This window comes from Heloderma suspectum, chromosome 1 (assembly GCF_057233095.1).
Source record: "Heloderma suspectum isolate Gila_16-S chromosome 1, 16-S_ref, whole genome shotgun sequence".
Lineage (NCBI taxonomy): Eukaryota > Metazoa > Chordata > Lepidosauria > Squamata > Helodermatidae > Heloderma > Heloderma suspectum.
The window spans coordinates 50,131,159-50,419,516 of record NC_139458.1 but is presented as its reverse complement, the minus strand read 5'-3'; the positions used below and the strand labels follow the sequence as shown (position 1 = coordinate 50,419,516).

At 44.4% G+C, this 288,358-nt stretch overlaps 3 protein-coding genes across 3 annotated transcripts; 1 reads left to right on the top strand and 2 right to left on the bottom strand.

Annotated features, from left to right (window-relative positions):
• Positions 1 to 51,876: 51,876 nt before the first annotated feature.
• ISCA2 (iron-sulfur cluster assembly 2) lies at positions 51,877 to 59,037 on the bottom strand. The gene is made up of 4 exons (XM_084842402.1): positions 58,961 to 59,037; positions 54,167 to 54,332; positions 53,434 to 53,549; positions 51,877 to 52,529 (listed from the first exon to the last, which is right to left on the bottom strand). The coding sequence occupies exons 1-4, from the start codon at positions 59,017 to 59,019 to the stop codon at positions 52,355 to 52,357; spliced, it is 516 nt and encodes a 171-aa protein (XP_084698528.1). The 5' UTR covers positions 59,020 to 59,037; the 3' UTR covers positions 51,877 to 52,354.
• Positions 59,038 to 66,938: 7,901 nt separating this feature from the next.
• On the top strand, positions 66,939 to 79,028 carry NPC2 (NPC intracellular cholesterol transporter 2). Its single transcript, XM_084842390.1, has 4 exons — positions 66,939 to 67,123; positions 74,614 to 74,721; positions 76,977 to 77,149; positions 78,245 to 79,028. The coding sequence occupies exons 1-4, from the start codon at positions 67,045 to 67,047 to the stop codon at positions 78,329 to 78,331; spliced, it is 447 nt and encodes a 148-aa protein (XP_084698516.1). The 5' UTR covers positions 66,939 to 67,044; the 3' UTR covers positions 78,332 to 79,028.
• LTBP2 (latent transforming growth factor beta binding protein 2) lies at positions 78,409 to 280,183 on the bottom strand. Its single transcript, XM_084842380.1, has 35 exons — positions 280,062 to 280,183; positions 279,272 to 279,963; positions 265,614 to 265,684; positions 244,778 to 245,021; positions 187,665 to 187,852; positions 183,938 to 184,108; positions 182,656 to 182,847; positions 179,172 to 179,440; positions 176,298 to 176,400; positions 144,128 to 144,202; positions 129,972 to 130,094; positions 128,416 to 128,580; positions 126,895 to 127,125; positions 125,527 to 125,549; positions 121,917 to 121,956; positions 120,303 to 120,401; positions 112,911 to 113,036; positions 112,505 to 112,633; positions 111,752 to 111,871; positions 106,863 to 106,988; positions 104,797 to 104,922; positions 100,794 to 100,916; positions 96,900 to 97,025; positions 95,350 to 95,472; positions 94,634 to 94,765; positions 93,395 to 93,520; positions 91,809 to 91,952; positions 89,712 to 89,903; positions 89,465 to 89,548; positions 86,820 to 86,948; positions 86,456 to 86,596; positions 85,021 to 85,188; positions 83,984 to 84,259; positions 82,810 to 82,959; positions 78,409 to 80,825 (listed from the first exon to the last, which is right to left on the bottom strand). The coding sequence occupies exons 2-35, from the start codon at positions 279,784 to 279,786 to the stop codon at positions 80,659 to 80,661; spliced, it is 5,217 nt and encodes a 1,738-aa protein (XP_084698506.1). The 5' UTR covers positions 279,787 to 279,963; positions 280,062 to 280,183; the 3' UTR covers positions 78,409 to 80,658.
• Between the last annotated feature and the right edge of the window lie 8,175 nt (positions 280,184 to 288,358).

Genomic DNA, 288,358 nt, shown 5'->3' with positions numbered 1-288,358 from the left:
CTATAAAAGAGGGCACATCGCTGCTCTACATGGCTGCTCAGCCAAAATCTGCTTCTAAAGTAACTGCTGGGGGTCCCCAGTGGGCTCGGGCTGACAATAAAGTACATCCTGTTTTCTTTCCCTCAGCAAAAGGCAAACCTCCACGATGTATTGCATAAATATGGGCTGCTTACCTACTTTCCCTTCCAAAACTACCCCACTCATAACTCCCAAGGGAAGCTCTCCTTCATGCCCTCCACGCTGCCAATTGGGAAATGAGAGAACACAAAGGATGGCCCAGAGAGAAGTTCTCACTAATCTGCCCCTTGAGAAAAATACATAGTGAGACACAGAGGCTTTTTATCCTGCAACTTTACCAGGGCTTCTGCTTCTGGATTCTTTGTGGGATTAAGATCGGCCTTCACACGCACTTCTGGGTTTTTTTCCCCAGGGAGTTCCTTTATCTGCAAATTCTATTTGGGTCATTATAAAGCCACTAGATGGTGCTGCAGTATAGCTGCTGTTGTAGCACAAGTTACTCTTTACATGGATAAATTCAATTCACAATATTTAAATAGCTCATCATCCCCGATCTTTAAAAACAAAACAAAACAGGAGAAAGGTCAGAAAGTATGAGAGAGGCCCTGGAGCTTGACAACATGATGTGAAGGACCCTCAAACTTCCCTGAGTAACCAACCAATCTCGATTGCAGGATAAAAACCTCATGTAGAGAGGCTCATTGAAGTGGGGAAGGAAGAGGGACTAATCTGCTCTCCTCTTTGTGCCATCTGTCCTCCATTGCAATATCCCTAGTTGTATATATTATATTAAATATATTACCAGATCCTCATTTCCTTCTTTGTCATAACCGGGTTTTCAGCCTGATGGCGTCCTGCTTTCCCGAGGCTCAGGCTTGACTACCAGACTAAGGTCAATAACCAGGAAATCCTTGGGAGTTCCACACAGATTAGGAATAACCAGAGAGCAGAGACAAGGCAGCCAGCAAGAGGATTAAGGCACTGCAGCAAACAGGGTTCAGGCAAGAAGAATGGTCAACAGGCAGCCCACAAGGCCCTCATGAGAGATTCAGCTCAAGGGGGAGTCAGGTAAGGCACCACAGCCGACAAGGCTTGGACAGAAAGCATAGTCAAAAGGCAGCCTGGAGGTATTCATGAGGGGTTCAGTCCAATGGAGAGTTGGAGATCCTAGGGCAAAGAGGGCTGGAGCCAGAACAGTAGGGCAGATGTTGTTTCCAACAATTCTTTTAGCTCCCAACTGCTGTTCTTAAGCAGAAGCTGTCAGAACCCTGCCCAGGATCCAGCTGCAGCTTGTTACTAGCTTCTGGAAACAGTCTCTTCTTGAAAATCCCCCTGTGACGAAACCCCTCCTCTCTTCACCCAGCCTATGGTCCCTCAAGACCGAGGCAGGGGGTCCCCTTGCCTTTGCTTCAGCGTAGGCAGGTTATTCCCACCCATCTCAGGCTTCTACCCTTTACCACCTTTATTATACTCCTTTTTTCCTAGAGCATAATCATGTGTGAGAGTTGTACCCTTTTTAAACTTCTACCTAGGTTAAGTATAAGTAGCTTGATGATGACTCAAGTACAGACTCAGAATCAAAATGTGTATTTAGATTACCATAAAGATTGAACCTTAGGGCATTTCTAAAATTCTGCATTTAAAACAGGGTTTTCTGCTTCTGTTTTAAATGCAGGATCACAACTGGCTCCCTTTACACGCACTTCCTCCCCCCCACTTCTCCCTGTATCTGAGTCTTCCATTATCTTTCACTGATCTCGCTCCTCTTCTTGCCATTTTAACTCTTTGCACGGGGGGGGGGGGGGCTGAAGAGGAACACAAGGGGGTAATTTGATAGCTTATTATCTGCAATCTATTTAAAAATGGAACAAAGGGCATTTAGTGCAGGAGGGTCATGGCAGGGTCACAGCATCATGTAAAGTGCCCGCAAACTTCTGTGAAGGAGCAATCTCAATCTCAGGATAAAAGCACCGTGTGATGAAGCCCTTGGATTCCTGCACTGAGCAGGGGGTTGGACTCAATGGTCTTGTAGGCCCCTTCCAACCGTACTATTCTATGATTCTAATTGTATGTGAGTGACAAATACCATTTATACATATTCCCTGTGCCTAAGATGTAGTGTCAGCTGTTCCGCGATCTATTTAAAAACAGAAGAACGGGCATTTAGTGCAGGAGAGTTACGGCGTCATGTAAACAGCCCACAAACTTCCGTGAAGGAGCTATCTCAATCACAGGTAAAAGCTGTGTGTGATGAAGCCCTTAGATTTCTTGAATATGATGTTCTTTTTCTTAGTTACTTTTATGTTAACCTCTTAAATGAGGGGAGATATGATAGTGCTCTTAAAGTACTTGAAAGGTTGTCAGAGAGAGGAAGGCCAGCATCTCTTCTCGATCATCCCAGAGTGCAGGACATGGAATAATGGGCTCAAGTTACAAGAAGCCAGATTCCGGCTGAACATCAGAAAAAAATTCCTGACTGTTAGAGCAGTACGACAATGGAACCAATGACCTAGGGAGGTGGTGGGCTCTCCCACACTGGAGGCATTCAAGGCGAAGCTGGACAGCCACCTGTCAGGGATGCTCTGACTTGGATTCCTGCATTGAGCAGGGGGTTGGACTTGATGGCCTTGTAGGCCCCTTCCAACCCTACTATTCGATGATTCTTAACCTAGGAAAGGAAAGGTTCCTCCTGTGCAAGCACCGAGTCATTCCTGACTCTTAGAGGGACACCGCTTGCGCTGGTGTTTTCATGGCAGACTATAGCGGGGTGGTTTGCCTTCCCCAGTCGTGACTACCTTTCCCCCAGCAAGCTGGGTACTCATTTTACTGACCTCAGAAGGATGGAAGGCTGAGTCAGGACCCAGCTTCTGCTGGGATCGAACTCAGGTCGTGGGGAGAGTTTCGGTTGCAATACTGCCACCTACCACTCTGCGCCACACAAGGCTCCTGTCTTAACCTAACCCTAAGCTAAACTAAAGCCTAAAACCACTAACCACTACTCCTTATCCCCAGGAAATGTTTAAACTAAGAAAGCAAATCCCTCCCTCTCTCATCTATCTTTAAACTGCTTCATTTAACTCTCTTACTCACTCCAGCACCCCCTCCCATCAGCATTCTCATTGACCAATCACACAGCCCCAAGCACTCAGCCACCCACCATTCCATACATTCTCACACACCTACCATGCAACTCCAATGTATGGAGAAGCTATAAACCCTTAATACTGTGTTTAAACAAATAAAACCATGGGGTAGTTCCACCACACCCCCTTACTTCCACAGAGTCCTCTGTTGTGGCTGGGCACTTCTGCTGGGTTCGGTGAGTCTGGCCTGCCTCTTCAGTCTACATGGCTGTTAGGGGCTTGGGGATCTCGCCTCTTCTGACTGTGAAGAAGACCTCCCTCCTCCTGTGAGGGTAGGTCTTGGGTGGGCATTACTGATGGCCCAGGCTCCAGGCCTTCTGGCCCTGGTGGGTCTTGAGCCTCGGCATTTGCTGGAGGGGAGGCTCTGGGTCTTCCTCTGAGGAGGACTTGTCCAGTGGGGGCATGACAGATGGAAGTGATAGGCCAGCCATGTGTGTGCACGTGCCTGAGTGGGATCATGCAGCTCTGTGGTGGATGGGCAGAGGACAAGCAAGTTGGGGCCAAAGTCTTCAGTTCTGGTTGTTTTATTCACGTGCTGCCTGTAACAATTTTGGGGGTTCCTATGCCTCTTGAGAAGATTCTGTGTTTGTAGCACAGAATTGCAGGGATGGTGTCAGGAAGGCTAAAGCTGAGAACGAGCTGAGGTTAGCGAGGGATGCTAAAAACAACAAAAAGGCTTTCTTCAGCTATGTGCATAGTAAAAGGCAGAGGAAAGGAATGGTTGTTCAGCTATTAAATAAGGATGGCAAAATGATAACAGATGACAAAGAAAAGGCAGAGGTGCTCAATTCCTACTTTGGCTCAGTATTCTCCCAAAAGAGGGTCTATGACCCCCCTGGCAAAGGCAAAGTGCAGGCTGAAGGGGCAGGATTGCAGCTTGAGATCGATAGGCATATTGTCAAGGAACACCTTATTACTTTGAATGAGTTCAGATCTCCAGGGCCAGATGAACTGCATCCTAGAGTAATAAAGAAACTGGCAGAAGAACTCTCAGAACCGCTGTCTATTCTCTTTGAGAAATCATGGAGGACAGGTGAAGTGCCAGATGACTAGAGGAGGGCTAATGTTGTCCCTATCTTCAAAAAGGGTAAAAAAGGAGGAACCTGGGAACTACAGACCAGTCAGTCTGACATCAATCCCTGGGAAAATTCTGGAGCAGATGAGAAAGCAATCCATCTGAAAGCACCTTGAAAACAATGCAGTGATTACTCGAAGCCAACATGGATTTGTCAAAAACAAGTCCTGCCAGACAAATCTGATCTCATTTTTTGATCAAGTAACCTCCCTTGTGGACCGTGGGAATGCTGTAGACATCATATACCTCGACTTCAGCGAAGCTTTCAACAAAGTGCCCCATGATATCCTGATGAGCAAACTAGCTCAAAGTGGGCTAGATGAAACAACGATCTGGTGGATCTACAGTTGGCTACAGAATCGGACTCAAAGAGTGCTTATCAATGGGACCTTCTCAAACTGGGGAGAGGTAACGAGTGGGATACCGCAGGGCTCAGTCCTGGGCCCAGTGCTCTTCCACATTTTGATTAATGACTTGGAGGAGGAGGTGCAGGGAATGCTGATCAAATTTGCAGATGACACAAAATTGGGAGGGATAGCTAATACTTTGGAAGACAGAAAGAAAATTCAAAGTGATCTGGATAGACTGGAGCGCTGGGCAGAAAACAACAGAATGACATTTAATAGGGACAAATGCCAAGTTCTGCACCTAGGAAAAAGAAACCAAATGCAGTTACAAGATGGGGGATACATGGCTCAACAACACTACAAGCAAGAAGGATCTTGGAATTGTTGTCGATCACAAGCTGAATATGAGCCAACAATGTGATGTAGCTGCAAAAAAAGGCCAATGCTCTTTTGGGCTGCATTAATAGAAGCATAGCTTCCAAATCCCAGGAAGTACTCGTTCCCCTCTACTCAGCACTGGTTAGGCCTCATCTGGAGTACTGTGTCCAGTTCTGGGCACCACACTTTAAGAAGGATGCAGATAAACTGGAGAGGGTTCAGAGGAGGGCAACAAAGATGATCAGGGGACTGGAAACAAAGCCCTATGAAGAGAGACTGAAAGAACTGGGCATGTTTAGCCTTGAGAAGAGAAGACTGAGGGGAGATATGATAGCGCTCTTCAAGTACTTGAAAGGTTGTCACAGAGAAGAAGGCCAGCATCTCTTCTCGATCATGCCAGAGTGCAGGACATGGAATAATGGGCTCAAGTTACAGGAAGCCAGATTCCGGCTGAACATCAGGAAAAACATCCTGACTGTTAGAGCAATACGACAATGGAACCAATTACCTAGGGAGGTGGTGGGCTCTCCCACACTGGAGGCCTTCAAGACGAGGCTGGACAGCCATCTGTCAGGGATGCTCTGACTTGGATTCCTGCATTGAGCAGGGGGTTGGACTCGATGGCTTTGTAGGCCCCTTCCAACCCTACTATTCTATGATTCTAAGAGATGGCCAGCCAGTTATCTCCCTCCCTCCTTATCTCCTTTGGTCGTGTTGTTAGAAAAAGATTGTCCTCTTATTCTTTGGCTGTCAGCTCTTTGCTAGACCTTTGAGCTATTAGTCATAATTATTGAGCCCACCGGACACATGTCCAGTGGGAATGTACATTTGTTAAAAAGGGAAGTCGTAAAACATGGTTAGGACAGGCACATAAGCATAATCACAAAAATAAACATGCCGACATTATCTCATTATACATCTGCAGGTCATGCTTCTGCTGTGTCAGCTAGTAGCTTAGTCGGTTAAAATATCTTATCACTAGCAAAAATGTATAGGGGGCGGAGGTATAAAAAGACTTATGCACGCTTAGCTCGGGGTCCAGACTGCTCTGCACCCGTTTTGCAAAACGACTAATAAAATAGTGCTGAATCCACTGCTGCCTGCCTGGCATCCTTTCTTTCAACCAGAAGCAAGAACTTTTTATATAACAGTGTCTAGGCCAGATAAGCTAGGCTGCATGGGGAGAGAAACAGCACATACTCTCTTGAGTTGGCCTGAAATCACTTTCCAAGCTCCAAATTAAAGAACAACATTTATTACAAACAAGATGGGAAGGGAAACAAAGCAGACCCAAAAGCAAAATACAAACCACACTAGTGACTGGAGGTCATTTGGAGAGACAACATAAGTTCCCAGCATCCCTTTACAAAAGCTGCACTTTCCCATTTATTTCCCCTGGCAAAAGGAGGAGCAAGGAGACCACCCAACTAGCTCTTCCAATAGGTGCAAAGCACAAAACACCAATTATCCCTGCTAAAGAAGGCTGGAAGAAGGCAGCTTAAAGGAGAATAACCTTGACTGGCTCAGCTAGATGAAATACCTATAAGAACTTGCACATCCTTCTAGACCCTAAGAGGAGGCAGTTACCCTGGGCAAAGAATGCCCCGAATTAAGGGAAAATAGATGCTGAGAGACAGCTCAGAGTCATACTGCCTATTTTGAGGTTATAACTATCTGGGCTAACAACAAAGTTTAGGGCCCTGACTGAAGACCAGTATCTTAGAAGGTATTTGTGGGACCTGGAGCAGAACCAGAAGCTCACTTTACACACCTGCATAAGTTTTCTGTTTAACCTTCTTTCCACAGAGTCGTTTGTGATACACAATTTTGAATTAACCCTGTGTGACACTGCATTCTTTTCTTTCCTGGGCAAATGACCCTTCTTTCTTCTTATTAAAGTAACTGGATTGATTACTTCAACCCCATCACAGAGGCTAGGGGCATTTCTACAGCAGCCTAAAATCCTGCATGTAAAACGGGGCTTTCTGCTTCCGTTCGAAATGCAGGATCACAACCTTTACATGTGCTCCCACCCCCACCCCCCGTCTTCCATTAGCTGTCATTGATCTCACGCCTCTTCTTGCCACTTTAAAACTCTTTTGATGGAGGAAACTGAAGTGGAACACAACAGAGTAATTTGATAACTCATTATCTGTGATCTATTAAAAAATGGAACAAAGGGCATTTAGTGCAGGAGGGTCATGGCAGGGTCACTGCCTCGTGTAAAGAGCCTGCAAACTTCCGTGAAGGAGCAATCTCAATAGCAGGATAAACACTCGGTGTGAAGGAGCCCTAGTTCATGCAAAAAGTGTTGGTAGTAGTATACATTTTTGTTCGGCATTTCCCCCCACTCATGATTTGGTGCATCTGCGTCAGATACAAATTATCTTCCCCACCCCTCACAAAAAAAGAACTGGGTACAGTACAGCACAAAAGAATCCTATGTGGAAATCACATCTCAGCTGGTGAGGACTGCGCACCCCATGCTGGCCCCATGCGGTCCTTGTCCGGTGGTTTCATAACAGGCATTAAATTTCAAATGTAACTTTTAAAAGCAGGCCTCAGATTTGCAGGCCTTGTACCATGTTTGATGCACCAGTAATATATTCCCAAGTGACAGTAGCTTCATAGGAATTAGATTCATCCTGCACATTTTCTTGTCAGGGGAGGGGAAGATGTGCAGACATCGTTAGATTCACATCTCAGGGGGCCTTTTTATCTTCTGCCATTTCTAAGTAGAAGCAGTGGCGACTTGGAAATAATGAATTTGCTGAAGCAGATCATCTTGGAGATGTCCTCACCCCTTACAAGCAGAGAGAATTCAGGTCTCTGAGGACCCCAGCAGGCTTAACCGACAAGTGCTAAGTTATTTAGAAGATGAAATAAGGTGCAGGCTAATATAGTGCTTACTGAATCTATTAGCCTCATGGCAGAAGGTGCAAATGGCTTCCATCTGTCAGGTTAAGCAACCCCAAACTGACTAGGAGTAGCTTCAGCCTAGCTGAGTGATTTTGATGGACATACAGTCAGGCTCAGTTTCATGGCCTTAAGAAATTCAGAAGGTTCTGGAAAGGAATAAACAAACAAGGGCCTGTAGTAGTAACTGGGAGCAGTAACTGTGGAGAGGTCTCAAACAGAGAAATAGTCTGGCAGGAACTTAGCTGCAGAGGGTTTTTTCCCACTGGTGTTCTGAGTGGTGGTCAGAATGAGGAAGAGCAATTTCCATTTTCTATTTGATCTCAATCTTACTGTTCAAGAGTAAGTGCACTTGTCAAAAAACCAGGCGAGGATATAGTGTGCTGTCTGCCCCCAATCATTTCTCTCCCATAAGGATGTAAACAACTCACGCTTGCTTTTTTGAAGGCTCAAGAGCAGAACTACTACGGAATCCTGTTGTCTCAGGTGTGGGGAAAATGTTCATGAAATCACTTAACTTAGATAAGATCACGTAACTCAATTTCACCGCTTTCTTGTCCAATCAAAATGAACAGGAAAAGGTTGCATTTTCATGACTTTAAAATGTTTTAAATAGTAGTGTGGATTATTTTAGCAGTTATGTTTCTAAAAGGCATGGACTTTAATTTTGAATTTAATTTATTACAATATATTATGATGGTATTTTGTTTTTATAAGATTGTTACCTGCTCTGAACATATGGACAATGCAGATTAGAAAGATCAGATAAACAAATAAACTCTGATTCTCGAAAATTATCAGTGTGGATTACATGGAGCAGATTCAGGGTAGACAAGTGTTACAATACACGTACAGAAACTAACAACACATCAGATGCCTGAAGGGTGAACATGCAGCACAGAGAGGTATCTTTACTTGCCTGCAGTTCCTTGGAAGTGTCCCACTATGTTCTGGCCCAAACCTGTTCATCTTCTGCAGTATCCTGAGATCAAGCTACCAGGCAATTTGGCGGTCACCCACCTAGCCAGATGGGGCACAGGCACTGGCTCAAAGACTTGCACTTAAAAGCTTGAAGCAGATTGGAATTGAATCCTGCTAATTCCAGGCTGCCATCCTATACAAAGGCTCAAATTATCTGGCAAAATGCTAGATACAGAAACCAGACCCCCCCCCCCCAAGTTGTTCTTCTGTTTTAATATACCAGTTCTCACTTTGCCAATGGCTTCTTCTCTTGTCCTGTGGCTGGAAGTGTCAGGAAAATGTTTTTCCTTTCCTTGGCAGGTTTATTCTCCAACTGTCCCAGTCAACTTTTCATTGCCTCAGTAGGAATTATTTTGCAATAGAGATGCAGTAACCAAATTCTCTCCTGTGACATCCCCCCCTTTCCCCCTGAAACGAGTATGAGAGACAACAGTTCACAGCACTTTTGATAAGAGTTCCGACAAAATACAGTTGCTTATATTTTTTTCTGATTACTTTGTGCAAATACACAAAATGGCATACACCTGCACACGCTCCTTTCATATGTTGTAGAACTTGCATTTTTACTTTCACTAGAAACTGAGCTCCTACTTAGATTTATAATTAGTGAATTCCTTTGTTTCTTTAGTTTGCGATTTATTATTATGCACATTCTGTGTCTTTTTTGTTGCCTTTATTTTGTTCACCTTGTTTCAAAATTAAATAAGATTTCATGATTAAAAAACAAGAGTCTTTACTGGTGGTTTCTACAGATGCTATATCACCTGAGAGCCTAAAGGAGCAAAACCTGGAGCTGAACCAAAAAGCCAACAGAGCAAGAAGCTCAACCTCTTCAGAGGGTCTGACTTTGGCAAAACAGCTAGTGCTTATGGCCACACAGGGCAGCAGCACAGAAGCAGCGATTAAGGCAAGGAAAATTTTCATTTCTCTCTTGTGGCCCTGCTGTGATTCAATCTCTATAATCACCACCAAAGCCTCCGACGGGAGCCATCTTGGTAGATGTGTGAGGAGCATGACAGAGGAGAGTTAGAAGAGCTTACAAGAGGCTTGGTCCTGGAAAATCCCCAAGATTTGCTGTTCTTTGCTTTTCATCACGCTTACTTCTCAAAAAAGTTACTGTTGCAGGAAGAGCTGCACCAGCCGGTGGGCTCAGCTGCTGAGTGAATGCAAAGCTGGTTTTTAATCTCTCTTCTGACCACCACAGAGGGACAGTGGCTTCTCCAATGCACAGAGCAATCTCAGTCAATGCGGAGTTACAAACTTGACAGCCTTTTGTAATCAGAAACTACAGCTAATCACCCTGAAGTTTAGGGTGCTTCCAGATGAGACTTTTTATCCCGCCATCGCCCTGCCTCATGGAAGTTTATGGGTAATCCAGACAACAATGTCTTCAACTTGTAACCCTCCTGAATTTTCACACTACTTCTTCCATCTTTTTTCTTAACACAGAAAATCTATTAAGAAAAAAAATGTGAAATTGCTGCACATTGCCTTCTGAGGGCTAGTACTAGTAGTCCTCCATTTAGAAGCACCTTAGGCTCTGGAAGAGACTTGTAATGTGGCTCCCTCAATACTAAGCTGGGAACTGAGAAGTGCTTGTGTTGTCACTGGAAATAAAAGTAACAGGACAGACATGAAGGCTGCCATGTTTGTGTATACTGCACAGCCTCCTTTCACATCTCCATTCTCCTTATTTGTAACTGCGATGCTTTCCTTGAAAAGTTTGAATATAGCATTTTAATCCTTGCACTACGAAGGAACAGAAAGCTAAACTAGGGTTGCCCATCAGTGTTTCCTCAACTGCCTCATTCCATTCTTAGGTTTTCCAGTCACAGCTGATTTAGTATAGTGATTAAGAGGCTTATCTTCAAATCATAAAAGCCCCTGGTTCAAATTTCATTTTTATCCTCCATTCACCAGATGGTTTTAGAGCAAGGCACTCTCACTCTCTCACACACACTCCTATCTGCAATATGGGTATAATACTGAATTATTATTCATCATTATCATCATCCCACTTCCTGACCAAGAAAGAGCCCTGAAATGACTGTTGTCAAGATGAAATATTGAATAATAATAATAATAATAGTAATGTTATTTATCGTGATGTAAAAATGAGCAGGAATGGCAGCCACTTGGAAGCCACACAGCAAGGAGTTTAGGTTGAGGGATGCAGCTGTCTTGTCATGAGCAAAGATCCCAGTAATTGGTGAACCAATGGCCTGACAGCTGGGCCACCAACAGTGAAGGAACTAGGCAGTTGCCCAGGCCAACAGCATAACAGCCATCTTTCAATCCAAGTGGGGGGTTCTAAATAGCATTTGTGATTGCCAGCACAGAATTCGAAGTATAATAATCTTCCATGTCTGTTAATCCAGAGTAAAAAGCAATCATCTTGTGTGTTAGCACATTTGTGGGCATTGCACTTTGTGGCCACCTGCAATTCAGTATAAATAAAGTGATGAACACTGGGGCAAGAAATCCTAATTTCACATGTAGCCTGATGGGGTCTGTCTGATCTTGCACAGTGACTAACCAGGAAAGGGATCTTGGTGGTGGCTGTGAAAAAGGTGAATTCTACATTAGGGATTGTGGAGGATTGCTGCGACTAAGCCCAACAACCTCACAAGGTGGGACAGGCCAAACCTGGTCACAAATCCCCACAATAACCCAGTAGCCTTCCACCCTGGCCAGAACACACCACACCAACTGAATGTTGGGGGAAAAATTATTGGAAGGAAAAGGGACAATTGGGAAGGGAAAGGAAGAGGTGGCAGGTTATACAGGAAATTACAAGCAAAATTACAACAAACAGAACACTCAGGAATGCTGAGAGCTTTTATATGCACCTCCAAGCAAAATAACAAAGCTAGCTAGTCTATCCTATAGATACCAGAGTATGGGCCTTCCAGGATAGTTTCCAGCAATCAACACATCCAAGAACCATCAGGGCAAAGGAAGACAACCTGCTTCTTCCTAAGTCCCCTATTTAAGGCCCGGCCCTAGCTGGACTGAACTCCTGTAACCGATCACACCTGGGCGCACCACCCTCACCTCAGAAGAGGCAGGATCTTCCCACCAGACAAAGCTGTTATCTCTTTCCCAATTAACACGGACTGAGCTTGGCCATGAGCAGCAGGGCCAAGGAACTGCTAGATAACAACCAGCTCCAGGTGGTTACCTCAGACATGACAGCCTGGCCTATTCTCATGGTAGACAGCAGGCCTTCATTCTTGACAGGGATCATTAGGAAAGGGACTAAAAACAACACCCCAATTTCATAATGGCTATATAGAAACCTATGGCATGACCATACTTGGAATACCGTGTATAGTTTGAGTTGTTGCACTTCATAAATGATATTGTAGGGTTAGAAAAGGATAGCCAAAATTATCAGAGGGCTGGAGCCATTCCCCTATGAGGAAAGATGACAACATTTGGGGCTTTTTAGTTTGGAAGAAAGCAAGTAAATGGGACATAACAAAGATGTAGAAAATTATGCATGGTGAGGAGAAAGCGGATAAGAAGGTTTTATTTTTCTTCCTCAAAATGCTAGAACCCAGGGACGTCCAATTAAACTGAATAGTGGAAAATTAAGGACAGACAAAAGGAAGTACCTCTTCATACAGTGCATAGTTTAATTACAGGATTCACAAACACAACATGTGGTGATGACCACCAACCTAGAGGGCTTTAAGGGGGATAAGGATTGACAGATTCTTGGAGGGATAAGGTTATCAATGTCTACTAGTCATGACAGCTATATTATTCTCCATGATCAAAGCAGCATGCCTCTGAATACCAGTAATTGGGGAACAACAGCAAGAGAGAGCTATTGCTTTCATGTCCTGCTTGTGGACTTCTCATATACATCTGAATGGCCAATATTTTATTTATGATATTACAGTATTACATTTATATCCCACCTTTCCCTCTTGCAAGGAACCCAAGATGGCTTACATAATCCTTTGCCTCTCCATGTTATCCTCACAACAAGCCTGTGGGGTAGGTTGGGTTGAGAGTCAGTGACTGGTCCAAAATCATCCAGTGAGCTACATGGGTGAGTGAGGACTAGAACTCAGATCTTCCGAGTCCCAGTCCAACATTCGAACTGCTACACTGTGATGTAGTGATTATACAATTTATTACCCACTTTTCATTATATAGTAATCCCAAAGTAGGATACAAAACCAAGAAAACACAAGACCAGCATCTAGCATCAACCAGTAAAACAGGAGAACAGAAACATTATTTATTTATTTATTAAATTTATTAATCACCCATCTGGCTGGTCACCCTTATTTATAGATAAATAAGTTTACAAGGTGAAAGAACATAGATTCAACCAAAGCCCTGAGTGAACAAATAGTCTTTATCTGTTGCCAAAAGCTTGTAAGACTTGGTGTTAGCTGTGTATGAAGGTGCCTGTACTGAGAACACCCTCTCTTGGTTGCCACATATTGAACCCCAGGGAAATGCAGCACCATAAAAAAGTCATCCCCACTAGATATTAATATTGGGAAAGTACATATGGCAGAAGGTGCTCCATCAGGTATCCAGGTCCTAAGCTGTGTTGGGCAGGGGTCCCCAAACATTTTGGACCCATGGGCACATTTGGGAATTTGAGAAACTGCTGTGGGCACCACCACAAAGTGACTCCTGTGAAGGATGTAGCTAGTCACGTAATGGCTGCTGTGGGGGCCTAGATAGTCAAAGGTGAGCTAAAGAGGTGGGGAGGGGAGAGAAATAATGAGGCTAGAAGCTGGGAGGGAGGGGAAAACAGCAAGGCAAATGGGCAGAGGGGAGAGAAAGAGCAAGGCTAGAGGCTAAGAGTAGGGGGGAACAGTGAGCTAAAGAGATGGGGGATAGAAATAGTCAGGCTAGAATGGGAGAGGAAGAAGACTGCCCTAATATTTGAAGGGGCAGGGAGCAGAGAACTTCATAGGCACCTTTGGAGTTGCCCACAGGCACCTGGCACCCATGGGTGCCATGCTGGGGATCCCTGGTGTAGGACTTTAAATGTCAGCATAAGCACCTTGAACTTGGCTCGGTAGCTTATCAGCAGTCAGTGCATCTCCTTCAGAACTGGTGTAATATGCCCCCAGTAGGCTGTCCCACTCAGCAGCCTAGGCACAGCATTTTGCACTAGCTGCAGCTTTGGGGCCTACCTCAAAGGCAGCTCTACATAAAGTCCATTGCAATATTCCAGTCTTGAGGTTACTAGTGCATGGATGACCATGGTCAGGCTATCCCTGTCCAGGCACAGTTGTAGCTAGTGAACCAACCAAAGTTGGACAAAGGCACTCCTCGCTGTGGATGCCACTTGTGCCTCCATTGACAGTGATGGATCTCAAAGCATCCCCAAGCTACGTACCTGCTTCTTTAGGGGGAGTGCAGTCCCATCCAGAAAAGGCAACTTCTCTCATTCCTGGACAAGAGAACCACCTATCCACAGGATTCAGTCTCAGCTTATTGGCCCTCATCCAGCCCATCACTGGTCCAGGGCCTGCACAAACTCTGACATCTCGCATGATAAAGAAAGTTGGATATCATCAGTGTACTGATGACACTTTACTCCAAATGTTCTAATAATACCCCCCCCACACACACACACACACACCCCATGGCTTCAGGTAGATGTAGAATAGCATTGGGGACAGAATAGAACCCTGCAGAATGTAACCCAGTGCTATCTTCTGGACATGACAGAAACCCTTCTTTGCTGCCATGCCCACCACTACATGGTAGGCACAAAACATTTGCTCCAGCCCTTGCTGGATCATCTTTGTAGACAGTTATCCATCACCTACGCTGTAGCCATTGTCCAACCTACTTCATTGCCCATAGTTCCACTGAGAACCAGGGCACTACCTGGGCTCCACAATGAGGAAGAGGGTGATTAGGGGCAATCACATCAATGGCTCATCTCACCTTGTCATTTCATAACTAGACTCAGACCTCAACAGAATCGCCGGCCCTTTCACTTGGGAAATCCCTCAGAGCATCCTTCAGATCCCATACGTCTCTATGGGCAGACCATCTGAATGGGTTCCCTGCTCCTTGCAGGCAGATGAATCAAATGTCAGCCCAAACCTCACCAAGAGGTGGTCTGATCATGATAATGAAGTGATAAGCATTCCCTTCATGTCCCATTGTGAATAACAAATTGAGAGTATGCCTTGCGTTGTGTATTGGGCTGATGATGACATATTGAGACAGCCCCTTGGTTGTCATGGTGGCCATGAAGTCCAGAGCTACTGCTGACAAGGCAGCCACAGTGTGTATGTTTAAGTCCTCAAGGACCACTGTCCTTGGAGTTTCCAACACCACCACCACCACTACCACCTCAGGGAGGCTGCTGTGCAAGCAGGATGCTAGACCACATAGGCCTTTGGACTGATCCAGCAAGACTCTTATTTTCTTATGTGAATTGCTTTATATAGGTTCTACACCCACCATAACTCCTACCATGAATTTGTGGACAATTCAGCTTCACAAAAGGCCTCGTTTCCTTATTGTATAGATGCCTTCAGGAAATGTCACCCGAATTGTACCATGCTCATCAGTATCACAGGCCAGGGAATCTTCAGTAAGCACAGGAGCAGGCATCTGAGCAATATGTAACATAACCCATCTGGGAGATCACTAATGTAACATAAAGGTTGAATGGAAAACTGCTGAAGCCAGCTAGAGCTTAGCAACACACCCAGCTCTGTCCTGTCTTTTTTTTTTTTTTTTCCAATGATAAGCACTCTCTCTGAAATGTAAGGAGCATGTTTTAGCATTTCTGAGTCCTTCAGACACTGGAACAAGAACTGCTTCACTGGCTCAGCCTCCCATTTCACACTGGCTACAGAACCAACAGGTGTTTCTGCAGGAGATGTAGATAAGATCTGCCTCATTTACTCTGCATTAATTAATCTAGAATAACCACCATCCCCTGAGTTCTGTCCTCAGAATCGCTCATGTGGATTCTAATCATTATACCATATGTAGACAAGATGGAAATCTTATTGCTACCCTATTTCCACATTTTGCCTCCCCTGGTTATGTGTACAAAAAGGCAGTTATTAAGTGACTCAAGGGCTTACTTATTTGTATTCAGTGACTTTGAATGTGTGTCCAAAGGGAAGGAATGTATCTGACAGCATATGGTCCAAAGAAGGTGCAAAGGTATCTCCATGCTGTCTTGTGATACCCAGGCACTAGATGTGGCCGGGGTACAGGATGTTTGATGCTTGGAAGAAGCTACAGCAGCTTAAGGACTACTTGATACACATCCAGTTGTCTGTGCCTTGAACCACAAAATAATAATTTCTCCAACAGCTGGGAATAGCAGAGTATGGAAGCACATTAGTCACACGTTTCTCCAGAGCCAGAGCCCTTAGGTTTCATCACTAATACCTGCATGTTGCTATGGAAACTATTAGGACAAGAAAAAGGAACTGATCTTCTTCAACACAGTTTGGTCTATGCTACTGCCAGGAAGGCCCTTGGCAGAGCATTGCTTCATGACACTACATTGATCCCTGCTATGCAGAAGCCCAGGGAACTGCTCCTACTGATTCTCACATCTATATCACAAGTCTTAGGCCTGGAAGAAAAGCAGCAGGCTGTTGCTGCTGGTTTGTTTCCACACAATGAAGGACAAAACGAGATGCAAGAGTATATTTTAATGGGAGAACTTGTTTGTGGAAATTTTAAACAAACATGCTTTCAGGTACACATGGATGAGCCAATCAAGAATGTAAAAACCAAACTCTGTGCCTAGTCAGTCCAAGGGAGGTGTGAGAATAGGGACACACATCGTAACCTTGCTACTATGTCTTCCTTTTCTTACAAGGGCCAAACTGTAAGAGACACAAACAGAGCTGTCATTGTTCTATATCGCTCCTTTTCCTTATAACATTAAACCAGTGTTTGGCTAGTGGGGCTTCACATATTGTTTGGGTTAGGCATTAAAAGGAACATAAGGAGATGAGAGATAGAGTGGCAGTAGTTCTGTGGGTGTCTCTACACTAGCCTAAAATCCTGCATTTAAAATGGGGCTCTCTGCTTCCATTTTAAATGCAGGATCACGACAGCTCCCTTTTTCACGTCCTTCCTTTCCCCCCACCCCTTTCCCCCTTCTCCTCCTCATATCTGAGTCTTACATTATCTTTCATTTATCTCGCTTCTCTTTTTGCGGGTTTTACTCTTTTCACAGAGGAAACTCAGGCAGAACACAACGGGGTAATCTGATAGCTCATTATCTACAATCTATTTAAAAATGGAACAAAGGGCATTTAGTGCAGGAGATGCCCTGGAGGGACACAGTGTCATGTAAAAAGCCCACAAACTTCCATGAAGGTGCAATCTCAATTGCAAGATAAACGGTCCATGTGAAGAAAGCCTGTGTCCCTTAGAATTTCTAGTTTGGCCTTTACAAACTGTCTTGAATTTTCAGTATTGACTGAGGGTGGAACTGTAGGTTACATATCAAATACATTGAACAAAACCCTAATAAATTTAGGACAGGGGTAGCAACTTGTGGTGTAGCAGCCATATCGGGGGTCAGACTAAGTAGCCTCATGCAGTCTCATGCTTCATGTTCTTGCTGAGCTCTTTCTCCCTTGAATATATTGTTGTAAGCTGATGAGACACAGGAATTCCTTATCTTGTCAAAGGTCATACAATTGTATATCTTGTTCTCTGCTGTTCTCTTCTGTTCTCTCCTTATCATGGCTACCCTATAACCCAGTTCTTGTATTATAAACAATAGTGCTAAGAGAAGAAATGTTGAGGACTGCAACCCCACGCGGGAGGGAGAGGAGGAGCCATTTCATATGTGTCACAATGTCTATAAAAACAATGTGCTAATGTAAATCGGGGCTTCTGGCTCTTTGGAAATGATTCCAGCCTTAAGCCCGCGCGTTAAATAAAGAATCTCTTTTTCCTTCACTCCATGGTCTCTCTGACTCTGGGTTCTGCAACAGTGGCCCTCCATATGTTTTGGCCTACAACTCCCATCAGCTCTAGCCAGCATAGCCAATGGTGAGGGATTATGGGAGTTGTAGGCCAAAACATCTGGAGGCCCACAAGTTGCCTACTCTGCCTTAGGGAAAAGAAATTTTGTAACACAATCCTGACAACCACCTCTTGTAGGTTCAGAAGGGACAGATATGGCATGGAGAGATGACTGGAGCAGGAGGGGCTTAACTCTTGCACTCTAACTGCTGTTCTGCTGAAAATCTCCCATGTTGTTTCCATGGCATTCCAGAAATGTGTTTACCATCACAAACAGACGTCTGGATCCCCATGGACAGAAAGGCAGCTTGGGTGACTGATTTTCAGCAGAATAACAGCAGGCTTGGCAAGAGTTAAGGACCCCTTTCCCCATCACTACGGGTGCTTCCAGAAGAGACTTTTATTGTGCAATCACTCTGCCTTGTTCACATAATTTTACGCAGAGCCCAGATGATGGTGCCTTCTATCCCATGTTTTCCCACTTCTTATGTCTTTTTTCTTTTCACAAAAAAATATGTTAATGAGGAAAAGACAGAATAGCTGTATAATGCCTTTTGATGGGTACTGCTAGAGCCCTCTGTTTAGAAGCTTCTCAACTTAAATCATCTCCTCCCTAGGCTGCTTTTTCATACAAGAAGCAATCATCAGGTTTTTGTTACATGCAGTCATATGTAATTCTGCTACGGATGAGCAAATCTGTCAAGCTCAATTTCACTCAGGTCTCATTTTTCCAATGGTAAGTTTGTTCTGTCCTGATTCTGCACTGGAATGTGATGTTTTTTTAGTCCAGACAAAAATCCGTATGTATTTTTGTACACATTTTTGATATGCACTTTTTGTATGCATTTTTCCAATGTACACACTTTCCAGCCATTTTTCCTATTGAATAAAGCATTTTGGTATGCATTTTTCAAATAAACACAATTTGAAAGATACACATTTTTTGTGCACAGTTTTAATTATATACATTTTGTGCACTTTTTTGTGCAAATTGCATCACAAACTTTAGAAATGTAAGGATTGCAGTAGCAACCTTCATTCAATTCATGTTTAGGTTCAGAAAGTGCAAATTTGGTAAGTTTGCATCGAAATGTGAACCAAATTCCTCATCCCTCCCTAGTTCTGCCCTCACTGGCGATCACTAGGGAATGGAATCAGAGGAACATACTGAAGCTGAAACTAGACCGGACTAAAATAATTACTGGCAAGTTATGTGCATATGTGTTTCTAGGGTGGCCACTTATGCATCTCCAAAAAGAGGAATGCAGCACCCCAAAGAGAACATGGATTTGCATGAAATTTTCATCTGATAAGGTATATGTACAGATGTAAATTTAGAAATAACTACTATAATTTAAATAGCAATACAACACATGTCATCATAATGGTTAAGCCTGTCACCAGGTGACCTGCATGTCCACTCAGTCAGCTTCCTGGTTGCTAATTGTTGATGGGCAACTTCCAGGCTCCTGCTGTCCTTTCTTAGGGTTCTTTATCTTTAAACCAGACTTGGGCTGGTCATCTCTTCAGACAGAGGATGCCTACAAATACAGAACTATCCTCCAGCAGCCCTTCAAATAGAAGACTGTCCTCTGTAAAAATAGGACAAATGGCTACCTTTATATATGCACATATAAAAGATAGGGACACCATATGTAATACATGGTGTTCAGTGTTTCCTAGTCAAACAGGTTCACAGTGATCTGGTATTCCTGGATGTTGAAATGACTGACTTTCACCAACTCTTCCAGTTAAGAACATAAGGAGAGTCCTGCTGGATCCATCTAAAGACCTCCCTATTCCAGCATCCTGTTTTTCATATGGCTAACCAGATGCCCATGGGAAGCTCGCAAGCAGGACATGAGGTCATAGCCATCTCTCAGCTGTTTTGATTCTGAAAGTAATATATAGACATCTTGACTAGTAACAATCTATAGCCTTAGTCCTCCATGAATTTGTCTAATGCCCTTTTAAAACCATCCAAATTGGTAGCCATCACTACATTTTCTGGCAGCGAATTCCAACGTTTAACTATGTGCTATATGAAGTAGTACTTCTTTCTGTCCATCCTAAATCTCCCACCATTCAGCTCCATTGGATGATCCCTAGTAGTATGAATGAGAGAGAGAGAGAGAGAGAGAGAGAGAAACTTCTTTCTACTCACTTTCTCCACACCATGCATAATTTTATAAGTCTCTGTCAAGATGTTGCACACTTTCCTGACAAAGTCAGACCTAGCAACTGTCATTCTTGCCTTCATAACCTGGCAGGTAGATAAATGTAGCATACTCTGCACCTCAGGCTATGGCCCTGATGACTTATTCTGAAACCTGCAGAACATGGTGGTTGGGCTCCTGATAGCAGTGACTAGTAGAGACAGATCACACTACCTGCTCTAATATCATTACTGATTCCCAATTACCTTCCAGATATAATTCATGGGGCTGGTCTTTGCAGATAAAGCACTTAGTGGCTTGAGCCCACATACTTTGGATGAATAACTTCCTTGCTTATGTTCCACTGCTAAATGTAAAATCAAGAGAATGGTATCCTATGCAGTCAAAAAAACAAAACAAAACAACAAATGTATGTACAAAACTCACTAGCATGAGTATGCACAGACTCATTATAAGCAGCTGCCTCACACCTGTGGAACCCCTTGTCTCCTTAAGATGCATCAAAACCCATGTGTGAAAAGTTTCTGACACCACTATAAAACCTATTGGTTGTTACATCTTATGTTAAGCAGAGTTATGGGGGAAAACTAATACTCAGTATTTTAGATTTTAATGTGCATCTTGTTCCATTGGTTTAGTGGCCTTAAAGTGTTGGTGCCTCTTGAGATGGGCAAATTAGAAAACAAAATCAGAAATAAAACATAGGTGCTGTTCTGGTGTTTTTGAACTGCAAATATATCTACTCAGTTTAAAAGTCACTATTGAGGCTACAGTGTCTTCTTTTCATTCAGGGATTCCTTTTCTTCAGAACCGTGCAACTATTTTCATCAAACTGAGAAATGCTACTGACTGAATTAACTACTGATCATATCACTGCCTTGTTGTGGTGAAGGGGCTTGTGTAACTCAGTGAAGCCATAAGCTATGCCGTGCAGGGCCACCCAAGACGGACACGTCATGGCAGAGAGTTCTGACAAAATGTGGTCCACTGGAGAAGGAAATGGCAACCCACTCCAGTATTCTTGCCAAGAAAACCCCATGGAACGTATCACAAGGCTAAAAGAGATGATGCCGGAAGATGAGCCCCTCAGGTCGGAAGGTGTCCAATATATTACCGGGGAAGAGCAGAGGGAATTTCCAAGTAGCGCCAGAAAGAGTGAAGTGGCTGGGCCAAAGCTGAAAGGACACTCAGCTGTGGATGTGTCTGGTGGTGAAAAGAAAGTCCGATGCTGTAAAGAACAATATTGTTTAGGAACCTGGAATGTCAGATCAATGAATCAAGGTAAGCTGGAGGTGGTCAAACATGAGATGGCAAGATTGAACATCGACATCTTGGGAATCAGTGAACTAAAATGGACAAGCATGGGCGAATTTAAATCAGATGACCATTATATCTACTTCTGTGGGCAAGAATCCCTTAGAAGATATGGAGTAGCACTCATAGTCAACAAAAGGGTGGGAAAAGCAGTCCTGGGGTACAATCTCAAAAACGACAGAATGATCTCAGTACGAATGCAAGGCAAACCATTCAACATCACAGTAATTCAAGTCTATGCCCCAACCACTGAGGCCAAAGAAGCTGAGGTTGATCGGTTCTATGAAAACCTACAACACCTTCTAGAACTAACACCAAAAAAAGATGTCCTCTTCATCATAGGGGATTGGAATGCTAAAGTAGGAAGTCAAGAAATCACCAGGATAACAGGCAAGCATGGCCTTGGTGTACAAAATGAAGCAGGACAAAGGCTAATAGAGTTTTGCCAAGAGAACACGCTGATCATAGCAAACACTCTTTTCCAACAGCACAAGAGGCGACTCTACACATGGACATCACCAGATGGTCAATATCGAAATCAGATTGATTATGTCCTTTGCAGCCAAAGATGGAGAAGCTCTATACAGTCAGTAAAAACAAGACTGGGAGCTGACTGTGGCTCAGATCACGAGCTTCTTCTTGCAAAATTTCGGCTTAAATTGAAGAACGTAGGGAAAACCACTAAACCATTCAGGTATGACCTAAATCATATCCCTTATGAATATACAGTGGAGGTGAGGAATAGATTTAAGGGATTAGACCTGATAGACAAGAGTGCCTGAGGAACTATGGATGGAGGTCCATAACATTGTTCAGAAGGCAGCAACTCAATCCATCCCAAAGAAAAAGAACTGCAAGAAAGCAAAGTGGCTGTCTGATGAGGCTTTACAAGTAGCTGAGGAAAGATGGGAAGTGAAAAGCAAGGGAGAAAGGGGAATATATATCCAACTGAATGCAGAGTTCTAGAGAATAGCAAGGAGAGACAAGAATGCCTTCTTACATGAACAATGCAAAGAAATCAAAGAAAACAATAGGATGGGAAAGACTAGAGATCTCTTCAAGAAAATCGGAGATATCAAGGGAACGTTTTGTGCAAAGACAGGCATGATAAAGGCCAAAGAAGGCAGGGACCTAACAGAAGCAGATGAGATTAAGAAGAGGTGGAACGAATACACAGAATAATTATACAGGAAAGATCTTAATGTCCCTGATAGCCATGATAGTGCGGTCACTGAACTTGAGCCGGACATCCTAGAGAGTGAAGGCAAGTGGGCCTTAGGAAGCATTACTAACAACAAAGCTAGCGGAGATGACAATATTCCAGCTGAGCTATTTAAAATTCTTAAAGATGATGCTGTTAAAGTGCTGCACTCAATATGCCAACACATTTGGAACACTCAATAGTGGCCACAAGACTGGAAAAGATCAGTTTACATTCCAATTCCAAAGAAGGGCAGTGCCAAAGAGTGTTCAAACTACTGTACAATTGCGCTCATTTCACATGCCAGCAAGGTGATGCTCAAAATCCTACAAGCTAGGCTTCAGCAGTATGTGAACCGAGAACTACCAGAAGTACAAGCTGGGTTTCGAAGAGGCAGAGGAACTAGAGATCAAATCGCCAACATTCGCTGGATCATGGAGAAAGCAAGAGAATTCCAGAAAAACGTCTATTTCTGCTTCACTGACTACGCTAAAGCGTTTGATTGTGTGGATCACAACAAACTGTGGCAAATTCTTAAAGAGATGGGAGTACCAGACCACCTTACCTGTCTCCTGAGAAACCTGTACGAGGGTCAAGAAGCAACAGTAAGAACCAGACATGGAACAACCGATTGGTTCAAAATTGGGAAAGGAGTACGACAAGGCTGTATATTGTCGCCCTGCTTATGTAACTTATATGCAGAGTACATCATGAGAAACGCCGGGCTGGACGAATCACAGGTCGGAATTAAGATTGCCGGGAGAATTCTCAACAACCTCAGATACGCAGACGATACCACCCTAACGGCAGAAAGCGAAGAGGATCTAAAGAGCCTCTTGCTGAGGGTGAAAGTGGAGAGTGCAAAAGCTGGTTTGAAACTCAACATTAAAAAAACTAAAATCATGGCATCTGGCCCCATCACTTCCTGGCATATAGAAGGGAGAAGAAATGGAAGCAGTGACAGATTTTATTTTCTTGGGCTCCAAGATCACCGCAGACAGTGACTGTAGCCATGAAATTAAAAGATGCTTGCTCCTTGGGAGGAAAGCTATGGCAAACCTAGACAGCATAGTAAGAAGCAGAGACATCACCTTGCCGACAAAGGTTCATATAATCAAAACTATGGTTTTTCCCAATAGTAACGTATGGCTATGGGAGCTGGACTATAAGGAAGGCTGAGTGCCAAATAATTGATGCTTTCAAATTGTAGTGCTGGAGAAGACTCTTACTAGTCCCCTGGACTGCAAGGAGGTCAAATCAGTCCATCCTAAAGCAAATCAACCCTGACTGCTCATTGGAAGGACAGGTACTGAAGCTGAAGCTCAAATATTTTGGCCACCTAATGCGAAAAGAAAACTCCCTGGAAAAGACCCTGATGCTGGGAAAGATTGAAGGCAAGAGGAGAAGGGGACGGCAGAGGAATTGATGGCTAGATAGCATCACCGACGCAATGAATATGAACTTTAGCACACTCCGGGAGAGAGCGGAGGACAGGAAGGCCTGGCATGCTATGGTCCATGGGGTCACGAAGAGTCAGACACGACTTAAAGACTGAACAACAACAACTGATCATATTCAAGCATTGGTTGCCATCCAGAAAAGGCCATGCTTAGGACTGAAGTTAAATTAGTCACAATTATCTTGTTCCATTGGCTTTAACAGGATCTTAACATGAGTAACTTTTTTCTGGATTGGGAACATTGTGTTGAAGATCATATTTAATTTTTCCCACATGGAATTATTTTAGGGCAGTTCCATCATACATGAAGCAAGTCAGTACCTGCTCCATCACATCCCCAAACAATTATCCAGGTTAGTAGGATATATCAGAAGCCTCAGTAGAGCATTCTGCAGTTTTAACTCAGTAATTTCTCTCCTATAAAACCATGGAATTTGTAGGGAAACATGCAGCTGCTTGTCGCTTTGCCAGGATGGGAATAATTTATGACCATCCTTTGTTTCTTATGATGCATGATAGAAAGAATCCATGGAACAGGTTTTTAGGGCAGAAAATACTTAAGTTTATAAACTGGATGGCATGACTGTCATAAAGGTCTGCCAATAAGAGAAGGTGCAAATAATTCCATACTCCCTTCTGAATAGAGATGTTATGGGCGAATGCTCACACGCTGCAAAGCCTAGGACCAATTATCAGCTGCAAATGATCCTTCCTGGCTCCTTCTCTTTTATAAATTGCATACAACAAGGACTCTGGGCAGCAAAACCAACTCATTCTCCTGCAAATGCAGACCTTTTAGAAAATTGTCTGCTGCCAGTTAGGTTCCTCTACCCAAGCTACATCAGAAGTCAATTGTGTGAGAAACTCAGTGTAGAAGAGACTGAGTAAGCAACTTAAGAGACCTTTTCTTTCCTTGCCTTTTTAGAGAATCCTGCTGATTATGTGCATATGCGTGTCTAAAGACTTTAACAAGGGCATCAAAGGAGGGGTTGAGAAAAGCCTACTGCTAATTCTCCCATTCTCCTTCGGAGAATTTGGTATCAAAGGTAGCAGAGCAGATTTAAGGACTGCCTTGTTGGATTGACAAAAGGTCCAGTTAGTCCAGTGGCCACAACCAGAAATATATCACAGGGGAAGCAGCATCCTAACAAAGGCCAGACAGTCACTTCGTGGAAGCTCACAAGTAAGGTGGCTGTCTCCTCCTGCTTCCCCCGGCATCTGATAATCCAAGATCTACCACTTTAACACATGGAGGTTTCATTTTTAACTATCATAGTGAATAGCCACTGGGTGGACCTGTCCTCCATGAATTCCTCTCGATCATGTCTTGCCGTAATTAACTCCAAAAGGATTGTAGGAAATACTCCCTTTTCCTGATCTTGAACCTACTCCCCATCAACTTAATTGGACAAAGCTAAGTTCAAGTGTTCTAGGATTTGAATTCGATCTCTGTTTACTCTCTTCTCATAATTTCTAACGATATAAACATATATCATGCTTCTCCTGAAGTTTAAGGTTTTCCTTCCTTTAAACTGAAAGCCGCAACCTCTTAAGACTTTAATCCTGCATTATGATTTTATATTTGCCTTTTTCAGTGACCAGGTCATTATATCCTTTGTGAGAAGAGCAACAAGAGCTGCGCACAATATTCTAAGTGTGGGCATACCATAGATTTATATAGTTCCATAATATTTGCTGCTCTACTTTTAATATCATTTATAACATTGAGATTGACTTTTCCCATTGCTGTAGCACTCTGTGCTGACATCTTCAGTGAACTTTCTGCAATGATTCCAAGATCTCTCCTGGGTGATTTCTGCCAGTTTGGATCCCATCATCAGTAAATCAGAGTATCAACTGGATTTTATATTTTCAAAACTGGAAGTTTCAGTCATTACCTGCTTCTTTGTCCCAGCAATCCTAGTGTAACCTGAAATGTTCATAGCACCTAGTAAAGCCTAATAACTCAGGGGAGTATCCAATGGTGTCATACCACAAACTTAAATAGCTGAGCTCTGCTAAACCTTTCCTTTGCACAAGTAGTTGTCCATTACTCTTGTGCAATGGGTTGCACAAGAGTTATGCACAACAGGCTGTATTGTACAAGAGTTATGTGCAACGGGTTGCACGAGCATAAGGCACAACTGCTAGTGCAACTGTGCTTATGGAACTGTAAATTTAGTCAGATTCTTCTCTTGCACGTAGTTCAGAACCTAGTCTTTGCTAGTGCAACATCATCTTTACTAAAAGAATGACACAATTGGATACTGCCCAGAGTCTCCTCCTACACTCCATCTTAAGACTCTGGCCACATGCAAACTTTAGGACAGGAGTGAGGAACCTGTGGCCTTTCAGATGTTCTTGGGCTCAAACTCCCATCATCCCTGACCGTTGGCAATGCTGTCTGGGGCTGATAGGAGTTGGAGTCCAACAACATCTGGAGGGCCACTGGTTGCCCACTACTGGTTTAGAACTTCAACATCAGGTCAACTCCTTCCATCCCCGGCCTTGTGTAACATCTAGCTCAGCCTTCCCCAGCCTGGTACCCTCCAGATGTGTTGGACTATGACTTTTTGTTTCATGTGAAGTTGAAGAAATGTACTAACCCAATGTACATCATTTTCACTTATTTTTGTTTCTTCTCTGTTGAAACGTGCGGTCCCCTTTCCTCTCTGCGTATGACAAACCACTTTGGAAACAATCTCTGCAAAAGAAAAATAGCATCTATTCCAAGCACCATTTCCAAACATCACAGTAAGTCTTCGGGAATCAGCTGATAAAAACACACCAAACTTACTGGATGTTCAAGTGTCAAATTCTACAGGTACCTTAATACATAGCAGTTTGGTGCAAGTAATAGGAGAAAGATCAAACTAGGATCAAAAGAATGGTAGGAACAATATACTGCCCTTGCTACTACAAAGCCTTGAAACACTGGTGTAATGAGAGAAAATACTCAAGTGTCTGCTTACTTGCTTTTTTTTTTTCCTGGTAGGGCAATCAGATCATAGTTCATACATATGGGGTTCTCCATTTTAGAAACTGTAGCTCATGTTCCCAGGCTATCACATTTGGACCATCTGTTCAAGATTATAGCAATGAGTTAATAACTCATTTTATTTTTATTTCTTAATTAAATGTATATCCTGCCTTTCCATGCAAACCGGCCCAAGGCAGCTAAAAAGAATAAAATAAATACAAGGAGGCAATAATATAAATCACAATATGAAATCAGAGCAGGTAAAAACAAGTCAATAAAACAATAGCCAGTTAAAACATACAGAGAGGGGTGAGGGGCAAACAGGCAAATAAAAAAAGAAATCAGTCAGAAAGGCCAAAGGCCTAGCTAAATAAAAAAGACAGGAGGTTGTCAGAGAGCAGGCTAAATGAAATTCCCCAGAAATATATTTCTAGAGCCTAGAAGCAGCCATTGAGAAGGCCCTTGTCTGAGTCTCTCACATATGCCTCACATATTGGTGGGACAAAAACGCACAACAATTTCAGCCAAGATCAGAACAGAAGGACACGCTTAAATTGAATAGCCATAAATCAAAAGCTTAGCTATTCACAGCCACTCCCCACCACCTTCCCCAACAGAGGTTTGGTGCCTTTAACAGCCAAACAGGCAGACATTCAACAGTGAAGTTTTCCCACCAGCCACTGCATCTCTATACAAAGAAATGCTGCACTTAAAGCATCTGTCAGGGGCACAGACCCTCTGTCCAGGAAAAAAGAAAGCAGATACAGCAATCCTAGTATTTACAGTCCATCTGCCTATCCATCTACAGACTTCTGGCAAATCACACTATAATTTAATGGGAAACTGCATGTCATCATCTCCTCCACAGGAAACAGGACAAGAGAGAGCTGTGATCTTGCCCTTGACAGATGACTCAGGGCAAATTCACACTTTCACAGTGGTAACATAAGTCATGACATGGTGATGACTCACATAGATTGGTGTCTTGAGTAGCCTATTTGGATGAAGCAGTACTCAACCACTTAGTAAAGCTGAGACCAATTTCAAGAAGCAGCTTCTCCTTTACAAATAAGTAATAATAGATCCAAATAAAGAAAGTGCTACCCACAATTTCCCATAATGCCTCAGGATCTCTCTCTTTAATGATTTTATTCCTGCCTTTTCTCCTTCTGATCCAGGTTGTCCTTTTAACACTGGACCTAGAATCGTAAGGTGAGATGTGAAATCTGTTCCAATGGTGTTTTGGGCAGGCGTGGGGAAGGAAAAGGAACATTACTGTAAACATGGGATAACTATAAACCACAGAAGTCTGAAAGTCTCACTCCTAAAACAGAATTTCTGCTTCTCCCCCTTTTGTTGTTGAAAATACATGTATCACTTGCGTATGCTGGCTATTTCCAAGCCTTACCTGTTGCAAGTAAGAACTGCCCCCATGTGACCCAGGCATTTGTGTAAGAATGGAATGGGAATCTAGCACAGAATTTGAATGCCACAATTTCCAGGTCAATTAATCCCCCCCCCCACACACACACTAAAGAGCAAAAGTCTGTATAGGGTGGCCAGGTGTTCTACTTTACAGAGGGCAGTCCTCTATTTGACGGGCTGTCAGGGGACAGTCCTTTATTTGAACATGTCCTCTGTTTTAAGGGTTGTCCCATCCAACTCTGGTTTAAAAATAAAGAACTATATGAAGAGACCATGATGTTGCCCATCAACAGCACCTGGATAGCAGCCTGAGCAGGCACACAAGTCACCTGGTCACAGTTGTCCCCACTACGATGAGAAGATGATGATGATGTATTCAATTTATAACCCACCTATATACAAATACTCTAGGCAGCATACAAAGTTAAAACTATTTAACAGAAACCCCAACAATAAAAACAACACAGCATAAAAACAGAATATAACAGTCAACAAAGAAGAATGAAAGTTCTAAAGAGGGAGGGCCTGCCAGAGTCGTTAATTCCCGCATTAAATCCTTCAACGTGTCAGCAAGCGCATTTCAACCGGCAGGTCATTCCACAACTGAGGGGCGGCAAAGGAAAAGGTCCTCTTGTGTGTGGGTGCTAGTCTCACATTAGGCAGCAGCAGCAGATAATCCTCAGAGGACCTTAGGTTGCGGACTGGGGCATAGGGGAGAAGGCACTCCCTAAGGTACCTTGGACCCAGACCATGTAAGGCCTTGTATTACTATTTAAATTATAGAAATTATTTCCAAATTTGTATTGGCATATGCAAATTTTATACAAATCTGTGGCCTTTTTGAGGCAGGGGGGATGCCTTTCCTCTGTGTTGGTGACATGTAGGCGGCCACCCAAAGTCTGCAGCCATCATGTGGTATTTATTCTTTTTGCTTTTACATTCCTGTTCCTACTCCAAATTAAAATGTGGCGACTTTTCCTTACATCTCAAGGGAAAAAGAGGCTTGACAGAGTTTTACATTCTCAATGAGTTAAAGCTTCCATACTTTTCAGCTCCCATAACATCTTGACTCTGCTCCTGGTGCCCCACAGCTTCCCTGATCTTGGCCCTGGGTCAGTTCCATAAATACTAAATTCTGTGAAAGCCAGGCACAATTGAGCCAAAGTTAAGCACCTTTATGGGAGAATTATGCATGTGCTGAACGTTATCTCAACAAGATCAATTCAACTTAAAAGTGCTTCCCTTTAGCTGGAATGAGCTCTTGGTTTTCAATTTGAGTAAAACAAATATAAATGGATGAACATTGTGCATAATATTTGGAATGCAAAATACGTTTGTCACAGAATTCGGACCTTTTGGGAGATTGCATGTTGCTTATAATGCAGCTAAAGAAAACCATAAATGGTTTTTAAGATCAAGGTACCCCTCCAAATAGGGAGGTCACCAGGCCTGGCCCTCCCATGAGGCAGGGTGACGCTCCTGCTCAGGTGGCAAATTGTGCTCTCTTCACTCCCGTGGGGCAGCATGAGAAGGGGTTCTCCAGAGAGGCCCCCCCCCAGCTGCTGTCCGACTGGCAAATGCAGCAGTGAGGGAATGGCCAGCAGGGCTCTCTGGAACAGTGGCCTGCCCTCGGGCTCACTCTGAGGATCCTCTCAGAGCAAGCCAGAGGGTGGGCAGGCTCTTTGAAGAGCTGCATCAACTGGATGAAGTGTCCAGCACAGCTCTCCAAAGATCAGCCAGCCCCAAATATCCAGCTCTGACAGGGTCCTTCCTCAGAGCCAGGTACTGTGGAAAGGTTGCCCCAGGAGGTTGCCTATACCACTCCCACAATGCCCGGCTCAGAGTCAGAGCTTTCTGAAGAGCTGCACTAGCTGCTGTCTCTGGCTGACGCAGCTCTTCAGAGAGCCCACCTGCCCTTGGCTTGTTGTGAGGGGATCCTCAGGGTGAGACATAGGGCGGGCATGCAGCAGTAATGGGGTGGGTGGCTGGCAGCACCAGATCTTTGCTTTCCCACTTCAGGCAGGGGGAGACCTTGCGCCAGTGCTGGTGGGCACTTAATTACTGTAATTTAACTATAATACATGTCACTTCAGAGGGGAAGATCAGATGGCCTGTGAGCCTGCTCAGCCTGCTGTCCAGGAGCTAACAGCTGATGGGCAACTTCGAGGCCCCTGCTTCTCTCTTATTATCATCCTTTGTCTCTGAGAGATATAGGGCACCTTAACACCTCCAGTTTATTGCACATTCATGATTGGCCACTCACTGAATTGTGTGGGTCCATTACATGACGTCGTCATTGTCCAGTCATTATCCCACCATTTCCACCCACCTATCCTGTGTTTTCATCCAATGGAAAAAATGTGGTACTTTTCCAAATCTGCACAAACGGAATGCCATTCCCTCCCCCCCGTGTATTTCTCCTGTAGAGCGAATGAACTGCTGTGTGTTGGAGGCTGTGGGCAGTTATTTTGGGTTGTTGGGGGTGCGGTCATGATGGCGGAGGTGGTGCCGACAGGAAGCCTTCCCGTGCCTGCACCATTTTGGGTCCGTGCCATTTTCAGCCTGCAGCATTCTGATCAAGGCGGCAGAGCGGCAGGCCAGCGGAGCGGCAGGCCAGCCTTCTGACCTGCTGGGATGCCCCCCCCCCCCCGCTGTGCAATCCCAGCAAGTAAAGGGCTGAGTAAATGGAAGAGATTGTCAAAAACACTGAACAGGGAGGTGGGCCCCCCAAGGAGATTGGGGGGGGGCTGTCTGCATGTCAGTCCCCATCCACCAGTAACGTGCAAGGGGAGGGAAAGGGGCAGGAACCGGGGAGGAGCTGTCGCTACACCCCAGGCGCATGAAATGCTTTTCTATGGAAAGGTGGCAATGCCTCTGAGTGGCATCACCAGCCCCACGAGAAGGAAAGAAATGAGAAATAAGACGACAGGGACAGCCATCTAAAGAGAACGGCCCAGTCCTGCAATGATACCGGATGAAGAAAGAACCGGTATTGATGTGGAATTCTCCACCTGTGTGATGGAGCCCATAGAGTGGCTTGTCCTTCAAATACAGTATGTCTTCAACAGAGGCCTGTCCTCTTCAAAGTAGGGCACATGGCCACCCTTCAAAATTATGTACTAAATTTTCCAGTAACAACATGAAGTGCAACAAGTTGCAAAGAGAAAGACAACATTACGGCTTCTAAGTTCTTCCATGGTTTCCTTCTCTCATAATGTTTCAAGCTGAGCTTACCAACACATGCTTCAGTGGCCAAGAATTACCTCACTTAATAAACAAGGGAGATAAATTGCAGGCTTGTTTAACTCTCTACTGCAGGTTCTCTTGCTTTCTCCATGCTCTGTTGGTGAAAGATTTATGAACCAAAACAAAGAGAGAAAGAGGAGGGGTGGGGTGGGGACAGTAATAGTGAAGGGGTGTCACTGTCACCATGGGAAGAAAGCTTGGGGGATAATTGGATGCACGGACTGAGCAGGTTTATCAATGCTAATGCCATTTCTTGGCTGTTCCTCCAGGGCCTGGCTCCCCCGCTCTTAACACTGCATGGATATAAATTAAACTGACGCTAGACTATCGTCACTTATCCCCCATGAAATTTATTTATATTCAACCTGCTTTACATAGTGTCATGAGCTTGCCCTGGAAGCGTTTTTCAGGAAGAGCTTCCATATCTTATGGAAGGGAACACAACACAACATGCTGTTATGAAATGAGAAAGTTTCCCCATCCCCTTGTTCTATAGAACGTAACAGAGCCATACCTCAGATCAGGAAATCTAATCAGAGTGAATTGGCTCCTTTCCAGATTAGGAGAACAGTGCAAAATGAGAAGTTTTATAGCAGATTGTTTAATCTTGACAAATTAGCAACCCACCAAATGCACAGTACATATAATTGCTTTTGTCCGTGAACTGCAAAGGTCAAGTTGGGAGCGAGAGGGGAGACTAGAGTACTGTAAGCAGAGCAAGCACCTCCCCAACATGATCAAGTGGGGAAACGGGGGGGGGGGTTCTGGGGCTGCTTGCGCGAACTCTCGCCATATTGCATAGATCCTCATTTTTAACTCAGTCCACCTTCAGCCGAAGCAAACTCTCTCTAGCCAGGCCCCCATTGCTAACAAGACTTCTTTTAGCTTTCCCCCCATTCCCATGCTGGAGTTCTTTTCCCCTCAGTGGAGAAGCTGCCTTTGATTTGTGGACCCAATTTTCTCCTGTGTAATTCGTCTTTACCCCATGAATTGGCTTTTCACTCAAACATTCCTGTTCCACTCGGAAAGGATTAAGAAACTGCTTTCACTGTGTCAGTCCTATTTGTGGCCTCTGCCTGTTATCTGGGAATGTAGGACAGTGGTGGTGCGAGAGGAGCGTTGTTAACAGGCACAGAGATCTGCCAAGCAGCCCTCTTGCTTCTCCTCTCCCCACCGAGAGCTCAAACGCTGCAGGGAGATAAAGTTCTGTTCACAGTGCGGAGTATCTCTGTTATTTCTCCCTTTGTCACCAAAGACAGCTGCAGAATTTTCTCTCTAAAACCCGTTTTCCTTCTAAACATTATTAGCGTTCTTGTCATTTTCAGTGTAAAATTAATTACACTGAATTGTGTAGATTAATGCCCTACACAATGGGCATTAATCTCGTAGTTCTGATTTGGTTTTTTTAAGAAGTGGAGAAAAAGCAGAAAACATGAAGACAGCCTCAGATTTTCCTAGACGCCAAAGTTTTAATGTTTCCATAAGCATCAGGGGCAATGCAGGAAAGTATTTAGGGAAAGGAATTTACCTTTAACTTTATGCTGCATCCTATACTCTGCTCCCTCCAGCAAAGGAGATCGTTACCTTGTCATGGTGCTAGAGCTTGAGCACCTCAATGACACCATGAAGTAAACCGTGAAGGGACACCCAAGATGGGAAGGTCATGGCAGAGAGGTCAGACTAAATACGATCCCTGGAGAAGGTAACGGCAACCCACCCCAGCATTCTTGCCATGAAAACTAAATGGATCAATACAAGCAGAGATATGCCAGTATACCATCAGAAGATGGGACTCCCAGGTCGGAAGACGGTCAAAATGCTACTGGGAAGGAACAGAGGATAAGTTCAATTAGCCCCAGATGTGATGACACAGCTAGCTCAAAGCTGAAAGGACAGCTAGCAGCCGACGGTGCTGGTGGTGAACGACGAATACGATGTTCTAAAGATCAACACACCATAGGAACCTGAAACGTAAGATCTATGAGCCAGGGCAAATTGGATGTGGTTATTGGGGAGATGTCAAGATTAAATATAGACATTTGGGGTGTCAGCGAACTGAAACGGACTGGAATGGGCCACTTTACATCAGATGACCACCAGATCTACTACTGTGGACAAGAGGACCACAGAAGAAATGGAGTAGCCTTCATAATTAATAATAAAGTGGCTAAAGGAGTGCTTGGATACAATCCAAAAAATGATAGAATGATCTCAGTTCGATTTCAGGGTAAGCCATTTAACATCACAGTGATCCAAATATACACCCCAACCACAGATGCTGAAGAAGCAGCAGTAGATCAGTTCTATGACGATCTGCAGCATCTACTGGATAATACGCCAAAAAGAGATGTTATTTTCATTACAGGAGACTGGAATGCTAAGGTGGGTAGTCAAACGACACCTGGAATTACAGGCAAGCATGGTCTGGGAGAATGCTAAGGTAGGTAGTCAAACGACACCTGGAATTACAGGCAAGCATGGTCTGGGAGAACAAAATGAAGCAGGACATAGGCTGATAGAATTTTGCCAAGACAACTCACTGTGCATAACAAACACTCTCTTCCAACAACCTAAAAGATGACTGTATACATGGACTTCACCAGATGGTCGACACTGAAATTAGATTGACTACATCCTTTGTAGCCAAGACCTGGAGCTGACTATAGTTCAGATCACGAACTTCTTATTGCACATTTTAGATTCAGACTAAAGAGAATAGGGAAGACCCACAGAGCAGTTAGATATGAGCTCACTAATATTCCTAATGAATATGCAGTGGAGGTGAAGAATAGATTTAAGGGACTAGATTTAGTAGATAGTGTCCCAGAAGAACCATGGACAGAAGTTCGCAACATTGTTCAGGAGGCGGCAACAAAAAACGTCCCAAAGAAAAAGAAAACCAAGAAGGCAAGATGGCTGTCTGCTGGGACACTGGAAGTAGGCCAAGAAAGAAGGAAAGCAAAAGGCAACAGTGATAGGGGGAGATATGCCCAGTTAAATGCAAAATTCCAGAGGTTAGCCAGAAGAGATAAGGAATTATTTTTAAACAAGCAATGCGCGGAAGTGGAAGAAGATAATAGAATAGGAAGGACTAGAGACCTCTTCCAGAAAATCAGAAACATGGGAGGTAAATTCCAGGCAAAAATGGGTATGATCAAAAGCAAAGATGGCAAAGACCTAACAGAAGCAGAAGAGAACAAGAAAAGGTGGCAAGAATATACGGAAGATCTGTATAGGAAGGATAATAATATCGGGGATAGATTTGACAGTGTGGTCAGTGAGCTAGAGCCAGACATCCTGAAGAGTGAGGTTGAATGGGCCTTAAGAAGCATTGCTAATAACAAGGCAGCAGGAGATGACGGTATCCCAGCTGAACTGTTTAAAATCTTGCAAGATGATGCTGTCAAGGTGATGCATGCCATATGCCAGCAAATTTGGAAAACACAAGAATGGCCATCAGATTGGAAAAAATCAACTTATATCCCCATACCAAAAAAGGGAAGCACTAGAGAATGTTAAAATTATCGAACAGCGGCACTTATTTCACATGCCAGTAGGGTAATGCTCAAGATCTTGCAAGGTAGACTCCAGCAATTCATGGAACAAGAATTGCCAGATGTACAAGCTGGGTTTAGAAAAGGCAGAGGAACTAGAGACCAAATTGGCAATATCCGCTGGATAATGGAGAAAGCCGGGGAGTTTCAGAAAAACATCTCTTTCTGTTTTATTGACTATTCTAAAGCCTTTGACTGTGTGGATCATCACAAATTGTGGCAAGTTCTTGGTGGTATGGGGATACCAAGTCATCTTGTCTGCCTCCTGAGGAATCTGTATAACGACCAAGTAGCAATGGTAGGAACAGACCACGGAACAACGGACTGGTTTAAGATTGGGAAAGGAGTACGACAGGGTTGTATACTCTCACCCTACCTATTCAACCTGTACGCAGAACACATCATGCGATGTGCTGGGCTTGATGAATCCAAGGCTGGAGTTAAAATCGCTGGAAGAAACATTAACAATCTCAGATATGCAGATGATACCACTTTGATGGCTGAAAGTGAGGAGGAGCTGAGGAACCTTATGACGAAGATGAAAGAAAGTGCAAAAGCTGGGTTGCAGTTAAACCTCAAAAAAACCAAGATTATGGCAACCAGCTTGATTAATAACTGGCAAATAGAGAAAATGTGGAGGCAGTGACAGACTTTGTCTTTCTAGGCGCAAAGATTACTGCAGACGCTGACTGCAGCCAGAAAATCAGAAGACGTTTACTGCTTGGGAGGAGAGCAATGACAAATCTTGATAAAATAGTTAAGAGCAGAGACATCACACTGACAACAAAGGTCCGCAGAGTTAAAGCAATGGTATTCCCCGTAGTAACCTATGGCTGTGAGAGCTGGACCATAAGGAAGGCTGAGCGAAGGAAGATAGATGCATTTGAACTGTGGTTTTGGAGGAAAATTCTTAGAGTGCCTTGGACTGCAAATAGATCAAACCAGTCCATACTCCAGGAAATAAAGCCAGACTGCTCACTTGAGGGAATGATATTAAAGGCAAAACTGAAGTACTTTGGCCACATCATGAGAAGACAGGATACCCTGGAGAAGATGCTGATGCTAGGGAAAGTGGAAGGCCAAAGGAAGAGGGGCCGACCAAGGGCAAGATGGATGGATGATATTCTGGAGGTGATGAACTCAACCTTGGGGGAGCTGGGGGTAGCAACGGCCGACAGGAAGCTCTGGCGTGGGCTGGTCCATGAAGTCACGAAGAGTTGGAAGCGACTGAGCGAATAAACAACATACTCTGCTCCATGCCACCAAATGCCTGTAGCCTGTATAAAAACACACATGTGAACAAGCCAGCTTATTTCAATGGCAGGTTCCAAGCAACCTCAGAAAACATTCTGGGACAGGCCAAAAACATTTCTAAAGCAGACCTGCTGATCTTGCATATACGCAACTGGAAACACTACAGAGAAACAGGTGCATTCACACCACTCTCCTCATATTATCAATTGAAATTCTTATCCCAGAGCCCCACATTCTCAATTGTTGCTCAGAATTCACATGGGGTGTTGGGGGAAGAGTCCACCATCTCAGACAGTAGCACCATAAGCCAATTCAAGCAAGTGCCTAGGAGGAACGGAACTGCCCCATTCCTCAGTAATCCCCCTTCTCACCTTGGGAAGCAGTGACCGTAGACATATCTGGTGTCCCTCACATCTGACCTAAGAAAAGGCCTTGATGGATCAGACCAAAGCCCTATCTAGCCCAGCATTCTGTTCACACACTTGGTTCACACAATCATGGCTGGGGAAATAAGCCATGATGGCTTAATTACTGTGATTCACAGCCCTGTTTGCATTTAGAAAGTTTCCGCTTAAGAGTTTCTGTAGTCTGGTTCTCAGGACAAGAGCTTTTGTTAAGGTTAGGGTGAAAGAGGCAAAAAAGCAAAGACAGCTCAATGAAAAGTCTGGGCCTGCTTTTTTAAAAAACGTATTTTTTGCATTTCTAACTCTGCTACTTGGTATGACCTCATCATCATGGCACACTGCAAAACTAGGGCTTCTTAGAGCTAAACCAGATGTGAAGGCATTTAAAGTGGGCTGGGTCTAATTTTATCAAAGGGGGCACATAGGTGATGGGAGCTGAACCCAACTTACCTCCCCCATGGCCCATTGCCCAAACTCTCTGCAACCCAACACTAATTGTGGAAGTTTGCTGTGCTGGAATTGAAATGATAGGGATAATGGAACACAGGAAGGATTCAGTTAACTCAGCCACACGCCCCCTTTGGTGTTAAAACTGGACATTCCTTCAGCTGAAGATGTGGGGGCAGACAAATGAACAAGACAAAGGGGCCGCTACCAAAATGTCTAGTTTGGTACTTAAATTGGGAAACATCATAGAAAGATTTTAAATGTGTAATATTGACTTGCAAGTAGAGCTGCCGGTTCTCAGGGTCCTCAGAAGGAAGTGTAAAAATCTCAAAGGGAAGAGGCAGAACCAGTGAGCAAACCTGTCTTTTGCCTGGTTTGATGTGAACTTTTGCTATTAGCTTCATGGCCATCAGGCTATACTCCTCAGCCACCCAACATAGTCAGGCTCTGCCCTGAACCTGTGAGGTGCAATCCCCTGCTATCATGTGCCACTAGGCTGCATCTGTACTCTGCCTAGCTCCACTCCACTCTTGACCTGTCAGGCACCATCCCATATGTCCAAGGCTCCTCTGCCACTCTCACGGCTGGAAGCTCTTACCATCTTATATTTCTTTATATATTTATTTATTACATATATATCCTGCCTTTTTTCCTAAGGAACCCAAGGCGGCTTACGTTATCCTGCTCCTCTCAATTTTTACATTTCTTACAATCTCACACAGCCTAAGGTAAAAATCATCCCCCTGATCAGACTGATTTATTTACTAAGATCTTAGTAAATCTATCCACATTGGGTAGACTGTAGCCTAATCACAAAACCATTTACCATTTTGCATACATAATACTCCAATCAAAATGAAGAAAATACGTAGATACATGTCAGGTGAGGTGGGGTGGAGGACCCAAATGAACAATGGGTTGACTTTACCACCACAGAAAGCTAGATGAATCTAAAAAGGGTTTAAAAACAATTACAGTAATTGGATCCTGTGTATGGGCCTCCACAACGAGCTGGGTTCACATATTGGTTTAGGTATTTGGTGGAGTGTGTGCTTGCACTCCTGCCACATGAACACATCCACCAGCAGGGTGTCTGTAACAGGACTGAGATAGCAACTTCAACTCAATGTTATCTCACACTTGACAGCTCACAATTGACCACTGCCAAAGAATCTTATGTAGTTATCTGGGAGAATATAGCTGGTGCAAGGCGTGGGTGTCCAGTTGGTTATAAGTATCATCCAGATGCCATTTTATCCTGTATGCTACTAAAATTCACATCCCATAATAAAATCCTCCAGCTGGCAGCATCTCCCTGAAGACCTGCTCTACAGCTTTGTGCTCAGTGAGTGACAACGGCTTCTCGTTTGCTTTTGTGTATAATGCTAAGAACTGGATTTAATATTTCTAAGCATACTTTCACACTTCACACAACTCACCCCAGCCTCATAGTTTCCAGGGTCAATTTTGTTATAGGGGGGTGGGGGTCATAAAACACAGGGCAAGATAGCTGAATTTACCATTCACTCATTACTCAAATACCCTATTACTTTTACCAGATTCATCCATGAAAATACTCAGAAATTATAGGAGGTCAAGGAATGTTCATAGGCCTGCTTCTTTTCTGGGATAGCTTGGCTGCTCCAACTGGTCACAATTAGGGTGCTGTTCATAAACAACTGAAAAGATGCCACCTCTAGAAGCAAGGTTTCATTACAGATTATCATCAACTGGTTTTGCAACTTCTGAATCTGAACAACTCAGTATGTTTTTGGATGGATCTCCTCCCTGCATCTGTGGTACTTGGTACCACATCTGTGGTACATATGTTTAAAAATCCACTATATAAGTTTTAAAAGATAATAATCTGAGTTACCTTATATATTCAAATACTGGGGATGATACTGGATATGTATAATATGGGTTTTCAATTACATGTAACTATCAGCTAAGAATAATCAATGCACTGGGATTGTCAATTACCACCTTCAACAGGAGCTAAAAATACTAAGCAGCTTAAAAACCATAACATTAAAAAAAAACAGTTTTTGTTTTGTTTTGTTCCTTTAGCCTTCTGGTTTATGAGCCAAAGAAACCTCACAGCAATAGGAGATATACATGCCATAATACATGTTTTCTGTAGAAAGCACACCTGTCTGCTATCATTTATGAGCATCTCCATGCATTTTCTATGTGTGATTTATTTATGAACAAAATCATAGCATAACATTGATCATGAGAGTTATCAGGCTGATAACTCTTCCTGCCTCTATGCTTTGCCAGAAGGAAGGGTTTCTTAATTAACTGCCCTGAAATTTAGTTTCTTCATCTCTTTCTTTTCCTATCGTTGAAGCTAAGTATCTCCATACTGCAGGTCTTTGGAGCATTCTCAGAAACTACTGATGTAGAGCCTTTTAATTCAAGGTATCCTCTGAGGAGGAGGTGGTGGTGACAAGATCTGAGTCATAAAAATGTTGCTAATGAGGTCAATTAAAACAACAGTTTTTCAAGCAAGTGTGAAATGAACTGAAGATCACCCAGTAGCTGCAACCATGGACTCTGAAGTAGGGACCATAACCCATTTGTATTTGTACCATGCCCAAAAGACAGCTTGTGTCTTCACCATGGAAGATCCCATATAACTCACCCCCCACCCCTGTATTGAAGAAATGAGTCCCACAGATAGAAACGATCATGGCAGGTTGCCATGGCAATGTGCATTTAATCTCACTGTTTCCAAGGCAACTGTAATGGCCCATTCTGTTCCTCTAAAGGATGTCAAAGGTAAATGAGACCTGATTAGCCAAATAGGGACCTGAGTAAAAATGCTGATAGGCTACAAAGACCGAAACCAGGAACTATTGTGATTAAAAATAAACTACCCAAAGGCATGAGGAGGGCTGCATAAGAAGGGCTAGTTTTAAAGAAACTCAAATGAGGCAGAAGGCCTCATTTGAACAGGCATAATATCCTACTGTTACAAATTCCTGGATTGAATCAAGTTCCCTGTTGACCATCCGGACTAAGAATGTGGGTTTTTGAAGGTGATTGTGCCCATATAGTCCTGCAAAGAGTGCCATTTACTACTTCTCTTGTTTGCGTTCAGCATGGGAGACTTCAGAGCAACTTGGGAGGAGGTGATGGTATGAGAGAACTGCCTGTTCCTAGGCGGTAGAGTCCACCATTTAAGTCCTGTTGCACATGGACGACAAAACCCATGTGCAAACAACCTATGCTTGCAGCCCACTTCTTGGGAATGGAAGGTCTTCTCCAACTTTGGCATTCATTTCATTAACAGGGAAAAGAGAGAAAGCATGTATATGTACAGACAGACTGAAGGAAGCTCCATTTTCATCTGAGACTCAAGGGCCAATAGAAGGGCCTGAACATACTGAAAGTGTTCATCATATAGCATTCTGTTCAATATGTTTTATTAAAAAGAATATATTATATCGAACTTATTGAAATAAGACTGAAAACGTGTTGCCTTATAAGTTATTTTGTACTAGTTCTTGCGATATATAGGTTGCAACCTACATTTAGCTCTAATACCAAACAAAAACATACACCTGTGTTTTATTGTGATTTTATTTTAAATGAATGTTGTAAGCTGCTGATTTTTTTTTTTAATTTGAAGGGTGGCATATAAATAACTATTTGCAAACCTTTGCCCAACAGAATATTGTCATGAGCTCTTGCTCTAATCCATTTAAACTGCTCCAACCTGAATGTATCACCTCAGTTGAATTCCAAGCAACGGTACATGTATCCAGTGTCAAAGACCCCATACAGCAATTCACTCTACAGACCAGCCTTCCCCAGCCTGGTTTCCCTTCAAATGCTTTTGGCTACAACTCTCAGCATTTTGGTCCACTGACCATGCTATCAGGGGCTGATGGCAGTTGAAGTCCAAAACATCTGGAGGACACCAGGTTGGGCAAGGCTGCTATAAATTTCCTTTACTTCTGATTGCAACTAAGCATTGTGTATATCTAAAGAACATGTAGAGAGGAACAGAAGGCCAATAAATTAGTTTTGGATTTGAATCTCAGAAACCAATTTACACACTGAGAGTGTTAAGACTTCTGGTATCATAAAGCCAAACAAACCTCATAAAATATACTTTACTCCTCTTGTTATTTCTTCTGTCCTGCATACAGACGCAGCACCAGTATCACTCCCTGGTTTCCTTGGACAAAGCACATGCTGGAGGCTTAGGAGATGCTTTGAAGTTAAAGAAATGACTACAGACAGCCAATAGACAACAGTATATTTTAAGCCACCCAGAGTAACTCTTAAACCAAAGGAAACCTGAAACAAAGTAATTCTACAACCACAATTTGAAAATCCATCACCCAGGGACACCACAAGAGACTTTCTCTATACAAGGGTAAAGATCACACAGGGCTACTCTACTGCAGTCAGCAGTACATCCCCAAAGTGTATAGAGGTGGTAAAATAGGCAGACATGTAGCTTTCACATATGATGCATACCCGGGTGTATAGGTATGCTCAAATCTATACCAATATAGGAAAAATGTCATGTATGAAGTGGAAGGTGCTTAGGGATGTCAGATGCCCAATTTTCAGATTTTGAAAACACAACAGCTCCCAACAACTTTTTTAGTCAAAATTGTAGGTTCTCAATACAATTTAAGGCAGGGGTGTTGAACTTCAGGCACACAGGCCAAATCCAATCTGCTTGGAAGGCAAAGCCCAACCTGCTGGGTTCCTCAGATGGCCACGCCCCTCCCTCGGTCCCTCCTCCTTCCCCGTTTGCCAACCCTTTGGTGGTTTCCTAGCTTTTTCACAGTCCCCCTACCCCCATTCTAAAAGGTTGAAACACCTCTCCTAAACCTTAGTTACCAGCATTAAGCTCTTTAGGGCCCAATCCTATGCATGTTTAGACAGAGAAAAGGCCTGCAACTCCCAGCATGCCCCACCCAGTCATGTGAAGGACAGTGAGGATGGACAGAGCATCATAAGTACATTTGGTGGCGGCGGTGGGGGGGGGGGAGTTACAATTCGCCACAAGCATAATAACAGCATGTTATGATTACTTTACTGCAAGAGAGAACTGGTGAAAATTTCATAGGGTTTTTAAGACCCCTTCAATTATCCTTTTGGTGAGCCTCCCTTTACAACTGAAAGGTTCTGGGGAGATTTGGACTCTAATGATACATGTCTTCAAAGCCCATTTCCCCCCAGATCCTTTCTGCAACAAGGGAGGCCTCCAGTATAACTTCTTGGAAACCAAATGCATCCTGGAAGGGGAGGGGTGACATTTGGCAGTGAAACCTCCCATCATTACCAAAATTGGATACTTGCAGGAGGTGGAGATGGGCATGGAACCAAATGTCCTCTACCCACCCCGGAACCTTCCAGTAGCAAAAGGCAGGCCCCTTGTGCTGCTGAAAAGATCCCCTTGAAGAAGTCGACAGGTGGGATGGCTCAGAGTCATTCAGCCTGTCTGACCCTTGGGTGACCAGACTGGCTAGGGCATATTGGGAATTGTAGGCCTTTTCTCTGTCTAAACATGCATAGGATTGTGCCCTTAAGCAGCTATGTTTGGCCCCAGCCCTTCTGCCTTCAACCCCACCGACCACTGGAGTGCTGCCCCCCCAAGAGCTTATCTGAAATTGATTTCAGCCCTCCACCTGAAAGTGGTTCGACACCCCTGATTTAACCATTACCCTGTCTACTCTATGCCTTCCTTCTCACCTAGCAAGCAGGAAGCTCTCAAGATTTTAACAGTATGAATGCATTAGAGAAGACACAAACCCCCAATGCATTTAGATAGCCTGGGGGAGTTGAAATAATTTGTGATCAGACTCTCTTTACTTTATTCCATTTGTGCTCCTTTGATAATGGCTCTAACAGTTTCCCCCAGGCCACTCCTTTGCATCCCCATGCTGCAGGACCTTGGCAACACCAGCTCCATACACTTCACATTATTTCAAAGTACAGAATGACCCTTTTAAGCAGCAGTCAGCAGACAAGGCTTTTCGATTTCGCTAGAGCTGAACCAATTGCTTAACAGATCCCTGAATAAGAGATTTTTTCCAAACAAAGCAACACTTCTTCACTACTTTTCACGCTCAAAGCTAACGCAGCACAGCCATGCGAACATACTCTATAAGCAGTTTCTTCAGCCATTTGCATCTCAAAGAGTAAGGCTGCCCTCTAGTGAAGTAATACTGTAATTCTAGGGGACAGAGGTGCAGATGTGGATCTCTTATCAAGTCATAGCTGACCACTGAGGAGTAAGGAAAAAAGCTGGCATAATTTACTTCATGGATCACTGCCTTGTTGTGGCGAAGGGGCTTGCGTAACTCAGTGAAGCCATAAGCTACGCCGTGCAGGGCCACCCAAGACGGACAGGTCATGGCAGAGAGTTCTGACAAAATGTGGTCCACTGGAGAAGGAAATGGCAACCCACTCCAGTATTCTTGCCAAGAAAACCCCATGGAACATATCACAAGGCTAAAAGAGATGACACCGGAAGATGAGCCCCTCAGGTCGGAAGGTGTCCAATATACTACTGGGGAAGAGCAGAGGGAATTTCCAAGTAGCGCCAGAAAGAGTGAAGCGGCTGGGCCAAAGCTGAAAGGACACTCAGCTGTGGATGTGTCTGGTGGTGAAAAGAAAGTCCGATGCTGTAAAGAACAATATTGTTTAGGAACCTGGAATGTAAGATCAATGAATCAAGGTAAGCTGGAGGTGGTCAAACATGAGATGGTAAGATTGAACATCAACATCTTGGGAATCAGCAAACTCAAATGGACAAGCATGGGCGAATTTAATTCAGCTGACCATTATATCTACTACTGTGGGCAAGAATCCCTTAGAAGAAATGGAGCAGCACTCATAGCCAACAAAAGGGTAGGAAAAGCAGTCCTGGGGTAGTAGGAAAAGGAAAGGTTCCTCCCGTGCAAGCACCGAGTCATTGCTGACTCCTAGAGGGACGCCACTTTCGCTGGCGTTTTCGTGGCAGACTATAGCGGGGTGGTTTGCCATTGCCTTCCCCAGTCGTGACTACCTTTCCCCCAGCAAGCTGGGTACTCATTTTACCAACCTCGGAAGGATGGAAGGCTGAGTCAACCTGAGCCGGCTACTTGGGACCCAGCTTCTGCTGGGATCGAACTCAGGTCATGGGGAAAGTTTCAGTTGCAATACTGCCACCTACCACTCTGTACCACATGAGGCTCTTAGTACTGGGGTACAATCTCAAAATACAATAGCAAACACTCTTTTCCAACAGCACAAGAGGCGACTCTACACATGGACGTCACCAGATGGTCAATATCGAAATCAGATTGATTATGTCCTTTGCAGCCAAAGATGGAGAAGCTCCATACAGTCAGTCAAAACAAGACCTGGAGCTGACTGTGGCTCAGATCATGAGCTGCTTCTTGCAAAATTTCGGCTTAAATTGAAGAACGTCAGGAAAACCACTAAACCGTTCAGGTATGACCTAAATCATATCCCTGATGAATATACAGTGGAGGTGAGGAATAGATTTCAGGGATTAGACCTGATAGACAGAGTGCCTGAGGAACTATGGACGGAGGTCCGTAACATTGTTCAGGAGGCAGCAACGAAATCCATCCCAAAGAAAAAGAAATGCAAGAAAGCCAAGTGGCTGTCTGATGAGGCTTTACAAGTAGCTGAGGAAAGAAGGGAAGCGAAAAGCAAGGGAGAAAGGGGAAGATATACCCAACTGAATGTAGAGTTCCAGAGAATAGCAAGGAGAGACAAGAAGGCCTTCTTAAATGAACAATGCAAAGAAATCGAGGAAAACAACAGAATGGGAAAGACTAGAGATCTCTTCAAGAAAATTGGAGATCTCAAGGGAACGTTTTGTGCAAAGACGGGCATGATAAAGGACAAAGAAGGCAGGGACCTAACAGAAGCAGATGAGATTAAGAAGAGGTGGCAAGAATGCACAGAAGAACTATACAGGAAAGATCTGAATGTCCCTGATAGCCATGATAGTGCGGTCACTGAACTTGAGCCGGACATCCTCGAGAGTGAAGTCAAGTGGGCCTTAGGAAGCATTAGTAACAACAAAGCTAGCGGAGATGACAGTATTCCAGCCGAGCTATTTAAAATCCTAAAAGATGATGCTGTTAAAGTGCTGCATTCAATATGCCAACAAATCTGGAACACTCAACAGTGGCCACAAGACTGGAAAAGGTCAGTTTACATTCCAATTCCAAAGAAGGGCAACGCCAAAGAGTGTTCAAACTACCGCTCAATTGCGCTCATTTCACATGCCAGCAAGGTGATGCTCAAAATCCTACAAGCTAGGCTTCAGCAGTATGCGAACCGAGAACTACCGGAAGTACAAGCTGGGTTTAGAAGAGGCAGAGGAACTAGAGATCAAATCGCCAACATTCGCTGCATCATGGAGAAAGCAAGAGAATTCCAGAAAAACGTCTATTTCTGCTTCATTGACTATGCTAAAGCCTTTGATTGTGTGGATCACAACAAACTGTGGCAAATTCTTAAAGTGATGGGAGTACCAGACCACCTTACCTGTCTCCTGAGAAACCTGTACGAGGGTCAAGAAGCAACAGTAAGAACCAGACATGGAACAACCGATTGGTTCAAAATTGGGAAAGGAGTACGACAAGGCTGCATATTGTCACCCTGCTTATTTAACTTATATGCAGAGTACATCATGAGAAATGCCGGGTTGGATGAATCAGAGGTCGGAATTAAGATTGCTGGGAGAATTATCAACAACCTCCGATATGCAGACGATACCACCCTAATGGCAGAAAGCGAAGAGGATCTCAAGAGCCTCTTGTTGAGGGTGAAAGAGGAGAGTGCAAAAGCTGGTTTGAAACTCAACATTAAAAAAACAAAGATCATGGCATCTGGCCCCATCACTTCCTGGCATATAGAAGGGGAAGAAATGGAAGCAGTGACAGATTTTACTTTCTTGGGCTCCAAGATCACCGCAGACGGTGACTGTAGCCATGAAATTAAAAGACGCTTGCTCCTTGGGAGGAAAGCTATGGCCAACCTAGACAGCATAGTAAGAAGCAGAGACATCACCTTGCCAACAAAGGTCCGTCTAATCAAAGCTATGGTTTTCCCAGTAGTAATGTATGGCTGTGAGAGCTGGACTATAAGGAAGGCTGAGCGCCGAAGAATTGATGCTTTCGAACTGTGGTGCTGGAGAAGACTCTTACGAGTGCCCTGGACTGCAAGGAGGTCAAATCAGTCCATCCTAAAGGAAATCAACCCTGAGTGATCATTGGAAGGACAGATAATGAAGCTGAAGCTCCAATATTTTGGCCACCTAATGCGAAGAGAAAACTCCCTGGAAAAGACCCTGATGCTGGGAAAGACTGAAGGCAAAAGGAGAAGGGGACGGCAGAAGATGAGATGGCTAGATAGCATCACCAATGCAATGAATATGAACTTGAGCACGCTCCGGGAGAGAGCGCAGGACAGGAAGGCCTGGCGTGCTATGGTCCATGGGGTCACGAAGAGTCGGACACGACTGAACGACTGAACAACAACAACAACAACAACAATCTCAAAAACGACAGAATGATCTCAGTACGAATGCAAGGCAAACCATTCAACATCACAGTAATTCAAGTCTATGCCCCAACCACTGAGGCCGAAGAAGCTGAGGTTGATCGGTTCTATGAAGACCTACAACACCTTCTAGAACTAACACCAAAAAAAGATGTCCTCTTCATCATAGGGGATTGGAATGCTGAAGTAGGAAGTCAAGAAATCACCGGGATAAAAGGCAAGCATGGCCTTGGTGTACAAAATGAAGCAGGACAAAGGCTAATAGAGTTTTGCCAAGAGAACACGCTGATCATAGCAAACACTCTTTTCCAACAGCACAAGAGGCGACTCTACACATGGACATCACCAGATGGTCAATACAGAAATCAGACTGATTATGTCCTTTGCAGCCAAAGATGGAGAAGCTCTATACAGTCAGTAAAAACAAGACCTGGAGATGACTGTGGCTCAGATCATGAGCTTCTTGTTGCAAAATTTCGGCTTAAATTGAAGAATGTAGGGAAAACCACTAAACCATTCAGGTATGACCTAAATCATATCCCTTATGGATATACAGTGGAGGTGAGGAATAGATTTAAGGGATTAGATCTGATAGACAGAGTGCCTGAGGAACTACGGATGGAGGTCCATAACACTGTTCAGGAGGCAGCAACTAAATCCATCCCAAAGAAAAAGAAATGCAAGAAATGCAAGAAAGCAAAGTGGCTGTCTGATGAGGCTTTACAAGTAGCTGAGGAAAGAAGGGAAGCGAAAACAAGGGAGAAAGGGGAAGATTATAGATTCATAGAATAGTAGGGTTGGAAGGGGCCTACAAGGCCATCGAGTCCAACCCCCTGCTCAATGCAGGAATCCAAGTCAGAGCATCCCTGACAAATGGCTGTCCAGCCTTGTCTTGAAGGCCTCCAGTGTGGGAGAGCCCACCACCTCCCTAGGTAATTGGTTCCATTGTCGTATTGCTCTTACAGTCAGGAAGTTTTTCCTGATGTTCAGCCAGAATCTGGCTTCCTATTACTTGAGCCCATTATTCCGTGTCCTGCACTCTGGATGATCAAGAAGAGATCCTGGCCTTCTTCTCTGTGACAACCTTTCAAGTACTTGAAGAGTGCTATCATATCTCCCCTCAGTGTTCTCTTCTCAAGGCTAAACATGCCCAGTTCTTTCAGTCTCTCTTCATAGGGCTTTGTTTCCAGTCCCCTGATCATCTTTGTTGCCCTCCTCTGAACCCTCTCCAGTTTGTCTGCATCCTTCTTAAAGTGTGGTGCCCAGAACTGGACACAGTACTCCAGATGAGGCCTAACCAGTGCTGAGTAGAGGGGAACTAGTACTTCCCGGGATTTGGAAGTGATGCTTCTATGAATGCAGCCCAAAAGAGCATTTGCCTTTTTTGCAGCCACATCACACTGTTGGCTCATATTCAGCTTGTGATCGACAACAATTCCAAGATCCTTCTCACTTGTAGTGTGGTTGAGCCATGTATCCCCCATCTTGTAACTGTGCATTTGGTTTCTTTTTCCTAGGTGCAGAACTTGGCATTTGTCCCTATTAAATGTCATTCTGTTGTTTTCTGCCCAGCGCTCCAGTCTATCCAGATCACTTTGAATTTTGTTTCTGTCTTCCAAAGTATTAGCTATCCCTCCCAATTTTGTGTCATCTGCAAATTTGATCAGCATTCCCTGCACCTCCTCCTCCAAGTCATTAATAAAAATGTTGAATAGCACTGGGCCCAGGACTGAGCCCTGTGGTACCCCACTCGTTACCTCTCCCCAGTTAGAGAAGGTCCCATTGATAAGCACTCTTTGAGTCCGATTCTGTAGCCAACTGTGGATCCACCGGACCGTTGTTTCATCTAGCCCACTTTGAGCTAGTTTGCTCATCAGGATATCATGGGGCATTTTGTCGAAAGCTTTGCTGAAGTCGAGGTATATACCCAACTGAATGCAGATATACCCAACTTGGGTATACCCAAGATATACCCAACTGAATGCAGAGTTCCAGAGAATAGCAAGGAGAGACAAGAAGGCCTTCTTACATGAACAATGCAAAGAAATCAAAGAAAACAACAGAATGGGAAAGACTAGAGATCTCTTCAAGAAAATCGGAGATATCAAGGGAACGTTTTGTGCAAAGACGGGCATGATAAAGGACAAAGAAGGCAGGGACCTAACAGAAGCATATGAGATTAAGAAGAGGTGGCAAGAATACACAGAAGAACTATACAGGAAAGATCTTAATGTCCCTGATAGCCGTGATAGTGCGGTCACTGAACTTGAGCCGGACATCCTTGAGAGTGAAGGCAAGTGGGCCTTAGGAAGCATTACTAACAACAAAGCTAGCGGAGATGACAGTATTCCAGTGGAGCTATTTAAGATCCTAAAAGATGATGCTGTTAAAGTGCTGCATTCAATATGCCAACAAATCTGGAACACTAAACAATGGCCACAAGACTGGAAAAGGTCAGTTTACATTCCAATTCCAAAGAAGGGGAATGCCAAAGAGTGTTCAAACTACCGTACAATTGTGCTCATTTCACATGCCAGCAAGGTGATGCTCAAAATCCTACAAGCTAGGCTTCAGCAGTATGTGAACCGAGAACTACCGGAAGTACAAGCTGGGTTTCGAAGAGGCGGAGGAACTAGAGATCAAATCGCCAACATTCGCTGGATCATGGAGAAAGCAAGAGAATTCCAGAAAAATGTCTATTTCTGCTTCATTGACTACGCTAAAGCCTTTGATTGTGTGGATCACAACAAACTGTGGCAAATTCTTAAAGAGATGGGAGTACCAGACCAGCTTACCTGTCTCCTGAGAAACCAAGAAGCAACAGTAAGAACCGGATATGGAACAACCAATTGGTTCAAAATTGGGAAAGGAGTACGACAAGGCTGTACACTGTCACCCTGCTTATTTAATTTATAAGCAGAGTACATCATGAGAAACGCCAGGTTGGATGAATCACAGGTCGGAACTAAGATTGCCAGGAGAATTCTCAACAACCTCAGATACGCAGACAATACCACCTTAATGGCAGAAAGCAAAGAGGATCTCAAGAGCCTCTTGTTGAGGGTGAAAGTAGAGAGCGCAAAAGCTGGTTTGAAACTCAACATTAAAAAAACTCAAATCATGGCATCTGGCCCCGTCACTTCCTGGCATATAGAAGGGGAAGAAATGGAAGCAGTGACAGATTTTATTTTCTTGGGCTCCAAGATCACCGCAGACGGTGACTGTAGCCATGAAATTAAAAGACGCTTGCTCCTTGGGAGGAAAGCTATGGCAAACCTAGACAGCATAGTAAGAAGCAGAGACATCACCTTGCCAACAAAGGTTCGTATAATCAAAGCTATGGTTTTCCCAGCAGCAACGTATGGCTGTGGGAGCTGGACTATAAGGAAGGCTGAGCGCCGAAGAATTGATGCTTTCGAACTGTGGTGCTGGAGAAGACTCTTACGAGTCCCCTGGACTGCAAGGAGGTCAAATCAGTCCATCCTAAAGGAAATCAACCCTGAGTGCTCATTGGAAGGAATACTGAAGGTGAAGCTCAAATATTTTGGCTACCTAATGCGAAGAGCAAACTCCCTGGAAAAGACCCTGATGCTGGGAAAGATTGAAGGCAAAAGGAGAAGGGGATGGCAGAGGATGAGATGGCTAGATAGCATCACTGATGCAATGAATATGGACTTGAGCACGCTCCGGGAGAAAGCGCAGGACAGGAAGGCCTGGCGTGCTATGGTCCATGGGGTCACGAAGAGTCGGACACGATTGAACGACTGAACAGCAACAAGAAATAGCTAGAAGTGACTTAATGTAAATGGAGCTTGGTTCATATTCTACATTATCAAATGATAATGTAGAATATGAACCAAGTTTCCACAGATTGTGGAAACTTACCATAGTCCCTTCATTAAGTCACTTGGGCAGATGTGTCAGAGGCTTTGCCAAATGGGCTATGCACAAGGACATCTGCTTTCTTAAAACTGAAAAAGTAACAGAAAGAGAAGGAAAATAGCAAAATAAATAACCCACCATAAAAGGACAGTGAAGATGGACAGCACATCATAGGTATACTTGACGGGGCAGGGGGGAGTTACAATTTACCACAAGCATAATAAGAGCATGCTATGATTACTTTACTGCAAGAGAACTGGTGAAAATTTCATAGGGTTTTTAAGACCCTTTCAATGATCCTTTTGGTGAGCCTCCCTTTACAACTGAAAGGTTCTTTGCAGGAGAGGGGAAGATTTGGTCTCTAATGATGCATGTCTTCAAAGCCCATTTCCCTCTAGATCCTCTCTGCAGCAAGGGAGGCCTCCAGTATGCCTTCTTGGAAACCAAATGTCATCCCTCCCCTTCCAGGATACATTTGGCAGTGAAACCTCCCATTACCACCAAAACTGGATACTTGCAGGAGGTGGAGATGGGCATGGAACCAAATGTCCTCTACCCACCCCTGGAACCTTCCAGTAGCAAAAGGCAGGCCCCTTGTGCTGCTGAAAAGATCCCCTGCAAGAAGTCAACAGGTGGGATGGCTCAGAGTCATTCAGCCTGTCTGATCTAGCTGAGTGACTAGCTGAGCCAGCACAATTTCCCCACCTTTCATAGTCCCAGGGCTAGCACTTGCATGCTACAGTCTGTTAATGGGGGTATCCATTGGTGGCATGAGGTTATGTGCTATGCACAACCCATAATTAGGGTTGCTTGGGGGTGAAAGACTGTTATGCAAGGGTTGGGGGATCTCTACTCTTACTAGAAACCCTGTCCTACCCCACCACCATGGTCCTGGAGAATTCTGCACAAGGACATTCTCTTTATTAATATAGGGAACACCAGCAGCCATTTGCATCTTGAGTCTGATAGTTTGTATGCAGGTGCATTTAGGATACATCCAAGTGGCAGATTTCCATATTCCCAATATTGTATGGTAGTAGAGAAACAGGAATGCAAGAAGTTACAAATACAGGAGCCTTTGGGCCTGGGCACACCCTGCTCAAGACAAACTGAGTCAAGTAATATGCATGATTTATTCCAGTTCCTGACAATCATGCATAACATGGGATATGATGGGTCTAGTTGTGGTGAACCCATATATCCACTGCTTTAAATTACAACAATCTAGGCACTATTCTTTATATTAATTGAAAATTAAATGCAATTGAAATTCACATAAAACAACCAAATACATTAAATGACAAAACTATGTACAGATTTCCCAGTGTAACAGGTTGTTTCAAATGCTATGTAGTGAGTCATCACGGTTCCTACTGGGAAACTGAAGAGGGATTCAGGGAGAACAAAAAGGACTAGCCCACTTCACATCTAGTCCTGGAGAGATCAGGTCTTGTCCCAATTCAGAGGGTTTGCTTGCAATGTACTGCACAACACACTATACCAGCTGCTGCAGGAGGCTGAATACAACTGGGGAACATGCAACCAAAAAGGGATCTGTCAGCATCCACCAGAGTCCACATGGAGATGTCTGATCAGACCTTAACTGCAAAGGATGATCCACAGGAACAACCTTGTTCTGCCTGTGGATTGTTCACCACCTGGAACGAGCTGCGAATTAGCTCTTGGTTGAAGTCCACCATTGCCCCTTTCACAAAGTTTAGGCTGCTCAAGTCCACAACCACTCGGGCACCACCTTGTTCAAAAACCCTGGAGAAAGAAATGCAGACAGCATGTTAGGGCACTTGCACCGGGATCTGGAAAGACAGCAGACACACCTCCAAGACATATCTGCCCCTGCCTCCAGGCCACACACAAACAAGTCTTCAGGAAGTGCTGATCCTCTGCACATCTGCCCTGTCTAGGGGCCGACATGGATGCTGTAGTCTGCAAAACCTGAGACCAGTCTTCCCCATCCTGATGCCCCTCAGCTGTTTTGGACTACCACTCCCATTAGCCTGAGCCAGCACAGACAATGGTCAGGGATGATGGCAGTTGGTAGTCTAAAATGTCTGGAGGGCACAAGGTTGGGAAAGGCTGCCTTTGAGAAAGCCTGCTCCTTCATCAGCCACCTTGTCCTTTAAGATCAGCAGGTGAGGCTTTTTTCCGCATTCTTTCTAGCTGAGAAGAACTGAGATGTCTAGAAGAAGGGCTTTCTCGGTCATGATCCCACAACTTGAACTCCATTTGAAGAGAGGCCTGCCATCGTCTGACCAGGTTTTCAGGAAGAAGGGGAGAATCTTCCTCTTCCAAGAGTCTTTTTATTTTGTTCACGTTCCTCTTTTTAATAGATTTAGTTCTGTCTTGTCAATTTGATTACCGTGTTATGTATTTTGCCTGATACTGAATTTGTTACCTGACTTGAGTCTCTAGGCAGGAAAAAGGCAGAACGCACATTTCAGAAAAGTAAGTAAATTGCTAAATATATAATGTTGCCATGAGGCCTGGAAAAAATATGTACAAATCCAATAGTGGAAAAGAGTACAAAAAGGAGTCTCTACACAATATACAATAGCATATTAATTCATCCTTCCTCTTTCCCCCTCTCCTCCCATACACATAGCCCAAATCTACAACTGTCACCCCCAACACACACTCTACTCTATGACCTTACCTGTCATCAGATTTGACAACTGTATCCAAGGAAAATTTATACTGGAAACCTGAACAGCCACCTCCTTCCACCTCCAGCCTGAGAAACTCAGACCCTTCTGCAATCTCAGCCAGCCTCTATTAAAATAGAATGGGCAAGATTCATATACAAATATTTAGCAACCACTTGAGATTCTACATTCAACTAACAAGAGCCCTCAAAGGGATGGTGAGCACCATACACAGAGCAACACTAAGCAGGAAATGGAGAAGTGAGTCACACCCATCAACCTGGCAGCACATTCTTCCACAGCTGCTGAAAGGGAACACCTTATGTCCTTACCAAAAAGGTGAAAGTGTTGCCACGGCGACAAACTTTGGGACTAATTCACATGACCCATTTTTGACACTACTAACTGTAAACAAGTGCAACTTTTTGTCTTTTTGCCAGCCTGGACTGAGCACTCCAACACAAACCTAGATCTCAGTTTGCTATACCCTTGCACATTAGCAGCCCTCAGTGCGTAGTCATATCAAAGCATGCCACTGTGATATGGGCAGGGCATGGAGATGGCTAGTAAATAATTTGTACTTGTTTGATTAAGGCAGCCAAACATTTATCATATGCATTTCTATATGACAGATTCACATGGAGTGTAGCATGGGCACACCAAACAACAGGGCATCCTGCAATTCAGGATGGATCCAGACATTGCAGATGGCACATTGGTCTGTTGACCTCCAAGGACCCATACCTTCACACAGCTCTCACTGAGGAAGATCCGTCCCTCATTAGAATCGCTCTGGGCCTCTCCAGAGGCAGAGGATGTTACCCGCTGCACTCTTATCCTTGGCATACAGGCACTGTTCTGCGAGGCAAGGGATGGGGCTCTCATCCAATGCCAGAGAGCAAGGGAAGGGCTGTGTGGGCAAGATACAGAATGGAATGTCTAAGTTGTTGGACAAAAAGTACATCAGATCAGTGACGTGAGGAACGGAGGAAGTGTAAAAGCTATGACACCTCACCATGTAGAAGTGAGAGGTCTACTGTTGGCATTGCCAGCTCACTGCCACCACTTGAAGAATGTTTCATCTCTTACCTTCTAACCTCAAGAATACCAAGGCAACTGTAAGCTCTAACGTCCCTGGGGTACTGACCTCCTCCAAGCTACACTGAATAAATTACTTGTTTATTTTCTTATTTAGTAACTGCAACCGCATTTCACGCTCCTTCAAAGCTAAGTAAAATAATAAACCAGCACACGCAAAGACATCGAACTCCTTTTCCCCTCAGTCCCCAGTTTACAACTGTCATAACTGCTCTCCAACTGTCAATTCCCTCACAACTCCCACTGGCCAAGTCTAACCCAGGAAAAAGACCCAATCACTATGAGGGAGGTGGTGGGCTCTCCCACACTGGAGGCATTCAAGACGAGGCTAGACAGCCATCTGTCAGGGATGCTCTGACTTGGATTCCTGCATTGAGCAGGGGGTTGGACTCGATGGTCTTGTAGGCCCCTTCCAACCCTACTATTCTATGATTCTATGAGGCTCTGGCATCACTATAGCTAAACCCAGCAGACAATATAGTCTGCTGAACTTTAATAAACACAACAGTTTCCCACAGAAGCCATAAAAGTGGGAGACAACTACAGATGGAAAGGCTTGCAAACTCAGGGTTAGCAATACACTTCCTAGGAGCAACCTGAACACACACAGGCAGCAAGCTGAGAGTAGAATTTCTGGAACTATGAGCTGCAGTTTCAAAGCTGTGGAACTGGAGAAAGCATCTACAACACCTTTCTGGTGCATAAAGGCAATAAACTCCTTCTCAGAAGACCTATGCAATGCTGGTCAGATTGTGGGTTCTCTCTTCTCTTTAGCTCTACATCAACTGCCCTGTTGGAAAGAATGAGCGAAGGAGGCAGAAGCAGGTAAAGGAAACATTAGGACCGGCTCCAAATGAACTGCCCCTTCCCTGGGAGATGAGAGGGGAAGCACAGCCATTCCACCAGCCCTGCTGACAGTCTACTTAATTTTTTCCTTTTCCCTCCCCATCCCCCTGTGTGCAGTGTCTTTTCAGACTGCAAGCAGGGACTGAATTCTTTGCTGATTGACTGTAATTGATTGATTGTCAGGAGCTTTTTTTGGTTGAGGGATAAAAATACTTTAAAGAAAGAAAGGTAGGGAGGAAATCACATCACATGATACCCTGTGTTTCCAAGTTATCTACTCAAAAAAGGGAGAGGAGATCCTTAGCAGGAAGGGCCTTCTTTGATTGGAAAAAGATTCCAGAGCAGTAAGGAATGAAGTGAGGAACCTTCACAGAATCCTTGTTGCCCTGGACCTTTCCACCCCAGGCAAGGGAGAATGCCTGCTGTGACCAAGAACGTCAGAGAAAAGGAGCTGAGAGAAAACCCACTGCACCCTGTGGAGTAGGCCTCAGTCAATCTCTTAACTCTACCCACTCTGTACTTATATGTTGTTCAAGCAGAGTTTAAGCACTTACTACTCTTTCTACTAGGTCTGGGACTATGATCTCAAAGGGTTGAGATTGCACCAATGGAGGCATTTCACTCTAGACTTGCTTTACCTGACTTCGGCTAATCTTTATCTGTCTTCTGAATACTTCTTTTCTTTATTCTATAGAGAAGCCTTTTTCTAGCTAAGTAATCATGAGTTTACTTTGGCATTTAAGTAAACTCAGGGGAGGACATAACTGTCTCCCCCCCCCCCCCATAGCTATAGATTTACTGTGACAATGATTGTGAACCTCTGATCAGGAAGGAGAAGCAGTTGCTTATCACAGTCTTAATTGCTTTCCTAAAATACAGGAGCAGATGCCTATACACGTTAGAGAGAGGAAATTGCAAAGCATTCAACTGAAATGAGCAGTGGTTATTTTCATCTGCTCCCTGGCACCGGGCAGCTTTAGGTACATCACAAACCAAACCATCATCTGTAGTTATTTTTCCCACTGTACTGTTGTCATTATCCATATGCCTGAACCTTGCCTGAACCCTGCTAAGCTACTGGCCTCAATACAATCTTCTGAGTGCAAAACCCACAAGCTAATTATGCAGTACAAAAAGAGTACTTCTTTTCATCTTCTGCCTTTCAATTTTTTTTAACACTCCCTTTGTTCTCCCCTGGACCATTTGCTGTTCTGTTCCATGACTCTTTCTCACAGTGATGCAACGTTATTACAGCTCAGAACTCCTGAGCTCAATATATAGACTTCCTGTGTGATTGTTTCAGCCAGTGACTTAGGACTTACATTTTTTCCAGAGCACTAAAGAATAAGCCTTTATATACTAACAAGACTACAACTGATTTCATCTTCACTTTTTAAGAACAAACACAGAAACAGATTTAGGCTGCAATCCAAAACACACTAACCTGGAAGTAAGCCCCACTCAACACAGCAGGATTTAGAAGTAATTCATGATATTTCCAGACCTTTACAGATTCAGGGTCCAATCCTATGCATGTTTAGACAGAAAAAAAGTCCTACAACTGCCAGCAATCCCCAGGCAGCCATGCTGGCAGTTGAAAGACTTTTTCTGTCTAAGCACGCAGAAGATTGTACCCTAAATGACAAGCAACAGGCTTGTCTCCTTTACTAGTTTCTGGCAATAGTCCCAAACAGTGCAATTCTAGACATCTAAATACAGGAGTGCACAGTTGTCAGAAGACCAGTAAAGGAAAAATGCCTAATAATGTTGTATTTTCTTTTAACCTCTAAAAGCCTTGAAATGTCAGTATCAAACTATCTTTCTGTGAACTGGTAAAATGAACAGCAGTTGAATTAATATAGCTTGCTCAAACAACATGATGCTGGACAGTCACTGTTGGCCTTGGAAGACATTCTCTCTCTTTCAACGTAATAACATAAGAAGAGCCATGGTGGATCACACCAAGGGTCCATTTAGTCCAGCATTCTGGTCATACAGTGGTCAACCAGTTGTCAACCAGGAACCCATAAGCAGGGCACGAGTGCAACAGCACCCTCCTATGCATGTTCCCCAGCAACTGGTGTACACAGGCACACTGCCTCTGATACTGAAGGCAGCACATAACCATTAGGACTAGTAGCCATTGATAGCCTTCTCCTCCAAGAATGTATCTACCCCCCTTTTAAAACCATCCAAAGTGGTGGCCATCACTACATCTTATGGTAGTGAATTCCATAGTTTAACTATGTGCTATGTGAAGTACTTCCTTTTATCTGTCGCAAATCTCCCACCAATCAGCTTCATGAGATGACCCGAGGTTCTAGTACTGGGAAAGAGGGAGAAAAATATCTCCCAATCCACATTCCTCATACCATGCATAATTTTGTACACTTCTACCATTTGGTACTTTACCCTCCTTTTTTTCAAGCTAAACAATCTCAGCTGCTGTAACCTTCCCTCATAGGGGAGATGCTCCAGGCCCTTGATCATTTATTTGCTCTTTTTTGCACTTTTTCCAATTCTACAATATCTTTTTTTAGGTGCGGTGACCAGAAATGTACACAGTATTCTAAGTGTGGTCACACCATAGGTTTGTATAATGGTAGTATGATATTGCCAGTTTTATTCTCAATTCCTTCTCTAATTACACCTAACATGGTGTTTGCCTTTTTTACAGTGGCCGCACACTGATATCTTCATTGAGCTGTCCACCACAACCCCAAAATCTCTTACTTGGTTAGTCACTGCTAGCTCAGATCCCATCGGGTTATATTTGAAACTGGTATTTTTTGCCCCAGCGTTTTCCATCTCTCACCCACATTTTCTCATCTATAATACGAGAACAGTGATATGGTCACCATACTCGATGGCACACCATGAAACATCCCCTACTTAGCTTTTGATCCCCAAATAGCCACATCTAGAGATGGTAAGCACATACTCCACTCTAAAAACTTGTACTTCTAAGAACAAGCGTCTAAAGGGCGAGAAGTCTGCAAAAAATCCCCCCTGGGGCCAGTGGCAAAGTTAAAAGCCACGCTATGAGGGCCTACAAAAAGGTAAGGTAAAGGTGTCCCCAACCAGTCGTGTCCAACTCTAGGGTGCGGTGCTCATCCCCATTTCTAAGCCGAAGAGCCGGCGCTGCCTGTGAACACCGAGGTGCACGGAACACTGTTACCTTTCCCGCCGAGGCGGTACCTATTTATCTACTTGCAATTTCTTGCTTTCGAACTGCTAGGTGGCAGGAGCTGGGACTGAAGACGGGAGCTCACTCCGTCACGCAGCACCCGGGTCTCGAACTGCTGACCTGCCGACCTTCCAGTCTGCAGTTCAGCGTCTTAACCACTAAGCCACCGCGGCCTACAAGGCAGGGGGCAAAAGTGGCCGACCTCTTCGAGGGGATCAGGTGCTTCGGAATAGGGGGTGCCTGTTATTGCTTGAGAAATCGAGACGCGTTGAGGACCATGTCGTGCATCGAAAAACAGGGGTGGCGCCTCGCCCCAGACCACCGCCGCGACCGCCATCTCGTCCAAGCTGAGGGGAGCACTTAACCGATCGCCACATAACACGGAGAAGGGAAAGACCCGCCGCTACCTGCTCCTCTCGCAAGATTTCACCGTCCTGAGGCAACGGAGCGCTGCCACCGCCGCCATGTTGATCCTCCCTGCTGCGGCGCTATTGGCGGGGGCATACCATCTGTCCCGCCCATGCCAAACGCCAATTGGTAGGCGGAACTGAAGAGGCTCGCTCCATTGAGAGTGAAAGAAGAGGGTGAAAAAGATCACGTGCCTCCGCGTGAAGGCGAGGGAAGCAGGGCGGAAGTACCACACTTGCTAACCGTTAAGCACTTTGATTGGTTGTCGCCGCGATGTCAAGGTCGCCTGTTTTTGTCCGGCTCGAGTTTCGAGCACGAGCGTGAGAGAGCGCGCGCAGGAAAGAATCTCGTGTCACCTTGAAATCTCAGGGCGCAGGCTTATGCATGTTTAGACCGAAAAAAAGTCCTGCAGCTCCCAGCATGCGTTCTTTCTGTCTAAACATGCACAAGATTGTGCCCTAGCAAATTTGTTCTGGCATAGGGTGGCCAGCTACACCTTGCGAAAAAAGAGGATACAGGGGTGCACAGAAATTCCACATGATAAGTTATGTGTCGATGCAGATTTATAAATAATTGTTATAATTTAAATAGAAACACAACGCAACTCACCACAGTGGGGAAGGCTGTGACCAGGTGCCAGGTGTTGATGAGCAAGTTCAAGGCATTTCCATTCTTACAGTTTCTTATGGTTCTTTATCTTTAAACCTGATTTGGACCAGACAGCCTTCAAGCAGATAACTGTCTCTGACAAATCTACAAATACATGACTGTCCTCTGTAAGTAGGACACCTAGCCATCCTATGGCATACACATTGGTGGACCGTAGCACAACATCAGATGAATTTGTCCTGAAGGTGCCGCAAGGTTCTTTGTTGCTTTTGCTGCAACAGACTAACATTGCGCTGGAAATTGCTACAACAATGGAAGTGTATGTGAAGTGATTGATAGTCCAGCTAAGTCAGTGGAGATAGTCCTAGCTATTGCCTTCTTCCCTCCTATGTGGAAATGACTTTCTTATCACACATTTCTGTACTGATTAATATTTTTCTGATCATATCCTTTCCTGTAGCAGAAAAGGGTGCAATGCAGCCCACAAGTTTTTATGTCCTTCTAACAGTAATATTATAAGCAAATGGCTACAGTTTATCCTGTACAAGGACAATTCCTCCTAGATTAGTGTGCTATTACAGTCCCATTGACGTTTACCTAGAAGCAAGCTTCAGTTAATTTAATGGACTCCCACACATGCATAGGGTTGTAGTCCAATAAACCAAAGTATGCTGTGTCTTAAAACAGCGTTCTTACAAAGGCGCAATGCATTTACGAATCCAGAGGTTTACAGTTCACATGTACAGGAATATATACACCTATGTCTTTTTTACAGAGGAGAACACATTTCAATTCAAGCCTTACTTTCAGGATGATCCTATGCATGCTTATTTGTAAGCACTCGCCCTCAAGTTCAATGGGGCTTACTCCCAGTAAGTATGCATGAGATTGCAGCATTTATGCTAATTTATATAAATGCAAGTGGGGTTAAAGTGAATTAAGGACTACAAAGCCCACAGAGTAACTTTTTGTGCAGATAGCGTGTTTGGTTCCCATATTTCCAGCAATCCTGAGTGGTCAGTCCCCACTGCACAGAGTAACCCTCTTTTAACAACAATCTAATCTGCCACTGAACTCTGTCATTATAACTTGATGAGGAAGGACCCCGCCCCCATGTCACTCCCAACAACTGTACTCTAGTCTTTTCTGTGTTATTTCCTCTACCTCTTCAGAACATGCCTTGAGCTCAGTGAATTGAGCTCCCACTATGTAGGTAAAAGGGATATGCTGAACAAGCAAAGTGTGTGTGCCGGGGGAAGCTTAACATATGTTGCTTGCTACCAGTTCCTTCTTGCTGCTCTGACAAGGACAGGAGAGGCATCTCTAGGATGACCTTCAAGTGATCTGGTTATCATCTTTGAGATAAAGGCAAGGCAAAAGGCCCCTATCCTATCTAAATAAAGGAGCATTTCCAACCTTATGAAATGGGCTAAAGGTTCCCAGAAGCTAAAATCTTCAGGCTGCAGTCTTCAAATGATCGACTATGGCACAGTCTCCTTAACTTCAGTGGAGCTATGTATAGTCTTGCTGGCTTAAGGCTGAGTTAACTGTGGTGAGAAGTGGGGGCACTATGTGGTCCAAACCCATTTGAAGTAGTTCAGGATGGATCACTCATAATGCAGGTCTGCACTGCTGTGTTTACATTGATGGCAAGTTAGTTAGTAGCCATAGCCATACAGCACCATCCTATGAATTAAGACGCTGAACTGCAGACTGGAAGGTTGGCAGGACAGCAGTTCGAGACCTGAGTGCTGCGTGACGGAGTGAGTTCCTGTCTTCAGTCCCAGCTTCTGCCAACCTAGCAGTTCGAAAGCAAGAAATTGCAAGTAGATAAATAGGCACCGCTTCGGCGGGAAAGGTAACAGTGTTCTGTGCACCTCGGTGTTTGGTCACGCCGACCACATGACCACGGAAGCGTCTTCGGACAGCGCTGGCTCTTCAGCTTAGAAATGGAGATGAGCACCACACCCTAGAGTCGCACACGACTGGTTGGGGACACCTTTACCTTTTTGTACACCTGTACCACTGTGTCTAAAGCTGGTCAGATCTGCCTTTATTGCTTGAAAATTCTCACCACTCCCCGCTTACCGTTACATATGCAACAATTTCGGGGGGGGGGGTAGCCATGTTAGTCTATTACAGCAAAACCTAGTGCAAAGAGTCTTGTGGCATCTTAAAGATAAACACATTTATGATGGCATCAGTGTTCATGGACTGATGGGCTGGACACCAGTCCACAACAGCTTATCCCATAATAAATCGGGTAGCCTTCAAGGTACCACAAGACTCTGTTGTTGGTACTCTGAAGGTACTCTGTTGTTGTTTTCTTTGCATTTGTATATTTGATAGATGTTTGCATGGGCTTTGATGGCTCTGATGGGTTTGGAAGGTCATAGAATGCCAGTCAAGGGGAGTATTCCTATTCCCAGTGAAATGGCATAATATGGCACAGTTGTGGCACATGCATTATACCCTCCCCTGGCAATATTATCCCTGGGCAATAATTTGGAACTGGAGGCAGCACAGCAGGGGGAGCAGGTAGGGGAGCAGGTTCAAATACTCAAGAGTCAGCACCATTTTCAGACTGAATTACTGTCTTCAGTGGTCCTTCTTCAGGAGCCCTTGCCAAAGGAAACGAAGTAGGTAGGCCTTTTTTTTGTAACTGGGGCACTCCAGTTGTGGAATGAGCTTCCCAGAGAGGCTTGCCAGGCACTTACATTGTGCTCTTTCTGGAGCCAGATGAAGACCTTTTTATTTTCTCAGGCATTTTAGTCTTTTAGTTCTGTTGTTTTAAACCTGTACTGTATTTTAAACCCCTGCATTGCTACTAGGTTTTATTCTAGTTTTTACTTTTTACTGTATTTTAAAGTTTCATTTTTATGATATATTTTATGCTGTATTTTGTGGTTTTAATTGTTGTGAACCACCCAGAGAGCTTTGGCTAGTGAACAGTATAGACATGTAATAAAATAAATAAATATGTTGACATTTCATGTACTGCATGTCAGCACTTGGAATGGTATATCTAAGATTCTATCCCCTCAGACCAGAATTGCCCCCCACAAAAAAGAAAGTATTTTCTTCACTTGACAGCCTGTCTGCTATACAGGCTGAACCAAACTGCAGGCTGCTTGTACTTTCTGTAGCTTCTGGGCAGCACACATGTGCTACTCTGCAGCACCTTGAGTTGTGGGTAGGAGTCCATTCCTGGGCACAATTCAATGCACTGGTTATTACCCATAAACAGAGATGAGTATCTCAGGAGTATAAGGATATCCATACAGACCCAGATTAAGGTGGAAATCCTGTGGGCAGCTGACCTGTGTAAATCCCATTGACTTTATTTAGACTTAAGCAGTCTGATGATGCACAGGGTTTGTAACCAAGGGGTTTATTCTACACCAGTATCCTGCCTTTAACAGCAACTAGTTCTAGAAGATATAGAGAAATAGTATGTTGGGACACAGGGCCTCAAGGAGAACACACTGCTGTTGACATGCTAATAACACATATGCTTCCAATAGGGTTTAAATTGCTGGATGAGACATTTGTCTGATACATAGTTCTTGGAGCGGTTTCTGGCACTAGTTAAGAACATAAGAAAAGCCATAGTGGATCAGACCAAGGGTCTATCTAGTCCAGCGTTCTGTTCACACAGTAGCCAACTAGCTGTCAATGGGAGACCCACAAGCAAGACATGAGCACAACAGCACCCTACTGCCCATATTCCCCAGCAACTGGTGTACACAGGCGTACTACCTCTGATACTGGAGTAAGCACATAGCCATCAGGACTAGTAGCCATTGATAGCCTTCTCCTCCAGGAATTTGTCTAACCCCCTTTTAAAGCCATCCAAATTGGTGGCCATCACCACATCTTAGAATCACAGAATAGTAGGGTTGGAAGGGGCCTACAAGGCCATAGAGTCCAACCCCCTGCTCAGTGCAGGAATCCAAGTCAGAGCATCCCTGACAGATGGCTGTCCAGCCTTGTCTTGAAGGCCTCCAGTGTGGGACAGCCCACCACCTCCCTAGGTAATTGGTTCCATTGTCGTATTGCTCTAACAGTCAGGAAGTTTTTCCTGATGTTCAGCCAGAATCTGGCTTCCTGTAACCTGAGCCCATTCTTCCGTGTCCTGCATGCTGGCATGATCGAGAAGACATCCTGGCCTTCCTCTCTGTGACAACCTTTCAAGTACTTGAAGAGTGCCATCATATCTCCCCTCAATCTTCTCTTCTCAAGGCTAAACATGCCCAGTTCTTTCAGTCTCTCTTCATAGGACTTTGTTTCCAGTCCCCTGATCATCTTTGTTGCCCTCCTCTGAACCCTCTCCAGTTTGTCTGCATCCTTCTTAAAGTGTGGTGCCCAGAACTGGACACAGTACTCCAGATGAGGCCTAACCAGTGCTGAGTAGAGGGGAACTAGTTCTTCCCGGGATTTGGAAGCTGTGCTTCTATTAATGCAGCCCAAAAGAGCATTGGCCTTTTTTGCAGCCACATCACATTGTTGGCTCATATTCAGCTTGTGATAGACAACAATTCCAAGATCCTTCTCGCTTGTAGTTGTTGAGCCATGTATCCCCCATCTTGTAACTGTGCATTTGGTTTCTTTTTCCTAGGTGCAATACTTGGCATTTATCCCTATTAAATGTCATTCTGTTGTTTTCTGCCCAGCGCTCCAGTCTATCCAGATCACTTTGAATTTTGTTTCTGTCTTCCAAAGTATTAGCTATCCCACCCAACTTTGTGTCATCTGCAAATTTGATCAGCATTCCCTGCACCTCCTCCTCCAAGTCATTAATAAAAATGTTGAAGAGCACTAGGCCCAGGACTGAGCCCTGCGGTACCCCACTCGTTACCTCTCCCCAGCTTGAGAAGGTCCCATTGATAAGCACTCTTTGAGTCCGATTCTGTAGCCAACTGTGGATCCACATGATCGTTGTTTCATCTAGCCCACTTTGAGCTAGTTTGCTCATCAGGATATCATGGGGCACTTTGTTGAAAGCTTTGCTGAAGTCGAGGTATATGATGTCTACAGCATTCCCACGGTCCACAAGGGAGGTTACTTGATCAAAAAATGAGATCAGATTTGTCTGGCAGGACTTGTTTTTGACAAATCCAATCACTGCACTGTTTTCAAGGTGCTTCCAGATGGATTGCTTTATCATCTGCTCCAGAATTTTCCCAGGGATTGATGTCAGACTGACTGGTCTGTAGTTCCCAGGTTCCTCCTTTTTACCCTTTTTGAAGATAGGGACATTAGCCGTCCTCCAGTCATCTGGCACTTCACCCGTCCTCATGATTTCTCAAAGAGAATAGACAGCGGTTCTGAGAGTTCTTCTGCCAGTTCCTTTATTACTCTAGGATGCAGTTCATCCTAGAGTAATAAAGGAGGAATTTATTCTTTATTCTTGTGGTAGTGAATGCCATAGTTTAACTATGTGCTGTGTGAAGAAGTACTATCTTTTATCTGTCCTGAACCTCCCACCAATCAGCTTCATGGGATGAACCTGGGTTCTAGTATTATGAGAGAGGGAGAAAAATGTATTTCTATCCATATTCTCCACACTATGCATAATTTTGTACACCTTTGTCATGTCTCCCTTTACTTGCCTTTTTTCCAAGCTAAACAATCCCAGCTGTTGTAACCTTCCCTTACTCCAGACATCTGATCATTTTAGGGCACAATCCTATGGCCACTAGACAGCGGCTAGATGGCTATAGGATTGGTTGGTTCCCGGAGAACTGCCTCCCCATCCCTCCCCTGCCACCTTGTAGGCAGCACAGATCCCCACAATCTACAGAGCAGTGTGGAGTGGACAAAGGGGGGTGTTCCTGGGTGCAGGGCATTCTTAAGTGCCGGTACGACATTTCCTATGTTTTGTCCAGCCTCCTCACCCCATGCTCCGATGACCTGCGGCTAGACAGCCAAAATCAGCCATGTAGCTGCGAATGCAGGGCGGCTGGAGCATGGAGGAGACAGTCCTCTCTGCACTCCTCCCGCCCTGCATTGGATAGGCAGTGGCCTCCAAATTCGGAGGTAGCTGTGTATCCGCATAGGATTGTTCCCTTAGCTGCCCTTCTCTGCACTTTTTCCAGCTCTACAATATATTTTTTTACATGCGGTGATCAAAATTATACACAGTATTCTAAGTGTGGTTGCACCACAACTTTGCATGGTATTGGCAGTTTTATTCTCAATTCCTTTCCTAATTATGCCTAACACAGAGTTTGCCTTTTTTACAGCAGTTGCACACTGAGTTGACATTTTCTTTATAAAAAGATTTTATTAGTTTTCCAAAATAAAATCAACCAAAGCAAAAATAAAGGAATGGGGAAAAAACTGAGTTGACATTTTCATCAAGCTGTCCATCGCAACACCAAGATCTCTTTCAAGAAGCCTTACCCAACCTGGCTGCAAATAGTGGGAGTTGTAGACCAGCTGGGGGAAGGATGGAGGTGGTAGTTAGTTTACTACCACCTCTTCCACAAGGTGTAGTCTTGGACAGTGGCCACGTGGTGTGCAAAGCTTAGATTCTCAACCAGATGATGCGACAAAGTTGCTCATTCCAAAAAACACGCGTGGATGTGGGTGCCAAACAGTGCAATCCTATGTATGTTAAGACAGAAAAAAGTCCTTCAACTCCTAGCATTCCCCAGCCAGCATAGCTGTCTATTGTGCCCATATGGGCTTTGTCTGAATACCCAAAGCGTAGAACAGCTTTCCTCAACCTTCAGCCCCCATCACCCCCTGGCTTATGTGTGGGGGTTGATGGGAGTTGTATTCCAACACATCTGGTGGGCGCCAGGTTGGGGAACGCTGGAGTAGGGCCCCCTCTTTCAATACGCAGTGTGTTGAAGGGAACTGAACCCTTCTGAGAAATGGAATTCCCCTTCCCACGCTCCAGTCCGGTTTCAAATGCTTTTTCAGCACGAGAAAGGTCCCAGGAGTCCTGAAGCAACGGCCGGGCCCAAGTAGTAAAACTAGCACTGTTTCAGTGGCCCTGCACATTTATTTCGGTTGCGACGGAACCTGCTTCCGTGGAGCAAGCGTGGTTCCAGGCCTGCGCGAAAGTACGCCCTGGCTGCCACTATCGCCAGCGCGGGGTTTTCCTTGTCAGCAAACGCGCCGCAAGGCGGCTGCAAAAGAACGCCACCCCGCGTGCCGCTCCCCCGCTCGCCGGAGAGGGGCGACCGGCGGGTTTCGTGGCTCCGCGCCCGCTTCGCTTCGCTGCGCTTCCCGGCCTCGACGACCACGGGACGTGGGGGCGAGCGACCCCGCCGCGGTCCTTGCCAGGCGCCAGCCAAGGGCGGGCGGGCGCGCCCGGCCCCGTCAGGTGACCGCGTAGGGGCCGGGCCGGCCTCACGTGACGCCGCCGCCGCAGAGTCATAGCTCGGCGCTTCCCCGCTGCTGGCTCAGCAGGCGACCGGGAGAAGTCGCTTGCTCTTTGGGACGGCGAGACTCCGCCACCACCATGCTGGCTCTGATGCTGACGTTGCTCCTGGCCGCCAGCTCGGCGGTGCTGGCCGAGCCGCTCAAGTTCGTCGACTGCGGTGAGTAGCCCTTCCCTCGCCCGCCGAGCTCCTCCCTCGCAGCCGGGCGCTCCTCCTTCGCCGGGACGCATGGCGCTGCCGCTTGCGGGGAGTGCGCTGGCCCCGGAGGTGGGTGAGATGCAGGGAGGCGGGCCGGCGCGTGAGTGAACATTGGTGGGATACCCTGCGCCTGTCGGACTGGACAGGTGCCCACTCCCACCAGAGGGTGGCCGTTCCACGTCCGAGTGGGCGAAAGCTTGGCAGCCAGGCCACCAAGGCATGAACTACCGGTCTGGAGAAAAGGAGGCTCTCTGGGTGGGGCACCGCCCAATCTCTTTAGCCACATACCTGTGTCCAAACTGCTGCTCCGCTGTTTGCCCACATTTTCCTGCTACTGCAGCAGGAGCCCCTGCCGCCCCCCTTTCCTTCTTCTATTAGGGCTTCTTTTTTTCCTAAGTGGCGCAAAAGACACCACTTCTGAGAATGTCATAGAACGTGATAGTTGGGGCTGGGCAGCCCATGTGCATGTTACTTTGGTCACACAAACCTCTTGAAACAGTCTTCGTATTATGCCTGCTACAGGACGAGGGATATGCAGTATCTTCAAGCCAGTGTAGGGCCAGAGGTTATATGGAGGGACCAACAGTTGTGGCAGTAGGAATAACTGCTATGTTGAGAGCCACATTCTCCAACCAGCCCTCTAGTAAAACTAGTTGCTGACTAATGGTCTGAAGTTGCAACTAACGCAATGGCAGGAGCCAGCCCTTTCCTACTGATGCCTTACAAAGTGGGGTGGTGAGAGGAAGATTTCAAATGCACCTTCAGCATATCGGAGGGGGGACCTGAACTTCCCACTTTTCTCCTTGAGACCGCTTCTCTCCAGCTATTTTTCTCCTGGCAGGGGCTTCTCCTGGTTTCAGAGCCCCATTAGAAAAAACAACTGGGGAGAAGCAGAGCATGGGCAGCCAGCAGCTTTAATCAACATACGTGGGCAAACACACATAAGGGATAGTTAACGGCTTGGTTTTATATTTTCAAAAATGCAGGATCACCCATTGTTTATTTTTCCCAGTAGCCCCTGGGAAAGTCCAGAGTGCAGGCAACACTATCTCAGTACCTAGTAGAGCTTCATTTGAATATCTGCAGCCTCCTCCCACTTTCCATCTTAAGACTGTAACCAAATGCAGACTCCATGGCTTCAGCATCAGCCACTTTTTTCCTTCCTCACCATTTCTTTTTGCTTTTTTTTTAATGTCTTGCCTGATAAAGAATTTGGGGGAACTCAAAAGCTTGCACAGTATTTTGTAGCACTGTGCTGAATTTTTGATCTATTTATTTTCAACCATTTGTTGCAGGGTGTGTGTGTGAAAAGAAATTGCACTGAAAAATTGTGAGAAGTGGTGAGTATTTCGGAGAAATTTCTCAGGGTGCAGGGCTTCAGTGCTTACCGTACTGTAAGGAGGTGGCTGAGGGGTTTGTGTGTGCTGTTTCTTCTACCATTTCCCCCCATTCAATCCTTGCAGCCTTTCTGGCTACTTGAGTTTTTTGAAGAGCCCCCCTAGAGGACTTAGCCAGAACTTCCTCCCTTGAAAGAGGCATTTTTGGTTTTGCTTTGTTGTTATTAAAAGGCCTTTTAACAACAACAGTGATTAGAATAAGAAGTATAACAACAACTCCTGGCTCAGCTTTCAGGCACTCTGCAGGCAGCAGCACAGGGAAGCCCCAAGAGAGGAAGTCCTGGCCAATTTCTCTAGTGGGCTTTTGAAGAAGCTCAAGCAGCCAGAGAGTCTGCAAGAACAAGAAAGGGGTGGCGGTGGTAAAAGAAAGAGCACACACAAGCCCCTCAGCCACTTTCTTACAGAAAGGTAAGCACTGAAGTCCCGCACCCTGAGAAATTTCTCTGAAATTCTCAACATCCCAGCGAAAAAGGCAGGTGGGGTTTCGACACGGCACCAGCAGATGTGACCTTGAGGGCAACCTCATTTCATATGTAGATCTGCTGTCTCCACATCTAGATTGTCTGAAGGCCAAGGTAAGACTCATTGCTAGCAACATTTCTATTTGGCCTCAAATAAATAACTGACAATACTATGTGATTCAACCTGCTTGTGATACCACAAATCTTGCATCAGATGTTAGTTCACAGATGTTACTAGACAGCTAGAATGAAAGGTCAGTTCTGCTTTCATAGAAGCTTTGCACTTTCAAAGGCATATCCATATGGGAGCTCTGATGCTACTGGTTTGATGCTTAGTACAAAACTAGCAATGTGAAAACCAATAACAAAGTAAGATGCCATGCAGGCATTGTGTGGTTGCCAATGCAAAACCCACAAGCATATTACATCTGCTGTGTTGGGTTGGCAGGAGCTCTGCAAGGATGCCCAGTGCCTTATATGTAGCACCAAATATGTGCGTCTGAGAGCCCATCTCACCCAACAAACATGCCCTGACTTCTCATTGGGTGGCAAAAGTATGCAAATTTCCCCTACTCTAAAACTCTTGCCGCAAGTGCACATATGTGGTCTCTTTAAGAGAGTCACGTAATGCAAATTCATGCATGGTCACAGACTGAGAGCTCAAAAGTCGAGTAATATGCTCTAATTTCTTTTAGCTCAGAGGTATTGGCTCATATGCCACTTTCCTTCATTCCATCATTTAAAAAAAGTGTTTATAACAATTTGACATTTAAGTAGACTTTGTTCTATATTCATTCGATAGTGTTGCCCAATCTTACTGGGAAAGATAGCTCAAAGTAGCTTGGCATTGCCGGTGTTGTTTAACCAGATAAGTTCTGGGAAACATGACTCTTAACTGTATCAGAAAATTTATCTGATAGAATGTATCTTAAATGTACGGGGGGGGGGGAGCTGGTTTCCTCCATTGCTGGGCAAGTAATTGGAATGCAATGTGATGTTTCCTTATTCTCTAGCACTATCACGTTTTAATACAGGGTCAATATAGAGTCTCTATCTCTTTGAAGTTTCTTTCAGCTCTTGCCCGCATTAGGAGCTCCTTCTAAGATCATGTCTTTTATTCAATAGATTCAGGAAACTGGTTTGTGGGTGTTGGTTGTTTTGTTTGGGGTGGCAAGTTGGTTCGCATTTTGTGTTCAAATTGTTTTGGGGAGAAAAAAAGGAGTTGGTTCTCACGGGAAAATTTTAGAGGGCCAGTGGATCTGTTAAGACAGAAAATAGGAGTTCTGGAGTTGGGGAGAATGAAACCTGTTGCAGAATGAAGAACTTCCATTCCCGCACCACAGTTATCCCCAGACACCCACTTTTGTTTTCTTCAGGGGCTGCTTCATATGCCATGTCTTCCCTACACAGAGAATATTTCTATGCGGAAACATATCATGTGGGAAGCGGCCATGCTTCTTGCAGAGACTGCCAATATAGATGTAGTTTTTTCTTTGAAACCAGGAAACATCCTTGTGTGCTCACACCATTTCCTTGCTCCTGTGGTAGGAATAGGGATGTACGAAAATCACTTACCTGTTCGCAGATTATGTTTATGGGCGGGGAAGGCGTTCTGTCCCTCCCCCCAGAATCCTGGACGGAGGGGGGGGAGGCACTTCATTCCTCCACCCCCCGGAATCCTCCGCGGCCGGCTGTGGTCCGCGGCAGCTCTGCGGAGCAGCTGGCCAGGCCCAGCCAGGCCAGAGCTGTCCGCAGCCCGATTTCCGGCCGCGGAGGGCTCGGGGGGGGGGGGACGACACTTATGCAAATGGCGGTGGCTACAGCCGCCGCCATTTGCGTTCCTTATTTTTGACGTCTTAATCTATGTAAATATTTACGTAGACTAAGACGGCGAAAATAAAGGGAATGCAAATAGCGTAGTGGACGCTATTTGCGTTCCCCTTATTTTTGCCGTCTTAGTCTACGTAATTATTTATGTAGACTAAGACGGCCCAAAATAAGGAACGCAAATGGCAGCGGCAAACAGTTCAAGCCAATGCACAGTTAGCCAGGAGTAAACCCCCTGTGCATAATGAAATTTACTTCTGAGTAGATATGTATAGGATTGCACTTTAAGGCAGTAATCGTAAACTCACTAAATAGGCTGTAAACCACATTGGACATAGTAGGACTTACTTCTGCATAAACATGCATAGGATTGCACCATGAAGGTACAGCCTGAAATACACTTAAAAAAAAAAAGAAAAAGGTAAAGGTGTCCCCAACCAGTCGTGTCTAGGGTGTGGTGCTCATCCCCATTTCTAAGCCGAAGAGCCAGCGCTGTCCAAAGACGCTTCCGTGGTCATGTGGCCAGCATGACTGAACACTGAGGTGCACAGAACGCTGTTACCTTTCCCGCCGAGGCGGTACCTATTTATCTACTTGCAATTTCTTCCTTTCGAACTGCTAGGTTGGCAGGAGCTGGGACTGAAGACGGGAGCTCACTCCGTCATGTGGCACTCGGGTCTCGAACTGCTCTCCTGCCGACCTGGTCTGCAGTTCAGCGTCTTAACCACTAAGCCACCGCGGCCCCACTAATACACTTACTGGAGAGTAAATCCCATTGTATTCAGTGGGGGTTGCATGTGAATAATCATGCATAGGTCTGGATATTGTGACTGGCCTGTTTTGTTCTGCTCTTGGACAGAGAGGTTTTAAAATTTATTAGCTATTTAAATACAAATTCAGCAGTTGCATGAGGCCACAACTTCCTGCCTGCATAGCTGGGGAAACTCAACTATGAATGAAAGACTGATGCATCACTAGTCATGTGAATGTACAAGTAATTTTATGAAGGACACAGGGCTGATTCACACTTTTCAGTGTATTTGCTATGGGTAGGCTGGTGCTTTCAGTGCTAAACAATGTAAAATGCAGAGGTGAAATGCATTTGTTGGCATTCATCCTATTGTTCATTTCCTCTCTCCTCAGTGTCAAATTTTAGATTGTAAGGTCCTTGGAAGTTAGGACATAGAAGCATGCATGTTTCTTAGTGGCTGGGATCATCTGGGTCATGGAACAGGTTTAGCTCTCACCCCAGAGATGTCCCTGAGCATACCTCTCTATTTTCTTACATATGAATTAATATTTGCCATTCATTCCCGTGGGGAAAATAAAAGCTCTTCATGTGAGAATAACTTTGTGCTGAGGGCACTTCTGATATGGCGTGGCCTAACCTCACTGAGAGATCTCACACAGGGATTGTACAACCTAGGGGCCTTTGTAATATACAGGCTTTCTGCTTGCACACACCGTAAAGATGCCATTTTGCTAGCAAATAATGAACAGTTGGGGATAAGTAGATGTGTGCTACCACAGGGCAGTTGGAGCCCCCAGGTCATGTTCACTACATGTCTTACAATGTTTGGTGACACATGTCTCCCTTTAATACCTTATGGGGTTGGATCCAGACTTAGTCAAACTTAAGAGTAGACTCATTAAAATTAATGTGGTTTAAGCTAGTCATTACTAACTTAAATCCCATTAATTTATTTGGGTCTACTCTAGGTATGACTAAGTCTGGATCCAACCCAGATTTTTACCACTGCAAACACTGGTATAAATATGGCAAATGTGTTTGCCTCAAAAAGTCTGAATTGGCCCTCACATATTCTGGGGAGGATGGGGGATACTTTTACCTTGAAACACGATGTATCAAACTCTTCTCTCAACATTGTATTTAAAGAAGTAACATGTTTGAATGAGTTCAGTTCTAATTTTTGTGACTTAGGCTGCAGTCATAAACACATCTACTAGGGGGTAAACTCTACTAGTGCATGTAGGATTGTACTGTTAGTTTTAATGCTGGACTTGGAAAGATTCAGATCCATAATTAAGGCCTCAATCCTAGGCATACTTACCCATGAGGTAGCCCCATTGAATGCATTGGGACTTACTTTTACTGCACAATCCTATGCATATTTACTCAGAAGTATGTCCCACTAAAAAGCAGTGAGAACTGACAGGCTGCAGGGTTAATTTTTACTCTGTGAATGTTTTACTGAAGTCTTAACAACATGCTCAGATTGCTTCATTTGATGGCTGCCTTCCTGGGAGAATGCTTAGTCAGGAAACTGGTGAAAATGGGACAGTGCTGTTTGTATAAAACAAACAAATACCCGAGGAGCTGTTATCCTAGAAAATAGGAAGATGAGTTAATTTGGCCTTCCTCAACCTGGCTCATTCTAGATCTGTTGGACTACAACTCCCATCATCCAAACCAGTATACCTGGGAATGGTGGGAGTTGCTGTCCAACATATCTGGAGGGCACTAGGCTGTGGAAGGCTGAATTTATTGATGTGGGATATAAAACAGGGTGATCATACTTGCACAAATATCAATCTGTTTTGATTTCATTCATGGAAGATTGCGAATGAACCTCATTCGTCTGTCCCCGTAAACCTCAGCCTAACTAGATTGTGCTACTTCATCTTGATTCACCGTCTGGTTTGTTTACATGTAACTTTGTCATCTACATAAAAAACCCTTTGGGGGCCTAGATACAAGTAACACTGCAGGCTTTACTAGGGATAGCAAGTCATCTGTTGTCTATCAGATACTTGGTGGGATTTGTAAGAGGAAGGAAGATAATGGTTCCACCACAGCATCCTTGAGCATGTCACCTCTATGCATTTGGTCAATTTCGCTGGCCTTTGGTTGTGGAACCCTCCTTGTACTCCAGTCTTAAATGCAACGAACGGTAGTAGTTTCAGTGAAGCTTATTTCCAAGTAGTATGTTTAGCATTGGAGGTGTGTGGCATAATGCAGATCCAGGTTATGGAGCCTTTCCTCCTTCAGCTGAGTCTTTTAATGTGTTGCTTCTCATAGCCACTTCACTGGTTCAAACATTTGCAGCTGTTCCAGGTTTTTTTTAAATAAAGAAGAAGCCATCTACTCTCAAGGACTATACCTTGGCTGAAATTTAATGAAATTCGCTGCAAAGAATTCTGCATTCAGCTAGGAGGTATAAGCCTGATCAATAAATAGGATCCCAGGTGGTTTTCCTCACCATCAGTACTCAACTTCTGTGACATCACTTCATTTCTGATGCAACCTGACCATTTCTAAGATGTGGTTTCAAGGATGTAATTTATTTATTTAAAACTTTTTTTAAAATGCAGTCGTTCAGGTGGTGCTCTTGTAAGCATTGTGGAGTAGTTGTGCCTCCCCATTGTGGGATGTGTAATCTATTCTGCATTAGCATTCTGTTGTGAAATGTTGCAGAAATTGTTTTCTGTCCCCTAACCATCTCAGGATTCTCTCTCAAAATCTCTTTGCAATCAAAAGTATTTCCCTAAAATTACAGGCTGCATTTTCCCAATAGTATCCATGGTAGCCAAATTGTGGTAGTTTGACTCGCGGAGTCAAGCCATCATTGGGAGCTGAAGTTGTCATATAAAATGTGGTTGTGTGAATGAGGGTAAACTTTACAGGTTCTTGTATGGTACTCTGGACTTTTGACCAATGACAGTCATGGCGTTGCATCCAAGAGACTGCTTTGAATAGCAAGAGCATTACGATTATGGATTTCTTTGTTTCCCTCCTCCCTCACAGGTTCCAAAGATGGAAGTATTTCGGAGGTCAACGTGAGTCCTTGCCCTACACAACCTTGTCTTCTCCACAAAGGAGAGTCCTACAGTGTCAATGTCACGTTTACTAGTAGTAAGTATAGCCTGTTGATTTCAGACTTCCTTAAGACATTAGTATCTTTTAGACTGAAGCTTTTTCAGAGTTTGTGTTCAGCATTTGAACTGGGGATGATTCAACTCTTCCAGTTATTTTACATGGAAAGCACCTCCATTTAGGAAGAACCTGTCAAGGGCTCCTTGGAGGTCTCTCTCAGTCTAATCCAGTAGCAAAGTCCAGACACAGACAAAAGGGATTCCTTTCAAAGCTTTATTCTTCTTTTATAACTTAACAACTCTACAGGTAGCAACTAGATCTGAGCAGCAGAGTACCTATGCCCTAAGTTGGAACAGTTGGTCCCCGTTTGCAAGGGAATTACTGGCAGACCCCTGAACTTAAGGACTAGGGAGAGTCCCTCCCCTTTTCCCTTGGATCTTCTGGGCGCAACCGTTGTTTGCGCGCCAACCGGGCACTATGCCTCCTTTCTGCGCCCTCCATTTGGCGCCGCTGTCGGCATCGCGCGTCCACCAAGTCTGCTATCCGCGCTCTGTCACTCCCTGGACTGCTATCTAAGCTAGGAATGCTGGTGGGAGGAATCTCCGTCACCTGTGAGCCCTGGGAAAGAGGAGCGTGCTCCTCTCCCAGGAGCGACTGCTCTTCCTCAGAATCAGAACTACTCTGGGATTCTGTGGGCTCAGTGTCCACCCTGACAGAACCATGAACACTACATCTAGATCATTGCATGGAATGATTGCAACTGTACGTACACATTTGGAAAGCTGCAAGTGGCTGTGGCTTTCTAGTCCCTGCATGCAATGGTCTATGTAAAGATTCATGGTTTTTCCTACATGGAAGTGTTTTCTGCATAAGAAGCTCAGAGGAGGGAGGTGGAGATAAAATTTCTTAGACATAGGGGTTCATCACACAGAACTTTTATCCTGCTACTGAGATGGCTCTCTCATGGAAGTTTGCGGGCTCTATAGAAGATGTCGTTACCCTCCAGGGTGTCTCCTGCAATTTCCCCTAGCCTATCCTGTGTTTTCCCCAAATGCAATAACTGTGGTATTTTTTCCACCCCATGGAACAGGAGCGGCATGACCTCCCTGTGAAATTCCCCAATAGTGGAAGAAACCACTCTATCTGCCTGCTGTGGGCGTTTGTTTTCAGTTGCTGGGGGTGCACGCTGTCAGGATGACAAAGGCATTGAGGATGGGAGTGGGGCATGCAGGAGCAGATTTGACAGGCACGAGGGCAAGAATTGCCTGTTGATTGCAACTCCTGCCTCTGCTCAAGTCTTGCTGAGGAAGGACTCCTCATTTCCCAGGTGTCTGCCATGTAAGTGCTTGAGCACATTTCTCAGTTGGAGGGAGAAGAGGGTAAAATGCCTCCCTGCAACGAAGGGAGACACATCTGATCCCCCACCCCACCAAGCTCAGAAGCAACATCCTCTGTTTATTCAGAGCACCCCATTAAGTTCAATGGGGCTTACTGGACAAGGGCCTTTGATTGTGGAACTGTCTTTGTGCTCCAGTCTTAAATGCAACAAACAGTAGTAAGTGTGCCAAGGATTGCAGACTTATGGCACAATGTTACATTTTATGTCTATTCGGAAGCAAGTGAGAGGTTTCCTGGGGGCTGCAAGAAAAGACTACAGCAGAAGTTAAGCTACGGAAAAAAGAACCCACCCCCACCCCTTTGCACACATGCCGAAGAGGGAGGACCGCACTCCCTCAGTTCAGACCTCAGTTCAAACCACGTGTCTGATGTGTAAAGGAGCCCTTCCTAATCCCGCAAAAAACTCTGAAAACAGGAAGTTCCAGAAAGGATTTGGATTTTTGTGTGTGGGGGGGTGTTCTTTAATGTAGAAACACCCATAGTGGATCACAAGAAGTTGCCTTATACAGAGTCAGACTATTGATATCTAGCTCAGTGTCATTGACAGTGACTGGCAGTGGATTCCTAGGGTTTCAGACAGGGAGCTTTCCCAGCCCTACCTGGAGATTCTAGGGATTGAACCTAGGGCCTTTTGCTCTTCCACTGAGCTACAGCCTTTTCCCCAAAGAACAAGAGCAGGCAGGGTCTCCCCCAACTGTGCTTGCTTATGCAGAAGTCAGGAGAATGCAGGAGAAGAGTAGGTGAGAAATGTGTTTAATGTACTGCAGCATTGAAGTGGCACAGTGAGAGCACTTTTGTCTCTTGTATGCAACCTTGGAAGTCCCCATTCCAGGCCCAGTAAAAACTCCTACTTTGATTGGCAGTGGTAATTTGCTAATCCATTTCTTCTTCTGCAGAGATTGACAGCCAGGGCAGCCAAGCAAAAGTGTATGGAGAAATGCTTCATGTGGATATCCCCTTCCCACTCGATCAGCCAGATGGGTGCAAGTCTGGGATCAATTGCCCTATACAGCAGAACCATTCTTACAGCTACCTGACCAAGCTACCAGTAAAGACTGAGTACCCATCGGTGAGTGTCTTAACAGGCTAATCCCAGTACTTACAATTGCCTTCCACATGCCTTTACTTCATTTATGAAATAGGATTTTCATGGGAGGTGTTGGAGCCACTCAGAGAACCATCAGGCTGCTCCTTGCCTGGGAGGTGCCCAACTCTTGCCAGATTGGAGAGTGGGGGAAGTAGCCACTAATAGCAGATGGTGGTAAACCCTTGTCACCACTTCAGACTGTGGGTGGTGGTGTTAGGTTTCACATGATGGAAAGCTTCCCACCCCCACACCTCATTAAAAATACTGTCCAGCACAGAAAGTCTGCACGTTGGGGAGGCAGCTTGACTAGAACTCTTCTCAACATCTATTCATTTGTTACATATATATCCTGCCTTTTCCTCCAAGGAGCCCAAAGTGCCATACATGATCCTCCTCCTCTCCATTTTAACCTCACAACAACCCTGTGAAGTAGGTGAAACTGAGAGTCAGTGACTGGGAGTCACTGAGGGTCAGTGAAAGTCACGTGGTGAGCTTCATGGCCCCTAGTGGGGACTTGAAACCAGGTTTCCCCACTCCCAGCCCAACACTCTGACCACTACACCACACTGGCTCTCTAGCTTTCTATGTGTAGGGAATTACTTTGTATGAAGAAGCATTCAGTCATGTCAGCTCCCACCTGCAGTCTGAAACACTATGTCCCACATACATGTTTACCATGCCATCTTCTGTCTGTGAGAATAAGGCTCCAGACCCAACCACTCTTGAGGAAATAGATGCCCCTACCTCAGTCCTTAGGGGCGCAGGTGGAAAATGCAGCAGACTGGTTGTAATAAATGGTCAGGGGCATCATCTCTTTGTTCATGGAGATAGTCCTGATTCTGTGCTTGATGGCCATATTGAAGAAAAAGTAGAGGGAATGCATGTGTTCTTTCTTTAGCAGTCAAACTTACCGCTTAATGTGGGATCCACTGATTCCAGCCTGGATGGGAAGCATTTGAAGCCCATCTTAGCCTCAGACTGGTCTGAGGTGTGACAATTTCTCTCTCCCTCCCCTTCCACAAGTAAGTCCTAATGCCTGAGGATCACCTCTTCTCACTACTTTCCTCTCTTTTCCAGCTTAAACTAATTGTCAAGTGGGAGCTGATTGATGACCAAGGCGAGATGTTGTTCTGTTGGAAGATTCCTGTCCAGATCACCAGCTAAGAAAACCCTGCTTAGCCCTCAGGGGCTTCTGGGGAAGGGAAAAAAGGGGGTTGGTCTAGAGAGGAGTCAAATGCTTTGCTGTACAAGGCATTTCTTGCTTTAATTCCTGTAGCATTTGTGCAACAACTGCTCTCCTCCCCCAGTCGAAGTCAAGATGCAGCAAGGGAGTGCTAGTCAGAACTAACCTACCCCAGAGAGACTGGGAGTTGGGGGGAGTCTCACTGTAACTCAGGGCAAGGCAAAGTTCTTGTAACCATTGACAGAAGTGGTATGGGGGAGGATTTTGATTGCTTGGAATGGAAGTAAGAGAAACTGGGCCAACCAACATCAGGATGATTGCTGCTTGTCAACATTGAAGTGCCTCTCATGGTCAGATGCTGGCCACAGGCTTCCATCTGCTTCTCTTCCCCCACCCCCCTTGCCTGCTTTATCATGGCCTCAGCTTTCCTTGGAACTGCATTTGTCACTTGGAGCCAGAAGAAGACTGAACAGCCACCTTCTGTGGCTACTTGCTGCAGAGAGGGAAAACCATCCTCTCAGTAGATGCCAAACCAAATGGCATTTGGTCTCTGCACAGAGATCACTTGTATTAACCATTTTGCACTATCTTGTAACTTACCTGGCATTGCTGGGGGAGGTGTTCTCCAAATCCAGCCTCTTTTTATAACTTTCTTTTATTAAACTCTTTATGATGAAACATCTGTCTGTCTTGTCTGGGGATGGTGAAGCATTTGGTAGCGGGGAGCTTATTGTGTCCCATCATTGTGCATTCAAAGAGAATGGAAGGCCTTTTAAAAGGAAATTGTCTCTGGCTGAACATAACCTAACTGACTAACTGCAGTCTGCTCTAGGTGCTTTTCCAACACTAGGTGAAGTAAGTGTTGGAAGAAACTTGCAGAGTCTTCGCTCTTCTGTAGTTCCCTTTGTTTAGCTCTGTTCCTGCCACTAGTCATATGCTTCTGAAAGTGTAGAGAATAGCTTATGTGTATGACTGAGGATGAGATATAGACACTGCTGAGTCTGAAAACAACATGGTCGGAGGCAGGATACTCCCATTCAATCAGTCTTTCAGAGTCCTTTTAGAAATTAGCTCTGTTTTTCTTTCCCATTGAATCAGGAAGATCTGGCTTTTAGCTACCTCTTCCCACTGGCTTCTCACTCTAAATCTGGGAAAGAGGAAGCAGGAACACTTATAAGCAGCCCCAGTCTATAAAGGTATAAGTCACAAAAAAACCCCATTGTTTTATTTACAACATCATGTATTTTTGTCCCAATAGAAAGTACCACAGAGAGCACTTCCTAAACCTAAAGGGCTGTAATCCTTCTTGCTTCCCAAACTATTGTTCCAGCAGTCACAGAAAGTGCAGGGATGCCCATGGCTTGGGATGAATACGGAGAGACTGAGCCAAGAAGCCCTTTGGAGCCCAAGCTACTGCCAGGCTATAGATAGGATGCCATATGCTCTGAAGAGGGCCACCCTTTGTTCCAGGCTCATATATGGGAGACTGTTTCCCTTGTCTTGCTTGTGAGAGGGGCTTTGAGGGAGGATTGAACAGGGTCTAGGCTGATTCAGCAAGGAGAAGCTAGAATTCCCATGACACCTGTAGAATGGGCGTGTTCCTCAGTCACTGCAGAAGGAACATACAGTCCATCAATATCTCTGTTGCTTGCGAGATGCTGCTTGTTTCGCATACAAAGCTGGAAGGGTCCTGCATTCTGTATCACTTGACCAACTAACAGAGTGACTAGATTCTCGGGTTGTGTGTCTGAGGACAGTAGGGCAAAGCCTGTAAGTAAAATTGGAACGCCATGGTTCTGTGAAAGGTAGAGATCCTACATAATGTGGGCTTGGGGGATGGGAGGTGAATACTGTACACAGGGATAAGGCCTTGTGAGAATAATTCTTGGGGGCATAATCCAGCCTCTTGGGGGTTGGATTATGATATGAACTGAGGGATGAATGGGGGTGAACATTCTGTCAGCCCACACAGTGCAAGTTAGTAACTGGGGGCTGAGAACCTTTGATAAAAAGGGGGATAGAAACTTATCTAATAGCACATGATTAGCAGACTGGGACCTGAGTGTTATTGCTGTGGCTGAAGCAGGAAGCTTGTGTTGAGCAAGCCAGCAATGGCCTTTGCAGTGTCCCACTGGCCTTTGTCCCTGTGAGTTTAACACAGTGAGATGTGTTGAGCTTCTGCTCTCTGGGAAACAATCAAAAGGTTTTAAAGCTGCTATCCCAGTAACTCTTTTCCAGCTGGGCAGACCTCCATTTCTCAAGGCAAATGGCTGAAAGTGTTGCCTCTGTTCAATCACTGCTTTTGCAGTCACGCTGCCTCTGGATTCTGTGATGTCTCTGGCACGCAGCGGTGAGGCTCGGCTAAAGCTATGTAGCCAGGCAAGCAGTTGCAGCGATAGGAGCCCTCTGTGTTCTCGCAGGTGCTTCCATCACACAAGGTCATAGAGGCATTTGCTTCCTCACACTCATTAACATCTGATGTGGGGGTACAAAAAAAAAAAAGTACTTCTCAGACCAGGCGTACATAACCTATCCCACTTTCCTTTGGCCAGTATCCTCAGTAGAGCTTAGTTTAAATGAAATGCTGAATACACATGAAAGCACCCATTCTGGGTTCCATTAATCAGCCTCTACACATGTAGCATCTGCATACCACCAGGGCTTCCCACTGGGTCATAGATTTCTGGTGTGTGTGCACAAGTGGTGCATACAGTGGTGCTGTCAGAGCAGAGCTTTGGGGCAAAGCAGAACAGGCAGGAGGGGTCCCAAACAAAGCAAGGCTGACTTACTACATTTTGAAGTAATGCACATTGCCATCTAAAGAGGGGGTCTTCCATAAGACCATTGGCTTGGGATTCAAGATCTGCCTTCCATGGATGGAAGGTGCTTCCACTCCTCCGCAACTCTTTGTAGCATTTTCAGGGGGCTGAAGGGGCTGCCATGTGGGGGAGGAGGCATGGAAGTCTGCTTCCACCAGCCCAGTTGCATGTGCCTAAATCTGGATCCAACTCATTAAGTCCAGAGACTAAAATTACCTAATTTTAAAATTTTAAAATTACACCTTTTAAAATTACACTAAAATTACACCTTCTTTGTGTAGGAGCCTGCACAGGTGATAATAATCTTTTAAACATAACCAGAGGCTGTGTAGAACACACAATGGCTAAGTTTCCGATGTGTACGCAAAGTCTCAAACTGGAATTGATTCAAAATTTCCTACACACAAAACATCTACAATGAGCAGAATCCACCAAACAAAACACCCAACCACCACTAGGACCAGGAACTGATCTCACATCCTCTCTGGGCTAATCTGATCTGGGGATCTACACTGCCAAGGGTTGATGGCATAAGGCACTTCTGTGCTGTGAAATGGACCCACTAGTAATCTAGCATGGAAATGAAGTTACTCTCTCAACAGCAGTTTCCAACAGTGCTTGCCTCTGGCAAAGTATTCCTGTTTTTCTGCATACAGAGGTCCCTTCTTAAGGGCCGACATGGAAGCTCTGAACAAACATATTTGGATTTTGCAGCTACCAATTTATTTTTGCTGATTTGACGAGGGAAGCGTCCTTATAGGGATGCTCGGCAAGCTAGTTAATGATAATATCAATGATAAAGACCAGGTAAATGGGACTTTGCACTATGCAAACAGCAATAATACTTTAAAATTCTGCAATGCTGTCAAAATGTGTCTGGGCATGGGTGGTTTGACTTTTCTATTTATGCACTGAAGGGATCAGTGGGACATGTCTAAAGCATTTCCAGGACTGTGGCTAGCACTGCAAGAAATCCTCCAGCACTGTGGGCTGCTTCAGCCGTTACAATTGGAAGCGGTACATGGTAAAATATTTAGCTTGCATCCACTGCTACTGTTTCTGAGACATCAGTGTAGCCTTTTATTCAGTACTGGAAAGTGGTATGTAGAGCCAGGGCCATCTGCAGATCCATACACTTGTGGTCTACAAACTATGGATTGTACAACGTTAGTCTATCTTGGCCAATGGTTGGGAATGATGGGAGATGCAGTGCAACATATCTGGAGAGCACCAGGCTGTGGTAGGCTGGTCCATACTGTGCAAAAAGGTTTTTCCCAAGAACTTGCAGTAATTAAGGTTGCCAACTTTTGGGGGGCAGAGGTCCTGTGTCAGGAAATACAAGTGCTGAACACCATTTGGATTAGTGCCTGTAGCAATAAATATGGCCCAGAGTTCTGTATGTGTATTCTCAGAATATCACTAAATACATACATACATACATATCATTTGTATAGTCCAGCCTTCCCTAACCTGGTGCCCTCCTGATGTGCTTGACTGCAACTCATCATTCCCAGCAAGTTCATGGCAAAAGTGGGATTCAAACTGGGGACTTCCTGATTTGTAAGCTCAGTCTTTTAGCCCCCATCTCTCTACTTTGGCAGTGTCTGAGCTGGCCCCTTTCCCTTCGTGGAGCCACTTACCCACACAGGCCATGAGAATCAAGTCTAACTGGAAGCCAACAAAGCAGTCGCAGGTATAGCCCTCCTGTACACGCACACAGCGTCCATTATCGCAACCATTCAGAATCCCACACTCCTCTGCTCGCAGCCCTTCAAAGCTGCTGTGGTGCCCTGAAGAGAGAAGGGAACAATAAGCCTGTAGGGCAGGAGCGATATAGAGAGGGACTGTCTAGCAAGAAGAAAGAGCATCATTCTGGAAGACGAAACATGCCAGCAATGTTTTTTTCATAGGTGCAGATGGTAAATATTAAAGGCATGTGTGAGCCTGTGAAAAGATTTCATGATATGTGTATTTTGCTTCTATCTACTTCCCCTGTTTGCTATAAATTAGATAAAACACTCTTTTGATTTTAAGTATTAAGAATATAGACCAATAGTCCCTATTCCAGCAAGTGATATACATATAGATCACTTCACATGGATTAGCACACCTGGCTATTTAAAGATAGCTGTTACAGCAGGGGCGGGCAACTTTGGCAGGTCCGGGGTCCATTTTCACATACACCTGCTCCCCTGGATTCTCCCAGACTGCTCTGGCAGCAAAACAATGGTTTGCCACCAAAATTCAGTGGCAAACTGCTACATAGACATAACTAGGTCAAATTTAGCTTGAGAACAAGCTAAATCTTACCTTTTTTACCACTACAGTAACTAGGCCAAATCTAGCTTGAGAACCAGCTTTTGACCTAGTTACTGCTCCAGAGCAGAAATCCAACAACGTCTTTTTGCCACAGTAAATTTCAGCAGTGGTGGCGGGAAACAATGAGGGTCAGTGGGGCCACATACAGCCTGCGGCCCGTGTGTTGCCCACACCTGTATTACAGGACCTCTGCTTGAGCCAGGAAACATCTGGCTTGAACAGAGGGGCTGAACCCAAGATTTTCCTGCATACCAGTATGCAGGAACCCATTCCTGGCCTCTCCCTGGGGCTGTTTTGGCACCGAGCATATCTGTACATGGGACACCCATTTTAACACTCAGGGGTGCGATACTGTGGGGGTTACTATTTACTAATCAGGAAAGTGATAATGCTCGCCTAAAGCTTCCATTATTTATTTGTAGCACAAATACCACACATCCCTGGACATAAGTTGAACACTATTTTGTTTTGTTTATATTTTGCTCCAGTATTTACCAGTTTGGTCAGGCAAGTAGCGAGGCTGTGTCTGTACTGGACGGAGTTGTGGTGCTTGTAGGAATGTGCCATCTTCAAATTCATTTCTTTGTTCTCTGTTGGAGAGGCTGATGTCAGATGCTCCATACTCAAGACCTAAATGATTGTAATAGGGCTCTAAATCTGGACTGTAGAGTCCATAATGATGATCTTCCTGATTTGGCTCATATTCATAGCCAGGCCTTTCTCGAAGTCCAGCCTCACTCCTGGCAACATTGCACAGCTGAGCAAAGTCCTCTGGAAGGAGAGAGACATAGAAAAGAGGTTAATAAAAGGACCATCTTCTCCTGTATCAACCTGCCCCAGTAATGCAATGATCACTAGTGGCCTTTCTCCAAGTCCCTCTGCCATTTGTGGTGAAGTGGGTGGTGACCAGGGAGAGGGACTTTTCTGTGGTGGTACCCCAAATTTTGGAACGCTCTTCCCAGGCTCAACCACATCTGCAGAGCACCAGGTTGGGGAAGACTGTAATCTTCAGCACCTGTTCAATTTGCCCATGAAAAAGTTTCTCATGTCCCAGGAGGAATCTTTTAAATTTTTCATATATAGACACACACACACACACACACACACACACACACACACACACATATATATATATATATTCTCAAGGCTTCTCTTGACCCTGACGATCAAGGAAACTGTAATCCACAACAGAAGGCCACTGAGATGGTACAAAATCAGATTTGTGACACAGGCTGGGCAGAATAGGTCACAGGATGCAATTACATGTAACAATAAGCCAGAATTCTGGAGAATCCTGGCTTATTGTACATGAGCAATGTGTGCAGGTGTGTGCTGCTTGATTGTTCCCGCTTGGCTTCTCCTGCCAGGTATCTAAAGGAACCAGAAACTAACCAAGAGACAGAAGCATAGCATTATGTCTAGGCAAGGACTCTTGACATGTTGCTCCCAAACAAGCCAGGAATCAGCTTCTGATTCTGGCTTTTTATGGGAGCCTCTTCTCCCCAAATCCTAAGTGACTGGTGCATTCTCACCAGAGGACCTGGGGGGGCAGAGTGCACAATCCTGACTCCAGGCCTCTCCGTAACGGCAGCAGCATTCTGTGTATGTGGTTCGTTGCCCCAGCAGTGGCTCATTACAGATGTAATTGGAAACTCTCTCCCAGCAGATGTCCAAGTGAATGTCATGTTCATCTACATCATCTGTCAGTGAAAGAAACAGAAAAAGCCACTGGAAGAAAGCAGAGGAAAGTGAGATGACCAGAAGTGTGGCCGCAACCAAATTTATGTGCTGGGCCATGTATCACTCTATATTGCACCTCATGACCTATAATCACAATAATCTCTACAGCAGCCTTCCCCAACTTGGTGCCCTCCAGATATATTGAACTACATTTCCCACCATTCCTGACCTTTGGCCTCGCTGGCTGCCTGGGGCTGATGAGAGTTGAAGCCTAAAACATCAGGTTGGGTAAGGCTGCTCTACAGGGTTGGGTTTGTTTGCTTTTTACTTTAGCTTTGTGGCAGAATTTGGAATTGTTACAATATTGGCCTGGGGAAGGAGGGTTGGGACTTAATAACACTGGGGACCAATAGGTCTTTAAAAGAAGACAGAAACACAAGAAGGGGCTGTGACTTATGCTGAAAGAAAATGAACCACAGATGGGTAGAAGAACTATGGCCCAGTGGTGCAGCCCACATGTTATATAGAGAAGGTCAAGTCCTTGAAATTTCTTGTTGAAAATATTAGATATTGAGGCTGGGAAAGCCCACTACATCAAACTTCTACTAATCAGAATAATCAGTATTGGGCTGGATGAACCATTGGTCCACAATAGGTCCACAATTGGTCCACAATTGGTCCACAATTGGTCCACAACCATTGGTCCACAATTGGTCCACAATTGGTCCACAATTGGTCCACAATAAGCTGATCCTTTATTTCTACATTTAGGAAATGGTTCATATTTATCTATGTAAGCTATTTTTATCCCACCCTTCAGCACGAGTGCTTTCAGGGTGACTAACAAATCCAAAGGTTCTCCCCCTACTCCTTTTATTCTCACCTCAACCCTGTGAAGTAGGTTAGGCTGAGATCACCCAGGGAGCTTCATGAGGGGGTGGGGATTTGAACCTGGGTCTCCGTGGTCCTAGTCCAATACTCTAAACTAGCCTTCCCCAACATGATGACCTCCAGATGTGTTGGACTGCAACTTCCATCATTTCCAGCCAACATGACCAAGAGCTGGGAATGATGGGACCTGCAGTCCAACATATCTGGAGGGCACCAGGTTGGGGGAGGCTGCTCTACATACAGGCTACAACACACAGGCTCTCATATGTTCCATATTTTTCTTTGCCATCATGTATCTTAGACCTTGTCTTTTTTGATTAAACAAAACATTAATGTCTCAGAGTTCTTTCAGAACTATTAAGACCTGCTTTTAGAGGCCATTTTGTAAAGACCCACCTGCAGTGCTGGATATGTTGATGCAGCGGTTGCGGGTTGCATCCAGCACCAGGGGGAGGCTACAGAAGCAGTGGTAGGAACCAGCTGTGTTGAGACACTTGCCATTTGCACAGGCCTCTTCATTCTCACACTCATCTAGATCTGCAGCCACAGGAGTTCAGCAGAGAGTTAACACCAGCAAATGAAGAGACTGACCTTCAACCCTCCCACACAGATAGTTTTCCCCAATCAGGTGTGCATAGGATTTCACACTGCACCTTGCTCACCCCATCTGATGCTTTTCAATAAAGGCATCATTCCTTACACATGCTGTGGGCAACTCTACAAAGAATGTATATCAAGCAGCCAGAAAGAGGCTTCTCACCGACACATTCAAGCCTCCTGGGGTCATAGAAATATCCAACACGGCAGAAGCAAGTGTAGCCCGGCACTGTGTTCACACAGTGTCCGTTACGACAGACCTCAAGGCCAAACATTTCACACTCGTCAGCATCTATGGAGAGAGAGACTTCACCAGACACAGAAAACAAGCATCTAAGGCCAATGGGGATCTTGCCCAATTTATTCCCAAGAGTGATGATTTTCAAACTGTCTATCTTCAGAGAACCCTTTTCACACCAACTTGTCTGCTACAGAACTCCTGTCTGTTTTCTGTAGAACCCCTGCCTGTTGCAGATGATTCTGGTATGCATTCCAGGGTACATACTAATTTTATGTGGGGTGCTGCACTTGTCAGACCTGCTGTTCCTCATCATTGCCCTGAGTGAACTGAGAGTGCATCCAAAACACACCCTCCTGCAGCTGCATGTTGCTGGCAGAAATGTGTAGTTTTTAGATTAGTTCATTTATTTGTTTGAACCTTAGGTCATAACAAAAGACATAAAATGCACAAAACTGCAAATTACAGTGGTGAAGGTATTTACGCAATAGTGCTTAAATTAAAAAAACACTTTAGCACAATTAAAGAATTGACAGACAATGCTGATTTTAAAAATGGCGCGCTCACATCTGTTCCTCCCCACATGGCAATGTTACACCCAGTAGTGTGAACGGGATATAGTGGCATGTACACACACGAAAGTACCATATCCCCTGAAGTATAAAAATCAATTGCAATTCTACATGTAGGTTACAGTGAAAGAGCAATGAAAGTAGTGCTAAGAGCCATCAGCCTGGAAGCGCCCTAATGCTGGTTTTAATTAGAAAACTTCTGGGGTTCCCTCGATAAAGGTCTGGGAACAAATGGAATACATTCCCAAATAATTATTCGATTTGAAAAACTGTTCCTCCTCTTCTAGAGGGCAGATATCAGCCATGAATCTTCAGTCCTCAGTTCAACACTACCCCCTTAGTCCTGGCAAGGGAAAGATCCTAACATTCAAAACCTTACTCTCATCCAACTGCATGTTTATAATAGTCATATACTGGAGTGAATGAATTACTTTATGAATCTGCTGTTATGAACCTGGCCAGTTATTAAGATCTTTGGGAGAGGGCCTCTTGAGGACTCCATTACCCACAGAGGCCTGGTTGTCAGGTATGCATGAAAGGGCTTTCTCCCCTGTTGCTCCCAAGCAGTGGAATGCGCTCCCTCAGGAACTACAATTGATCCCCACGCTCTTGGCTTTTAGAAAGCGTGTGAAGACACATCTTTTTAATATAGCCTTTTAAATTATGTAGTTACTGCTTTTAGTAACGTATGGCTGTGAGAGCTGGACTATAAGGAAGGCTGAGCGCCGAAGAATTGATGCTTTCGAACTGTGGTGCTGGAGAAGACTCTTACGAGTCCCCTGGACTGCAAGGAGGTCAAATCAGTCCATCCTAAAGGAAATCAACCCTGACTGCTCATTGGAAGGACAGATACTGAAGCTGAAGCTCAAATATTTTGGCCACCTAATGCGAAGAGAAAACTCTCTGGAAAAGAGCCTGATGCTGGGAAAGACTGAAGGCAAAAGGAGAAGGGGACGGCAGAGGATGAGATGGCTAGATAGTATCACTGATGCAATGAATATGGACTTGAGCACGCTCCGGGAGAGAGCGCAGGACAGGAAGGCCTGGCGTGCTATGGTCCATGGGGTCACGAAGAGTCGGACACGACTGAACGACTGAACAACAACAAGTTACAGCTTTACAGTTTTTAATGTTCTTCTGTTTTGTACTAAGGTTTTATTGTTTTAAGTTGTTGTTCACTGCCTTGATGGCTTTGTAGCAAATAAGCTGGTATATAAATATTAATAATAAACAATACTTTTTAAAAAATTGACTTGAAACACCCCTTGGCATGTCTAATGCAGAGGTAATGATGTTGCTACAATCCCTCCTCTTCATGATCTCCTACCATATTAGATCTTTTCACCTCTAGAAGCCCCAGAACTTAGGTTATTTCTGTCCATTTTATTATTAGTTGTGGCGGCATCCTTTGCTTCTATTCTCCACTATAATCTTTAAATTGAGTTCTATCTTTTTTTCCATATGCCTTTCCTAGAGATAGAGATTGCCTATGGATTAGTTATTATTTCCTGGCATGATTTCTTACTATCTGACCATTTGTTGTTTATAACCACATTCTGTATAGACCTATCCCCAAATCTAAAGGTAGTGGTTTCTTCTGAAGCCTTTTTTCTCAAATATTTTGGCAAGTTGGATTACAACAGTTTTGTGGAGTATCCAAACACCCACCCACCCATACACATACAATAGATAGAGAGAGAGAGAGAGAGAGAGAGAGAGAGAGAGAGAGAGAGAGAGAGATACAGTATCTGTGTGTTTCCCCTTTCCATGGCTAATAGCAGCTTGCAGGGAGGGGTCATTTCCATAAGAAAATGGTGCAGGAGTGGGGAAAAGGGTTGAATTCCTTCTCTCCAGATGCTGCAGCCCAAAGTGGCCATCTTCACTCACTGCAGCTGCTTTTAAGCCAAGAAAAAAGAGGTTGAGGGTTCCTGTCATGGATGTTCCACATTGTATTTACTTTAGTCTTCAGATACTTGGTAGAGAAAGAGAAAGGTATACCTGTGTAAGATGTCTGTCCAAAGATGAGCGTCCCTTCCACAGGGATATAGCCCTTGCCACTGGGGCAAATCTCAATATATTCCACTGGCAAAAATGGAGAAGAGGAGAAAAAAAAAGCCCAACAGGGAAGGGAAACACAAAAACAGAAGGCAGATTATTATAGCACACAACTGGTATACAAGCAAGCTGGGGTGTCCCCTCTCTGGGTATGCCCAAGAAGAAAATACTACAGAGCAATATAGCATACCTGAGCTAATGACAGGGCATGGATGTGTTTCGCAATTGTCTCCCCAGGCTGCTCCTTCAGTGCAACAGCATTCCTCCTTGGTGGTGTTGTTGGCCAGGACGCTGTCACATAGTGGGACGTCACTGATATAATAGTAGCACTCCTTCCGCTCTGAGCTGCCAGGATGCAAAGATACAGGTCTTACAGGATCCCCTGAAAATAGAGAGAAAATGTAACAGAAGCAGCTGCTGATAACATTCTGTTGGGCAATTTGCCAGAACTCTGGAATTCTATGAAAGCTCCTAGAGCACAGGTGGGCAACATGCAGTCCCTGCAGCCCCCCGTGCAAAATTCAGGGAGACCCCCCCCAGTGTAAAGGAAGTTTTTTTTGCAGACAAAATGGCATCTGAAACTGCTTGGCAAACTAATGTTGACTCTTTGGGGATTCTGTAACAGCTACAGATGCCATTTTGTTTTTATTTATTATTATTTCCCCCCATTTTTGGCACCCATGTGGATGTGTGTCTGGTCCACAGAGGGAGCAAAAATGGCCCTTGAGCCTCCCAAAGTTGCCTGCCCTGTCCTAGAGCTTTCCCGTTGTTGAAGACAGTCTGGGAAAGCATGGCATCCTAAGGATTTTGACATATAATTAATTCAGCACAGTAAACACATACTAAATTTCAGTACTATAAAGTGTTTCACATACTCCAAAATTTTTCACTGGGGGTTGTCTGTTCATTGCAAGTATAGCCCAGTTTAGCACTGGCTGTGCTACATATTGTACCTGGAAAAATGCAACCCCTCCCCCCCACACACACAGCAAGTGATTGCTCTCACAATTGCTATGTGGAATGTGGATGTGCAAGTGTCACGGGCTTCTGTCAATTGCTATCTCACACATCAATAGTAACAAGCAACATAATTTTCCTTCTCCCCATTGTATGCCATTTTGTGAACTTTGTTTATTTACATTTTTTAATTATTATTTGTAAATGTTTTCAATACTCCTTGGATAGTGGAGCACTGATTCAATACTAGCTTTGCAGGGAGGTGTCAAATCAGGAAGGCTACCCACTCACAGTGCATTGTCTAGCCATTTTAGGAACCCTTAAATTTATTTTTGAAGGCTGTGTGCACTTCCCCAGTGTGCAAAGCCAATGCCTGAATGGTCTGATCAAAACCCATTAAACAACAACAATGCATAGTTGCAAACAGCAGCATGGCCAACCACCGCTCTGCAGTAAACCTGCCTCCCATTCAATATGTGGGGATGGGACATCACTCCAGATCAGGGCTTACAGGAGTCTCATACTAAGAATAAAACTTGGTTGGGGCATACATTTTGGGGTCAGGCAAAAAAGCCTTAAGAAAAGCCTCAAGTTTCAATTCACTGGCCATAGACATATTAAAAGATGTTAAGCCATGCCTTCCCACATAGGAGTTAATCCATTCCTGACTGCCTTTGCTCACTGGCCAAGATGACTCAAATATCAGTGCAGAACTATGTTTCGAAGTGAAGCCGTGTGTGAGTAATTCTTCTTCTGAGTCAACTAAATCAAAAGACCCTGTCAGTTTGTCTGATTAGCAGATCACACTGTACATGGTGCTTACGCAAGAAAGCTAACTTTGAATGTTAAGAACATAGAGTTAAGAACCTTTCTTTCACATCAGGAGTTCAGAACCTCAGTCCAGGGGACAAATCTGGCTCTCCTGGGGTCCAAATCCAGCCCCCAAGGATTCCCGAGACAGACAGCCCCCCTTCCCCATGTCTCACCCACTTTACAATGATCATTTGTGGTTTCCCAGCTCTGTGAAGTATTTTCCTTATTCTGAAAGGTTGAAATGCATCTCCTAATGCATAGTTACTGGAAGTAAAGCTTTAAGCTAAAATATGCTGGTATTTTTGTTTTGCGGGGCTCTGCCCCTTTTGCCTTTGGGCTCACCCGCCACTGGAATGCGGCCCCCGAGAGCTCCTCCAAAATAGAATTTGGCCCTTGGGCTGAAAGAGGTTCAACACCCCTGTTTTACACAGACCCACAAAAATAAACTTGTGGTTCCTCTGGCTTAGAGCAGTGCCTCGAATTCTGCCTTGCATTGCTCTGCCCAGCGAACTCTCACCCATGCCTGCTCGGGGGCGGCACTCCCCTGCTTCTGTGTCATACTCCTCGTGGTCACTGGGACACAGGCACAAGAAGGCTCCTTCTACGTTTTCACAAAGGGCAGTCCCACACACAGCAACCATCAGCTCACATTCATTCACATCTGCAAGATACATAATCAGGTCCATCAGTACTCCACATAGTCATATTAAGTATCCATACACCCCTCCAATACTTTCCCCACTTTCTATCCCTTCCTCTCACATAAGAAGCAGGGCCCTCCATTTGACTTGTTCTTAGAATGTTAATTTCTAAGAGACAATGGGCTTCTCTATATTAAGCGAAAATCCTGCATCCTTACTGGGGCTTTCTTCTTCCAGAGTCTTTCCAGATTTACAGTGGGCTCCTTTAGATGGCGAACGTGTGATTTAGAATTGAAAACTTCCCTTCTCAGCAATGCTATATATGGTCAATGAAATGGCGCTATCTAGTGACTTAATTCTAGCGCTATACCAGATTTACACATTGCCAATATCGTGCCATTTCCTTTCATTATAGCTTATCTCCAATCTTTCTGAAAGCAGGATAAAGGGGGGATAAAGGGAGAAAAGCATGGGAGATGTCCTGGAGGTTGACGATGTCATGTAAAGGACCTACAAACTTCTGTGAGTGACCAATCACAAATGTGCAATAAATCGCTCATGTAGAGAAGCTCTTAGAGATGTGAGGGCAACAAATCTGTGCTTTATAGCATAGGTTGCAGCCACCCTTTCTCCTGGTTGGGCTCTGAGTGCACAAATATGCCCCTCTGGAAGCAAAGCAGCTAGCAGGGAGGGGGGAGCTTCCAGGGAGGCAGGGGCATGAACAGGAAAAGGATTAAGAAGTGCTACAATAGCCATCTTCAAATATTTGAAAGGCTCCATAAATAATGCAGCAAACATGTTTTCTGCTGCTCCAGGGGGCAGGACCTGAACCTATGGGTTCAAATCACAAGAAAAAGGATTTAATCTAAACATTAGGAAGAAGTTCCTGACAAGCTGTTTGATAGTGGAACAGATTGCCTCAGGTGGTGCACTCTCCTTCATTAGAGTTCTTTAAGCAGAGGCTGCATGGCCGTCAATCGAGGATGCTGTAGTAGTGGATTTGGGAATCAACAGTGAGTGGACTGGATGATCTCTGAGGTTCCTTCCAGCTCTGATTTGGCGCCCTCCTCCCACCTGTCCCCTTTTTGCATGAAATTGCCTCTCTACCCTGTTGTGTTGTACCTACCCAGTATGACTTGCATTCTAACATGTGGGTTGTGCTGTCATCACTTCGAGATAGCCCTTTGGAAATGGAACTAAGTCTTGCAGGTTCACCCAGGGGCTACTTTCACCTTCAGCCCGATCACTGTGGCATAATGGCCCAATCACAAAACACTGTTTATTACCAGTGATTATGAGAGCCTGGACTTTTATGGGAGAAGAATGCAAATATCATATCAGAAACATGAACAGATCTGTATCTCCCTAAAGCACAAATGGATCTTGGGCCCACATGTTGGAAAGCTGTCAGCATCTAGAACAAGGAAGTAACGTGGAACTATGAATGCTGAGTGACTCTTACCAATGCAGTCATGGCCTGAAGGTGAGTTTTCATAGCCACGGTCACACAGACAACGGAATGAGCCATCTGTGTTGTCACAGAAGCCATGGCTTCCACACAGTGTCTCATTGGCACATTCATCAATATCTGTGAGAAACAAGGGTAAATGTATCAGTGTGGAGTCTGTTTTTAAGTGAGGCTAATCCCACTCTGCTCTTGTATCCAGTGGTGTAGAGGAGCCAGGGCTCACAGGGACGCAGCACTGGGACTCTGCTGTCATCTGCCACCCCCTCAGAATTCTCTGTTCCCTCTGAGCTTAGCTGTAATTCTCACAATAGCTGGGGGAGGGCGGGTGGGAATGAATTTTCCCAGCAACAATATATGTTCCCAGTTGTGATGCAAAGTCTTTAGGAGTGGCTTGGTCTTGAATGGGTAATTAAAAGCCATTAGCTTTCCAAAAGACCTGCTCCTGGCGGAGATGAAAACTGCTAGAACTGGTTTGTTCTTATGGATCAACACATCTGCTAGCATATTGGACTCACCTTGGGGGCATGGCTATAGGGACTGTCATGATGAATGTCTGCACTTCAACATTTACCACTGCACCACTGGTTACACCTCAGTCACATGCTAGCAATCTGCCTTTTGCACTGACATCTCTAGCTCTGGTCAGAAGTTTGCACAAGAAGAGGAAAGAATTCCATGAACTAATTTTAAACAAACATGGCCTCAGTATCATCTGAGAGGGTACAGATGGCCAAAGCCGAGGAAAGCAAAACCAGATGACATACTGAAGAATTAAGGAGTCAGGAGGAATGGGCAGCCACAGGCTGTTTTATGGGGAAAATTGGAAGGATGTGTAATGATGGGTAAGGAAAGAAAGGACAAGCACAGGAAGCACAAGTAGAAATAGGATAAAAAATTGCAGATGATTTATACGTATTTGTTAAGAACAGAGATACAGGCAGTATGTGGCTGTGTCAATGATGCTGGGAAATGGCCAGATCAAAGTAAACATATTGTCTCATTGTGCAAAGGTGCTCAACTGCACTTAACCTCTGTTGGTTTAACTTTCAGGGCAGCAGGGACCTTGGACATAAGTAACTTGGCAGCTTCTCAGCTGTAAATACATCTCAGAAATAGCCCAAGAACTGATGCCTCCATACTGGACAAGACTTTCACCTCCTCTCCCTTGGCAGTTGGAGTCCTCCATTAAAGAGGCTCTTTCTTGACCTGAGTTTTTCCAGAAATGGAACCCACCAATGCATTCCCCAAATGATGTGTGATGGAAACCAGAAGAACATCCCATAATGCAGTGATATGAACCAAATGTGTTCTGGCATTGCCACGTGCCACAGACAGCATTCTCGTATTCTTCGCACTCATCCACGTCTGTCATCCAAGGCAACGCATTTCAAAAGAAATCAGAAAGACAAAGATAATAAGGGACTCTGTATCAACAGGGCATGGGAGATAAAAGAGCACATGCAAAAAACAAAACAAAACATACATCTAAACCTCAAATGGAATCCTGATAAAAACTTGCACTACTGCCATGGTTATTGTGCTACACAAGTGCCTCTAGCACAACCTGCATTGCCCCCAAACCCAAAGAGCCCAGAAGTGTGGGCCCAAAGAACTTGGAGCACCATCATTCCTGGGACAGATAAGACATCCTTAGAAGACTGACCTTCAGAGGGAGCAGGAATAAACAGAGCATTTTCCCAGGTGCTGGGGGCAAGGGGAGATGTCTTCCGATGCAAACAGTAGCTTCAGATGAGTTATTTTCATCAGGACCTCAAGCTTGTGGGGAGGTTAAATTCCTGCTCCCTGCTTGGTGCAACACTGATAATTATCACCCCACACCACCACGATTGCTATTTCACTTTTAAATGCACATGAAATGCAAAGACGCATCATGTCTAGTTTGGCTCCGAATGGTAGCCTTTTCTCCTCCTTCAGAGGTCAGTTCTTACCTATACAGTCATCTGTCTCCTGGGAATGCTTGAAGCCAGTTTGACACAAGCATCTGTAAGATCCTTCTGTATTGAGGCACTGGCCACGCAAACACCTGGACTGGTCTGCACACTCATCTACATCTGGAGAACAGAATGGAATACAACATAAAAGGCACAGAATCCATATTAAAACTTCTTCAAAATAACCTGAAGTAACATTGAAATGGGAAGGCAGAATACCAAGAGAGAAATAGGAAGGGCTGACAAGGAGTGATGGGTGAGCTTGCCTGGGCCCAATTCAAATGAGTTAATATGAGCCTAATATAAGCCCAGGCACAATTCCGATGGAAGGCATTAGGGAGTCTCACAGCTACATAGAATCATAGAATAGTAAGGTTGGAAGAGGCCTACAAGACCATTGAGTCCAACCCCCGGCTCAATGCAGGAATCCAAGTCAAAGCACCCCTGACAAGTGGCTGTCCAGCTTCATCTTGAATGCCTCCAATGTGGGACAGCCCACCACCTCCCTAGGTAGCCCTCTCAGATCCCAAACATACTTTCCCTCAAACCTGTCTTTACAAATGTGGATAGCGGTGGGGAGATTTCATGGCAGTGGGAGCATCCATTGATACTGGGAAGCATTGAGAACATTTCCCATATGACCAGGGTCAACAGATGCTAGGAACATAGGAAGCTGCCTTCTACCAAATCAGACTAGTTCAGCTAGTCCAGTACTGTCAACACTGACTAGCAGTGCCAGTGGCTCTTCAGGGTTTCAAGGCAGGGGTTTTTCCAGTCCTGCCTGGAGATTTCGAGATTAAATCTGGGACCTTCAGCATGCAAAACATGTGCTCTGTCACTGAGCTATGGCCCCTCTTTCCCTCTCCTTGTGGGAGAGCTAGGCCTTAAGCTTCCAGTGTCACAAGGGGCTCCTTCACACTGAGCTTTTCTCCTGTGATTGAGATTGCTCCTTCAAGGACGTTTGCGGGCTCTTTACATGATGCTGTGATCATTCAAGGCGTCTCCTGCACTAAATGCCCTTTGTTCTGTTTTTAAATAGATCGCAGATAATGAGCTATCAAATTACCCCATTGTGTTCCGCTTCAGTTTCCTCCATGAAAAGAGTAAAAGCAGTAAGAAGAGGAGCGAGATCAATGAAAGATAATGGAAGACCCAGATATGGGCAGAAGGAGGGGGAAGGGGATGGGGGAAAAGGAAGCATGTGAAAAAGGGAGTCGTTGTGATCCTGCATTTAAAACAGAAGCAGAAAGCCCCGTTTCAAATGCAAGATTTTAGGCTGGTTGAGAGATGCCCAAGGGCTCCCCCACTAACCTGCCTCACAAGGGAAAGTTTGGAAAAGTGTGGGGTTGGTGATGTTGAATTGAACTGCTTCTGAATTGGGCCTGAACTTTAAAGGGACCTGGGATCAGTCTCGAAGGGGCACAGTGTGGTGGTGGGGTGAAATTCTTGCATTCCTTTACAATCCCCCTTCCATGATAAGATCTGGTCCTATCACTATTGGCAAGAAGCACACAAGAGGGCAGAGTGGCTAACTTCTAGGAATGTACCTTGGCAGCTGACTCCACCAGCAGCGTTTGAAAAGCCGAGAGCACAAATGCAGAAAAAGGATCCATGGCTGTTCAGGCACTCGCCATTGGGGCTGCAGATGCCACTGTCCAGGCACTCATTCAGATCTACAGGAGGGCAAAGAAAATTACAGTCAAGTCGCTCAGACCAGGTGCTTATGATTATTCTTAGCTGACGTATATGTTAGTCCCTAAACATAGCCTTAAAAACAGGCAAACTATCCTCCCACCCAGCAGCAAGGCTCTCTGCATCCTGAATCTTAAGCCACAGGCATCTACTGTATCTGGAAGGGACAACATACTATAGGAGACTGAAAGAGGAAACAGGGAACTGGGCAATATTTTGGTTGATTGTATGGAAATGCCCTTCCAAGGGCTCCTTCACACAAAGCTTTCTTTTTAGTGCAATTGTCATTCTTTGGTCATGGTTTTTCCTGCATGTTTTACACAATGTCATTGCCCTGCAGCTGTTGTCCCGCATCTTCCCCTTCATTTTGCTGTGTTATTTCTTAATGGGGAAAATGCAGTATTTTCTTGGGTAGCGCAATCCAACCGCCACCTCCTGCCTGTCTACTTCTGTTGTGGTGCAATGAGCCACTTTTGTATCGGCGGTTGTTGTGGGGGGGGGGGTTATAACCTGTGACATCAATGAGGTGGGAGTGTCACCCTGCCTTTTGTCTCTTTGGCATTCTGCTATTGGTTGCCTGCAGAGCACAACGTGGAGGGAGTCTGTAAGCCTGGAAGAGCGTCTTTGCTGGCTCTCCTCCATTTCTCCTACTTGTCTGCTCCCCCCCCCCCCCAGCAGTGCTTCACAGTGGGATCAGGGGATTGCTCTGCTCTGCAAGCGCTGCCTGGGAAAACTTTTAACCCTCTCTATTCAATTCCCAGGGTGGGGGAAGCAGACTTCCAACGTTGTGAAAGTACTGTGGAATACAGTGGCCAAAGTAGGGATCGGAGGCAGTGGAAGTGAAAAGGGAAGGCAAGGAAGTTGAAATGAAAAAGTTCATGCCGAGAGGGGTGAGGAGCTATCCCAGAGGGAGTGGCCAGTGGGGTGTATAATGCTGCTGACATCCAAAAACATCCCACCAGGCTCCACCCACCAGTGTAAATGGCAGGTACCATTATGCAGTAAAGAAAAACCAGCTGTGTAAAGAGCCGATTTAAAATTCTGCAAAAAATCTGGAAGAAGGAGTGGTAAATTGTGGGATAAAAGCCTCATGTGGAGAAGCCCCAAGAATCTCTTACTTCAGAGATGGGCAGATTTCAGGCTTACTAGATGTTCTAGTTTGTTTTTTACTAGAATCTTGAGGTCTACCAGGTACAAAATAGTGGCTGTAGGGAGGCATAGCCATAGTGGTGAAGGACATTCACTTAGGCTTTCTTCACACAGAGTTTTTATCCTGCGATTGAGATGGCTCTCTCAAGGAAGTTTGCGGGCTCTTTTGATAACACCATGAACCTCCAGGGCATCTCCTGCACAAAATGCCCTTTATTCCATTCTTAAGTAGATCACAGATAATGAGCTATCAAATTACCTGGTTGTTCTGCTTGAGTTCCCTCCATGGAAAAAGAGGAGCAAGGTCAATGAAAGATATGGAAGACTCAGATACGGAGGAGAAGGAGGGGAAAAGGGGAGAGGGAAAAAGAAGCACGTGAAAAAGGGGAGGGGGAAAAAGAAGCACGTGAAAAAGGGGAGGGGGGAAAAGAAGCACATGAAAAAGGGGAGGGGGAAAAAGAAGCATGTGAAAAAGGGGAGGGGGAAAAAGAAGCACGTGAAAAAGGGGAGGGGGAAAAAGAAGCACATGAAAAAGGGAGTTGTTGTGTTCCTGCATGTAAAACGGGAGCAGAAAGCTCCATTTTAAATGCAGGATTTTAGGCTGGTGTAGAGATGCTCTTAGAATTAAGGAACTGGGTGCCTGTGAGCACATGCTTAGCCCAGGAATTTGTTGTAGGGTGCTTCCAGATGGGGCTTTTATCATGCAATTGCCCTGCCTCATTCACAGAACTTTACTATTCTATGTGGCCCAGGCAACGTCATCTTCCACTCTCCCATGTTTTCCCACTGCTTCTTCCATCTTTTTTCCATCCACAAAAAATCAATTAAGGAGGAAATGATGAAATAGCTGCACAATGTCTTTTCACAGTGCCATGAGCCACCCATCTGGAGGCAGCCTTAGTACTAGAATAGAGCTTTTAGTCCTTTCACACAGAAATTCTCTCCTAGGTTTTCCCTAAGTTTTCTTCATTTCAGAAGTCAAATTTAGAGGGGGGAAACCCCTACCTTTTTGTTTTTGCTATTGTTAAACAACAGGGAGTCAAACCTCTTGCCAATCTGCTGGAAGTCACTCAGAGATCTATCAGTACATTTTGATCTATTTCCTGCCGACCCCTGTCTTACTCAGCTCATCCAGGCTAGGAATTATGAAAAGCTTCCTATCTATCTATCTATCTATCTATCTATCTATCTATCTATCTATCTATCATATTTCTTGGCCACCTTTCAGGGCAGAAGCCCTCCCAAGGTGGCTTACAACAATAAAATACATAAAAACAGTTAAAATATAAACATAAAAAACATACAAACAATAAAAGCCAACAATTAAAACAATTAAAACCAACAATAAAACCAACAATAATGTTGGTATTAATATGGCAGCAGTAGCAGTCATATTAGTAGAAGGCCAAGGTAAAATAATATGTTTTCAAGGCCTTCTTAAAAGTCTGCAGTGATGGGGCATGGTGGACCTCTGACGGCAGCTTGTTCCAAAGATCTGGGGCCGCTGCTGAGAAGGCCCTATTCAGTCAGTTTGAGTCAAGCAACTGACCTGATGTGCTCAAGCTGCACAGCAGGGTGGAAAAAGTATTAGCCATAGTTACATGTGTACCACTTTTCTGTATACGCTACACTCAAACATGAAAAAGCTACAAACAAAAATATAAATACATCTGCAATACATTGCTGTCCTTCATATCTCTATAGAAAAGACTCATAATCATCATAATCATGTGCTGTGATATACAATATAAAAACACAGAGGGGACTGTGAGGTGATGTTGCGCTAGCGTTGGCTTATGTTGGAGCAATGGATAAAATCCAACAAAAGTGAAATGAATGGGACTTAAGTTGGGCATGCCTAACTTAATTCCCACTCATTTTAATGGGGCTACTCTAAGTAGGGCTTATGTTGGATTTTACCTACTGTCATCCGTGGTAGCGCTGCACCACCATTGAACACTACCCAGAAGAACACAGAATGAAAACAGTAATTGAACCACAGCCTCACAACAATCTAGAAACAAACAATCACATGAGGAAAATGAAAGGGGAAGTATGCAAGGAAAGAGGAAGATACACTGAATTCAACCAGCTGTCAATTGTCAGAGGCATGTGAAAATAACTGCTGAAATGTCTCTTAAAGAGTGGGGGATGGGGTGGGATTGGATCATATGAGCATCTGACAGCATCGCCGCCTGAGTTGCAAGGGATGAGCCCCTTGCCCAGCCAGTTCTCACAGGGGACTGGGGTGGTTCAGAGCCCACTGTTTAAAAAATTATTTTGGTGGAGACAAAACCATGTTTTGACAAATGTTCGATGTGTTTTCTCAAATATTTCATTGCAAACATGGAAAGTGCAGGAGTCTCTAATAATGGAAAGAGGTCACTGCACATGCCCCCAGTCACAAGCTGGGAGCCCCGCCTCCCTGTCACTCCAGCATACCTGGCCATTTCTTCCTGGGCACTGGCGTGGCTGACTGGTGTGGCTGTCCACACGGACAGGAATGGGAATCCCTGAAATGTACCATGTTTTCTCTCCCCCGCCCCCCATAGGAATTGCAAAAATGTGGCTAAATGGGAGAATAGAAGTATTTATTATACCTTCACAAATGGTCCCATTGAATAGCTCAAATCCAAGCCGGCAGTGGCACATGTAGGAGCCTGGTGTGTTTGAGCACTCACCTCCCAGGCAGTGAGTGTTTGGATCTTCACATTCATTAATATCTATCCAAGGAAAGGAGGGCATGATTAATGATAGAGAACAATTTTGAACCTGTTATGGAAACTTGCAGCACATAAGGAAGGAAGGGAAGAGCACAGCACATAGAAAAATTAGTCCCATGTAGAGGAGTTATGCAAGCCTGGGTGTTTTTTTTTATATTTTTAATGGCAAAGAAAGGGAATCTACATACAGAGCACCTGTGTAAGCAGGGGATAATTTATGTTACCTAAATCCCAGCCCATATTTTAAGTACATTGCACACTCTTAAGAACATAACAGAGCACTCTTTCTTTCTGTCTGCAGTACAACTACACACAGTTGTCTTTGACCTACATCCTGATGAGCTTTGCCCTTCTTATTTTAAAACACAGTCAGCAAGGATAAGAATTTCTATTTCCCCTTACACACACACACACACACACACACAAGGCTATTCACAGCGTTACTGTATTAACTTAAGCTATCACACAGTTCTTATGGCTCAAATACAAAAGCCCAGATAAGGACATCAGTCCCAAAGAAGAGGAACATGACATTCTCCTCTCGGTCAGTCCAGTCTCTGAAGGTATTCATGCCTGATAACCTTCCCCTGCATATCTCTCATCCAGCTGTCCCAGCACCAGTCATAGGGGAAAAGCCAATTGAAACAGGCAATCATATTATTAGTTTACCAACAGAATGGAATATGCATTCCTTGGATATCGTCCTAGCAGTCCTTTCAGTCAAAAGACAATGAGCAGCTATTCCATCTTTCCTTCCTTAGCGGTAAGGAAAAAGATGGAAGAATCAGCGGGGAAACATGGGAGGGATACGAGTGGAAGACAATGATGTGTGGACCCTCTATACAATTCCGTGAATGAGGCAGGGTGATAGTATGATAAAAGCCTCATTTGGAAACTCCTCAGCTAATGAAAATGACTGACATTATTTCATAAATGAAGGAGAAGCAAACCTGGGTTTGCCACTGAGTGTACACTCTAATCACAACCACTTGCAACTCCCTAATGAATTTTCCTGTATGAAACATTTTTGTTGCATTCACACTTTATATTTTTAGATGTACTCTTAAAACATCTTAGGTGTACATCTAAAAAATGCCATGTGTGAAGTAGCCCTAAGAAAGTACCGTATCAGCAGGCTGTCTATCAATGAGTACTATTCCCCAAGTATACATCAGGTCAGGTAGCCATGCCAAAGATTTCCCCAAAATGTATCCAATATAGGGGGGAAAAACATTGCCACATAATTAACTGCAGAGGCAGACAGAAACAGCAAATGTATCCATCACTGGCTCTCTCCTCAGTGCTCTCTTTTCTGAAGAAATCTTAATAGCCTCCTCTCTAAAGTGTATGCCTCCTAATGTAGAACTTGAGAGCTAGGATGGATATGAGGATTTGACTGACAGGATACTGAAAGTTCAATAACAAATTATTCTCCAGTCAGAATCTGGGTATATGCATACACAGGCACACACATGTCTCTGGCATATTGCTTAGAACCAGTAGAACTTACAGAATGGTAACAGGCAAAGAAAATGTTAGCAAAGTGCATGTCCCCATTTCAGCTTACTACTTTAGAAAATGGTTGTGTGAGTTGGCCTGAATACTAGAGAAAAAAATAGCTCCAGTTCTTTTCTGTAACACAAGCCATCTGACTGATGTTCAGTCTCTATTTTCAGTCTTTCAATTTATCCTATTCTTGGGACATTCCAAATATCGTGTGGCAGCAAACCCAGGTTTGCCACCAAGCATATGCTCAACAGCCACCTATCATAGAGGGCTTAAGAGGATACACCAGTCAGGAAGTTAGAAAAGAACATTGCTGTATCTCCTAAACAAGAACAGCCACAGGAAACACCATGCAGATACAACTACATCCAGTGCCACCTACTGACCAAACTATAAAATGACACTATCCACACAGCAGCTGCAGCCAGTTCTTGCTCTCTGATGAATGTATGTGTATGATACATGTGTTTGTCTCATTCACACACATTACACTTTTTTAGGTGCATGCAAAAGATTTTTAAGTGTACACCTAAAAAAAAAGTGTGTGAAATGGCCTTTAATATAGTTACTAATACAGTAGTATTTTCCTCATTTGACCCTCAGTTATACAAGTCCACTGGATATATCCCTACATAGCACACTCATCAGTGTGTTCAAAGACAAATGTAGTCATTTAAATAGGAATCCTGTTTATTCAAACTTTAGATTATCCAAATATTTTTGATGCCCTCGGGCCATTTGGAAAACAAAATATCTGATAGCATGCACACTGTTCTTGTAAACATCTGAGTTGCTAATTTTGAGCAGTTCTGTTGATTATATTGAAGCTATGTCCTACTGATTAAGCATGAATCATCAGTGTGGTTTATTATTTATTTACATAGTGCCCAGGTTTGTACTTGTTTTTCACATGTGCACGACAGATGTCTGTTTTATCAGATTGCATAGCTCCAAAATTAGGGAAAATGTAACAAGAGCAAAAAGCAAACAAGAGCAAAAAGCATAGGAGGAAAAGAATATAGTGGTCTTGATGCTTATATAATAATAGTTTATCTCTATCCCCAATTTTCCCCATTTTAACTCTATTTCAGAAAAAAAAATCAATTGCCATTTGTGTTACTCTAAGGCTGCAATGCTATACATGGGGGGTGTGGGAGGAAGCTGCAGCCCCAGGCCCTCAGCCTAATTTCAAAAGCTCTGCATATGATCGTTTCAGACCTCATATCCAAGAGTGGGCTGTCCCTTCCCTGGCAGCCTACTGGGCAGGAAGGAAGAGGGAGAAAGAGAAAAGGGAGGGGCAGAAAGAGGAAAGGGGTGACCCACCCACTTTTGTCTCTGTCCCTGGCCACAGTGGACTTCAGTGTTGGTCACTGCTGACATGCAGCCCCCAACAAATTTCCTGCAAGAAAATGTGGCCCTCAACAGTAAAAAGGTTGCCTACCCCTGCTATACACACTGGCCTTGGAGTAAGTCCCACTGAACTCAGTGGGGCTTTCTGAGTTATTTCTGAGCAGACCTGTATAGGATAGCACTGTTCATAGTGCAACTACTACTGTCCCTGCTCATGAGGCTACTTTTATTTATGTTCTCATTTTCCATATCTCCTTTCCAAAACAAGTTGTTCAAGGCAGCTGACAACAATAAAAAGCAATTAATCTTTGTTAATTTTCTGAATTCTTCTTAAGAAAACAATAGCAAATTGATTTCAACTGGCCTATTTACCAGCCTAATGTTTAGCTGCATTTACAAGCACTTTGTTGAGTTGGTTCTCCGACCCCCTTTCCCAATGTTCTCTAATTGTTTTTCCCCACTTTGGCTTTGTTAATACTTTGTCTATTTTTATTTTATGCTGGTATATTTATTTCTCTTGCATCCTAGCCTAATTATTCTCCCTTGGTTTTTTTGACACTGAAAATCCAATATCTCTATCCTCCCCAGTCCTTTAATTCATGGCTTTAAAAGACTAGGCAGGTTTGTCTCACTTAATCTCTCTGAATAATTATGCACTCATTTCTTTCACTCCCCTGATCCATTTTCTTTTTCTCCTCTGAATTGCCCTAATTTGAGTTAATGTAAGTTAGCTGCAAAGTTGCAACCAATTCATTAATGAACATATTAATCTCTGCCAGATATTCCCAACCCAGATATCCCTATACACTACACATTGGATAAGTTGTCAGTACCTAGAGACAGAGAGAAATGAGGATCAATGTGCTGTGAGACACTGTCCCAAGTGATGGATTGTTCTGGGGAAAGGAAGAATCAATCCAGGTCACAATCTCTGCTTCTCCAGCTATTATAGTGCATACAGGTCTCATTCATGACTAAGTGCTAGAGTCATTCAACTGGGCAGAATGAAGTCCAGTATCTTTACCTTCACAAGTGAGTCTATTGGATGAGAGTACATAGCCAGTGTCGCAGGCTTGGCAGGTGAAGGATCCCTGTGTATTAGTGCAAATTCCCTGGGGGCAGGCTGTGTGTGAGGCACATTCGTCAATATCTAGAGAAAGAAGAGACTTTCACTGACATGGGATAAGGAACAAGATAGTGTACCGAAGGAAAAACTTAGGAAGCTCCTTCCTACCATCACACACTGTCCTGTCAGCATACTCTCTAAGGCCTGTCCAAAGGAGGGAATTCTGTCATAACTCTCTCTAAAGCTCATTTAAGTCTCTTCAGCATATTTGCAGAAGCTGCCTCCTTAGAGTTTACAGAGGTTATATACCAAAGTAACTTCAAGTCTTAGGATCCTGAGACTGTGCCCTGTCATCTTGAACTGTAGCTGTTGGTTGTTCTGTTCACCCTAGAGACTGAAAGGCAGAAGTGGGATCCTTAAGCAAGTCGAACTGGACTCTAAAATGGCTGCCTAACTCATTGCTTTTGTTGTTTCCACCAGGGAAAAAGCTTTGCCTGGAGCCAGCCTGGAAGGACAGTCACTTGATGAGAAGTGGAGGAAGTGGGCAAGAATGGGTAAATATGTAAGAACCACCTTGCTAGATTAGACCAAAGTCCATCTAGCAGTTCAGGATTCTAATGGTAGCCAGACAGATGTTTCCAGAGAAGCCTTCCTCAAACCTGGTGCTCTCCAGATTGGCTGGACTATAACTCCCAGCATGCCACAGCCAGCCATGGCTGGGGCATGCTGGAAATTGTAGTCCTATATACCTGGAGGAAACCAGGTTAGGGAATGCTGCTCTAGAAGCTCTCCCGGCGGTGTATGAAGTTGATGACCTTCTGTGATTTCTCCATAACAAATTGTAATCACAGATATACTGTCTCTGTACCTGGAAAGATGTTCCATTTAGCCACCATGTAAGTCTGTATTCAGTGGCTACTAGTTCTACGTGGGGTTACCCTTAAAGACAGTTTGGAAGCTGCAGCTGGTACAGAATGCGGCGGCTTGCCTGATTAAAGGCAGCCGCCGGTGAGATCACATCACTCCAGTGCTGAAAGAGTTGCACTGGTTACCAGTTGTTTTCTGGGCCAAATTCAAGGTGTTGGTTTTGACCTTTAAAACCCTATATAGTTCCGTCCCAGCCTATCTTAAGGAGCGCCTCCAGCAACACCAGACAGGCTGCTTAACAAGATCAGCCTTGGATGGCCTTCTCTCTGTCCCATCAGCCAGGACAGTTAGACTGGTGAGAACGACGGAGAGGGCCTTCTCTGTGGTGGCCCCCACGCTGTGGAGTTTCCCACTAGGGAACTCCGCCATGCCCCCTCTTTAATGAGCTTCCGCCACTCATTAAAAATGTGGTTCTTCAGGCAGGCATTTGGGGTGGGTTAGAAAATTTTTAGAAATATGATGTTTTTAATGTAGAATTTTATTGTTTTAAACTGTTTCTATTATTGTACATCGCCCAGAGTGGCTGGGTGACCAGCCAGATGGGTGATTAATAAAATAAATAAATAAATAAAGGTTATAGGCTACTTCCAATATCAGAAGTAGTATGCCTATGTACACCAGTTGCTGGGGAACATGGGTAGGAGCGTGCTGTTAAACTCATGTCCTGCTTATGGGTTTCCTATGGGCTGCTGGTTGGCCACTGTGAAAACAGAACACTGGACTAGATGGACCCTTGGTCTGATCCAGCATGGCTCCTCTTATGTTCTAAGCAAGTCCAATTGGACTCTAAAATGGCTGCCTAATGTTTGGATTCTGTTGTCCAAGAGCCCTTCCCACAGATGAAGTACTGACTAAACATGATGAGCCAAACAAAATGTGGCAAAACAATCCATCTTCTTCAGTGAAAAGGACTGGCAATAGTTATCAGCTAAGGAAATCAGACTTCAAGCTTTAGATTTCACTACTGCCTATAAGATGGTCAAATTATTCTGTTTATATAGCCACAATAAGGTTGCAGCCTTAGGGGTTGGGCCAATGTACCATTTGTCATCCATGAGGATGTTCCCCTGCTCATCACATCTGGCCACAGAATATACCTTCACATGTTCTTCCATCCCTTGATGCAATGTATCCAGTGCCACAAGCCATACAAGAGAAGGAGCCCTCAGTATTGATGCAACGTTTTCTAGGGCAGGCGTTATGGGTTGCACACTCATCAATATCTGTAACATACAAATCAGAAAGACAAGGAACAGAGTTTGGGAGCCAATCTACATGTGTGATTTACTGCGGAGGGAAAGCACTTCAGGGTCGTTCGGGACACATGATGTCGTGGCCACCCCGCAGCCAACCCACCGCTTCCCCCTCTAAGACATTCATTTTCTGAAAGTTGTTTTAGCATGTATCTAACCTTAAATGCAGCTCTTGTGCAGTTCTGCTGCAGTGTGTCCCATGCTTACATGGCGTGCCTAGGAGTGTGTCTGTGACTGGCTGTGCCTGGTCAGGAGAGAGGGGTTGGGAGAATAGCCTGCTAGGTCTACTCAGATGTAAGGAACAGAGGCGAGAAAATGATCCAAAGGGATACTGAAGGGGTACTGTAAGGAGCTGTTGTTCTACCACTGCCTGTCCTTCCCACCGCCTCCTTGAGCAGCCTGCAGCCAGGAAGAGTCAGGAGAAAGGGGTTGGGAGAACAGCCCACTAAGTCTACTCAGACATGAAGAGCAGAGGCAAGAACGTGAGCCAAAGGGGTGGAGAAGGGGCGCCGTAAGGAACTGCTGTTTAGAGGTTTCACTCATTCATAGAATGCAGCCTTTTCTCTCCCTTCTTAAAGGCGCAGTCTCTCAATTCCAATGTGTCAAGATAGCGGCTTGAGCCACTCATAGAATGCAGCCTGTTTTCTCCCTTCTTAAAGGCACAGTCTTGCAATTCCGATGTGTCAGGATAGCGTCTTGACTCATTCATAGAATGTAGCCTATTTTCTCCATTCATAAAATTTCTCCATTTTTGCATTCAGAGAAGTGCGGTTTTAGTCTTTCATCTTTCATGTGGTGGATGAGAGGAGAGAGGTGTGGGGTTAAAGTATGGGGGCTTAATTCAGCGCTTCCAAACTTCCCTGAGCGGGGGAGCGTGGACAGGGGCAGGGAACAAGCCTCTCATTTGCTCAGCAGCATCTGCATGTTTGATGATGTTCACTGCAAGTGGCGGGACTCCACCCACATGACCCCAAAAGAAGGAGGACTGACGTGCAGTGTGACCTGTGAAAGCGCATTTGAAGGTACTGTATTCTCCGCTTTTCTGGCTATGTGTGTCCCTGACGGACCAAAGCCGATTTCATTAAAATCCACATTAAGCATGAAAGCGCTTCACATTCCGTTGCCATGTAGATCTGGCCTTGGTCTATGGCCAATGGATACTAAAGCTGGCAGATCAACAGTAAGAGAAGGCAAAGAGCTCTATCTGCACTGCATCTCAGCAGCTGCTTACATTAGTTAGAAAGCCATGCTACACCCCAAAATAATTGTACTCAGTGTAAGGTTGTTACAATGAGAGTCAAAACAGCAAGAACTATTAACAGCTTGCTACCTGGCAGTTCTTTCCATTGTCTGCCTCCCCATAGCCACAGTAGCACACCACATAAAAAAGCTTCTGGGAGCACTGCCTGTCATCTCGACACATAATGCCAGCAATCAGGATTAGGAATCATACGAAGCTCTCTAGAAGCATCTACAAAATTATATGCAGGATCTGACATCTGGCAAAGTGAGGATAAAGGGAATAGGGTTACAAAGGCAGAGAGTAGAAGTGGCTGGAATCTGTCTGTGACATATCTTCAACTCCTCCCGAGCCACTGATTGCCCTGCTCTGATGACACAGAATGTTTATGAGCGTTCTAACTATGCAGCAGCATTACAGTTACGATCAAGCAGGGAGAAAGTCAGTTTGGCTGGGGACCTTGCACAGGGACAAAAGGAGCTGTGTGTTGTTGGAATAGAGGTGCAGAGAGGCAAGAGGGGCTGGATTTGAAATTCGGTTTCAAAATAACTAGCCAAATTTTGTCTGCAATCTTCCATCTTATTATTTCCAAATCAGATACGTGTCCTGTGCTGAAAACTAGCACTGCTATTTTCTTTTGTTCCACATGGCTTTTGAGCGATTTTAAATGTATTAGCTTTAAAAAAAAAAAAGATTGGGCTTTTCTCCTGTTCTTAATTTTGCTGTCTCATGATGTTTTAAAGTTTTTAAATTGTAAGTCGTCGTGGGGCCATTTTTGAGCCAAAGGGCAACTCAGAAATAATTTTATACATGAATAAATAAATATAGCAGCTAAAGCCATTGCATGCTGGCTTTACTGGTTCCTGCTTGTACTTTAATCACAGACTTGATATGGGCTATCAATATACACCAACAAGGGATGCCTATGGCAACAAATTCTATCATACTTCAATGGAACTCTGCAGCTGAGCTAGGGCATTGCCATTTAGGCCCTTACCTATACCACATCCCTTTGCTGGCCCACAACTATCTGCACAATGGGTGCACCTAATTGCATCCTTGTGCATTAGGGCAGAAGCTGGGAATAGCACACTTATCAGTGTCTGCAAAGAGTTCCATATTTGTTCAGACGCCAAAGAAGACAAATGGAGACCAATCTATTCCTCCCAGGCCCCTGCAGCCACTTTCACTTCGTATTCATTACAAACTTTGACAAAAGAAGAGATTGTGAGACCCCCAAGTGATTTAAACAGGATCGAAGTGTGTAGTAATTGTGGAGGGTGCGGGCGTCAGTTGGGTCCAGGAGTCAGTTGGGCTCCTGGAGTCCAGGACTGGGTCCAGGAGTCAGTTGGGCTCCCGCCGCCCCGCATCCCTGGACTGCACCTACCGAGCCTCTGGCTTCGCTCGCCCCCACTTGCGCCTTCCCAGACGTTCCCTGCACTCACCCGGACCTGTCCGCGAGCACCCACCATTTCCCTGAGCTTCATTTTGCAAAAAAGAAGGTCTTTTAAAATGTGCATATTTAAATATGCACAAATTCAGGCTGGGAAAGGCTGATCTACACAATGAGGTATAAATGGCCCATTTACGCCTCTAATCTTGCATATATCAACCTTTCTCAGCCTGAATTTGCACATATTTAAATATGCCCATTTTTAAAAACCTCCTTTTTTCATAAAAACAAGCTTGGGAAAATGGCAGGCGCTCGCAGATGGGATCCAGGGCGAGTGTGGGCGGCCTGGCAAGCTCATAGGGACTCGAGTGCAGGTCTGGGGGGCTCGAGCAGGGGCAGTGCTTCAGTGGGCGCCTGCTGAAACTGGATGGAGTGGGTCTGTCCATCCCTAGTAGTAATTGTTGTGCCACAGAGACAACTAAATGTCTCTGAGCTTAGCATGCTCCCCTAGGAACCTGCTTCTGAACCTGCAAACAGCTCCACCTTCAGCCCAGTGCATGACAGTATCAGGTTTGCTGAAATCAGCAGAGAAAGTCAGGAAGAGAAGCTTGAGGAGGTCAGAGGGAAAGGGAGTACATGCTGACAAGTCATATTAATTTTCTCCGTTATCTTATCAGACAGAGGAAATAGAGCTGGTACAGTGCTGTGGCTGAGAGACTGAGCTACAAAATCAGCAAGTCCTTGGTTTGAAATGTTGAATCTTACCTCACGCTCATCAGTAGCCTTGAGGCAAACAGGAGAGGAACCATAACTCAGCAGGAGAGCACATGCTTTGTATGCAGGAGATGCTGGTTCAATCCCTGGCACCTCCAGCTAAAAAAGGATCAGCTAACAGGTGTTGGGAAAAACGTCTCTCTGCCTGAGACCCTGGAGGGCAACTGACAGTCAGAGCAGAGGAGACAACAGCGGGCTAGATAGACAAAACGCCTGATGGCATAAGGCAGTTTGCTACACTATAAGACGCTACGGGCTTTTCTACATGAGGCTTTTAACCTGCCACTTTACTGAGGCTTCTGTTTCCAGATTCTTTGCAAGATAAAGTTTGGCTCCATTGCATGTGTTTTTTTCCGGGTGTTTCTTTCTCTTCCTTTCCTTATGTTTCATTACACAAGCACTAGGTTTTGCTGCAGTATAGTGGAATTGCGCGATTACACTAGGTTTTATACTGCCATTCACAAATAATACCAGACTTTCCTTGTTAGCAAAAACCTCACTAAAATGGTCACAAAGCACGGAAGAGGTTGTGGAGGATGACAACGGCATGTAAAGGACCCATAGCACCTTGGATAGTGCCGTTGGAGTTCTGGCTCATTCTGACTGAAACTCGGGATTCACAGCCCCACCAAAATGGAAGCCTCCACTGGCCTGAGCATCTCTTCTGAGCAGGCAAACGACAAGTGTCTGATATGGGAATAATCATGTTCATCTACCTTACAGGACTGTTGTAAGGATTACAACAAGATTATGTGTGTGAAATGCTTTGAATACTCTAAACAGTATTATTATTTCAATGAAATCTCCAAACCGTTTTTTTTAAATCCCTATACCTGGAGTCTCCAGTTCTTGGGGAAGAGATTCACTATTGAAAGTGCTATTTTAAAAGAAATACAATTTAATGTTCTTTGGATATGTGCCCCGCATATACATGTCATTTACACCAGACTATATTTCAGTGTAGCTGCCAAACCATGTTGCAAAGGGGTGACAGAACCCAACAGCAACACTTATTGCACTTCCCTTCTTTCCCAAAAGAGGGCACCCTTCATCCACCATATTTATCCCTGCTTCTGTCAACTTAAAGCCAGGAGAGGTAAAAGCTAAATTTTGATTAGTGTACTACAGAATGAAGCATCCTTTTAAATAGGCATCTGCTCTATTGAGGATGCAGGTGAATTATATTAGTAGGGGGAAAAGGCCCAACTGAATATACAAGGGGAAAATTTGTATATACAAGGCCTTTCAAAGGAGCTTGGCAAAAATGACCCAAATTAGCATGAAAAGGGAGTTCTTCAAAAAAGCAGGGGTTGTTTGCACACTCACCTTTGCACTGTCCTCTGTGATCCATGCTGTAGCCCATTTTGCACTCACAGTGATAAGAGCCAGGTGTGTTGATACATTGCCCTCCATAGCACACATTTGGCTGGTCACACTCATTTAGATCTGTAAAGACACAGGAACGTGACCCATCAGCAAAAGGGCTGAATGCAAAGTTCTGCTAAGGTATAGATGTAGGTCAAACAACTGAATAGCCTCACCTCCACCTCCGTTATCCATGTATTACCATTCCAGCCTATTTAATCTGTCCTTTTTCACACCCCACCTCAGAAATGGCTTCAGCAACAGGTACAGACATTATGAAAGTGAATGCAAGCACAACATTCTTGTGGGCTCATATAACTGTTGCCCTTCTATCTTTTTACTTCCATCCTTGCTACTGGTTATCACCCTCTATCGCTAAGCAAAGCACATGACAGGAAACTGAAAGTGATCTAGTGTAATAAAACAACAAGACCCATGTTCCAGAGCACTTAGTTGTGTTTCTTTCCTCAAATAAATGCAATGATGCAAGGGGAGGGGAGGGCTCTCAGGGGGAACTGTCTTGGACACAGAGAAGATGGTGTAGCTGTCATCTCTAGGTAAGATAGAGGAAAGCTTGAGCTGCAGGAAAGATAAATACATTCTTCTCTCCCACTGGAAACATATGGTCGTTCTGTGGGAGGCTGTTAAGCAACTTGCCTTATTTTCTAGGGGTGGGCACTGGAAAGTGGTGGGTACTGCATCAGCATGACTCACCATGACATGTCTGTGTGTTCTGTGAGGTGAGAAGGGTATACCCAGAGAAACAGAGGCAGGAGTAGGACCCGTCATTGTTGACACAATGGCCTTTCCCATCGCATGGACTTCTCTCACATTCATCAACATCTGAAGCAAGAGGAGACAGTCAAGATCAATTGGCAACACTCTGTATCTTGCTCTATCTATAGACATCCCCAAGGCTGTAGAACTACAGATGTGAATTTGAAGATCACTCATAATTATGCATTCTCAGCCTGACACCCTGCTCTGATGTCGGGCTAGATTTTCCACTTCCCGACCTCCCCATCCACATCTTTTGTAGTTTCAAGTGGTCCTTCAGATGATATCTCCCTGCCCCACATACCCATTTCTCCCAGCAAAACCAAAGAAACCCCTGAAATACCAATGCAATAGCTGTGACTAGGATGCTGACGGTAACCATGGTAGCAGAAACAGGCATATCCTCCCCGCAAGTTTAGGCAGGTGCCTGGACCACAGATACTGGGTGAAGAGGAGCATGCACTGGTCTCTGAGAATAAAGAGAGAAGATATTGTGAGGAGACAAGCACAATGTGCACACGATTCCACCGTCTTAAAGCACATTTATTGTCCTAGGTCTGGGAGAGGCTTAGGATTCTTGGTCTGATCCAGCAGGTCTCTTCTTATGTTTGTATTCATTTATTGAATTCACCTGCCACAAGATGTGGTGATGGCCACTTGCTTAAATAATTTTAAAAGGGGATCATTGTTGCCCACATGTGGAAATGGATTTTATAGAAACATGGACTTTCTTCACATGGAGCTTTTATCCTGTGACTGAGATTGCTCTCTCATGGAATTTTGCAGGCTCTTTACATGACGCCATGAACCTCCAAGGCGTCTCCTGCACGAAATGCCCTTTGTTCCGTTTTTAAATAGATCGCAGATAATGAGCTATCAAATTACCCCATTGTGTGTGAAAAGAGGAAAAGAAGAGGAGCAAGAGCAATGGAAGATAATGGAAGACTCAGCTACAGGGAGAAGTAGGGGGGAAAGGGAGGGGGAAAAGGAAGCACATGAAAAAGGGAGTCGTCATGATCCTGTATTTAAAATGGAAGCAGAAAGCCCCATTTTAAATGCAGGATTTTATGCTGGGTAGAGATGCCCATAGGCTTGCCTGGTCAGTGTACAAAATCCACTAACTGTTTCCTCCTCCAGTCACTTCCGTTCTGGATTGTACCAGTTAATTGTTAAACTCATTGGGACAGTAAAAGGAAGAGCTCAAGGACACCCACACCTCTCAGTAATCTTAGCCATCCCATCATCATTCCACCAGAACACAAACAAGACAAGAGTCAAAAGGCTTTGCCAGGGAACTTTTCCAAGAAGATTTTAGTCCGGAGTGCAAGGGCAGGGGCAACTCTCCCAGACATTTAGGCAATCCTGAAACAACACAGCTGCCATTATCTAAGCAGTAAACATGTAACCCCTTGAGGTCACACAACTTCCCACTCTACCAGAAAATCCCCATGACTCAACTCTGTGACACAGACCAAATTACAAGAGGCACTCGGCAAATGTTCCTGGCCTGCCTATCCCACAGCCTAAATCTTCTGATCTTGCCATTCCATTGTCAAGAAGTACTGTCTTCTAATGTAAGGAAGTCGGAAATAAATCTCTTTTTCATAAAAGGTCTTGTAATTTCCCTTCTGTGCTTGCCAGAAGAAAGTTTGTATGTTATTATAGGCTTTGCAGACACATTTCCCACAGACTAGGTGCAATACAGAAACGAGTATCTGATAAAATCACTCTTCTTTGGGCCAGTTAGGGAGCCTAGACATCACCCATGCCAACAGGAACTAATGAAAGTTCACTGTGCTTTTCAGCACTGAAAACACACTGTGTGAAACCTGGCACAATCATTCCTTCCAAACACAAGCCAGATACCGCACAACCTTGTGAGAGTTAGCATAATGAGTAAGCTGTGAACCAGGAAATTCCCTGATTGAAAACCTGTCTTGGCCATGAAGTCAGTAAACATCTTTGGGGAAACCTTTTCTCAGGCTCAGCTTCCCAATCTACAATATGGGCATAATAATACAGAGTTGTTGTAAGGATTATAGAGACAAAGAGCTTTTCTACACAAGGCTGTTAATCTGCTGTATTTACTTTTGGTTTTGTCGCAGAATTGAGATCCAAGCTTTACATGAAGAGCATTTCCTTTCCAACTCTTCCACTACATAACCTCTAGGTGGCACTGTGATATAACAGAATAGTGCAAATACACAAGTGAAAAAAGTGGTTTCTTTCGCTTTTACAGTTAAATGCTGCATTTTCCCTGCTCCAGAAAAACTCACTGAAAGTGCTATTTAGACACAAAAATTAAATTGGAAGGTCATGATGTCATTTAAAGAACCCATAAACAACCATGAGTAGGGAATGACGAGTGCACGATAAATGCCTTGTGTAGAAAAGCCCATTCTATGTGAAGTGCTTAGAATACTGATATAGATATACACACACACGCTCATGCGTGCACGAAGAGTACAGTCCTGAGGGCGAGGAGCCTGAATGACCAAGTGCTCCAATCTTGCAGGCTCTGATCTATCCAAAGCCCTATCAGGCTCTTGCCAGCAGGATGGAAGGGATGGTGGCACCTCTCCCCACCCCCACCCTCTGCTCCACGGAGCTTTTAAAAACTTTACAATCAGCCTCAGTCTAAATTCCCCTCCATGTCAGGTGGTGGTTGGGGTCTGAGAGGGCTGTGGATCCAGCTGATCCAAGTCCCTCCCTCCCTCCCCACCCACCACCACACCCACAACATGCCTCTTTTCACCCCACTCCAACATCAGAGTTCCAACCTTGAGGTGGGGCCATCTCAGAAACCTCTGCAGAGAGCCAGGGCCTGCAAGAGAAGCCACCACCACCACCGGGGAAGAGGCGGGCCTGCTGCTGCTGAGCCTGCTGCTGCTGCTGCCGCCACCGCCGCCACCACCACGCCTTCCCTGTAGACTTCTGCCTGGCAGACTGCCAGTCCCTGCAGGACCAGGCCCCCAGGTACTGAGCCAGCTGTGCTGCTCCACCTGCCCCTCCCTGGAGGGGCTACATAAGCTAGCTGGCTGAGGTGGCCTGGGAGAGCCAGGGCCTGCAGGGGAAGCCACCACCACCGGGGAAGAGGCGGGCCTGCTGCTGCTGCTGCTGCTGCTGCTGCTGCTGCTGCTGCTGCTGCTGCCGCCGCCGCCGCCGCTGCCGCCGCCGCCGCCGCTGCCGCCGCCGCTGCTGCCGCCGCTGCCGCCGCCGCCACGCCTTCCCTGTAGACTTCTGCCTGGCAGACTGCCAGTCCCTGCAGGACCAGGCCCCCAGGTACCGAGCCAGCTGTGCTGCTCCACCTGCCCCTCCCTGGAGGGGCTACATAAGCTAGCTGGCTGAGGTGGCCTGGGAGAGCCAGGGCCTGCAGGGGAAGCCACCACCACCACCACCACCACCACCACCACCACCACCACCACCACCGGGGAAGAGGTGTGCCTGCTGCTGCCGGGCCTGCTGCTGCTGCTGCTGCTGCTGCTGCTGCTGCTGCTGCTGCCGCCACCACCACCACCACCACCACCAGGCCTTCCCTGTGGACTCCTGCCTGGCATTATTTTTAAGGGGATTTTTAATTTTGTTTGTTTGTTTGTTTTTTTCTGGGGGAATTTGTTGTATTTTTAGGGGTGGGTAGCCTGCCTGATAGGCGGGAGCGAGGGAGCATGTGTCCACCTGATGGAGGCAGTGGGGGGAGTGTTGGGGGCCCGAACATATCGAGGCTGGGCGGCAGGCGCTGGCAGAGCGCTAGAGGCAGGCCATGCCATGTAAGGGGAACAAGGGAGAGATGTGTAATATCTGTCCCCTGCTCCAGGCCTGTCCAGAGCCAAAGGATGGTTGGGGGAGGCGTGACCCCATCTTCTGGCTTTTGTTTGCTGCTCTGCAATGCCAGGTCTGTTACCCAGAAAACCTCCCTCATCCATGACATGATCCTGGATGAGGGTGCAGACCTGGCATGTATTACGGAGACCTGGCTGGCCGAGGCTGCTGCTCCAACCCTTGCAGCCATGTGTCCAGCTGGATTTTCGTATGCACAGCAGCCGAGGGCTGGGGATCGGGGAGGGGGAGTGGCTGTTATCTACCGAGAGTCCTTGGTCTTCACCAGACCCCCTCTCCGGGAGACCAAAGTTGCTGAGTGCATGTACTGGAGGTTGGGCCCAAAGGGCAGTCTGGGGATTCTGCTCGTGTACCGTCCACCCCGCTGCACAACTGACTCCCTGGCCGAGGTGCTTGAGGTGGTCTCTGATGTGCGTGTACAGTCCCCTAACTTATTGGTGTTGGGGGACTTCAACATACATTTGGAGGCCATCCTCACAGGAGCACCTCGGGACTTCATGGAGACCATGGCCTCCTGGGAGCTGCACCATATTCTAACTGGGCCCACCCATGTAGCCGGTCATGCACTAGACCTTGTGTTTGTTTCTGGAGAAGCGGGGAGTGATCTGGAAGTCGGGGCTATATCCACCACCCCCTTGTCATGGTCAGATCACTATCTGGTGATGTTAGACTTCTCGGTTCCACAACCCCTCCGCAGGGGTGGAGGACCCATTAAAACGGTCCGCCTCAGGCGTCTTATGGATCCAAATGGATTCCTGAATGCGCTTGGGGATTCTCTGGGGCACGCCAACGGCCACTGGTGGGTGGCTGGAATGCCGCAATCACTGGGGCATTAGATCAGGTGGCTCCGAAACACCCTCTCCCCCTGAACAGGGCTCGGACTGCACCATGGTTCAATCCGCAGTTACGAGCTCTGAAACAGGAGGTGAGACAGCTAGAGCGCCGGTGGCGGAAGTCTCGCTCCAAAGACTATCAGACACGGGCTAGAGCTGTATCTTCAGCCTATCACATGGCAGTGAAGGCAGCAAAAAAGGAATATTATGCTGCCTCTATCGCGACTGCAGAGCGCTGTCCCAGGAGGCTGTTCCAAGTGGCCCGGAGCCTGGTCGGTCCTGTGGCTCCGGAACCACTGGAGCATTCTAAGGCCTCCTGTGAGGCCTTGGCAAGGCACTTTGCAGATAAAATTGATCAGATTAGGTGTGTTACTCTGCACGCTGTGGATACAGTTAGTGAGCAAGAGGCGGCCTGTGGCAAACCAGTTTTGTGGGATCGGTTCCAGCTTCTTCCTCCTGATGAAGTGGACAAGGTGCTTTCATCTGTATGGCCGACCACCTGCTTACTTGATCCTTGCCCATCTTGGCTCATTATGGGCTGCAGAGAGAGACTGGGTGAGGGGATCAGGGTGGTGGTGAATGCCTCCCTTGAGGAGGGAGTGATGCCATCAGCCCTCAAGGAGGCAGTGATAAGACCGCTCTTAAAGAAGCCCTCCTTGGATCCTCAAGTTCTGAACAACTTTCGCCCAGTCTCAAATCTGCCATTTTTGGGCAAGGTGATTGAGCGGGTGGTGGCGATGCAGTTGAAGGCACACTTGGAAGAAACTGATTATCTAGACCCATTTCAGTCGGGCTTCAGGCTTGGACATGGGACAGAAACGGCCTTGGTTGCCTTGGTAGATGATATGAGGAGGGCTCTGGATAGGGGTGAATGCTCCTTCCTTGTTCTCTTCGACCTCTCAGCGGCTTTTGATACCGTTGACCATGGTATCCTCCTGGACCGCCTGGAGGGGTTGGGCATTGGAGACACCGTATTGCGGTGGTTCCGGTCCTTCCTCTCCGGCAGGTACCAGAGGGTAGCACTGGGAGAGGAGGTTTCGGACCCGTGGCCACTCACTTGTGGGGTGCCACAGGGTTCCATCCTCTCCCCGATGCTATTTAACATCTATGTGAAGCCACTGGGGGCTATCATCAGGAGGTTTGGGGTGCAGTGTCATCAATATGCGGATGACACGCAGCTCTACCTCTCATTCAAATCTTCACCAAGGTTGGCCGTAGAATCCCTGTCCAAATGTCTGGAGACGGTGAGTGGTTGGATGGGGAGGAATAAGCTGAAGCTGAACCCTGACAAGACCGAGGTACTTTTGGTGGGAGACAAGAGGAGGCTAGGGGATGTTGACCTGGTGTTGAATGGGGTACGGCTACCCTTGAAAGACCAGGTCTGCAGCCTGGGGGTCATTTTGGACTCCCAGCTGTCCATGGAGGCTCAGGTGTCAGCTGTGAGCCAAACAGCGCTGTATCAACTCCATCTGATACGGCGGCTGCACCTCTTCCTTCCCGACCATCTGCTCCCATCGGTAGTACATGCCCTGGTCTCCTCTCGTTTACACTACTGTAATGCGCTCTACGTGGGGTTACCCTTGAAGTCGGTTCGGAAGCTGCAGCTGGTGCAGAACGCGGCACTTCGCCTGATTACAGGCAGCCGCTGGCGAGATCACATCACTCCAGTGCTGAAGGAGTTGCACTGGTTACCAGTTGTTTTCTGGGCCAAATTCAAGGTGTTGGTTTTGACCTTTAAAACCCTATATGGTTCCAGCCCAGCCTATCTTAAGGAGCGCCTCCAGCAGCACCAGACAGGCCGCTTAACAAGATCAGCCTCGGATGGCCTTCTCTCTGTCCCATCAGCCAGGACAGCTAGACTGGTGGGGATGAGGGACAGGGCCTTTTCTGTGGTGGCCCCCACTCTGTGGGACTCCCTCCCTAGGGAACTCCGTCATGCCCCCTCGTTAATGAGCTTCTGTCGTGCATTAAAAACGTGGTTGTTCAGGCAGGCATTTGGGGTGGGTTAGGGTATTTTAGAAAATGTTTTTATTGTAGAATTTTATTGTTTTAAACTGTTTTATTGTATGTTGTACATCGCCTAGAGTGGCTGGGTGACCAGCCAGATGGGCGATTAATACATTTAATAATAATAATAATAATAAAATATAGCAGGGAGAATCCAAGAGTAGAATCCAACTGAAGTCCTACTTAGAGTAGACCCACTGAAATGAATGTAATTAGGTTAGTCATGACTAACATAAGTCTCATTCATTTCAAAGGGTTATTCTAAGTAGGACTTTAATTAGATTATACCCCAAGGTCGGCTCTCCTGCTCCAAGGGGAGAATTCCATCTACAACCTCAGAGGGAGATTTCTGATCAAAGCAATGGCCCCTGGGGTGCTGTCCCAGAGGCCACTCTATTTATCCTAAAATCTTCTGGAACTTGGCAGAAAATGTGGTCTATCACATCCCCCAAGAATGTGATGGGAAAAGATGCTGGCAAAACTCTTCACAAGTGCCACTTAAGACTGATTATTAGTCATTCTGAAGTGTCATTAACACAGTATAGAAAGCAGAAGAAAATTTAAAAATCGAACGTACACTAAAGTCAATGTAAGTTTTCACTGGAATTAAAAAGCAAGGAATACTAAAATCAGTTCAACCATCACTTGTGAAAATGGCTTAATGCAAAGAGATTACTACATTTCCTTTTAGACCTGTAAATCACACATTTCTCTTGCAACCTGCTTCTCTTGTGTGAGTCATCTGAAGTGTTGCATCTGCTTTCTGCTTGTTACACAATGGGATGTGAATTGTGAGAACTGATCTCTGGGAGGCCGGGGCAGCCCTACCTTTAGCAGAGTAAGGCAGCTGCCTCAGGCAACTGAATTGGATGTCATGAAAAGGCAGCAAAATGTTAGTTATAGAATTTGTGGGATTTTCTGCCTTAAGTGCCAAAATAACTTGACCAGCTTTGGGTACTATGCACCTTGGCTTGGAAGGAAGGACCACTAGTATTTACTGCTTCACCACAGGCAACAAAATGTTTTCAGCTGGCCCTGCGGGGCACTGGCTGGCATACCTGTAAATGTTGTTGGTATGTCTGTTGGAGCAGCATCTTCCCCTGCAGCTCCTGGAAATGGCTGGGTAGGAGAACGGAGAGAAATCTCTACTACATCCACTACAGAGGAAAGAACAGAAGTAGACACCAACTATAACCACTGTCAGATAAAGAACAGAAATCAACTGGGTTCTGAAATCCTGTTTACTGAATTCAGTGTAACTTATTTCTAAGTAAATCATAGAGTTGGAAGGTACCACAAATGACATCTAGTCCACCCCCTGCCAGTGGAGGAAATCCACTATCAGGCAGTAGTAGGCATGGGATGTATTAATCTCATAAATGGACCAGCAAGGAAGAAGCTGGTGAGAGTCTCCAGGATGTGGCTAAATCATCCCATTAATATCAGTTTCCTTCCTGGTCTGCTAATTGATTGTGATAAAGAACAGAGGCACAACATCCAAGACAGCCTGCTGCCACATACTTGACTGATAGGATAGCTATTTCACTTATACATCATACAGAAAAACAGATTAGTCAAAACGCTATTGTTGTCATAAACACATAATGCCAAATCCAATACACATTGATTGACAGCATGCAATAGGAAAACTCTCTTTGATATACACATATTAGCTATAAATGAATAATGCACTGCTTAATAGTTTAGTACTAATATTATTTACAAACATTCTCTATTTACAACTGTTCTGTTTTAACAAAAATGTACTTCACCTAACATAAACAACATTAACACTCTTGCTATCATTAAAGCTCACGAGCATCATCTATCTATCTATCTATCTATCTATCTATCTATCTATGATACTTCCAGTTATATATTGAGTATTGAAAGCATATCACTGAGCATTGATTGCATGGTGAAATTTTCTAAGTTTTGAGTTTATTGTCGATGTAGCAATTAGCTTTTACAACCTTTATCATAATCTTTGCAATTTGACCAATATATCACATCACTGAACCTCATCATGTGTTTTGGAACTGGTATTATTCATGTGTCTTTATATGTATAATTTTTATATGTAACCATTTTCAAAGAGCATTTTTGTATAATACTGGTTGGGGATCTAATAGTGTGATCCTATACATAGAGCAGAGAACAGGAAGGCCTGGCATGCTATGGTCCATGGGGTCACGAAGAGTCGGACACGACTTAACGACTGAACAACAACAACAAATACATATTGACTTGGGAGCAAGCTCCGTTGAACTCGCTTGGACTTACTTTTGAGTAATCATGCATAGGATTGTGCTGCAATTTTTTTTAAAGAAACCATAAAACCTATAATTAAAAGGAAGATTCTATGCAGCAGCCTGTAAAGCTAACCTTTTGAATTCAATATGAGGCATGCAATCTACTTTCCAAAGCATTTTATGAAAGATACAATAGTCCCTGACCCCTTCCACTCAATAGATTCAGTCTTTGCCTTGCTCTTCTGCCCAGCAAGAACCATACCATAAACTATAGATTGCATTTAGAAGATCCCTATGGAAAAAAAAATTCCTTCACTCAGGCACAAAAATTATTAGCACCGCCTGACAGCATCCTTATCCTTCTTTATCTCTTTGCCTCATTCACAGATATCAGATTCAGCAAGTTACTTTGCAGTTTACCTGGGATAATGCCAGTTTCTTGGATAGCATCATCTGCATCCTGTGAACAAGACATACAAATTCAATGACTGGTTGTACACAAACCAGGCAGGATTCACATAGCTGGGGAGAAATTTCCCCAAATGTAGGTTTTTTTCTTTAGGAATTTCCTGTTAAGCACATTGCTGTGGTAGGGAATCTATAGCCTTCAGCCTAATTTCATGAGAGAGAAAGAGAGAGAGAGAGATGGGGTGGTTTGAGCATGGGCGTGCGCACACGCACACACACTCAGAGCTATGCAACTCTGCAAACTCCGCTCATTTTTGGCTTTGGCTCTGCCTACCATTGGCTACAGCCCTTGATTGAGTTTTCCTATGGTTCAGTAGATAGTCATAGGAAAATGTTATCTACCTTGGCATATTATAACAACAGGGGAAGGTGTTGTTGCTGAATTGTAACTCCCATAATTTTATTATGATGAGCACATGATCGTTAGCAAAGTGCAATCCCACCATAGGTGTCTGACTTTGCTCAGAATCATGTGAGTACTCCAGATTCTCCAACATAATGTCTTAAATCAGCATCAACTTTCTCATCCTCCAAATCATGGATTGGACCCCACCATAGGTTTGTGCACTCCCTCCTCCTCTTTCTCCCCTCTTGCACATGAATTCCCTTCTCTCCACTTTACATAACTGTAGTCTGTTGTGATGTTTAAATCAGACAAACTAAGATCAGGGCTATTTTGGAATTTCCTCCAAATCATGATTTGAAGCTATGGTTTGAAGTGGGCTGGCAAATCATGGTTTGCAGTCAGGTGTGGTAAGCAATAACCACAGTTTACCTGACTCAGACGTCATAGCAAGTACAGTTACGCAAAGCGGGAAAGGAAAGGGAGAATCTGAAAACACGAAAGGAGAAAGGAAGAGCAAAGGAGGGGTGAAGTGAGCTGGTATCACATTCTTGATTGGAGGATGAGGAACATGATGTGTGAACAAAGCCACTAATTTTCTTGCTGTTACTCTCTAGCATCTTTCAAGCAGGCCTGGCTATTGGTGACCCATTGTCAGCCAGTCTCAGAGTAGACACTGGAGAGGAAGATGAAGCTACAAAAGATCAAACAGCTGCAAAATGTACAGGGAAAAAAACCCTAAACTGTAAGGGAAGACTGTTCCCTAATGTGTTTCAAAGAGAAGTAGTCTTTACAATTAAGATAAAGTAGCTGGATCTATTCCTGCTCTCAATACCAAAAATGTTCTATCATGTTTCTGTTAAAAATCAGGGATATACACCTGCTAAAACCCACTTCAAAATGATGATGACAATTTTCTGGTCATCAATACTGAGGGGATGAGCAGCTCCAACTGCCTTCTTTTAGGGCGCAAGCCTATGCAGGTTTAGGCAGAAAAACGCCCTACAACGCCCAGCATTCCCCAGCCAGTTGGCTGGGGAATGCTGGGAGTTTTAGGATTGTTTCTGCCTAAACTTGCATAGGCTTGCACCCTTAATTGTAAATACTATTTTCCTTGAGAGAATATTTATCTAAAGAAAGGATAATGCCACCACCACCACCTCACCCTGACCTGTATACAGCTACTGTGGCATGTTTTCTTGTATTGGAGAGGAAGGCTCTGGCAAAGACTGCCTTGAAGAGATACTGATAACATGGAATGTGACTTTTCCTTGGTCTTCCAGAGATTCTCTGGGGAGGTCTCCAGAATGTTTGCTGTCAGCAATGCAGTATTTGCTGTATCCATTCATTAGTCATGGAATTACAAAAAATGCTTTAAAATGATGTAATTAAAACCCTTCACTCCTTAACGCCTGAACTTCCACTTTCTTGGCTACAGTCAACACTTCTTTAATTCTCCTGTTGACAGTGTCTTCCAAATTAACACAGTAATTATAGTTTTGATGATAGGAGATCTTAATAACATAACATAAATAATCAGGCTTCTGTCTTCTCTGTTGAAAAACTTCTTTTAAAATTATAATTATCAATAAAATACAAAAGAGACCATGGCGTGTTCATAATATTAAAACATGTATTTGGGGTTTCTCTAAGATATAAATTAAATTTCAATAAAGCACACATTTCATGCAACTTCTATATCTATGTTTTGACTTTTTATATTAATTAATGAAATTAATTTTTCCACTTAAGCAATATGCTAGATTTTTTAGACCCATTCTTTCTTTGCAGTATAAATCTTACTTTTCAACATGTTCCTAACAGAGCAATCCTATGGTCCCTAGACAGCTATGGTCCCAAGGACTATAGATTGTCTAGAAAAACCAGACCGAGGTTTTGGCCAGAGCTCCAACCTCAGAGAGGTTTTACTGAAGTTGGCACCCTTCTCTTGACTCCTCTCAGTCACCACAGAGGTTTCCATGGGCCTTCCTCAATGAGGTCGGAACTGTGACCTCATGGAGCTTTTCTACATGAGGCTGTTAATCTGCTGCATCTATGTTTGGGTTTGTTGCAGAATTGAGATCTGAACACTACACGAGGAGCATTTCCTTTCCTGCTTTTCCATGACATAATTTCTAGGTGGTGCTGTGGTATAGCAGAATAGTGCAAATGCACAAGTGGAAACAGTGTTTTCTTTTGCCATCAGAAATAATACTGCATTTTCCCTGCTCTGAAAAACTTTCTGAAAGTACTGTTTACAAACAGAAGTGAAACTGGAGGGTCACATCATCGTCTAAAAACCCCATAAACAACTGAGAGTAGGAAATGACAAGTGCAAAATAAATGCCTCATATAGAAAAGCTCATAGAGGGGGAGAAATGGGAGCATCAGGGGCATGCCTATGGGCAGGGAGGGAGTGGCCAAGCATCCAAAGGATCGTAAGCCCTAACAGCCCCCAACCACACCCCTGGCACAGCAGGGAAGTCAGACAGACTTTGAGGGCTGTCTAACGGAAATTCCCTTTCTGGAGAATGGAGAGGCAAATAATGCCTCCACTGTTCCTCCTGCCTTGCCAGAACAGCCCGGCAGGACTTAGGACAGGACAGAGCCTCTGAGATCGATGCACTCCACTGATAGGGCTCCTTACCCTTAAGGCTGCATTGTAAAGGAATTTTAGGGGCTACAAAGAAATTCAATATTCTCTCTCTCTCTCTCTCTCTCTCTCTCATACCTTATCTTTCAAATATTCCACTAAAAAAACTACTTGGTTGCTCTCTACTTTATACCCTAGGATCTGGTATATGGCTTCTAAAATATCCACCCAGTATTTTTTTTTAAGGTTGAGGACAGAGCCACCATAGCTCACTAGTACAGCACACACTTTGTGTGCAGAGGTTTAATCCTGGCATCTCCAAGCCTGGAAAAAGCCCTCCCTGAAACCCTGGAGAGCCACTGTCAGTCAATGTCAACAATACCGGGCTAGATGAACCAAGGATCTGACTCGGTATAAGGCAGCTTCCTATGTTCCTAAATCTGATTTTACAAAGTTAACCTGCTTACCCTCAGTTGGATCTTTCATATCCCTTTTGATTTTGAAACACTGTGAAGTAGGAAAAGGTCTATCTTTCCATCACTTTTTAAATATGCTTTTTCTGTGCTAAAGGCTGAACATCAGGATGGCCAAAACATAAACTGCCAGCAAGCAAATATTTTACTCACCTGATCTTCCCCTGTAAATTCCCCTGTAAAGTGACAGAAGAAAGAATTCTTAGTATGCTGAGTACTTTTGTAAGTGCAGTCAGAACCATGAACACCTGGCTAATTTATTTGCAGTCTCACTCCTGAATTTGAAATTCACCTCATCCTACTGGATTTCACTCCAAATGCCCTGGGCCAGCCCTGGCTAGAACTGAACAACCTTCACCGCCCTGGTGCCCTCCAGACGTGTTGGACTACAATTCCCATCACCACCACCCTGCACAGTCATTGACCATACTGGCTGGGGATGGTGGGAGTTGCAGTCCAACACATCTGGAGGGCACTAGGGTGGGGAAGGCTGATAAAATGCTACGCTACGCTTTCTTACAGAGATGTCCGTCCTGTGTCAATTGTAATGCCACTGCTCTAGTCTTGAATTTGGCAGGTGGCCCTAGGCAAGCCTCTGTTCCCTCAGCCCCAATATTTTATGAGTTACTAGGATAATGTCTGTGAAGTGTTTGAGCACATAAGCATGCTGTATAAATATTCAGTACTGTTCTTAACATACGCAAGATGGTAGCACCTGTTTCCAAGAGCATCAGATAGAGGCATTCCTAACTTGAATATGCTTAGGCCTGTACTCTACACATCCATCACACATGCATGAAGAATATGAAGATATGAAGCCTCACAAGACTTGAGATCAGCCAGCATGGCCCAGCTGAAAGTACCACCTTGTGTGGATGTTAGATGAGCTTCTACAAGAGGCAGGGCCTTTTCTGTAGGGGCTGCAGAACTTGGGAATGCTATCCACTCAGGATGGTCACTTGTTTGCCTCTCTACCATTTTTTAGAGGAAGGCAGACTCATTTTTTCACTGTAGCCACCTTCACACAAGCATGTGAAGGGAGGTCCACATGTTGAAATGGGCAGAAGGATCATGTTGCAATGTGTGAATGTTGATGTACTTTCAACACATGGACCTCATTCACATGTATAATGTATGCAGAGGGCTTGTGTCTTCAGGAGCTAAGTCCTTTTAAGATGTTTTCTGTGCTGTGCTACCTCATGTATTTGTTGTGTTGTTGTTTATTTGTTTTAATTATTATTATTATTAATTTTAGTTTTATATTGTAAAATATTGCTTTGAAAACCTATGTTGGAAGTGTGGTCAAGAAATACCATAAATAAATAAAAACAGAATAAAATTAGATTGGCAGTGCCCCATGCCTTCATCATGTGAGGGGATTTGATTAATCGATTTAAGATAAGGCAGTAAGTGTGATCTTGCGTCCAGGATCAGAAGATTTTGTGGTAATTCAACACCTCAAACCTATTAAGTGCTTGGAATTCACCCAAACTAGTTGTATCCACACAAACATTGCTTAACCTTTCCCAGCTAAGATGTCAGTCGTAGGGAGTGTGTCTGTGACACCACCACTCAAGACCTCCTGCAACTGCTGCCGTCTTGTTGTCCAGTCAGGAACCCTGTCACTATTTTCCCGCTGCTCTTCTGAGCTGCGTGGGAGCTCATCCACTTCTGCCTTTCTCATGGACATCCGAATGTCGGAGCTGGAATAAGTGTAGCCATGCCCTGCAGGGCAAATCTCCTTAAAAGCTTCTGCAAGGGAGTACAAGATATAAATTTGATGATACAGAGAAAAAGAAGCCAGCAAGAGAGAAGGAGAAATAGCTGAGGGCACACTGAAATCTCTGACAATTCAGTAGTGGAAAGTACTGCTGTTCTTCTGCTACACAGATAAGACATGTTGGGAGATGTTTCCTCTTTAGTTTATTTAGATATCTACCACAATCGAAACATAGTTCACTAACATGGGTAGAACATGTTTAAACTACACCTATTTGGAGCCAGAACTGAAGATTGGAAGTTGCCAGCAAAAAGAAAGAAAGCTGTTTGCAGGGCTGGGTGTGGTATTAGTAAATGCATCCTACTGTTAACCGATTCTGGAAACTGCGCCTGCCCTTTCCCTCAAAGCTTACAAGAAAATATAACCACATAGAAACCCTTACTCTGTTGATAGCCATGTATCTCCCTCTCAAAAAGAAACAGCTGTGTAATAAAGAAGGCCAAACAATCTACTCCTTGTTAAGGCTGCATGAGAGTCAATGGCCAAACAAATAGCGATAATTCTGCAAGCCCAAGCAACCTTTTAATTCTTTGATGCTGTAGATTTCAGGCCTATCCGAAAGTGTCATCCTCATAGTTCATTTGGCTACACAAGGTCATCCCTGCTGCTAGATGGAGGCAGGAACTGGTGTCCAAATGGTGCAGCAAGACCTTTAAAAGTGTTGACCCTAGCTGGGGAGGGTGGGCAGAGGTTTGCGTGTACTGCCGCTTGGGTTCTACCTTGTGGAGCAGAATGCACTGGGCTGGCACTGTGGCCACATGTGGATATGCATGGTCTCCGAGATCATTTCTTCACCCTTACAGAGAAATGCTAAATTGATCCATGATTGGTGTAGCCTGAACACATGTTGACTGCTGCTGCAGAAAAAGGATGAAGAACACCTCATAGTAACTGGACAGAAGCACAGGAAAGGGCAAAATCTTCCTCCAGGACAGTGTTGTATGAGGGCTGTGTCTATATGCTGGGAAGTCACAATTCTCTATTTCTCTCAGTAGACGTGGGTCTTCTGGACCCCCAAAGCATCCAGCTCCTTTTACCTAGTGCTACATGTCCACTCTGCTTCAAGGCAAGCAGCGAAATCTAGTTATCTTCTGCATGCAGCCAGAATCCTGGACACTCAGGTGGCTGAAACCCAGCTTCTGGCAGAGTGAACATGCAGGGCTGCATTGCTTGTCTGGACTGAAAGAATTAAAGCAATCACTGGATTAAAATAATTGGACAAATGGAAAAGTGGGGTCCAAAAGAGCAAGCAGAATTCTTACCAGAGCCTGGCAATGGACACTTCTCACAATTCCCCCCCCATCCTTTGCCAACACGACTACAGCAACAGATCTGTTTGGTGATGCGCTGGTTGAGTGGCAGGGCACAGACTCCTCCTACTGCTGAGCGATAGCACAATCCCTGCTCTGTGGAAACAGCTTTATCCGCTGAAACATAAACAGTGGGTTAATCCTTTGCCCATACTTGTCAACTTTTGAAAATTGTAAAAAGGAAGATTTGCAGCACAATCCTATGCATATGTACTCAAAAGTAAGTCCTATTGTGCTCAGTGGGGTTTACTCCCAAGTATGTGGGCATATCCTATACACACGTAAGCCCCATTGAACACAGTAGTATTTACTTCTAAGTAAACATGCATAGGATCATGCTATTGGGCTCTTTCTGCTATTGTGAAGGCCCTACCCCTTTGTTCCTACTACTTCACTAGTAATGAAAGTGAAGACAGCAAGAACAGAGGAGATCTTTTAATACTGGCATTCATTCAATGCAAAGAATTTGTAAAATGCTTCATTCCATCACGATTTCAGATAAACAGTTGATCAAACATTCTACTCTTAAGATTCTAATATAGAATCTAAGCCTCTCCAACTTAGTTTGCAGGCAAAGAAGCTAGTTAAGAAACTAATCATGAGTCTAGCTGCTTGCCAAATCAAACAGCTAGATAGTTCCAGACTAATATTTTATAACCAGGCTGTACAAGTCTTCAGATTTCAGTTAGTAACTCAAATGTAGTGCTGTACTAAATTGTAAATGAGCTGCAAGGTTTGCAGAATTACAGGAGAGCTCAGCATTGTCACTTTTGTGCTTAGATTTAGGCAAGTTCAACTCCACTTTGGAGCAATTTACCTTAATTGACTATAATATAGCACAGGAAACTGCTCTATGTTCTGCATTCTATATTTTAATATAATTGTGTTTTAACTGGCTGCCATTTTCAGACACTCATATCTGATTTTAGTCTGTTTTATATTGCTTATTTGTTACACTATTTTTTTAAAGTGTATTGTGGCTTGTATTGCTGTTAGCCATCTTGGGCATTTTTAATAAGAAGGCATGGTATAAATGTAACAAATAATAATAATGAAGGCAAAACTGATCAAAACAAAGGCAAAACTGAGAGATTCATTTTCAAAGTGGGAAGAAGAGCAGCCTTAAAAATTGGGGTGTCTTTTGCTCAAAGCCAGACAGTTGGCAAATCTGTTCAGTTCACACTAATTTGAAGGGAAGAAGGAGGACAGAGGAGATTCTCCAGAGCTGCTAGCTCATAGCCTATGCCTTACATTCAGTGTGATAAAAGTCCATTCACTTCTGATGTGGGCATAAACCAAAGGGAAAGCATTTTAATTGTCCTTCAACAATCATCTCCACATTACCTCTAACATATAGCATAACTGGCCAGGATTGATACTTCTGGCAACCTGCTCCGTCAGTCTCCATCTGCCCTAACTCCGGCACAATAACTATGGGAAAACACTGGTGATCCGCAAAACAGTGCATAAGCAAAGGAAGATTGTTATTGGCTTCTGTTAGCACTTACAAATACAGTGACTGCGAGATGGGTCCAGCATAGTGCCAGGCTTACAAGTGCAGAGGAAGCTGCCACGGGTGTTCACACATTCTGCATCTTTACATATGCCAAGTATTAGACATTCATTGATATCTATAAAGTGAACAGAAAGAACAAGATTAGCTAATCTATCCTGGTCTTGTCCACAAATGGCACTGCAAGAAGGATCTGCAGTAGCAAAAGGGATAAATCTGGATATGACAGAGCAGAGAAGGACTGCCTGATGATACGATGGGATCACCAAGCCAAAGAAAGGGGGTGGCTCATGGGTGGAGGTCACATATAAAAACAGATAGAAAAAGGTAGAGATGATAAGGGCAGTGGCTTCGTGATTGTTACAAGGCCTAGTTAATCAGTACTTTGCATAGCTGGCTTCTAGAATCAGGAAGAACCAATTGCTGCTCTAAGGCTTAATTAACTATGAAAGTCTGCACCTCTGCCCTACAAGGGGTGACCGTGGATCTAAAGCAGGCTCGCTGCTCAAGGTATGTACATCTGTCTCAGCCTTTTTTTCTCCCACCCCGGACCCCTTTATTCAGTTTTTCAAAGATGAGCCTTCACAACACAACTGCACTGTGATTGACTACTGTTAATTAATGTGATTGTCACTGTTAAGTACTTTCTGCATTTCCTTCTGACTTCACTGTTTACAACTGCAACACCTCCACACCCAATAGGTACTGTATATAAACCTGAAACTCTGCATAACACTCCATGCATCTGATGAAGTGCGCTATAGTCCACAGAAATGTATGCCAGAATGAGTTAGTCTTTAAGGTGCCACGAGACCCTTTGTTGTTCTTTCTGTACCTATTATCCTCTCTGAGGCCGTGTGAGATGGCATGGTACAGACCTAAATTGGTTACAAATCACTTAAAAAGAATGACCAACAAAAAGCTTCTGAAACAAGTGGACAACTCTTTTCAGTAGGTTACTGAAAGTGTAGGCTCTCCCCACTCCCCAGGAATGAACAGATTGTGTAAAATTGTTTTGTAAATTGTCAGGCACATTTCTTTCTGTCGTCTACTCATTTCTTTCTGTTGCCTGCTCATTTCTTTCTGTCGTCTGCTCATACGTGGAATCGGATTTGTTTTTCTTACTGAATTTCTGCAAATGCGCATTCGTGCAAATGCACAATTGCACAAAATCGCACGTGTGGAAATGCACAAATTCTCCAAAATGTGTATTTCACGCTTTAGCCTATGGGGGAAATGCACATTTTTGGCTGTTTTTTTGTTTGCATATTTTTCCATGGCAAAATTCGCTCAAGATTTGGAGAAGTTTGAAAAATTGTCCACAGAATCCACCCGATGGGGGAAAACTGGTCCGCTGTGAAATCCACGTGTTGGATTCATGAAAATCTGAACTCATTTGGTTCCAGTGCAGATTTCTCTGACATCCCTACCTGTTGCACCTTCCAGACTTCCATAGCTAATTTCTCTTGCCATTGCTATCCTATAGAACCTGAACAGCCTCAACAAAGGCTTAAGAAGGAATTGTCAGGAGCACCCTATCTGTCTCTTAAGGACCCTACCCGCAGCTAAAGCAAGGCACAGACAAAAGGGATTCTTTCCAAGGCTTTATTCTTTTACAGCTTAATTACTCTTTCAGGTGCTAATTGCTAGCGACTAAGCAAGGAACTGCAATGGGTATCTTAGCAGAGTAACCTAAGCTCCATGTACGCAGTTGGTCCCCGTTTGGAGGAGAAAGGCGGGAAAGCTCTGGAACGTATGTGCTAGGGGGGAGGCTCCTCCCCCTTACCCGTGGGGCATTGGGACGCAGCCGTTGCCATAGCACCAAGTGGGCGGAGCACCTCCTTTCTGCGCCCTCCACGTCGCGTCTCTTTCTGCGCCAGCACCTTGCTCTAGCAACAACCGATCTCCTGCTCTTTTGCTGCCAGTGTCACTATCTCTCACAGGAATATGAGCAGGGGGGGCTTCTCCCTGCAGCTGCGCCTCTCAGAGATGAGCGAACTCTTGTCCTATGGGTTGTAGCCCTTCCTCAGAATCAGATCTGCTTTGGGGCTCTATGGGCTCAGTTCCAACCCTGACATCATCCCCGCTCCCATGAGGCCCCCCCATGCTCCGCCACTGGAGCCCCGGGTTTGTGGGGGTATAGCTGGTGGAAGCACCTCATTAGCAAAGGGGCATGCACATGTTCAGCGGGTTCTCAGGAGCACTCATCTGGCCCGTACCCCTTCCAGTCCACCAGATATTGCAGGTGCCCATGGGAAAGGCATGAGTACAGGATCTCCGCAACTTCAGACTCCTCCCCCCCACCAGCACTGGAGGCCATGGGGAGCAGACTGAGCGATGAGGGTCACCAGAAACTAGAGGGGAAAGCAAGGACCGATGAAAAACAGGATGGATCTTCATGGAGGGGGGGAGAGCCAGGCGAAAAGTGACAGGGTTAATTTGGGCCGTAATCTGGAAAGGGCCCGTGCGACAGGCCGTGAGCTTCTTCGCGGGAGAGTGAGAGGGGAGGTATTGGGTGGACAACCAAACCCAGTCCCTCAGTTGCAGAGATGGACTGGGCTGGCGCTGCCGGTCCGCAGTTGCCTTGAACGCTGTTTTTGCTTGCTCGAGGGAGTCCTGTAAAAGGTGGTGCACTGAGCACAGCTCCTCTAAAAACTCATGGGCCGCAGGCACCGAAGAGGGACCTAGGGTGGATGGGAAAGCCCTGGGGTGGTACCCAAAATTGGCAAAAAAAGGAGTCTGGCATGTTGACGCATGGCAGGCATTGTTATAAGCAAATTCTGCTAGAGGCAGCAGGGAAAACCAATCATCTTGTTGGTAGATAACATAACAGCGCAAGTATTGCTCCAGAGTTGCATTGGTGTGTTCGGTCTGACCATCCGTCTGGGGGTGGTGGACGGAGGAAAGACGTAGAGTCACACTGAGTAGCCCAAGTAGCTGCCTCCAGAAATGGGCAGTGAATTGAGCCCCCCTATCTGAAATGAGACCCTTGGACCATCCATGGAGTCGGAAAATATGCGCCAAAAAGAGATCTGCTGTTTCCCTGGCTGTGGACAACCCAGAGCAGGGGATGAAGTGGGCCATCTTAGAAAACAAATCCACTACTACCAGAATGGTAGCCTTACCATGTGAGCGAAGCAAGTCAGTGATGAAGTCAAGGGAGAGCAGTTTCCAAGGGCCTGAGGGGTTAGGCAGGGAGTGAAGCAAGCCTGTGGGCTTGCCTGAGGGGCTATCGCCTGCTGGCAGGTCGGGCAGGAGGCGACATAGGTCTTGATGTCCCGACACACACGAGGCCACCAAAATTCTCGCGTAACTCTGTGCAGGGTCTTGGCGAAGCCAAAATGCCTAGCGGTGGGGGAATCATGGCAGTGGTGGAGGACTTTCTCATGGAGGGGTCTGGAAGGCACATAGACATGGCCTGAATGGTAAAGCAACCCACCTCACAGAGAGAAGTGGGTAGACGGGGGAGGCAGTGGCAAGCCCCAATTCCTCCGCCTTCGTGCAGACAAAAGAATCCTGAGCTTGTTCAGTGTGAAGGAGCTCCTCCCAAGAGTGAGGCACCGCTGCCACCGCCAGACTTGGGGGGGGGGAGAATCAAAGCGGGGGAGGGGCTCTCCTCACCCCCTGGCTGGAGGTCCAGCTTACAAGAAAGACCATCTGCTTGTTGGGTGTCACAGGCTTTCAGATGGTGGATCTTAAGGTGGAACTGAGGAGAAAAAAGCGACCACCTAATTTGCTGCTGGTTTAAGGCATGGGCTGTCTGAAGATTTTCCAGGTTGCGATGGTCAGTTCTGACTTCGACTGGGTGCTGCACCCCCTCCAGAAGATGATGCCAAGTCTCCAAGGTGGACTTGATCGCCAAGAGTTCCTTCTCCCAGATGGTATAATTCCACTCAGACGTACTTAACTTCCTGGAGTGGTAGGCACTGGGTTGTAACCCGCCGTCTGCCTGAACTGGCTGCAATTTTGCCCCCACTGCAAAATCAGAGGCATCTGTTTGCACTACAAAAGGCTTCCTCGGGTCGGGATGTAACAGGATCGGCTCAGAACTAAAAAGCTTCTTAAGTTCCTCAAAAGACTGTTGGGCAGATGCTGTCCAATGAAAAGACAATTTCCTGCCCTTAAGGAGGTCCGCGAGAGGAGACGCCAGCCGAGCATAGCTGGGCAGAAACTTTCTGTAGAAATTAGCAAAGCCCAGAAAATGTTGTAAGTCCTTCTTTGTGGATGGAGCCTGCCAGGAAAGGGCGGCCTGGACTTTTGCAGGGTCCATCCTGATGCCGTCAGCTGAGATAATGTAGCCGAGATAGTCCAAGGATGTCAGGTCAAATGCACATTTCTCCAGTTTGGCAAAGAGACGGTGTTCGCGGAGACGCTGGAGGACAGACGTGACATGGTGCTGATGGTCATGAGGGTCTGAGGAGAATATAAGTAAATCATCGAGATAAACAATGAGAAAAGTGTCCAAATAGTCCCGGAAGATGGCATTCATAAAGCGCGAAAACGTGGGGGGGGGGGCAGGCGAGCCCAAATGGCATCACTAAGTATACATACGCTCCGTACTGGGTTCCGAAACAGGTCTTCCACTTATCCTCCTCCAGGATGTGAATCAAATTGTAGACACCACACAGGTCCAATTTGGTGAAAATCTTGGCTCGCCCCAGGCGCTCCAGCATCTCAGGGATCAGGGGGAGGGGGTACTTGTCAGGGGTAGAGACCGAATTGAGGGCTCGGTAGTTGTGCACCGGCCGGAGGTCCTCCATCTTTTTGTGAACAAACATGGTGGGGGCGCAGGCGGGGGAGGTGGAGGGGCGAATAAAGGCGCGGCTGAGGTTTGTGTCCAAAAACTCCCGCAGTGCTCGAAGTTCTGGCTCTGACATTGAATACAGCCGTCCTGCTGGGATGGTGGCCCTGGAGATCAGGTTAATGGCACAGTCAAAGGGGCGGTGGAGAGGGGGAGCTGGTCAGCCTCCTTCTTGTCGAAAACATCAAGGAAAGCAGCATACTTCTCTGGGAGGATCACGGGAGCAGATGAACTGCTGGGTGCAGATGAGGAGCGGGAGGAAAGGGTTAAAGCCTGGGCTGGGACTGGCACCTCGGTTGGGAAGCAATGCTTCCGGCAGTAGGGAGACGAGAACTCCACTTGATGAAGCCCCCAAGAAATCTGAGGATTGTTCTTAGAGAGCCAGGAAAGCCCAGCATGATTGGGTATTGGGGAACCTTGGCCAGATGAAACTGAATCTGCTCAACGTGGCTCTGGGTGCACAGAGTGAGTGGACCGGTAATATGAGTAACCGCTCCCGAAGAAAGAGGATGGCCGTCGATGGTCTCCACTGCCAAGGGGGCAAGAAGATGCAGAGTAGGAATACTGTGGAGGTGAGCAAATGCTTCATCCATGAAACTGATAGTCACCCCAGAGTCCACCAAAGCCAGGGCCTCTGCCCCACCCCACTGGGAGGAGTGGAGGTGAACAGGCAATAGCAGATGGGAGGGTGGGGGGACCCAAGGAAGGTGCCCCCCGTATGTGGAGCAGACCCCCGCACTGGACACCTCCAACAGGCTTGGGGGGTGGCCTAGTCATGCTTGGGGGCAAGGAGGAGGAGGAGAAGGATGAAGAGGAGGACGGGGCAGTGAGGCCACTGGTCTGGCATGGCAGGATTTGGTGAAATGACCCTGCTTCCCGCACCGAAAGCACTGGCACTCTGCGCGCCGCCGTTCGAGCTCCTCCAGCGGCAGCAGAGCTCGGGTAGCTCCCAGTTGCACAGAGGTCTCCTCTGCCCCCGCCGCAGGGGTGGGGGATGGGGAGGGGGCAGTAACCATGGGGGAATGGGAGGAGGGAAATCCCGGCCACCGGCACTCCACATGGTCTGCCAGTGCCCCTCCAGCTGACTATCGATCTGTAGGCTAGTCTGGATGAGTTCCTCCAAAGTAGGCGGGCCGGGCGTGCATGCCAAGTCATCCAAGATCTCATAATTCAAACCGTCCCAAAATTGGGCCACTAGAGCAGCATCATTCCACTGTAAATCCGGCATCAGCAAGCGAAAGGTGGTCGCGTAGCTGGAAACTGAGCCCTTGCCCTGCCTGAGGTGGCGAATCTCCCAAGTAGCCGTCTCTGCGTGCAGGGGGTCACCAAAAAATCTGGCCATTGCTGTCATGAAACCTTGACAGTCCCCGAGCAGGGGGTCATTAGCGAGAAGAAGTGCTGAAGCCCATTTAGCTGCCACACCTGAAAGCAGGTTAATGATAAAGTCCACACGAACCTGATCCGACAGGAAATCCTCAGGCCGAAGGCGCATGTACAGCTCCGATTGGGTGCGGAAAATTTGAAAGAGTCCTTTCTCACCAGAAAACTTCTCTGATGGAGTCACTGGGCACTTGCGGTGGGGGGAATAGGAGGCGGCGGGGCGGGGGGAGGGTGAGCAGCAGCTTGCAAAGCTTGCGTAGCAACCGTCAGTTGGGTAACTTGACCACGCAGAGCCTGGTTCTCTTGCGCCAGAGTCTGCAATGCCGGGTCCATGGAGCCGTTCCCGAGGCAGTAGGAGAAGAGGAAGAAAAAAGAGACAGGCACCAAGCTATCAGGAGCGCCCTAGCTGCCTCTTAAGAATCCTACCCGTAGCCAAAACAAGATGCAGACAAAAGATATTCTTTCCAAGGCTTTTGTCAGGAGTGCCCTAGCTGCCTCTTGCAGCCCTCTCCAATAGCCAACTCAGGACACAGACGACGAGGATTCTTTCCCAGGCTTTATTCCTTTATTACTCTTTCAGATACTAATCACTAGTGACTAAGCAAGGAACAGCACTGGGGAAAGATAGTAGAGTAGCCTAAGCTCCAGGTAAGGCAGTTGGTCCCTGTCTGAAGGAGAACCACGGGAAGACTCTGAACTTATGGGCTATGGAGAGATCCTCCCTCTTTCCCTTGGGTCCTCGGGACGCGACTGTTGTTTGAGCGTGAAACGAGCAGAGCACCTCCTTTCGGCGCCCTCCATCTGTCATCTCTCCCTGCGTCTGTGCCGAGCGTCCAGCAAGCCCCCGCTCCCACGCTCTCTCATTGCCAGGGTCACTATCTATCCCAGGAATGCTGGTAGGAGGAATCTCTGCCAGCTGCTGTGCTTGTGAGAGATGAGCGAGCTCCTCTCCCACGGATTGCTGTTCTTCCTCAGAATCAGAGCTGCTTTGGGGGTCTATGGGCTCAGTTCCAACTCTGACAGGAATACAGGAATGGGTTTGGCTTACCTGAGTACCAGGTGGATGCAATCATTTCCCAGAAGACTTTAGATTCTTTAAAAAAATAAAGGCTTTTAAAAATGTTCTGAGCTAGACCTTGACCAGTCTGACTCCTAGCCACAATTCCGAGCAACATGTTCCACACCTGTTTCTCAGGATCTTTAAGGCCATTTTCATATAAGACCTAAATTGCCCTTGAGCTCTCAGCTATGTGTGTCAACATCTGATCATACAGAAAATAAGAGGAAGAGAGACGTTTGTAATGTCAATGAGCATTCTTGCCTATCCAGATTATGCATTCATTTTACAGATCCATTTAAAATAAGAGACACTTAAAGGGAAACGTAAAGCAGCTCTCACTCTGATCCGGACATGCTTTACATTCATTTGTAATATGAATGTAAAGCATGCACTAGCCAGAATGCTCATTTGTAACAATCAGATGATCAAACACTAAGACATACAGCAGGAGACACTCAAAGGCAACTTAAGCCTCATGTGTGAAAAACACTCTAAGGGCTCCTTCACATGAAGCTTTTATCCTGTGATTGAGATTGCTCCTTCACGGACATTTGCAGGCTCTTTACATGACGCCATCACCCTGCTGTGACCCTCCAGGGCATCTCCTGCACTAAATGCCCTTTGTTCTGTTTTTAAATAGATCGCAGATAATGAGCTGTCAAATTACCCCATTGTGTTCTGCTTCAGTTTGCTCCATGAAAGGAGTTAAAGCTGCAAGAAGAGGAGCGAGATCAATGAAAGATAATGGAAGACTCAGATATGGAGAGAAGGAGGGGAGAAAGGAAGCACGTGTAAAGGGAAACCAGTTGTGATCCTGCATGTCAAAGGGAAGCAGAAAGACCCATTTTAAATGCAGGATTTTAGGCAGGATTTTTAGGCAGCCCTAAGCTACATGTGTGTCACAAATGGTTGAGAGTGATCATTCCTTTCATGAGCAGGTGGGGGCACTGTCCGCACATGATCCATTGACAAGAACTAGGTAGGGAACCATACTACAAGCATTTGATAGAAGAACCTCTTCCTGTAATTATGGGAATGATTGGCATGATAATTTGGAAGGACAGAGTGGCGGGAAGGACTCCAGGTCACAAGAAGCTGTCAGAGGAGACTGACCGTGCTACATTTCTCTCACTAATTCAGCACATGGACTATAGCAAGTGCTTCCACTTGTCATGCCATCAGTACAATGGAGACAATGATCCCTATGGCCTCTGACCCCAGAGACTGGAAAGGGTAAGGTGGTGTTTGTTAATCATGGTGAAGTTTGCAGAAGCGGCAGACACCTGTGAAGAGCTATGATTGATGGCACACCAGGAGGGAAGAGGTAGCAGTTTGTGTTCTGGCTCCACCACTCAGTAGGGTCTCCAATATAGAGGGCCAAAATAGTTTGCCCAGAGTTCAGCTGTGGCAAATGGAATGCTTCCCACAGACAAAGGGGAAGAACAGCCCCTCACACTGTGGCAGGTTTCCAAGAAACTCAAGCTTCCAAAGATTGTGGGGAGAATTGTTTCCATGACGGCCAGAGGGATTAGGAAATAAAAAATATGCAAGAAGGTAGTTGTTAACTTATTGGACTAATAATCTCTACTGGTCAAGAGGATGCAAGCCATTAGATCGATAAAGTTCTAGTCACAGATCAATATTCTGAACACTTAGCTCAATTGGCTTTCTGTGCCATTCAATTTCTTGCAATTTTTTGATATATTGGTGAATGTTTTATGATCTGAACTAAGAGAATTAAACTGTACTTGCACTAGTATATAACCTTGCTCATGGATTGTGAAGTAGCTATCTGCCCATTCTTCTTGTTGATGGTTCAGTATTCATACATGAGGTTATCCCACTGAAAAGTCACCTTATCGTTTTCCCCACTCATTTTCCATAAGGATTATTTTATGGAACCTGTGCGCAGTTTTAGCTCTTATAGTCTGAACCGTGCCTACTAATACCAGATTTGTGTGGTTACTCCAGCAGTGGTTATTCAGTAGTAAGGAGTAGGATCTCTGCTCATATATTCCAGGACTCTGCATTCCTTGTACCCGGCGTTCAGAACTGTTTCCTGACTCAGATTAAGCTGTGTTAGCATGAGAATATCCGCAAAATACAAGGACTGAACCCTACAACTCCTGAAGAGGCTTGGTATCTTTTTATCTTCAGTGCCTGGGGGATGGGGGTATAGCTCACTGGCACAGCACATACTTTGCATACCAAAAGCTGTATGTTCAGTCACTGGCATCTCCACACTTGGCTGGGAAAGACCCCTGTCTAAAACCCTGGAGGACCACTGACAGTCAGCTTGCAGACAAGACTGAGCTAGGTGGACGAATGTTCTGTCTTGGTATAAGGCAGCTTCCTACGTTCATGTTAGCAAATGGATGGAAGAAGAAGTTGGTTAACCATTCATTTGTTTACTCATTTTCAGCTTTGCAGCAGACGTAGAGCTAAAGACCTTTGGGGAAAAAAATCAGCTTTCGCCATCCCATTTACTCTTCTTTCCTCCCTGGCCCCTGTACTGGGGAGGATCTCAGACGTCCTGTGCGGTCTCATTCCAGTGTTTTCTCAGCCAAGTGGCTCTTAATACCTAGGCAAAGTCTTCAGATTTAGGTTGTGGGCAAGCTGTGGTCTGCCAGGTAAACAATCCACCATTGCCAGAAAGATATCTGAGTGCAAACATAGCAAAGAGATCCTAAAGTCACTAGACTATTTTCAGGGCAGGGGGGACTGAGCAGGCAGCATCGCTTTGAGGGCTAGATTAAAAAAAGACTGTGGTCTCAATATTCATATGTACATACATGTCATGTATGTAGGTCCCACGTATCTCTGAAACTTGAGCTGCATTTTCTTCTCTTCCAGCTCAAATGCACAAAAAAAAAAATTACTTACACTCTATCTGGGATCTACTCTATTCTTATTTTGGTATTTATTTTATTACATTTGTAAGCCTTTTCCTTCTAAGTGGTTAGTTCAGTTTACATATGGGTCCCAAGCCATATAATCACCTACCCTGTCAATACGCAGGCCCAGGGTCAGTCCAGCTTGCTTCAAACCTAGAACTGTTGTCATATGTCTTTGGATATTTTCTGGGCCTTGCAACAAGCCAGCAAGGCCAGCTCCAGGTTGGGGCGGTGGGGGGGTGTGTGTGTCAGCAACGTGCCCTCTGGTGCACTTCTTCCTATATGGGTGAGCCTTGATGAGCTTACCTACCGACAGGCTACAGCAGCTCTCTGATTGGCCCTGGCTGGCTGGGAGCTGCCATTTACATTTCCCACAACACAGTGTTGCTTCAGAGCATTGTGGGAAATGTAAATGTCAGCTCACAGACTCAGCTGTCCAGCCCATGTGCTGATGCGAAGTCTGTAAACCAGGGTGAAGCATCCAACCCTATGATTCGATTATTTCAATTTCTCTGCAAACTGGGCCATGACTGTTGCTCCTCTGTCATGAGATAAAGAGCATTTCTCTTATTCTGAGAGAAAATTTAAATGAGTGTGGTGCAGTGCAAGAGAGTAGGTTAGAGGCATATTCCATAGACAGGCCCCCCGATCAGGGCTGACCCTCCCATGAGGCGGGCTGAAGCCCGCAGCTCAGGTGGCGGAGTGGGAGCAGCAGCAAATTGCACTGCTCGCCCCTGCTCCTGCGTGCAGCAGGTGCTCCAGAGAGCCCTGCTAGCCACTCTCCTGCCATGGAATTTGTCATAGCGGCTGGGGCCAGCAGGGCCCTCCAGAGCAGCTGCTCACTCGGTGACACTAGCAGCTGCTCCGGAGAGCCCCACCAGTCACACTCTCCTGCTGTGGCAAATCGTGGAGCAGCTGTCCACCCTCTGTTTCAAAATGGAGGGGATCTCCCACAATAAAAACATGATGCAATTTTTGTGGCACACAATCGTGTTATAAACATGGCAGATACTGCACTGTATTCATTAGCGTGTGCGTCAATGGAAATGATTCCGTTTTGAAGGAATGCTGCCATAGTGCTGACTCACACGGAAGGAGCTCTAGTGTAGATCCCTCCCCCATATCAAATTTTTGTGACTGTAAAGTGCTCAGAACTCTGACCAGCAGCAACAACAACACGAAGTGGCAATGGACAATTCAATAAACCTGCTCATAGCTTTACTGATCTTGGATTCTCACTGGGCTAGGATTTCCACACATATATAACCTGAGGGAATTTTAGCTCCTTGGCTGTTCCTGCTACCTCCTGTACTGGAGCAATCCTAGTCTAAAGGTGGCTTCAGATCTGTCCTTCTCCAAAACCCCTCCCATGCTCCTGGTTATATGTCCTGTCAGAAGTGCCAAGAGCGAATACCTGACTATGCTTTCACTCATAGCTGGGCTAATGACAACAACTGCATCTGGGCACAGATTAATTTTTTGGCTCTGCATTTTAGAGCCAAGCCAAAGGCCTTTCCCAGACCTCAATGGAGGTCACAAAAGCAACTGTGTTTCTTCAAACTTACATTCCTAGCCTAGCTGGGGAGGAAATGACTTGGGGGGGGCACTTGCAGGGGAGAATCAGTGGACACAGAAAGGGTGTCCTTTCCACCTGCCAATTCTCTTCTACAAATGCCTTTCTCAGCCCCTTACTTCCATGTTGCTTTAGCAAGCAGGTTTGGAATATTTATTTATTTAAACTATATTTACCCTGCTCTTCAAACAAAAAGGCTCTGAGAGTGGCATACAAAGATCAATAATAAAATAGTCCCTGCCTTTAGGCTTACACCCTAAAAGGTATGGCACAAACGGAAAAGGGATTGGGAGGGAGGAGTAAATATATAGTATAGCATAGCACAGCACAGCACAGCACAACATGAGTGCAGCCTAATCAAAAGTCTGTTCTCTCCTTTGTTTCTCAGGAACTGTCCTCTCCTGTTCCCTGCAGAACCCCTCTACCTGCTCACAGCTAAATTTGTGAGGCCTACAGAGAACAGTCCACAAGAATGACGGCTACAGTGTTGCTAATCTTCTTCCTGGAGGTATTGTGCAGAGGTTCTGCATCAGGACGTCTCAAACAGAATGCATGCAGCCACGGCTGTTAGAGAAAGGCAAACGGGGATGTGTGGAATGGTAATGACAGACAACCACAGTTTACAGATGGGCAGTGAGCCAGGAAGGTTGAGTCCTGCAGTATTGTGGCGACTTGCTAATCAGTTCAATATGACAGAAATTCCATGTTAAAGGAAATATGTCAAGGGACCATACATCAATGGACTTGTACAATTCAAGGCCAAGATTCTACATTACACCCTTAAAACAGAACCCCACAGCTTATTGTGAAGAGAAAAAAAGAGCCATAGAGAAAGAACCATAAAGTCCAGCCACCTCTATGAGGAGATACCAGGCTTTACATTTGAACAGCATCATGTATTTGCACCAAGAGAACAAGTAAAAATTCCCAAAGGGACCCAGTATCTATTTCCTTTAAATACTATGTTAGCAAAAACCTAATACATATGGATACACTTGACCTAGAGCAAAAGGGGTATTAAAGGCAAGTATGCACCGCTGCTGTAATTTTGAAGGAGAACCAATGTTTATCTAGTGTGTATCCAGACACTGAAGTCCGCAAGTTCCAATCTACACTGCAGCTGGCTGTTTGCCTTTCCAAAGTACTTGCTTTATATACCGATTTCACAAGTGCCAAAAAGCAGAGAAAAATGTGTGGATGGACCCAAAAGGGTCTATAGGTCTGACCACATCTCACTACAGAGGAGATTCAAGCACATGAAACCATATAATGGGATGGGATGGATATAAAATGGTATAAACTTTCCCATGTACTTAAGGAATCAAGCTGGACCCTATTCAGAGTGCCAGCACTGTCTGCTATTATGAGTGATGGTGAGCAGGGCCTTTTCATTGAGGACATTCTCCTTATCAAATACTCTTTCTACACAGGTTCAGCAGACCCAGAGAGATTCAGCAGAGATTCAGCAAACTATCTTCCTATAGAGGTTCAGCAGTGCTTGCTGGGGAACACTGGGAGTTGTAGGAGTTTTTTTCTGTCTAAGCAGGCATAGGATTGTGCCCTAAGTCCTTATTCTTCCTGTAGACGTTTCAAGAGACATGCATTTTATTCCATACTTGCTTGTTTTATTAGTACAATTGCTACATAATTGTTATTTATCCTGTTTATCGGTAACTAATTTTATAGTGCTGACGACGTGTATTGTTACTTTAAACGGTTGTTTTTGTTGCCCTGCGGCTTTTTAAAGCATGTGGCAGGATATATTTTGAAAAACAAATTAACAACAGAGATTTTTCCACACCTGCTCACATTCACTTTCAAACCTTCATTTCAACACCTCCTACATACAAACAAATAAAATTGCTAACACTAAGTTTGCTTTAGGGTACAGAAAACATAATCCTTGTTCAAAACATGTACCAAAAAAACATTATACTTAGAACACACCCTGCAATTAAATTATTAATTATAATCTCACCAAAGGCAAAAAGTATATCATTATATCAATGTAGAGTTTGGAAGAATTTGTATCTTTTGTAGGGCAGGGTTTATTTTATCACTGGACTGAGTAAGGCAAACTTCTGTGCATTGGCTGTGGGCGCTCCTGATAAATGAAATGTAGAAGGTTCAAGGGTGTGAAATATCAATCTAGGGTGCAATCTTATGCAAGTTTAGACAGAATCAAGTCCTACAACTCCCAGCATTCCCCAGCCAGCCATGCCCACAACCAGGTGAAGGACTTTTCTCTGTCTAAACATGCATAGGATTGTGCCCTAATACACATTAATGTAACTTGATATTTTCACACTTCATAAGTAGAGGTGTGAGTTGTTTTGTTTTGTAAATAACATACACATTAAATAATCAATCATGTTACAGATCATTCATTGATATAAACTTCTGTAGCTGAGTGAAAGGGGGAAAGAAAGAGTTTCATGCTTACCTTGGCAGTGGCTCCGATTCAACCTCTTGTATCCCTGTGGGCACTCAACTTGTCCATTTTCAATCACTGGATAAGCTAGGTGGGGAGGGAAAAAAAGTAAAGCCGGTACCAAGGATGGACAATTCAGACTCCTCTTTTCTCTCTTTCCTTCCCTGAGGAGACACACTTCCACCTTTGCCTCCACTACCTAAATTTTGAATTATCTTCATCTTCAGTTCTTTTCAGTACGTCTGTTACTGGTACCACATTCTGTGAGCATCACAAATTCAGTTAACACTGGTAGTTGTTCCCTTTTGAATTTAGAATAGATGGTCCTTATTTTAATAATAAAATATACCCTTCATGTCTATTATTGACCTCATCCCATACTTTTGTATTCAGTCAATGCTCAATTTTGAAAATCCTTGCTTTTTTGGTATCTAACAGGACAATTTTATGCATGTTTACTTGGAAGTAAATCTGACTGTGTTCAGTGAGGCTTGCTCCTGGGTAAGTGTGCATACGATTGTAGCCTTAGACAATCTTTTACAGACTTAGGAGTGCCTAACTCTGCATATTACAGACTGCACATTGCCCAGTGCTTGTACCTTAATTCTGCACTAAGCAGATTTTTTGCTACTGAATTAGGTCACCTTGCGTGTGTGCTCAGGATGCGGCAGGTGCCAGTTTTCCCAACTGCAGGAAGTGACTGCATGTGTGAAGCAAGTGATATGCTCCTGCAAATCATGGTGCTTCTACATATTATGAAGCCTCTACATAAATTACCAACAGAAGAGGAGACATACAGTACTGTGCAAAAGTCTTAGGCCACCATTAGATTTGTTGTTTTAGCAATGGTATAATGACCATATATAATTATTTCTCAGTCTCTTCATTAGAATACAACCCAAAAATACAGGAAACTTGTATGCAGTATTCAACAATAGAAAAAAAATCAGAAAAAATAGCTTCCATACGCTAAAGTGGCAAGTATTGAGTGTGACCTCCCCTTACACTAGAGTAACAGCAGGCGCCTGGCCAGGAATGGTCTTCGTGGATGGGTAGCAGCCAAGAAACCACTTTTGTGGAAAGGGAACAGGGTGAAAAGGCTAAGATATGCTAAAGCTTACAAAGATTGGAATGAGGATCAGTGGAAGAGTATTACGGAGTGATGAATCCAAGTTTGAATTTTTGGGGTCCAATTGTCGACAATATGTGAGAAGAAGAGTTGGAGAGAGATGGATGAATGAGTACTTGCAGCCTTCAGTGAAACATGGTGCAGGGTCTCTCCTGGTTTGGGGCTGCATTTCTGCCAGTGGTGTTGGTGATCTTGTCTGTATTGATGGGATCATGAATGCTGAAAAGTACGGACAGGTTGTAATTCATCATGCCATTCCTTCTGGAAAGTGCCTGATTGGGAATGGTTTCATTTTTCAGCATGATAACAATCCCAAGCACACTGCTAATGCAGTCAAATCATATTTAGTGAGGAAAACAGCTGATAAAACACCGACAGTCATGGACTGGCCTCCACAGAGTCCAGACCTGAATATTATAGAGGCAGTATGGGATCACCTGGACAGAGAAAGAAATAAAAGACAATCTACATCTAAAGAAGAACTCTGGGAAGTGCTGAAAGAAGCCTGGTATAATATACCAGAAGATTACTTCAGAAAATTTCAGGACAGTCTCTCCAAAAGAGTTCAAGATGTGCTTCAAGCCAAGGGAGGTCATACTAAATACTGACTTTTGCCTGTACATATTTCCTGTATTTTCTGTTTGTATCTTAATACAGAGACCGAAAAATAATCATGGATGGTCATTAAAACTTTGCTAAAACAACAAAGCTGGTGGTGGCCTAAGACCTTTGCCCAGTACTGTATGTTATTCAGAGAGCTGGAAGCCAAAACCATGTTTATCATGGAAAAAGTAATATTTTTTTCTAATATCAATCATGACCCCAGAGAGTTTGAATTAATATTAAAACCACTTACCATAGGAAATTCTTAAAAAATTCAAATAATGATTTCTTATTTTACAATAAAAATACTTTACAGCTTTTTAATAAGGATTTAAAGCCATATGAAAAATACATATTCACAGTCCACAGAGTCAAATCAGTGAAAGTTCACCATCTTGCTGAGCAGCAAGCAGGCAAGAAGTATAAAGAAAGATGGAAACTTGTGACAAAAACTCCCTGAAAATTAGGGCTTTTGTGATGGTGTCACAAAGCCACACAGTATCTTCTTGCTTATTTCTAAGATTAGTTTGCAGTGGGTGACACAGTACTACTACGAGGAAATGCAACAAAGAGGCACCTTGTGGCACCTTAAAGATATCACATTTATTATGGCATAAGCGTTCGTGTACTACGAGCATCTCTATACCAGCCTAAAATCCCGCATTTAAAATGGGACTTCCTGTTTCTGTTTTAAATGCAGGATCATGATGGACTCCCTTTACATGCACTTCCTCCACCCACCCCCCACTTCCCTCCTCCTTTCCCCCCTTATCTGAGTTTTCCATATGTTTTATTATACAGCCACTAGATGGTGCTGTGGTCTAGTTCCTCTTATCGCGGGTTTTCCTCTCTTTACGGAGGAAATTCAAGCTCTGTAATTTGGTAGCCTGTTATCGTGGATCTTTTAAAAAATGTAATAAAGGTCATTTAGTGTGGGAGATGCCCTAGAGGTTGATGATGTAATCTAAAGGACCTGCAAACTTCTGTGAATAACCAATCTCAATAGCAGGATAAAAGCTCAGTGTGAAGAAGCCCTACAATCCCCTAGGACTGTTGTGGATGTACGCCAGAATAAATTTGTTAGTCCTTAAGGTGCCACAAGATGCTTTGTTGTTTTTGCTACAACCAGCTAATTAGCTACCCCTCTGGAAATGTCATCGAGGAAATTGTTTGAAAAGCACAGCTTTATTTATAGAGATCCCATGATAGACTTATATAAAGAAAAAGATCTTGGGGTTGTGGTGGACAGCTCAGTGAGCATGTCAACCAAGTGTGTGGCTGCTGTGAAAAAGCAAACTCCATGTGAGGCATAATTAGGAAAGGAACTGAAAATAAAACTGCCAAGATCATATACCCTTATACAAATGTATGGTGCGATCACACTTAGAATACTGTATACAGTTCTGGTCACTGCACCTAAAAAAGGACATCGTAGAGCTGAAAAAAGTGCAGAAAAGGGCAACTAAAATGATAAAGGGACTGGAGCAACTCCCCTATGGGGAAAGGTTACAAAAGGAGAGTAAGGGGAGACATGATAGAGATGTACAAAATTATGCATGGTGTGGAGAAAGTGGATAGGGAGACATTTTTCCCCCTCTCTCATAATACTAGAACATGGGGTCATCTCATGAAGCTGATTGCTGGGAGATTCAGGACAAATAATAGGACGTTCTTCTTCACACCGTGCATAGTTAAAACTATGGAATTCATTTCCACAGGATGTAGTGATGGCCATAAATTTGGATGGCTTTAAAAGGGATCGGACAAATTCATGGAAGATAAAGCCATCAGCAGCTGCTAGTCCTGATGGCTATATACTACCTCCAGTATCAGAGGGAGGATACCTGTGTACACCAGTTGCTGGTAAATATGGGCAGGAGGGTGCTGTTGAACTCATGTCCTGCTTGTGGGTTTCCTGTGGCAGCTGGTTGGCCACTGTGTGAACAGAATGCTAGACTAGAGGTGGATCCACAGTTGGCTACAGAATCGGACTCAAACAATGCTTATCAATGGGATCTGCTCAAACTGGGGAGAGGTAACGAGCAGGGTACTGCAGGGCTCAGTCCTGGGCCCAGTGCTCCAACATTTTTATTAATGACTTGGGGGAGGAGGTGCAGGGAATGCTGATCAAATCTGCAGATGACACAAAATTGGGTGGGATAGCTAATACCCTGGAAGACAGAAACAGAATTCAAAGTGATCTTGATAGGCTGGAGCACTGGGCAGAAAACAACAGTATGACATTTCATTGGGATAAATGCCAAGTTCTGCACCTAGGAAAAAGAAACCAGATGCACAGTTACAAGATGGGTGATACTTGGCTCAACAATACTACAAGCGAGAAGGATCTTGGAATTGTTGTAGATTGCATGCTGAATATGAGCCAACAATATGATGTGGCTGCAAAAAAGGCAAATGCTATTTTGGGCTGCATTAATAGAAGTATAGAAGCTTCCTAATCACATGAAGTGCTAGTCCCCCTCTACTCAGCACTGGTTAGGCCTCATCTAGAAGCTTCGAAATGACGTGAAGTACTAGTCCCCCCTCTACTCAGCACCGGTTAGGCCTCATCTGGAGTACTGTGTCCAGTTCTGGGCGTCACATTTTAAGAAGAATGCAGACAAGCTGGAGAGGGTTCAGAGGAAGGCAACGAAGATGATCAGGGAACTGGAAACAAAGCTCTATGAGGAGAGACGGAAAGAACTGGGCATGTTTAGCCTTGAGAAGAGAAGACTGAGGGGAGATAGGATAGTGCTCTTCAAGTAGTTGAAAGGCTGCCACAGAGAGGAAGGCCAGGATTCTTCTCAATCATCCCAGAGTGCAGGACATGGAAGAATGGGCTCAAGTTACAGGAAGCCAGATTCCAGACTTCCGGTTGGAATCAATGTCGCCCTCACAGCATCGCGCGGAGCCTCCACGGGACGCTATCTCAAACAGCTTTTTAAAAGGTTGAAAAACCTTTTCATCTCCCCCCTGGAATTAAAAGGGGGGGGCAAGGCAGCATCTGGATAAGATCTTGGAGAAAAGTACTCTCTGAGAGACAGTGGGGGGGCTGGATTCCAAGACTACCCTCCCAGAGCTTAATCATCGCAAAAAGCTGTTTCGAAACTCCTATCTAATAGGAGAAAACAGGGCTGACGTGTTCCATTGTAATATATGGATTAAGAAATATCAACAACATCCAAGGGATGGTTTAAGAAATATCAACAATATTTGAGAATATTTGAGGACCTGCAAGATCTGTTTGAAGAGAAACATGGCTACAGCGAGGAGAAAGAAAGGAACTGCATCATCACCCATTCCCCCCGTACCTCCCTTGGCAAAAGCTCCGAGAACAGAAGATATAGGGGAATTATTTACTCTGATAAAAACTTTATCTTTGCAATTTGCGGAGCAAGCCAAGAGGTTGGATTCAATTCAAAATTCCATCACCGTCCTGCAAGGGGCTGTGGATTTAATTAACACTTCTTGGCAAAAAAATGGAGGCGAAGGTTAACGAGCTACAAGATAGGCTAACAATGAACGAAACTATGACACAAGCTTTTTTCAAAAATTTCTCTGTCAGAATTTCCTTCACGCACAGATGCAGTGTACGTATTATTGGTATAATAATTTGCCTAGTGATGTAAATTTGCCTACCTTTGTAGACAAGGTTTTGCATGAGATACTCCCTGTGCCATCTGATTATTTACCACTGAGCAAGCATTTCGTGTGCCAAATACTAAAGGGACTGACTATACGATTATAGTCCAATTTGCAAGAATCTCCACAAAGAATTATATCCTTCATTTGGCAAGAGAGGGTGGAAGTCTTTCTTGGAAACAAGATAAAGTTATGTTATTTCCAGATTACATCAAAGAGGTGGCTGATAAAAGAAGGCAATTCATCAAGGCAAAAAATATGGCAAAACAAATGAACTTACAATATCACTTAAAATATCCTGCTACATTTTGCATTGTTTCTGAAGGTCAGATGAAGAAGTTCCTAAATCAGGAAATGTCAAAGGCATGGCTGAACGTAAAAATGCATGAGATTTCTGTTCCAGCCCCATGAAATGGAATCTTTAAACAAGTTTTGTTAACTGTCTATGTTTAGTCTGCATGATTCAGGCTAGGCCAGAGATAACTGATTATACATATATTTGTTTGCTTTCTTTCATTTTTCTTCTCTCTTTTATTTTTCTTTAAATTCTCGTTCCCTAAAATGGATATGATATGCTGTATTCAAATATATTGTTTGAGGGTGTATTGTGCACACTCATTTATATATTTAGTATAAAATATATCACTGATTGTTGTAAGGTTGCTTCCAAGCTTTATTATTATATAACATTATATTTACATCTTATTATTATTATTATTACTATAAGACTACTTAGTAAGATTTTGGTTGGTTAAACTGTTAAGCTTTATTATTACTATTATATTTTAACGTAAGGGCAATGCACTGGGAATGAATTGTAGGCCTGCTTCCTTGCTATTAGATTGATGATATGATATTGAAATATAAGGTTGATTATTAAATTGTAATATTGCTAACGTTATAGGTATAGTTTTTAAAATAGAATGGGGTCTGAAGCCCGTGTGTATTGGAGTTTAAATTTAACCCTTTTAAAAATAAAAAGAAAAAAAATTCTTCTTTTCTTTTCTTCTCCTTTTCGTTATTGTTGTGTCCTCCTAAGAATATTGTATTGTAGTTATTTATCAGGTTGTTGGTATTGTTTATTTCATTTATAAAGACATATATATATATATATATATATATTTTAAAGGAAGCCAGATTCCAGCTGAACATCAGGAAAAACTTCCTGGTAGGGATGCACGAAAGTCACTTACCTGGTCTCGCAGCTTGCTTCGCGGTGGGGGGGAGGCGCTTTGCTGCTCCCCCCGAAGTTCAGGCCGGGGGGGGGGAGGCTTCCCGCCTCGCCCGGCCGAAATTCAGGCCGGGGAGAAGCGCCCCGTCTCCCCGGCCGCGAACTTCAAAAGAAAAAAAAAACAAACGCCCCTGTGATAGGCTACGTAACGATTAACGTAGCCTATCATGGCTAGATCTGCAAAGTCAGCCGTGATAGGCTACGTTAATTGTCACGTAGCCTATCACGGGTGACTTTGGGAAGAAGAAAAAAAAAGCGCGTACGCAAATGGCGGCCCCCATAGGGAGCCGCCATTCGCGTTCCTTATTTGGTCCCTGTAGTCTACGTAAAGTTTTACGTAGACTACGGCGAAAACAAGGGCAACGCTATTTGCGTTGTCCTTATTTTTGCCGTAGTCTACGTAAATCTTTACGTAGACTACAGGGACCAAATAAGGAACGCGAATGGCGGCTCCCTATGGGGGCCGCCATTAGCCGTACGCGCTTTTTTTTTCTTCTTCCCAAAGTCACCCGTGATAGGCTACGTGACGATTAACGTAGCCTATCACGGCTGACTTTGCAAATCTAGCCGTGATAGGCTACGTTAATCGTTACGTAGCCTATCACAGGGGCGTTTGTTTTTTTTTTTTTACTTTTCTTGTAATGGCGGCAGTGGCAGCTGGTCGAAAGACCGGCTGCCGCCCCCGCCCCTGACGAAGACCTGCCGAACTGCCGCCGGGACCCACCGCTGGGAGGGACAATCGTGAAAGGTAAGTCCCATCCCGGGGGGGGCGGAGAATTTCTCCCCGAACAACCTTCGGAGGACCGAATGCGTTGGCACTCGGCCCCCCGAAGTTTCAGGAAGAAATTCTCCCCCATCCCTACTTCCTGGCTGTTAGAGCAATACAACAGTGGAACCAATTACCTAGGGAAGTGGTGGGCCTCTCCCACACCCGAGGCATTCAAGATGAGGCTGGACAACCATCTGTCAGGGATGCTCTGACTTGGATTCCTGCATTGAGCAGGGGGGTGGACTCAATGGTCTTGTAGGCCCCTTCCAACCCTACTATTCTAAGAGTCTATTAGTCTATGATCCAGCATGTCTTTTTATGTTCTTGCAAGTGTATTAAAGCCTGTGAAAATTCCTTAGGATGGAGCAGTGAGTGAGTGTTGATCAGGTATTGGAGACAGAGATGTGTGTGTCATGCGACCTGCCCTGCACGCCTAAGCTAGCCTGCTGCCCTCTAGTGCAGTGAAGGACCGTCCCTGTCCCATCACCATTGTTGATTGGTAATGCATAAAACAGCCTTGAGTTGAGGGACAATTACTGTGCAGATCCATTATGGCAATACCTGCATGAGGTGTTAAATCTAAGCCTATCTCTTGCTGTGTGTTCAGTGTCATCACAAATAGCAGCTGTTAACTGTAGAACGTTTGTGGAATAAAGAGTGTGGCACTGTGTATGACCTAAGTAATTAAAAGTAAGCAAATGGATCCAATTTTTCTGGTCTCCTATGGACTTCCTCTTGAAATTCATACGCATTATAGTTAATATACACTGAAAAAATGAAGAGATTCTGAACTGGTTTATCATGCAAAGTCATCCCAGCAAGCAGGAGGGAAAAGACTTGATTACCTCCATTATATTTTAAGAGGAAGGAAAAAATGCCCATTGTTTGAAAGGGAGAAGTTTTGAATGGAGGGTTGAAAGGGGATAGTTTTCATTATGCAAAGCCTGCTCCAAATGGCAAAATTTGTCCAACTGAAAGCTCTGGCATCCTTTGTGAGTCCAAGAATGGGGACGGTACTATTGCTAGATAGACACAGGATGGGAAAGGGTGGAAAACCATCTTCTAGCATCACCAGAGACTTGTGGTCAGCTGAGCATTTTATCAGTCAGCAGGGTGGGTGTATTCATTTTACAATGCTCATGAACAGTCCCCAAGGGTTTTGTGATTCTTTGATCTATTTGATAAAAAGGATCCTCTCTCCTATGCAGATGTTTTGAAAAGAACTGAACAAACTGTGCTGTCTTTTTTATTAGTACCTGCAACTATGTCACTTTCTTAGTCTGAGTCACATTAAGAAGGCAGCCAAACACCACTTTTTTTTTAATCTTCTATATAAGCTGCTGTTAATTCAAATAAAGATTTGATACCATCTATTTATAAAATCCTCCAAATGGAATTATTGGATGACAAGCCATCCTATGTGGAAGCTGGCAGCTCTTCATGGGCTTGTGCCAGACTCTTTGGGGGTGGCTCAAAGGGATCCTGCTGCCAGCGGTGTAACCAGGAATCCATCTCTCTGATCAAGGAGGATACTTGCCACCTTGTCATAGCATGGCATGAGGATATTTGCCACATGGTGCTTAGCTTGACCCCAGAGCACTTGTTGTGAACTGTGATTTCCTTAAACTTCTCTTTGCACTGCAAGGGCGTGTGAGAGTAGCCCCATAGTGACAGCTGTGTGGAAAACCGCGGGAACAGATTATCAGGCCTGGTGCTGTGCAGGATCTCCTGGGCCTTTGGGCTTATCCAAAGATCTATGAATGTTCAGCCTCACCCCAGAAATGCACCCTAATTCTCATGTGGTGCTTCTCTCCCTCCAACTCGGAGGCAGCCCCAGTTGCAGAGGAAGCCGATTCCTGCAATGCTGTGTATAGGGATCCTGTGAGAAGAGGGGTGGCCAGGACTTGCCATCTGCCTCCTCTGTGGGATCCATGGCGCCCTATGGGGAGCAAACGGCTCTAGAAAGCAAACTTTACAGCTCTAAAGTGCTTGTGGTAACTGTTTCTGGGTGGAATAATAGCCCCCTCCCCATCAAGGCTGTTACGGGGGAGGATAGATTAGGGCCTGAGAAGCATCGGTGGGAACGTTTCACTAAAAAGGGGGTGGTGGTAATATTGGTATCTATCTGCCGCACAAATGCAATGAAATTTTACATACGACAATGTGTTAAGGGATTGCATCACATGAAGTGTCGTAAGTTGCTTTTTTTCAGGAATTCAGAGGATTTCTCCCCAGGAAAAGTCCCTTGGTAAACTTTGCTGTAGGGGGTGGAGGGACAGAGACTTGAAGACACAGCTGAAGCTGCCACGATAACAAGTGCACTCTGCTAGTGCACATGGGCAAGAAACAATTACTTCACTAACAAGTAAACTGGTGACAGAGAATGGTAGGTGAGGAGGAGATTGCTGAGGGAGGGTGTAGACACCTCGGCGCAATCTGTTGGTCGGCAGACTTTGGGAACTGGGATCGCTCACAAGGGAAGGAGAGGCTGCATTTTCTGCTACTCTTGCTGAGTGGCTCTATAGCCAATCACCGCAACTCATGCTGCCTGGATCTGAACTATGACAATCCATGATGGATAAAATAATCCCAAGAACAAGTGATGGTAATCAGGGTGGCTTGTTGCCAAAAAATATGCCACCCTGTGGGAAGCAGTCCTAGCTCGGACGACATGATAACCCACTGTGGCTTGCTTCACACAACCTACAATGAGTTGTCATGTCATGCAAACCCAGTCTATGTATAAGCTTACTCAGCAAGTGCAGGAAGCAAGGAATCCTAACTTTAAGATTATGGCACCATGGTTTCCATTTATTTCCTATGCTGAAATCCTTCAAATGTTTGATCAAATTCCAACCAAGTACAGTTGCCTATATTTTTTCTAATATGCGCGCGCACGCACACACACACACATACAATCAATAACATATGCTTGCACATATTCCTTTTATATGCTGTCTAAACTGTATTTTTATTCTTTCATTAGATATGTTCCACAAGCATATTGGTTTTAGACTAAGAATTAAAAATAGTAAATGTCTTTGTTTCTTTAGTGATCTTGTTTAAGAATTAAAAATAGTAAATGTCTTCGTATCTTTATTGACCTTGTTATGTTATTATGTATGTTCTTTTTGTTGCCTTTATTTTGTTAACTTCATTTTGAAATGGAATAAAATTTCATGGGGAGAAAAAGAATTGCAACTATTTGTATTTAAACACAATATTACTAGAATCACCAATCTAACTTTGGAATATACATTTCCATTTCTAGGCAGATGTCTACAGGTAGTAGATGACTCTCAGAGCTTGCTAATGTCACCCGTTTTAGGTAATAATGTGTCACAAGGCTCTGTTACCTTTCTACTGAGCAGAAAATGATATTTTTAATGAAAGGTGCAAAGAGAAAATAATATATCTGGGAACATAAACACCATATCCAGCTGGTTCTTGGATTGTGATGCAAATCTGAGAAGATGAGGCAGTATCCAATCTGTTAGTGTTTTATGAGACAAAAGTCACACCAGGAGATTAGAGGAAAGAGTCTTGATTACCCTGTTTACATTATGGGAAAGAGTCTTGATTACCCTGTTTACATTATGACGGAGGAGAAGAAGATGACTCCTTCTATTTCCAAAGTTCAGAGATGAGTGTGGATCCTTATGTTGCCAAAATGGCACCATCCATGTACAACAAAACCCTAAGGGGGGTACCCTAAAATTATCCCAGTGAGACCTGAGCATTCATAGTGGCCACTGGCTGACTGAGGGGTGGGGGTGGGGAACCAGAGGGAGGGAAATGGAATGGAATATCCTGGAGGAGGGCATGGCTGACTGACTGGACCACTGAACAGGAGCACTCCACACTGCAACCTTTTGTTGCTGGTCCCACTTGTTTGCTTGTGTTCTTTTATCAGAAAATAATTTCACCTCTCAGAAAATGTGCATTACTGAAAACCTTGTTTCAGGGAGGACCAATCTTAAAACCTTAGGGCTCCTGCATTTTTAAATGTTACACTGATGAGGGAATTCTGGCAGGTGCACAGCTTTTCCAATCCGTGCTGCACAGAGACCTGGCAAGCTGCACCTGCCAACATTCCCTCATCCATACAACTGTTAAAAGTAGAGGCATACTAATGTTGAAATGTTAGCCATCCCTCCTTTAATTAAGGATATGGTTCATATTCAAAAATTGTTTTATAACTCTTTAAGCAAAGCACATATTTAAAGGAGCCAGCTGTCTCATATCCTCCTGACTAGTAATGTCAGTCCTCTCTGTTTTGCCTTATTATTAAATTCAGAAATAGAAACAATCTTGATGAAATCCATATTAAGGTCCACAGTGCAACTATACTCTGGTCATCCAAGGGGCAAAGTTAAGTGTTCGAAAATAATGTTATTTGTCAAGGATAAATTTAAGCATAGCCGTTCTTGATGGAGCAAACATTTCTATTGCCTTAATCTCAACCACAAAACCAATGTCAGGTGAGAGTGACACCTGTTTCTGTTCATAATTCAGCACTGATGCAGGCAAAAATAATAGCTGCCTTAAAAGGGTATTTTGAACCACTTTTCACTAATCCCGTCATTTGGATCCTATTATTTCTACCCCATATATGAAAGCTGTGCTACTGCATTTGCCTCATGCATTTCAATTGCTGGGGTCATACATAGCCTCTGGAAACCCTGACTGAAGATCAAAGTTGTACAAACTTATTTCTGAGTAAATCTGCATAGAATTGTGCTGCACATTAAACACTCCAGCTTCACTCATGCTTTGCCCAACAGTTTGTTTCTACTAGGAAATGCTTCATAAGGTGGGTACATTGCTGTTTGTTGAAGTAAACTGAGAAGGGGACACATGTCTCCACATATGCAGCAGACACGTGCCAGATGATATCGTGACTGCTCCTATGTTTGGGTGGTAAAAGCAGCAGATTGCTCAGCCATTTAATAAATAACAACAATATAACTTTTCAAAAGTTCTCAGATTGTATAAGCATGTGACGCTTGTCACAAGTCACCCTGAAAGTACATCCAGTAAGGCCCTGTGATACTCACTCAACAATATTCCACAGACTATTCACAATAGCAATTGTTGTGGTAGCTGAGAGAAAAAGGGGGATCATAGAATCATAGAATAGTAGGGTTGGAAGGGGCCTACAAGGCCATCGAGTCCAACCCCCTGCTCAATGCAGGAATCCAAGTCAGAGCATCCCTGACAGATGGCTGTCCAGCCTCGTCTTGAAGGCCTCCAGTGTGGGAGAGCCCACCACCTCCCTAGGTAACTGGTTCCATTGTCGTATTGCTCTAACAGTCAGGAAGTTTTTCCTGATGTTCAGCCAGAATCTGGCTTCCTGTAACTTGAGCCCATTCTTCCGTGTCCTGCACTCTGGAATGATCAAGAAGAGATCCTGGCCTTCCTCTCTGTGACAACCTTTCAAGTATTTGAAGAGCGCTATCATATCTCCCCAAAGTCTTCTCTTCTCAAGGCTAAACATGCCCAGTTCTTTCAGTCTCTCTTCATGGGTTTTGTTTCCAGTCCCCTGATCATCTCTGTTGCCCTCCTCTGAACCCTCTCCAGTTTGTCTGCATCCTTCTTAAAGTGTGGTGCCCAGAACTGGACACAGTACTCCAGATGAGGCCTAACCAGTGCTGAGTAGAGGGGAACTAGCACTTCTCGGGATTTGGAAGCTATGCTTCTATTAATGCAGCCCAAAAGAGCATTGGCCTTTTTTGCAGCCACATCACATTGTTGGCTCATATTCAGCTTGTGATCGACAACAATTCCAAGATCTTTCTCGCTTGTAGTGTTGTTGAGCCACGTATCCTCCATCTTGTAATTGTGCATCTGGTTTCTTTTTCCTAGGTGCAGAACTTGGCATTTATCCCTATTCAAGGTCATTCTGTTGTTTTCTGCCCAGTGCTCCAGTCTATACAGATCACTTTGAATTTTGTTTCTGTCTTCCAGGGTATTAGCTATCCCACCCAATTTTGTGTCATCTGCAAATTTGATCAGCATTCCCTGCACCTCCTCCTCCAAGTTATTAATCAAAATGTTGAAGGGCACCGGGCCCAGGACTGAGCCCTGCGGTACCCCACTCGTTACCTCTCCCCAGTTTGAGAAGGTCCCACTGATCGGACTGTCTTTGAGTCTGATTCTGTAGCCAACTATGGATCCACCGGATCGTTGTTTCATCTAGCCCACTTTGAGCTAGTTTGCTCATCAGGATATCATGGGGCATTTTGTTGAAAGCTTTGCTGAAGTTGAGGTATATGATATCTACAGCATTCCCTCGGTCCACAAGGGAGGTTACTTGATCAAAAAATGAGATCAGATTTGTCTGGCAGGACTTGTTTTTGACAAATCCATGTTGGCTTCAAGTAATCACGGCATTGTTTTCAAGGTGCTTACAGATGGATTGCTTTATCACCTTCTCCAGAATTTTCCCAGGGATTGATGTCAGACTGACTGGTCTGTAGTTCCCAGGTTCCTCCTTTTTACCCTTTTTGAAGATAGGGACAACATTAGCCCTCCTCCAGTCATCTGGCACTTCCCCCGTCCTCCATGACTTCTCAAAGACAATAGACAGTGGTTCTGAGAGTTCTTCTGCCAGTTCCTTTATTACTCTAGGATGCAGTTCATCTGGCCCTGGAGATTTGAACTCATTCAAAGCAATTAGGTGTTCCTTGACCATATGCCTATCGATCTCAAGCTGCAATCCTGCCCCTTCAGTCTGCACTTTGCCTTTGCCAGGGGGGTCATAGACCCTCTTTGGGGAGAAGACTGAGCCAAAGTAGGAATTGAGCACCTCTGCCTTTTCTTTGCCATCTGGTATCATTTTGCCATCCTTATTTAATAGCTGAACAACCATTTCTTTCCTCTGCCTTTTACTATGCACATAGCTGAAGAAAGCCTTTTTGTTGTTTTTAGCATCCCTCGCTAACCTCAGCTCGTTCTCAGCTTTAGCCTTCCTGACGCCATCCCTGCAATTCTGTGCTACCTGCCTGTACTCTTCCTTTGTTGCTTGGCCTTCTTTCCACTTCCTATATGTGTCCTTTTTTTGTTTTCAGGTCATCCCTAAGCTTTTTGTGAAGCCACATTGGCTTCTTCTGTTGTCTTCCACCTTTTCTTCTTGTTGGAATTGTTTGTGATTGTGCCTTGAGAATTTCCTTTTTTAAAAGCTCCCACCCATCTTGGACTCCTTTTCTCGTTAGCGTCGCTTGCCATGGGACCTTACTGATCATTGTTCTGAGTTTATGAAAATCAGCTTTCCTAAAATCCAGAGTATGCGTTTGACTACACTCGGCTTTTGCTTCCCTTAGAACCAAGAACTCAAGTACAACATGGTCGCTTTCCTCCAGAGTTCCTGTAACTGCTACTTTATCCACTAAGTCATCTCTATTGCTTAGGATCAAGTCAAGGATAGCCGATCCTCTAGTTCCTTCCTCTACTTTCTGTAGGAGGAAGTTATCTCCAGGAAAGTCAGGAATTTCCTGGAGGGGCCATGTTTTGCAGAATTTGTCTCCCAACAAATATCGGGGAAATTGAAGTCCCCCATTACTACTACATCATGATTCCTTAAAACATTGGCTATTTGCTTTTCAAAAGTTTCATCCTCGTCTTCTCCTTAGTTGGGTGGCCAGTAGTAGACTCTGACCACCAGGTTCCTTTTATTCTTTGCTCCATTTATTTTGATCCAGATGCTCTCGATGGGGCTACCAAGCTCCTCCTCCTGTATTTCTGTGCAGAGATATGTATTTTTCACATACAGTGCAACCCCACCTCCCTTTCTGTTCCTCCTGTTCTTTTTGAACAAGTTATATCCTTCAATTGCTGTATTCCAATCATGAGAGTCATCCCACCAAGTCTCAGTTATACCTATCAAGTCATAATTTCCCTCCTGTATTAAGAGTTCAAGTTCGTTCTGTTTGTTTCCCATACTCTGGGCATTAGTATATAGACATCGAAGACCATGTGCTTCATAGTCTGGCTTCTTTCCTACATGTGTCTGAAGACTATTATTGGGCGCTATCAGAGCTGTCCTCTCCGTTGCAGTGCATGCGCCTACGTCCATTGTTACCCCCAACATTATATGTTCCTTCCCCGTAGGATTCAGTTTAAAGCCCTCCTGATGAAGTTCTTCATGCTATGGCCAAACACATTCTTCCCATCCTTTGGGAGGTGCAACCCGTCCCTTGCCAACAGCCCATCTTCCAGGAATCCAAATGTCCTTGTCCCAGAATCCAAATAATTCTTTGGATTTGGGGGATTCCCCCCCCCCCATGACATAACGGGCTTCTTCTCATGAAGCTTTTATCTGGCTATTGAGATTGCTCACTCACTGAAGTTTGCAGGCCCTTTAGATGGCGCCGTCATTCTCCAGGACGTCTCCTGCACTAAATGACCTTTATTCCATTTTTAGATAGATTGGAGATAGTGAGCTATCAAATTACCATGCTTGAGTTCCGCTTGAGTTCCCTCTGTGAAAAGAGGAAAAGCCACGAAAAGAGGAGTGAGATCAATGAAAGATAAAGGAAGACTCAGATATGAGGAGAAGGAGGGGGAAAGGGGTGGGGGGAAAGGAAGCATGTGTAAAGGGAGTCCATTGTGATCCTGCATTTAAAACAGAAGCAGAAAGCCCCATTTTAAATGCAGGATTTTAGACTGCTGTAGAGATGCTCAATGTTATGACTAGAGTAATTGGAAAACGTGAGCTCCATGCAACAGAATTGCTTCCTTGAGGATCCTGGATCCTCAGCAACCAAAGAATAAAATATTTGTATTTGTTGTGTAAAAATCCAACTAGAACAGCCCCAAGATTCCAGATGTGCCCCTGAGCAACTTCCATTCAGTGGGACTTATGCAGATGTTGTCACACCTTTCCGATTTGCAAAGGTACAGTAGGTTGCAGAAGGTTTGCTACATAATAAAGGTAATCATATCATAATTCCTGCTATCCATGCCAGCACAGTAGCCTTAACACTGTACTGCAACCTGATAATAAAGAGTGGGATTTGGGGTTCCCACCTACCCATTAATAGTATTATTATGAGCAATGGCTTACCAGTTAGGCTGATTGGTCACACCCATTTGCCCAGGTGGGAAATGGAAATCAGTTTTGCCTTCTCTGGAAGAAAGCATGTCAGGAGAGCTAAACAGTAGAAGGTTAGATAGGCCAGCAAGTTGGTTTAGGATTTAGGACCTCTTTGACTAATGATGGGGACTTGGGTTGCACAACACAGTCAGGTCAGGTTATTTAACCCATGATGAGCCGCAGTGCATGCTGGGTGTGTGCAACTGCCGTTTTTAATATGCTGTTTTGAATATATCATACGACCCCAGCCATTGTGGATTATTTGAGGGCTAAGCAGCCCTCACATAACTGCCCAGTAGGGTTATGTGAGGGTTGTTTAATCCTTGCCCATGATGGCCGGGTTCGCATGACATGGTGCAACCTCTGACTGCCCAGATCAGGGGCTGCATATTCAAAATGGTGGCCGCACATGTTTGGCATGTGCTGTTGTTCATCTTGGATTAAATAACCCTCGATGAGCTGGCTGTATCATGCAAACCGGCCCAATGTGAATCTGGTTCTGCCTATGTGCTTGTTTCTACACTCTTTTAATACCTACCTGACCTGTAATTCATGGGTGGGGAAACTTTTTCCTATGAAGGGCCACTGATTTATGGGAAAAATCAGTTGAGAGCTGCAGCTGATGCTGGGTGGAACCAGAGTACAGCATTCCATAGATTTTTCACTCTCTTGTCCTACCCTGTCCCTTTTCTACCTCTTGTTCACATACACACATATGAATGGGAAGTAGTGATTCCCTGAGGAGAGGTTCCTAGAGAGAGGGTGGGCCCACAGTGTCCAGAAAACAGATGACACTGAGGAGCAAATTAATTAAGCGGAGGGCCATGCCCCCTCCCCTGCTGTAAATAACCATATTCTGCTAAATGTACTCTTCCAAAGCAGAGTGGCCCTGTAAGAGCAGTTGCGAACTTCCCACCATCAGTGCTAGTTTGAGACATTTTCACACATGAAAGCAATATGCGAATGAAGAAGTATGAGACTCACCCAGGCCCTGCAAGAAAGAGCCTAAAATAATGTCCACATTGACAGTTTCCAACTACTGTTAAGGTCAGGTGTTGCCAACACTGTGCAGTTACACCACCTGTGACTGCCATTCTTAAATTCTGTGCTCATGTGTCATTCCCCCCTGCTCCCTGAGTGGCATGTGATAAGGGAAATGAAAGTGGAAGGAATGACACAGGCTCCTGATTAGGTGCTGGTGTAACAGCCCAGGGCTCATTTAATACCTTTCCCCCATTTTTTTTTTTTACAAGGTTCTCACAGCCTTGGCTACACATGTTTCCTGACTCACTCTAGAGAATTTTAAATAGTTGCTTAAAATAGATCTATGGGTTTTTAAATGGCTGGCAACATGCACAATTAAACCTCTCAAAACCATTTTATAGGTGAGTATAAGCAAGCCAATAAATTCCAGAAAAACTCCAGTGCCATATTTTGAAGTGAACTAAAGTGATTTTTGAAGTAAATGTTGGGCAAAGCATGAGTGAAGGTAGAATGGTTAATGTGCAGCACAATTCTATGCAGATTGACTCAGAAACAAGTCTCACCATGACCAGTGGACCATTCTGGTCACCACATCTAAAAAAAAAATATTGTAAATTGGAAGAGGTGCAGAAAAGGGCAACCAAAATTATCAGGGAGCTGGAACAATTCCTGTTGAGGAAAGCTTATCTGGGGCTATTTAGTTTAGAAAAAAGGTGAGTAAAGGAGACATGACAGACATGTATAAAATTATGTATGATCTGGAAAAAGTAGAGAAAGAGATGTTTTTCTCCTTATGTCATAATATTAGAACCCAATGAAGCTGAATGGTGAGAGATTCAGAACAAACAAAAGGAAGTACTTCTTCACACAGTGCATACTTAAGGACATAAGAAGAGCCATGCTGGATCAGACCAAGAGTCCATCTAGTCAGCATTTTGTTCACACAGTGGCCAGTCAGCTCCCGATGGGAAACCCACAAGCAGGACATGAGTGCAACAGCACCCTCCTACCCACGTTCCACAGCAACTGGTGTACATAGGCATACTGCCTCTGATACTGGAGGCAGCATATAGCCATCAGAACTGGTAGCCATTGATAGCCTTCTCCATCATGAGTTTGTCCAATCCCCTTTTAAAGCCATCCAAATTGGTGGCTATCACTACATCTTGTGGAAATGAATTCTATAGTGTAACTATGCACTGCGCAAAGAAGTATTTCTTTTTATCTGTCCTGAATCTCCCACCAATCAGTTTCATGGGATGATCCTTAAACTACGGAACTATAGAAATGTAAACTATACTTGAGCTATAGAATTCGCTACCACAGGATGTAATGATGGCCAACCTGGACAGGTTTAAAAGGGGATCAGACAAATTCATGGAGAATGGTTATATGCTACCTCCAGGTTCAAAGGCACCAGGCCTCTAAATACCAGTAAGCGGGGAATAACAATAGGAGTAGGCAATTGCTCTTATATTCTGCTTTGGGGCTTCCCATAGGCCACTGTGGGAAATATGATGCTGGATTAGACAGACCTTTGGCCTGATCCAAAAGAGTTTATATTCTTATATTATGTTCTTATGTTCAATGGGGCTTACTATTAAGCATGTTCAAAATTGCAGCCTGAAGAACTGAAGAAAATTAGAAGGAAAATACGAAACCTTTATACTGAGTGAGACCATTCATCCATCTAGTTTCATATTATCTACATGAGGGGTGGACAGAAAGTAGATCTCCAGATGTTTTGGACTTCAACTCCCAGCATTCCTGACCATTGGCCAGTACTGGCTGGGGCTTCTGGGAGTTGGTCCAAAACATCTGGAGATCTATCTTCTTCCCACTCCGATGTATACCAGGGGTGAACAACTTGTGGCCCTCCAGATGTTTTGGCCTACAACTCCCATGATCCATCACCATGGCTATGCTGGCTAGGGCTGATAGTTGTAGGCCAAAATATCTGGAAGACTACAAGTTACCCATCCCTGATCTAAACTGACTGGCAGTTTTCCAGGGTTTCATACTGGAGGCTTTTCCTGCCCTACCTGGAGATGCCAGAGACAGAACCTGGAATGCTTTGCATGCAAAGCATATGCTCTGCCATTGAGCTACAGCCCTTCCCTCATCAATCTACCAGTTTGTTTATATACATACTGAAGAACAGATTTTAGACTAACATATACACGTTATACTTACATATACATTTCAATGTAAGTGATTATATGGTCTGTTTTTGCACTCATCATATACAACCCACTTCCTCTTCCCTCTGTGTTTGCTCTGTGATCCACATCTACATGTATCTTCAGTTGCAGCAGTCACCACACAATGAGAGTAACCCATACATGCCCCACCTCATGAACACAGTTGTGTGAATCAGTCCTAAAATGTGATGTCTGGACTAGTGGATTAGCTGCACTCCATCTGTAGCAGACAAGAAAAACCACAGGTGGCCAACTTTTGGGGGACAAGCATGTCAGAAACTATATCCAAAGTATGAAATGATGCCACTCTACTTACCACTACAATATATAAACCCTGTGCCTTGACATGATTTTGCTTCTAATCTACTACACTGGAGACACCTGATGCTCCTGGTCCTGTCCAGAAGAGTACAAATGTCTGCTGACTGTGACATTTGAGGCACCCATGCCACAAGGTAGTCACCTTTAATCTAGACCACAGGCAGGCAACCCTGACCATTGGGCATGCTAGCTGGGGTTAATGGGAGTTATATTCTAAAATATCTGGTGGGCACCAAGTTACCTACACCTATACTAATGTTCAAGCTTGGGCTTAGCTACTCAAGCATTTCCTTCCATAAATGTGATGACACTGTACTCAACAATGGTCTGGAGAGAGTGAAGTCATTAAAACAAGGCCTGAAGGAGAATTGCAGATGACCTTATCATTCCCCCATTCCAGATCATCTGACCCTGTGGCTCTGGAATCCTGGACTTGAATGTGAATAAGGAAGAAGTCACTCGAAGAAAACAAGTGGGATGCTCTGACTAAGCACAGTTGGTGACTGGATCTGTAGAGGCAGCCAGAAAGGATTAGGGCTTCTCACTCTGTGTGTGTCTGTTTATAATTCTCTCCAGAAAAGGAAATGTGACTTAGACTAACAGGCAGCTGAGAGATCCTTCCTTGGGAGAAAGTGGGATATCAGGCTTGGCTAAGGGTTTAAATGATGTAACCTTTGAGCCTAGCTTTATTGCCAGATTTATGAACAGTAGGCTTTGTTTTACGTGCCAGTGATCTGCAGGTGGCCAAAGACCAGGACTCCACTTACACCGCTTGGAGAGTAACTCATTTCCCCAGGGTCAATTCACTGCCATGTTAGTCTCTGCTATGTCTGCAAGCAAACTGACCCCAAGCTAGGGCTGCTTGACACAAAGAGAAGGGGAAAGATCGGTCATTTCATTGGGAGGATAGGCACAATTGGAACCCAGGAGAGAAGGGAGAAAGTACACCATTCAGGGCCTTAAACTTGAGACACTGGTCTTCACAGTACATAAGCTTTGTTAAAATATTTCATAAAATATTTTTTAAACTTTAGAAAGAAGATAATTCACTGGAGATCTGAAGTCCATCAAGCTAGCTTTCAAGCTGCCATAAAGATTTCATATACTGTATCATTAGCTAGACAGAAAGCAATGCCATTGAACTGAAATAAACAACTGCACTCAATTCCTACAGTCTGGAATTCATTTATCTCCTGGAAGGGCTTTCTATGGGTTCTTCTTTTTGATGGCAGTCATATTTACAGTAAATGTTACAATCCTCTCCCTTGATTGCTTTGGTTGTTGCCGTTTTATAATTGGACAAAACTAACATCTTGATTATTTCAAATAGCTAATGAGCCTGCATCTTCCAGTAATAATGTCATGTTCTTTTTCATCCTTATTTTCTTCCTTTGCCTTACAGCAGCAGCTACACTGAAGGGTTTGAGTCCAAACCAGTGACCTAATGGGCTGGTTTTCACCATCAAATAAGCTACAGTGGCTAAACCACAGTGGGCTGAGGAGCATGCCAGTGGCCATTTTGTATATTCAAGCTGCGTGTCATCCAAACCCAGATGGCAGGTGTTGTGTGAGGGTTAAACAATCCTCGCATTACCCTAGCACAGCCCATGGGTTATGAGAGGGTTGTTTAACCCTTGGACAACCCCTGCTGCCTGAGTTCGGATGACATGACAAGCTGCAGCTTGAATATTCAAAAACAAACCACAGTGGACCACCATGATCATGTGAACTGGGTCAATGTGGAAGTTTTACATAAATCTATTTGAAAAAATCCATCCCCAATAGAGAAATGACAGAACATGAAACAAAGACACTAGCATGAGCAGCTTAAGCAGTGTCAACTGCAGGTCCCTGACTGACTGCTGGGCTTCTGATTCTTAAGGCTTTGCCCTAACCATTGGACCTCTCTACTTAGTAAGTTGGGCAAAGTAATGCATTAAGGGTGCAATTCTATGCACATTTAGACAGAAAAAAGTCCTCAACTGCTAGTAGAGCTTTTTTCTGTCTAAACATGCATAAGATTTCATTCTGAATTTGTGTTGATCACAGAGGCTTGGATCCTAAGCTAAGGTAACTTAAGGAAGTTCACAGATGGAAAGTTTCCCATGCCCTCCTCTCCCTGCTGAAGGTACCTCAGATGGGGGTGGTATGGATGGGGGAGGGGGGAATTACTCCAAACCAGACAAAATTTGGGGAGATTCCCACCACCCCCAGCAACTCCCTGCACCCCATCCAATATTGTCCAGGAGGGCCCCCAACTCACTGGACAGGTTTTTCATGCGGCACAAGGAACTGCAGGAGGGAGATGGGGACAGGAAACTTTCCTTCTGTGAACTTCCTGGTGTTAAATTGTCTTAGGATCTGAGCCAGAGTGAGATACATTCACTTGCAGATTATATGGCATGTTGTTGTAGTTGTTCAGTCGTTCAGTCGTGTCCGACTCTTCGTGACCCCCTGGACCATAGCACACCAGGCCTTCCTGTCCTGCGCTCTCTCCCGGAGTGTGCTCAAGTTCATATTCATTGCATCGGTGATGCTATCTAGCCAACTCATCCTCTGCCGTCCCCTTCTCCTTTTGCCGTCAATCTTTCCCAGCATCAGGGTCTTTTCCAGTGACTTTTCTCTTTGCATTTGGTGGCCAAAATATTTGAGCTTCAGCTTCAGTATCTGTCCTTCCAATGAGCAGTCAGGGTTGATTTCCTTTAGGATGGACTGATTTGACCTCCTTGCAGTCCAGGGGACTCGTAAGAGTCTTCTCCAGCACCACAGTTCGAAAGCATCAATTCTTCGGCGCTCAGCCTTCCATATAGTCCAGCTCTCACAGCCAAACATTGCTACTGGGAAAACCATAGCTTTGATATACGAACTTTTGTCAGCAAGGTGATGTCTCTACTTCTTACTATGCTGTCTAGGTTTGCCATAGCTTCTAAGCTGGATTTTTTTCCACCAACTTCAAGAGCGAGCTTTGGACAGGGATAAGTAATGGCAGTTTCAGTGTAAACTCTGAACTGGGCGTGAGGATCCTGTCCTAGCCAACTTCCAAAGCATTTAAGATACTGCATGTGTACATGCCACTCCTCAGGAGCCCTCAGGGCACCAAGCTCTCAATTAGAAGAACTTGTTTGCAAATACACTTGGTGCTTGCCGCACACTTTGATGCATATGGTTCTAGGCTACTTGTCTGCCACAGTACTCCAAGCGCCTTACATCAGTGAAGGCAGCTGCATATGAAAGAGTAAGGCCTGAGGGCTAACAGAAGCCAGAACACAGTCATTGCTGTGAATGCTGAGTAGCTACAAACAACACCGCTGGAGCGGGGGGGGGGGGGTGCGCGCGCGCGCAGGCCCTATTGAAGTAGCCGCGTACTAGAAATCATTTTAATTGTCACAGTTTATCTCTGTAGGGGGCCACCAAGGTTGCTCTGGGGGTTGTGATCCATTGCTAACAGCAAGGCAATGGAACTGAGCCAGGTATCACAGTCAGAAAACAGTGAATTGCCTATAGATGACAAACTGGAGGCCTCCCTAAGGAGCGAAGGCAGGTTCCAGCAAGAGAAAAAGGTACTATTACTTGGAGAAAAAACACATAGAGTAGAGAATAGAAGGGACCCAAGATGCTCACTCAGAATATGCAGCAGCAGTGACTGAGAAAGTGGGGACGGGTACCACTGTTGTAATACTCATTCTATGGCTCGTAAGAGCACAGGAATGGGCTAGTGTTTTGGCTTGCTAAAATGTTGGCCTCTGAGACAGAAACTACCTTGGCATTCAGCCTGGTTTAATTTAATGCAGCTTATCTTGATTAACTCTGAAGAAATATAATTGTGAATGCAGCAGACCCAATATCAACACACAGCACTCTTGGGAGCTGCTGCAGTCCCCACATCCCAGCAGTCTCTCACATCTGTCCTGGGCTTTCTATGCTGGAGAGCGGTGTCTGAGAGCTGCTCTTGTAATTTCCCGCAGTGACCTGATATGGTATCGCTCAGGGGCATTGTGCGAAATCAAAATGGCAGCCCCCAGTGGAAACTACCATTTTCCACAAAGCCTCGGAACTACGTTACACTGTGGGCATTGTGGGAAATTAAAATGGCAGCCCAAAGCCATTTGGCGCTGATCACAGTGTTGCTACCTAATGTGGCCCACCACAGCAGAAGAGCCCCACTGACATGAAATTAGGTCCACAAAAGGGAATCTATCTGTGTTCTGGAGCGTGTGTCTCTCTTTTAACATATTAGGGTGTGGTACAATCCATTACCATAAAGCAGGACACAGCCCATGATGGGAAAACAAACATAGAAAACAAATGCAAAACAATAACAACACAATAACAACACAACAACTAAAAAGATGAGACACTGACATTTCTCAAAGTGGCATGAGTCCATTACTGTGCCTGGCTGTTGAAACAAGAATATTACATTATTGATATTAAAGCCTAGAAAGTAATAGGAGCATTTGAAACAGAAGTTATAATCAGAAAACTAAGATTAAAAAAGAGGCTTGATTTGCTATGGGCCCAGTTGCTTCAACCAGGAGCAACAACTGGGAAAACTGTACAAAGGAGAATAGGAAAGCACCTGCCTCTGGGCTTTTGGCTCATTATAGTTTAAGAGTGTATTTATGCCGCATATTCAGTTTGCTTGCTGTGAGGCACATGAAGCTGGTGAGTTTGGCATTTCCCTGGGAGGGAGAGTCACTTGGACAACTAGTTAGCCATCTAGCTGAACAGTTAAGTAAAGACTGCTGAGCCCCAGTAAGCTGCATTCTTTCTTAATAAGATGCAGCTTTACATTCACAGCAGGCCTAAAATTGCTTGGATGCCCAGGGGCTCCAAACTGGGTAACTGTGTGGATGTTTGGGAGAAAGAGAGGTTTGGAATGGATGATCTTTTAGTCCCTCCGAATGATATGATTCTATAGTGGCATATAGATTTCTGGTCACATAGATTCAAGGGTCCCCTCAAAAAGCCTCTAACAGCTTTGGTGTCTGGGATAAGTTTCCATTCAAGGAACTCCACTTAAGCAATTAACATTGCTTGGTTACGCTTCTATGCACTGTAGAACAATTAGTGAAGGACCTCCAGCTGCATTCCGCTAGCAAAGACTTGTAAGCTAACAGAAAGTTGACACAATAAGTATACATTCAATGCAGACCATTTGCTGGCCCTTTTAGAGAAGTAGAGTCTCTTCCAAATTTTTGGGGACTGCTCCAAAGAGAGTGATGAGTAACTCACCCCTAAATCATGCTGAAATTCCACTGGATGAAAAGACTTGCATAAATGCATACTTAATGAAAAGCACTATTTCCATGGAATCAACTCACTTTCCCGCTTAAACTTGCCCCACAGCATGAGTTGAGCAGTCTCTGGGGTACCACAGAGCCACTTCATTGGAGACAGTCCTTTTAGAGGCTTCATTAGCTATGTTCAGTATTTTATCTGAGTCATCTTTATCATTATCCCAGAGAAGATGGGCAAGGATTAGGTTTTCACAATGTTTTCTATTCTAGCATAAAGAATGGTGTGGAGCTTGTAAAATTATTCAACATTTCTCAATGACTCTAGCTTAATTTGGACAATCTGCCACCTCTTTGCCAACTCTGGCTGACTCAGTGGGAGGTCTGTTCAGGGAATGCACTGAATACCATACTCAAAACTACCCTTTCCAACTCACAATATTTCCTCTCTCTAGGCCAAGGACAAAAACTTTGAAAAATGTGAGGGGAGAAAGATATTTGTAAGTTGCTTGAAAACCTGCTTCATAATAAAACAGAAACACTACGAGGATAGGACAGGGAGCAAGAAGAAAAAGTGGCATATATGAGTGCCCAATTGGACTGTGAAACTGACGGGCTTCCTAAGGTAGAGATGGCTAACTGGCATCCCATGAGCTTGATCCACTGGCTGTCCTACCAAATTTTTAATCAAGGTGTAATCAAAAAAGTGTCCTCAATTTCAAGGAAAAGGATCTTCAAATTATCGAAAAGGGGTATTCCACACACTAATATTACATTTCTCTTTGGATTTTGCACCTACTACCCCTGTTATACCCAAGTCCACATGCTCTATAACTGTGAAGACTTTATTGACCATAAGAACTGACATTATTATAGAGCATGATCACCAATGAAGGGATTGGTTTGTATGGCAAAGTATGGCTTCTGGGCCTTGGGCCACTCCAGAAAATAGAAAGGCCCTTGATACTGAAGTTGCCCATTCAAGCACACTGTTTTAACTGTTTTATTGTTTTAGATTTTAATTGGTATTAGCTTGTTTAATAGCTTGATATGCTTTTAGGTGTTTAAATTATTTATTGTTTTATACTGTTTAAACTGATTTCATCTGTACGCTGCCCTGAGATCTTAATGATATAGGGCGGGATACAAATCTTTTAAATAAATAAATAAAAATAATTCTATGGTCTGAGGGTAAATAGGGCTTCCCCACATGGGGCTTTTATCCTGCAACTGAGATTGGTTACCCATGGAAGGTTGCAGGTCCTTTAGATGACATTGTTAGTCTCTAGCGCCTCTCCCATGCTTTCCGATCATTTCCGCAGGTTAATTTGAAATGGAAATAATGATCTAATAAAAAGAAGCACTTTGAATCGGATTGAATTTGAGCGTGTGAAGAGGAAGTGGTGCTATAACAACAGTGTCATCTAGTAGCTGTATAATGAAACATATAGAAATTGCTAAACCAGGAAATTTGTGTGAAGGAACCTATCTAAACCCTGCAAATAATCTGGAAGCAGAAGCCACGGTAAAATCACGGGACAAAATGCCTCTGTGTGGATAAGCCAACAGTCTATAGACATAAACAAGTTTAATTGCAGTGGCTTCAGCCAAGACTTCCAGGCTCACCATTATTTAGGTTTACACTATAAAGATGTTCTGGGTTTGGACTCACAGTTTGCCCATCTACTGACTAACCTGATATATAGCTGACGACGGTTAGTTTCCTAATCTCCTGTGCTATCTTATGCTTTTTTTTGTCTGTGTGGAACTGTTCCTTTCGAAGTCCCATTTCAGACACACCAAGTGTTTCCCGATAATTTGACTAACTGTTACATTTCTGGTGTATTCCAGTTCATGCCACTACTGGTTTGTGCTACTGATCAAGGTAATTATCTCCGGAAAACTATCTCCCTTGGGACACCATCTGTCATCCCTGAAATGAAGGTTTGGCCTTTGGGGACTTCTGGGGTCTCACCAGAAAGGAAAGGTACAGAGGCAGCGATGAAGGAAAAAAAGCTAGCAAGCTATCTGAGACCTTAGGCCTATGTGGCAATCCTTTCCTATGCAGTACCTGGGACCTTTTTCAAGACAACACTGACTATCTACTTCTCCTAGGCTGATGGGCAAAATGAGACAATTGCAGCATGTCTGAAAACTTATGGGGCAGGACAAAGCTACCTCTAGTGTCTGAACTTGGGCAGAAAATCTATGACCATTGTAGGCATTAGCCTTAACTTCTATGAAATATAAAGGCTTTTCATTTGGTTTTAAATACCCCATGACTATTTTTTTTAAAGGAAAATGCTTATCTACACCAGGAATGTTGTTAACAGCATGAATAGTTCAGGGAAATAATGGATTGATTTCTGCTCTATGTAACATGTACCTATCACCAGAATATGCAACTCAATTCAGATTCTTTTAATAATTCTGTGTTGCTAGGCAGAAAGACAACCACAACAGTGTCCGTAGCTCTCTACAGGCATTTTCCTATGTGGAGTTTAAATGGGTTTATGCTTAAATCAATCTTCAGTGTAAAAGCAAAGCCTATGCTGAACAGGACTGTACATTTAGTTTCTTTTTTCCACCCTGAATGAACAACATTCACATCTTGCACACATAGTGCGAGAAAGCCTCACACATGCCTTTTAGGGCCTGTTCACTTGTGTCCCCCCCCTCCCCCCGATTGTACTTGGACGCAGACTGGGAGAGAGCTCAGACTTGGGCTCTATCTCACAGGCTCAGTACAATCCCAATGTTCAATTTAAACATTACCATCTCCCTGTGGTAAGGAAGGCATGGGGAGCATGCAAGCTCTCACTCTAGGGACAACAATAAAGTGAAAAGGCCTGTCATCTGATGTGTAAAAAACATGGTCTGTGCTTGTAATGCTTATCCTTAGCCAGCTGTATGTATCTACACAGTTTTCCCCCATAGCTTGTGGTACGTGCAATATTTTGGCAGCTTTGATGCCAGTGTTCTCATATCTGACCCCCAGAGACCAAAACACAGGAGTTTCTTATGAAATCTACAATGCCAGAACATGAACAGGAACATAAGCTTGAAGCATCAACTGGTGTAACAACAAGTCCAAAGCAGAGCTGTATGATAATCAGGAATGCTTTGATAAAGACAATGCACCATACAGTCTGTGCATTTCTGAAGCAGGCAAGTGTGCAGTAATGGGACCCACTGCCCTAGCTGCAGTTCTGTGCTCGTGAATCTGAGCACTAGGGCTGATGCTAAGAAAACTTTTCATATCAATCAGACCTTTGGTCTATCTAGCCCACTATTGCCTACTGTGACTAACAAACATTTTACAATGCTTCAGGCAGAGGTCTTTCCCAGCTGTGGTACCTCAGATCCTCTTTAATTGGAGATGCCAGGGATTGAATCTGAGACTTCATGCCTTTGAAACATGTATTTTACCACTGAGCTGTGGCCCCTTCCCACCATAAGAAGTCTTAACCATAGCTCTTCATACCTTGTTTGCCTACTTATACAGGCAAACAGTAATCAAGGAGATTTCACCTTAAGATGATCGTAACTGGCTCTTTAAGGGCACTTCTTGGCACCCTGAGCTTGTTGCCATTGGAGATGTCACTTGCAGGCTGGTAAACAAGAAGAAGCAAATGACTAATGAAAGGAAAAGCAATTCTGGACATACAGATGATGGATCAACCAACAGGTACTCTCCATGAAGCTTGACAGAACCATTTATAACCTTGATGTCAAATCTGAAGGTGGAAACCTTGACGTCACCGTTATTATTGGGGCAATGAGAAGAGATGCATGAGGAAGAGGAGGAGAAAGTCAGCTGGGACGATAGAAATCACAGCTGGCCTGGACTCACAGGGTTGTATGAATAGGCCTTGATAGTCCTGTGACTAATGTAGTCATCAGCTCCATTGTGTCGGAAGGGCTGCTTTTTCTGTTATTCAGCAGGTCTTAGAAAGGATAAAGATGAACACAAGAGCCAGGACAGTCTCCTTTGGCAAACTCCAAACTGGTTAAACATGACCCAGACAGAGGGAGCTTGTGTGCAAATGCAAGACCAGAATTAGCTGTCCTTTTTCAGTCTGAGCGATTACGGCTGCTGGTTCTTTGATCACATGAGATTGCCCTTTCAATTCCTTCCTGGGACCATGGGCTGTTTTTCACACATCCCACTAGGGACCAGCTCATCAGCAGATTGAAACCTGATTTTGACTTGTGGAATGCAAGAGCCATTTTAGGGCTTTCTGCACAATCACTTTTCTGAACCCTAGATGCATTTGTTACTCATTTGTTGCACACAGTCAGGTCTTTCTTCAAGACTGCATGTCTATTGTGGGGATATCTTTCTTTCCTCCTCATCTGGGAAAATATAATACTTCCCCAATATAGTGTTATTCATTACTGTTATGACTGCTACGTAGAATGTGCTTGCACGAATGTCACTGGAACATCTGGATATTTTTTGTGATATAATTAATGATGAAAAATACAACTTTCCCACCTTGATATATATATTTTGGCGGCTTTGTGCTGTTTTCTGTACTACTACACCATGCAAGCACTTACCTAGTATTTTAAAGGGGCAAACACCAGCAAAGTTTCTCTCCTTCTATAGCAACATCTTGCAAACTGTATGATCCTTTTGTTGATTTTTTTTTAATCTTAATTCTTTGGAAGCTTGTCTCCCCATCGCTTGTACTACAGCATGTATCTAGCCAGATTTGTGAATGGTTGAGTGGATGTACACTGAATAGTTACCCAGTTATTTCCCCCTCTTCAAAGCTTCCCCCAGCCCTTAATTATGGAATATGTTGCTACTGTCATTGAACAGGAGATTGTGGAAAAATTATACAGAAGCTGAAATGCAATTGGGGCATGCTTTGACTGATCACGTGGAAAAGCCCTTCATCAGTCAAGACCAGTGTGTGCTCCCTGAGCAAGCTTTATGGGAAGAGTGGTATCACTGGGCCAACAGCAACCCAAGAGACTGCTTCCAGCCAGTCAGGCACCCCTCCCTGTACAAAGCAGGCTGGCAGATCCCAAAGGGCTGTGTACCATGCTGTCACGTAGCCTGAGGATTCACCCAGGTGAGATGTCATCCTTGAGCCTCTTTCATATTCCTTTTGTGCTAGGCAGTGCTGCTCACCATGAATATTCGCTTATGGTGGGGGCGCTGGGGCACTGGCCAGGACAAAAGCCAGCTTGAGAGATACTTGCATGATCCTTCCAACCAGGCTTTGTCCTTCCGCACATAGTGGCAGCAAAGGCACAAGGCCAACATGCCAAAGCCTTAGCCTGACACTGGATATAGATCAAGTCAGTGCCATCTTTACTTTCATTGTGGGATCCTACAACTAGTTTGCTCCTCTTCCTACTTCTCAGAGCATCCTAGCCTCTGATGTTGAAGTAAGAGTTGGGCTGCACATTACAGCACCCTTTCTACTACCTCTGAATGCTGGCCAGAATTGTGGACATCACATAGCAAATTCTCTGCTCTGCCACCTCCCTACTGCTCCCCCCCCCCCGCACCTCCCACAACATTGGAGAGCACACAGTGAGTGCTGTTAAAAATGCTGGCTGGTGTGTGCATATGTACAACTTCTTGCCATGGAGATGCCAATCATACAATCAGCAGAGGTGGTAGTTATCAAAGCTTCCCTACCTTTGATGATCTTGCACATTAAAACTGTGTGCATGAAAGCTGATCTACTGTAACAATTGCACACAGTCCAATTATCACAGCCTTCAGATATGTACTGAAGGGCCTATTGAGATCTTCTTCAGAGGTCCTTCTCTGTGTCCCACTACTGCTTTAGCGCAAATTTTTAAAACTGAACAGAATTGTGCCTTCCTCACCCACACAGCTATGTCACACACACACACAATGGAACACAGTGGGATGCGCATGTCAAAAAAACTCCAAATGCAATTCTACATGTAGCTTTCAGCAGAAGAGCAATAATTGGGGAGCACTAGAAGCCACCTGTCTGGAAGGACCCACAGTCAGTTTCCTTCTCCATTCACCAGATGGGATGACATCCTCCCCAGTGCACATCATGGAATAAACCAATGGAAATGACATGCTCCTTACAGAGTAATTGAACTATCCTCTACAGTTGCTCTGCATCTCTTTGGGTACTGGGAAAAGAAAATGCAGAGCTGGATTTCTATGCCCCTGGAATGGACTCTAGATTCAATCCTGCCAATTGTTTGATGTAGTGTTATTTCCAGAGTGTCTGCCAAGCCCTCATCTAAAGCAGGCCCGTAACTCTATAAGGCTGAGTATGCAATCTCACCAGCCAAACTGCAGCCACACCTCCTAAAATGATGATTATTTTCCAGTTTTCTCTTGCTTAATGTCTCTAAGACAGAACAAACATCAGGCTGCCCTTGGGTTTTACAGAGGTGGTATGTAGGGAGACTGCAAAGCTTTGAGCCAGCAACCAAGTCAAACCAATTTCTGCTGGCACCTAAACCAACACTGCAGTCAAGTAAGAATCACTAAGCATACCACATTTCGTGTTCTTCCTCCGGCCCGAAGGTATTCAGGAAAGACATAATTTCAAAGAGGAAATAGTGTCCCTAAAATAAGTGGCCATCCCGTGTGTCTATAGGTGCTTCCAGGCAAGGATTTTACTGTGCAATTGCACTATTCATTCATAGAATTTTATGGGAGATTCAAACATCATCATCAATTTGTAGCCCTCCCGTGTTTTCCTACTACTTCTTCCATTCTTTTTCTTACAAGGAAAAAAACCATTAAGAAAAAAAAAGACAGAATAGCTGCACAATGCCTTTTGAGTGTTAGTGCTCGACACCCTCCATCTGGAAGCACTCAATGTGTCTGATGTCCCCTTCATGTTCCAGTTGGATCATTGCCAGTTTGTGTTCAGTCCCATCCATGTACTGTTTCATAAATAATCCCTACAAGAAGACTAGCAACGGACAGACATTTCCACCTAGAGAGCACTTACCTGGTTTCAGTGGGCATGGGATACACCTGCTGACCCCCCAAAAGGCTCCCACACTGCCACAGCAATCCTCATATTTGGCCAGACCAAGCAATGGGCCAGCACACTTGAAAGGAAAGAGAAAAGGCAGCATCAGAATTTGGTCCCTTCGATACTCAGGGGAAAAGATATCACACACTAGGCCCAGTCCATCATTCCTGTCTTTCTTGACTAAAGTTAGACCAGCCAAAATCGGGGGAATGCAGAAGTACCAGCATTATGTTTTGTGGAGGAGTAGACTACAGCTAACAGAGAAGAGCCTACTTTAAACCTTAGATACTATCTCAGGCAACAAAACTCCCTGCAGGGCCACAGATGTATTTTAAGATGGTAAGCAGTTTTGCAGGCAGGAAAATGAGTGCTTGGCTACGTCTTTGTCCCTTGGAAAGCTAGGGTATTAATATTAGATATGGGGTATTACAATTAGGGTTGAGTAGCATAGCATGACCCAGAGATGATATCACAAGCTTTCAGATAAAACAAATGTCTGTTCACAGACCTATATCTATTATCTAGTGAGATGGGTACAAAATTCCAGACCTCATGGGGACATTTGTGGCGAGGTATTTTCATTTACTTAATGAGTCTCTCTTTCTCTCCCAACAAGACCCTCTGGACTGCAGTCTTCCCTACTAGAGCTAAGCTATCACAGTCCACAGGCCAAATCTGGCATCTGTCCATCCCCAAAATGGCCACGTGCCCAGTGCACATTCCAATACGTTTGGCTTCAGAGTGAAACGGAAGAGAAAAATGCTTCCTGACCAGGCTTTTAGCCATCACCCAGTCTGCTCAGCTGCAGACCCTGCTCCAGCTGAACAATAAAAGAACAGAGCAAGGATGCTCCTTCCCCCACTTTGGCTCACCTTACCTTGAAGTTACCTGCAGAACTCCAGATAAGACTAAGTAAAGTCTAAATGTGCCTCCTTTCACTAAACCAGTCAGTCAATGGACAAGCACTTAAGAAAAATACTGAGTGTTGGGCTGGATTTTTCCAACCCTATTATTACAGTTTAAATGTTTCAGACCAAATTTGCAGAATAAATCCACATAAAATTACTTGGCTAAGTAAAGTAATCGTGGGAAATTGGGATGGAGCAGAGTCTTTCTGACTGCTGTCAAATTCACTGGTCTGGATGTGGATACTGGAGTACTTAACCACCAAACTGAGTAGAATCCAGCTATGAGTCTTCGGAGAAACATTTACAGAAATAAAGTACTCAAATGGCAAAGGCAGAAGATACAGATGGCCACCTGAAACTCTCTGTAAAAATGAACAATAGTAACACAGAGAAAATACCCAAGTATTATTCTAAACCGTATGTTTCCATAGATGCAACAAGAGACAACAAAAGGGCTAAACCATTTCAGTCATGTGAATTTACATTCCCTATCAGGTGCAAGGGAAATGAACATTCCATGAAAATTAGGCATTCATTTACGGAGTGATAATTTTTTTCCTACATTTTATCCATTTCTTACTGAAATCATAGAGTAGCTATAAAAAGGCCACCCTTTGGACTCAGATTCTTTGACTGTATATTGTGTGAGAAATTCAAACAGACACACAGACAGAACGACAGTAATAAAGTCTCTGTACAAAGTATGTCAAGTAGCAGCTGTGGGTTGCACCTAAGGGTCCATCTGCACTGCCCTAATTTATGGAGACCAGATTTGCTCTTTGAACAAGTGCGAAGTGCTTCAGACCACGGAAGTGTACACATAGCTTCCCACTTTGCATGAAAGGGTTTCTGGGAAAGGAAAAGGTACCTGCCTAGAGTATGGGCACTTCCCACATTCCTGCATGTGTGCTACATCACCAAACCATGAATACAAGAAGCAGCCACGTGGATATGCTCTAATGGGCAATAAAATATTATTTCTTAAACCTCTTCTTGAATCTTGAGAACAATTCATACAACCACTTCAAGTGAGGTGTTGAGATGAGGTGTGAACTGATGCAATTTCAGCACACACTCTCAGATTATAATTTGCTGCATCCCTGCAAAGCTTGCAAAATGGACTGGTTAGTGGCACACTAAAATATGACAATTTGATAAAAAAATTAATATTTGGGCAAATGCTGAAATCGCTCACTGTCTACTCAAGGGAGAAAAAAATGTCAAAACACACATCCAGCCCATATCAATCTGCCCTAAGTTGTAGCCCTACATTACACATAAGCCCAGCAATTGCAAGATAGCATTCAAACACAGCCATACACCACTTACTCCCATATGAGCTTGTCCACACATTCAGTTTATCAACAGAGGTGCCCTTATGTGACATAGCCATATTTTGCTGGGATGATGAAGACAGTAGTTTCTGTAGCTGTGCCTAGGTTCTGGGACTCAGTGCTTGCCTAAGAAAGCCTGCCTCACCCCTTCCTTGATGACCCCTGGCGGCAGTGAAAGGCATTTTCTACTTGATTCTCTTTCGCCTGGAACAATTTTAATGCTAATTGTACTTTCTCCTTGGTGGTGTAAATCATCTGAATGACCCTCTTTAATGTTTTTAATGTTTGCAAGCTGCCTCTATTTAAATTGTTTTTACCTGTTGTTATCCATCTCATTTTTTTCTGCAGCTTGCTTTTGTTGAAGGTGGTTTAATTGCTTTTATTGCTTTTCACATTATCTTGTGTTGTTAGCTGTTAGTTGGACTTTTTAAGGAAAGGCGGGATGCAAATGTTTTAAGTAAATAATACATCATACATTGACATTTCATAGACATTCACATGCAAATGTTCATAGTTCACACATGCATTCATAGTCTCACACTCCATAAATGTCAACTATACTGTAAATGAGCAGATAGAATAGAGTAAAAAAGAATAGGTCTGACCTTTCCATGTACTGACTCCAGGTAACACCTTCCCATGAGACCCTGGGTCTTTTGCTGCAGATTGCTCTCTGTGACAACATTGTTGCTGCTGCTGTTGGCATTATCATTGGACTGGGGGCCTGTGGGAAGCTGAGATATCAACACAGTTTCAACACTGTTCTCTTCTGACTGGTCTGAGTCACTCTTCACTCTGGCCACCTGATGAATCTGTACCTCGGCTTCTGGAGGGTGGTTGATATGTACGTTCACAAGAGAAGGGTTTATTGAAGCTGAAAGAAAGGTTTCAAGTTTATCCACAGAAACCTACCTTTGTTCTTTGTTTTGCAACACCCCACAAGCCAGAACAGGAGCTTCTAGATTGGTAAGTAAAAGGGTTGAAATACTTTGACAACTCTGGCATCCACTCTGTCCACAGTACCGCACTGGTTCTCAAACTAAACAGAACCCAGCTATCATTGGTCTCATATGGCCCACAACATATAAACAAGCAAAATAACATCTGACTTGGCATGAAACTGAGAGAAACTGGAGAAACCTGTAAGCATCAGAAAACGGACAAGAAGTCGGTGTAACTGATAGGTGTAACTGAGACTTGGTGGGATGACTCCCATGACTGGAATACAGCAACTGAAGGATATAACTTGTTCAAAAAGAACAGGAGGAACAGAAAGGAAGGTGGGGTTACACTATATGTTAAAAATACATATCTCTGCACATAAATACAGGAGGAGGAGCTTGGTAACCCAATCAAGAGCATCTGGGTTAAAATAAATGGAGCAAAGAATAAAAGGAACATGGTGGCAGGAGTCTACTACCGGTCACCCAATCAAGGAGAAGACGAGGATGAAACTTTTGAAAAGCATATAGCCAATGTTTCAAGGAAGCATGATGTAGTAGTAATGGGGGACTTCAACCTCCCCGATATTTGCTGGGAGACAAATTCTGCAATACATGGCCCCTCCAGGAAATTCCTGACTTGCGTGGCGGATAACTTCCTCCTACAGAAAGTAGAGGAAGGAACTAGAGGATCGGCTATCCTTGACTTGATCCTAGCCAACAGAGATGACTTAGTGGATAAAGTAGCAGTTACAGGAACTCTGGGGGAAAGCAACCATGTTATACTTGAGTTCTTGGTTCTAAAGGAAGCAAAAGCCGAGTTAGCCAAACACGTACCCTGGATTTTGGGAAAGCTGATTTTAATAAATTCAGAACAATGATTAGTAAGGTCCCATGGCAAGTGACTCTAATGAGAAAAGGAGTCCAAGATGGGTGGGAGATTTTAAAAAAGGAAATTCTCAAGGCACAATTACAAACCATTCCAACAAGGAAAAAAGGTGTAAGACAACAGAAGAAGCCAATGTGGCTTCACAAAAAGCTTAAAGATGACCTGAAAACAAAAAAGGACACATATAGGAAGTGGAAGGAAGGCCAAGCAACAAAGGAAGAGTACAGGCAGGTAGCACAGAATTGCAGGGATGGCATCAGGAAGGCTAAAGTTGAGAACGAACTGAGGTTAGCGAGGGAGGCTGAAAGCAACAAAAAGGCTTTCTTCAGGTACGTGCATTCTAAAAGGCAGAGGAAAGAAATGGTTGTTCAGCTATTAAATAAGGATGGCAAAACGATAACAGATGACAAAGAAAAGGCAGAGGTGCTCAATTCCTACTTTGGCTCAGTCTTCTCCCAAAAGAGGGCCTATGACCCCGCTGGCTAAGGCGACGTACAGGCTGAAGGGGCAGGATTGCAGCTTGAGATCGATAGGCATATGGTCAAGGAACACCTAATTACTTTGAATGAGTTCATATCTCCAGGGCCAGATAAACTGAGTAATAAAGGAACTGGCAGAAGAACCCTCAGAACCGCTGTCTATTCTCTTTGAGAAATCATGGAGGACGGGTGAAATGCCAGATGAGTGGAGGAGGGCTAATGTTGTCCCTATCTTCAAAAAGGGTAAAAAGGAGGAACCTGGGAACTACAGACCAGTCAGTCTGACATCAATCCCAGGGAAAATTCTGGAGCAGATTATAAAGCAACCCATCTGTAAGGACCTTGAAAACAATGCCGTGATTACTCGTAGCCAACATGGATTTGTCAAGAACAAATCCTGCAAGATGAATCTGATCTCATTTTTTGAACAAGTAACCTCCCTTGTGGACTGTGGGAATGCTGTAGACATCATATACCTCGACTTCAGCAAAGCTTTCGACAAAATGCCCCATGATATCTTGATGAGCAAACTAGCTCAAAGTGGGCTAGATGAAACAACGATCCAGTGGATCCACAGCTGGCTACAAAATCGGACTCAAAGTGTGCTTATCAATGGGACCTTCTCAAACTGGGGAGAGGTAACGAGTGGGGTACTGCAGGGCTCAGTCCTGGGCCCAGTGCTCTTCAACATTTTGATTAATGACTTGGAGGAGGAGGTGCAGGGAATGCTGATCAAATTTGCAGATGACACAAAATTGGGTGGGATAGCTAATACTTTTGAAGACAGAAACAAAATTCAAAGTGATCTGGATAGACTGGAGCACTGGGCAGACAACAACAGAACAGAATGACATTTAATAGAGATAAATGCCAAGTTCTGCACCTTGGAAAAAGAAACCACATGCACATTTACAAGATGGGGGATACGTGGCTCAACAACACTACAAGCGAGAAGGATCTTGGAATTGTTGTTGATCACAAGCTGAATATGAGCCAACAATGTGAAGTGGCTGCAAAAAAGGCAAATGCTCTTTTGGGCTGCGTTAATAGAAGCATAGCTTCCAAATCCCAGGAAGTACTAGTTCCCCTCTACTCAGCAGTGGTTAGGCCTCATCTGGAGTACTGTGTCCAGTTCTGGGCACCACACGTTAAGAAGGATGCAGACAAACTGGAGAGGGTTCAGAGGAGGGCAACAAAGATGATCAGGGGACTGGAAACAAAACCCTATGAAGAGAGACTGAAAGAACTGGGCATGTTTAGCCTTGAGAAGAGAAGACTGAGTTGGTTGTCACAGAGAGGAAGGCCAGCATCTCTTCTCGATCATCCCAGAGTGCAGGACATGGAACAATGGGCTCAAGTTACAGGAAGCCAGATTCCGGCTGAACATCAGGAAAAACCTCCTGACTGTTAGAGCAATACGACAATGGAACCAATGACCTAGGGAGGTGGTGGGCTCTCCCACACTGGAGGCATTCAAGACGAGGCTGGACAGCCATCTGTCAGGGATGCTCTGACCTGGATTCCTGCCTTGAGCAGGGGGTCGGACTCGATGGCCTTGTAGGCCCCTTCCCTACTATTCTATGATTCTATGAAAAAAGATTGAGGAGTGGGAAAACACAGAAGGGTTACAAATGGAAAGCAACATTGTCTGAACCCCCCATAACATTATGGGAATTTTAGGCAGAGTGAAAACAAAAGCCTTGTCTGGAAGCACCACAATACAAGCAAGATAAGTTTCAGACACTATTGGCCTGTGAGAAACAATGAGACCAGTGCTTACCAAATTGGTTGGACAGAGGAAGTATGTACATAGAATGCTTCATGGAGCGGCTTGCTAGGCTATTGGGCACTTGTTTTCTTTCTGATTTTAAAGCTGGTAGATGGCAAAACTTCCCTGTAGAGTTAGATGGGCACCAGCATTCATCCCTGCCCACACAGCGCCCGCCATTTAGGCAGGGAATCTGGCAGAAATCTGTAAAGAAAATAGATCTGTAAGTCAAACCTATTCTAAGAGTTCACTTCAGCCACCAAATGAGCTAATGGCTGTCTTACTGGGAAGCAATTCACAAAACCTAGGTACTCAACTTAGCATCTTCACCTCATTCACAGAAAAATTTCAAGCTGTCCTAGTTGGGAAGGACACCAGGGCAACTGAACTATCTAGCTAGCCTCACTTCCAAGGACAACAAAAGACCTTTTCACCTGCAACATTTACATCACTTCAAGCTTCAACCATGCTATTTGTGCCATGGAAGAAGGTTGCTAATGCAGGGCGGGAGAATTCTGAAGAGCAATTGAACATACAATATGGCCAGAATAAATCTGACAATGTAAGTCAAAGCCAACTGAAACACCCTAAAAGTCAGCCACAGAATTGTAATATTTGGCTTCTTCTAGACAGCATCAGGCCCTAGAGCAGCCTCCCCCAATCTGTCGCCCTCCAGATGTGTTGGACTACAATGCCCACCATCCCCAACCAGCATAGCCAATGGCTGTTGGTTGTGTGTGATGGGAGTTGTAGTTCAACATATTTGGAGGGCGCCAGGTTGGAGAAGGCTGCCCCAGTGCAACAGATTGATAACTGACTTGTCTAGCTCACTGAAATTTCCTGTGCAATTATGGCATCAACGAGATCAGAAGAAGAGGCTTCAGCTGCCTTAGTAATTAGGAATAGCATAAAAGCTTCAGCCAACTCTCCTGGTTTCCAGAGAAGTGGAAGAAGGGGATGGGAAGAAATTAGGTGTTGGGAGCCAGGCGCAAAAGCTAACGCCAATGAAAGCAGCAAACTGGCCCTGACAAGAAATGCTGCAATGCCTGTCTGCGACTCTGACTGAAAGCCAGAGACTGTTATATCCACAGCAGGATAGAGAAAGACAAAAAGGTAACTGTAATTGACCCCTTGTCCCAAAGAGAGCAGGATCAGTCTCAGAGCAGACTGCTTCTTTTTCAGACAAGTGGACTTGTCATAATAATCCTTCTGCCCTGAAATCTTTCATGAACAAAAGAAAGAGAGTATGATAAATAAACCTTGTGAAATGGGTCAGACATCTTGGGAGACTCACAGATACGGAAGCCAGATTTGGGGTCGTGGTCGTGTCCACCCTGGCTATACAGGGTGGTGGTATCCCCTTTCTCACAGCTATTGAAGCAGCGGCCATGCCGACAAGTCTGTTTACAGATTGTGGGAGTGAAGATGATCTTTATTTTCTTGATTTTTTCTGTCACATTGACACCTGCAAAGAAAAGAAAAGTGGCATCACAGAGTCAAAAGGTTTCTCTGAGCAACTTTGTCTCTGGTGGCATGTATAGAAAGGACAGTGTCCTCAAATGGTTGCAGCCAATTATTCCAACCAGCTCGCGGTTTTCAAGAGCGATTTAGTGCGAAGTTAGAGCAGTTTGAGTTCCTTCACAACAGATGACATTGTCACCAATCCACTGCCAACCAGCCACTTCCCTCTTGAAAAGATGCATTTTCTGAAACTCTTTTTACTTCGACTTTTTTTTTTTTTTTTTACTGAAAGTGGCTCGCTGGTGGCTTTACCACAGTGTGCCATGTCCTCACCACATTAAATCCTGGTTGTGCCTCTGTGACCTGGCAGTGGCATGGTCAAGGGGGTAGGATGCCCCATTCCCTCTTGTTTCCCCAATGGAAGTAGTTTTTCCCATTCCCATTGAGAAAATCCCCAGGAGTGCAGCAGCGACTCCTCACATTACTGCAGTAGTGGGGACACTCAGTCACCTTAGGCAGCCTGCTTTTAATCTTTAACAGATCCCCCTTCTGTGCATGTTTACTCAGAAGTAAGAAATAAATCTCATTCCCCTTCAGTGAAAGGGTCAAAGGCTAACTTTATTAACTTCCACTAAAGCACTCTTTCACTTCTCTGATGCTCTCTTAAATCGCTGTTGCAAGGGTGTGCTTCTTTGATGTTGTGTAGTTTCTCTGATGTGAAGTCATTTCTCTGTTGTTATGTAAAGTCCCTTCTCCACTTTATCACTTTATTGCAGTAACAATCTTTTGTTTACTGGAGCTCTCATTGCGAGCAGGGAGAAGGAGAAAGGGGGAAACGGGGGGAGGGGTTCGAAGCAATAGGCAAAAGTATACACATGGGGAAAAATGGGATGGGAGCAATAACTCTGCAGCAGATTGCTGGGATGCAGTGAAACTGGAGTGGGGGGAGCTCTCAGCAGCCTTCAGATCTCACTGGAGAACTGGGGATTCTGGTTTCTTCAGGGAAATCTGCACACACGGGGAAAATTAGTTGCTCTCCATTCATAATAATGTAGTAGCAGCAGGGAGCCTGGACTGGAGTGGGAAAGAAGCCTCTTTCATTGGTTGAGCAGCCCCTGCCACTTTGATGACATTCAGTTCTACTCTGCGCCACCCCACCTGGAAGTAAGTTTTAAAAGGTATGCTACAAATTTTAAAAGGTATGCTACATTTGGCTTATCTTGCTTCGTGTGTCCCTGACAGACCAAAGCTGATTCCATGAAAATCAGGGTAATGCTCCAACACGCTTCTCATTCAGTTGTCATGAAGATCCGCCCCAGGTCATGCCTCTCTCAGGGTCAAGCTACATATTATCTTTTCATACATAGCAAGCAGCTACATCAGTTCTTTTTTCTTACTTAAAAGTAAGCATGGGGGATTCAATCTGGATCAGGACCCTCATGTGGGAGTAGGGGAGCTTTAATGCTTTGCTCCCCAATGTGGTCCCAATCTGGATGGGGGCGGCTGTGCCTGCAATTTGCATAGGAAAAAAGTCTCCATTTGCTTCAATGGGAGATTTTTTCCTATGCAAGTTGCTGGTGCAGTGTGTGTGTGATCCAGATGGGGAGCACAGTAGAGGACAACAGGTCAAAGCCCCCCAACCATGTAGGTCCCAATCCAAATCAGTTCCCCCACACTTACTGTTGAATAAGAAAAAAACACCATCATAACTGGATGCTACATATTAAAGGTAACATGTAGTTGGATCTCGGACTCACTGTGGCAGCAGTGTTTCAAGTGTCCTTTCTCTAATGCTGTCATGAAATCAAAACTATTCTTTTACATTTAGTCACAGTTTCTTGTTTCAACTTTCTTCCTGACCCCTTTGTTTAAGTGACAAATGTTTAAAATTCCTTCACATAACTTTCTCCACATAGTAGATTTTTTTTTTCTGAAATAGGGAGAAATTTTTCTCCCTCTCTCAAAATGCTAGAACCCGGGGCTATCCTATGAAGCTGATTGGTGGGAGATTCAGGACAGATAAAAGGAAGTACTTTTTCACACAGCGCATAGTTAAACTATGGAATTTGCTTCCACAGGATGTAGTGATGGCCACCGATTTGAACAGTGGAAAAGGCTGTCAGTGGCTACTAGTCTTGATGGTTATGTGCTGCTTCCAGTACCATAGGCAGTGTGCCTATGTACACCGGGTGCTGGGGAACATGGGTGGGAGGGTGCTGTTGCACTCCTGCCCTGCTTGTGGGTTCCCAGTGGGCAGCTGGTTGGCCACTGTGTGAACAGAACGTTGGACTAGATGGACCCTTGGTTTGATCCAGCATGGCTCTTCTTATGTTCTTATGAAATAATTCTCATATTACAGATAGGAACCATATAAAGCAATAGCTTATACTGATAGAAGGTGAACAACAGGATTTGTGGATCATGTAGTGAATCAACAGAATACATCTCGAGGAGTTAACCAAATAAGAGTTTTTTTAAAAGGTAGGGGATAAGAACATATTCAGTGAAAGATATGTGGGGTACTTTTGTATTAAAAATATAATAAATGCTTTCTCCCTTTATTTCTCTGTCCCCATTCCTATCCCCTTTTTCTTTAGAAAGGATAGGAGACTGGGAAAGTTACCCTGAAGGGAGATGCCTGGATAAAATAATAATCCACAGTAATAATGCCTCTCTCCCATGTCTCAGTAGAGCACAGGGCTATATTCCAGTTTACTCCTATACTCCTCCAGCTGAGAAAAGAGTAAGTCAGAGCCAGGCCAATCAGTTGAGATAAGGGGAGAGGAATGTTGGGGAGAACTATTATGAGAGTGCTGATGTCAAGGTTGTGAGAGAAGAGGTTCATCTAATACTAGGGAGAGGTGGGGAAGTGTGGGAATGGCAGAGAAAGAGGCCAGTTTGGGGACTAATTCAGAAATGGCATGATGGATTAGGCCTTTGCGTCAGGGCTTAATTTGTGCCAGAGCTAATAACTGAAATCTGTTTTCCCAGAAACTTGGAATGTGCGAAGACTAAAACTCCCCTGAGCGTGAGCAGAGTGCATTCCCCTCCCTCCTGAGTACCCATAGCCTAACCCCACATATTTAGGATTAAGGAGAAGAATACCTCCAGGGAAGATGTTATGACTTCCAGATAACCTTGAGACCCAGAAACACTCTATGAAGAAATTAAGCACTGCTTTGTACCACAGTAAATTCTGTATCTCCAACTAAGTGGAAACAGAAATGGAAGAAGAAGACGACGACTCACTTTTCAAGATAGTAAAGATCAGCTAAGTTGAACAGGAAGACAACAGGATCATATATTCCCTAGCCCAGAATAGCTGGCTAAATTATATGCTGGTGTTTTTATCTCATACTTCTGAGGAAGTCCAAAGAAATGAGTAACTGTGTTAACCTTATCCACTGCAGAGGTGAAGAGATTGCTGGCATGTATCTACGGCTATGGAGTCCCAACAATTACTGTAACAGAACACCACCACCCCCAACAATTTCAGAAAGTGTGAACCCATAAACCTTTCTTTCTAAAACAAACACACAAAGTCATCGTTCAGACCTTACCCCAGAGAGATGAAGCAGGTTCTGGGTATCCCGTACGTGACCCAGCACTGTTCTGTTCAAATCCATTCCCATTGGGCAGTGCATTGGATGTCAGCTGATCATTATTTGCAGCTGGATAGCGTCGCACTGTGCGGGAGGATCCTGTGTGCAGCTGAGGGGTAACAAGAGAACTGCTTCTGCTCTGAGTCCTGTGGAAACGAAAGCTCAGCTAACATTTGTGCTGAATGTGATACACCAACAGTTCTTTCTAGATCAGTGTGGGAAGAAGCTAGATCTGGGTCTACTGGCAGATCTCTGGGTGATTTCCAGTAGATCAGCAAGTGTTTCTTCTGACTCAATTATTTAACAATAGCAGCAACAAAATGACTCCCCTGCTGCAGATTACATCACTGAAATGAAGGGCATTTCTACCCTAGGCATTTATTGTGCACTTGTCATTCCCTATCATGATTGTTTACAGGTTCTTTAGATGCCATTGTGACCCTCCAGTTTTGCTTCTATATCTAACAGAAACTTGCACTTTTAGCAATTTTTTTTAGAGACGGGTAAATGAAGCATTTCATCGTGAAAATGAAAGAAAGCACAATTTCCTCTTGTGTATTTGTGCTATTCTGCTATATACCACAGTGCCACCTAGAAGTTATGTAGCAGAAAAGCAGGAAAGGAATCCCCCCTTGTGTAACACTCAGATCTCAATTCCGCAATGAAAGTATATACAGCGAATTAACAGCCTATTAACACTCTTGTGTAGAAAAGCTCGAAGAAAGCTTGGGGTAACCAGGGATGGATTTTTGTGAGGAAGGACTGAGTTTCATTAAGTTTTGGTACTCCACTCAGAACAAATTCCTGGGGTGTGAATTCTTTAATTTGAAGTGTACATCTTTTGCATAGGCTCTGGTTGGTGGATCTCGAGGTTCTAGTAAAAAAGAAAACAAAGTAGATTAAGGTCTGGCCACTTCTGTTCTAAATTATGTGGTAAAATCCTGACTAAATCAAAGGGAGACAGGAGGCCCTCTCCATCGGCTCTGTTAGGACCAACTGCTATTTGGCTTTTCCACTCCCCAAAATGTCTCCTGCACTTCCATTATGTAACTTCATTACATAGCATTATGTAAGATATCTTCAAGAACACCTCTCCCTATGGGCTTCTCCACACAATTTTATCCTGCAATTGAGATTGGTCACTCACAGAAGTTTGCAGGTACTTCACATGACGTCATCAACCTCCAGTGCTTCTCTCATACTTTCCAAGCATTTCCATAGCTTAGTTTGAAATGGAAATAATCTAGTAACAAAAAGATCCATTTTTCATTTCTCCGTGAAAAGAGGAACTCCTGCAATAAGAGGAGCTAGACCATAGTGCCATCTAATGGCTGTATAAAAGAAATGTACAGAACTTGTGGATAAAGGGGGAAAATGGGTGGGGGAAGCACATGTAAAGGGTGCTTTTAATCCTGGAAAGAATCCGGAAGCTGAAGGCCAGGTAAAATCACGGGACAAAAAGCCTCTGTGTGGAGAAGCCCTAGATCAACCTGTCTGAGACTTAAAACTGTCAGGGGAGACTCTTCTCCAATATACCATGGGTACGTTATGTGTCAAGAAGAGAGAGATGGCCTTCTCAGCTGTGGTGCCCCAATTTTGGAATATCCTCCCCATGGAGGTGCAACTAGTGCCAACAATGAAATTATTCCAGTACCAGCTGAAAACCTTTTTGTTCACCCAAGGCTTTTAATTGGTTGATTTTGTTTGTTCTGTTGTATTTTCTGCCTCCTTTGTTTTTATCATGATGTGATTTTAGTGCTTTTTTGGATTATGTATTATCATATTTGTACATTACCCTGGTATCCACAAGGATGAAGTGCAGTTTAAAAAAATATTTTAATAAACAATACATTATGAAAGAATTGGGCTCAGAACTTGTTCATCTTCCTTTTCCTATCCCACTTTTCTTTTGTGTTGTTAATCTTAGATTATAAGCCATTATTTTAAATTGTTAACTGCTGTAATCTCTCGCCTTCTGAGGCAAGGGTAAGTCTAAATTTCTCCAAATACCATTCAAGGCTACTTTTCCAGCACTGTCTCCTGAGATTTCAGTCCCATGTGTGTGCTAGTATCAGTCTAGAAACCCCTCACAAGAATATACAAAGCTTGCAGGGTAGCCAAAATATATTTCTCTTGTTTCATCTTGGGCTGTGCACAACCAGAACAGATTCTACTTTGGCCCATCACTATGCAACTCACTTCAAAAAGATTTGCCATAAAGACAGATGTATCTAAGCTCAGCCTCCCCCTCCCCCACAAAACACATAACCACTGCCAGTCATGCAAATTAGCCCTGAGCATCCATCACTGCTGTGGATGTGCAAGATGGTAATACATTAACAAGGACAGTTCAATTGTTATCCCCAGCCTCTCATCTCCATCCAAACATCAGTGATCCCTTGAAAGCCTGCCTACCCTGTGTTAGGGTTGGAAGAAGAGCACATTCTCATTCCTGTCTTTGGCACTGACAAGGACAGAGATGTAGCCAAGGAAGGAGCCTGGCCAAGGAAATAAACAGAATATTCAACCCATAAAAGCCATAAATGAAAGAAACTTCACAGGGAATGAACACCCATTAGTGAATTTGCATTTTTTATTCTGGGTAAATTTACTTATGGCGCCTGGCTTTTTGCAGCAGCCAAGCAACAAGAAGATGCATATACTCCCAGTCCCCAAGGCCAAACTCTTTAGTGCCCATTTAACACATGCTGGTTGTCACAACAGACTCTCACAGAGCAGGGCTTGTTTCAACTCAGTGGATTCTAACCCCCTTTCTTCCCTAGGCTTTTCAATTCCATTCTGCCCTGTTGGTTCCTATTTTCTTTTCTGGGGGATCAGTGCCAAACCTTCCAGACTGCTTTGTCTGTAAGTACCCTGACCGCCCTCTATTTTTCAGCATCCTAAATAAGCTAGGAGTTTGCATTGAGATCTTGGAAGAAGCCTAAAGTGAGCCAGTGAGATTAGGCAGGTCTTATGCATGACATGTAAACCCAACAAACGGCATGTTCCTACTTAACATGCAGCACCTATTATTTATGCAATGGGCAAAAGTTAATTTATACAACTACTTTCCAAGCATGAATTCCCAGTTTTGATCCATAGCTTAAAAGAATCTCAAGAAGCAGGACTGGAAAAAAATGTTACCTGAAATTCTGAAGATTTGGATTCAAAATTTTATTATTAAAGCTATTTGTTGTTGTTCAGTCGTTCAGTCGTGTCCGACTCTTCGTGACCCCATGGACCATAGCACACCAGGCCTTCCTGTCCTGTGCTCTCTCCCGGAGCATGCTCAAGTTCATATTCATTGCAATTAAAGCTATTACACTGAGATAAACCATATTCAACCATTGGTTTGAAGCAGCATGCAGTAACTTTCTTTATCTTAGGAGTCATTCTAGGAGAATTCCCAATATGTTCACTTTGAAAACTTAGGGATGTCAGAGAATTCCGCCACGGATCTCGGGAAGGCCGAATGCCAGCGCATTCGGCCCCCCGAAATTGGTGGCGGAACGGTCTGCCCCCCTGCCCCCTCCCGGGACGAGACTTACCTGGGGCGGATCTTCCTGGCGGCGGCGGCTCCGGCGGTGGCTCCGGCGGTGGTGCGGCGGCAGCGGCTGCGGTGGCCGGTCTTCCGACCAGCTGCCACAGCCACCATTTCCAGTTTAAAAAAAAAAAAAGATGTGATAGGCTACGTAAAGATTTACGTAGCCTATCACGGCTAGGTTTAAAAAAAAAACGTGATAGGCTACGTAAATGTTTATGTAGCCTATCACGGCTGACTTAAAAAACAACAACAACGCGCGTACGCAAATGGTGGCGGCCACGGCCGCCGCCATTTGCATACACGCATGTTTTTTTTTTAAAGTCAGCTGTGATAGGCTACGTAAACATTTACGTAGCCTGTCACGGCTGACTGCAGGGATGCAAACGGCGGCGGCTATGGCCGCCACAATTTGCGTCCCTGCTAGCCAGCGGCTGGATGTCTGGCTGCTGGCGGAGCCAGCCGGCGGCTCCGCAGAATCCCTGCAGAGCGCAGCCAGCCAGCCAGCCAGGATTCCGGGGGGGGGGGAGGAACGGAGCGCCTCCCCCCCTGACCAGGATTCCGGGGGGAGGGACGGAGCGCCTCCCCCCCCACCATCAACATAATCTGCGAAAGGTGACTTTCGTACATCCCTATGAAAACTTCTACCTTCCAGTTGGCTCATCATCAGTAGTTAACTGTTATCTGAAACTAATTCCTCAACTTGCTTTACCTTGCAACATGAATCTTTTGCACGTATTGACCTTGTGCTGACGGTCATATTTGGGCTCAATAAACTGAGTCATGAACAAGCGTTCTGCTAGTGCACACAGCTCCTTTACTGCTCCTTTTGTGGTTCAAGCCAACAAACCAAGGAAATCTTCAATCCACCAGAGTTTCTTGTTTCAGTAATTCTGGGAAACTATGATTACAAGCTTCTGAACAAGCCAAGATATTAAACCATGATTAAGGGCGCAATCCTATTTGGATAGGCAGCCACCTCCAAACTCAGAAGCGACCGCCTATCCAATGTAGGGCAGAAGAAGCGTGGAGGGGATCATCCCCTCTGTGCTTCAGCCACCCTGCATTTATGGCTAGCCAGCCCCAGCCGATTTCAGCTGTCTAGCCGTGGGACCTCGGAGCACAGGAAGCGGCAGCTGGATGACATGTAGGATGTGTCGTACTGGTATTTCCAATTTCCATGCCCCAACACGCCCCCCAGGAATGCTCTGTTTTTGCTGCTCTGTGTTCCTCTTCTGAGCGCAGAGTGCAGGGCCATTCCACACTGCCTACGAGGCAGCGCAGGAAGGGGTGGAGATCGGTTCTCAGGGAACCAAGCTTGGAGCGTGGGCTCCAAGGTCAGTTCCTGGGAACCAACCTATCCTATGGCCATCTAGCCATGGACTAGCGGCCATAGGATTGTGCTCTAAGTTGATTTAAAAACCTGGCCTATTTCAAAGCTGGTGTGAAGGATTGCTAGTTTCCCCCCACAACCCTGCAAGGTAGACCAGGCCAAACTTACTTACTTACTTATTTATTTATTTATTTATTTCATTTCTATACCGCCCAATAGCCGAAGCTCTCTGGGCGGTTCACAAAACTTGGCCACAAGTTTTCCCCAAATTAACCCAGTAGCTCCCTTCCAGGCCAATGGGCACTGTATTTAGCACTGAAGTTATTCAGGACACACCACACCAACTGAAAGTTGGATAAAAGTTTATTAGGGGAATGGAACAAAGAAGAAGGAACAGGGATAGGTGGTAGGTTGTACAGGAAATTACAAGCAAGGTACAAAACTCTAAACAAAACAAGAAATGCCGAACAGCAAGGCACACACTCCCAAGAGCAAAACAAGAAAGCTAGCTAGTCTATCCTATACACATGAAAGTATGGGCCTCCTACGATAGCCATTGACCAGCAGCGCACCCTAATATTATCAGGGCCAAGAAGAGGCACCTGCCCCTTCTCCAGCCCTCCTTTTATTGCCCAGCCCTAGCGACCTAAGGCAGATTCTAGGCACCCAATCCAAACCCAGGCTTGGGACATCCCACTCCACCCTCCAAAGAGTTTGCATCTTCCCACCAGGCACGGCTGTTATAATTTTCCGAATTAGCTGGGCAAATCGCAATCATCCTCCAGGTGGCATACGTGACTACCCCAGCGGCCCTCAAGGCTCCTACTCTATTAACCCATTCTTGACAGCTGGTAATCATAGTTTCCTGCTTCATCTGAACCAGGAAACTATGGTTATTTAGACACTTCCTGGCTTAATCACAGCTTGCATGAACAGTGTGTGCACATAGGGGAAAGGCTTATTTATATCTTGGCTTATTAAGCCCAGACATAATCATTCAAACTGGGCCATCAAAGTGAAGGACAATGCTTTGGATCCTGAGATTTGTGAATGGAAGTTCACAAAAGGGACTTTCTCATCCTCTCCTCCCCCCACAGCCCTCTACATCCCCTGAAAATACTCTCTGGAGGGTCAGGTGAACCTCTTAAACAGTGTGAGATGGGGCACTCCTCCAGGATTGCCAAAACAAGGCAAAGATACCTCACATGAACAGAGATGCATTCACACAAGGTGCATCCACCTGATTTTGGGTGATTCCCCTTTCCCGCTGCAGCCCCCCCCCCCACATCCCACTCTGTTCAGGAGGGTTCCCTGATGCTCAAGATGGTCTACCTGGGGACACATGGGACTGCAAGGGAATAGAAAAGTCCGCTTCTATATACTTCCTTCTCTTCACATAGGTTCCAAGCCACTGTTCCTTGCAGAAGTCTACCCTGAGCTTCCATAATTATTCCTGGAGATTTACATTTAGACATAAAATTCTTTGATTACAGCATCAAACAGACTCTGTACTTTCCCAACCAATGTTAAGTGTTTTTTTAAGTAAAGATTTTACAAAGCATCCTCATCCTGTGGTCAGTCTCTCTTCAGTGGCCTTAGCTGTTGCTCTTGACTAACTCCTGATTCCTCCCAAGAAGCAGAACAAAATCAGAATGCATCTAGTGGCTCTTGCATGTTGTTACAGTCGGTACCTCCAGGGACCTCAGAACGTAGTGCAGAGTATTGGTGCTCCTAGCTTGCCATCCCAGGAAGTGCCTGAGTCAGCTCTCAGGATCTGTGCTCCAGCTTCTCTTCAGCATTGCCTGCAGCTATATGCTGCATGATCTGTTTTCTATTAACTTTACTAATTAAAGTTTCTAGTTTTTCAACCTCAGTGTGGCTTTCTCTTCATGATATACTTCATTCACTGCAATCTCAAACCTAGCAATGGCAACTTCATCCCCCCACTGATTGTTGAAAGAGTGTTAATGGCCCTAGACCAGGGGTGGGCAGAAAGTAAATCTCCATATGTTCTGGACTTCAACTCCCAGCACTCCTGACCATTGGCCATGCTGGCAGGGGCTTCAGGGATTTGAAGTCTAAAATATCTGGAGATCTACTTTCTGCTCACCCCTAGCCCTAGACTGCCCAACACCTTACAACTGAAAACAGCTAAAAGCAGAGTAAAACCACACTACGAGTCAGTCTACAAGTTGCAATTGCCTATAGTCCTAAACATAATTATACATGTGTTAAGCCCCACCAAAATCAGCATAACCTAAACTGAAGCCAGTGCAGGAAAATCTCTTCCAGTACTTAAATGAATCATGGGACTGGCACAGCCCTGACTATATCATGGTGTTTTCTTTACGCCCCTCTCAGCTGACTTTGCTTCATGGGGATGTGCAGGTTGCTGGTGAGACCCAAGATGCTTTGAGCATATAAGCTGATTATCCCATCTACACAAGGAGAAGGCTGATGAGGCTTGAAACCACGTTAGCGAGATGCAGGTTTGATATGCAGGCAGGTAAATGGGTACCAGAGCTACTTCCATCTCTGAACATAGAAAGGGGGCATTCTACTTGACTAGTCCGCTAGCTTGTCATTCAGAATTGCTCAGCTTCTGTTCCATCAGCACTCTTTCCATTCAGTTTCATTCGTCTCTCACTGATGGTCACATAATATGCCTGTGGTATCCACAGGAATGACAGCAAAGCTTTCGATAAAGTGCCCCATGATATCCTGATGAGAAAAATAGCTCAAAGTGGGCTAAACGAAGCAACGATCCAGTGGATCCACAGTTGGCTACAGAATCAGACTCAAAGAGTGCCTATCAATGGGATCTTCTCAAACTGGGGAGAGGTAATGAGCGGGGTACCGCAGGGCTCAGTCCTGGGCCCAGTGCTCTTCAACATTTTGATTAATGACTTGGAGGAGGAGGTGCAGGGAATGCTGATCAAATTTGCAGATGACACAAAATTGGGTGGGATAGCTAATACTTTTGAAGACAGAAACAAAATTCAAAGTGGATAGACTGGAGCGCTGGGCAGAAAACAGCAGAATGAAATTTAATAGGGATAAATGCTAAGTTCTACACCTAGGAAAAAGAAACCAAATGCACAGTTACAAGATGGGGAATACGTGGCTCAGCAACAGTACAAGCGAGAAGGATCTTGGAATTGTTGTCAATCACAAGCTGAATATGAGCCAACAATGTGATGTGGCTGCAAAAAAGGCGAATGCTCTTTTGGGCTGCATTAATAGAAGCATAGCTTCCAAATCCTGGGAAGTACTGGTTCCCCTCTACTCAGCACTGGTTAGGCCTCATCTGGAGTCCTGTGTCCAGTTCTGGGCACCACACTTTAAGAAGGATGCAGACAAACTGGAGAGGGTTCAGAGGAGGGCAACAAAGATGATCAGGGGACTGGAAACAAAGCCCTATGAGGAGACACTGAAAGAACTGGGCATCTCTTCTCGATCATGCCAGAGTGCAGGACACGGAATAATGTGCTCAGGTTACAGGAAGCCAGATTCTGGCTGAACATCAGGAAAAACTTCCTGACTGTTAGAGCAATACGACAATGGGACCAATGACCTAGGGAGGTGGTGGGCTCTCCCACACTGGAGGCATTCAAGATGAGGCTGGACAGCCATCTGTTGGGGATGCTCTGACTTAGATTCCTGCACTGAGCAAGGGGTTGGACTCGATGGCCTTGTAGGCTCCTTCCAACCCTACTATTCTATGATTCTACTTTTTAAAAACGAAACAAAATTACACTAGTAAAATATATTTTAAGGCAATAAAAGGAATGCATTGTCAAGAAATGAGTTGTCCTGAAAAACACGAGAGTATGTTGATTTACTATGAATCAACATAGTAAAAAGAAATATATTCCGAGATTTAGATGGCATTCACCCAAGACCTCTATAGGCATCTAAGAACAGACTGGCTGAATTCCTAAAATATGAAATTTCTCATTGGCAGCAGCTTTACCAGAAGAAGTAGCATTTTACTTTTTAAAGGAAATAATCTCTGGGTGTTCTAAGAAAATGCAGCTATGGCAACACCTTACAACTGAAAGCAGCTAAAAACAGGGCCACTACACTAAGAGCTACAAGTTGTAACTGCCTACAGTTCTAAGCATAATTATATATGTATTAAGCCTTGCTGAAATCCTCCAAGTGCTTCTTCTGAGAGAGGTTCAGAGGATGGCAACAAGAGAGACGTCCTTCTCAGTGGTGACCCCCTGATTGTGGAATGCTGACTTCAGTGAGGTCCACCTGGTGCTAGGGATGTACAAAAGTCACTTACCTTTCCGTGGATTATGTTGATGGTGGCGGGGGAGGTGTTCCGTCCCTCCCCCCAGAATCCTCGACGGGGGGGAGGCGATCCGTTCCTCCCCGCTGGAGTCCTCCATGGCCAGCTGTGCTCCGCGGCAGCTCCGCGGAGCAGCCGGCCAGGCCCAGGCCAGAGCCATCAGCAGCCGGATTATTACGTAGGCTAAAACGGCGAATCAAAAAGGGACGGAAATAGCACCCGCTACGCTATTTGCGTTCCCCTTTATTTTCGCCGCTATAGTCTACGTAAATATTTACGTAGACTAAGATGGCCAAAAATAAGGAACGCAAATGGCGGCACCCGTAGCCGCCGCCATTTGCGTACGCGGGTTGGTTTGTTGTTGTTTTTTACCCAGCCATGATAGGCTATGTAAATCTTTACGTAGCCTATCAAGTTTTGTAAAAAAAAAATAAAATGACAAGACTGCAAATGGCGGCGGCTGCAGCTGCTCAAAAGACCAGCCGCCGCCACTGCCGCCGCCGCCACCTGGAACATCCGCCCCAGGTAAGTCTTGTCCCGGGGGGATCCGTGGGGGGGCGGGGGGGGTGGCAGGCCGTTCTGCCACGGAGTTTGGGGGGCCGAATGCACTGGCATTCGGCCTCACCGAGATCCGTGGCGGAATTCTCTGACATCCCTACCTGGTGCCAACATTGTCATATTTTCAGTGCCAGATTAATATTTTCCTCCACTCCCAGGCATTTGACAGCATATGATTTAGCTTTCTAAATTTTTATCTTTGCTGTTTTAAATCTGTATTTTAAACTCCTGCACTGCTGCTAGGTTTTATTGTGGTTGTATTGTTATACTGTGGTTTTAATGTTCTGTATATTTTAAATTGTTTTATTGTGTGTTGCTTGGATTTAATTTTTGTGAACCGCCCAGAGAGCTTCGGCTATTGGGCAGTATAGAAATAAATAAATAAATAAATAAATAAATATGATAAGGCTTTGTAATGGGTCCTGGGATTCTTATTGTTGATTTTTTAAAATTGTTTTTATATTTTTATATGTTAATGGTTTTATATTATGTTATCATATTGTATTTTAGGGTTTTGATCTTTGTAAATTGCCAAGAGAAATTTGGCTATTGAACGGTACAGAAGGGCAATAAATGAAATGAAATCAGTATAACTTAACCTGGTGGAAGTGGGGGAATAGTCATGTCTCAATAGAGACCAATCAACAGAATATTGTATTCATTTTATTGTTTATTATTACATTTAAATCCCACCTTTTTTCCTTTTGCAAGGAACCCACGGTAGCTTACATGTTCCTCCTCCATTTTATCTTCACAACAACCCTGTGAGGGAAGTTAGGCTAAGAGTCAGTGACTGGCCCAAAGTCACCCAACGAGTTGCATGGCTGAGCGAGGACTAGAAACTGGGCCTCCTGAATCCCTGTCCAACACTCTAACTACAAGCTATCATCTGAATTATAGCCTTATTCAGGTGTTCACTTACTGGGTAGAATAAACACACAAGGAGGGGAAGCACTCCAGTCCTGCCCCTCTCCCTCATCACGTTCGGCGCCCTCTACTTGTGAAGGGTGAATGTCTGAAGGCCCTGTATCCGTGGAGGCTCTCCAAGAAAGCCAGAATGCTGGAAAATCGCATTCTGGCTCATATGGAGAGCCACCATGAATACAGGAGGCTCTCCTCTTCAGACCTTCACCTTACATGAGTACAGAGTGCCAAACACGACAAGTGGATGGGGCTGGAGTGCTCTCCCTCCTCACATGCTTGATCAACTCAGTAAATTAATGCCTAATAGGGCTGGTGTCTTTCTGACTTCCTGTTTTTATTTTTAAAGAAGAAAAACCACAGACAGCCTTTTGGCCTGATTTACTGGTTTTCCTAAAAATTCTAACATAGCCTCAGAAAGGGATGTTATTTCCTTTGGCTAATCTGTATGCAGAATGCTCAGTTGCCAACTTTTAGGGCAAGGGAACAAAGTCAGGGAAGACACTTATTTCAGAGCTGTCTCCCAATTAAAGAAATTGAGCCCTAGGAGCAATCATGACTCCATTAGCAGCCATTCTACCTGGCTACAGCAAAGCAAGAGGGGAGACAGCAAGGCCTATTCCATCAGTTCAGCTAAGATCAACAGTGCTTAGGGTTCAGGGATCCCCAAGCTGCCTTAAAACGTTATAAACCATTTTAAAATGCTCCACTTTGTACCAGCTGCCACCATATAACATCTGCAGTCAGTCAGTGTTGCCTGATTAATCAGGGTCACCTTTGTAGTCAATCAGTTTTTAATTGCTTGAACAGGACAGGTGGGAGTAGGAGAAACAAGACTCACTTATGCCCTATGGAGATCCCTCTGTTTTTGGTACTGTGTCCAAATGAGGTAGGATCAGATCCCTAGCATGCAAGTATATTATGAAACATAACTGATAGCAACAAAAACATCAGTTCAAATCATACAAATATTATGCATAAGGTCAAACAAAAAAGGGAACTGTAAACAAATTAACAGCTCACTGGCAACATTGGGAGCATCTTGATTCCTCTCTACAAAGTTCATGCATGGCCCTTCCACTCCCTATGACATGTTACCAACTGTGTAGAATACATCTGTCCAGGCTTCCAGCCAGTCAACCATATGCTTTTTCAGGATACTCCATTCCATTCCCCCTTCCTTCCAAAAGTCAGCCAGCATTCCATAACCACTGAGCATGCTCTGTCCTCATCAGGCTGATTTGGGGGCCCTCACACTGTTTTGCTTTGGTATTTTTCTAATTTTGTTTTTTTGTACTTCCACAAACGTTGGGGTTTCCCCAAGTCTCCTGATACCTCCGTCCCATGTGTGGGTGGTACGGTTTTGGCTACCTAAGGATCCATACTCACTCTGAATTTTCGACATAGTGGCAATAGCCCAGTTCACATGCCATGGCTACCTGGGGTTTGTTTAAACCTTGGATAGTCAGGAGCGAGCAAGCAGGCTGGCTCCTGACCACCTATCCACTGAGATAAACAACCTGGGTTGTTTATCATGATGCCTGAACCCAGAATTGTGGGTTGTTGAGGGAGAAACAACCTAGACTTATAACCTATGGTTTGTTCTTGGGTTATAAATCTGGGTTGTTCCTCTGCCAACAACCTACAATTCTGGGTTCAGATGATATGATAAACAACCCAGGGACAGAGCACCCCTGGATTATTTAGCTCCCCTGGCTGTAGCAGGAGCAATCAGGCAGCAAGAACTAACATGCTTGCTCACTCCCACTTCATTCTCAACAACCCACAGTGTGCCAACAGGTCTATATTGCAGGTGTTTTTAGGACATAACTCTTTGAGCAATTAAATTACAGATGGATTTTGTTGATTGTATTTTTAGTTCATGTATATTTTATACCCTGGTCTAACAACTATCATTCAAAATTTGTTGCTGTTGTTCCGTTGATTATGTGATTCTGATTTAATAGATTACACACACACACACACACTCATACGATTTCTTAATATCATGTATATACGATTCAGACAAGTGATGCATATTCTCTTTTACTGTACTAGTTTATTAAAATTGGTTAAACAACAGGAATCATAGCAGTTTAGAATTGGAAGGGACCTTGTGTGTCATGTAGTCCAGCTCCTGTTCAATGCATGATCTACAATGCAGGATGCAACTATAGCATTCCTGACACATGGCTGTCCTCTTTTGAAATGCCTCCAGGGATGGAAAGCCCACCACCTCCCAAGGCAGTCTCTTTTAATTGTCAGACAGCTCTTACCATTAGGAAGTTTCTCCTAATATTTAGCTGAAATAGGCTTCCCTGTGATTTCCACCCATTGGTTCAGTTCGTGCCCTCTGGAGCAACAGAAAACAAGTCTGTTCCATCTTCTACAAGACAGCTCTTCTAGTATGTGAAGACAGCTATTGTGTCTTCCCTTAACCTTCATTTCTATACACGGGGCATTTACTCTGGTTCTACTGCACTCCTGAGACGATCATAGCGTATGACGTACACCCCTCTTTGTAGCAAGTACAATTTTTCATGCTGTAAAACCCGGTTTTTTACAAACTAGTTTTCTGATGCATTTTTCTGTCACAGTGGCTTCAGCATGGTTTGGGAGTCTGTGTGACCTGAGCTGCCTTCAGCGAGGGCTGGGGGAGCAGCACTGGTTGGCAGAAGGGAAAGTGGTGTCATGAAAGGGTGGACACGAGGGGAGTGGCCAAAACATGTCTACTCGGAGGTAAGTAATTCCCTTCAATTGCACTTTACCGAGTACAAGCAGAGAGAAGGGTCAGGAGAATCCCCTGCCTGCTCTTTTTGAAATGTCGGGACTAGAGAATGTGCACATAAGTTTAATTAATTTAGAAGGCGATTGCCTCCAAAGGAGCTTTCTTCCTGCCAAGAAAGGGTGGACACAAGGGGGATGTTGGCTAAACATGTCTACTCAGATGTCACTCATTCTCCTCCATTGCACTTTATTGAGCATGCGAGCGAGGAGCGGGGCAGGGGGGCAAGCCAGTTGTTTTAAACCTCTGCTCTTATGAAAGAGCGAAGGTACGGAGGACTGTAACAATTTTAACAGCTGATTGCGCCTAAAGGACCCTTCTTCCTTCTGAGAAAGGGTGGACACAAAAGGAGATGCTAGCTAAACATGTCTACTTGGAAGTAAGTCATTCTCCTCCACTGCACTTTATTGATAGGCTGACCCTACGTACCGTTTTAAATGGGACAGTACTGTTTTTTCATATTTCCCGACTGTCCCGTCGTTTTAATATACATGTCAATTTTGTCCTGTTTTTAATTTTTTGTAAAAATCTGAATGCGTTTATCATAAGGCTCTATGCTAATCAATGCATGCAGTAAAACTACTAGTGTGATGAAAGAGGAAGTTCCATTTACTTTATCCAGTCAGGGCCAGGCTTCTTGAGCTAGGGATGATCAGATGCCGCCCCCTTGCTTGTCTGCAGTGGCGGGAATTCAAGAGGCGGTTGCTAAGCCCCATTCAGCATGTGGGAGCCAGGAGGGTGACTCTTACTGTTATTTCTACCATCATTCCGCCCATAGATATTCTTTCTGCCCTACATTCAGTTTGATTTGGACTTTTCAGACTCATATTTTGATTCAACAGACTGTTAGCCATTTTTTTATTACAGCGGAACTCTCCGCTGTAATAAAAATCCCATCCCGTTTTTGTCATCCCAATATCCCGTTTTTGTTTCAAGGAAATATGGTCAGCCTATTTATTGAGCACGCAAGCGAAGAGAGGGGCGAGGAGCAAGCCTCCACTCATTTGCTGCCCCACACCTATGCAGTTGATGACTTTCAGGTCTACTCATGGGACTCTACCACCCAACCCTAAACTAATGCAGTTTTAGGTGCCGTTTGCCCTGTGAAAGTGAATTTTTTTTTTTAAATGTATACACCGCTTTACTGGCTACATTTGCCCTGGAAGGAGAAACTCAATTTCATGAAAATCCGGGTTTAAACAGAATTGCCTCAGAAAGTGTCTCTGTATAGATGGGGCCCAAGCTAAATATATCCAACCCCTTTTGACCATTCCTCATAGGACTTGGTTTCTAGGCCCCTCACCATCCTGGCTGTCCTCTTCTAGACACATTCTAGTTCGTCTACATCCTTCTTAAAATGTGGCATGCAAAAATGAACACAGAGGAGTATATGGGGAAGTTCTTACTATGGAGGGAAATAAGAAGTGGGGTCCCCCAAAGCTCTATATTGTGAGACTTGTGCTATTTATCTTAGTCATAAATGATCTGGAACATGAGGTTAGCAGTGAAGTAGCTAAGTTTGCAGGCAATACCAATTTATTCAGGATGTTGAAATGCCAAGCAGACTGCAAGGATGGCCTAAAGGATTTCTCTAAATTGTGTGAATGGGCAACAAAATGGCAAATGAAGTTCAATGTATATACACGTAAAGTGATGCACATCGGCTGGGGGGGGATCCCTATTTCACATATACACAAATAGGATTGAACTGGCAGGGACCTATCAGACAGAGAGATCTTGGCGTATGTCAATTCAGCGTGCAGCAACACCTGAGTAAAAGCCAAATTCTACGCTAGGGATGATTAGGAAAAGGATTTTTAAAAAACTGCCAATATTGCAATGCCTCTATACAAATATATGGTGCAATCACATTTGGAATATTGTGTAAAGTTCTGGTTGTCTGCCCCCATCTCAAAAAGGATATGACAAAGTAGGAAAAGGTACAAAAAAGGATAACCAAAATGGTCAGGGATTTGAAACACATTTTCTATGAGCAAAGGCTAAAGCATTTGGAGCTTTCTGATTTAGAAAAAAGGAAAGCTGCAATCCTATACCCACTTACCTGGGAACAAGACCTACTGAATACAACAGACTTCCAAGTAGACATGCATTGGATTGTGCTCTAACAGATGATATAACAGGTACATCCATGGTGTGGAGAAAGAGGAGAGAGAGAAGGTTTCTCGCTCTCGCTCTCATAATATTAGAACCTAAACTCATCCAATTAAATTGCTTTTCAGTGGATGCAGGGCAGATAAAAGGAAGCACCTCTCCACACAAAACAGATATGGAATTCACTGCCATAACGTACAGCGATGGCCGCTAGCTTAGATGCCTTTAAAAGGGGATTAGACCATTCCTGGAGGAAGAATAGATCAAAAACTATATGGAATCTCCAGATTCAAAGGCAGCAGGCCTAGCATCAGTATCCAGCACCCTGGGGTACTTGCCTGGCCCCATCCCGTGTCTTCTGCCACTTCATCCTCTCCCCTCCCCGCATGGTGGTGCTCACTTCCAGGTGGTGGAACTTATCCAATGGTGGTGGCCCATTATGTCACCACCAGATTAATCCACTTGGGAGCAAGTGCGCCCCGAGTGTTCACTCACCAGCAGGCTCCCCTGGTGGTAGTATCACTGTGACGGGCAGCTACTGCTGCAGGTTACCTGCTCACTTGAGAGAGCATGAGGGTGCAGCTGGTGGCTGCAACAGCACCACCACCACCAGGGTGCCAAAGCGGCAACAGGTATTTAGAGAAGTGATCAACCCTGGGGTGGGGGTGGGGTTGCTGAGGGTAGCCTGCTGTCGGGAGGTCGCCCTGCTGCCTTCTGAAATCCTCAGGTAGCCAGAATCAACACGCAGACAATGGGGCTCTTTTCCAAGGCTTTATTTCCATTCAACCTAATGACGCTTACAGATGCTGATTGCTTGCTCCTACGAGTGAGACTTAAGAGAGCTGCCTACTTGGGGGTTCTAGCCTTAGGAATCAGTTGATCTCCGTTTGGAGGGTCAGGCGGGAAACCTCTGGACTTATGGGCTAGGAGGAGAGAGTCCACCCCTTTCCCATGGGGCATCGGGGCACCACTGTTGCCATCGCACCAAGTGGGCTGAGCTCCTCCTCTCAGCGCCCGCCATCTCCCGCTTGATGCTGTGCCGGCGCCTAGCATCCAGAAACTGCTGTTGCACCTCCCTCTCCCTGCCAGGGTCACTATCACTCTCAGGAATGTGTAGCAGGAGGGGCTTTCCCCCCGGGTGTGCCTCTGAACAGCGCACGGGTTCCTCTCCCATGGTTTCTATCTCTTCCTCAGAATCGGAACTGCTCTGGGGCTCTCTGGGCTCTGATCCAACCCTGACACCTACCCAGCACCCTCCAAAAGCTAGAGCTCGGCCTGAGAGATACTGTGCCTCTGAACACCAACTGCTGGGGAAGAACCAGTGGAGGCTGGTGGCTCTGATTTCAGTGGGGCTATGGATCCATTCTGGGCTTCAGTAAAACTAGCCAGAACTCTAAAGGAGCTATCCAAGGTGCTGACTGAAACCCAGAATGGATCCACAGCCCCACTAAAATTGGAGCCACCAGCCTCCACTGGGAACAACAGTGGGAGAGGGCTAATTCCTTCATGCCCTGCTTGGGGGCCTCCCAGCAGCATCTGGTTGGCCACTGTGGGAAACAGGATGATGGACTAGAAGATGAACCTTACATCTGATCTAGCAGACTCCTCTTATGTTCTTATTCCTTGGCAGCTTTGTGACAGCCATGCATTAAAAAATGGAAACACTTTCAAAATATACTAACATGTTTTTTAAAATATTATGATCTGGTTTAATGCCAGCATGAAATTATGCAACATCACAGGCAAACATAATTGCAAAGCCCAAATGCAAAGTAGAAAAATATTAGTAGAAGAAAGGATAATTCAAAACACTGAATTTATTACTGGACTATTCAAGGATGAACACCAATAACAGACTACAGGAAGCCAGCTTTTCTTTTCAAACTTTGTCTATAGACATTGAAAGTACTACTTCATTTCCTTCCTGATGTTTGTTCCCTAAATTCACATTTGACATAAAATAGCACAAATTCTTGAGAGTCTGACAAGAAGAGAAAATATATTTCCTCTGGTATTGGTGAAGACAGCAGGCTGGATCTGACTTTATTATGTCTGCATGTTGAAGAAAAATGAGCTGTAAAGCAGGCTACATTGTTTTGTAGGAACAGATAAAAGCAAGTGGACTCTAAGGGCATTTCTACACCAGCCTAAAATCCTGCATTTAAAACAGAGCTTTCTGCTTCCATTTTAAATGCAGGATCACAACTGACTCCCTTTACACGTGCTTCCTTCCCCCTGCCTTCTCCCTATATCTGAGTCTTCCATTATTTTTCATTGATCTCACTCCTCTTCTTGCTGTTTTAAGTCTTTGCTCAGAGGAAACTGAAGTGGAACACAACGGGGTAATTTGATAGCTCATTATCTGCAATCTATTTAAAAACGGAACAAAGTGCATTTAGTGCAGGAGGGTCAGGGCAGGGTCACTGCATCATGTAAAGAGCCTGCAAACTTCTGTGAAGGAGCAACCACAATCGCAGGATAAAAGTTGGGTGTGAAGGGTGTCTCTACATTTAGCAAAACCCCCACAAAAGAACACATCCGTTCCGGAGCTTCCTGCTTTCGGTTTCTTTGTGGGATTAGGAAGGGCTTCTTAACATGGCAGCAACATGGTTTGAACTGAGGGAATGCCTTCCTCCCTCCCTGGCAAGTGTGCAAAGGGTGGGGGGAGTCTTGTTTTTGTAGCTTAACTTCTGCTGTACTGCTTTCTCCTAGCCCCCAGGAAACCTCTGACTTACTTCTGAGTAGACATAAAATGTAAGATTGTGATGTAGTCTGCAACCCTTGGCACACTTATGTGGGAGTAAGCTGCATTGAACTCAATGGGACTTACTTTTGAGTAGACATAAGATCACCCTATAAGTCTGCAACCCTTGGCACACTTACTTGGCAATAAGGTCCATTGAACTCAATAGGGTGCTCTAAAACAACAGAGGACGTTGCTTCTGAGCTTGGTGGGATGAGGGATCAGATGTGTCTCCCTTCACTGCAGGGATGCATTTTATCCTCTTCTCCCTCCAGCTCAGAAATGCGGAGGCAGGAGTCGCAATCAGCAGACAATTCTTGCCCTCATGCCTGTCAAATCTGCTCGGATCGCCTTCTGTGCAACCCCACTCCCATTCTCAATGCCTTCGTCATCCTGACTGCGCCTCCAACAATTGAAAACAAACGCCCGCAGCAGGCAGACACAGCAGTTTCTTCCGCGATTGGAGAATTTCACAGGGAGGTTATGGCGCTCCTGCTCCGTGGGATGGGAAAAACACATTTTTTGCATTTGGGGAAAACACAAGATGTTGTTGTTTATTCGTTCAGTCGCTTCCGACTCTTCATGACTTCATGGACCAGCCCACGCCAGAGCTTCCTGTCAGCCGTCGCCACCTCCAGCTCCCCCAAGGTCGAGACTGTCACCTCCAGAATATCATCCATCCATCTTGCCCTTGCTCTTCCTTTTGCCTTCCACTTTCCCTAGTATCAGCATCTTTTCCAGGGTATCCTGTCTTCTCATGATGTGGCCAAAGTACTTCAGTTTTGCCTTTAATATCATTCCCTCAAGTGAGCAGTCTGGCTTTATTTCCTGGAGTATGGACTGGTTTGATCTTCTTGCAGTCCAAGGCACTCTCAGAATTTTCCTCCAGCACCACAATTCAAAAGCATCTATCTTCCTTCACTCAGCCTTCCTTATGGTCCAGCTCTTGCAGCCATAGGTTACTATGGGGAAACACGAGATAGGCTGGGGGAAATTGCGCGGGACGCCTTGGACATTAGCAGCAGCATGTAAAGAGCCTGCAAATTTCTGAGTGAGAGCCATCTCAATAGCAGGATAAAAGCTCCATGTGATGAACCCCTAGGATCTCTGTTTTGTGCTATTGTTGAAACCTTGTTTCGTTCACAGGACATTAAAAACTTCCTTGCTGTACCAGGCCATTTAGTCTAGTACTCTATAGTCAACACTGGCTTCTGGAGAACTCACCAGTATGATGGCCATGTGTCCTACTTTACAGAAAACCATCTTCTATTTGAAGGCACCCTCTATTTGAAGGGCTCTCCAGTCCAAATCCAGTTTAAAGATTAAAAAAAATATAAGAAGAGAGAGCAAGAGTCCTGAAGGTGCCATCTACAATTAACACCTGGACAGTAAGACTGAGCAGGCACACCAGTCACCTGGTCACAGTCTTTATTTATTTATTTATTTATTTATTTATTCTTTCATTTCATTTCATTTCATTTCATTTCATTACCGCCCAATAGCCGAAGCTCTCTGGGCAGTTCACAAAAATTAAATCCAAGCAACACACAATAAAACCATTTAAAATATACAGAACATTAAAACCACAATATAACAATACAACCACAATAAAACCTAGCAGCAGTGCAGGAGTTTAAAATACAGATTTAAAACAGCAAAGATACAAATTTAGAAAGCTAAAATGCTAAAATGCCTGGGAAAATAAAAAGGTCTTCACCTGGCGCCGAAAGGAATACAATGTAGGCGCCAGGCGAACCTCACTAGGGAGCTCATTCCAGAGCCAGGGTGCCACAGCAGAAAAAGCCCTCCTCCTAGTAGCCACCCGCCTCACTTCCTTTGGCAGGGGCTCACGGAGAAGGGCCGCTGATGATGATCTTAAGGTCCGGGCAGGCACATATGGGAGGAGGCGATCCTTCAGGTAACCTGGCCCCAAGCCGTTAAGGCCTTTGAATGTTAACACCAGCACTTTGAATCGGGCCCGGAAATGGACTGGCAGCCAGTGCAGCTGGAAAAGTACTGGCGTAATATGAGCTCGCAGGCCAGTCCCTGTTAACAATCTTGCTGCCCTATTTTGGACCAGCTGAAGTTTCCGGACCGTTTTCAATGGCAGCCCCACGTATAACGCATTGCAGTAATCCAGACGAGAAGTTATCAGAGCATGGATAACTGTAGCAAGGCTATCTCTGTCCAGATAAGGGCGTAGTTGGTATACCAGCAAAAGCTGATAAAAAGTGCTCCGTGCCACTGAGTTCACCTGTGCCTCAAGTGACAGTTCTGGATCCAAGAGCACCCCCAATCTACGAACCTGATCCTTTAGGGGGAGTGCAATCCCCTCCAGAACAGGTTGAATATCACCTAGCCGGGCAGACGAACCACCCACTAACAGTACCTCCGTCTTGTCTGGATTGAGTTTCAGTTTATTGGCCCTCATCCAGTCCATTACCGTGCCCAGGCACTGATTCAGAACAGTCACTGCCTCACCTGGTTTTGATGTAAAAGAGAGGTAGAGCTGGGTGTCATCTGCATATTGATGGCACCTCAGCCCACACCTCCGGATAACCTCCCCCAGCGGTTTCATGTAGATGTTAAACAGCATGGGGGATAAAATAGAACCCTGTGGAACCCCATGGCACAATTGCCATGGCACAGTCTTCCCCACTATAGGAAGATGTATTGTATTTCTCTTTAAATTATATAAGTTATTTCTGGACAGTGAGCTGCAGGGAGGTGGTGCCGATAGTGACTCTTAACTGCTTTCATGCCTCTCCCCATCTCGAGTCAAAACCAAAGGGCAAGGCAGTTGTGGTTGAAAAGGCAGTTATTTCAGCTTGTGTCAGGGTATCAGAGGGCAAACTGCATCTAGGGATGGGCGGATTCCCCACCTGTCATTTCAGCTGGGAATCCGCCTTTGGGGGGAGGCGATCCTTTTAACCTCTACTGAGTAGAGGACTCTGCTTTTAACCTCTACTGAGTAGAGGAGCAGGCACAGGCTAGTCTAGAACAATCACAAAGCTAGACACAAAAAGGGAAAAGAGGCTATGGAAGGACAAGACTCTCCAGTGGTGGTGACCTGCAAGGTGTGTGCAATGTTTGTTTTCTTGCCTGAGAACAACATGGCCTACACCTGCAACAAGTGCAAGTTGATCACGCTGCTGGAGGAAAAAGTAAGTGGATTGGAGCGGCGACTGTCAACCCTCCAGGGAATAAGAGAACACGAAGAGTTCTTGGACAGAATGGGGGAACTACAGCAGCAAAGGGCAGACCAGAAGCTTGAAGAGCAACAGCAAGATGAGGCAGTGGGAAATGCTGAGGTGAAGAAAAATGGAATAGAGGATACTCCTTGGAAAAGGGTGACAGTTAGGAGAAGAAGAACTAGACGCCACTCTGCACCAGTGGAAGCAGTGGAGCTGTGGAACCGATTCCAGGTACTTGCGGATGAGACTGGAGGACAGCCTGCAGAGGAAGAATCACAGGGGAACCTGCATGAGAGTGAGCAAGAGGCTAAAGGTCAGTCAAACAGAGGCGATGAAACCCAGGCCTACAAGAAGAAGAAGAGAAGAGTGGTAGTAGTGGGAGACTCCTTGCTGCGTGGGATCGAGACCCAAGTATGTCGCGAAGACCCATGGACTCGCCAGGTATGTTGTCTCCCGGGCGGACATATTAGAGACGTGACTGAAAGGTTGCCTGCACTCATAAAGCCCACTGACAGGTATCCCTTTCTTCTCATCCATGTGGGAACAAATGATACCGCCAAGCGGAGCTACGAAGAGATCACATCAGACTTTGAAGCTTTGGGAAGGAAACTCAAGAACTTTGGGGCCCAGATAGTTTTCTCATCCATCCTTCCAGTAGTTAGAAGAGGGGATAGAAAGGGAACGAAAAATACTCCGGGTGAATGACTGGCTACGAAGGTGGTGCCGACGAGAGAGATTTGGATTCTGGGACCACGGGCTATACTTCCTGGAAGATGGGCTGTTGGCTAGGGATGGGTTGCACCTCACAAAGGATGGGAAGAATGTGTTTGGCCACAGCATGAAGAACTTCATCAGGAGGGCTTTAAACTGAATCCTACGGGGAAGGGAGATGTAATGTTGGGGGTAACAATGGACATAGGCGCATGCACTGCAATGGAGAGAACAGCTCTGATAGCGCCCAATAATAGTCTTCAGACACATGTAGGAAGAAAGCCAGACTATGAAGCACATGGTCTTCGATGTCTATATACTAATGCCCAGAGTATGGGAAACAAACAGAACGAACTTGAACTCTTAATACAAGAGGGAAATTATGACCTGATAGGTATAACTGAGACTTGGTGGGATGACTCTCATGACTGGAATACAGCAATTGAAGGATATAACTTGTTCAAAAAGAACAGGAGGAACAGAAAGGGAGGTGGGGTTGCACTGTGTGTGAAAAATACATATCTCTGCACAGAAATACAGGAGGAGGAGTTTGGTAGCCCCATCGAGAGCATCTAGGTTGAAATAAATGGAGCAAAGAATAAAAGGAACCTGGTGGTCGGAGTCTACTACCGGCCACCCAATCAAGGAGAAGACAAGGATGAAACTTTTGAAAAGCAAATAGCCAATGTTTTAAGGAAGCATGATGTAGTAGTAATGGGGGACTTCAATTTCCCCAATATTTGTTGGGAGACAAATTCTGCAAAACATGGCCCCTCCAGGAAATTCCTGACTTGTGTGGCGGATAACTTCCTCCTACAGAAAGTAGAGGAAAGAACTAGAGGATCGGCTATCCTTGACTTGATCCTAAGCAATAGAGATGACTTAGTGGATAAAGTAGCAGTTACAGGAACTCTGGGGGAAAGCGACCATGTTGTACTTGAGTTCTTGGTTCTAAGGGAAGCAAAAGCCGAGTGTAGTCAAACGCGTACCCTGGATTTTAGGAAAGCTGATTTTCATAAACTCAGAACAATGATCAGTAAGGTCCCATGGCAAGCGATGCTAGCGAGAAAAGGAGTCCAAGATGGGTGGGAGCTTTTAAAAAAGGAAATTCTCAAGGTACAATTACAAACAATTCCAACAAGAAGAAAGGGTGGAAGACAACAGAAGAAGCCAATGTGGCTTCACAAAAAGCTTAGGGATGACCTGAAAACAAAAAAGGACACATATAGGAAGTGGAAAGAAGGCCAAGTAACAAAGGAAGAGTACAGGCAGATAGCACAGAATTGCAGGGATGGCGTCAGGAAGGCTAAAGCTGAGAATGAGCTGAGGTTAGCAAGGGATGTTAAAAACAACAAAAAGGCTTTCTTCAGCTACGTACATAGTAAAAGGCAGAGGAAAGAAATGGTTGTTCAGCTATTAAATAAGGATGGCAAAATGATAACAGATGACAAAGAAAAGGCAGAGGTGCTCAATTCCTACTTTGGCTCAGTCTTCTCCCAAAAGAGGGCCTATGACCCTCCTGGCAAAGGCGAAGTGCAGGCTGAAGGGGCAGGATTGCAGCTTGAGATCGACAGGCATATGGTCAAGGAACACCTCATTACTTTGAATGAGTTCAAATCTCCAGGGCCAGATGAACTGCATCCTAGAGTAATAAAGGAACTGGCAGAAGAAAAATCTGATCTCATTTTTTGATCAAGTAACCTCCCTTGTAGACCGTGGGAATGCTGTAGACATCATATACCTCAACTTCAGCAAAGCTTTCGACAAAGTGCCCCATGATCTCCTGATGAGCAAACTAGCTCAAAGTGGGCTAGATGAAACAACGATCTGGTGGATCCACAGTTGGCTACAGAATCGGACTCGAGTGCTTATCAATGGGACCTTCTCAAACTGGGGAGAGGTAACGAGTGGGGTACCGCAGGGCTCAGTCCTGGGCCCAGTGCTCTTCAACATTTTGATTAATGACTTGGAGGAGGAGGTGCAGGGAATGCTGATCAAATTTGCAGATGACACAAAATTGGGAGGGATAGCTAATACTTTGGAAGACAGAAACAAAATTCAAAGTGATCTGGATAGACTGGAGCGCTGGGCAGAAAACAACATAATGACATTTAATAGGGACAAATGCCAAGTTCTGCACCTAGGAAAAAGAAACCAAATGCACAGTTACAAGATGGGGGATACGTGGCTCAACAACACTACAAGCGAGAAGGATCTTGGAATTGTTGTCGATCACAAGCTGAATATGAGCCAACAATGTGATGTGGCTGCAAAAAAGGCGAATGCTCTTTTGGGCTGCATTCATAGAAGCATCGCTTCCAAATCCCAGGAAGTACTAGTTCCCCTCTACTCAGCACTGGTTAGGCCTCATCTGGAGTCCTGTGTCCAGTTCTGGGCACCACACTTTAAGAAGGATGCAGACAAACTGGAGAGGGTTCAGAGGAGGGCAACAAAGATGATCAGGGGACTGGAAACAAAGCCCTATGAAGAGAGACTGAAAGAACTGGGCATGTTTATCCTTGAGAAGAGAAGACTGAGGGGAGATATGATAGCACTCTCCAAGTACTTGAAAGGTTGTCACAGAGAAGAAGGCCAGGATCTCTTCTTGATCATCCTAGAGTGCAGGACATGGAATAATGGGCTCAAGTTACAGGAAGCCAGATTCCGGCTGAACATCAGGAAAAACTTCCTGACTGTTAGAGCAATACGACAATGGAACCAATTACCTGGGGAGGTGGTGGGCTCTCCCACACTGGAGGCCTTCAAGACGAGGCTGGACAGCCATTTGTCAGGGATGCTCTGACTTGGATTCCTGGATTGAGCAGGGGGTTGGACTCGATGGCCTTGTAGGCCCCTTCCAACCCTACTTTTCTATGATTCTATGATCTGTCCCTCCCCCCGGAATCCTAGCCGGCCGGCTCCGCAGTGATTCCGCAGAGCGGCTGGCCAGCTACAGAGCGCCAGCAATACGGCCGCCGTTGCCGTATTGCTGGCTGAGGCTGACCATCTCTGGACGCAAATGGCGTCCGCTATGCCATTTGTGGCTGTAAAGGTCTTAGAGTAAGCTAAATGCAGCCATAAATGGGGTCCGTGGAGGAATTCTCTGACATCCCTAACTGCATCACACAGAGCAAAAAGCAGGATCTGTTAACCTCTGAAAATCCAAAAGACAATCAGAGTCCTCCTGCTGCTCTGACTCATTTGCCACCAATATTTTGCCTTAGCTGGAAATGCATCTTACTTAACAGGACAATCCTCTATTTGAAGTTGACCTCTCTTTGAAGGGCTGTCCAGTCCAGGTCTGGTTTAAAGATAAAGAACCGTAAGATGGGAAGGCAGAGGCCTTGAAGTTGCCCTTCAGCAGGTAGTACCTGGACAACAGACCAAGCAAGCACACAGGTCACGAGCCTGTGTTTCTATTTAAATTATAGTAATTATTTCTAAATTACTATTTCTATATGCAAATTTTATGCAAATCTGTGTCCTCTTCTATCTTTTTTTCTAGTGATGCATTTCCTCTTTTGGGGTTATAAGTGGCCACCCTATTCACAAACAGGGCATGATGAATATGATAGCCAAGCCTGTTGTTTGCCCCTAATATCTGTTAACCAGAGATATACTATTTCTAAACATTACAATTATTTTTAGCTGTATGGCTTGTAGCCAATGTTAGACCTCTTCTCTACGAATTTGTCTACAGTGGGCTAACTTCTGCTGGTGGCAGTGCCCAAGCATGGTTTCCCTGGAATCAGGGATGGAGAACTTTCCCCCACCCACCACCACCCAAAAGGGCCACATTCCCTCAGGGGTAATGTGTCAAGGGCCACATGCCAGCAGTGGGCAGGGCTGGAGCCAAAAGTGGGCATGGCATCCCATTCACTCATGCACGCACACACACCATCCCTTTCCATCCATTCACACTCTCTCTCTCACACACACACACACAATCCATCCAAACCCACATAACTCCCAAGTGCAATTTGGTGCTTTTCCGTGCTGGCTAGGGAGGAAGAGAAGCTGCGGGGGGGGGGGTGCTGAGGGGAGGGGCTCAGGGGGCTGGATGGGAATCCTCCAAGGGCTGCATCTTGACCCACAGTCCAGAGGCTCCCCATTCCTGGTCTAGTACAAATTCCTGGTCTAGTACAAAGGAGGCCAAAATTTTGTTTAAATCAAATACAAATAAATAAAAACCACTCATTTGAATCCATAATAATCTGTTCCAAAATCTGTATCACAGAAGGCAAACTGATCAGGCTCAGAGGCAAGTAACATGGCCAAGAAACAGAGCAAAACAGAGGTGGGATCTGAGCCTCAAATGCCAAATCACATATTTGCCCCCACAGGCTCAACAAAATACCCATTTCACAGAAGGCAAACTGGTGATGTTCAGAGAAACACACACACAGGCAAAAGACCCACGTATACTTGTTGTTGTTGTTCAGTTGTTAAGTCGTATCCGACTCTTCGTGACCCCATGGACCATAGCACGCCAGGCTTTCCTGTCCTGCGTTCTCTCCCGGAGTGTGCTCAAGTTCATATTCATTGCATCAGTGATGCTATCTAGCCATCTCATCCTCTGCCGTCCCCTTCGCCTTTTGCCTTCAATCTTTCCCAGCATCAGGGTCTTTTCCAGGGAGTTTTCTCTTCGCATTAGGTGGCCAAAATATTTGAGCTTCAGCTTCAGTATCTGTCCTTCCAATGAGCACTCAGGGTTGATTTCCTTTAGGATGGACTGATTTGACCTCCTTGCAGTCCAGGGGACTCGTAAGAGTCTTCTCCAGCACCACAGTTCGAACGCATCAATTCTTCAGCGCTCAGCCTTCCTTATAGTCCAGCTCTCACAGCCAAACGTTGCTACTGGGAAAACCATAGCTTTGATGATACGAATCTTTGTCGGCAAGGTGATGTCTCTGCTTCTTACTATGTTGTCTAGGTTTGCCATAGCTTTCCTCCCAAGGAGCAAGTGTCTTTTAATTTCATGGCTACAGTCACCGTCTGCAGTGATCTTGGAGCCCAAGAAAATAAAATCTGTCACTGCTTCCATTTCTTCCCCTTCTATATGCCAGGAAGTGATGGGGCCAGATGCCATGATCTTCGTTTTTTTAATGTTGAGTTTCAAACCAGCTTTTGCACTCTCCACTTTCACCCTCAACAAGAGGCTCTTTAGATCCTCTTCGCTTTCTGCCATGAGGGTGGTATCATCTGCATATCTGAGGTTGTTGATAATTCTCCCGGCACTCTTAATTCCGACCTGTGATTCATCCAACCTGGCGTTTCTCATGATGTACTCTACATATAAGTTAAATAAGCAGGGCGACAATATGCAGCCTTGTCGTACTCCTTTCCCAATTTTGACCCAATCGGTTGTTCCATGTCCGGTTCTTACTGTTGCTTCTTGACCCTCGTGCAGGTTTCTCAGGAGACAGGTAAGGTGATCTGGTACCCCCATCTCTTTCAGAATTTGCCACAGTTCGTTGTGATCCACACAATCAAAGGCTTTAGCGTAGTCAATGAAGCAGAAATAGACGTTTTTCTGGAATTCTCTTGCTTTCTCCATGATCCAGCAAATGTTGGCCATTTGATCTCCAGTTCCTCTGCCTCTTCGAAACCCATCTTGTACTTCCGGTAGATCTTGGTTCACATACTGCTGAAGCCTAGCTTGTAGGATTTTGAGCATCACCTTGCTGGCATGTGAAATGAGCGCAATTGTACGGTAGTTTGAACACTCTTTGGCATTGCCCTTCTTTGGAACTGGAATGTAAACTGACCTTTTCCAGTGTTGTGGCCACTGTTGAGTGTTCCAAATTTGTTGGCATATTGAGTGCAGCACTTTAACAGCATCATCTTTTAGGATCTTAAATAGCTCGGCTGGAATACTGTCATCTCCGCTAGCTTTGTTGTTAGTAATGCTTCCTAAGGCCCACTTGACTTCACTCTCGAGGATGTCTGGCTCAAGTTCAGTGACCGCACTATCATGGCTATCAGGAACATTAAGATCTTTCCTGTATAGTTCTTCTGTGTATTCTTTCCACCTCTTCTTAATCTCATCTGCTTCTGTTAGGTCCCTGCCTTCTTTGTCCTTTATCATGCCCGTCTTTGCATAAAACGTTCCCTTGAGATCTCTGATTTTCTTGAAAAGATCTCTAGTCTTTCCCATTCTATTGTTTTCCTCGATTTCTTTGCATTGTTCATTTAAGAAGGCCTTCTTGTCTCTCCTTGCTATCCTCTGGAACTCTGCATTCAGTTGGATATATCTTCCCCTTTCTCCCTTTCTTTTCCCTTCCCTTCTTTCCTCAGCTACTTGTAAAGCCTCATCAGACAGCCACTTCGCTTTCTTGCATTTCTTTTTCTTTGGGATGGATTTAGTTGCTGAAAACAAAGCCCAGGCAAAACACACACCACAGAAAAGCCATTCAGAAAACATGCAGTGAACTTCTCTGAGATATCTATGTCCCAGATCAGTACTACATACATACAGAACACGTCTCCTAGAATCTAAACTGGATTAAGCACAGGATAAGAAAGGAAATACTTGCATGATTTTTGTCTCATATTGCATTGATTACGTTAACTTTATCAGGATCTCAAAAGCTTCATAGACAAAGTAACTTTCCAATGGTTAACAGGAGCCAAAAGCTCTCAAACATTAAAGGAGATGATCCCTAGTTGTATTGAGAAACCAATGACCTGGCCTACAGAGCACAAATTGTTCTTGGAACCCTCCTTCAGCTGTTTACTTTTACTTTATACACTGAACACAAGTATGTCTTTTCCTTATTCGTTTAATGTTCCCATCATTCTTTCCTAGAGTTGACTGTACCACCCACCACTGTTCTCCAACAGGAATCAGAGGAAACTTGTCTGACAGATTCAGACATTCTGGAGGCAGCAACGAAACAATGGCATCCAATCTAGTGAACTCATCCTTTCTGTGGAAACCACACCCATCATCTCTGCATAGTATCTCTGCCACACATCCCATTCTACTTCCCCATTACTCCACCATTCCCTTGAAACTAGCTAATGTGTTTCTAATTAAACTAGTTGGGTGATGAAGATGGAGGCTACTTATTTGTGAGAAAGTCTCTTTGGAAGCTGTACACACAAGAAGTTACTGGATGCCATACTACAGCACACATCTGCTCCCTGTTGTTAGCCCCTGAAAGTGCTGCTGCGAGCCAAATGTAGTATGAACTCTAAGAACTTCACAGGATATGCTGCACAGGAAAGCATCCAAAATGTGATGAAATTCATGGGGCCATGCAAAAAGCATTACAATTAATGCTCTATGCTTTGGTAGCAGGTCTGTAGAAAGCTTTTAACTTGGAGAATTGGGAAAGGAGGTGGATGGGATGCAATGAGATGCAGAGCTGATTTCACCTGCCAGTTGTCAAGAATCAAGTGAAATGGGGCTATGCTTTGATGGTAAAGCACATGCATTGCCTGCAAAAGATCTCAGATTTAATCTTTGGCATCTCCGGTTAAAAGGACCTTAAGGAGCAGGGCTGGGAAGAATCCTGCTTGAGAACTTGGAGAGCCACTGTCAGTCAGTGAACAGTATTGGTTTAGAATCTAACCATTAGATGGCTCAACAAATTGTCAACAATCTCCCACTTTCTGCCAGCATGATTAAATTGGTTCATGTGATAAACACAGGACATATTTGGGTTGTAAGTAAGTTCTTATTGCTTGATATCACCACTCGAACTGCTCATGGATGTACATTACAAGACTTTTAATTCTTAGAGGCAATTAATTAGCCATTAAACACAGAACCAAACAATTTTTTAGCAGACTTAAAAAAAATCCTAGTATTATTTTTAACATGGAAGGGTGATGTATGCAAAGTGTGGAAGCAATGGCTGGCATGGGGAGGCTGAACCAAAATCTAATTCTCAGATGTTATAAGGGAAACTCAGGGCTTTTCTACATGAGGCATTTATCTTGCACTCGTCATTCCCTACTCATGGTTGTTTACAGGTTCTTTAGACAATGTTGCAACTCTCCACTTTCGCTTCTGTGATTAACCAGAGCAGGGAAAATGTGGCATTTAACTGTCAAAGTTAAAGAAAGCGTAATTTCCTCTTGTGTATTTGCACTATTCTGCTTTAGCACAGTGCCACCTAGGGTTTATGTAGTGGAAAAGCAGGAAAGGAAAAGCTCCCCGTGTAGTGCTCAAATCTCAGTTCTGCAATGAAACTGATAATAGATACAGCCGATTAACAGCCTTGTGTAGAAAAGCTCCCAGTGTTTCCACTTTCATGTTTTCATATAATGATAATGCAAGGGGTGATTTGGCAGGTGGAAGAGAGGGGTGCTTCCCACTGCCAATGCCCCCAAGCTATTTTAATCCTTCCCCCTAAATAGGCTCTGAAAGTGATTTGGAAGAAATCCCAGCTGCGGGACATTTGCAGTACAAAAGATGAGTATGAACAAAAGGGGGTTAAACCAGAAGTTTACTATATTTTTAATTAATGTATTTCATTCAAAAAATAAATTACTGGGATATCCTTACAGGTGTTTGGAGTTCCTTCTGTTTCTATTAGCAAAAGTGATGAAGAAAAGGATCTCCTACTGATTCATTCCTATATACATATGAAGGCACTGCTGGTTTATGACTTGAAATATTTGAGCTGCCTACAGTCCATAAACACGTTACAGAATTAAAAGCATAAGAAGGCCCTGCTGGATCAGACCAAAGGCCTGTCTAGTCCAACACTCTGTTTCCACAGTGGTCAGCCTGATGCCTATGGGAAGCCCACAAGCAACATGAGTCTGCAATAGCACCCACCCGCTGTTGTTCTCCAGAAACGGGTTATACAGAAGCAGGCTGCCTCAGATACTGGAGGTAATATATAGTTATCATGAGTAGGAGGCACTGATAGCATGCCCCTGCCTCAACCTATGAAACAGCACTTTTTCCATGAAACAGCACTGTTCAAGCTTTCACGGACGTAACTTAAAGACCATCCACCTACTGGCTTTGTAACTTTGTTCCAAACATGAATGATACCTGGGACCTGTTTTCATGGCTGATTTGCTGTGGATGGGAACCATTTGGAGGTCCTTTATGGCACATGACAATGTGGCCAATCTGCAGCCACCCCAGAGTTTACCTGTGGGGAAGCTGCATTTTTGTAAAGTACTTTTATTCCATTTTTTCCCTTTCATTCCGCTTCCCTGCTATTCAGCTGCTGTGTGCCCATCCCTCTGCTTTAAATTCGGTATGATAGGGCATTCCTAGGGGTGTGTCTTTCACCTGGCCATGACCTTGGTAACCTAGGTAACCAGAGTAACAAGCCTGTCTTTCCAACTCATCAAAGCACTAGAGCGCTCTTTCATGCCTTCAGAATCGCACCAGACTTCCTTTTCATCAATGGGAGTAACCAGCCTCCATTTCCCAGCCCATTCCCATTGAGAGCTGTGATCATGCACTTCTGTGATGCTTGCGTTATTTCCCCCCTTCTCTGATGCTTGTGTAACTTTGCTTCTCTGATGCTTGTGTTACTCTCTGCCCGGAGGGAAAGAGTTGGCTGGAGTTGCTTCCCTCTGCTAGTGCTGCTGCTATTGCTGCTGCCCCTGCTGGCCTCCTCCTCTCCTCCCTCTCCCACATTCTTTAGTTTTGCACTGCGTCACCGTATTGAGACAGTGAAATACTGGAGCTGTGGGGAGATAGCTAGTACTTGAAACAGCGCGGCTCCGATTTTCTCAATGGGAAAAAGACACTGCAGATTCTCAGTGGGGGGAAAGGAAGCAACAGAAGGTGCAGACTGGGAATGGGTGAAGCAGCTAGATTGCTGTATTTACTCCCTGGAAGTGCGCAACCTGGGTTTTATGACTGGGCAACACAGACTGCAGACTGTCAATGGATGAATAGGCTAGATCCCTGTATTTACTCCATGGAAAAGGAGAAAGGGGGTAGGAGCTCTAACTACCTGACTGTTGGCTGGAATGGGATGAAATTGTGTTGGTGTGGTGCTCTCATGGGGAACCTTCAGATGCTGTCGTGGATAATAACGTGGTAGCCAGGGGAAGCCTGGACAGGGGTGGGAAACAAGCCTCTCTCACTGGTTGAGCAGCACCTGCCGGGTTGATGACGTTCAGTTCTACTTCACCTACCCAACCTGGATGTATGTTGCTTTCACATGTCACATATGTGACATGTGAAAAGTGGATTTTTAAGGTATAGTACACTTGGCTTTTCTTGCTTCACGTGTCCCTGATGGATCAAAGCAGATTCCATGAATATCTGGATAATACTCCAACGCAGTTCTCATTTCATTGTCGATAAGATCCCCCCCTCCTCCTGATATCGATGCCGTTACTTTACATTGTTTCATAGGGGACAGAAGATACAACGAGCACCTCACAAAAGAAGTACATTACTGAGCAGCATGAAAAGAAAATAAGTAAGGTCAGAGAGTACATGAGTGGGTACCTCCTGAAATATTTATAAGTTATTGCCTCACACTTTCCACAAGGTCCTACACAATTGCAACCCCAGCTTGTTGAGGAAATGTTTGATCTTTCCTTATCTATGGCTATAATAAATAAAGATTTCTTTTCACAGATGTACACTATTAAAGTGCTGGCAATTCCATTCAGACCCCATTGGTCTATGTGAGCAGCTTCTAGAGTAGGAACTTAATCATGGTCATCTGTTGACAACCAGCCACGGAGGTTTTGTTTTATCTTTAAACTCCCAACAGCCTTTTCGGTGTCTGTCCTGTCCATCTGCCTTCCCTACTGGCCAGCAGCCCTCCTTATCCAAAACCACCTAAACCATACACCAATGATTCACTTCCTTCCCTTATGTAATTTTCCACTGAATCACTAGAGAAGAATGGGCACCACACCAGCAACCAACCCTGCAGGGACAGAAATAAGTAGCCAGGCTTCGAAAGAGCCAGACTAGCGGCAGCCTAGATGCTTTCTCTGTTTGATCTGTCCAGTGGCCATTAAATGGCTAGGCTGGCAGAATGCATTTGGGTCATTCTTTGCGCTCTAGTGCAGAATCTCTACACTGGAGTTTCTCATACTACACAGCCCACAGACACCACAAAGAATAAGACGGCTGCTAAGATTTTGTTCGGAATACAACAAATTGCAAACAGTGGTCTATTTCTCAGCATTGCGAGGCAACAAAAGTGAATCTGTGTCACTGCTCTATAACCACAGGCCAAGCCAGTAACCACAACATAGAAAACTACAAGACTTCCCAGCAGAACAGGCCTTAACACATTCAATTCCTCCACTATATAAACCTGATGTTTTTGCTCTGTTCTCATTTGCAATGATAGTATCTGGGAACTCTCTCTAATGCACCAGACACTTCTCTCATCTTTCTCTCTCTCAGACCAGCCAAAAATACTTACTTTCCTTGGTAGCTGACCTCTTTTTATAAATAGTAGTTTTTAACTTGGGAAAGGCATTCAATTTTATCTTGTGGTAACTATGATATATAGTGACGCTAGTTGATAAACATTCCTATTCAAGTTTCAAAAGAGGATAGGAATAAAAGACAATGCCCTGAAATTACTCAGACTTTTTCTATAGAATTGTTAACTGTAGACTTGAAGATCACGCAGACCTTTTAAAAGCTCCAAGGCAGCAAGAGAATGAAGCAGCTACTGTGCTTTCCACCTGTTCCCCTACAAGTACTTTAGGCCAGGGGTGGGCAGAAGGTAGATATCCAGATGTTTTGGACTTCAATCCCCAGAAGTCCCTGCCAGCATGGCCAATGGCCAGGAATGCTGGGAGTTGAAGTATAAACATCTGGAGATCTACTTTCTGACCACCCCTGCTCCAGGCCACCCTCCTCTACCACCTGCTTGAAGAAGGCAATGGCTTGTTCTCTGCTGCCCCATAGGGCAAAACTAGATCTAATAGACTTAGGTTACAGGAGGGCAAATTGCGGTTGAATACTAGGGCCTAATCTACATGGAAACGGAACGGGAAGTGCTTTCTGGTTTTATCTGGATTTTCATGAAATCAACTTCGGTCCGTCAGCAGCACATGACGCAAGAAAAGCAGAGTATACACCACCTAAAGACCCACTTTCACAAGTCACACAACAGCACTTTAACTGCCTTACTTTGGGGTTGGCTGGAGACCTGCCAGTGAAGTGAACATCAGCAGCAGCAGAGATGCTGCTCAGCGAATGAGAGAGGCTTGTTCCCCGCCCTGTCCATGCTCCCACTACTGGCTGCCCCCCCCCCCCGGCGAATGAAACTGCTCAGTCAAGTGTAGATGCTCATGACTTACTTCCAAGTAGGCACCTTTAGTGAACACCCCCCTCCCATGTTCCCTCTCTCAGGGGAAGTCGGGGTGAATGAAAGTACTTGAACTAAATTGCTGTGGACATGGGGGCAGACAGGCTTCCCAGCCCCCCGCACTCCCATGTTTTGTTAAGTCAATAGGAGACACTGAGTTACATCCACCCCTTTCCGTGCTCAGACAAGTGAAATGGACAAGAATGAGGGGGGTTGGGGACAACTACTTTTTGAGTGCATATATGCACACATTTGAACCAACAGCTCTTAAAATCAATAAAGCTCTTCATACCTGTGCATCTCCATTTTTTAGCCCTCTTCTCCCCTGCCCACTCTTATGCAGCTTTGAATCAACAGGCTTCCTCACTTGCGTGCAATGGAAGAGTTACTTCCAAGTAGACATGCAAACATCCTCCCTCCCGCCCCTCTCGTGGCAGCGGCGCCCCTAAGCCTGGGTGAAGTAATGCAAAGGTGCACAACAACACTCCTCTGGAAGAGCAATATTGTGATTGACTGAGCAGCAGCAGTCGTAATAATAGTAATGGTCCTGGTGGGATTAGGGGTTATCTGGGAGCCATCAGCTCTTAAAACTAGTAAAGCTCTGGGTATCTGAGAATTGGGAACAGGGGGGAGGGGAAGGGAACTGCAGAAATGAGTGTAAAGCTAGGATGATGCGTGGAGGTTTTTTGTTTTTTCCCCAAAGGGAACCCCAAAGCAATCTGCTGACTTTCTCAGGAGTAAGCCTCATTGAAAAGACTGTGATTTACTTCTGAGCAGACATGGTTATCCATGGCAGCTCCTTGTTCTCGGAGGCAAAGAAATCAAAAGAGAGAAAACCGGACCCATTGATATTCAGAGATACACATTTCCAAACCCCAGTTAGGGAAAAGCCAAAGGTTAACTCCTTCCATTCCTTCCCTCTCCTGCTGTTTGAGGAGTTTGCTCTCCACCACTCTCCCCCCTACCCCCATGGGCAGTGAACTGCACAAGAGGATGAGTTATTTCCAAGTAAGGATGCATAGTTTTAAAAGGTCGGGCTTGAGGCTTGCACGCCACTACTCCCCCTCCCCACTCTTGTGCTCAATGAATATTTTAACAACAGGCAAAGAAATTCTCCTGCCCCCTCTGCTCCTGTACTCAGCAAAGTGCAATTTGAAGTTACTTCTGGGTAGAGATGACTCTGCTCTCCCAACACCCACACCCCATCACTTTCCTTTCCGCCAATCAGCACTGCTCCAGCAGCCCATAGCAAGGGCAGTTCAGCATATACAGACCCCAAAAGCACTGTGAAGGTGCTGTGATGGGATAATCAGTCAGAAAAGCAGTTCCAGAATGCCCAGATTTTAGAGCTAGAAACACTGCATTGGCAGAGAACAGCATGTGTCATCTGACTCTATCAACTTCGGGGCACAGTAGGACCAGTGTAAAAGCCCAGTGTAGATCCGGCCCAGAAGAAAGATCTTGACAGTAAGAGGAGTGCAACAATGGAACAAATTACCCTGGGGGATGGGTTCTTCTTCCTCGCTGGTGTTGAACCCTCCTTTATTCACATCTTGGACATCAGGAGTCATACATTTATGATCTCTAGGTCCATGTACTGTTTTCATCTCAGAATGCATCTATGTGCAACCACCACCACTGGGTAGAAAATACAACCCGAGATGATACCAGTTCTCTGTTAACAGCCATTCTACATATCATGCAGAATAAGATGCTAGACTAAGGTGGCAGAATTCTAATCTCAGCTGTATTACTTAGGACTGCAAGTGGGGGGAATCCTATTTCTCATATTTTTTAAGGCACCCCCAGATTAACAAAACAAAATTTTAAAGCTCCGAGCATATACTAAAGTGGAACATCAAGGAAAGAGCTATGTTAAACTTTTCTCCCTGATGTGTTCATTTATGACATGGAAGGGGCTTAAAAAAATAAAAAAGGGACACATTCAAAAATATGACACGTATACCAAACAGTCTGATGCAGTCCAATGCAGAATTCTATCACCTTATTCTGCATAAGTTCTTACTCAAAGATCAATGGACACTGAGAAATATATACAATGGTATTTTCATGGAAGTTGAATCTTAATCCATGGAATTTGCTTCAACAAAAATAGAAATGAGCACAGAATTAATAGCAGATATTGTTTGGATTATTTAGCTTTCTGCCACTAATTCCCTCCACACACATAGATTCAGCACACTTAATGTATGAACTTCTAAGGAAAAAAAATCACATAAAACTAATTTAGTTTTTCTGTAGGCTAAAAAAGAAAGAATAAGAGATAGAGACTGTTTTCCCCATTTTATCTACTTGGGAGGTGCCAGATAACTTACAGAGATGAATCTGCAATAGTAACTAGATATACAAATTACATATGTATCTAGAACTCTTTTGAATGTACTCCAAAGGGGTGATGTATTTCCCAGCCAAAGCACTACACAAGGTTTCCCCCACCCACCTTCAGAGTTATCTATTGCCCTGCTCTCACTGGATCTCCTTAGCCTCCCCCAGACCATGCCTGCCAGTATGTTTTTTATTGTTGCTTTGCTAACTGGCTGGCTTTGGAAGTAGTGAACAAAAGTGATGACCCTTTGGCATGCAGCCAGAGGCCTCAGTATGTGAGAAACATCTGCAAGGGCAGGAGCACAAGATCCTGGCACTCAGTTCCTGCAATCCTGCTAGAAGGAGAGAGGCTTTTGCTTCAAGTTAAAAGGATCCCATCCACAACTGGTATCTAACTGGGCATCATTTCACACAAAATAATGCTAATTGTTTGCCCTGGCAGTCAAACCGCAATTCAAATGTGCATCATACAACACACCCAACTCCAACACAGAGAATACAGCTAGATAAGCAAAGGAAGTTTGGGGCCAATCTGATTTGATAACAGACAGGCCACTGTAAGCGTAGAGACTATGGCTCCCTAGATACTATTAACTATTTTATTTTATTTATAGATTTATATCCTGTCCTTCTCCAAGAGAACCAATAAAGATAAGAACAGAACCCATAAGAAGAGCCATGCTGGATCAGACCAAAAGCCTACCTAATGCATCATTCTCTTTGCATAGCAGCCAACCAGATGCCCTGAGAAGCCCACAAGCAGGATGTGAGTTCATCAGAACCCTCCCGCTCATGTTTATTTATTTAATTAATTTATTTAAAACATTTCTATCTCACCCTATATCATTAAGACCTCAGGGCGGCATACAGATAAAATCAATGTAAACAGTATAAAACAATAAATAATTTAAACACCTAAAAACATATCAAACTATTAAACAAGCTAAAACCAGTTAAAATCTAAAACAGTTAAAACAATGTGCTAGGGAATGCATTTAGCCCTCAAAGGCTTTGGTAAAAAGCCATGTTTTTACTTGGCACCAAAACGAGACCAATGTCTGTGCCAATCGGGCCTCCAAGGGGAGGGCATTCCACAACTGGGGTGCCACAGCAGAGAAGGCCCTCTCCCACGTCCCACCATAGTGTATGTCTCATACTGGTGGGACTCAGAGGAGGGCCCCTCCAACAGATCTCAGTCCTCGGGCAGGCATATATCTGGAGAGATGCTCCCTCAAATATCGAGGCCCCAAGCTGCTTAGGGCTTTAAATGTCATCACCAAAACCTTGAATTCTGACCGGAAGCATATTGGCAGCCAGAGCAATTCCTTTAAAACTGGTGTTATATGGTTTTTATGGGGTGTTCTGGTCAGTGGTCTATTTGCACTAGCTGCAACTTTCGAGTCATCTTCAAGGGCAGCCCCATGTAAAGTTCATTGCAATAGTCTAATTGGGAAGTTACCAGTGCATGTACTACTGTGGCTAGGTAATCCCTGTCCAGGAAAGGCTGTAGCTGACGGATCAGCCAAAGCTGGCCCCAAGTACTCCGTGCCACGGAGTCCACCTGGGGCTTCAGTGACAGGGATGGATCTAGGAGTACTCCCAAGCTACACACCTGCTCCTTCAGGACATCCAGGACAGGTTGCTTACCCAATTCCTGGACTCGGGAACCACCAATCCACACAGCTCCTGTCTTGTCAGGATTTAGTTTCAGTTTATTGGCCTTCATCCAGCCCATTATAGCCTCCCAGCACTGGTCCAGCACCTTCACCGCCTCAGCCGACTCCGACGACAAGACGAAATAGAGCTGAGTATCATCAGCATACTGGTGACATCCCACCCCAAAACTCCTAATGACCTCTCCCAATGGCTTCATATAGATGTTGAACAGCATGGGGGATAGAATAGCCATGGGGTAGAACAGGAATCCCCCAATACCACTCTCTGGAACTGGCCCTGCAGGTAGAAGCAGAACCACTGTAGCACAGTGCCTCCAACTCCCATCTGGCAGAGCCGATCCAGAAAGACACCATGATCAGTGGTATCAAAAGCCACTGAGAGATCCAGGAAGAGCAACAGGGCAGCACTCCCCTTGTCTTTCACCCGGAGTAGGTCGTCAGTCAGGGCAACCAAGGCCGTTTCAGTGCTGTACTCTGGCCTGAAACCAGACTGAAATGGGTCCAGATAATCAGTGTCCTCCAAGAACACCTGAAGCTGCCCAGCCACCACACGCTCAAGCACCTTGCCCATAAAGGGGATATTGGCAATGGGGCGATAGTTCTCACACACCTCTGGGTCCAGGGAGGGCTCTTCAGGAGAGGGTGCACAACAGCCTCTTTCACGGTGGCAGGAACCACCCCCTGACAGAGTGAAGCATTTACCACTCCCTGGACCCACCCAGCCAATCCACCCCTGCTAATCATATAAGCCAAGATGGGCAAGGATCAAGCTTACATGTGGTGGGCTGAACTGATTCAAGTGCCTTGTCCAGATCATCAGGCTGCAACAACTGAAACAGATCCCAGGAAGAACAACCAGACAGAACACTGGACACCTCCCCAGACTCTGTGATAACTGTGGTGTCAAGTTCTGAGCGAATTTGAGCGACTTTCTCCTCAAAGTGCCTAGCAAACTTATCATAGCAGATGACCAAGGGTCCCAATCCCAGTTTCTCTGAGCCTGAGCAAGATCCCAACAGGCCCTTCACCACTCAGAACAATTCTGCTGGGCGACATTTTGAGGATGAAATAATAGAATACTAGTAAGAAATAATAGAATACTAGTAAGGTTTTTTTTGCTATCCTCACTGCCACATAATAGTCACAACGAAGAGTCTTTGCTAATCGTCGATCATACTCGCTCTGAGACCTGCACCACCTGCACTCTAGCCATCGTCCGGCCTGTTTCATTGCCCATAGATCTTCTGTAAACCAAGATGAATTACGGGCTCCACAGGACCGGAGTGGGTGCTTGGGAACAATTGTATCGATGGCCCTTCCCATCTCACCATTCCATAGTGAGACCAGAGCCTCGACTGAATCACCAGCCCTATCAGCTGGAAAATCCCCCAGAGCATTGAGGAATCCATCGGATTCCATAAGTCTCTGAGGGCGGACCATCTTAATTGGTCCCCCACCCCTGCAGGGAGGATCTGCTACTGCCAATCCAAACTTCACAAGGAAATGATCTGACCATGACAACAGGGTTGTTGAAACACCCCCCAAAACCAGATCATCCCTCATCCACCCAACAGCAAAAACCAGGTCCAGGGTATGTCCTGCCACATGCGTTGGGCCAGTGATGTACTGAGACAGCCCCATAGTCGTCATGGTTGCCACGAAGTCCCGAGCAGGCCCTGTCAGGATAGCCTCAGCGTGGATGTTGAAGTCTCCCAGAACCACTGTCCTAGGGTTCTCCAACACCACCTCCGAGACCATCTCAGCATGTTCCAAGCAACTGCCATACAGATGACAGCAACTGATCTTATTATGTATTAATATCAGTGGGGGCTGAACTTATTTTGGGGAGAGGGTTCAGTCCTTTGGATAGCTCCTTTCGAGTTCTGACTGGTTCTGACTGAAACCCAGAGTGGATTTACTGCCCCACTGAAATAGGAGCCACTAGCCTACACTGATTAATATATTGTCTATACCAGCAGCTAGATCCATTTTGAAACAGACATCAGATCACAACAAGATGCTAAAACATCTAACGTTGGTTGTTGCTGCTGTTATTATTTTAACATTTTATAACCCATTCTTCTTACAAACACAAAACTCAAAATGGCTACAGCAAAATAATAAAGTATCAAGGTACAAACAAGATTACAAGAAAATACATGGTAGCAAAAAACAAACATTTCAACAGGAACTCCTAAAATAAAAATCAGCACAACAAAAACAAAACTTACAGAGAATAGGGGCACCCAAATCAATTAATCCCAGAAGCCTTGAAGAGTCAGATTTTGACCCAGCATCTGAAGACAGCATCAGAGAGGTCTAGTAGGTCTCCCTGGGGAGGGCATTCCATAAGGTTGGTGCCACAACTGAAAAGGCCTTGTTTCTAGTAGACAGCCATTGAACCTGAGTCAGCAGAGGCATAGAGAGCAGGGCCTCAGAGGTTAAACAGAATGCATGGGGGCAGGAGGGGGATGTACATATGGGAACAGGCAGTCCTTAAGGTACGCAGACTCCAGGCCATTTAGGGCTTTAAATATAAGAACTAGGACCTTGATTTCAGTTGAACTAATTTTGAATAATCTTCAGCAAAGGAGATCGTTACCTTGTCATGGTGCTGGAGCTTGAGCACCTCAATGACGTCATGAGCTAAACTGTGAAGGGACACCCAAGATGGGATGGTCATGGCAGACAGGTCAGACTAAATACGATCCCTGGGGAAGGAAACGGCAACCCACCCCAGTATTCTTCCCATGAAAACTAAATGGATCAGTACAACCAGAGATATGTCAGTATACCATTGGAAGATGGGACTCCCAGGTCGGAAGATGGTCAAAATGTTACTGGGGAGGAACAGAGGATAAGTTCAACTAGCCCCAGATGTGATGACACAGCTAGCTCAAAGCCGAAAGGACGGTTAGCAGCCGATGGTGCTGGTGGTGAACGACAAATCCGATGTTCTAAAGATCAACACACCATAGGAACCTGGAATGTAAGATCTATGAGCCAGGGCAAATTGGATGTGGTTATTGGGGAGATGTCAAGATTAAATATAGACATTTTGGGTGTCAGTGAACTGAAATGGACTGGAATGGGCCACTTCACATCAGATGACCACCAGATCTACTACTGTGGACAAGAGGACCACAGAAGAAATGGAGTAGCCTTCGTAATTAATAATAAAGTGGCTAAAGCAGTGCTTGGATGCAATCCAAAAAATGACAGAATGATCTCAATTCGAATTCAGGGTAAGCCATTTAACATCACAGTGATCCAAATATATGCCCCAACCACAGATGCTGAAGAAGCAGAGGTAGATCAGTTCTATGAGGATCTGCAGCACCGACTGGATAGTACGCCAAAAAAAGATGTTATTTTCATTACAAGAGACTGGAATGCTAAGGTGGGTAGTCAAACAACACCTGGAATTACAGGCAAGCATGGTCTGGGAGAACAAAATGAAGCAGGACATAGGCTGATAGAATTTTGTCAAGACAAATCATTGTGCATAACAAACACTCTCTTCCAACAACCTAAGAGACGACTTTATACATGGACTTCACCAGACGGTCGACACCGAAATCAGATTGACGACACCCTTTGTAGCCAAAGGTGGCGGACATCTATGCAGTTGGTAAAAACAAGACCTGGAGCTGATTGTAGTTCAGATCACAAACTTCTTATTGCACTATTTAGAATCAGACTAAAGAGAATAGGGAAGACCCACAGAGCAGTTAGATATGAGCTCACTAATATTCCTAATGAATATGCAGTGGAGGTGAAGAATAGATTTAAGGGACTAGATTTAGTACATAGGGTCCCGGAAGAACTATGGACAGAAGTTTGCAACATTGTTTAGGAGGCAGCAACAAAAAACGTCCCAAAGAGAAAGAAAACCAAGAAGGCAAGATGGCTGTCTGCTGAGACACTGGAAGCAGCCCAAGAAAGAAGGAAAGCAAAAGGCAACAGTGATCGGGGGAGATATGCCCAATTAAATGCAAAATTCCAGAGGTTAGCCAGAAGAGATAAGGAATTATTTTTAAACAAGCAATGCGTGGAAGCAGAAGGAGATAATAGAATAGGAAGGACAAGAGACCTCTTCCAGAAAATTAGGAACATCGGAGGTAAATTCCAGGCAAAAATGGGTATGATCAAAAACAAAGATGGCAACAAGGACCTAACAGAAGCAGAAGAGATCAAGAAAAGGTGGCAAGAATATACGGAAGATCTGTATAGGAAGGATAATAATATCGGGGATAGATTTGACGGTGTGGTCAGTGAGCTAGAGCCAGACATCCTGAAGAGTGAGGTTGTATGGGCCTTAAGAAGCATTGCTAATAACAAGGCAGCAGGAGATGACGGTATCCCAGCTGAACTGTTTAAAATCTTGCAAGATGATGCTGTCAAGGTGATGCATGCCATATGCCAGCAAATTTGGAAAACACAAGAATGGCCATCTGATCGGAAAAAATCAACTTATATCCCCATACCAAAAAAGGGAAGCACCAAAGAATGTTCCAACTATCGAACAGTGGCACTTATTTCACATGCCAGTAAGGTAATGCTCAAGATCTTGCAAGGTAGACTCCAGCAATTCATGGAACGAGATTTGCCAGATGTACAAGCTGGGTTTAGAAAAGGCAGAGGAACTAGAGACCAAATTGCCAATATCTGCTGGATAATGGAGAAAGCCAGGGAGTTTCAGAAAAACACCTATTTCTGTTTTATTGACTATTCTAAAGCCTTTGACTGTGTGGATCATAACAAATTGTGGCAAGTTCTTGGTGGTATGGGGATACCAAGTCATCTTGTCTTGAGGAATCTGTATAACAACCAAGTAGCAACGGTAAGAACAGACAACAGAACAACAGACTGGTTTCAGATTGAGAAAGGAGTACGGCAGGGATGTATACTCTCACCCTACCTATTCAACCTGTACGCAGAATACATCATGCGATGTGCTGGGCTTGATGAAGCCAAGGCTGGAGTCAAAATCACTGGAAGAAACATTAACAATCTCAGATATGCAGATGATACCACTTTGATGGCTGAAAGCGAGGAGGAGCTGAGGAACCTTAGGACGAAGGTGAAAGAAGGAAGTGCAAAAGCTGGGTTGCAGTTAAACCTCAAAAAAACCAAGATTATGGCAACCAGCTTGACTGATAACTGGCAAATAGAGGGAGAAAGCGTGGAGGCAGTGACAGACTTTGTCTTTCTAGGCGCAAAGATTACTGCAGGTGCTGACTGCAGCCAGGAAATCAGAAGATGTTTCCTTCTTGGGAGGACAGCAATGACAAATCTTGATAAAATAGTTAAGAGCAGAGACATCACACTGACATCAAAGGTCCACATAGTTAAAGCAATGGTATTCCCCGTAGTAACCTATGGCTGCGAGAGCTGGACCATAAGGAAGGCTGAGCGAAGGAAGATAGATGCTTTTGAACTGTGGTGCTGGAGGAAAATTCTGAGAGTGCCTTGGACTGCAAGAAGATGAAACCAGTCCATCCTCCAGGAAATAAAGCCAGACTGCTCACTTGAGGGAATGATATTAAAGGCAAAACTGAAGTACTTTGGCCATATCATGAGAAGACAGGATACCCTGGAGAAGATGCTGATGCTAGGGAAAGTGGAAGCAAAAGAAAGAGGGGCCGACCAAAGGCAAGATGATGGATGATATTCTGGAGGTGACAGACTTGACCTTGGGGGAGCTGGGGGTGGCAACGGCCGACAGGAAGCTCTGGCGTGGGCTGGTCCATGAAGTCACAAAGAGTCGGAAGTGACTGACTGAATAAACAACAAAAATTTTGAATGCCTTTCAAAAAGCAATGAATGGGCTTGGCCGACCCACATGTGGACCTTTCTATTTGAGAGCTCTAGGAGAATGAACATTTAAGTTCTCAAATGTCAAGTAATGGAAGCTCAGCTCACTGAGCCAGTAGTTGGACAACCTAAACACCAGTACAAAGTACTAATTAGTTTGCTGTGTCCAGCAAACACTGGACACAGACAATATATTTAATAGAGAGACATAATTCAGCCAAAGACCATGTGAACCTTATATACATTGCATGCTAATGTTTCCAGAGACTTCAGCAGTTAAAGAGGCAGATTATGTCTGCAACTAGTGTGTGGTAATTCATAACCTGACTGAATATAGCAAGATCTCTTCAGTTAGGTTGGGATATGCATGAGTGTATAAATACAATTCATGGAAGATAAGACTATCAATGGCTACTAGTCATGATTGCTATATATCACCTCCAGTACCAGTGGCAGCATGCCTCTCAATACCAGTTGTTGGGGAACACAAGTGGGAGGGTGCTGCTGCACTCCTGTCCTGGTTGTGGGCTTCCTATGGTCATCTGGTTGGGCACTGTGTGAACAGAATGATGGGCTAAGTAGGCCTTTGGCCTGATCCACCAGAGGTCTCCTTATGCTTTTGGGTTGAAAGGTGTTTAGTTTCCCATGCCTATGTGATCACATTTTCAAGGTGGTAACAAATTACGGGTTGATTTCATTAGGTGCCTAACTTCATAGTGCCAAAATCTAAAGCCCATTCATTTTTACACACTCATGCACGCACACCTGCAAGCCAGAAAGTTAAGTAACATTCTTCCCTTTTTTAAAACAATGAGAAATGCAACACAGGAGAGGTTCCCTATAATCATTTAAAAAAAAAAACTGATTCTGATCTTCTGAATAATTCTGATCTTCTGAAAAAGACAGAAAGCTGGGAAATTTCCAGAGAATCTGAAACATTTTGCAGACTTACGGCAACTGCAAACAGTCTAATTTAAAATGACAATCACCAAGAGAACATTTCTTATGGTGCTTGAAAGCTCGAGAGGGGGGTGGCCTTTGGATCTGTTCTACTCTAATTAGGTTTTCCTTTGTTCCCTCTAATACGCTATTGACCCCATTCCTGCTTTATGAACCATTCTGACTGTGCTGCTGAGCTACTGTGTGTTCTCTCTACAAACATTTGGCATTGCAAGAATACAAGGAATAAACCGCCTGGTGATTCTGCTCTGTTAGCAAGTCTAACTCCACCCTCCCAGTTGCTCATTAGCAAAGGGATTAGAGGCAAAATTTGGGCCAGTAACCCATCTCTCTCCCAGTTTGCTTTATATACCGCTTTTACAGGCAAGTCTAAAAACCTGCACAAGAAAAATCTAATGCAGATTTTAGCACCAAGAACTGTATTCAGGAGCTGGATCTCCAATACAGTTTACAGCTTTGAGGAAGAAGTGAAAGTAGCTTTCATCTCCTTCTCATTTCTTTCCCCACCAATCAAACTTCACAGGCTTTTAGCTAGTGATGAAATAATACAGCTGTTTATACACAAATGTACAACAGAAACAGTGGTCTAATCAGGTGTACATTTTTAAAAACTTAGTAATATGGCTTAATACAAGAAACAGTTTTATTGCGATGCTGTGTTATGGAACAGTAGATGGGTAAGCTGGTTAAATATGATTTATCTGTTTATTATGTTTGTAGGTTAGGATGACAGTCAGTGACTAGCCCAAAGTCAATCAGTAACCTTCATGGCAGAATAACGACCAGAACCCTTATCTCCTAGTCCAACATTCTAACCACTACAGCACACTGACCTGGTCCACACAATACAGCTGGGTCATTGTGTGTTTATTTAACCCATGATGAGCTGCAGCCTGTGCCAGGTGTGTGAAGCTGCCATTTTCAATATGCAACCCATAATCAGGGCTTGCGCCATGTCGTGTGAGCCCAGACATCATGGGTTATTCGAAGGGGTTCTGGAGGGGGTTGCACTCCCCCTAAAGGATCAGATTCATAGTTTGGTGGTGTTCTTGGACACAGAACTGTCATTTGAGGCACAGGTGGACTCAGTGGCACAGAGAACCTTATATCAGCTTAGGCTGATATACCAATGACAACCTTATCTGGACAGTGATTGCCTACTACAGTTATCCATGCTCTGATAACCTCTCATCTGGATATGTGGGGCTGCCTTTGAAAACAGTCAAGAAACTTTAGCTGATCCAGAACAGGGCAGTGAGATTGTTAATAGGGACTGGTCAATGTAATCATATCATGCCAGTACTTTTCCAGCTGCACTGGCTGCCAGTCCGTGTCCAGGCCCAATTGAAAGTGCTCGTATTAACAGTCAAAGCCCTAAACAGCTTGGGACCAGGTTATCTGAAGGATCGCCTCTGTCAGGAATGAATCTGAGTGTGTTGAGATAGTTAGCAGCACAGACTCAGAATGGGAACAGCCAGAACTGGGGGAGGCTCCCTCCCTAGTGAGCTCAGATATGGCAAGGCCTTCTTCTCAAGACCTGGGCACACAGATGGCTCGACCTGAAGGGCCCCCCCTCCTCCATGAGAACCCAGGTCTTGGGGGAGGAGGAGAGTGACGGGCGTGACTTGAGGGATGCCAGGGTCTGTTGCATAGCGAAGCAGGAAAAGTTAGAGGCAGAGCTCAGATGCTCCTCCAGGTTGGCTATGCGTGATAGCCTACGTAGGAGGGAGCCACTGTAAGGGAAGGGCATGCCCTCTAAGCTAGTCTGGCCGGGAAGTTCTTGTTCAAACTGCCAGCGACTTCTCTAACTTCCACTTCAGCTCCTTGGTATTAATAATTGTGTGGAGTAGCTTTTTTCTTTATAGCCTGAGAGTTTCTTAGAATTTGCTCGTGTAAGGAACCTGGTCGTTAACTAATAATGTAGTGAGCCTGAAGCATGGTATCTTGGAGTGTGTTGATTGTGAAGGGAGAGGAGAAGGAATGTGACAGCCTCCTCCCATATGTACCTGCCTGGACCCTAAGGTCATCTTCAGGGGTCCTTCTCCGGGAGCCCCTATCAAAGGAAGTGAGGCAGGTGGCTACTAATAAGATCTTTTCTGCTGTGGCACCCCAGCTGTGGAATGAGCTCCCTAGAGAGGTTCATCTGGCACCTACGTTAGACTCTTTCAGGTGCCAGGTGAAGACCTTTTTATTTTACCAGGCATTTTAGCACTTCAGTGTTATAGTCCTTTAACCTCGCTGTTTTAAATCTGTTAAAGTATTTTAAGTCTTTGCATTGCTGCTAGGTTTTATTCTAGTTGTATTTTTATACCATAGTTTTAAGCTTTTATATTTTATGCTGTTTTTATTCTGTACTTTGTGGTTTTAATTTTTGCAAACTGCCTAGAGAGCATCGGCTTTTGGGAGGTATAGAAATATAATAAATAAATAAATAAATAAATAAATAAAATATAGTTGGGTTAAATGAGCATTCTTTAACCCTTGCCATTATGGCTGGGTTCACATAACATGGCACAACCGCTGATCGCCCCAATCTGGGATTGCATATTCAAAATGGTGGCTGCATGCACCACAGTTCATTGTGGGGTAAATAACCCACAATGACCTGGCCCTGTCATATGAAACAGCCCATTGGCTCTATTGTTGACTCTTACTTACAGAGAGCTTTATCACACCATCTGCAGAATGACTGATAACAGTAATTCTTACAGAAACAAATACTGTATATTATGCTGAAAAATACTATCGTATTGTAACCTATCAAGTAACATCCTGTTGGAAAGTAGGGCTGTGATTTTGAACTCACTTAGCCCCCAAATCAATGTGGCTATTCCAAAGACAGTGGATTCAAGACTGCAACATGAATTTGATATGCAATTTACCGTACCTATATATGCTGTACCTGTACATATGTTATACATTTTCTAATGTTTGTGTTTAAGTGGATAATATATCAGCTTGCCTTACCGACAAGAAATCTGTTCCTTCTCCCTAACAGTTGGTTTGTAAATTGCATACAAATTTCTTTCCTCACAAAATAAACTGTTCTAAAGGGATTCAGTTGAAGAAAACTATCCAGAGCAATTCTTTCATAGCATAAAGGCTGAGACTATATGCCCTAAGATGTAGAAATAGTATTTTTATGTAAGAACAGGAGACATTAACACTTCTTTTGGAGAGTTCTCATATTTTAAGTTTCCAAAACTGCTTGCCAACATCATTTGAACTTGTGTCAAAAGATGGACTGAGGCTTATGGATTTCTCATTGTTCCAAGTAGAACTGCTATTTATATATTATATATTAAGTGGAATTATTTCCACTTTGACTGGCACTAGCTTTTCAGAGAAAAAGGAAAGGAAAAAGCAAATGGTCTCTGAATTATTCATATATTTGCCATATCTACATGCCAACCAATAACATTTTCTGGGTGGCTTACAATAAACCATAAAATAATAAAAACAAAACCATAAAATAAAAACAAAAATGCAACATAAGAACTTCAGCAACAGAGAATAACATTATTTAATCTACAATTCTTGAAAAGCAAAATGAGTTTTTGGGGGGTTTTAACAATAAAATTAGATGTCTACTCACTGGTAGTTGTGGACCAAATAACTCTTGGCTCCTGTGTGAAAAATGTGTTTTGCTGAAGAGAAGAACCCAAAATTTGGTGGATGAGAGCTTTACTACATCAGAAAAACATGCATGGGCATAACCATGTTTCCTGATCAGATGCATCTGTGCAAAACATTAGCATACATCAACACAAGCTTAGTTTCCATTCACATGGTATTCCCAGTAAGCACTAAAACCAAGGAAATCTCTTCTGAAAGTCAACAGTTCTTCAATATGAAATCTTCATGAGTATACAAGGGGCTCATTTTAGTGGGTTTTTTTGGCAGAGCTGAGATTCAACTTTAAGATAATGTCATAAACCTAATGAGTATATTTATTGTCACATGTAATTTATAGGGCATCAGGGTGAATTTATAGCAGACAGATAGAGCAAAGTTTAATATTGTTTTTGTTTTATTCTTGCCTGTTACTACCTCCAAATTTCTGCTTATCATGGTTGATTATGTCTACAACAACACCCTACTCACCCTCTTCAGATGATCGGTTGATCTAGCCCAGTATTATTCTCTTTGACTGTCATTGTTAACTTTGCCAGCCCTGCCATCTGAGATCTTTTATTTGAAGATGCTAGAGATCGAATCTGGGAACTGGGGGGACCAATAGCTCAGTGGCAGAGAGTACACGAACAGGTCCCAGGTTCAGTCCTTGCTATTTCCAGCTAAACATGCAGAGGCTGCTGTATCTGGGGCAGCTCAGGACTTCATGGCCGCCATGACAACCATGGGGCTGTCCCAACATGTCATCAGCCCAAGACATGTAAAAGGACACACACTTGATCTGGTTTTCTTGACTGGGCAGGAGGATGGTGATCTGAAAGTGGAGGAATTAACATCTGTCCCTTTGTCATGGTCAGATCACTTCCTGCTGAGGTTTAGACTCTTGGCAGCCTTTCCCCTCTTCAAGAGTGGGGGACTTATTAAAATGGTCCACCCCCAGAGGCTAATGGATTCTGATGGATTCCAGAGGGCTCTGGGGGATTTTCCTGCTGGTATGGCTGGTGCTCCTGTCGAAGCCCAGGTCGCTCTGTGGAATGCAGAGATGACTCAGGCGGTTGACATGATCGCGCCCAAGTGCCCTCTCCCTCTGAGCAGAGCCCGGCCAGCTCCTTGGTATATACCCAAGATGAGGGCAATGAAGCAAGAGGGGAGACAGCTAGAATGCAGGTGGAGGAAAACTCGTGCTGAGTCTGACCGAACACAGGTTAGAGCTCATTATCGAGCCTACTCTGTGGCAGTGAGGGTGGCAAAGAGACAGTTCTTTTCCACCAGCATTGCATCTTCTCATTGTCATCCAGCAGAGCTTTTCTGAGTGGTTTATGGCCTGTTACATTCTGGGCCAGGGAGAGAGACTTTGGAACCCTTGGTTGCACACTGTGACAAGTTGCATGGCACCTTGAAGATAAAATCACTCAGCTTCGTCATGAATTGGACACCACGATTAATGCAGTTCCATTGGTAGAGGCGTTTACAGCACTGCCAGTTTTATTGGATGAGTTTCAGTTATTGAGGCCTGAGGATGCAGACAAGGTGCTTGGCCAAGTCCGACTGACCACTTGTGTGCTCGACCTTAGCCCTTCATGGCTCATTACATCAAACAAGGCGAGGATGTCTGGCTGGGTCCAAGAGGTTGGAAATTCCTCCTTGAGAGAGGGAGTGGTGCCTGCCGCTTTAAAAGAGGCAGTAATTAGACCACTCCTGAAAAAGCCTAACCTGGACCCAGAGGATGTTAACAATTATAGGCCAGTGGCCAACATCCCCTTCCTGGGCAAGGTGCTTGAGCGGGTGGTTGCAGGTCAGCTCCAGGCACTCTTGAATGAAATGGATTATCTAGATCCATTTCAGTCGGGCTTCAGGCCTGGTTTTGGAACGGAAACTGACTTGGTCACCCTGTGGGATGACCTCTGCCAGGAGAGGGACAGGGGGAATGTGACCCTGTTGATTCTCCTGGAACTCTCAGCGGCTTTCGATACCATTGACCATGGTATCCTTCTGGATAGGTTGTCTGGGTTGGGAGTTGGAGGCACTGCACTGCAGTGGTTCCACTCCTATTTGGATGGCCGATTCCAGAAGGTGGTGCCGGGGGATTATTGCTCTGTGCCATGGCAATTGTGCCATGGGGTTCCACAGGACTCTATTTTATCCCCCATGCTGTTTAACATCTACATGAAACTGCTGGGGGAGGTTATCTGGAGGTGTGGGCTGAAGTGCCATCAATATGCGGATGACACTCAGCTCTACCTCTCTTTTTCATCAAAACCAGGTGAGGCAGTGGCTGTTCTGAATCAGTGCCTGGGCACGGTAATGGACTGGATGAGGGCCAATAAATTGAAACTCAATCCAGACAAGACGGAGGTGCTGTTAGTGGGTGGTTCATCTGCCCAGCTGTTCTGGAGGGGGTTGCACTCCCCCTAAAGGATCAGGTTCGTAGTTTGGGGGTGCTCTTGGACCCAGAACTGTCACTTGAGGCACAGGTGAACTCAGTGGCACGGAGCACTTTTTATCAGCTTTTGCTGGTATACCAACTACGCCCTTATCTGGACAGAGATCACCTAGCTACAGTTATCCATGCTCTGATAACTTCTCGTCTGGATTACTGCAATGCGTTATACATGGGGCTGCCTTTGAAAACAGTTTGGAAGCTTCAGCTGGTCCAAAATAGGGCAGCAAGATTGTTAACAGGGACTGGCCTGCGAGCTCATATTACACTGGTACTTTTCCACCTGCACTGGCTGCCAGTCCATTTCCAGGCCCAATTCAAAGTGCTGGTATTAACATTCAAAGCCCTTAATGGCTTGGGGCCAGGTTATCTGAAGGATCGCCTCCTCCCATATGTGCCTGCCCGGACCTTAAGATCATCCTCAGCGGTCCTTCTCTGTGAGCCCCTGCCAAAGGAAGTGAGGTGGGTGGCTACTAGGAGGAGGGCGTTTTCTGCTGTGGCACCCCGGCTCTGGAATGAGCTTCCTAGTGAGGTTCGCCTGGCACCTACATTGTATTCCTTCCGATGCCAGGTGAAGACCTTTTTATTCTCCCAGGCATTTTAGCATTTTAGCTTTCTAGTCTTTTAGCTTTGCTGTTTTAAATCTGGATTTTAAATCTCTGCATTGCTGCTAGGTTTTATTCTGGTTGTATTGTTATATTGTGGTTTTAATGCTTTTATGTTTTTGTATTGTTTTACTGTGTACTTTTTGGTTTTAATTTTTGTGAACTGCCCAGAGAGTTTCAGCTATTGGGCAGTATAGAAATGAAATAAATAAATAAATTAATAAATAATAAAATAGCTTTTGGACAGTAAGTCATGTGAAAGACCTCTGCCTGAGACCTGTTGTCATTCAGGGTAAGCAATACTGGGCTATACAGACAAATAGTCTGACCTTCCTATTCTCCACCACTGAGCAATGGGCCTCCCTGGCTAATGGTGTTTTCACAAGGTATAATTATATCACCTTTGGAATTTGCTGCACTTCTGAGTATTACACCAACCTTTGTTATGCATAGCCAGATGTTCACATTTTCCCTTCCTTACTTCTACCATTGCCATTTTCTAGTGCAGATGCAGTCACATCTAGAGGGGCCACAGTCCAGATGCTGTAATTCCCTGTGGCAATTATATACTGTAATCAGCAACCAATAAGGTACGTTTTCCACCTTTATGGAAGCAAATAATCATGTATCTATTATATTATTCAAGCTAACTAGAAAAGGCTTTTAAAGCAAGGCAAAATGTGTGAACATGAAGTCAATCTATCAGCTACGGCATTTAGAGCATGGCTGGCTCCTAGCTTTCTCAAAAAATGCCCAGCAGAAAGTTGGATGCCATCTCTCCTTGGCACCTGCCAGGAATTCTGCTCCTCAGCTGGTGCCTGTTATGAACAGAACCATAGCCAAGTATTCACCACATCAGAAAGAATAACGAAGAGATGAAACTTGCAGCACCGATTCAAGATTCTGGGAAATGCTGCTGAGTGCCAATTCCATGGGCTCTGTGATGAGTGAAGTTTCTCTCTTCAGCACGCCAGTTGCTTAAGTGAACAGCTGAAGTCTGCATGGGGCAGCAAGAGAGCAAATGGGCATTCACTGTTTCTTAGATCTTAGAACTAGGCTGAATGCCACTCTAGAACTAATGGTGAAGAGCAGCAACATATGGAACATCTTGGAGGGATATGCCTGGTAAGCCTCTCATCATTTCTAGAAGCATCGCAGGTAGTCTGAAAAAGTAATTTTTGCAGAGACCTACAGTGAAGGCCACCAATGTAGCACTTTGTTTAAGGTCTCACCACAAGCCTGGCTGGTTAAGGCAACAAGTGGTTAGGAGACTCAGTACAAAAACTGGTGGTCCAGTCTCCCATGAGAACAGTGCATTTCAGTTTAGATACTTTGAGAGGCAACCTAAAGCTTTACTATGTCTCTTTAAAATATTCTCCCAAACCACTGAAACTATATCCATTTCCACCATTCTTTAACAGTGTAAATGGCTGTGGCAAGGACCACCTTTGTGTTTGTGTATTCAGTGCAAAGCAAAATACGGCTTTAAACCCTGAATGAATCCCTTGACACCAATAAACAATTAAAAACGAAAAGTAGCCCACACAAGTGGCATGAATACTATTTTCCTGAAATGAAGCTGGGCCCTGAAAACCAGTTGTTACCCAATCTCCCTTCAGGGCCAGACCCAATCATTACATTTCGCCATCTGAGTTAGGAAACCCAAATGGTACCCTCCTCACAATACAATTAAAATGGTAATAAATAACTCCAATTTGCCATTCGTTACTGACATCCAACATTTGTTGGTAGGAACAGCTGCCTCATTCTGTTAAATAGGTTGGCTTTGGTTCCTGCCTTTCCCAAGAGTTCAGTGCTGGTGGATACCAGCTCAGTGTGTAGCAGTAGGCACAGTAAGGAAGGCCAGCATCATCCAGCACCTGTCAAGGCCCACACCCTGGAGCCTCCAGTACTGGCCAATACCTGAAGCCTTTCTGCCTCTGCTGTTACTGGTGCTCCTCCTTGCTATTGCTGCCTGCTCACTTGTCTTCTCTGTAGGAGTAAGCAGTGTGAGAAGCAAGGAGAAGAAGTAGTAACACACACACCCCTCCAGATACACACACCCTGTTCTCTTTTTCCCTCTGGGAGGTGGTGCTGATTCAGCCCAGAGGAAGAGGCAAACAAACTGACAGTAGCAACAGCAGTGAGGAGGAAGAGGAGGTGGGACCCACTAAGGACATCTTGCTCAAGAGCTCTCCAAAACTTGGAACTGGCACTGACAATAAACTAAGCTTCCCTCCTTCTGTTTCTTTGGGATTGCAAACTCAGTCTAGTCCAAGCCACAGAAAGGTGGTGTAGTGGTTATAGTGTCAAATTAGAACTGGGAAGATCCAGGTTCAAATCCCTACTCAGCTATGTAGCTCTCTGAGAGCCTCACACACCCCATTTATACCACCTTAAACGCCTTGGAAGTACAGGATAAAAATATACAGTTAAAAAAACTTAAATCTCCGTAAGTTTCTTTTTAAACCTGTGTCAAAGTCTTCTAAAATATATTCAGGGTCTCCCTGACAAGGGGAAAAGGCTGTAGTCTAGCTATAATATAATATACTATATACGTACACTATATATATATATATATATATATACACACACACACACACACACACACACACCGGGGGGGGGGGGTTGAGAGAGAGAGAGAGAGAGAGAGAGAGAGAATATCAGCCTAAATTAGTACCAGTGCCTTAAGAACACTTAATCAGGGTTTGACCAGGAGTGACCTTACGAATATGCGTAGAATCTTTATCACTGCTGCTACACACACAAAAAAAAAGGATATACAATTTAGTCAGTGAAATCAGCTACCAAGAATTCACCCACAAAGCCCCTTTAAATGAAAAGGACAATGCTGTGATTTATTGATTGTAGCTTTTAGGCATACATTAGCCAAGGAAAGCAACGCCGGCTTTTCCTAAACAACATGTAGAAAAAAGTTAAAATAGAAGGAAGTGTCAAATGCTCATATCAAAGTGACAAGAGATTGGCTGCGTAAGAGGATATTTTGAAACTTTCATATTGGAATAAAACATTGGGGCGGTGGTAAGAAATATTCTGTTGCTAGTGGAGTTGCATTTCCTTGGGACAGAGCCAACGGGTCTTACACAGCGGGGAGCAGCTGGACACTCAAAATCCCAAATTAAGGCTCTCTGCTAATCACTGTATCTGACTGTCTGGACAGAGTATTCAGTAGCTGAATGTATATGGCCTTCTCTCTGTCTAGCTGCCTAAGAAGTCATGTCATATTAAGATATCAGAGTGCCTTTATGCTCTGCCCTGCCCTCCCTGATCTGGGAGACAAATTCACCACAAAAGGGAACGTAAAGATACACAAATGGAATCCAGTGTTAAACTCTGAAAGCATTCTCATTCCAGATCAAGAAGAGACACACAATCTGTCTGTAGCTTCACAGGTTTTACTCAATGGCTCACATTTCACCTGCCATTAAAGACTTTAGCTGCAATCGTGCACACAAGCTCTTTAAATCCCACCGGCTTCAATGGGATTTAAGCAACCTAACCATGGGTAGAATGGCAGCCTTTAATCATGGAGGGAGAAGAATTCCTTTCTAAGCAGTGAAATTATAGAGCCCTGAGAAAGATTAATTCTAGAAATTATGAGATGTTAAGAGCCATATTTTTGAATCAGCTAAATCTAAACATAACTACTTAATACATCAGATTCATTCAAATTGTAAATGTGCTTCCCCCCACCCTGAGATTTATTTTTCTTTGTCAGCTATTGACGTAACAGAAAAATATCATAGATAGTAATACTGAAATTCAGCTGAGAGTGGTTGCGCTTATGTAGCCAAAACAGCACCATCCATGCACAAGAGGGAGGTATATCGCCAGACTAGCGATATACCCAAGGTTTGCAGAAGTACAAAAGAGATTTTTAGGGAAAAAATCCTGAGGGAGGAGACCCAAAAATAGCCCAATGAGGATAGAGCGTGCTCAGTGGCTACAGAATGCTGACTGACCAAGAGGGCAAAAATGGAAACCTGGATAAGGTGGTTGGAACCCTGAACAGAGAAGCACTCCACACTGCAATATTTTGTTGCAGGCTCCAGTTATGTTTATACTATTCCATTACTTCCATTGCTGACACACACAAAAATCAAATTCTGCAAAAAGGATAAAGAAATAAAAAGCACATTTTGTATTTAGAATTTGTTTGGTTTCTTTCTTGTCCAGTCAGACATGATAGGACATGGGAGAAAGGGGGAAAAAATACTTGGGGGTATCAGGAGGGATAGAGATCTGTATAGCGTTTGCTTGTCCTACTTGCCCCCAACATTCATTCATTCATTCATTCTTTCATTCATTTCATTTCTATACTGCCCAATAGCCAAAGCTCTCTGGGTGGTTTACAAAACTTAAAACCTTAAAAATACAATGTAATAACAGAATATAAAACCAATTACATAGAAAAATATAAAGCAATATTAAACAATCAATAATAAAAATCCCAGGTCCCATTAAAAACCTCATCATATGCTGTCAAATGCCTGGGAGTGAATATTGCATTTTCCTTGCTCAAAAAAAAAATCTCACCCAAAGTGATTTTAGGCACAGAAGTGAAACTGGAGGGCCATGGCATTGTCTAAGGAATCCATAAACAACCATGGGTAGGGAATGACGAACACACAATAAATGTTTCATGGAGAAAAGCCCCAAGGCCTTTAATTCAGGGCCTAGCAGAGCATTGCAAAAGGTATTTGTGCATGTGACAGCAATGCACATTATGCTGCCCTATCTGCTGCCTCTCTTCCAAGTGATACAGAGAGAAGGAGTGAAAGGAAAGATGTATAGAAGTTCAGGAAGAACCCTACAAGATATTCTGAACCAAGAATGCCTATCCAAGCAATGGAAAGTGAACAGAGTTGCTTCTGTCCAGCTTCCATTACCTGGATAGGCACATTTGGTGGGTAGGAACTTCTTGGTCCAACATTCTTCCTAGTTTACGTGCAGCTTCACATCCTTTTCTTGCCTTCCATATCTGCCCTGGAATGGAATCAAGGTCCTTAATCCATCAAACATACCATATCTCTTGTCCTTCCACTTCTTAACGTTAACATTTACAAAAGGAAGTAATAACTCTTGGCTATAACTGGAGCTACTTACCCAGTGGGTAGTTTCTGAATGGTTGGTCGCTGTCGCCCTCTTAGTGGGCCTCCTCTTTCTGTATTGCCCATTCTTTTTAGAAGGGAGCTTGCTGGGGGTTGTAAGGCAGCCGCAAGGCCAGGAGGATGATATTCTTGTTCTGGAACCACCTCTTCACACTGCGAGCCTCTGAAGCCTGAACGGCAAATACAAAGCTGGGGACGACTGCAAGACCCTTTGTTCTGGCATGGAGGATCACATACCGCTGAGGAGACAAGAATGAGACAAGGAAAAGAATGAACAAAGACAGATAGTCCACATTGTGATACACTATGCCTTTCCCGGAAGCACCTATTTATACATCAACATCGGGTGAAGTAAGACAGAGTGCTGTGTACAGGCATAAGATTAAAACAGGTGTCACAACTATTTCTTTCAGAGTAAGCTCAGGTGGCTCTTGCCTTTCCAATATAAATGACAGACATACATGCCAATGAATCCAGTGCTAGTTCAGTCATCAGTCTTACCCTTTTCTCCCATACTTCAGGTTGACTGTCCAACTTCTTTTTAATTGCTCTATGAACATTTATTCATTAAAATATTTGTTGCCATCTTAAAAACAAAACAAAAACCACACAACTTTACAAAAGTTTATTTATTTACAATATTTATATACTGCTCCACATCAAAAGATTTCAGAGCAGTGAATAACAAAGACAAAAGTATAAAATACTGTGTTAAAACAATTAAAACATTTTAAAAGAAACAAATTCTGAATTTAATAAACCGTGGCTGGTCATTCAAGGAAGGTCTCTCGAAATAACAATGTCTTTAGGAGGTGCGAAAAGCAACACAACATTGGCACCTGCTTGACCTCCAAAAGGCAGGGAGTTCAACAGGAAGGGGCCACCATGCTGAAGGCTCTTTTCCTGGTTGACTTCAGCTAGGCCATGGGTCCATGTGGAACCACCAGGGACATACCCTCTGATTACCTCAGTGAGCAGGCAGGTTAGTAAAAAAAGAAGGTGCTCTCTCAGGTATTACAGTTGCAAAACTGCACCAGAGATGCAAGGAACAGATGGGTTTATGACTTCCCATAGGGATCTGGTTGGCCACTGTGGGAACAGTATGCTGGACTAGGTAGGCACAGCTCTTCTTATATTCTTATGTCACCAGAGTCATCAACCATTTAGCACTGTGCACAACTGACTGGTGCTGCAAGCTCGCAGAACTCATTTTTTTCCTGAACTCAACCCTGAAGAGAATATGGTTCACTGGAATAAAGTGTGATGAGTGCACTTCCAGAGTGGCCCCCCTGCTCAAATATTATTATATCTTCAGGCATTTTAGATTGACAAACTGAAGTCAATTCCTTTAGGCTAATCCCCAGTTTAAGAAGAGTTCAATTATTTCATAGAAGTTACCTCAGAGATCATCTAGTTCACTCCATGCTCAATGCAGGCTCTATGCTGCAGGGTGCAGCAACAATATCCCTGAAAGATGGTCATTGTCAGGAAGTTTCTCCTAATGTTTAGCCATAATCTACTTCCCTGCAATTTCCACCCATTGGTTCTAGTCCTGTCCTCTGGTGCAACAGAGCACGAATGTGCTCCCTCTTCTGCATGACAGCCTTTCAGATATTTAAAGACTATGATCATGTCTCTCCTTAATCTTCTCTTCTGCAGGCTAAACACATCCTGCTCTTTCAACCATTCCTCACAGGACCTGGTTTCCAGACCCCTCACCATCCTGGTTGCTCTTCTCTGGATGCATTCCAACTTGTTGATGGCCTTCTTAAAATGGGGTGACCAGAACTGGACATGTGACCTGACTAATACAGAATAGAGTGGAACTATTGTCCTATTCAGGCATTCACAAAAGGGGTTAAAATCAACGTGTGAGGAGAAGAAGTGCTCCAGCCCTGCCCCTCTCCCTCATTGCATTTGTCACCCTCAATTCACGGAGGGCAACAGACTGAAAAGGAAAGCCTCCTGTAATTGTAAAAAGCCAGAACGCTGTAAAAAGCCAGAATGATGAAAAATCAATTTTCTGGACTCTATGTTTCTCTTAATCAAGCCCAAGATTGCATTAGTTTTATTAGCTACTGCATTGCACTGCTGGCTCATATTCAGCTTGTGATCCACTAAGACTCCTAGGTCCTTATCACATGCACTGCTGCCAAGCCAGGTAACCCCATCCTATACACGTGTCTTTGATTTTTGTACCTAAATGCAAGACTTTACTTTATCTCTGTTGAACTTTGACTTATTTGCCACAGTGAGATCTATGATTATGTATTTTACAGGAAGTGCATTTAGTCTGGACCAGAGTGTAGGAGTGTGGCGCTCCATATTACATTAATATCTTATCATATGGATAAGTTAGTAGGTTTGAAGAAGACTTCAAATAGAGGCAGAGATTCTATCAGTATTGGACTTCAGCACTGCTTCTTCCAAATTTTACTAGAAGTACTCAACACATGTTCTCCCTCCCTCTGGTGTGGCCCCTGCCATGCTACTGAATTTTATGGCATGGCAGAATTTGTTCTAAAACAAGCTAAATTTGACCCTTTTTGTACCCCATAGTCATTTGCCGCCGAAATATGGCAGCAAATCTCTAGGGAGGAGGGTTGCCACCACTGCCACATTCAGTGATGTAGTGGTGGTAGAAGTGTGGCCTACAGGAGGGTCCAAGGGGTAAAAAATGGACCCCAGATGCTCTGAAGTTGCCCACTAAACCTTAGTGCATCCCTGCCAAAACATGGCTATGCTACCAGTCAAAGCAGTACCCCAAGCTGAATATGAGGCTCGTTGCACAAGACATACATGAGATAAAATATGGAGGAAGAGATGCAATTTTGAGACAGAAGACAACATAACTTTGCTGTCTTTTAAAAGACAAATTCTATCACCCATGCTGAATATACAATTAAATATTTTGTTACTTCCCATAGACTTGTGGGGGTGGAGCAGATTTTGAGCTTGAGATTCTTGTGTTCTGTCCACCAGCTAATTTGGAAGTCAACACACTCAAATTCTTCAGCAATTATTGGAAGCTACAGTTCATTAACTTTGCACCCAAATCACGCCACAGTGTATGTATGTTCCTAATTAGAGCACATCAGCTTCAGCTGTAAATTCTGAGGGGGAAAGCACCACTAATTTTAACACACTGGGGCCATCATGCTTCCTAAACCATCAGGAGCCAATTTTGTTTTATAATCCAGTCAGGTAACAACACAGATGTCAGCTTATTTAGAGGGGACCAAACTAATTGTTTTCTACTCATGAGCAGCTTCCAAGTAGCCTTGATCAATAGTGGTGGACTATTGTGGACTTGTAGCTTGCTAGTTTGCAGCAGTGGCTTGTGACGGAGTATGGCACGAAGAAAGAGGCTACTGCTGCTGACTAACAACCTAGAGAAAGGGCCCCACTGCAGCTAAACAATCAGAGGCAGAGAGGAACACGCCATGTAAGTAAAGGGGTACTGGCTTGCTAAGGCACTCCCAGTACAGACATGAGTCAATGACAGTCAGCAGTCCCATTGGGCATGCTTCACCAGTAAGCCTGGTCATGCTTCATGGAACCAATTCTATCACTGCCTCATGACACCTACCAGTAGAGATGCAGAGGCATTTCCCCCAGGGTATTGCTTAGCGGAAGCAGCTTCTTGCTAACTTACTGTACCTCCTTGAAAGACACTGCTGTGCTGCAGCTTAACAACAAGAATTTTCACAGCATCCTAAATAAGGAAGCAGCTTTAAGCCTTAAAGTTTAAGGTCTTGTGGCACCTTTAAAGACTAAGGGCTCCTTCACACGGAGCTTTTATCCTGCTATTGAGATTGCTCAGTCACCGAAGTTTGCGGGTCCTTTTCATGATGTCGTTAACCTCCTGGGCACATCCAGAGGTATTTCCTGGTTATTTTGCTCCAAAAAGATCGGGAACTAATTAATTATTTATTTAAAGTCGATTGTTATGCAATTAAAACTGCCACTAGATGGCGATGTTTCATTGAGTTCTATGGAACCTTGAAAATAAAAAGCTTCCCCTCTCAGCAATCACATCGTTGCTACAGTCTGGGAGCTCGCGGTAAACGTGGAAAGGCTCTAGAACGAGAGGGCTGCAGGCGTAATTTTGGCTACAATTAATCTGATTGTGTTTAAGGTGCTACGAAACGCTTTGTGTGCATGTGTTTCCTGAAACAGACTTATGCAGCTACCGCTCTTGAATTTTTCCCGTTGAAAGGCTCAGAAGATTCAGATGCTATGGCTGAAGAAATGTTTTAAACAATCCAGTAAGCAATATGAGCTCTTACTTGGGGTTCACTCCAAAAGTCAAACAGAGCCTTGCTAGTGTTATGAAACATTTACCAACCACTGTCTTTACACAACTGTTTTAGGGCCACTTCACACTTTATGGACCCTCCTGTAACATAGGAGGTAGATACATGTTTATGTAACTACATGTGTACAATGATGCGAAAAGGAACTAGTCCTAGTTCCCTGTTGCTTGTACATATGCTGTACACTTAGTGAAATAAACAGAAATATCCACCTAAAGTACATTTTTGGATTACATGTGGCTTTGAAACTGCTTTAAGATAGTGGAGAAGAAAGATATATTCTCACTTTCCATCTATATTGTTTAGCTTTTGCTGACTTATTCTGATGATCATATTATCAAGCAACTGCTTACCTAGAAAGAATGTTTGTTGAAGATACATGGATGGATTCATTTGACCCTCCAAGTTTCGGCTAAAGTGTTTCTTGTAGGGCAATGAAGAAGATGGATGTTGAAACGTGTTTGGCCTGTTTTTAGTTTTTAAGGTTTTATGTATTCTGGTTTTAATTTATATATATTGTTATATGTGCCTTTTTTACATTGTTACAACATTTTAACATTATAGCATTTAGATTTTTACATATTTAAGTTTTAATTGTACATTTTGACACATATGCCTTTGATACACTGTTTGAATATTTGTGTTTATTATTAAAAAAATTAGTTGATTATATTCATATCTCTTAACTAGTGAAACAAACAGAAATATCTACCTGAAGTACACTTTTGGTGTGTTTCAGTGTATGATAGTGTCATACAAATACTGAGATTCTTGCTTAGTAGAAAGCAAAACACACATAGCATCTATGCCTTTTAAAGCCAAAGCCAATAGCTTCAATTATCACTTGAGTGCTAGTTGGCTACTAGCAATCCATGGCTACTAGTCTTGATGGCTATGTGCTACCTCTAATACCAGAGGCAGTGAGCCTCTGTACACCAGTTGCTGGGGAACATGGGTGGGAGGGTGTTGTTGCGCTCATGTCCTGCTTGTGGGTTCCTGGTCGACAGCTGGTTGGCCACTGTGTGAAAAGAATGCTGGGCTAGATGGACCCTTGGTCTGATCCAGAATGGCTCTTCTTATGTTCTTATGAGTGTTTGACAAAGATCACTGGCACATCTAGTTAATTAATTTCAAGTGTTTTCTCTCCAGCACCTATCTGTATAAATTCTACAGTCTAACATCTACATCAGTTCTGAATGATAAGCTGTCTTCAGCAGAGGATAGGCTATGCAACAGCTAGGAATGAGGACTTACAACAGGTGGTAGTAGAAAGATACAGCAATTGAGGTTGTTGCACACAGGTGAGCAGGACAATTTCTCAATTATGTATTACTTTGATAAGAGGAACTAGGAAGAAGTAGGATAGCCAGAAAGAGAAGGAAACTATGTTAGAGATGAATGCTTTGCAGACAAATCTACTCATTTTTACAAGTACAGTTCATCAATTGAGAATAAGCATTATGACTTTCAGGATCCAGTATGGATCCATCTATCAGTGTATGTGTGGAACATTTCTAAAAACAGCTTAGGAAAGAATTCCAAATGACTGGGAATTTTTCCAGTGATTAACCTCTTAACCTCTTAGCTTTGCAGAAGTGGTCTATATGTCCTAGATATATAAGTATCTCAGAGTGTATCACTTTATGCATGTTGACCCACAAGAAATAAGCTAATAGTTATTGGCCATTGGATTTCAGCTCCCATACCACAAATAATTCATAAAAAGACCAAGGAATTATATCTATGATTTGGTATGCACAATGCATATACATACACAGAAAAAGAAATGAAATCATAAATGTGAGGTGTAACCATTACTGAAAACAACTGGCAATGTGTGTGAGAGAGAGAAAATGCAGAGAAGAACATAGAAATTAAATTAGAACTTGAAATGTGGTTTTGAAGGCACATGCTCATTTTTCAGATTACATCCTCTTCCCTGCCTTAATGCTAAATCCCACAAAACTTGAGCTATTGTTTTAGGGTTTGAATACAAAATTCTCCTCCATTTTAGATTATTCTCGCTGGCTACAACTCCATTAAAAAAACAAAAAACAAAGTTGCCCCAGTCCAAGCATAAAAGGTCAAAAAGTTAAGCTAAACTAGAATGACCCTTCTGTGGCTGAGGTTCACAAAGCTATTTCAAGTATCTGGGCATCCAATTCATATTGAAATGAGTAAAATTTAAACATCCTTCTCCCCTGTGTAGCTGTAGAGATTTTAGCCTTTGTGTTGCCTGCAACCCAAATGGCTCAGGAACAAAGGTGGGGAGGAATGCATCCAGGGGAACCAAAGAGTGTTTACACATATAAACTATTAGCCTCTTGCTTAAGAAAAGAAAGGCAAAGAGTATCTTGACCTTAAGGCCCAGCTGAAATTTACCATCCCCTGTCAAGGAAGGATTTGTTAGGACTTTGACAACACCCTTTTAAGTAATGGGGGCCTACCACTCGAAAAGTCACCAGGCAGACCTAATGGCCAAGAGCCCAGGTCTGAAATCGCATTTGTGCTGTTCCCAGAAATGACTCTAATGAGAGAAAGATGCTGCCATTCCTGGCCTTGCGTGTTGTTTATAGACACTGTCTGGCCGCTCAGCATGCTCTCTACTGTTCGGCTTCTGGGACAGTGAGTGAGTCAGTCCTTGGCCCCTTATTCCAGAACACAGCTTTAGACAGCTTCTCTGGAATAATCACATTAACAACTGTAGAACCTGGCCTACAATAAACAAAGTAAAGGAAGCTTGATTGCCATTGAACATATCCGAATTTCCTACTGCTTGTTTACCTGCCTGCCAAAGTCAATACTTCATTTGTAACACATGAAGTGCCAAGGGTCAAGCTTGCCTGGGAGCCATGTCCAATTATTTGGAAGCCTAGCCTACTAATTCTCCAAAGGTACTATGTTAGGTGTTTGGGTGGGCGGACTAGATTCACAGCAAGCTTCAAAGCCCTGTTCTTAGGCATGTTCAAGATAAAACTATCAAAAATGTTATATATCGCTAAGGGTTCTGACCAATCATTCCTTCATTAGGAAGACTGCCAGCTCATATTTCAGGATGGTGAGTTGATGTTTGATCAACTGGAGTTAGGAGTCTCCTGACAGTTGGGAACCTCTCTGTGTTTTTGAATGACATACCCATTCCCTCCAGGCCACATCCCTCCAGCTGAGGGGAGGAGGAAGATATGTGTGTGAGAGGGAAACATCAGCTGGCAGTTGAAAGAGATGATGGCAGAGAGAGAGACTGAGAGGGGCGGGGGAGAAAGAAGGCGGGGAGAGGGAGACAGCACTATCGTTTCTAGCTGGATTTAGCTGAAATTGGTACAGCTTGGGGGTAGAGGCTATCCAACTTTTTCCTCTGGAGGGATCATCTGCCTTGCAAGCATGTCACACTCAGACTGCCCCTATCAACTTCACAGTGTGCTAATCCACCTGTAGTAGGAATGCAGGAGGCAAGAAGTCTCCGTGGAAAACTCTTACATGAGCGGCCTAAGCTCCATCTCCCTGCCTGAGGAGTGTGAATCCTTTAAAGAGCCAACTCCTTGGCCTGAAGGAGGGTGTGGCAGAATCAAAGGTATTTGACTCCTCAGGTGAATCAGGCTCAGGAGAAGGTATTTGCTAGGGTCCCAGACGCTCATGACTATTAGCCTTACATTCAGCATCAGGAACCCAGCCCAGTTCCTCAGCTGGTAGTATAGGAGCCCTAGATGCACCTCGCTCATTCTCCTCTGACACTGAGCTCGTGGCTTGGGCCATGACACAGCTTTCTTCTGTAATGTAGGTAGGCCTGACACACAAGGTACATTCTTATGTGGTTCTGGACAAAAAGCTACCCAATTGCCCATCAGTGTACACTGCCAATGATCAGCCTATGCCAAAACCAGGCAGGATGGCTGATGATGACATGACTTCCTACCAAGAGGGTGAATCATGTGTAATAGGAGTAGCAGAAAAGGTAGCTGCAAAATTGTCTCCTATAGCAGGGGACACTGAATTTTGTGCTAAGCTCTAGGCCAGAAAACACAGGTGAAACCTGACTCAAATTAAGTCCCAACTGCTGGTCAAGGAGGTTCTTGACTGAATTTGTATTCCCTTAAATGGTGCTTTTCTCAAGCAGTTGACACAACAACCCATTTCTGTAATCACCAGAGCCCACCATGGCTTAACAAGCTATGGTGGGTTGTGGCCTGTCGTAGTGTGCATATTCAAAATGGTGGCTGGCACATGCCGCAAAGCTCCACGTGTGAATTAACCCACGGTGGCTTAGTGGGACACGAGAATAGGCCCAATATGAATCCTGCTAATGGAGATCTCCCAATTAAGAAAATATTTTGTTGGTTGAGAAGATAGACTTGTATTGTTAGAACCAAAACAGGTTGAATAGAGGCTACTATAGGAAGACATGATAATTTAAGATGTGAAGGGTATACAATAAAAGTCCAAATGTATCATGCAGACATTTGCCAAAGGAGACAGAGTGGCCATCAGTCTCTTTGTACTTGTGTATTCATAACCCCCACAACTAGTCACTGCTCTGATGGGGAACACCAATAGTTCTAAACCTCAAGTCTGAACAGCTAAAGAAAAAAGAAAAAAATAGCAGAGTTTCCTTCTCTCCCTGCGGTCTTTCTCCCCGCCACTTCATGCTACCTTTAATTTATCTTCAATTCCCCCCCCCCCCCGCAAGAGTAACATTCGGAGCAATGCTGCCAGGCAGGGCATGCACTCTTCCAGAGTATGTTGCTGATTCTTGCACTCCCACATCATGCAATTGGATTACAACAAAGCAAAAGCAGCCACAGTTTCTACTTCAGCACAAGCCCTGGCATGTTCAGACTAACAGCAGGAGCACTTGAGTGAGCGGAAGGCTTTAATCAGGCCACACTCTGAGAACTAAGAGCTGGGAAGTGACACAACCCAAAAGAGAAGATTATAAAAAGACAAGCAGGGGATGAATGACATTATCCCAAGAGGAAAGGGAAAGGACGTGAGTGGTGAGACGCTCTCATTAGTTAAAGCAGGCACACTACTCAGTCCCTAGTATGGATCATTGGACTGGTAGATCCAGGAGCTCCGTTTTATTCCGACAAAGCTCTCAAGTTCAGATGCTTGAGTCATTTCACCCACTTATCTTCTTCCACCAGCAGTATCTTATAAGTACTACAATACAGGAATGGACAAACTGCAGCTTGCAGGCTGCATGTGGACCTCTGTCACTCTTGGTGTGGCCTGTCAAGCCGTGGGGAGCCTCACCCACTGTCAGGAGCGCTCTGGCAGCTTCTCCCAGTAGATTCCAATAGACAACTCAAGACACAGACGAAAGGATTTCTTTTCAAAGCTTTAATCCTTTTACAACTTAATGACGCTTTCGGATGCTAATCACCAGCGACTAAAAGCAAGGAACAACAGGGTAGCCTAAGTTTCAAGTAGTCAGTTGATCCCCATTTGAAAGAGTCACTTGAAGACCCAGAACTTATGGGCTAGGGAGAGATCCTCCCTCTTTCCCTTGGGTCCATGGGAGGCGGCCGTTGCTTGCGCACCATGCCTCCTTTCCGCGCCCTCCATTGCTCATCGCTCTTTGCATCTGCGTCGAGCGTCTAAGAAGCCCCCCTCCCGCATTCCCTCACTACCCGGGTCGCTCTCTATCTCTGGAATGCTGGCAGGAGGAATCTCTGCCAGGTGCTGAGCCTGTGAGGGATGAGCTGGCCCCTCTCCCACAGATAGCTGTTCCTCCTCAGAATCCAAACTGCTCTGAGGCTCTCTGGGCTCGGTTTCCACCCTGACACCCACTTTTCCCCACAGCCCAGCTGATCAGCCCACCCTTGCTTTAATGTTTTCAGGATATATGGGCATTTACCAAGGCGTTTGCTTCCATAATCTTCATGGGATTAAGATCAGCTCCTTTACACATGCTTTTTTCCAGGGGTTTTCTTTCTTTGCCTTTCTATATGTTTCATTGTAAAACCACTAGATGACACTGTGGTATAGTGGAATTGCGCAATCATACGAGACTCTCATTCCGCCATTTCTAAATAATACCAGACTTTCCTTTTTAGGAAAAAAGCATGATAATGGTTGCAAAGCACGGGAAAGGCCCCGGAGGATGACGACATCATATAAAGGACCCACAAACTACTGTGAGTAAGCAAGCATGAGCATACAATAAAAGCCTTGTGTAGAAAGGCTCTATGTCCCTAACCACATAATATGTTGCTATTACCATTCTGTGAGGTATTTTATTTCAAACTACTTTAATTGCACAATTTTGAATAGAATTTCTTTTCTTTTTTTTACTTTAATATATCACTTTGAGTGTACAGAAAAGTGCTAATGATGATGACGATGACAATGATTCACCAACACCATCAGTAACAACTTTATTAAATAATATCCCTGGGCCAGTGATTGTGCCAAAAACTCTATATCAGACTGCTGATGTACTTAATAGTCTGTAGTCCTGGAAAACAATCTAATTCTTAGGGTCCAAACGCCCCAGGGTACAATATTTCCTTATGTTGGTGCAGTACTTGTTTGCACAAGGATCCCACAGTGCTGTTCTCACTCTCCCCCTTAGTGTGGTCATACAAGCACTCAGTCTTATAGAGATTCTTCCACACATGGGTGCCATGACCATTTGGAGAAGGTTCATGCCCCCAACATTCTAACAGACAGTATGTGCTCATGTAACATTATAGCCTTGATGTCAGCCAGTTTGTCATATTTATAATTCTCCCACTGTTTTGCTTAATTGAAAGTATCACAGCTAAGGAAAGCATACTGGAAATCGTCCATGAATTTCCCACCATATAAGACGCTACACTGTCTTACAGTGAGTGAGACCTTTGGTTCATCTAATCTAGTACTGTCTACTCGGACTGGCTGTGGCCCTCCAAAATTTCAATCCAGAAACCTTTCCTGGCCCTGCTACCAGAGACCCTTCAGGTAGAGATACAGGTTTAATGTGGGACCTCATGTATGCAAAACACATGCTCAGACCTGGTTCTAGCTTTGCGGAACCTTCAGTGGACCCCCTTTCCCAAGTATGCCCACATCCTCCTCCTCACCGCTGTTGCCACTACCCATTCATTTGCCTCACCCTCTGGGCTCAATCTGTGCCACCTCCCAGAGAGAGCACAAGGTGTTCAGAAATTACTGCTCCTTTGCCCTGCTCCTCTCATTACTCACTTGCTCAGAGACAGCACGTGAACTGGCAGCAACAGCAAAGTGGAGGCACAACAGAGCCAGAAGACTCCAGGGATTAGCAGCTGGTCCCCTACTAGGGGACAGACCTCAGCAAGTACCCAACTATGCCAGTCTCTGATGCCAGCCCTGCTCATGTACTACAATGCTGAGCTGTGCACTCTTCCAAACAATGGATTATTTTCCTGAAGAAAGGATATTAAATGAAACAACAAAGCAGGATTTATGAATGGGGGAACTGATAAAGGTTTGGGTGGACAAGGAGACAAACCAACGGCCTTCAAAACCGGCTATGCCTTCTGTTCTTTGGTGGCTACCCGATGCTGACCTATATGACTAAAATTAGGCTGATTCTTTTAATCTTCCTTTTTTGGAAAGCATGTTTTAGTTCAACACATCTCCTGCAAATAACTCTGAATCCCCATAGGTATTTCTCACTGTCTTGACAACAAAGCACATCATAAATCTATTATTATATCACACAGACAAAAGGGAAAGGAGTATTGGCAGGCTTAGCCTCATGGCTGGATCTCACACCCTGGTTGCCTTAGCAGCATTGGCCCCTTCTTGCAGCTCTCCAGAGCCTACTTCCAGCATTCCACAGAAGAAAAAAAAGCTCCAGATGAGTTTTTGTTCCCATCTCCCTGTTACAGTACTGCTAAGGCTCAGTTCTGCTGCAATCACAGAATCCTGTAGTTCAGAAACATTCTTCCAGAGGATTCTTATTTTGAGATGTAGATAGGGGCTCCTAGGAGGTGGGGAGAAGTGAGCGGATTATAGCAGCACTGTGTTGGAGACTCAGGGCTCCTCCAGACAGAGGGTTCCTTTTCCACCAATCATTGGACTTCTGCTGTAAATTACAGCTGCAATTTCTGTGTACTGCCCACACTGTCGGGGGAAATTGCTGCTACATGTCACAAGCTTCTGTCCCCACCAGTAAGCGAAGATGTAGCAAAAGCTCTTCCCTCTCACCACGATCTTTGTACTGAGGTGTGTGCAGTTTTTTGGTGTGACTTGTTCTCTTGTTGTTGTTGTTGTTGTTGTTGTTCAGTCGTTCAGTCGTGTCCGACTCTTCGTGACCCCCTGGACCATAGCACGCCAAGCCTTCCTGTCCTGCGCTCTGTCCCGGAGCGTGCTCAAGTTCATATTCATTGCATCGGTGATGCTATCTAGCCATCTCATCCTCTGCCGTCCCCTTCTCCTTTTGCCTTCAGTCTTTCCCAGCATCAGGGTCTTTTCCAGAGAGTTTTCTCTTCGCATTAGGTGGCCAAAATATTTGAGCTTCAGCTTCAGTATCTGTCCTTCCAATGAGCACTCAGGGTTGATTTCTTTTAGGATTGACTGATTTGACCTCCTTGCAGTCCAGGGAACTCGTAAGAGTCTTCTCCAGCACCACAGTTCGAAAGCATCAATTCTTCGGCGCTCAGCCTTCCTTATAGTCCAGCTCTCACAGCCATACATTACTACTGGGAAAACCATAGCTTTGATTAGACGGACCTTTGTCGGCAAGGTGATGTCTCTGCTTCTTACTATGCTGTCTAGGTTGGCCATATTTCCTCCCAAGGAGCAAGCGTCTTTTAATTTCATGGCTACAGTCACCGTCTGCGGTGATCTTGGAGCCCAAGAAAATAAAATCTGTCACTGCTTCCATTTCTTCCCCTTCTATATGCCAGGTAGTGATGGGGCCAGATGCCACGATCTTAGTTTTTTTAATGTTGAGTTTCAAACCAGCTTTTGCACTCTCCTCTTTCACCCTCAACAAGAGGCTCTTGAGATCCGCTTCGCTTTCTGCCATTAGGGTTGTATCGTCTGCATATCGGAGGTTGTTGATAATTCTCCCAGCAATCTTAATTCCGACCTGTGATTCATCCAACCTAGCATTTCTCATGATGTACTCTGCATATAAGTTAAATAAGCAGGGTGACAATATGCAGCCTTGTCGTACTCCTTTCCCAATTTTGAACCACTCGGTTGTTCCATGTCTGGTTCTGACTGTTGCTTCTTGACCCTCGTACAGGTTTCTCAGAAGACAGGTAAGGTGGTCTGGTACTCCCATCACTTTAAGAATTTGCCACAGTTTGTTGTGATCCACACAATCAAAGGCTTTAGTGTAGTCAATGAAGCAGAAATAGACGTTTTTCTGGAATTCTCTTGCTTTCTCCATGATGCAGCAAATGTTGGCGATTTGATCTCTAGTTCCTCTGCCTCTTCGGAACCCAGCTTGTACTTCCGGTAGTTCTCGGTTCGCATACTGCTGAAGTGAAGCCTAGCTTGTAGGATTTTGAGCATCACCTTGCTGGCATGTGAAATGAGCGCAATTGTGCGGTAGTTTGAACACTCGTTGGCGTTGCCCTTCTTTGGAATTGGAATGTAAACTGACCTTTTCCAGTCTTGCGGCCATTGTTGAGTGTTCCAAATTTGTTGGCATATTGAGTGCAGCACTTTAACAGCATCATCTTTTAGGATTTTAAATAGCTCAGCTGGGATACTGTCATCTCCGCTAGCTTTGTTGTTACTAATGCTTCCTAAGGCCTACTTGACTTCACTCTCTAGGATGTCCAGCCCAAGTTCAGTGACCGCACTATCATGGCTATCAGGGACATTCAGATCTTTCCTGTATAGTTCTTCTGTGTATTATTTCCACCTCTTCTTAATCTCATCTGCTTCTGTTAAGTCCCTGCCTTCTTTGTCCTTTATCATGCCTGTCTTTGCACAAAACGTGCCCTTGAGATCTCCAATTTTCTTGAAGAGATCTCTAGTCTTTCCCATTCTGTTGTTTTCCTCAATTTCTTTGCATTGTTCATTTAAGAAGGCCTTCTTGTCTCTCCTTGCTATTCTCTGGAACTCTGCATTCAGTTGGATATACCTTCCCCTTTCTCCCTTGCTTTTCGCTTCTCTTCTTTCCTCAGCTACTTGTAAAGCCTCATCAGTCAGCCACTTGGCTTTCTTGCATTTCTTTTTCTTTCGGATGGATTGAGTTGCTGCCTCCTGAACCATGTGACGGACCTCCATCCGTAGTTCCTCAGGCACTCTGTCTATCAGGTCTAATCCCTGAAATCTATTCCTCACCTCCACTGTGTATTCATAAGGGATATGATTTAGGTCATACCTGAATGGTTTAGTGGTTTTCCCTACGTGCTTCAATTTAAGCCGAAATTTTGCAACAAGAAGCTCATGATCTGAGCCACAGTCAGCTCCAGGTCTTGTTTTTACTGACTGTATAGAGCTTCGCCATCTTTGGCTGCAAAGGACATAATCAATCTGATTTCGATATTGACCATCTGATGATGTCCATGTGTAGAGTCGTCTCTTGTGCTGTTGAAAAAGAGTGTTTGCTATGATCAGCATGTTCTCTTGGCAAAACTCTATTAGCTTTTGTCCTGCTTCATTTTGTACACCAAGGCCATGCTTGCCTGTTATCCCGGTGATTTCTTGACTTCCTACTTTAGCATTCCAATCCCCTATGATGAAGAGGACATCTTTTTTTGGTGTTAGTTCTAGAAGGTGTTGTAGGTCTTCATAGAACCGATCAACCTCAGCTTTTTCGGCATCAGTGGTTGGGGCATAGACTTGAATTACTGTGATGTTGAATGGTTTGCCTTGGATTCGTACTGAGATCATTCTATCATTTTTAAGATTGTACCCCAGTACTGCTTTTCCCACCCTTTTGTTGACTATGAGTGCTACTCCATTTCTTCTAAGGGATTCTTGCCCACAATAATAGATATGATGGTCACCTGAATTAAATTCGCCCATGCCTGTCCATTTGAGTTCGCTGATTCCCAAGATGTCGATGTTCAATCTTGCCATCTCATGTTTGACCACCTCCAGCTTACCTTGATTCATTGATCTGACATTCCAGGTTCCGAAACAATATTGTTCTTTACAGCATCGGATTTTCTTTTCACCACCAGACACATCCACAGCTGAGTGTCCTTTCGGCTTTGGCCCAGCCGCTTCACTCTTTCTGGCGCTACTTGGAAATACCCTCTGCTCTTCCCCAGTAGTATATTGGACACCTTCTGACCTGAGGGGCTCATCTTCTGGCATCATATCTTTTAGCCTTGTGATACGTTCCATGGGGTTTTCTTGGCAAGAATACTGGAGTGGGTTGCCAAGTCCTTCTCCAGTGGACCACATTTTGTCAGAACTCTCTGCCATGACCTGTCCGTCTTGGGTGGCCCTGCACGGCATAACTTATGGCTTCACTGAGTTATGCAAGCCCCTTTGCCACAACAAGGCAGTGATCCATGAAGGGGCGACTTGTTCTCTGGAACCACACAATTCTGATAGTCCAAAGTTTCATTGCTGTGCTTTTACTCCCTTGTAAGTTCACACTGCCCTTATCAGGATCAAGACCATGGTGTTCCAGAAGTGGAGGTCCCACCGCCACCAGTTTTTTCCCCTGACGCCTCACCCCCACCCACCCCATAGGGTGGTTAAAAAAAAAAAAGAAAGAAAAACCATCCATTATAGTAATTTTCTTTTTTAAACCCTCCCAGAGTGTGGGGGTCAAATTTCTGAGGGGAAACTGGTATGTGTGTGTGTGGGGGGGGGGAGTTTAACCCTCTCCTCCTGGAATGCCATGATCCTGAGTCAGGACTGCCTGAGCTTACACAGGAGTAAAAGTGCAGCACTGAATCTTTGAACTTTTAGATTGTACAATTGTTCAACTCTGGAGAAGAAGAAATAAAACAAAACAAAAATCATGGTATCTGGGTCCATCCTACAGAGAAGACAAAGAGCAACTGGAGATACAGAAGGACTCCAGGATTCTCATGCAACCCCCTTTTCTCAGTGGTTATTAGCAGACAGTGTATGAAGTGGGCCTGGATATGCACATACAGAGGACTGGCTAGAAAACAGAAGGGAGCACAAGCTTGCACAAAGGCGATGCAAACAGACAATAGAAGATGCAAAACAATCCCTTCAAAACGCTTGGAGATTACTCAAAATCACAATAATAGAAGCCCAGCTAAAATGTATATCACAGGTTAGGAAAGGTAGCACCAAGTCCAAGAGGTAGCAGGCATGGTTAACAAGCAGTGTTAAGGGAGCTATTAGAGAAAGGAAAGCTTCCTTCAGAAAACGGAAGTCTTGCTCAAGTTAGGAAAACAAAGGGAGCACAAGCTTGCACAAAGACAATGCAAGCAGACATTAAGAGATGTGAAAAAGTAAGTGTAAAGCAAGTAATGTAAGCAAGTGTAAAGTGATGCACGCTGGGGCAAAAAATCCCAACTTCAAGTATGAGCTAGTGGTGACCGACCAAGAAAGAGATCTGGGGGTTGTGGTGGACAGCTCGATGAAAATGTCAACCCAGTCTGCGGCTGCTGTAAAAAAGGCAAACTCCATGTTAGGCATTATTAGAAAAGGGATTGAGAACAAATCTGCCAATACCATAGTGCCCTTATACAAATCTATGGTGCGACCACACTTGGAATACTGTGTACAGTTCTGGTCACCACACCTAAAAAAATATATTATAGAACTGGCAAAGGTGCAGGAGAGGGCAGCTAAAATGATCAAGGGGCTGGAGCATCCCCCCTATGAGAGAAGGTTAAAACAGCTGGGATTGTTTAGCTTAGTACAAAGGAGGATAAGGGGAGACATGATAGAGGTGTACAAAATTATGCATGATGTGGAGAAAGTGGATAGGGAGACATTTTTCTCCCTTTCTCAAAATACTAGAACCTGGGGTCATCCCATGAAGCTGAATGGTGGGAGATTCAGGACAGATAAAAGGAAGTACTTCTTCACACAGCGCATAGTTGGACTGTGGAATTCACAACCACAAGATGTAGTGATGGCCACCAATTTGGATAGCTTTAAAAGGGGGTTAGACAAATTCCTGGAGGAAAAGGCTAGCAAATTCCTGGAGGAAAAGGCTATCAATAGTCTTGATGGCTATGTGCTACCTCCAGTATCAGGGGCAGTGAGCCTATGTACACCAGTGGCTGAGGAACATGGGTGGGAGGGTGCTGTTGTGCTCATGTCCTGCTTGTGGGTTCTTGGTCGACACTGGGTGAACAGAATGCTGGACTAGATGGACCCCTGGTCTGATCCAGCACAGCTCTTCTTAAGCAGTCCAAACCTGACAAAGACTACTATTTGGGATTTTGAAATAATAAATGGTCCAACATGCAGCTAATGAGCAGTGCAGTTCCTATATATCACCAAAGTTCAGCTGTATTAATCACTTAGAAAAATGAGGCCTATGAAGATCACTGTGGTCCCTCGGGGCTGCTGGGTAAATTGTAATGTTTACAGGCTTTGGGGAGAAGACAAACTCCATCCCTGGCCAACCAATACAGACATCCTGGGAGGAGAGATTGGGAAGTCAATAATACCCTCCTCCAGTCCTGTTCCTCCTTGGTCTTATCCTTGGCTTACACACAAAGGATAACTCAATGGCAAGGCAAGGAGTTGGTGCAAATGTGACATCCCAGCATAGGCATGTGAAAGCCTGGCAATGGGCTTGTTTGCACAATTGCCGGCACTCACCATGGTTTAAATAAGCCACAGTAGGTTGTGGTGTGTGCCAGGGGCCATTATCAGTGGCTTATCATGATGTGCAAACCTAGGCAGGATGGCTTGTTGCTGTGGGTAACAAGCCACCCAGAACCCTACTGAAGGAATGGTAGAAGAGCCCAATGGAAACATGTCTAGATTTGATGCAAAGAGAAAGCAGCCACAGCAAGAAGGTAATGAAAAAGGTAGGAACATATAGGAGCAGCTATCCAGACGTGTGTGTGTGTTTTTAATCTGGGCACGAAGAACAGCAAAGGCACAAGAGAAGAGTATCACAGGATTCACAGCAGGAATATCAAAGAATGGATGATGGGAGCAGTAAGTCTAGCAAGGATAGCAGAGTGATAATTCATTTCAGATGACTACATCAGTCCTGTCAGGCTCTCATTTCAACAGAGGGAGAATTATACACAGTGCAATCTCAATGTTCCTTTTATTCAAAACTTCAGACATATGTTTCCAATCTCCTTGACATGAGGACCACATATTAGTGCAATGACAGAGTCATCAAGAGAAAATCCAATTAGCAAAGAACATGGTTGCAATGTGCAAGAGACTCCAGAAGGAGCAAGGTTCTGGCATGTACCTGACACTGCTGTGGTTGACTTAAATCATTAAAGGCACTGGGAAGCTGTACCCCACATCCATGTATGTATATAACAGCCAGGATAATTCTCCCTCTCCCTCTCTCTTGCACATACACACTGTTCTTTCCAGTGCTGTCCCAGTGGCTTCATGGAAACAACGCACACCCTATGGGAACGACATGTATCATGCAGAGTAGGGGACTCAGCTAGTCCCAGGAAGAGCATCTGCTCCTCTCAGAGCCAGCTAGGTCCCTTTCTCTGTGCTGGGGGAGGCACAGAATTCCATGCCAGAACACAGAAAGGCAAAGTGGCCAGGGGTGATGATGTCAGTGGGCATGGCCATGTCTACTGACATCTTCTGGGCTGCAGAGGGCCTGGTGGGGGATGCTCCACACCCTAAAATAGTTCTGCTTAGGGGGTACAGGGTAGGCTGCCTGAAACATACCTCTCTGTCTTTCAACAGAGGGGAATGGACAGGGGGGCTGCTGGCCCCTCCACACCACCCAGCATCTGTCACCTGAGGCCACTGCCTCACTCTGCCTAATGGTAGGGCCAGCCTTGCAATAAACACTGATGGCCAAATTACAATTTCACAGACAGAAATAACACACAAAAATGGAATGTAAGTATCACAAATAAACCAGCTGCAGCTAATGAAAGATCCTGTTATTACAGAACAATCATATATACATGTACTAGCTAATAATTCTTTCTTTCTTTCTCTATGTCAATACAACCTTTTATCTTTTCCCTGCAGCATAGTAAAGAACAATGTGATAATTTCAAATTCCCTTAGATCAAAAACTCTTAAGCCTCACTCTGGGCAGCAGGATGGAGTTGCTCAGGCAAGTTGCTTTGCACAGAACTAGACACATCACAAGCAGCAAGTATTGGGTATGAATGCTAGTGAGATTAAGTACTTCTTTATAATTCTTCCTTGGTTTTAGAGGATTGCTGTGTTTGGAAACTTAAAATCATGACTGGATGCAAAGGTTACCAAAAGGAATGAGCAACCAAAGAGTTACCCTGATTTACAATGTAATTAATTGCATCCCTGAGTTCCTAGTGCATATGGTTAATGATGTCATCTGAGACTCTCCATGGAGGTGTTTCCTTGTAAATCAGTACACTATCCCAATTCCAGGGGCAAATGACACTGCTGGAGGGCCCAGCTTACAAGACCCCAGATTTAAAATTAGAGAGAAATTCTGAAGTAATAACCTAAGAGAGTAAGAAAGTTCCCACAATGAGAGTCTCATTGAAGCTATGAAATGGAAGCATAGGTATTTAGGGTCAGCTTCAGAATAAACCCTTCTGCTTGAACCTCTTTAAAAGATCAGCTCTCAGAAAAGTACCTGACTGGCAAACAAACAAAGGCCTAAGATCTCTCCTATTATCTCCCTTGAGTGCATCCCTGCCCCATAAAAGATGGATTATCACATCCCTGCGTCCCCCAGTGCAGCCTTTTAACCAATTTTAGTGAGCTAGCAGTTAAACTTCCACATGTTCTGGAACCAACCAAAAATCATCACTTTGTGCAAAAATTATCCATGTAACCATGTGACCTCATCCTCCTTCACAGATACTTGACTCTGCCAGATGAGGCTTTTATCATGCCATCGCCTTCCCTCACTCACAGAGGTTTATGGGGGACCAGATATTATTGTCTTCTATTTGTAACCCTCCTGTGTTTTCCCACTACTTCTTCCATCTTTTTTCTAAATACAGAAAATCCATTCAAGACGAAAAGATGGAACCACCAGGTCTGGAAGCACCCACTATCCTGTGCTTGTGGTTCAATATGTCAAAACCAGAATTGTAAGAAGCAGGACCAGTGCAGGTACCATCTAATGTTTGGTTTTCTATATACTTCCTCCATGGGAATTACACTTCCTTCATACACTCTACATAACTTCCCCAGTCTGCTACTTTTGCCCCCCAATGTGTGCTTTTATAATGTTTGTCAGCTGATCCAGGACATTGCACAGACAGAACACTGTGTGTCAGGGATGCTCCACCAGCTACAGCCATCTCTGCCTCCACACACCTCCTTTGTCCCTATGTTTATTATGGAAATATAGACTGCAAACTCCATGAGGCAGGAACTTGGCCCTTTTTGTGGTTTTGTTTATGTACACTGATATAATATAATATAGTGTATAATAATAATTAGAAAAACTGATTTGTTTTTGCTTATACTTACGTTTAATACATCGATTTGTCCCAGGAGCCGTTGTCCAACCTGAGCAGCATTGTCCCCCGCAGACATTTGGCCTAGGCAGTTGCAAACAACAAGATTAGGAAAGAAGTGCTTGGTGCTCCTTGAACCCACACCTGATTCAGCTAATGCTATCAGCTAAAAGTGCTTGAACTTTCATTAAGAGAACTCAGCTGAGATGTTAATCCATACAGAGCTCTGTGCCTTTTGTGCCTTTTTAGGGCATGTCCAGAGGGTGCTTCTTTCACAGATTGGGTGCACTGCTTCATTACTTCCAATTCCCACAGACCATAATTTGCAAGGGGTTTCAGTTTATATTGGAAGGATTTCATAAGTCCTCTTAGAGCTGACAGGGAGTGATGCAGGAAAAGTATGGGTTTAGCAGTTCACATATCCAACTCCCTATGACAACTGCAAGGATGTGCTAGAGAAAGTTAATAGCCTCCCTAGAGGAGGCTTCCTGTGTGCTCAGTTGTACATCAGAACAGAAACATGGGAAGCTGTCTAGAGATGGAAAATTTCTGGAAATGATGAAGCCCTGGGACAAAACAGTTTCTTCCCGAACGTTGGGAAAAATTTACAAATATGCAATACTTCAGGGGTCCCCAATTTGTTTTATTTCCTCTGTGGTTTTTTAACATACGTACATAGATTTGTATGAAATGCATACAACTTCCTGGCAATTACTCATAGCTTCAACAAAAGTGGACCAAATATCCAAATAAGTACCCATTTAGCATCTATACGCCACCCATTCAAATAGCAGAAGCATTGTAAGGTTCTCAATCCATTGCATTATAGGAGGTGAGTGTTTATCCTTCCAATGTTTTAATATCAGTCTTTTAGCTATCAAAAGAGCACAGAGAATCCATTTACACTGAAAATTTGTTAATTCCCATGAAGCAGGTAAATACTGTAAAAGCACGTGTACAGCAATGAATATTAAAGACTGTTCCCAGTACCGAATTTATCTGTGTAATAACCTCCGCCCTCAAAGAAGCAACTCCTGGACATTGCCAAAACCTATGTTGAAAAGAAGCATTAACTGTATTGCACCATCAGCAATTAGCTGAATTAGACAATCCCTTATTAAACAGACATTGCAGTGTCCAATCGACACAAAACAAAAGTTTTTGCTGAATAAGACAAAGCCTAAGATCCATAGACACGACAGGTAGATGCCAAAGTGGCGATACACGGATTAAGGTTTTTGTGGTGGTGCCCATAGCAGTTCAAATTCCCAAATGTGTCCACGGGGTGAAGAAGTTGGGGACCCCGCAATACTTACCTATCAACGTTAAATGTGTTTTGCTGCTTTTACAAACGCAGACATAATTATTATAATTTAAACAGAAATACAGTATATCTTACCATAACGTTGAAGACTGTGAGCAGGTGACCTGTGTGCCTCTCTCTTCAATCTGCTGCCCAGATGCTAACTGTGGATGGGTAGGTGTTCTTATGGTTCTTTATCTTTAAACCCGAATTAGACAGGATAGACCTTCAAACAGAGGAGGCGTTCAAACAGAGGACTGTCCTCTGGTAGCCCTTCAAATAGATGACTGTCTGTAAAAGAGGACAGATGGCCACTCTACAAAAGGGACAAATGAGTCCCTTTGAAGGGAGCTGAAGCCTCTCTCCTCCCACAGTTACTGTTCTGCAGCCCCACTCGCCATGCACTTTTGTCCTAGGCATGCTCACTTTATCAGAGCCATGGTTGGGAGAAAAATGCCTCTTCCTAGAACTACAGTGATGTAAATCACAGGTGGGAGAGGTCTCAGCTTCCCTCACCTGTGCACCCCCTTTTGCTACTTCAATTGGGTTCCTCCTCACTTTCTGTGTGATTTTGGCAGGTCCAGGTTTAGGCACACGTATCTGCTGCCATCACATCCAGTTTTACTCTTATAATGCTACATGATGTAAGGTTACTAACACTGATGTATCTGTCACCAGCCACAATCAGTGCTGACTATGGATGTGCTTCCTGGAAAAAAATGCTAACTATACTTTGGAGTAGGGGAGCAGGGGAATGCATGTTACAGAATGGGTCACAGTTTATATATAAACTATAGAATTCGCTATTGCCACAAGATGTAATGATGGCCATCAACTTGGATGGCTTTAGAAGGGGATTCATGGAGGATAAGGCTATCGATAGCTACTACTCATGATGGCTATATGTTATGTCCAGCATCAAAGGCAGTATGCCTCTATATGCCTGTTGCTGGGGAACACAGTCAGGAGGGAACTATTGTGCTCATGCCCTGCTTATGTGCTTCCCTTTGGGGCATCTGGTTGGCCAATTTCATCAGTGGTGTAGTGGTAAATTTTGAAGTGCAGGCGCTCTTCATGACAATCTCCATAACCATGTCCCCAAGAAAAGGACAAAAATACAAGCAGCTGTGTTGATCCATATAAGCAAACCAGTTCTAACAGTTTTCATCTCTAACAAGAGCAGGCCTTTTTAAAAGCTAATGGATTGCCCATTCAAGACCAGGCCACCCCAAAATACCTTGCATTACAATAGGGATAGCTCAAAACTCTATATTGTTGCTGAGAAAATTCATTCCCCACACTCCACCCCAGCTACTGTGGGGCTTGCAGGCAAGCTCAGAGGGAACAGGGAATTCTGAGGAGGGTGGTAGATGACATCAGCATCTCTGCTAATTAAAAAAAAAAAGAGCTGGCACTGCATTCCTGCCAGTCCTAGCTCTACTACATCACTACTACCTTTGGTCTAATCTAGCACAGCTCTTGTTATGTTCTTATCTGGGATTCTCTCTCCCTGCCCCCTTTCCTGGAGTAGAGCACTGCATCTTGACATGGATACAGTATGTTAAACTACTCCAAATCATTAAGTAATATTGCTGTATGCTCTGGAGGATATAAGATATCCCAACCTATTGGGTGTTTCCTTTAGAAGCTCAGAGCATTTATTCCCATAGTTGTGTTGTTTGTTAAAGTGTATTTTTAACACTACTGACAACCTCCCATTTATGTCTTCCCCAGGCCAAACCTGTTATAGTGGGAAAAGGCAGTATCACGGCTTCCTATTCCTCCCCTAGGATTTGCTAACTGGACTTTTGCAAAACCACTGAACATGATTGCAAAAGAAGAAAATGTTTCCCATTCTTGCCTCAAATTATTGGCATATTCTGGCAGTAGTTCCTGCAGGCAGGAGTATTCACCCTGCTATGAGAAGAGCTTTGGGTGTAAACCAAACCTGCAATTCCTGATGGGATAAACTCCAGAACCTTGGCAAATGTAAGTCCCACTGCCCTCTCATACACATTCAGAGCTTGTTCACATTAAAAGAAAAAGTATATTGCTATCACCTTCCTTAAGATAAAAAACATACTTTGGGGGGTTGGTGCTGTTGCTTTTTACCTAAAGGCAGTCCTACAGAAACATGTGATAATTGTCACACTATTTTCTTAATTAGAACACAGGTCATACCCCAAATGGTTTACTTTTACATTTAAAAAAAAATTATTATTACATTTATATCCCACCTTTTTTCCTCTTGCAAGGAACTCAAGGAGGAATCCCTCTTCCTCTCTATTCTATTCTCACAACAACCCTGTTAGGTAAGTTAAGAGTCAGTGATGGGCTCAAAGTCACCTGATGAGCTTCATGGCCGAGTGGGAACTAGCACCCGAATCTCTCGAGTCCCAGTCCAACACCCTAGCTACTACACCCCGCTAGCTCTGTATGAGAGTAAGAACTACCTACCCCCAGAGGATCCCATCCACTGTCTGTCTGTCTACATGAGTGACTGTGCCAGCTGTGCCTCCTGTTTGAAATGACATACAGCCCAATCCAATAGACGTCTACTCAGAAATAAGTTCCACTGAATTCAATGGGTGCTAACAATTCATAAACACTAAATCAAGCAGGGTGGGGAACCTCTGGCCCATGGTCCAAATGTGAACCTTCAGGCCTCACAATCAAGACCTCCAGACTCTCTCCAGGCCACACACCCTCTCCCCAGGCCACGCCTCCTTCACAGGCCCTGTTCTGGGTTGATATTATTTACTCCTTCCTGCTCTGTCCCTTTAACTGTAAAGCTGATGGAAGAACCCTTGCAGAAGTTGGGGAAGGCGAATGTCTGAATACAAATGACTTTTTACCCCATTGGGTACTGAGTTACATTAGTAACTCTGGCCACACACATGGCTGGGATGCAGACCCTGACGGGTTTTGACCATGGTAATGCAGGCCTCAACAGGAAAAATGATTCTCACTCCTGCACTAAAATATATACAGATGCTTGGGCTTGGCATCAAAATTACAGAGCAGCCTTCCCCAACCTGGTACCCTCCAGAGGTTGAACCTGATAGTAGAAATGCTAGTTCTGGAGCCTAACCCATTCCCAATCTATAAAGGGCATAATAGAGCCACAGACTATGACATTAACCTTTGTTCCAGATCCCCAAAGAAATACAATATAGTATAGGGGTGCAGAACCACAGGCCCAGGGGCCAAATCTGGCCCTCCTGAGATCCCATCCAGCCCTCTGGGGTTCCCCAGATGGCCTCGCCCTCTTTCCCCTGAACTCCAATCATTTAGTGGTTTCCCAGCCTCTGTGCAGTCTTTCCCCCATTGTACAAGGTTGAAATGCCTCTCCCAAGGCTTAGTTACTGGCAGTAAGCCTTAAGCTAAAATAGCTTGTATTTTTGGCCCAACCCCTTTTGCCTTTGGTCCCCAAATGCTTCTGGCCTGTGGCCCCTGAGAGTTTCTCCGAAATAGAATTTGGCCCTTGGGATGGAAGAGGTTGTGCACCCCTGATCTCGTAGGCTAGGCAGCAAGCCAGGGTTTATGACTAAGTATGCACTTGACAGGGAGTTGCAACCCATCGTAGTTCTCTGATGAATGTTACATGTGTTTCCAAATAGGTGTCTCTCATTCACACATTACATTTTTAGCTGTACATTAAAAAACAACTTAGGTGCATATCCAAAAATTATAATATGTGAAGTGGCTCCAAGACAATCTCCTGAATTAGGAAAATGCACGTTAAAGACCATTATTGACAAGAGGAACAGCAAAGGCTTTCACTATTGAGAATGGATTAAGGCCATATTCTTCTCAACTTCCAATTAAAGAAGATTTTAATGGGCAGCCACATGTGTTGGGAGCTCCGGTTATGGGCTACGGGGATGACTAAAGGGACTGTTACTTTTCCTTTGCACAATCACCAATCCCCTGAGCATCTGGTTACATTTAAACAATTTACTCAACATGTGAGTGGCTTGAATGCTGTGTGGTTTTTGTTGCCTTATAAAGAATTCAAAATAAATTCCTGCCACTTTGAGGACCACCGCACGTTTACAGCTTAGAGAGGGATGATACGCCAAGGACAAGCTAGTATCCTACCACAGAGCAGGGAAGCAGGCACCCCCACCTCCGCTGCGCTGCTTTTGTGATATGTTTGTCTAGTAATGCCTCCCTGCCAGCCAGCCAGCCTGCTGGTAAACACACAGCCCACAGGTGCAAGCAGATGTGATGGCAGCAAAGCCCAACCTGGCTCCTGTTCAGTGGTGGCTGCTACCCATTGGGGCTGGAGGGGCAGAGCAGCTAAACATAGGCAGAACCAAGGAGTTTCAGTAGCCAGAACCAACTAGAACATGAGTTCAAAGCAAAGCGGAGGGAGAACTTGGCCACAGTTGGGTGTTCAGTGTCCTGCCTGCCCAGAAATACCAGCCACCTCCACTCCTGCTGATTCTGTACAAACCAGGGGGTGTTGTTGTTGTTGTTCAGTCGTTAAGTCGTGTCTGACTCTTCGTGACGCCATGGACAATTTAATTTAATGTGTAGCAGTGGAGAACTCGCCTCTCTCTCTCTCTCTCTCTTTCTCTCTCACACACACACACACACACACACACACACGCCCCAGAGATTTTTCAGCTGATGCTGCCTTTTAGCCAGCAGGGTTATTTCTGATCATAGATCCCCACCAGGAGAAATAATATTTTTAAAAAGTAGTTTCAGGGGAGAAAAATTCTGCTCTTCTATTTGCCACCCCTGCCCCCATGCTCTGTTTCAAGTCCTACTCTCTGCAGCTGTTTTATAGTGATTCAGCGGCGGCAGACCCAGTTCTTCACCCAGGCCCATGGCCAATGTGCCTAGTTTGTCCCACAAAGCTGATTGCACCTTTCTAATGCCATGTCTTATATGGGAGTTCCAGTGTAAAGTAGAAGGAAGGGTTACCAGTACTTCAGTTTAAGAACCAATTAATACACATACTTGAGTAACCAAGGCATACACATGACTTGAGTAACATTTGTGAAGTGGACAAACTCTAAAACAAGGTACTAGGAAACTACTGGGTGCTGAGAAAGATAGATCAATGTGTGTGTGCTTTCTGCTGGTTACCCAACATGGGACCAATTTATGTCACTGGTAGGACAAGTTGGACATGACCAGTTTGCATGTCATGAGAACCCACAATTTGCCAAGCCAGAGTGACTAAACAATCCAGGGATGTTTTTTTCCATGTGTTGCTTAGTGTTGTGTCCAAACTTGGACCTCTGGCTTTTATCTCCCCCAACAAGCCAGAGAAAGACCCCATGGTTTGTTCTGCAGCAGGAGCAATTGGGCAGCATGCACTAGCATGCTACCTTGCGTACGGCAGCCCACAATTAAAACACTTCCCCACATAATTTAACAAAATTGTAGGTGATCGTGACTTGCAAATCAGGCCATTAACTTCTTTCTGAGGTTTGTCCTTCCTGAGGCTGGGTCCAGGGTAGAGATGTAAAATTTCCAGAAAATTTGAGGCCATGGAAAAAAGAAGTTTTCCCTGGTTTAAAAAAACAACAAAACAGAAATTTTGGGGAAAATTGAAAAATAAGCCATACTTATTTTTTAGTGCTCTTTACAGATCTAAAGTCACTCTGTTGCTTTAAGACAGCCTTCCCCAACCTGGTGCCCTCCAGATATTTTGGACTTCAGCTCCCATCAGCCTCAGGCAATGGTCAGGAAAGTTGGGCAGTATAGTCCAAAACATCCAGAGGGCACCAGGTTGGGGAGGGCTGCATTAGGAACATAAATCAGCCTTTCTGTTGCTAAAGTTATTTTATGTATAACTCAGTGTGCTCATAAAATTTTCATTATATTTTAAAACTTTTAAAAGTAAACTAGGGGTGCAATCCTATGGCTGCTAGTCATCAGCTAGACAGCCATAGGATTGGTCGGTTCCTGGAGAACTGCGTCCCCGCCCCCTCATAGGCAGCGCGGATTGTCCCTGGGCTCCGTGCTTCTAAGAGCAGCAGGGAGTGGGGCAAAAGGAGGCGGTCCCGGGGGTGGGGAGTGCATAAGTGCCGGTAAGACACTTCCTAGGTATCGTCCAGCCTACCCACCCTACACACCAACGTTCCGCAGCTAGACAACCAAAATTGACTGTCTAGATGCAAATGCAGGGCAACTGGAGCGTGGAGGAGACAATCCCCTCTGCGCTCCTCCTGCTGTGCATTGGATAGGCGGTTGCCTCCGAGCTCTGAGGCGGCCGCATCTCAACATAGGATTGTTCCCTTAGTAAATTTGTAATTATTGTCTGAATGGATTAGAACTACATTAAATGACTGCTACAGCATCAGAAACATAGGACTCTATAGAAGAAAACCCAAACTGTCAAGAATGCACAATGGTGACTCTACTCACATGCTGGGAAACTGAGCATAAATGTCTATTAGGAAAATATACTTTAGATCAATAATTTGAATAAGGAATAAAGGAAATAACTATGCTAGAAATCTTACAGAGAGTATCAAAAACATTTTCCCCCGTGGCTTCATTATTTCCAGACATTTTATATCTCTAGTCTTTCTATAAAAGTGTTCTTATTACATAGTTTTTAGAAACCATTTTGTGGGGGAATATAGGCTGGGTAACAATATATAAACACTTTGTCTTAAATTCTAAAAGAAAATATTTCATAATCCAAAGCTTTTCCATTTTTCCATTTTGTTTTTTGAAAAAAACAAAAACGGTCCTTGAGAAAAAATGGGAGAAAAAAACGTTTTTTCTGATTTGTTCTGGGTTTTTTCTGGGCCTTCACATCTCTGTTCCAGGGGAGCCAGCTGACACCAAAAATGCCAAAATACAAGCACATATGCATTTGTGTCGAAAGGGAGGAAGTTAACCCTTTCTCCCTGAACTGTAGTCCCAGTGAAAATTGCACCCCTGAAGCTGCTGTTCACCCCAGGAAGGAAGTTGTCACTGGTGCTAGCGGCAGCTTCCCTCCTGGACAAAATAACAGCTGATGGGAGAAAACAATTTTCTCCAGGACTATAGTGCAGGTGGGAAGAATTAACTCACCCCTCCTTGCATGCCATGGTACCAATCCTGATCCCCCCACAGCTGTTATTTTTAAAATAAAAACAAGACTCATTAAGTGCATGCATGCATATAATGTATCATCTACTTCAGCTCTCAGAATATGACTGCCTGCAGGGCTGCTACACAGTGAAGTAACAGCCACACCACCAAAATTAGGACTGATTATATTAGCCACTACTCCTGGCGGCATCCAGTGCCAACTTTATCAGAGTCTCTAGTTAGCACATTCATGTAGGAGGTGTATCACTTCAGACCCCTGTTCTAATGCAAAGGGGAGACGAAATGTCAGAAGTGAATTATCTCTACAGCAGACACTGCAGTTATACAGGAAATACTGGAAAGGGCACCTATGGGACATCAATACCTCACAAAATGCTGAAAACAAGTTCAAGTGCTAGAATGGCAGCCTAGCACAATGCAAGCCTTTAAGGTGGAATCACCGGAGTCTCATAAAAGCAGTAGAAAGCCAATCTAACCTAGGCACACAGCACTCCCTAGGAGCAGGTTTTAAAATAGCAACAGAACTTGGGAGACATTCATAACTAATTACTACCTGTGCATCTAGGAAGATAGAGATTTTTTCTACTTGTTAGATTCCATAAAGCAACATAGGAGGCACATCATTCTTGAATCATGCAGTGGAAAAATAAAGTGCTTCTTACAGCATTCCTATAAGAGTAAAATGCCACCATGTAAACTTGATGTGATCCACCAATAAAGGAGCCTCTCCTCCAGAGGTCGCTTTGCCTGGGGCCCCTTTAAACCTGCAGCCAGCCCTGCATGTACCAAGGATTAGGGATGCACAAGAATGTAGTTCCTGTTCACAAATCATGTGTACAAATGTGAACACGAATGCGAGCAGGAGCATAATTCTCAGGAAATTTTTTGAATTTTCCAAGTTTGAATTCACATTCACATTTGAAAGTGAGCACTTCCAAAAATTTGCATTTCTGAAAATGTGCATCCCCCAAAGCTGCATTTTCATGCTTTAGCCTATGGCGTAAAGGTGCATGTTTGGGGCATATGCTTAGAAAAGTGTGCATTTTTCATGTTTGAAAACATACACTTTTCATTTCTGGGGGGGGAAGATGCTCAGGTTTGGGAGCGAGAACGAGGTGAGACGAGCATTGAGTTGGACAACAGAGAACTTCGACAAGCTCGAACATCGGTTGTTCTCCCATCCCTTCCATCCATTTATGCTATATAAGCTTGAAATGGTTTGTCTGAAATGGCTTGCAATCTAGATATAGAAGTGGAGACAGCTGGTGGATATGTCAGATATGTGGAGGATTCAAAGAAACAAAACAATCCTGGCAGTGGTGAACAGAATAGATTTATCACTACAGCTTCTAGCTAATGCCTCCAGCTTTCATAAAAATCATGTTAAAAGAAAGAGGGATGGGGAAGAGCAAGGAGTAAAAAAAAATGCAGAAGATGTATTCCCTTGGAGAGCTTCTCATGCGCATACATAACACACTGCTGTATTTACAGCCCCAGAGTTAGCCCAAATTACATTCTGCAACCAATGAGATTCATGGGGTAGAAGACAGCAAACCTAGATCAGGGATAATTAAGAATAGTTGGAAATCCAACACAACCTCCCTGGATACTCTACAGCCTTGGGGTTTTAATAAACAAAAAAAGTACCTCACATGATAATTACAGTGTGAGGATGCCAAACTAGAACTCATTAACAAATTTTGTTGCATTTCACAAGCCTTGAACAGGGATTACAACTGAGTACAAAAAGTATTCATCTTCCACTTGGTTGTGTGTATGATATGTTGGGTGCTCCAGGCTGTGTCATGAATTCCTGTTATCTTTAGTTCCCACCTTATTAAATTTGCTTAGCCTCCATCCTATGCCAACCTTTGAGTGTATGTGCATGTGTATGCCCATGCACACCTATCTGGCTGCTTCTACCATGAATTTGCAAATAAGTAAGCATATCATCCTCCAATTTGTTTGCCTGTTCACTAGAAACGTAACTTACACGTGTTAACTAACATGACCTAGCAGCCTCTCTAGATTAATAGTATCACATATTCTGACATCAGTTGACCCCCAATACATGTCTTTGAAACTTGGTATTACTTAATTTGGTTCACATTTTAATGTGAACCTACCTAAACTGCATTTAGCAAACCAATACACAAACTGAAATGTAATTATCCTTCAGTATTTGCACTTTTCTGAATTTTGTGATGCAGTTCTCCGATTAAGAAACAAATATAAAAATGTGTGTTTTAGGCGAAAATGCACACAAAATGTGTATAAGTGAAAATTACATACAATAATGCATTGTTAGGGGAAATTACTAGCAAAAATGCATATATTGAGTCTATTAGGGGAAATATGTATGAATTTTCATGTGATTTTTAAATAAAATCACAATCCAATGTGGAAATTGGAGAGTTTGGAAAAATGAAAAACAAAGAAAATGGAACTAACAAATTTGTCCATTCCTAGTTTAAAGGTTGCATCAGCCAAGCTGTCATTTCCTGGAATGTACATTAAAACAGTTTACACTCACTCTAACATGTCACTGTTAAACTTATATCCAAGCTTCCTTTTACACATCCTGAATCCCTATCCAGGGCAATGTGTGTTAGATTTGTTTGAGTTTAGACATTTCCCTTTCCTTAATTTTTCTTCAGATCAGAAGAAAATTAGTTTTCTGTAAGCTACCTGCTGTGAATTCTAAGATTTCTAGAAATAGCTCTTGACCCCACATGGGACTGTGGTACTATAATACGTCAGAGATACTCCTCCACCCCAAAGTGGAATTGTGATGTCACACTACATCGCAATGCTCTTTAAAAAGGAAATAGTTTTCACTGACAATACAGCATTTTCTATGAATATGCATTGCATGAGGCTAGGCCTCTGTCCGCATGAGCTTTGCTTTTGGTCTCTCTGATGAAATAATTCTATGTATTAATTGTAACTTTGCTCTGGCTATGGCATTTAGCACATGAAACTAAAAACAGAGTGGTAACTAGTACTTTTCTTCTATGTTGGTTTTCTATACACATAAATGTATATGCTATTTTCCGAAATAAATCTTACTTTTCTTGGAACTATTCTTTATTTGCACCTGGGTTGTTCTAAAGCTTTTGTCAACCCAGAAGCCTTAGCTCCAGCTGGTATGTTATAATGCCGTTTAATGTAATAGTATCCCAAAGGCCACTTTTCTGCTACAAAAGCATTCTCAAGCAGAGATGCTTTGCAGTGGAGAAGTGGCTGCGGAAGAGCTAAGTCTCCTCACCTGCCTCTTTCCCCCTGAAATCCCCTTCCCCTCAGACACAAACACACACACACACTGCTTTTAGCATTGTCAAAATTCCAGAAGCATATTTACCATGTAAAAATTAGGAATGAAGGAGAAATTTGTTCAGTTTGCCTTTTTTATGTGAACTTACCAAATTTGCACTGCCCAACCCCGTATACAAACCAGAACACGGTTAAACATCAATATTTACACTTGTCTGAAGATTGTGATCAAAATTCGCACACCCCAAAAAGTGTACAAAAATGAGTATAATAAAGAAAAGTACACATAAAATGCATATATTACAAAGACTTGAACACAAGAATCCTTTGTCAGGGGAAATGGCCTGTAAAAACGTGTATTGTTTGAAAAATGCTTACATTTTGAGAAAGGCACACAAAAATATGTATGAACTTCCATGCAGACTTTTTAAAATATTCCGAACTGATGCAAAAATGGGACAGAATGAACATAAATTTGGGGAAATGAGTGAAATCGAACCCTCTAGTCTGGATGGAATCCCACTGAGGGAAAAGGGGTTTGTTGGGGGGGGGGGACTTAAAAGGGGGAACGTAAGCACTCTCATTCCTACACACACACACAGCTACTCTGTTGCACATCACCTGCAGCCAAGGATGCATTACAGCAGAGGCTGGCAGGCTAACGATACATGCAGCTGTGTTGTAATGTGTTGTTGGGCCATTAAGCAAATGCACAAGAGGCAGAAGTAGTGTATTCCGTCAAGTTAATTAAGAATGGTCTACCTAAACCTATGTCCACTTCATTCATCACTTGAACCCCTCACAAGAATACTTGCCTATTTACGTACAGAGAAGACTAGTAACCAATATGAGTCAGGCATGGTATTAGAAAGTGTTAAAGATCAGCTCCGAGCAATTCTGAATTCAACAGGCATGAGTACTTAGAACAGTCATTTAGAGCAGTCTTTGGATCTAGACCAGTGCCCCAGCCCCAAAAGACACATTGCTGATGCCAAACAGGAATACCATTGCTATTACTGCGGTGGCAAAAATATAATCAGACAGTCATCTTAAGGAGACTCAGCTAAAGGCTCTCCTTAAGGTGTGCCTTTACAGTTCAAGATAAAAGCATTTCTGACAGGTAAGTCATAAGAAGTACCCTTTATTTTATATCTATCAACATAAAGCTGGAAATGAAGCATATAAGAGCCCCACTGTGGGGAAAGAAAAGATGGGAATCTGCCACAAGAACATCTGATGGTCAGGTTGCCACCCACTTCTTAAAAAATGAACAGATCCATAGCATTAACACAGGGGGTGCTTCCAGATGCCCTACTCATCAGAAGGCATTGTGCACCTATTCCATCTTTTCTCCTTAACAGATTTTCTGCAGTAAGGAAAAAGACTGAAGAAGCAGTGGTGGTGATAAAACAGGGGAGAATTACAAGTGGAAGACACCACCAACTGGACCACTCAAAATTTTTTGTGAATGAGGCAGGGTGATGGCACAATAAAAGCACTGTCTGGAAGCACCCCAAAAAGGGCAGTCGCACAAATGTCTGTGTCTCACTGTTTATGCACAAACAGCAGTTGTGCCTTGGACATGTGCACAACATATCACACTGAAACGATCTGTTGTGACCAGTTTATAATCTGCTTTAGGTAATGAGATCTCTTGCTGGTGCAGATGACAGAACACCCTAAACTGTGAATGAATTATAATTTGCTGCTGTGCATGGGACAAAAAACTATTAATCACCTTGACCCTGATGTGAGATTTGGCTTACAAAGATCTCAGAAGTACAGTGCTTGGCTAGTTTGCTCTTTGAAGGAAGAGGGCATTTTCTCAGGAAGTCTATTTGTAACTTGTTTGTTTGTTTCTATACCGCCCAATAGCCAAAGACCTAACTAGATTCTGGCTTGACTGACATGCCCTCAGAATGAAAATTTGACTGCAAAGTCACAGGCACAGCTCTGCTTCAATGGTGAGCGAGGAGCTGTCAAATCTCACAAACACCTTGTTTGACAGTTGGAAACTATTCTGCACTTACCCTAACATCCGGCCTCTGGAATTCTGCGTTCTTGGTTGTGGCGCTGTCCGTGGCCTTGGCCCATTTCGTAAGGTGTCCAATCTTTGCCTTTGTTGCAGAGTCCAACTCAAGCTTCTGCCCGGAACATCAGCTTTTGTCCCAGGGTTGCTGCTCTGGGATCTGACATTTGTGGGAGCTGGGACTTTGCGGTCTGTGGAAGCAGAGTGTGGTTTTCGGTTTTCCCTCCTTGCCAGGTTTCTCATCCGAGCATTGGAGGCTACTTTTGTTTGAGGGGTTGCAGGAGCATGGTCCAAGGTAGAAGGAGGATTGTGTACCTGGAACAAACTGAACACCCTGTTTGCCGGTCCCAAGCTACCTTGGTTCCGGAACTGTAGCCGACTTGTCTCTCTGCTCCCCGATTCAGTTCTGAAGGAAGGACTTTGATCAAATTGCCCAGCAAACTCTCTCTGGCAATCAACAGCCCCCACAAAAAGTGCTATGGTTAATGGGAGAAGACTCCTCCAGGAGTCCCTCATGGTTTCAGTCCAAGAGGAAAAGCACTCCGCTGCAGAACTGATAGTTTCATATGAGTACAACTGGAGTTTGGGGGTAGGGGGGAGAAGAAGACAGCCAGGCTAAATTCTCTCAAGCACGTTTCAAAGCCATTCACATCTTCAGGTACGTCTACAAGAGGCTTAATCAGTGCGTGCTGTCTGGAGGAAGAGGAGGAGGAGAGCTCAGTAGGGCAATAAAACAGAGAAAGCCCAACCACGCAGGTCTCCCAAAGCTGCAGCAACAGTACTCTTCCTACCTTAGAAAGAATGAGAACTCCCAGCCTTGCCTCTCCTCTGCCTGTCCCCTCTCTCTTGGCTGTCAGGGCTCGTGTGTTCTTTGCAGACAGCTCCAAGCACCATCTCGCTTGCCTCTGGCACTGGCAGGCTCTGGAAGGGATGGACGGTTTTATTTTTGGAAACCTCCCCCTTTTGTGCCTTTTTGATGCTGACATCGCCCCTCTCCAGAGGACACAGCTCGGCCCCCCCCTCCTTACAAGAGACATTCCAGCAACACCCACTTTGGCAAAGGGAAACAAATTACAAGAGAGAAATATTAACCCATGAGTAACCAGAGAGGCCCATCCACAGCCTATGCAAAAAAGGTCTCTCTCTCTCTCTCTCTCTCACACACACACACACACACACACACACTCCAAACTGAACAAATCTGTAGGTCAGCTTCCTGGTTGTACAGCATGTGCTAGAATTTATACAAAGCTTTAGCTGTTTAGTGAATAAAAGTGGAGCAGCAGATGTATGTGAATGGATGAATGGCACAGGTGACAGAACTCTACAACCCACAGTGTATCCTGGGATCAAGCAAAAGCCTTTCCTGGTGCTGCTAGCTGAGCACCAAAGTATCCATTACATTAAATGCATGGTTTGGACTTGAAGGAGGAGGGGGCAACCAGGATTGTGACTGCAGCAGGGGTTGGAGGAAGGATTAGCTCTTTTCCTCTGTGCCATGGGCCTGACAAAAATACCCCCCAAGCTATTTGTCCTGGGAGGTATGCTGTTGTTCCTTCCAAATAGAAAGGAAATACATGCAAATACAGGCATATAGGAAGCTGCCTTATACCAAGTCAGACTGTTGGTCCATCTAGCTCAGTTCTGTCAGCACTGACTGACAGCAGTAGCTCTCCAGGGTTTCAGGAAGATCCTTTCCTAGCCCTACCTGGAGAAGCTGGGGATTGAACAGGGGACCTCCTGCATGCAAAGCAGGTGCTCTACCCATTCAGCTATGATCCTGCCCCTAAACAGCAGCTTGAGAGGGAAGGGGGATTTTCATCAGTACTGTAGCTTGGGAGCAAAGGCTTTAACTCCACCCACCCCCATCATGGTCTCAATCTGCACCCCCTTCTTCCCTGCAGCTGTTTTTTTAAAAAATGCTAGCGCAAACCACACATCTAACATAACATGTAATTCAGCCTAGAGATCCTCTAACTGGAGATATTAGGGACTGAACTTGGTAAGAAGAACATCAGAACAGCCCTGCTGGATCAGACCACAATCACCTATTTAGTTCAGCATTCTGTTCCCACAGGTGCTTCTTGGAAGCTCACAAACAAGACATGATATATATGCAAAGTACTGAGCTTGCCTTGTCAGTGCAGAGCTTACAACATAGGTCCCATTGGCTGGATTTGTTTAAACTATTCTTTTCATTAGTTTTCATTTAAAACTGCTGGAATTGTAAATGAAAGCTGCAGTGTAGCTCCTTTATAACAGGCACGACTCACTTGTCAAAACTCTCCATCAAAGAGATCCCTGGGGAATTCCAGTCTGAATGATTCAGCTTCTCACAGAATAGCAAGCACATATTCATGGCTCTGAGTCACATAGGTGCGACTTTAGAAACGTGAACTGTTAAGAAGATGCCAGTTCTTAAGGAGAAACTATGCTAATGTTTAAAAACAACAATAACAACGCTGCTTCAGTTTTATTTTATTTCTACTTATTCTATATACTATACTCTTCTTAGAACTTTTTGGGCTTCTTTGGCTATAGATTCTAGTATTGGCTTAAGGGGTATTAAACTGAAGGGAATTAGTCTCTGAGTGCTTTGGCTCTATCAAGTCAATGAATCCTGCACACTTCTCCCAGATCCCCAAGAGGTTAAGACTGGGGCCAAATTAAATGTGATATTATTCATAAGAACATAAGAAAAGCCATGCTGGATCAGATTTAGGGTCCGTCTAGTCCACCATTCTATTCACACAGTGGCCAACCAGCTGTCCACGGGAAACCTAAAAGCAGGACATGAGTGCAACAACACCCTCCCACCCAAATTCCCCAGGAACTGGTGTATGTAGGCACATATTCACATCTCTAGCCTTTTGAGTGGCTGGCTTAAAAAAAAAAAAAAAAAACTAGTATGGGGGAAGCTAGATTGGGACCATGGCATGGGGGGGAGGGGCTTGAACCCTTTGCTCCACAGTGGTCCCAAACCGAATTGGGACTTCCCATGCCTGCTAATTGCAGTGGGAAGAATGTTCCCATTGGTGCCAATGGAAGTTTTCCTCTGCAAATAGCAGGTCTGGGATGCTCTGATTTGGATTGGGACCACAGCAGGGGCTAAAACTCTCACCATACCAAGGTCCCAAGCTGGCTCAGACCCCCATGCCAGCTATTCATGTTTTAAAAATCAGCCATTCGAGGATTATGGATGTGCATAACATCATGTCTAATTTGACCCTTACATTACACTCAAAACAACCCACGACAAAATGTTTGCTGCTCTGATGGAATAGGATAAATATTCTGACATCTATATAGGTACAAGTAAAACTTACCTGTCCCTGTTTGGGGGAAGGACAGAGCACCAGGTCAAGCTCTAGGGCAGGGTAGGCCATGAGGTAAACTCCAGATGTTTTGGACTAAAACTCCCATCAGCCCAGCCAGCATGGCCAGTGGTCAGGGGTGGTGGGCGTTGTAGTCCAAAACATCTGGAAGGCACCAGATTGCCTATCCCTACTCTAGGGTGCCAAGAAACCTATCATATCTTCAAGCTTCTTCGGGTCTATTATTTGGCTTTCAGTTCTTGAGCACCTCTTCTTACACGTTTACATCTCCAATACACACTGCTCCTACCATTGTTGTTACAGCTACTATTGTAATTCTGGTGGAAGTTTTTTATGCCTTGTCTTCTTGATAAAAGTCCATTTTTCCTTTGGAAGATCTCAGTCATCTTTATTTATGAGCAAATGCTACTTACGTATTTATCTATCCCTAGCCAGTGTGATGTAGTGGTAAGAACATCAGGCTAGGACTGGGGGACCCAGGTTCAAAACCTCACTCAGCCATGATGCTTGCTTGGTGATCTCAGGCCAATGACTTATCACTCAACCTAAACTACCTTGCAGGGTTGTTGTTGAGGGTAAAATGGGGGAGGGGGAGGCTGCCATGAGCTCTTGAAGGAAATGCAGGATATAAATAAAATACATGCTTATATTTATGAGCCAAGTTTCTATTAAAAATATTCAAGCTGACTTATAAAACTATGCTATCATTGTGGTGGGGTCGCTGTCAGGAAAGGAAACCACAATGGCAGTCATTGTGAACGGCTTGTCATGGACCTAACTTGGGGTAGGGGGGAGAGATTTTAACCACACTAGTGCAGCCACTCAAAAATAGAGCTGTACTGGTATGGTTAAATATTAACAAACCACATACAAAACCAATTATTCATAAATTTCCTATAACAGTTCTCCACCTGCAGATTCCACTCCTGGCTGTAATAATTACATGAGATAACCGGGACTTAATCTGTTACTCTCCAATATTGTAACTAAAACATAAAAAGGGGTTTGTCTTTTAAATGTCTACCCTCAACAGAGCCCTCAGGGCTGCTTATACTTTAAAACATATAAAACCTTGTAATGCTAATCAAACTTTTTAAAAAACACATAATAAACAAACAATAACAGGAGTTACTGATCTAAAGATTAGAGTAGCTCAGTGAGCTTCAAGTAGTGTGTGACACTCCTGCTTATTTAATCAAAATTAATAGCACCCTGAGGAACTCTTCTACATGGTTTCCTATTTTCACTGAGACTTTCATACATTATGCCCTAGGCACCTTTCCATTAGCTAGGCTAAATCTAAACCTCCATCTATGGATTTTCATGGCAGGGGGGAATGTCATAAATGTGAACCCCAAGATGTTTAATCAGGCCAAAATGCAATGTAGGGCGCAATCCTATCTAGATAAGCGGCCGCCTCCAAACTCGGAGGTGACCGCCTATCCAAAGCAGGGCAGGAGAAGCACGGAGGGGATCGTTCCCTCCGCACTTCTCCTGCCCTGCTTTTTCGGCTAGACAGCCGATTGTGGCTGTGTAGCTGCAGGAGCACGGAGTGGGGAAGGAGGCTGCTGTATGACACATAGGATGTGTTGTACACGCAGCTACACTCCCCCACCCTGGAACACCCCCACCCCCGGAATGCCCTTTTTCAGCTGCTCCACACTCCTCTTGGGAGCGCAGAGGACGGGGCTGTTCTGCACTGCCTCCGAGGGGGAGGTCAGTTCTCCGGGAACCGACCTCAGAGCACGGGCTCCGAGGTCGGTTCCCGGAAAACACCATATCCTATGGCTGTCTAGCCACTGTCTAGCGGCCATAGGACCGCTCCCTTAAGTAGTTATCCAAGCTTTGGAAATTTCACCCCAGTTGCTGATAGGTTTTTACAACTATAAACTAACAGAGGTGAACCTTGAGTTTAACAAGGGCCATGGAAGATGAAACATTTACTTTGCATCCATACAACTTTGTCATTCCATCGGTCAGGGCAGGCAACCTATTTTCTGTCAAGGGCCACATTCCCTCATGGGTAATCTGTCGTGGGCCATGTGTTGGCAGTGGGTGGAGCAAAACTGCATGGTAGGCAAGGCCAGAGCCAAAAGTGGATGGGTCACCCCTTTTCCCTTTCTGCCACCCCCTTTTCTCTCTCTCCTGCTGCCTGGGAAGGGGCAGATTGCTCTTCCCCAAGGTCAACTGATTAAATGCAGACTGCTTTTGAAACTAAGCTGAAGGCCATATGAAATTACGCTGAGGGCCATAATTGCTCAACCTTGCCATAGGTGATAGTGTAAACCCTATATGTCCTTAGATTTCTCACCCATAGCCAATACATTGGCCCAGGATCTGGTGGTTAGGGAATAGCACTGATTATTTTTCCTGCAGGGCTGCCCCAAGACATTTTGCTGTGTGAGGCAAGGAGAAGATGGCACCCCCTCCCATTCCATGTACAAAAACCAATCAAAAGTTGAATCTTTCTTCAGCACTGGCAATGGGGTGGCATTCTCCACCACACGTGAAGGCAGCAGGCTAGCTTAGGGGGTACAGGGCAGGCCACGTGGCTCACAGCTCTCTCCTATAACACCTCTCAGGGCATCTCTACACCAGCCTAAAATCCTGCATTTAAAATGGGGCTTTCTGTTTCCATTTTAAATGCAGGATCACAACTGACTCCCTTTACACATGCTCCCTTTCCCACCTCCCTCCACCCTTCTCCCCATATCTGAGTCTTCCATTATCTTTCATTGATCTCACTCCTCTAATTCCCATTAATTTCTAACTCTCCTCATGGAGGGAACTCAAGCAGAACACAACGGGGTAATTTGATAGCTCATTATCTGCGATCTATTTAAAAATGAAAAAAAGGGCATTTAGTGCAGGAGGGTCACCCCATCATGTAAAGAGCCTGCAAACTTCCATGAAGGAGCCATCTCAATCGCAGGATAAAAGTCTGGTGTGAAGGAGCCCTCAGGATCTGCTGCCTGAGGTGACTGCTTTACTCTGCTAATGGTAGGCCCAGCCCTGTGTTCCTGATATCTGTTTGCGAAAATAGCAATTCAAAGCCATGAAGCACAAACCAATCAAACACTGTGGGTATACTAAGGTTTTCAAAAAGTGGCAACTGGCTGTATAAATGCCGATTCAGTACTTCTGTGCCAAGGAATCATACATTTTATACCCAGAAAAATCGTATTAAAATACAAATTAAGACTAAAACATGCATGCACATTTTATGTCATCTATAAAACCTCACAGGTCCCTGTACCGACATGATGTAAGAGTACTTACAGGAGTTCCAGCAGTTCTGGTTCCAGGATTTTTCAGGGCCTTCAGCCACGGCACCCTCAGCAGGGGCTCTAACCTAGAAGAAGTGAGACATGTAGACACAGACTGCATCTTATTTTCTCAGATACTCTGTAAATTGCAGGGAAAGCGAATGTGATGTTAGGGCAGTGGGCCCTCAGTTGATCCTGCGGCTCTGGTATATGCCCAGCCTTGTCACCCTCTGGAGCTAGCGCTGGTTTTCAAGGTAATAGTGAGGTCTCTATGCAGGGTAGAGACTTTGCAAATTTCTCCAAAATCTTATTTCCCCCCAAAACTATTCAATTCCCATCCCAAAGTAAACTTTAAAGCAGCAAACACAGTGGTACCAGGAAGTCTGGCTTACATATGTATTACCTCAGTTATCTTTTTGACTAGAGGTATTGCGGGGGCGGGGCGGCTGGTTGATTGGAGATAGAGCATTACAGCTGAAGGTATATATTTACCTAAGGGTGCAATCCTATGCATGTTTAGACAGAAAAAAGTCCTACATCACCCAGCAGTACTGTCTAAACATGCATAGGATTGCACTCTAAATGGCTTGGGATTTAGTATCTAAAGGACCACCTTCTCCTGCAGGAGCCTGCATGAATGTTACGATCCATCAGAGGCTCTCTTCCAGTCTCCCATGCCTTCTGAAGTGACTGTGAGGCAGGTAGTGGTGACTATATGGACAGAACTTTTTCAAGCTGTAGTGCTTTACAAATACACAATGCTCTTCCCAGGGAGGCTTGCCTGATGCAAAAACATAGGTCACATCTCCATTTACCTGGGGGTATGCCCCACTGAACTCAATGGGACTTAATTCTGAGTAGACAGATATAGGATTGTACTGTTCATGTCCTTCTGGTGCCAGGTAAAGACAATGAACTGGCTTCCAACTTTGACCTTTTATTGCTTGCTCCAATTTGTTTTCTGCCTCTGCTGTGGTCATCTTTTGTTATTTAATGTGATTGTATTTTAAATGTGTGTTATTTTTTTTTTTAAAAAACATTAACATTGTGAGCTGCCCTCAAACTGAAGGGCAGCATACAAATATTTTAAATACAAACTAATAAACACCTGCAACTAACCAAGTGTGCTAAAGAAACCCTGAAGGGTCTGGCTGAATTGGTGCTTTGCTCTTGATACTTCCTGTTGTCAGTGAAGGATTTTGCTGGGCAATTCCAACCAGCTGCATTAGGATCCTTGTAAATTCGCATGCTAAACTGTTCATTCTCCCCAAGGTCCCCATTTCCATTTAGAGATCAGTTCAGGATAGCGTGTGTGAAGCTATTGGATCCAGAAAGTGCAGTTCAATGAAAGTCACTACTGGTGTTTGGGTTTTGGTGTGGGTTTTTTTGTTCTAAGGCAAAATGTCCTCCTTAATTCCTTTTAACTATTTTCTTATGGAATAAGAACAAATAAGAACAAATAAGAAAACAAATAAGAAATAACCACAGGAACAAAAATATTTGGTATCTAAACCCGACACTAAAGAGGTCCATGCTTTGCTGAAATCCCCCCCCCCCCCGCTATTATTTCAGGCATTTTTTTGTATTACACAATGTTTACATCTGACCAAGATTTTCCTCTCAGGAGGTACTGTTCCGCTTATTTGGAACAAATATGAAATTGGCTGTTTACACAGCCAATTAAACCACTTTGGAAAACCACACACAGCCACAGCCAATTAGTTCTTGGGGCAATAATTGAGACTGTAAGAATCTGAGAAAGAGGAAGGATATAATTTTCCTTTAGAACATAAGAAAAGAATTTAAAGAATCCACAGTGAAAGTGATCGATGAAATGCCCTTTAACACCCCATATATACCAATGGCACCTGCAACTCAACAGTTCAACAGGGCCCCAGGAAGTTTAAAAGCAGTTTCCTCCTTATTTTCATTGGCTTTCATTGGCTCTCTACAAGTTCAATGTCATACTTTTCTATCATTACACACAGTCACATGCACATCCACACAACTAATTACTTTGTATTGGAGAGGCTTGAATATAATCTTTTGCACTGCAAAACTGCTCATGTGATTCAGCAGCATACAGGTATACCTCAAAGTTATGGATTTACTGGGATGTGGACTCATAAGAAAAACCATCTTTTAGCAGTAAATTTCAACACAACTGCATAACAAAAATTTGAAATTATTGTACTAATAGTGCAATCCAATGCATACCTACTCAGAAGTAAGCCCCATTGAGTTCAATGGCATTTACTCCCAAGTAAACAGGTATAAAATTGTAGCCAAAAATTGTTATTTTTTAGATGTCCTTAATAAAATGTTACAGATCAGAATTTATATGGCAAAGTAGCAGTATTCCCTCAACGTGAAATACTCTGTTGCCAAGGTTTATCTTTTACAGTCTAAAGCTTCCTTTTCTGGTCTTGTCCTTCAGTACCTTTATATAGTCTTCCAGTTGTTGAAAAGGAACTGTAGGCAGTTGTA

Coding starts and splice junctions, on each gene's coding strand:
- ISCA2 (XM_084842402.1), bottom strand. CDS start 59,019: ATGGCGGCGGTGGCAGCGCTCCGTTGCCTCAGGACGGTGAAATCTTGC. Junction 54,333..58,960: donor AAATCTTGCGAGAGGAGCAG/GTAGCGGCGGGT, acceptor TTGCCCACACAG/CCCTTCCCTTGCTCTCTGGC. Junction 52,530..53,433: donor GTTGTCAAATCTGATGACAG/GTAAGGTCATAG, acceptor TTCTTTCTCCAG/GGTTTTTGAACAAGGTGGTG.
- NPC2 (XM_084842390.1), top strand. CDS start 67,045: ATGCTGGCTCTGATGCTGACGTTGCTCCTGGCCGCCAGCTCGGCGGTG. Junction 74,722..76,976: donor CAATGTCACGTTTACTAGTA/GTAAGTATAGCC, acceptor CTTCTTCTGCAG/AGATTGACAGCCAGGGCAGC. Junction 77,150..78,244: donor TAAAGACTGAGTACCCATCG/GTGAGTGTCTTA, acceptor TCTCTTTTCCAG/CTTAAACTAATTGTCAAGTG.
- LTBP2 (XM_084842380.1), bottom strand. CDS start 279,786: ATGAGGGACTCCTGGAGGAGTCTTCTCCCATTAACCATAGCACTTTTT. Junction 130,095..144,127: donor GAATCGGAGCCACTGCCAAG/GTAAGCATGAAA, acceptor TTCACTTTATAG/ATATCAATGAATGTCTAATA. Junction 89,904..91,808: donor CCGCCCCCGAGCAGGCATGG/GTGAGAGTTCGC, acceptor CTCTATTTTCAG/GGGATCCTGTAAGACCTGTA.